Raw genomic sequence first — 288,358 nt, 5'->3', positions numbered from 1 at the left:
ACTAGTATAGACTAGACTAGTATAGACTAGACTAGTATAGACTAGACTAGTATAGACTAGACTAGTATAGACTAGACTAGTATAGACTAGACTAGTATAGACTAGACTAGTATAGACTAGACTAGTATAGACTAGACTAGTATAGACTAGACTAGTATAGACTAGACTAGTATAGACTAGACTAGTATAGACTAGACTAGTATAGACTAGACTAGTATAGACTAGACTAGTATAGACTAGACTAGTATAGACTAGACTAGTATAGACTAGACTAGTATAGACTAGACTAGTATAGACTAGACTAGTATAGACTAGACTATATATAGACTAGACTATATATAGACTAGACTATAGACAATACTATATTATAGTCTAGTCTAGTCTGTGTAATTTTCGCAGTAACGCACTAGGAAAACTTATTTGCAAATTAAGAGAAGCAGATTCCGGTGAGATCTCTGGGCCCAGTTTTAGTGATATAATTTTGGTGTAGTCGTTCGTAGGGTGAACATTTCGATCAAATATTTTTTCACTAGTCAAGTTCCAATTGTAATAAACTCGAGTAAACATAACTCATAGTACGAACAAGGAAACTTTTCCGACTTATTTGTGAATAAAGTGATACATATTCCTGTTAGATATCTGGGTCTAGATTTAATGACCAATGTCAAATAGTTGGATTTAGTAACTCTCCAACAGATTTGGATATAGTATCTGCAGTTGTTGGTTTTGGGGTTTTAAGGTTTATTGACCCACCTCTACACGTTCAATAAAAATGTACAAAAAGTACTCTTCTTTTTATTAAGTACCATAAAATTTAATAATAGGATAATCAAAATTTTGATGTAATTCTCTAACAAGGGCAATCTCTGTAAACCTAATTTAATTATATGTATTTTTATATATGTTCGGAATATCTTTGATCTGCCTCGAAAATTATTTACAAAATAAATTTGCAGCATTAAAATTCGTTTTAATATTCTTGAATTAATTTTTAAGGCTCACAAGTACTTGTTATGCCAGACTCACAAAAACTGAATTGATTTTTTGAATAAATTTTTGGTTAAAAAAAAGAAATTCATAAGATATTTTTTTTTATTAATGGAAATATTTTACATATTTTAAGTTAAAAATGATTAAATAAATAAAAAACTATTAAAAAATTTAAGTAAAATACTAAAAAAAGGCAATTAAAAAAAGCTTAGAAGAATTAAAAAAAAGTTGCTAAAAACATTTAAAAAGGAATTTACTTTTCAAGAATTTTAATAGTTTTCATAAATTTGGAAGATTCCTTATTAAAAATACATATATACTTATATATGTTTAAAAGCACAAAATTGTTGGGATTTTAATTCATTTAAAAATGTTGTCAAATGTTGCCTATTTAGTTTTTTGAATAATAACCAGCCATTGTTTTGCAGAAATATTGTGACGCTATTGTGTAAAAAACGTTTTTAAAATACTTAATTATTTTTTTGAAATGTCATTAGCAATTATTAGGAGTATAATTGTAGTTTTGAAAATTGTATTGTTTTATTGTTTGAAACCATTTCTGCAGAAAGTTGCTAAAATTTGCATTATTTAGGTCGGTCCAAGGTTAGTTGAACTATTATTTTTTTTTTTATCAAAAATTAGCTGAAAATATTACGTTAATTCATAGATCTAAAATACAATATAATAAATAAAAAATTTTTAAAATTTCTCCGATTTGTTTTTATAGAAACTTTTTATACCTGTTTTAAAAAGTTAAATACTTAAACAAATCATTATTTGTTTTTTGTTAATTTCATTTGGGAGGCTATTACCCCAAACAAGTACAAACTTCATTTATATTATAAATAAGTTCCTAAATTAAAGGAATTTTTAACCGCAAATAAAATTCGATTTATTAAATATTTGTCATAATCTGTAAAAATTGTGAAATAACTAGTATTTCTACATTTAAATTAATAAAGATTTCGTTTTTTATTTATTTAAATTTGTTTAATTTCTTTTTATAAATAAAAAGCAATCCACGAAAAATCTTAGAATTTGTACTACAAAAAACTAGTTCTAGAATGGGTGCAAACGGAACCACTTCAGGTTCTTCAGTAGCAACCTTAGAGCTGGTAATGTCGCCATTACCTTTGGAACCTGTTCTGCGGAATGCTGTTTTGATAGACAAGACTATAGACTAGACTATAGTCTAGTCTATAGACTATATACTAGACTATAGAACTAGTCTATAGTCTAGTCTATAGTCTAGTCTATAGTCTAGTCTATAGTCTAGTCTATAGTCTAGTCTATAGTCTAGTCTATAGTCTAGTCTATAGTCTAGTCTATAGTCTAGTCTATAGTCTAGTCTATAGTCTAGTCTATAGTCTAGTCTATAGTCTAGTCTATAGTCTAGTCTATAGTCTAGTCTATAGTCTAGTCTATAGTCTAGTCTATAGTCTAGTCTATAGTCTAGTCTATAGTCTAGTCTATAGTCTAGTCTATAGTCTAGTCTATAGTCTAGTCTATAGTCTAGTCTATAGTCTAGTCTATAGTCTAGTCTATAGTCTAGTCTATAGTCTAGTCTATAGTCTAGTCTATAGTCTAGTCTATAGTCTAGTCTATAGTCTAGTCTATAGTCTAGTCTATAGTCTAGTCTATAGTCTAGTCTATAGTCTAGTCTATAGTCTAGTCTATAGTCTAGTCTATAGTCTAGTCTATAGTCTAGTCTATAGTCTAGTCTATAGTCTAGTCTATAGTCTAGTCTATAGTCTAGTCTATAGTCTAGTCTATAGTCTAGTCTATAGTCTAGTCTATAGTCTAGTCTATAGTCTAGTCTATAGTCTAGTCTATAGTCTAGTCTATAGTCTAGTCTATAGTCTAGTCTATAGTCTAGTCTATAGTCTAGTCTATAGTCTAGTCTATAGTCTAGTCTATAATCTAGTCTATAGTCTAGTCTATAGTCTAGTCTATAGTCTAGTCTATAGTCTAAAGCTTTAAACATGATTTTAATAACAAATCTTTAAATCATAAATTAAATTTAAAAAATTCTTAAAATTTTGAGATCACGTCAGATGATTTCTATTTAAACCTATTGCAAAGCAATGAATTTTTAGCTAAAATATTAAAAAAGCATTACACGACACGAACTACTTGAAAATCAAGTGATTTAAGGAAAAATTACAAAATTATTACAATTATTATTAATGGATTTCTAATGATCACTAAAGAAAATTTAAAGCACAATAACTTTGATCTTGATTGAAACACATCAAGATGATGACAACATTTTGCAAATGAAAACGGAAATGGAAAATGTAATTTTAATTATATATTTTATGATTTGTTTATAAGTGTGAGAGTCTTCTTATTAAAAACACTCATATTATTCGATTAAATTTCAATTACTATTTTGATTACAAGTCTAAGATTAAGTAAAATTACAATTGTTAAAAATTCATTGATGGAGACTTCTTGATATTATTTTAATAATTTTTATTAAAATCACATTTAATTGAAGTTATTTGTTTAAATAATCATAATTTAAAAGACATTATTATTAGTAAACAAAAATGTTTTAGAAAATTATTGTAAAAAATGTGAAGTTTTTTATAAGTATATATTAGTATTAGCAGTAATTTTGTTATAAAATAAGTCTATTTGTTGTATTATTTAGTTTATTGTCATTTGTTTAATACAAATAAATAAACAATTTAATAGCTTTAAATTATAAATTTGTTAAAATTCTTTTCATTTTCCATTTCTTTTTTTTTTTTTTTGTTATCATGCGACTTTTACAAAATTTAATTGCAAAATTAAATCACGCGTCATTTGATGTGATGATGATCAGTAAATAAAGATATAAAGTTAATGCAAAATTATTTGTATTCAATTTGTTTTTATTTTTTTAATTCAATTAACTTTTTTTTCATTTGAATTTTTAATTTAGGTTTTTGTTACAAATATTTTCTTGGTGTTTTTCCATAAAACAATTTAAAAGACAAAGCAAATGAAACGTGATATCTTTTGGTCTTCGAAGTAAAGAAAAAAGAATGCTAAATATTTGATAAGTTTTTTGTAACAGAAAACTGTTTTTTAATTAAAAAACAATGGCATATATTGCGTTTTAAATAAAAATCTTAAATCATTGTCTATATTAACGTTCCAAAAAGCTGAAAAAAATTTTGGACCCATATCTACTACTTGAAAATAATAAGCACTAAACTTTCGGCAAAAGAGCTTTATAGATGCTGAACTGTGGGGAAGAGAGGACCAGACTATAGACTAGACTAGACTAGACTAGACTATAGAATAGACTAGACTATAGACTAGACTATAGACTAGACTATAGACTAGACTATAGACTAGACTATAGACTAGACTATAGACTAGACTATAGACTAGACTATAGACTAGACTATAGACTAGACTATAGACTAGACTATAGACTAGACTATAGACTAGACTATAGACTAGACTATAGACTAGACTATAGACTAGACTATAGACTAGACTATAGACTAGACTATAGACTAGACTATAGACTAGACTATAGACTAGACTATAGACTAGACTATAGACTAGACTATAGACTAGACTATAGACTAGACTATAGACTAGACTATAGACTAGACTATAGACTAGACTATAGACTAGACTATAGACTAGACTATAGACTAGACTATAGACTAGACTATAGACTAGACTATAGACTAGACTATAGACTAGACTATAGACTAGACTATAGACTAGACTATAGACTAGACTATAGACTAGACTATAGACTAGACTATAGACTAGACTATAGACTAGACTATAGACTAGACTATAGACTAGACTATAGACTAGACTAGACTAGACTAGACTAGACTATAGACTAGACTATAGACTAGACTATAGACTAGACTATAGACTAGACTATAGACTAGACTATAGACTAGACTATAGACTAGACTATAGACTAGACTATAGACTAGACTATAGACTAGACTATAGACTAGACTATAGACTAGACTATAGACTAGACTATAGACTAGACTATAGACTAGACTATAGACTAGACTATAGACTAGACTATAGACTAGACTATAGACTAGACTATAGACTAGACTATAGACTAGACTATAGACTAGACTATAGACTAGACTATAGACTAGACTATAGACTAGACTATAGACTAGACTATAGACTAGACTATAGACTAGACTATAGACTAGACTATAGACTAGACTATAGACTAGACTATAGACTAGACTATAGACTAGACTATAGACTAGACTATAGACTAGACTATAGACTAGACTATAGACTAGACTATAGACTAGACTATAGTAGACTATAGACTAGACTATAGACTAGACTATAGACTAGACTATAGACTAGACTATAGACTAGACTATAGACTAGACTATAGACTAGACTATAGACTAGACTATAGACTAGACTATAGACTAGACTATAGACTAGACTATAGACTAGACTATAGACTAGACTATAGACTAGACTATAGACTAGACTATAGACTAGACTATAGACTAGACTATAGACTAGACTATAGACTAGACTATAGACTAGACTATAGACTAGACTATAGACTAGACTATAGACTAGACTATAGACTAGACTATAGACTAGACTATAGACTAGACTATAGACTAGACTATAGACTAGACTATAGACTAGACTATAGACTAGACTATAGACTAGACTATAGACTAGACTATAGACTAGACTAGACTATAGACTAGACTATAGACTAGACCAGGGGTCGGCAAACTATGGCTCGCGAGCCAAATGCGGCTCTTTGGATGTGGAGCTGTGGCTCTTTAGTTTCATACACACATTTTATTTATTTTATAAACAAATATTTATATATTTTAAAATTTTTCGGAATCGATTAACGAGCAGTGCATTAATACTAACAAAACAATTCGCAAAAGTTTCTACACACAACTTTTTAACTTCGCTTAATCGTTCTGTACATGAACGAAACAAAAATATATACTTTTTGAGTGAGAAAGAAAGAAAACAACACAATTAGCTTTTCGCTCATTTCCTTGCTTTTACAATCGTACATTTGAGAAAAAATCCTCATTGAACCATTTGGAATTGGTATTGGATCTCTAGAAATGCAAAGTTTAAAAGCAAGTTGGAAGAGTTAGGTAAAAAGCCAACTAATAAATGAAAATTTTGAGTAATTTTTGAAACTTTAAACAACAAGTTATGATCCAATCTTTCTAAAGCCATACAAACCTATCACTCCAATTGAATTTGTTCCATGTACAAGTTAATATTGTAAGAAAATGTTGGATTCTTTAAAGTGTTAATTGAAAAGTTCCTATAAACAAATGGGGTATCCTATTAGCGCTCCTACGAAGTGCCATTAAATAAGATGTAAAACATGATCATACATTCCGAAATTTTCGTGTTTTTCGAATAAAAAGATATTTTTTGGAAATTTAAAATATAGTAACTAATTTATCTGGAGAGTTTGGATACAGTTGAATACTAAAAACTTGGTCTATTTGAAAACTTTAAACTTTAATCTTTTTTTTTAAGAATTTTATATTTTTTGAACGAAAAGGTGCCAAAAAATTAAAAATTTTTAAATATTGCACGTTTTAATGACAGTGATCTATGAAAGATTGATATATTTTTTGCATAAAATTTTTGGCTATAAATAAATAAGCGACCAGAAAGCGTATTATGGACCCATCCTTACAAAATTTGGTAATGAGATTTTGGATCCTATGAAACTTGTTTGTGTTGATTTTCATCACTATACTTGTATTTTAGACTGTTGTATGTATTTTTGTTCTTATAAACTTGTTTATGACGAATTTCACCACTATGCTAGTATTGCCTGTTTTGAGCGTTAAAGCGTGGGGATCTAATATGGGGGATAGGATCAATTATGAGCCGATCATCACGAAATTTGGTAAAGTAATTTTTGTTCCTGTTTGTGTTGAATTTCGTCATAATACTGCTATTATTAAGCCAGTTCTGATTGTTAAATTAAAATTTGGAAGATAGATTTTTGTTCTTATACAACTTGTTTGTCTCGAATTTCGTCGCTATACTGCTACTGTTAAGTCAATTATGATTGTTAGAGTAATTTTTTTAAAGGGGCCTTATATTGGGATTGGTCAATTATGGTTCGATGTTCGCAATACATTACATAAAAAAACTTGTGCAAAATTTTATCTCGATTGCTGCCTAATTAATATACATAACTATGACACTTTATACTGTGCCTTTTAAATGATATCACTGTCGCCCCACTCTAATAAACTTTTATATCTCTATATAACAAGTGTTAATTAAAAACGTATTCGAGTGACCCACAAAAATTCATTTGTAATGTTTTAATAAACAAACATTTTGTGGCTCTTTTAAAACCCATGTTTTGTAAAATGTAAGTTTTGGCTATTCCGACTCAAAAGTTTGCCGACCCCTGGACTAGACTATAGACTAGACTATAGACTAGACTATTGACTAGACTAGACTATAGACTATAGACTAGACTATAGTCTAGACTATAGTCTAGACTATAGACTAGACTAGACTATAGTCTAGACTATAGACTAGACTATAGACTGACTATAGACTAGACTATAGACTAGACTATAGACTAGACTATAGACTAGACTATAGACTAGACTAGACTATAGACTAGACTATAGACTAGACTAGACTAGACTATAGACTAGACTATAGACTAGACTATAGACTAGACTATAGACTAGACTATAGACTAGACTATAGACTAGACTATAGACTAGACTATAGACTAGACTATAGACTAGACTATAGACTAGACTATAGACTAGACTATAGACTAGACTATAGACTAGACTATAGACTAGACTATAGACTAGCTGGAAATATAATTGATATCATGATTACTTCACCGAAAAGTGGGAACTAATATCGAACTATATAACCGAGATAAACCTGCTGTTACAACTGGAGGAAAAAAGTCGGAAATAGTCGGAGATAGCAAAGATGCTTACCGTCCCCGCGACGTAATACCTAAAGGCAGTTCCGCGGGGTTTGCGGTTGACGATGGGAAGGCGGTTTAGTGAGTACGTGGGGCAAAACATAGCTGAATCTCACATAATGGATAATTAATTCATATCTATGAAGATTCCGCACCCCAATAAAAAAAAGACTATAGACTAGACTATAGACTAGACTATAGACTAGACTATAGACTAGACTATAGACTAGACTATAGACTAGACTATAGACTAGACTATATCATTCATATCATTCCAAGGAAAATTCGAGGATACATTTGATTATCACCAGTTGATATTCCCGCAGATTAGAGGTGTTGGTAGAGCCTTTGTTGCCCTCCAAGATATGTGTCTATCATCAAGGTAAAATGTACCCGGTGAGATTATACAATGACATAACTGAAGCAAAATTGTGACTAATTAAAGATCTGCGATTATATTTAATCTTGGACTTAGGGCCTACAGTGTTTCAACAGACAGACGAATTTTTATAGACATCATATTAAGTAAACATAAACTGCCAGAGATCACTAATTATTTTTCCAAATTACCGTTTTTGAAAGGCGAAATATAGTAAATTTATAAGATCCGAAATTTAACAAAAAATATTGCGTTTCGTTATTAAGGAACAATTTTAACAAATTTATTAATAACCATTGTTAACATTAAGAAATTCGGTAGGCATTCATGGAAATATTATATTTCAGATAAAAAATTAATTACTTTTATTGAAAACAAGTAATCTAAATTTAAATAAATATCTTTTTTTTAAATAAATGGACATTTAAAGCAATTGCACAGAGTAATTATTTTAATTAAATTTTAATTGTTTTTATTAAAACAAAGGAAATCGTTTTAATTTACAAAAAATAAACACACAATTTATTTATGATTAAACCAAAGCTTGAATAAGTTTTTATTGTATTTTCAGATAGATATCTTACCAAATTTATTCATTATTTTTTTTAAGTAAAAGGCCATTAATTTTATTACGAAATATTCAATTATTCAATGTCAAAATGCAAAAATGCAAAAACAATTGTAATGGTTTTAAGTAAAAACCAAAATTATATTAATAATTATTGTTAATGTCTAAAAAAATGATATTTTTTCTTAATTATTATAATTATTAAGAATATTACTTTTAAATGTTTTCATTTATAATTTAAAAGAAATCAAACAAGATCTCTTACATAGAGATCAGCTTGAAGCCAACATTTCTTGGGAATTTAATTTTTTGTACAATAAACAAGTATTTATGTTTAATTTGATTTGTTTTTCTCCTTAAGTTATTAATTTTTAGCGCTTTAAATCTAATTGTTATAAAAAATTCATAATTAACATGACCTTGTCGTAAAAGTTGTTGTTTTTTACGAAATTTTAGGATTTATTGGAAAAAGTATTTAAAGGAAAAATTTTAAATTTATACAAAAGTAAAAATAAGTTTGCATTTTTTTGTTGACACCTCCATAATTTTTATATAAATAAACATTTAACACTTATTAATTCAATCTTAACTTTCATATAAAATCATGACGTATGAGCATTTTTAAAAATTACTGTATCGTGATGTAGCTGTAGCATCAAGTGCGCAATAAAATGCTTGATTGGTGAATTGACGAAAGAAATGTATAGAAATATTGTTAATTTAACTTGTTTTTAAGAGCATAATAGAAAATCAAAATTAATAATTTAAGGTAATACGTCCACTGCTCCAAATAATTTATAAAATTTATTTGAATTACCTAAGAATTAAATATTTATTTCGAAATGTTTTTTCTTAGGCGATGAATGTAAGAATAGAATTTATGTTTAAATCTGAAAACATCACTTGCACGTGAGAGAGATTTATTTTAGTCTAGTCTATAGTCTAGTCTAAAGTCTAGTCTATAGTCAAGTTTATAGTCTAGTCTATAGTCCTAGTCTATAGTCTAGTCTATAGTCTAGTCTATAGTCTAGTCTATAGTCTAGTCTATAGTCTAGTCGAGTCTATAGCCTATTCTAATAATCTAGTCTATAGTATAGTCTATAGTCTAGTCTATAGTCTAGTCTATAGTCCTAGTCTAGTCTAGCTAGTCTATAGTCTAGTCTATAGTCTAGTCTATAGTCTAGTCTATAGTCTAGTCTATAGTCTAGTCTATAGTCTAGTCTATAGTCTAGTCTATAGTCTAGTCTATAGTCTAGTCTATAGTCTAGTCTATAGTCTAGTCTATAGTCTAGTCTATAGTCCTAGTCTATAGTCTAGTCTATAGTCTAGTCTATAGTCTAGTCTATAGTCTAGTCTATAGTCTAGTCTATAGCTAGTCTATAGTCTAGTCTATAGTCTAGTCTATAGTCTAGTCTATAGTCTAGTCTATAGTCTAGTCTATAGTCTAGTCTATAGTCTAGTCTATAGTCTAGTCTATAGTCTAGTCTATAGTCTAGTCTATAGTCTAGTCTATAGTCTAGTCTATAGTCTAGTCTATAGTCTAGTCTATAGTCTAGTCTATAGTCTAGTCTATAGTCTAGTCTATAGTCTAGTCTAGTCTAGTCTATAGTCTAGTCTATAGTCTAGTCTATAGTCTAGTCTATAGTCTAGTCTATAGTCTAGTCTATAGTCTAGTCTATAGTCTAGTCTATAGTCTAGTCTAGTCTATAGTCTAGTTTATAGTCTAGTTTATAGTCTAGTCTATAGTCCAAGAATTGTCTATAGCCCAAGAATAAGAAGAATAGTCGTTTTTTACAGACTTTTGCATTGAGAATTGAACATACTAATAATTATATTTCCAATTTTTTTCAAAAAGGGTAAAGCCCCATAAAAAACTAAAGAAAATTTAGTAAACAAGCTCATGTAAAATGGTAAAGCAAATTAAATTCACGTTATAAAACTTTCCACACTCTGTATGTTAAAAAATATTAAAATTTTTTTAAACAAAACAAAATCTTAACAAGAGACACAATAACAAAGTTTAAAAAATATAAAAATTTTTGCCAAAACACACACCAATAAAAGTCAATCTGTGTTTTTTTTCGTAAACTTTTTGTATAGAAATATTTTAAAAGCCATTAAAAATTAGCACAAATATTTTTTAACACCTTTATTAGCTGGCCCATGATATTTACGTAGTTGACACCCTAAACTTTAAAACATAAATATTGTTATTAACGAATATATTATTATTTTGCGTTAAAATTTTTATTATATTTTATTATGATAAATCCATTATTTAAATAAACTTTTTATTTTGTTAATTTTGTTTTTTTTTTTTAATAATTTCTTTCTTCCTTAATCTTTAAATCAAATAAATAAATTATAAAATAATTTCAATTTAATGAAATCAAATGAATAATAAATAATCTGTTGGCAAAATTTTTAATTCATCAAAATCATGGAGGGTTTCGTTTTTGTGTTTAAATTGTTGTTAATTTGACAGCCGGAGCTGTAAAACGTTTTTAATTTTTTTGGGTTATTTTTTTGATTACTTTTTTTGTTTGGGTGTAATTGTTTATTTTTATTCTCTAAAAATAAATAAAATATAATTGGGTGTAATGAGGCTGTCAAAAAATGTTTGTGACTTGTTGGTAGAGAAAAAAAATTATAAACTCGTGATAATCGCTGTAATAAAAAAAATTTGTATGAATAAAGAAATAACCAATTTATAGAAAGCTTATTTGTTAAATGGTTTAACTTTAGTTTTTTTTCTTGATATTTTAATGTCAAAAGTAAGGGTAAATAGTTAATTGACACTTTCTGCATTAGCTAGTCAAAACGCTAAAGAAATTAAATGAACGCGTATATCCGGATTATATGTTTTATATAGTTTAATATTTCAAAATAGCTTTCGATCTGACAAGAATTTTAACTGTTATTTTGTTAATTGTGACAACAGTATTAATAATTGCCCTATAATTATTTTCTTTACTATATAATTTGTTTAACACCAAATTAAATTTATTGATATTCTCTTTTCACAAAGTTTTATTATTATTTATTTTGTTTTAATTCATTTGTTTATTGTTATTTTCTAAATACATAAATTATAAATGAAATGTTATTATTTTATATAATTTTATTTGCCTTTTTTACAATAAATTTTCTATTTTTTTGCCAACTCATTAACACGCGACAAAAAATAACTAATAATATTTTATATGTTCATTTTATTATTGGTTACAGTGTGAAATAGCAAATAAATTGTTAAATTTTAATTATTATTTAGTGGTCCATTAATTACCTTCATTTCGTATAAGATTAATGTTATTGTCATACTCTAATTGACATTTGTTACTAAAACGTATTGAATGCAAAATAATTTTCTAAAAATGTTGATTACGGAGGAAATTGTTATATATTTTTTTATTATTAGATTTTTATCTGAAAAATACTTTTTTAAAATCAATTTGTTTTCGATTTATAGCATCTTGTGAATTGTTTCAAAGTGAATAAATCATTTCAGACAAAAACAAAATTTGAATTACAAATGCAGATGAGAAGGGAAGAATGCTAAGAAAAGATTTTGAATGAATTTTAAGGACTCGTAGGACAAGCACTTTTTCCAGAAAGTTCTTATAATAATGTTAGCAATAACAACTAGAACTGAACTAGAACTGAACTAGAACTAGAACTGAGACTAGACTGAACTAGACTGAACTAGAACTGAACTAGAACTGAACTAGAACTGAACTAGAACTGAACTAGAACTGAACTAGAACTGAACTAGAACTGAACTAGAACTGAACTAGAACTGAACTAGAACTGAACTAGAACTGAACTAGAACTGAACTAGAACTGAACTAGAACTGACTAGACTGACTAGAACTGAACTAGAACTGAACTAGAACGAACTAGAACTGAACTAGAACTGAACTAGAACTGAATTAGAACTGAAACTAGAACTGAACTAGAACTGAACTAGAACTGAACTAGAACTGAACTAGAACTGAACTAGAACTGAACTAGAACTGAACTAGAACTGAACTAGAACTGAACTAGAACTGAACTAGAACTGAACTAGAACTGAACTAGAACTGAACTAGAACTGAACTAGAACTGAACTAGAACTGAACTAGAACTGAACTAGAACTGAACTAGAACTGAACTAGAACTGAACTAGAACTGAACTAGAACTGAACTAGAACTGAACTAGAACTGAACTAGAACTGAACTAGAACTGAACTAGAACTGAACTAGAACTGAACTAGAACTGAACTAGAACTGAACTAGAACTGAACTAGAACTGAACTAGAACTGAACTAGAACTGAACTAGAACTGAACTAGAACTGAACTAGAACTGAACTAGAACTGAACTAGAACTGAACTAGAACTGAACTAGAACTGAACTAGAACTGAACTAGAACTGAACTAGAACTGAACTAGAACTGAACTAGAACTGAACTAGAACTGAACTAGAACTGAACTAGAACTGACTAGAAGCTAGAACTGAACTAGAACTGAACTAGAACTGAACTAGATACTGTACTAGAACTGGAACTAGAACTGAACTACTGAACTAGAACTGAACTAGAACTGAACTAGAACTGAACTAGAAACTGAACTAGAAAACTGAACTAGAACTGAACTAGATACTGAACTAGAACCTGAACTAGAACTGAACCTAGAACTGAACTAGAACTGAAACTAGAACTGAACTAGAACTGAACTAAGAACTGAACTAGGAACTGAACTGAACTGACTAGAACTGAACTAGAACTGAACTAGAACTGAACTAGAACTGAACTAGAACTGAACTAGAACTGAACTAGAACTGAACTAGAACTGAACTAGAACTGAATCTAGAACTGACTAGAACTGAACTAGAACTGAACTAGAACTGACTAGAACTGAACTAGAACTGAACTAGAACTGAACTAGAACTGGAACTAGAACTGAACTAGAACTGACTAGAACTGAACTAGAACTGACTAGAAATAGAACTGAACTAGAACTGAACTAGAACTGACTAGAACTGAACTAAACTGACAGAACTGAACTAGAACTGAACTAGAACTGAACTAGAACTGAACTAGAACTGACTAGAACTGAACTAGAACTGAACTAGAACTGAACTAGAACTGAACTAGAACTGAACTAGAACTGAACTAGAACTAAACTAGAACTGAACTAGATCTGAACTAGAACTGAACTAGAACTGAACTAGAACTGAACTAGAACCGAACTAGTAAGAAGTGGACTCTGCCTAAGGGTTTCATTAAAAAATGTAAAAAATGTTCTTAAAATTCTTTTAGGTTTCCTTCCCGTTACAAATATTAAACAATTGTTTTCAAGAATTTTAATTTATTTAAATAAATTAAAAAAATATATTTCTACATAAAAAACTAGAAGCTGTTTTAAATACACTTCAAACACCTTAAATTCTCATAAATCCGTTTATGAAAATTACATGATTGTAATTACGTTGTAGGGAATTTTTATTCAATCTGACAATCTACAGATACACATAAAGAAAAGGCAATAGATGTTAAACATAAAACTTTTATGAAAAATTCTATTGTTTAAATTTTCTATATAAAATAATATAAAAAAAATACTGTTATATGCAACAATATTTATGAAAAACACTATAATTATCTTGATAAAATGAAATTAGCGATCATGCTCCTGTAAAGATGCTACCGAACTTTCGATTAAAAAAATAATTTTGAACCAATTTTTTATAAAAAGTATTATAATTTTCTCAGTGCATTATTGCATACACGTGTCAGTCTTCTTTTAAAAACAACATTTTCGTTTTTTAAGTTTTTTTCAATTATTATTTTTTTAAATTCTTTAGTTTTGTAATTCATATTTATGCATTTACTTATTTTAAAATAACAACCCCAAGAACGTGATATTTAGAAATAGAATTTTCGAAAAAGCATTTTTCTTTAATTACAAGTTAAAATTTTTTAAATTTACTACAGCAAAAACAGAGAAATTACATTATATTTTGCTTTTTATTGAAATATTTTTAAAATGCAGAAATAATTTACGATGAAAACTGTTTATAATTAAAAGTTTTATAAAAAACGTCAGCTAATTGATTGTAAATTGTCGTGTTAGTTTTAAAATTTTATAATATTTTATAATAAACTATTGACAATTTAATTCATAAGTTATTTGCTAGTTTTATTTATAAAAAGTTGCAATAGAATTGATTTGAAATAAAAATAATTTTTGTTTTTGATATCTTTCGTTAAAATATTGTTTTAGTGAGTTTATTTTTATAATTATATTTTTTAATCGCTTTAGCTAAACTTTACTGTTTGTGTATTAAATTCAAAACGTACTTTAAATGATTTGGGTTATTGCAAATGTATACAATTCAATTAACAACCAAAATAATTGTATGAATCATATTTGGTATTTGGAAAAAAAAAATAAAAATATAACAATATTAATAATTAATAAGTACATTGTATATATTATATTTAACAATAATTATACTAAACTATGTTTGTATATCGAAGTTAATTGTGTGTTTTTAACAGAGTTTTAAAATAAATTTCGTTTAAAGTTCATTTATAGCTATCACAGAGCAAAAATTTATGTAGTCGAATATTTTTATAACGCAAATTCATTGGGAGCTACTCAAACAGTCTAGTCTATAATCTAGTCCATAGTCTAGTCTATAGTCTAGTCCTAGTCTAGTCTATAGTCTAGTCTATAGTCTAGTCCATAGTCTAGTCTATAGTCTAGTCTATAGTCTAGTCTATAGTCTAGTCTATAGTCTAGTCTATAGTCTAGTCTATAGTCTAGTCTATAGTCTAGTCTATAGTCTAGTCTATAGTCTAGTCTATAGTCTAGTCTATAGTCTAGTCTATAGTCTAGTCTATAGTCTAGTCTATAGTCTAGTCTATAGTCTAGTCTATAGTCTAGTCTATAGTCTAGTCTATAGTCTAGTCTATAGTCTAGTCTATAGTCTAGTCTATAGTCTAGTCTGTAGTCTAGTCTATAGTCTAGTCTATAGTCTATAGTCTAGTCTATAGTCTAGTCTATAGTCTAGTCTATAGTCTAGTCTATAGTCTAGTCTATAGTCTAGTCTATAGTCTAGTCTATAGTCTAGTCTATAGTCTAGTCTATAGTCTAGTCTATAGTCTAGTCTATAGTCTAGTCTATAGTCTAGTCTAGTCAGTCTAGTCTATAGTCCAGTCTAGTCTATAGTCCAGTCTAGTCTATAGTCCAGTCTAGTCTATAGTCCAGTCTAGTCTATAGTCCAGTCTAGTCTATAGTCCAGTCTAGTCTATAGTCCAGTCTAGTCTATAGTCCAGTCTAGTCTATAGTCCAGTCTAGTCTATAGTCCAGTCTAGTCTATAGTCCAGTCTAGTCTATAGTCCAGTCTAGTCTATAGTCCAGTCTAGTCTATAGTCCAGTCTAGTCTATAGTCCAGTCTAGTCTATAGTCCAGTCTAGTCTATAGTCCAGTCTAGTCTATAGTCTAGTCTAGTCTATAGTCTAGTCTATAGTCTAGTCTATAGTCTAGTCTATAGTCTAGTCTATAGTCTAGTCTAGTCTAGTCTATAGTCTAGTCTATAGTCTAGTCTATAGTCTAGTCTATAGTTTAGTCTATAGTCTAGTCTATAGTCTAGTCTATAGTCTAGTCTATAGTCTAGTCTATAGTCTAGTCTATAGTCTAGTCTATAGTCTAGTCTATAGTCTAGTCTATAGTCTAGTCTTTAGTCTAGTCTATAGTCTAGTCTATAGTCTAGTCTATAGTCTAGTCTATAGTCTAGTCTATAGTCTAGTCTATAGTCTAGTCTATAGTCTAGTCTAGTCTAGTCGTCTAGTCTAGTCTAGTCTAGTCTAGTCTAGTCTAGTCTTCTATAGTCTAGTCTATAGTCTAGTCTATAGTCTAGTCTATAGTCTAGTCTATAGTCTAGTCTATAGTCTAGTCTATAGTCTAGTCTATAGTCTAGTCTATAGTCTAGTCTATAGTCTAGTCTATAGTCTAGTCTATAGTCTAGTCTATAGTCTAGTCTATAGTCTAGTCTATAGTCTAGTCTATAGTCTAGTCTATAGTCTAGTCTATAGTCTAGTCTATAGTCTAGTCTATAGTCTAGTCTATATTCTAGTCTATAGTCTAGTCTATAGTCTAGTCTATAGTCTAGTCTATAGTCTAGTCTATAGTCTAGTCTATAGTCTAGTCTAGTCTATAGTCTAGTCTATAGTCTAGTCTATAGTCTAGTCTATAGTCTAGTCTATAGTCTAGTCTATAGTCTAGTCTAGTCTATAGTCTAGTCTATAGTCTAGTCTAGTCTATAGTCTAGTCTATAGTCTAGTCTATAGTCTAGTCTATAGTCTAGTCTATAGTCTAGTCTATAGTCTAGTCTATAGTCTAGTCTATAGTCTAGTCTATAGTCTAGTCTATAGTCTAGTCTATAGTCTAGTCTATAGTCTATAGTCTAGTCTATAGTCTAGTCTATAGTCTATAGTCTAGTCTATAGTCTAGTCTATAGTCTAGTCTATAGTCTAGTCTATAGTCTAGTCTATAGTCTAGTCTATAGTCTAGTCTATAGTCTAGTCTATAGTCTAGTCTATAGTCTAGTCTATAGTCTAGTCTATAGTCTAGTCTATAGTCTAGTCTATAGTCTAGTCTATAGTCTAGTCTATAGTCTAGTCTATAGTCTAGTCTATAGTCTAGTCTATAGTCTAGTCTATAGTCTAGTCTATAGTCTAGTCTATAGTCTAGTCTATAGTCTAGTCTATAGTCTAGTCTATAGTCTAGTCTATAGTCTAGTCTAGTCTAGTCTATAGTCTAGTCTATAGTCTAGTCTATAGTCTAGTCTATAGTCTAGTCTATAGTCTAGTCTAGTCTATAGTCTAGTCTATAGTCTAGTCTAGTCTATAGTCTAGTCTATAGTCTAGTCTATAGTCTAGTCTATAGTCTAGTCTATAGTCTAGTCTATAGTCTAGTCTATAGTCTAGTCTATAGTCTAGTCTATAGTCTAGTCTATAGTCTAGTCTATAGTCTAGTCTATAGTCTAGTCTATAGTCTAGTCTATAGTCTAGTCTATAGTCTAGTCTATAGTCTATAGTCTAGTCTATAGTCTAGTCTATAGTCTAGTCTATAGTCTAGTCTATAGTCTAGTCTATAGTCTAGTCTATAGTCTAGTCTATAGTCTAGTCTATAGTCTAGTCTATAGTCTAGTCTATAGTCTAGTCTATAGTCTAGTCTATAGTCTAGTCTATAGTCTAGTCTATAGTCTAGTCTATAGTCTAGTCTATAGTCTAGTCTATAGTCTAGTCTATAGTCTAGTCTATAGTCTAGTCTATAGTCTAGTCTAGTCTAGTCTATAGTCTAGTCTATAGTCTAGTCTATAGTCTAGTCTATAGTCTAGTCTATAGTCTAGTCTATAGTCTAGTCTATAGTCTAGTCTAGTCTAGTCTATAGTCTATCTAGTCTAGTCTATAGTCTAGTCTAGTCTATAGTCTAGTCTAGTCTATAGTCTAGTCTAGTCTAGTCTAGTCTAGTCTAGTCTAGTCTAGTCTAGTCTAGTCTAGTCTAGTCTAGTCTAGTCTAGTCTAGTCTAGTCTAGTCTAGTCTAGTCTAGTCTAGTCTAGTCTAGTCTAGTCTAGTCTAGTCTAGTCTAGTCTAGTCTAGTCTAGTCTATAGTCTAGTCTAGTCTATAGTCTAGTCTATAGTCTAGTCTATAGTCTAGTCTATAGTCTAGTCTATAGTCTAGTGACCCTCTACCAAAGTAATAGTTTTAATATCATCATAATTAAAACTTTTAAATGATTGGCAACTCTTAAAAAAGTGTAGGTAAATAGAAAATTTAAAATAAAATCTGTTATTTTTTGTCGTTTTACTTTAAAATCAAATACATTTTGATTAGTATGCTTCACACACACAATTGGTGTCATTAAATAGTGTATGATGATGATTATTGTGTTATTGTTTGTACTCACTTTGTAAAAAATTCAATTTGTAGGTAAATAGAAAATTTAAAATAAAATCTGTTATTTTTTGTCGTTTTACTTTAAAATCAAATACATTTTGATTAGTATGCTTCACACACACAATTGGTGTCATTAAATAGTGTATGATGATGATTATTGTGTTATTGTTTGTACTCACTTTGTAAAAAATTCAATTTGTTTTTTATTAAACTTTAATTTTAGCTTAATTTTGTTGAATTTTTTCACATTTCTTTTTTTGCAATTACAAACATATTTTCGGCTTTCAATCGACTTTATTGGTATTAGAGAGTACAAGTTTTTTTAGTGTGCAAAGAGTAAGAGAGAGGGAGTATTGGAACGCATAAAACAGGTGTTTGTTTCATTTGAACGCTCATTGACAATAAGAGTGACTTACCTCAAAAAAAAAAAAAAAAAAAACTAGTCTATAGTCGAGTCTGGTTCATACAGTCTAGATTATAGACTAGACTTTATACTATAGTTTTAGACTAGACTATATACTAGACTATAGACTAGACTATATACTAGACTATAGACTAGACTATAGATTAGATCATAGACTAGACTATAGACTAGACAATAGACTAGACTATAGACTAGACAATAGACTAGACTATAGACTAGACTAGACTAGACTATAGACTAGACTATAGACTAGACAATAGACTAGACTATAGACTAGACAATAGACTAGACTATAGACTAGACTATAGACTAGACTATAGACTAGACTATAGACTAGACTATAGACTAGACTATAGACTAGACTATAGACTAGACTATAGACTAGACTATAGACTAGACTATAGACTAGACTATAGACTAGACTATAGACTAGACTATAGACTAGACTATAGACTAGACTATAGACTAGACTATAGACTAGACTATAGACTAGACTATAGACTAGACTATAGACTAGACTATAGACTAGACTATAGACTAGACTATAGACTAGACTATAGACTAAACTATTAACTAGACTATAGACTAGACTATAGACTAAACTATTAACTAGACTATAGACTAGACATTTTCGAAACCCGATTCTTTAGTTATATCAGTCTGGCATTAACTGAGCGATACTATACAAAACTAAATTTTACCGTTTTATTTATTGTGTTGTTGTACCCTACAACGCTATACATATTCTGAATGGTATTATGGGTATGGTTCGATATTTGCTTTTGCTACAAGATCTGTAATTGAATTTGGGATTATAATTGTACAAGGTACTAAGCCTGTCCAAAATCCAAAGTTACTTAAACGTCCATAATTTACTTATTAATCCAGAGAATATAAAATATTCATTACTAGTATAGGATATCATATGGTCGGTCAGGTCCCACCTGTTACTTGTTTTTGCAAACAGTTAGAGCTGGAGTTGTTTTTATTGCTAACTTATTATTGGGCAATATTTGTATGATTATTGTTGTAATAATGTAATAAGAGTATTTAAGTTTGTAAGTGATTTTACTCATTAGGGGTGTTTAGACAACAGTTATCTCTACAAATATGAGTAAGACAGAGAGAAAGAGAGGGTCATTAAAGCTGTAAATAAGATTATTAATAATTATACTAATACTAATACAGATTAAAGGAATTGCAAAACATTAGCATTGAGTAAGTTCTCACGGATATTTTCTGTTTTTTATTTGTAATAAAAAAGTACCAACTCCAAAACTGTCCCTATTAGTTACAACAAGAGAGGGAGTGTAATAAATACATACATATGTACCTCTCGCAATCTATACAAAATAATTAAAAAAACAGCTGCTGTTGTAAAGTTGCAATCAAAATTTCGCACTGATCTTTATCAATTGTTAACAATTAAAATGTCGTTGCTGTTGTTATATTAATGGGATTTTGTTTTAATTTGATTTTTATAGATGTTGTAGTTGTTGTTTTAGTGAAAAATATTTTTTATTTATTTAATACTTAGTATGAAAAAAGAATAAAAGTGACTTTTTGTGTTTGTATGTATATATGAGCTGTAGTAGACAAATAACCGGAAGTGATGATCTTATTTTTATGTACCGAACTCGCGTTTAAATAATAAATTAAATGAAAATTTAACAAAATTTTAATTACTAAAAAACTTAATTATTATTAATTTTTAAAATAAAAATTTATTAAAAAAATGCACTTGCTTTAGTTTTTGCTAGCAACAATTCTATTATGTAATTATTAAAATATAAACTAGAAAAATAACATAAAAAACTTAAAATCCTTTTAAATTAAAACACTTTTCTTTAATTATTTATTCTATAATTTTCCACTTTTTGCCTTATATTCTTTTAAATTTTTCTTTTAATTTAATTTTATTACTTTTATACATTATATTCATTATTTTTCTTATTTTGTTTTATAAAATTTTCTCTTCCACTTGACGTCTTATATCGTTTGAACACCGGAACTTAATAACTGTTTTTTTGTTTCAACTTATTTTTAGTTTTCAATAGTTTAATTTATTTACAATTTTGTGTTTTTTGTTTGTGCGTTTAAAACTATCAGCTGTTTGTTTTAATTAAAACTATAACACAACTTTAGAGACATTAACTAAGTTAGAAATTGAAAAAAAAAAATACAACAAATACTGGCTGTCACTGGTTTTTAATGTTTGAAATTAAACAGCTTTTTGTCTTAGCATTATTTCAATATAGTTGGCTACACTAACATATAAAAGTTACTACTGTTAACTATAACAGTTGCTGCTAATGTTCAAAAGCTTTTCTGTTGTGCATTTGTTTATTTTAATAATTTTTAAGTCCTGCAATTTACATGATAACGCGCTTAAGTTGAACAGGTTTTTAGGAGGTTGGCAACAGCCCGGCTAGCTCAGTCGGTAGAGCATGAGACTCTTAATCTCAGGGTCGTGGGTTCGAGCCCCACGTTGGGCGCAGTCAAATTTTTTGTCAATATATTATTTTAATCTGATTTTAAGCTGTATTATTATGCGTTTGTACTGATATTTGTAATACCCAAAAACATTGGTCCTACATCTTAAAATATAACAATCGGTTCAGAATCACTTTCTGTACCGCAATTCAGTAACTTTTTAACTACAAAATTTTGTCGTTAAATAGTAAAAATTCGTAAGTTAACGACAAATGTCGTTATGTGGTATTCTGAATTTTATTTCACCGATTTTTTTCTTTAAACATAATCATAATCTCATATTTTCCCGATCTTTGTCGTTAAAATATTCTAAGGTCGTTAAAGAGTTACAGAATTGAAAATTCGTTAATGCAACCGATATTTGACGTTACTTTACGATATAGGTAGTTAAAATTAAAAAATTACAGAATTGCGGTACTGTGTGCTCATGTAAACCTTATGTGCATAATTTGATACACTTCTCTTGACCCAAGGACAAAGTTTGTTGAAAATGGTTGAAATCAGTCCATTATTTCACCTGCCCCCCATACAACCGTACCCCCGGAATGGGTCTTTTGAGCTCATAATTATGCATATTAAATGTTCTAGTAAAACTACACAAACCAGCAAGACTTAGTTTTATTTAAGCCTAAATGATACTGCCGATCTTCGTAATAATTGGGCTTCATTTGACCCATTGTCCCCATACAAAGTAATCTTCAGAAAATTACTTAAAATTCAATAATTTATTTATAAACACTGATAATAATTGGGCTTCATTTGACCCATTGTCCCCATACAAAGTAATCTTCAGAAAATTACTTAAAATTCAATAATTTATTTATAAACACTGATATCCCAGCAAAAACTGGGTAATAGCTTTCAATTGTAATTACTTACCTAACAACATACTTTTCAGTGACTACTACATATCGCCTGGATTACATAGAAGTGGTCTAATAAGGTCTTACTAATACTTTCTAATTCATTAGGTATCTTGCCAGTAAAGATATAGAAGCTGTATACGTTTTTTCATGCGATTTACAATGACTACTTTTTCTAATTACTTGTAATCGTTTGTGGTAAGTACTTGACTCCAATGACATCACCGTGTTAAAATAATGACTTAAAATGCTATTGTGTAAGTAAATTTTAGCATTTTAACCCCTTACATGGTAATGAAAGTTTTTACTGGGATCATATAAACGATAAAATTCTCTATAAATAATTTTAATGTAAATCGAAATCACTTTATCAAAATTTAGAAGGATAGGACCATATTAACCTTACCCCCATATGTATGAATATAAAGCGTTAAAAGGACAAGAATTAAATGATCTAAAATATTCTAAGAAAATAAGAGCTTCATCTTTTAGTCATTAATTTGGAGGATTGTATCTACATATAACAAACTGATTCACTGCCGTCGAAAATCACTAAGGTCGTCTTTGAGCGCATATGACAAACTCGGGTCGCTCCGGATCGAAGATCATGGGAACGAAGCTGTACAATAGTTATTCGCAGCAATATGAAATGAGAATGTAATCATTGAAATGTCTTATACAAAAAACTTAGCTGCGCCCAACGTGGGGCTCGAACCCACGACCCTGAGATTAAGAGTCTCATGCTCTACCGACTGAGCTAGCCGGGCTGTTGGAACTAGGTCACAATAACCTACACAGAAATTTGTAGGTTGAATGAAAATAACTAAAAAATTCTATAAAATATTCAATTACTGACAAGATCAGTTGCCTTGAACAAATCCTTATAAGGATTTTCTAATTGTGGAAAGTCTATTCAAGAATTATATACATTTTAAATAAAATGTATATTTTCTTTTGGGAAAATATTCGATTGCGCCCAACGTGGGGCTCGAACCCACGACCCTGAGATTAAGAGTCTCATGCTCTACCGACTGAGCTAGCCGGGCTGTTGAAATATAGGTCACAATAGTTTTCACAGAAATATAAGCTATGGATCTATCTTATTAAGCAGTTATGTATATAAGAAACTCAATTACTAGCAGGATCATTAGTAATTAACAATTGACTTTGTTAATTACAAACTGCTTAAGAGATTTTCCATATATGAAATTATTATTCGAGAATTGTAAAAATTATATATATATTAATTAATTTTCATTTTCTTTGTGGGAAAATATTAAATTGCGCCCAACGTGGGGCTCGAACCCACGACCCTGAGATTAAGAGTCTCATGCTCTACCGACTGAGCTAGCCGGGCTGTTGGAACTTGGTCATCACAATTTACATACAAATTCGGCACTTTATTAATGAAATTTGGCAATGCCGCAGAATCAGCAATTAATTAAACATGAATTTAAAGAAAAATGTTGTCCATAAGTATTAAGATCATTTATTCTATTCATGAACTTGCAAAACAATTAATTGACTTAATGCCAAATTTAATTAACTTTAAATTAATGTGTTAAATAATACAGATTATAAAAAATTACCTTGCGCCCAACGTGGGGCTCGAACCCACGACCCTGAGATTAAGAGTCTCATGCTCTACCGACTGAGCTAGCCGGGCTGTTAGAATTAGGTCACTGCCACACAAACTGAAATTTGGCAATAGTGCAAGATCACTTAAAAACTTAATCAATTAAATTTCGGTTGGAAAACGTTTTAAACTTGTATGAATGTATACATATTTAGATTAATTGGCCTTAACGGATTCATTAAGATACAATTAATTAAACAACTTAATTAGTAATTTCATTCTTGTATAAGTTGTAATTGATCTTGAAATTAATTAATTGTTAATTTTTTCCATTAACATTTAATTTTCAAGGAAAATATTTGTCTGCGCCCAACGTGGGGCTCGAACCCACGACCCTGAGATTAAGAGTCTCATGCTCTACCGACTGAGCTAGCCGGGCTGTTAAGCACACTATGTTCAATTACTGTTATGTACCCAGTAAATGAAATTTGGCAATAGCGCATGATCGCGCTTGTAACATAAATTACAATGTATGTATTTATTTAAAGATCCATAGAAAATATGCTCAAGATCTTATGTGTTACCTGCGCTAAGTAATTGTAAATATTTTAGGAATTATAAAAATTATTTTTGGATTTTAACTTTTTTTAACGATTCTATAAATAAAGTCGCATAATCGGTATAAACTTTTTGACTTTTCAATTATTCTGTAATTACATGTATGTATTTGTTTTGTCATCAAAAAAAAGTATTTCTGCGCCCAACGTGGGGCTCGAACCCACGACCCTGAGATTAAGAGTCTCATGCTCTACCGACTGAGCTAGCCGGGCATATCTACAGGATTGACTAAATATTTTAATAAAGTTTTTATGACAAGCAGGTGAAATTTGGCAATGATGTAGGCAAGATCATAGAATTTTTCTGCATGATTTTAATACATGATTTGAAGCTCAAGTAGAAATCGTATTCTAATATTATTATAAGAAACATAATTTCATCAGCTTTGGTCCATACTTGGACCTACTGCCCATATAACCTTATTAGAATACTTCTATGTAATCCAGGCGATATTTAGTAGGTTCAAAGTGAACATAGGGCATTCACAAGCTCTCTACATCTAACTCTATTCTTGGCCAATGTTTTTGTGTGGTTCCAGGGTATTTGGGCTGCTTCTATTTCTCGTATAGTACAGCGTATCCAGGTGTTTCTTGGCCGGCCTCTTCTACGCTGCCCCTGGGGGTTCCAGTATACGACAGATCTAGCTATATCATTATGTGGGCGTCGTAAGATGTGACTTAACCAGATCCATTTTTCTTCAGGCGTTCCAGCTTGGCTTTTATGTACACAACGCTGTGCAGAAAAAAGAAAATGTCGCCAAGGAAATCGTTGAAGCTTCAACGAATGCCCACAAGCTGCCTAATTATTTGTTGTTTCTAAAGCGGAATCCAGGAAGAGGGTGGGCGATAGGATACAACCTTGTTTCACACCTTTGTGGGTCCCAAAGGGAAGGCTTTCTCTTCCGTTAAAGCGAACTGTAATTTCAGCATCCAAATTTCGTTTGTATACATACCTTTGTCTATAAGAGCAGTCTACATAGCGTCCCGAGAGACAGACAATTATAATTTGTGACTCTATCTAATATTATGGATAGATAGGCTTATAAATAGCAAAAGTTTTAAGATTTTAAAATATCACTGAAATGGAAAAATAATAGTACCTTAACTCAAAAACCAGTAATGATATGCAAAAATTGTCTTCAACTAAAATTTACCTAATTGTCTATAGAAATATAGAAGCAACTGAAATCGTAGAAATCAAGATTAGTTAGATATTTGCTAAAATGTGATTTTGTAACCTTTGACCCCGAATATTTTGCTTAGAGTATAAGAGATCAATGGACCCTTAATTGTTACATCAAGATAAAGTCCTGTATTTTATTTAGCTGTATGTCCCCAGTTTATTAATTTCCCTAGGCTGCTTAAACAACTTTAAAATTTCCATTTCCGTTAATACACTCAAATTACAGCACTGTGTTTTTTCCCCATACATTTTCGCCTCAATGTTGGCAGCACTGATTTACTATTGAACTCACCACACCTCCACCATTCTCTACTAAAAATAACTGTCAAACGCACAAACAAAAATTAAGTAACTGACAGCAGCTAAATTAGTGTTTTTTAGAGAGGACAGAGAAGGAAAAAAACATCCAAACGACAGACACAGTGTATAGAAAAACAAGAACAGTGAAAGACGGCAACGATACAGACAAAAAGAAAAAAATAAAGATTTTATTATTGTATACATTTATTTTTTATTTTCTTATAAAAAAAAAATAATAATTAATCTAAACTTAAATTACACCACCAATAACAACCCCAACCAGACAACAATTACAAAAATATAAAAAGTTAATAAAAAAAAACGGGAAATTTATTCCCTCCTCAAACAAAAAAAAAAGCGAAAGTGTTTAGTTAAACTAACAAATTAAATAAATCGTAAAAATTTATATAAAATTTTTACACACAAAAAATAGCAAACTAACAAAAAAAGAAGAAGACTGACAAAAAGAGAAGTTAAAAAAAAATTATAACAAAATGTGTGGAGGTTTTACATGTTCGAAAAATGCATTAATTGCTTTAAATATTTTATATGTGGTAAGTGCAAACAAAACTTAAATTAAATTTAATAAATACAACAACTACAGCAACAACAATACTTTCAAATTTGTTATACACAACAACTATAATAACAAAGCAAATGGCTCAAAGTACACACACTTCTTTTCATTACTTAGTACGTTTTTAGTTATTGTTTGAAAATTTCTTATTGGAAAAAAAAAATCGTTTCATACAACTAAAAAGAAAAACACAGTGGCGTATTGATCTCCTGCTAAGTAATTGAAATATTTCAATGCAAATATTGTGTTAACACCTTTTACTTAGAAAAAAAGTAACAATATTGTAAAACTTGTGCAATATTTTTTCTATTTTCACAAGGTTTTCTTTTCACGTCTTTTGTATTGGTAAAATAAATATCGATTTATTTCACCCCTTCTTTATTTTATGAGTTTATTTATGCTCTGTTATTTGTTTTATTTTCTTTCTGTTGTCTTGTTTGATTTTTATCTTGTTTTTTTTTTTATAAAAACAAGTAAAAGCAATCTCGTTATAAAGATTCTTCTTTGTTCTTTAAAAAAAAAAAAATCTTGCTGCAGCTGTTGTTGTTGCAAGTTTTTTACTTCTTTTATTTTTGATTTAGTTTAGGATTATTATCAATGGTTCAATGTTTTTGTCTGTTTTTTTTATCAGCACAAACATGGCGGGTATATTGATTTTGTTAAACCGTTTGTAACTTATATTGGATACTTTGTTGTTTACCAGCCAGTTTTTAGTGTTATCGGTTCATATGTCATCAGTCTGTTGAAGTAATAGCATTATCTAGGAACGAATTGGATTTGAACAAAACAATTCGAAACTTTCCTAATAGTGAAATCAAAGTCCTTTGAATTTCTTACTTAACTTTAGCAACTATCATATAATTACAGTAAAGCTTAATCCGAATCTGGCCTCAGAATTTCTCTACCACATTAGGTTTTCAAGATATTGTATCCAAAAGATGGAAAAACCCCGTTTTAAGATATGTGAGGCGTTATAACTACGTGAAGGCATCTTTATTTAGAAAATCATTTAAACTAAATATCTAAATATTTATCGACACTAAGGTTAAACGATGAATCCAAATCTGGCCTCAGAATTTATCTGTCACATTAGTATTTACAAGATATCGCATCCTAAATATGGAAAAACCATATTTGAGACGCTATAACAGCGTGAAGACATATTTATTTTTCCGAAGGAACCTAAAGTTAAACGATGAATAGGATTTCCAGATATCATATCCTAAAGATCGAAAAACACCCGTTTTAACCACATTTGTGACATTACAACAGCGTGAAGACATCTTTATTAAGAAAATCTTTGAAACTAAGTATCTAAGTTTCCGAAGGCTTGACATTTATAAAGGAATGGACATTTATAACTGGAGTGCTTTTGTTTGCTGAAGATTTCTGGACCGAAATCGATTTTATTACAATATATTTATTGTTAATTCTCTGATTTATAGACTAGCAAATTCCTATATCATTGAATAAATCTCAATCTCCATCACATTATTTTTTCGAGATATAAAGCCCTAAAAAAGAGACGTAATAATATCGCCAAAACTTCTTTATTTATAAAATCTGATATGTCATCTGAAATTTTAATCTTTCGACTTTAAAATATCATGTTCCTTCTCCGAGATATCTTAATGATTTTAAAATAAGTAACTTTGGCCTCTCCATTAAGAGATTATTATTAGATCTTATTTAAGAGGACCCCCGGAGCATGTTACCTTGGTAAAATCTCTCTGCAATTTCCGGGGAGAAGAGGTGCTACCAATATATCTAGTCTGCCGGGACAATAAACTGATGATGATCAAATGCATCTATGGTCTCTCTATGAAATAATTTGACATGGACTTTGTCCTGGCTGGTCAGTTGGTTGAGGTTACTTCGAATCCGCGTAGTGGCTGTGTTTTAATACCCAAATTCTGCGGGGAGACAATGTCACTGGGTGATGTGACAGAGCAACTTATGTTGGATTTCTATGTATCTCTTACTCTTCGGGTAGTAGGGCTCCAGTATAGGTTCTGGAATTGTTAGGTTGACATTCGGTAGTAGCCTGTCATTTCGTAGATTGTTCTTTATGATCTGGGAATAGAACTGGTGTGAATTGGTGAAATTTCGGGAAAGTCTTCTTACTCGACGAGAGACTAGTACTGATTTAGTATAGCTTTTACTTCAGGGAAGTTCTTGGTGCTGCCATCTCAACAGGATGCATATTGTTACATGCTATGCGACTACTGGTTGAGGTCCACCACTCAACCTGTCGGGGCAATTATTGGGTTCGTTTGACTTAATTTCTCACATTATCTCGACATATAGAGAGATTCTGATCTATTGGCTGGGTATTTCGGTCTCTAGGCGTCAACTGAGGGACGTGAAATCTGCCTGAGCGGATCACTAGAGGATGCAGACGCTACGGCGGTCCATCTTGGTATTACATCGAGATTATGGATTCACCGTCGGGTTTCGCAGAACCCTCTTAAAGAGTTGATAGTATTTGAAGATTGAAGGTCAACAAAAAGATTAAAATAGTAGAAGATATAACGGTATCCTATACATAATATATTATATTGAGCATTGTTGGTTGTTCTAAAACGGCGATTTCCTTGACTGCTCTTAAAAGTGCTGAATAGGTTTCTGCGTCTCACTTCAACCAATTATCTTTGAGCATTGAATTCAGAATTTACCAGCTTAGCAGATCTCCGAGTTGGAGATCATGATCGCTATAGTAATGAAGATCTCCTAGCTGGAGATCATGATCGTTGCAGTAATGACATATGAATTGATTATGGAATATTCCACACTTAGCTGAATTCGCTAAAGATTACGGTTTCGGACGTCGAAACAGACTTCACATAGAGAACCGAGGCTGTGATATAGGGAATGAATAGTTTTTAAGACGCTTAAGTTCTTGTTAAGAAATGTATAGTAGCTTTATGTTTCGAACGCTAGAAAAATTAAAAGGAAATTACGCTAGTGCTAGTCCTTTTGGCGCAGACTTCGTTGCTAGTTCTAACATAAACTGATACTGTGGATTTCAAGAAACCGGCAATTTGTTACTCCTAAGCTAGTGCACGGCATCGAAAAATCGCTGCAAACAAATCTAATATACTCTCTTGTTCTCCTTTTAATTATTATTTTTTTTTATTTCTTAATTTTTGCAAAATATTTTCACATTACAAGCCTATTTCATTCATATTGTTGCTGCTATTGTTGTATTTGATAGATATTTAACAAAAGCCAATACTTTGTTGTAAATATTATCGCTGTTGTTTTATGAATTTCTTAAAAAAAAAATATATTTGTTCATGTTTTACAGCTGGTTGGTTTCCTGTTAATTGGCGTTGGCGTTTATGCTCGTGCTGCTTCAATTGTTACAAATCTTCCTATTGTTGGCGGTATATTGGCATGTGGTATAATTTTAATATTAATTTCCATACTGGGCCTGGTTGGTGCCGTTAAACATCATCAAGTTATGCTGTTTTTCGTATCCTTTTTTAACAAAATCAAAAATAAGAAAGAAAAAAATATTGAGATTAAAAAAAATGGGACCAATGATAAACGGCCACTGTGACTTTTGATAAAGGACATTTATAATTAACGAAATTAATTCCTCGGGAATCTTATATAGTATATACGAATCTCTCTATTTGGTAGTTACAACTGGGGGTTACCTCATTTTCGTCAAATATTTAATAGGTGTGAACGTTACTTAACTAAATTCTCGATGAAAGAGAACTAGTCCTCTAATTTGTTTACTTTTCAAAACTCTAGACACAAGAGAGGTCCTATTATTTTCTTCAAATATTTGTTAGGAGTGAAGTTCTAACTAAATTCTCGATACAAGAGAATTGACTAGGAACTAGTTCTTTAATGTTCTCTTTCCAATATTTTCTCCTCATAACCTCGTACCTCCCTATATTGCACTCAAATCCATGACATTGCGGTAATTATAAAAATATAAATCCATTAACAACAAGTAAGAAATTATAGTCGGGCGAGGCCGACCATATAATACCCTACACCTTTGACAAAAATATAATGTGATTTAGTTGCCATAATAAAGCATTTAAGTTGAATTGTACCTTGCCTTAGATATACATACTTAAGCCGTTTATTGTTGAATAAAATTGTGGGCATTTAAGATGGGGGCTTTTCATAGGGGCTAGGGTCATATGAGAACCTATTATTATGGAATTCGTGAGGGTCATCAAGTCTTGTATACAACTTGGTTTTTGCAGCTTTTTGTCGAGATATGAGTATATTAAACATAATTATGAACTTAAAAGCCCTTTTCGGCGGGTTCAGTTGTATGGGGGCTAGGTGAAATAATGGACCGATGTAAACCATTTTCAACAGGCTTCGTCTACGGTACCATAAAAGATCATGTGCCAAATTTCATTGAATTATCTCCAAAATTGCGACCTGTAGTTTGACTGCAAGCCCTATTGGGGGGTTCAGTTGTATGGGGGCTAGGTGAAATAATGGACCGATGTTAACCATTTTCAATAGGCTTCGTCTACGATACCATAAAAGATCATGTGCCAAATTTCATTGAATTATCTCCAAAATTGCGACCTGTAGTTTGATTACAAGGATTACAAGCCCTATTGGGGGGTTCAGTTGTATGGGGGCTAGGTGAAATAATGGACCGATCTTAACCATTTTCAATACGCTTCGTCCCTGCGACAATAGAAGATCATGTACCAAATTTCATTTATCTTCAAAATTGCGACCTGTAGTTTGATTACAAGGTTTACATGGACGGACGGACGGACGGACAGACGGACATAGCTAAATCGACTCAGAAAATGATTCTGAGCCGATTGGTATACTTTAAGGTGGGTATAGGACCAATATTATTGTGTGTTACAAACATCAGCACAAACCCAATATACCCTCGCACTAAAGTGGTGTAGGGTATAACAACTACAACAGATTTTACAAACAAATTCTTTGTAATTTCGTCATTTATTTAGTCATTCATTTATTCTCTGCAATTTTTTTTCTCTCTCTAAACAACCATTTAAATTCACAAATCTTTTCAATGTTTGTAAACATTTTAATTATAAATAAAATTTTATTAAAAATACAATTTAAATTGCAAATCGTCCAACGAATGAGAGAACAAGCACATTATAACGGTAAATTTAATTAAGCCGGAGATAATTATTGTGTCAATACAATTATCTGAAAAGTAAAATGAAACAAATTTATAAAACATTGAGTAAGAGTCATAGACTTAAACGATAGTTGTTGGTTGGTGTATGAACGACTAATCCAACACTTAACATATAGGTTAGTTTAACTCCCCTTTTACGGCCCTACGACAGCAACAAACCATTAGTTTATTATGATGTCGATTTTTTAAATAATCAGACTGACAGTTAAGCAGACACACAGACTAAATGATAAACGTGCTGGTTGGCAAGCAGGGGGATTTATATATATAAATATAGTACGGTATATATATATTTTTTATGAAACGTAAACGACAAACAAGGTTATCAAATTTACTATGAACCCCATGACGTTACTTCAAGTCAGAGCGGCAACAACAAGACAATGACACAATAAAGAATTGAAAGACAAAGTAAAAAAAGAAACGTAAACAGAAAAATATAGTATAAATATGCAATACAACATACAAATCACAGAATTATTTAAAATAATAACAAGAACGTACTTAAAACTGCCTGTTAAATTTTAAATTAAGAACGTATTAATTAAAACCTATTTCCTTAAAGATAATTTAAATGTAATATTTTCAACAATGGTTTTCTTTAACTTATTTTCATCTATATATGTATGTATATATATAGTACATGATCATTTTGTTTTTACTCTTCCTGATACAATTCTCCATTGCCAGCTCTTGTTTGGCTGTTAACTCCGAACAGCAACAAGAATTTGCTGAAGAAGGATGGAATCGTGTACCCGACTCTATGCGCAAACAGGTTCAAGACACTTTCCTTTGCTGTGGCTTCAATTCGACTAGCACTACGACCTCGGCCGATATCTCATGTGATGCTATTAATAAACAATGTTGCGGCTCATCGTATGATGTTAATTGTCAGTGTTCACCCTGTTTGCCTAAGTTAGAGGATAAAATCAATTATGCCTTTAAATTGTGCGGTGGTTTGGGTATATTCTTTAGTTTTACAGAGGTAAGTGTGGGGGAGGGGTATTAATGGGGTTTCTTGGAATATGTTGAGATTATTATAAAGTATTAAGAAGTTTTTCTTAAGACGGTTTTAAAATACTAAAAATTATATTATTACTAAACAAATGAGAATGTTATATTCGGCTGTGCCGAATCTCAAATACCCATCATTAAACCCTGTACCGCAAAAGGAATCCTCCCCTGTAAACATCAGGGTGATATTACTCATCAAATTAACTGAAGAGGGCCTTATATGAGAGATAGGGTTAATTATTGACCGTTTTTCATACATTTTTTTAGACCGATTTTGGTTCATATAGTATATCTTTACATCGAATATCACTTCCCGACACTTTCCGCATGAAATTCGTTCCTATAAACGTTTCTTATATAAAATTTCATATCTGTTCAGGTATTTTTAAGTCGGCAATGATTGTTAAAGTAATTTTCTTATGGACCGATCCTCAATAAATTTAGTAGAGAGATTTTAACTCGTATAAAATATATGTGTGTCGCATTTCATCGCTTTTCTGGTATTTTTAAGCCAGTAAAGAGCTTTAAAGTCATTTTCTGAAGAGGAGCTTATATGGGGGTCAATTATATGTAGATTCTCATAAAAGTCAGTAGAGAGGTTCTGGCTCGTAAGAAACTTAATTATGTCGAATTTCATCTCTATACTCGTACTTTTAAGGCAGTTACGAGCATTAATTTAATTACCTAAAGAGCGTTCTTTAGGGGGTAAATTCAATTATGGACCTATCCACATAAAATTTGGTTAAGAGATTTTGTTTCGCAAGGACCTTACTTGGGTCGAATTTCTTCGCTTTACTCATATTTTTAAGCCAATAATGAGCGTTAAAGTTATTTGGACCGGTCCACATAAAACTTGATAAAGAGATTTTGATTATGTGAGTCGAACTTCATCGCTATATTCGTATTTTTAAGCCAGTAATAAGCGTTATAGTCACTTTATGAATGGGACCTTATACGGGGGGTAGGGTCAATTATGGACCGATCTTCATAAAATTTAGTAGGGAAATTTTGGACCATATGAAACTTATTTATTTGTGGAATTTCATCGCAATACTCATACTTTTAAAACAGATATACCCGTTTTTCGGGAGTCCACTTGTATGGGGGCTATACGAAAACGTGGACCGATAATGCCCATTTTCAGTACCAACAAATCCTCTAGCTCAATCCGTTCGGACTCTATCGAGCTTTCAACAGACAGACGAACAGATATGCCTAGATCGTCTTAGAATTGATTAAGGACCCAGAATATTATATATATTATTTTGTGGATCTATGACAAATATTTCGATGTGTTACAAACGGAATGACAAATTCAATATACCCTCATCATTTTTGGTGGGTACAAAAAGTACTTTATGGTAATGGTTACCCCCATTATTCCAATATCTAGGAACAAAATCTGGCAAAAGCGATCGAAATTTCTAATAAAATATTTTAAATTCTAGGTTTCGATCGCTTTCGAATGAATTTAGCCTCTGGTTATATATCGCAACGATATACATATTTACAGCTTTATAGTGGTTAAACGATAACTTTAGTATAGCTCGAATAACTTTAATAATCGAATGTTGCAATACAATATGTACATTCGTATATATATTCCAGATCCTTATAGTTAGTGGATTTGACTAATCTCTGTCCGTTTGTGAGTCCGTCTGTCTGTCCATTTATCTGTCTGTTTATATATTTGTTCAAATCAATTTTCTGCAGACCCCAGATATCTTGGGGATTCAAATCTTCATTAATTCTTTCAGACACGCTTTCGAGAAGTTTCCTTTTTAAAATCAGTAAAAAAAAGTTAACAGCTGAAAACAATAACAACATATAGCATATGTTTTTGTTGTTTTTATTTTATTATAGACAAGAAATGTCACAGTTAACGACTGAAATCAGGGATGGAAACAATTTATGTATAAAAAAAAATATTTATAAAAATTAACAAATTTTTCAGATATTTAATTTTTTTAAATTAAAAAATTTTGAAAAAAAAAATTAACTTAAGGTGATTCGGCACAGCCGAACATATGCTGCATTCTTACTTGTTAATATTGAAAACACATATATATATAATCATAACCATTATAAGAATCTGATATTAGGGATAATCGTACATTTTGTCATTTAAATCTCATTTTAAAAGAATATTTTGAACTAATTATTTTAATTGTAACAAATGCAATTTTTTTATAATAAACTGTGATTATCCCTAATATTAAAGCTTGCCTGCTAAAATTTACTATAATAACTAACCATTTAATATTTTTAACTCTCTCATTTTCTCTTTCTCTAACAATTGCTTAAAACAACTAATCCTGCAACCAAAACTAATTATTTATAGTTTATTGGTGTTTGGCTAACTGTACGTTATCGTAACCAAAAAGATCCTCGTGGTTTACCCAGTGCATTTCTTTAAATTTATCTAGATACTTGTAACAGTATACAAAAATAAACAAAAAATAACAACAAACATTCTAATCTTAAAAAGCAAACTCTTCTAGTCAGTCCATGAAATGACACATTTCTCTTTAAAATTTCCAAAAAAAATCTCCAAACAGATTCTCATTTTAACTAAACACACTTTCACACACAGACATACAATAATTAGTATTTTAGGGGTATTTTACAAAAAATATTTAAAAATAAAAATAAATTATAATTAAATAAACAAAAATATGTTTATTAAACAAATATTTATTATACATTACATTACATACATATACGTGAAAATATAATTAATATTTATTCATAAAATTATCATTAATCAATCATCATACATTATATACAAAATGAAAACATGCATTCTAATACTTAATTATATACGTATAAATTATTATACCATACATAATAATCATTAATTACATTATTCATACTTAATTTATAAACAATATATTATTATAATTATAAACAAATTAAAAACAATACAATTTATTACGAATAATTTTAGTTTTTAAGTCAAAATATTTATTACTTCATATTTAAAAACTTGTATCTCTACTCAAGAGTATAAACACAATTGCAGCGTTGCGTTTTAAATTGAAGAATTCCTTTCACAGCGTCATTCCCCTTGACGCCTTTAACCAATTGCGTTTATGCTCTCGTACAGCCTTCGTTTTTTTTTTTTCAAGTAAACAATTATTTTATAAGAACTTATTTACTAATCCACCAAGTTTTTTTCTGGCCATAGCGTTAAATACACCAGGGTTTCATTAAATTCTTTTAAAATATTAAATACATCATTATAAATCATCTGAATTAATCTAATTAACAACTTTTTATAAATGTTTTTGGAAGTAATTTTGCATACTTTTTCACACTATCTAACTTTAATCTTGAGAACCATCAATAATTGGGTGAGCAAATATATACATGTTTAAAAAAATAATCTTTATTTATTTGATTATTTAATAATTTTACTTTGATTTATCGTTTATTTGTTTTGTTATATTTTTTATTTATTTTTTTTATATTTCATTTTTGATTTTCTCACGGCAGAAATTTAAAGTAATTAATTCGATTTATAACTTTAATTTAGAGATAAAAAATAAATGACTTAAAATCTATAGAACAGACTATAGACTAGACTACAGACCAGAATATATACTATAATATAGAATACACTAAAGACTGGGCTATAAACTAGACTGTAAAATAGGTTATAGACTAGACTATAGACTAGACTATAGAGTAAACTATAGACCATACTATAGACTAGACATTATAGTCGACGATCTATAATACTGTAGACTAGAATATAGACTAGACTGTAGAGATAAGAAAAAATTACTTGAAATCTATAGAACAGACTATAGACCAGAATATAGGCTACGCTATAGACTAGACTATAGACTAGACTATAGACTAGACTATAGACTAGACTATAGACTAGACTATAGACTAGACTATAGACTAGACTATAGACTAGACTATAGACTATACTATAGACTAGACCATAGACTATAGACTAGACTATAGACTCGACTATAGACTAGATTATAGACTAGACTATAGACTAGACTGTAGACTAGACTATAGACTAGACTAAAGACTAGACTATAGACTAGACTATAGACTAGACTATAGACTAGACTATAGACTAGACTATAGACTAGACTATAGACTAGACTATAGACTAGACTATAGACTAGACTATAGACTACACTATAGACTACACTATAGACTAGACTATAGACTAGACTATAGACTAGACTATAGACTAGACTATAGACTAGACTAGACTAGACTAGAGTATAGACTAGACTATAGACTAGACTGTAGACTAGATTATAGACTAGACTATAGACTAGACTATAGACTAGACTATAGACTAGACAATAGACTAGACTATAGACTAGACTATAGACTAGACTATAGACTAGACTATAGACTAGACTATAGACTAGACTATAGACTAGACTATAGACTAGACTATAGACTAGACTATAGACTAGACTATAGACTAGACTATAGACTAGACTATAGACTAGATTATAGACTACACTATAGACTACACTATAGACTAGACTATAGACTAGACTATAGACTAGACTATAGACTAGACTATTCATTAGACTATACACTATACAATACACTAAACTATACACTATGACTAGACTATGACTAGACTATGACTAGACTATGACTAGACTATGACTAGACTATGACTAGACTATGACTAGACTATGACTAGACTATGACTAGACTATGACTAGACTATGACTAGACTATGACTAGACTATGACTAGACTATGACTAGACTATGACTAGACTATGACTAGACTATGACTAGACTATGACTAGACTATGACTAGACTATGACTAGACTATGACTAGACTATGACTAGACTATGACTAGACTATGACTAGACTATGACTAGACTATGACTAGACTATGACTAGACTATGACTAGACTATGACTAGACTATGACTAGACTATGACTAGACTATGACTAGACTATGACTAGACTATGACTAGACTATGACTAGACTATGACTAGACTATGACTAGACTATGACTAGACTATGACTAGACTATGACTAGACTATGACTAGACTATGACTAGACTATGACTAGACTATGACTAGACTATGACTAGACTATGACTAGACTATGACTAGACTATGACTAGACTATGACTAGACTATGACTAGACTATGACTAGACTATGACTAGACTATGACTAGACTATGACTAGACTATGACTAGACTATGACTAGACTATGACTAGACTATGACTAGACTATGACTAGACTATGACTAGACTATGACTAGACTATGACTAGACTATGACTAGACTATGACTAGACTATGACTAGACTATGACTAGACTATGACTAGACTATGACTAGACTATGACTAGACTATGACTAGACTATGACTAGACTATGACTAGACTATGACTAGACTATGACTAGACTATGACTAGACTATGACTAGACTATGACTAGACTATGACTAGACTATGACTAGACTATGACTAGACTATGACTAGACTATGACTAGACTATGACTAGACTATGACCAAAAATAAAATTTTTACTAAAAATTCGATGTGTTCGATTCGATTTGTAGTAAATTAAATTTTTCATTAAAAATTTAGTTTTCCACTAAAAAAATAGGTTTTTTTTTCACAAAAAATTTGATTATTAAGTAAAAATTCAAATTTTTACTAAAAATATTTCTCATTAAAAAATATCCCATGAAGAACGATTTTCGTTTAAAACCTTACATTTCACGACTATCGTTGAAGTTTTTGTACAATTTTTTAAAATTATATACCTTTGTTATTTATCAAAAAATTTTTATTTTAAATATTAATTTTATTAACTTTATTTATTATATTTTTTCTTTATTTATACTTTTTAAATATTTTTTTTTTTAATTTTGAAATTTTCCAACTTTACTTAAAACTTTCCTTTCACTCTTTTCCAGGTACTTGCTGTCTTTTTAGCCCGTCGTTATCGCAATCAACAAGATCCTCATTATCTGCCTGCTCGTGCTATCTTTCCCCATAATTATTTATACTAAAGAACAAAACCAAAAAAACTAGGCATATTATTAAATTTTGTTTATTGAAATTATCAGGATCCAAGTAGTTTAGTTAAAAGATATAAGTTTTTTTTTTTAAAATTGCAAAACAAAGGTTACTAATTAATTTTTAAATTTTATTTTTTTATTTTTTGTTTTACGTTTTTTTTTTTTTTTGTAATTTTATTTAATAGTCAAAATGGGACGAAGGCTGATTATTGTTTAATAATAAAAGAAAAATCTTTAATAAAAGAAATTACTAAATTATTATTTTAGTTAAGTTTTTTTTTTTAATTTTTTTAACTGCACTATTATTGCAATTTTACAAGAGATTTTAAAATTGCATTGTTTACAATATGATAAATTATGTATAAATATTTGAAAAATTTTAATAAAAAAAGAATATTTTTTTATAATTTTTTTGCTGTTTTAAAAAAGTTTTTAAACTTTTAGTAGCAAAAATAAAAATTCCGTTTTGTGGTAAATTATCAAGGCTAGCAAATATACAACAGCCTTGTTTTACAAATTTCAACTTTCAATATAGTTTTTTAATCCAATGACATCTATTTAGGTTTTGCTTATTTATACAACTAGTTTGCTAGGGTATTGCAAATTTACTCAAGCCTAGTAAATGCTTATTAAGCCTTCAAAGTGCAGTTTTTTTTTGCATATTATCATTATGAGATTATTTTTTTTAAAGATTTTATTTCCTAACCTTAATACTACATTGCTCATGAAACTACCTTGAGTTTATGATAAATTTTAACATAATTTGCAAAAATGTTTTTTTTTTATCATAAACGACATAAATTTATTTAAAAACAACACTAACAACTACTCACCTATAAACAAAATAAGAAAAACCTTAAAAAACAATCATAAATCTTTCAAAAACTAAAACCTAAAACCTATTTACCTTTATCTCTAAGATACAAGATAAAAATTATAAAATTTGTTTATGTTAAAATATAAAACTGAAAACTGAGATTATAAAAAAACACTTTTAAATAGTAAAACAAAATTAAACCATAATAAAAAAAAAATAAGAAAAACAATCTATGTCTACATAAAGAAAAATTAACAAAAAAAAAAAAAAAAAAATAGTAGTTGTCTCCATGTATTTGAATACTATATATCAAAAGAAATGTTTGAAAAAGTAGTTGAAATTAATAATGTTGTTGTTATATAGAAATTAACCAAAACGAAAATCTAAAAACTAAAACTGATTTAGCCTTTTCTCTTTTAATTAGTTTTATGTTTAAAAACAAATCCTTAAGTTTTTTTCTACCTTTTCTATATAGTTTAATAAACAAAAGAAAGAAAACAGTCATATAAACTCTATTTAAGAAAAACTATTTCATTCACATTAAGAAAAAAAAACAAACAAAAAACTCTATATAAACAATTTACTACGTTCATACTCAGTCACTCATTCAAAAATATATTCATTTAACATTTTATGTTAAAAATTAAAGAAAAAAAAAGAAATAATCTCTGTATTCTGTGCTGTGATTGAAATAAAAAATATAAAAAAAAACATCTTTAAAAAGCAAATGTTGTTTTATTAAAAAAAACTTTTGTTAAAATTTAGGTTAAAAATAATTTTGTACAAATATTTTCTCAATCTGTCACAAATTTACATTATTTTTACTATTCTAAAAGTTATGTATTTTTATCATGTGAAAGGTCTCCGAAATAACTTTCTTTTGATATACATATTGCCTATGTATAGAACATACCGTTCGATATATATCTTAATGTAGAGAAATACGATATTTTTCGGAAATTTATTTCAAACTCCTTTAATTGTGGACTTGTTTTGCTGATTTCGAAATGTGAAATTCTCGAAAATATTTGGATCTCGAATATATCTGGCTTCTTAGAAAATTTGTTTCAATAATCATACGGACAGATATACAAACAACGCTAAATGGACATTGCTTAGACGTCTAAGCTATTAAGATAATCCGAATACGCACATAGATTATACAGTCCAACAATTTTTTTAAGAAGCGCTAAATTCCAATCTGGTCTCAGAATATATCCATTACAAAAGGTTTTCCAGATATCGTATCATGAAGTTTATAAAAATCCGGTTTTGTTTTGGATACTATAGCAGTGCGAATACACAATTATTTGTAAAATTTGTCATATCATCTGAATGTTCAATCTGTGGACTTTAAAATAAGATTTAAGCCCTGTTACGACTATCGCAAATTTTGTTGGACTGTATTATAGAAAATCGAAAGATTTTATATTCGTGTCAAGTGGCCCAACTTTTAAAATCGATGTCTTCCGATTTGGATTCTTTGGATTTGCATTTCGATTTGCACCAAGGTTAGTACGATTGGATAGTAGGCCAGATACCAATTTTCAGTTCTATCGGTCAAGAACTGTCGGACTTTGAGGAAATTTTATAAACTTCCTTTTGAAAAAAGGCCCATAAAAAAAACATTTAAAAAAAATAAAAAAATTTTTGGAAACAATGTAGAACTAGCTATCTGAATTCCTTTGGAAAATTTTTGATAAGTCCAATATGTGAAATGTTACACTCATTTGAATAAAACCCTGTATGACCAAAATGTCAAACTTTGACCCCCTCTAACTCCAGCAGTTCTTTACCGATAGAAATTTCATCAAAATCGATTTTTTGTGTTGGGTCACTTGACGTGAAATTGTCCATATATTTTATGCGATTAAAACAAGTAATTTTAATCGATTATTCGCTTATAATTATAAAATACTTGTATAATTATAATCAGTTATTGCCAAAACCTAACATCGAATATATTTATGCTAATCGATTATTCGAATAAACCATTTAATTCAAATTTGTTATAAACAAGCAACACTTAATAAATTTACCGAAAATTTTCTAATCGGATAATTTCAAAACAATTATTCGAATATATTTTACATAATACACAAATAATCTTAGATTTTCGCAAAATATATATTTTTAGGGGAACATTTTGAAGCGTTTAGTATTCAAAGGAAATATTTTAATCGATTATTCGAATAAAATATTTTAATCTATTATTCGAATAAATTTTTCTATTTTTCTCTTCCAATTGTTTTTAAAGTTTTCATTGACATTAATAACATATATTTATTCTAATCTATATAAATAATATTTTTAAGCGATTAATCAATCGGTTAATTTTATTCGTTAATTTTGTTTGCAGTTTTTTAAACATTAAGCAAATAATCTTAAAATTTTCTGAAAACAAATTTTTTAAAAGTATTTTGCATTTAAAATTCTATTATGTTTTTTTAACCGATTATTCGATTAGATTTTTATTCAGTTTGTTTTTCAAATAATTATTTCAATTCTTATTTATAGTTTTATTTTAAAATAATCATTTAATTTATAGAAAACAATTAATTGAATAATTTTATTCGACTAAAAATTTTTTATTCGATTATCGATTACAATAATTCATTTGTTTCATTAAATATTAAAAATTAAATATTAAAAATTTTTTATTCGATTATCGATTACAATAATTCATTTGTATCATTAAATATTATTATATATTACAGTGGACGTCCAATAGTACGTACACTCTTTATTACGAATATCCAATAATACGAATGGCAAAATTGTTGCATTGTCTACTCTATAGTACGAATAAAGTCACAATTTTTCTGTTCGATAGTACGAATAACGCATTTTTTATGGGAATTTTGGTTTTATTTACGTATGAATGAAGTTATTATGTTTTATTTTATTATTTCGGTATCATTCACCTTAAGCTCAGTAATTTTGAAGTTTTTTTGTATTTATTACAAGTGTTTTGTATTTTTAAAAATCCTATACACACAATTTACTGCATGTATATTTACAAATCAACAATTATTTAGTGTTATTAATTTATTTTATTGGAATTTTGATGACCCAAGAGAAGAAATTAAATTGGATGATAACGCCAATGAGGAAAGTATTTTATTAGTTCCCGACAATAACTCTGCTGAGAACAATATTGAAGCCTCAAAAGCGCTGTTATTGAAAAAGCCGTAAGAATCATTTTACAATGTAATAAACATCGATGTTAAATGATGGATTTTTTAATAAGTAAAATTATATTTATATACATATGTATGTATGAACTGTTAATTTTGAAAGTAGTGTGACTCCACATTCCAAACAATGGGTTTAAGGATAACTATTCTAATTTTTAAGAGAAAATTATAAATTAGAGAATTGTGGTATATTCCATTCAAGTTTCTAATAAATGTTTTATGTAATCTGAACATTTTAATACATTTTAGAACACATATGTAAATTGCAAATTGTCTTTGGCACACATCTTTTTAAAAACATTAAAATTTAATACCTTCTACATATATCTCATTTCAACCATTGGACTCACGATACTTTCAAAATTAACAATTCATATACGTAAATATGTCCCTTTTATGCCTGTTTATGTACAAGAAATTTATTTAAAATAATACACATTTATTATATTTTGTTCCGTTATGTAATTTTTCATGAAAAATAAAACAAAAATAAATAAAATCCAATATTTTATGTGTATTATTTGAATTTAAACATACAAAATGTGTTGTTCAATAATACGAATTATTCGGTATTACGAAAGGGCCTGACACTATATAATTCGTACTAGTGGACGTCCACTGTATATTAGTCGCTTAGTTTCTAAAGAAACTATTAACCGAATTATTTGAACCGATTATTCGAAGAAATTTCTCAAATTATTCAAATAATTTTAATCGATTTGTATTATTTAAGGAAATTTTAATTAGTTTTATTATAATGAATCTTTTTAATCGATTAAATTAATTAATTTTATTCGGTTATACGAAAATTGTTATTCGATTAAATGAATAATTTAAATCGTTTTTAGTTTAGTTATTCTTTATAATATTAAAAAAAAAAAAAAATTTGTTTAAATTATTTTTTTTTATTCGATTACATATTTAAAATATTTTATTCGATTAATCATGTAATTTAAATCGATTTCTGTGAATTTCATTTCTTTATATAATTAATAGAAAATTTAATTATTTTAATAATTATTATGAATATTTTTAATCGATCAAATTTATTAATTTTATTCGATTATGCGATTCATTTTATTCGAATTATATGATTTATTTAAATCGTTTACAGTTTAGTTTTTCTTTTATATTATTTATAATAAATACAATTTTTTAATTAACAAAAAATGTTGTAATCGATTATTTTAATAATTTTATTCGGTTATTTAAATACATAATTTATATCGATTTCAGTTCATTTATTTGTTTTATTAATTTTTGTTTTATTTCTTATTAGTCGCTTTATTTCTAAAGAAACGATTAACCGAGTAATTTTATTCGATTATTCGAATAAATTTATTCGAATAATTTAAATCTGTTTTAGTTAATTTCTTTTGTTTGTACGATTATTTATAAAAAGTTTTAATAATTTATTGTAATGTTTTCAATCGATTTAATAAATTATTTTATTTGATTATGCGAACAATTTTATTCGATTATATGTATAATTTTAAATGTTTTCAGTTTAGTTTTTCTTTTTTTATTATAGAGAATTAAATTTTTTAATTAATAAAAATTTTTTATTCGATTATTTGAATAATTTTATTCGATTATTCGAAGAAATTTTATTTAATTTAGCTTAGTTTTTCTTTTATATATTTTATAATGAATAAATTGTATTTTAATTAAAAACATTTTTAAACGATTAACCGACTAATATTATTCGAATAATTGATTAATTTTAAATTATTTTATTTACAGAATAATGCGTTATTATATTGAAACAAATTATTTTAATCGATTAACCGAATAACTTCATTAGATTATATAAATAATTTGAAACTATTTCAGTATATTTATTCGTTTATTTAACGAATATTTTTAATCGATTAACTATGTAATATTATTCGTTTGATTTATATCGATATAATTAAATTTTTTATTTATATTATTTACAGAAAGTTACATTATCTAAAGCATATCGAATCGATTAACCTAATAATTTCATTCGATTATTCGAGTTTAGGCAAATCGATTAACCGATTATTTTTTTTTTTGATTGTTCGGCTATATTTCAAAGCAATTATTTCGTCATTTACCGTATTATTTACTAAAATTCAAATTATTTTAATTATATTTTAAAGTGAAATTAATCGATTAATCGAATCTTTTTATTATTCGAATAATTTAAAATAACTAATTCTCTCGAAATAGTAATTATTTTAAACACATGTTTATTCGGTTTTGTTCCAAGATAATTTCAGAAAATTACATTATTTTCATTATGTAATGTAGGTTTTCAATCGATTAAAGAACAAATTTTAATCGAATAAAAAACTGTGTTAGGCAAACTTTTGTTTCTGCATTTCCTTCTAAATAAAAGATTATCGGCTAAAGTTTGTGCTAAAATTTCCAATACATACAAAGAACATGCTGCAGAATTTTTCTTCTTGCCAGTTTTGTAGCAATTTATCACCTTTTTTTCATTATATCCTTTCATGTTTACCAGTTGTAGTTTTATATGGTTCCCGAGGGACTATTCTCCATACCATTATCTGTGTAAATTTCTCTTATTTACATCTTCTTTTTGTTGGTATTTATGTTTTTTGTTCGTTTTTTTCTCATATTCTTTTTAAAGATTTATTGTTTATTTTTGTTGATATTTTAATGTCTCGAAGGGATTTGTTCATAATTTTTTATGGTCGCACATCTTATTTATTGTGCAAAAAATGCTAAATATGACATTATGAGCGGACACCATTACGCTCATCTCATAAGACTAGTTATTTTAAATTGTTGTTATATTAAAAAATTAAAAATTAAAGAGACATGATTTACATTGTTATTAAGCACCAGTGTGAAGTGGACTTTATGTGGGAGTTGTGGTCAATTATCGTAAAAATGTTTTATATATATACAAAACATATTCGTGTAGAATTTTATACCGATATCGTAGTTAGTTACATATGTACATCAAATCCGAAGAAATATACCTTGGCCTCTATCGGGCCAGTTGTGCGGTGCACAACCATTGCCTCAGGTGAGAATCGAAACCATCACCTCCGGTCTACCAGACTTGAACACTAATTAATAACCTACCCGAGGCCTCGATATCAGAATTGAGTAATGAGTTATTTAATGTTAATAAATTTTCAGAAGTGGGCTATGACCTATTATGATTCAATCGGGAAAAACTGTCACACAATGATTTGTATATGGCAAATCATATACTGTCCCGATAGCATTATTAATTCATGAGTTTTTTACGATTAATTAAATGTGGCCGATCTGAAAAAAACTTCTTCAGAATAATTTGTGTATGAACATAATATATACATACGTGTAGAATTTTATATTCATATCATCATTAGGTAAGTAGTTCTTTACGCTTAAGTAATTTTCAGAAGAGGGTTTTATAGCTAGTATGACGATTTATTGTCCGATCCGAAAAAATGTTCATAGATAATTTTAAAAGAGTCGAAACCCCGAGACTTATATATCCTGTATCCTATAATTTGAGAAAACTCCATTTTTGGCCCTTTTTGAGGCGTAATAACAGCGCTAAGACAACTTTATTTTACTGTAAAATAAATTGTTAACATCTGATATATCTTCTTTCTTCTTCGAGATATCACAACCTAAAGCTTGAAAACCTATGTTTTTTGGTATATTCATGGTTTTTGTAACCTGAACTTCTATAGTGCGAACACATAATATGGGATCCACACCTATCTGGCCATGTTCCAATCGACTCAAAATCACTTTCTTATTCGACTTAACGATGTCTGTCCGTTCGCTAACTTTAACGAATGAAATCTCTACAACAGATTTTAAAACAAGAGAATTGAGATTTATTGTTATATAGGGCTTTAGTCCTTTACTTTAAAGCTGACAGAATGGACTTTCAGATGACATAGAATATTTTATAAACAAAGTTGACTTCGAGTTATAACGTCTTAAAAATGGCCAAAAATTGTATTTTTTCAAACATCAGAACACGATATCTCAAATCCCAGATGTGACGAAGAAATTCGGATTCAGCGGGTCTCAATCCTTTAAAAAATATACTTTGGTTTGTGGTTTAAAAATGTATCGGCCTGTGTAATACATCATGAAAATGTTCAGTCATTTGTTAAAAACTATTCCGAAAGAAGTGATTAGGAAATTTTGTCTCATCCATCTTATAGTCCAGACCTAGCTTTACCCGACTAACATTTCCGCGATCGATGCAGAACACCCTCTATTAGATTCGCTTCACTTTAAAAACCGGGTATCTGATTGTCATGATTCGTTCTTGGCCTCAAAAGAGGCAAACAATCCTTATATTGCCAGAAAGATGACAAAAGAACATCATAGCTAACGATGGCGAATACTTTGGATAAATTTACATATATTGTAAAAATGTTTATCAACTTTTTAAAACTCACAAATTTTTAAGTTGTAAATCCATTAATTTCTATAATCAAGTGTTGTATACTTGACATTTTCCAACACTTGAAATACACTTAACATTGCTCTAAAAAAAATAACACAAAAGAAATGTTAATTCATAAAAATGCTCCAAAAAAAGCCATGATGTGTTAATTTGAAGTACAACAAAAAAAAAAAAACAGTACCACGATACACGAGAATAAAAATTTTCAAAATATGAAACATACTTTCAGGTGCTCTAGTGACCCAGCAGTTCGGTAGGACAGTTCCGAATTACCTATTTAACATACCACTTAAGGTTACCCCTTGCCTCCGACTGCCCAGTTGACTAGCTATTTTAACATGTGCTTGTTCTACGAGGAAGTCTATCATCACCCCATATATTACGAAGAGAGAGGTAAAACGATGAATTTAGTTTTTTAAGTGATCACTCTCTCGCTTACAAAGGGGACACTAAAGAGACGATTATCTTCACCCATATCCGTGAGGAAATACGATTTATCATGATGCAATCACTGTCTTTTTCATATGCATTGACTCTTTGCTGAACTGCTGGGGAATGTGTCCTTATATATACATTAATTTACTACACGTGAAAACAGAAAACACACAAACATACAAACAATATGAGAGAGATTTACTCAAAATAGTTTTTTCTCTCTCTCTCTCTAATACTCAAAACAATTTCCTTTCAAATACACTCAAAGGATACATACATAAATATTTAAAAAGCTTTTAAAGCATGCTTATGTTTTTGCTCTCTAAACATAGATACTTTTTTATCTTCTGTGGTATGTATGTCAATATAAAAATAAAAAATACAAAACCAAAAATTACATAATCGAACATTGACGTGAGATACTGTTAAACAACATTTTAAGAAACACACACCTAACCATACTTTTGAGATATACACATTCCAGATGTACTTATCACATGTTTATGACACAATGTCTGTCTGTCTAACTGAGTTTAGGTGTACCGAAAATTATGTTGTAGGGGGAGGGTGGTTGTTTGGTGGGTCGATTTTGTTTATCTTTTAAATAGTAGAGCTTACTTTGCAGCAAACACACACACACAGTTTCATTTTCTTTTCAATGTAATAAGTAAATACTTGTGCTTTTTTTCTTCTATCGTTCCTTTTTGAGGGTGTGGTGCACAGTGGCAGGATTAGTGTATACTTTTACTAAAATAAACAGATTTTTATGCATGAAATACTCGATTAACAAGATATTTGCCATACCGATAGATCTAACCTCAAAAGGCTTAAGAGCCTACATACAATTTTTAGCTGCAGATTCTTAAAAAAACTTAATCAAATTCAGAAAATAACGAAAATATGTGATCGAAGAACGATTTAAGACAATTTTATATACTCGGCTCTGAAGTAAAGTGTATCACAGAGAGAGCATTCTGCATTGATCGAAACATATAAAACTTTTCAATCACTTGTATTTAAGAGGTATTTACAACATGATGGCATGAATATTACCCAAAAATCCCCCAAGGGGCATGTTTCCTTGATAAAAGACCCCCATCTTGGTGTATTGCAATTCCGGGGTAAAGAGGTGTTACCTCTAGTCTGCCGGAGCTATAAACTGATGATGTCATTTCACTCCTCGGCTAGTCCTTGGAATGATTTGACATGGGTTCGAACCGGATAACCACATAATCTAGTACTACGGCTGGCCAGTTGCCTGCAGAACTTGTCCTGGCTGGTCAGTTGATTGCGGTTCCTTCGGGATCCACATAGTGGCTGTGGTTTAAACCCAAATTCGCGGGAAGAGTAAGTTGCGGTTAAAAGACTGATGCACGATGAAATCTGTATTTCGGGATAAGTTCGGTGCTGTTGCCGAATGACAACAGATACAGCACAGAGAAGTGACTTTTGGACCAAGCGTTGGTAATGAGTTGATGTTAATTGTATATGATACAGGATGAATAGGGGTATACGGAACTCATACCTAGAGTGAGTCTGTCGCGTGTTATTCTCTTATGAGTATGTCGAATAAACGAGAAGTGTGCAGGGTTGAATGGTGATGGATGAAAGGTCACTGTTAGTAAGAACAAAGTCTCTGCTTGTTTGATGGATATGTGCTTCAGTCTACCGGTTACGTCTCTAGGTGCTGTTGCCGACTCAATAGAGGCCATCCCATCTGCGTGATTTTAAATGGAAATGATGTTTTTGCATCTCGGAAGTTAAGCAACGGTGCAGCAATGGTCAGAGATTGGATAGCTCAAGTACTTGAGCAAAGTACACGTATACTGGACCGGAAATTTCATAAACGTAAATTGCTACCTCCGTGTAACAAGCACAATGGGGCGGTGGTAAGTCGTTACAGAAGCTCACCAGTGGTTGGAAAAGACCACCGTAAAATAGGTCAACACGGCAGGTGTTCACGTAAAGCACTTCGACATTACCCAAAATTGTTTTTTGAATTTGATTACTTCAAACAATTCAATTAGATTCGGTACAACTCCCGATTTTCGAGGTAAAATAAAAATTCTAAACTAGATCTTGGTCACATGTTAAGTGCTTTGTATTGTCACCCCGTGTTATTAAATTTAGAAATGGTTTGAAACCGCTTAAATCACAATATTCTCATTTACTTTTAAATTTTCGAACATGGATTCTTTATTTAAACAATGATTCCTCCACCGTTGTCATCTATTTCTCCAAAATTAAAATATCAACAAAAAAAGGAAACTAAATCTACATTTTGATTACAATCAAACTCATATCCGTTTATATATAAAATTTTTAAAACATTTATTTTAATTTTTTGGCATTTTATTATTTAACAAAAAAAAAAAAAATGACCAACAGCCTAAGGATAACAAAACAATAATGATTCATATTTGTGAAAGTGTCTGTGTGAATATAGGACATAAAAATATTGTTGTCTTATGACAACAACGGCCGACGATGATTGTTGAATATTCTTACACACCCAACCACCCACACTGTTTCACTCTTTAGCAGCTAGAAATTGTCAGCAGTTTTCTCGTTAACAACAGCAGTGAAAGGATGTGTGTAGTTTAAAAGGAAGTTCCTTTCAAGATTTTTATGTATGAGTATTTAAGTGTTTTAAATGGTCGAAAAAAAAAGAAGCTTATGTTGTTGTTTCCTTAAAAAACATTTGTTGATTTAGGTCCTTAGTAAAGAAGGATCTTAGTAAATGTGTTTTTAAGAGAAAGAAAAGCCTTTTTATACAAAATATAATATGTTGTTTAAAAGGGGATTTTATAAATTTATTCTGTTATTTAAATAACCTTTGTTTATTTATATTTACAAAATTATGTTGGAAAATATGTATATAAATTATATTTTTAACTCAACAAATATTTAATTAAACCTCCAGCATTTTAAGTCTTTAATTAAGTAAAACAATTTGAAATATTTTCATTTTCATCACGGCATTTCTATATATTTTTGTTTATTTTTTCCCTACCGGATTTTATAACTTTAATTAAGAAGAAATCCTTAAATATTTTATATTTTTATTTTGCATCATTTTTTTACCTTTTTACGTTTTCCTTTTGAACCACAAAGTAATAAAATGTTTAAAATTACAACACAACAGCTGTTACTGTTATTGTTGGCTTTAATTACAACATTTTTTTTTTGTTCCAGCTAAAGTTTGTATACTTTGTCTCTGAGTTGAGGTCCTTTTTTTACGCAGATAAATGGAAGGTCCTTTTAGTTGTTTTGGGTGGAATAGTAGTTATTTAAAGTGTGTAAGTGTAATGGCAAGCATGTGTGCGTGAAAAAGCCATACGTGTAGAAATTGTGTAAATATTTTTATTTCTTTACTAAACAGCAGAACTTTATGTCCGAAATGTGGATCTTATAAGTATTCGTACACAGGCTATACTACAGACTAGATATAGACTAATAGACTAGACTATAGACTAGACTATATACTAGACTATAGACTAGACTATAGACTAGACTATATACTAGACTATAGACTAGACTATAGACTAGACTATAGACTAGACTATAGACTAGACTATAGACTAGACTATAGACTAGACTATAGACTAGACTATAGACTAGACTATAGACTAGACTATAGACTAGACTATAGACTAGACTATAGACTAGACTATAGACTAGACTATAGACTAGACTAGACTATAGACTAGACTATAGACTAGACTATAGACTAGACTATAGACTAGACTATAGACTAGACTATAGACTAGACTATAGACTAGACTATAGACTAGACTATAGACTAGACTATAGACTAGACTATAGACTAGACTATAGACTAGACTATAGACTAGACTATAGACTAGACTATAGACTAGACTATAGACTAGACTATAGACTAGACTATAGACTAGACTATAGGACTAGACTATAGACTAGACTATAGACTAGACTATAGACTAGACTATAGACTAGACTATAGACTAGACTATAGACTAGACTATAGACTAGACTATAGACTAGACTATAGACTAGACTATAGACTAGACTATAGACTAGACTAGACTATAGACTAGACTATAGACTAGACTATAGACTAGACTATAGACTAGACTATAGACTAGACTATAGACTAGGACTATAGACTAGTACTATAGAGCTAGACTATAGACTAGAACTATAGACTAGACTATAGACTAGACATAGACTAGACTATAGACTAGACTATACTAGGACTATTAGACTATAGACTAGACTATAGACTATAGACCAACGTTCCCAAATTGGGGGTCCGCGGACCCCTAGTGGTCCGTAGTAAAATTCCTAGGGGGTCCGCGAAGACGAACGAAAAAAACCATGATTAAACATATTCTGCTTTTATATGTATGTACAAATATCTCCAATTTTTGTGCAATATCCCAAATCTTTTGGTGACTTTTTGAATTTTATTTTTTCGGTGTTTATCAGGAAGAATTAGGCCCTACAAATTTTATTGTATAACTTTTATAAATTAAAGTATTGCGTGATTTGTAATTTTATTTCCTGTATATGTACTGAAATAATGGTTTTTATTTCAGACAAATAATACTCTGCCTTACAATTAAATTAGGGATACTGGTATTCCGGAGTATGAAGTTCAATTCAAAGACAAGCTTATTACAGATTTAAGTTTATCAAATTGTAAGCAAAAGTGTTCTTGTTTGAAAGGACTAAAATTATATAATTCCAAAACAGAGGTGACTCTTTATGCATCTCTTTATAAATATTCCAATCCGACGTGATACACAGATTTTAACTTGATTTTGTCGACCAATACATATTATTAAATTAACATCAGAAAATCCATAGCGTTTCGCGTAAATATGTAGCCAAAAACCATGAAGTAAAATAATTCGTTGGTATTTTAAAATTCAAATTTAAGTTCCAAATTCACAGTACTTTAACAAAGAGTTCAAATCATATATTATGCGGACAACGCATTCCGCAACAACATAGAAGAAGTCCAACTTTTTTATATTATTTTCCCGAAAACTTAGCTCACTTACTCAGTTCACCCTTTGCAATCGCAACAAATTTTTGAAACGTGACTCCTTAAGCACATGTAACAATATGTGATAAAGAAACCTTTTCGCTACCTTGAAGAAAAATGAACATGAAAGATCTCACGATCATAAAATTAAACATCATGTTAACATATCAACAAAGAAGTCATTCTATCTTCAAAACATGCAATTGAAAACCTATCTGAAATATTATGTATTCTCAATGTACGGGAATATTTTATAGATATGACATCTCTACATTTATTAGACCTAGGAATTAATGAACTAGGTCAATTTTCGGATGGACAATTATTTAGAACAATAAGATATCAAAATATGTATGGGGGTCCGCGAAATTAAATAAGTTCTTCAAGGGGTCCGCGAAGTAAAATCGGTGGGAACCGCTGGACTAGACTATAGACTAGACTATAGACTAGACTATAGACTAGACTATAGACTAGACTATAGACTAGACTATAGACTAGACTATAGACTAGACTATAGACTAGACTATAGGACTAGACTATAGACTAGACTATAGACTAGACTATAGACTAGACTATAGACTAGACTATAGACTAGACTATAGACTAGACTATAGACTAGACTATAGACTAGACTATAGACTAGACTATAGACTAGACTATAGACTAGACTATAGACTAGACTATAGACTAGACTATAGACTAGACTATAGACTAGACTATAGACTAGACTATAGACTAGACTATAGACTAGACTATAGACTAGACTATAGACTAGACTATAGACTAGACTATAGAACTAGACTATAGACTAGGACTATAGACTAGACTATAGGACTAGACTATAGACTAGACTATAGACTAGACTATAGACTAGACTATAGACTGACTATAGACTAGACTATGACTAGACTATAGACTAGACTATAGACTAGACTATAGACTAGACTATAGACTAGACTATAGACTAGACTATAGACTAGACTATAGACTAGACTATAGACTAGACTAGGACTAGACATAGACTAGACTATAGACTAGACTATAGACTAGACTATAGACTAGACTATAGACTAGACTATAGACTAGACTATAGACTAGACTATAGACTAGACTATAGACTAGACTATAGACTAGACTATAGACTAGACTATAGACCTGACCTATAGACTAGACTATAGACTAGACTATAGACTAGACTATAGACTAGACTATAGACTAGACTATAGACTAGACTATAGACTAGACTATAGACTAGAACTATAGACTAGACTATAGACTAGACTATAGACTAGACTATAGACTAGACTATAGACTAGACTATAGACTAGACTATAGAACTAGACTATAGACTAGACTATGACTAGACTATAGACTAGACTATAGACTAGACTATAGACTAGACTATAGACTAGACTATAGACTAGACTATAGACTAGACTATAGACTAGACTATAGACTAGACTATAGACTAGACGATAGACTAGACTATAGACTAGACTATAGACTAGACTATAGACTAGACTATAGACTAGACTATAGACTAGACTATAGACTAGACTATAGACTAGACTATAGACTAGACTAGACTAGACTATAGACTAGACTATAGACTAGACTATAGACTAGACTATAGACTAGACTATAGACTAGACTAGACTAGACTATAGACTAGACTATAGACTAGACTATAGACTAGACTATAGACTAGACTATAGACTAGACTATAGACTAGACTATAGACTAGACTATAGACTAGACTATAGACTAGACTATAGACTAGACTATAGACTAGACTATAGACTAGACTATACTAGACTATAGACTAGACTATAGACTAGACTATAGACTAGACTATAGACTAGACTATAGACTAGACTATAGACTAGACTATAGACTAGACTATAGACTAGACTATAGACTAGACTATAGACTAGACTATAGACTAGACTATAGACTAGACTATAGACTAGACTATAGACTAGACTATAGACTAGACTATAGACTAGACTATAGACTAGACTATAGACTAGACTATAGACTAGACTATAGACTAGACTATAGACTAGACTATGACTAGACTATAGATAGACTATAGACTAGACTATAGACTAGACTATAGACTAGACTATAGACTAGACTATAGACTAGACTATAGACTAGACTATAGACTAGACTATAGACTAGACTATAGACTAGACTATAGACTAGACTATAGACTAGACTATAGACTAGACTATAGACTAGACTATAGACTAGACTATGACTAGACTATAGACTAGACTATAGACTAATATAGACTAGACTATAGACTAGACTATAGACTAGACTATAGACTAGACTAGACTAGACTATAGACTAGACTATAGACTAGACTATAGACTAGACTATAGACTAGACTATAGACTAGACTATAGACTAGACTATAGACTAGACTATAGACTAGACTATAGACTAGACTATAGACTAGACTATAGACTAGACTATAGACTAGACTATAGACTAGACTATAGACTAGACTAGACTATATACTAGACTAGACTATAGACTAGACTAGACTATAGACTAGACTATAGACTAGACTATAGACTAGACTATAGACTAGACTATAGACTAGACTATAGACTAGACTATAGACTAGACTATAGACTAGACTATAGACTAACTATAGACTAGACTATAGACTAGACTATAGACTAGACTATAGACTAGACTATAGACTAGACTATAGACTAGACTATAGACTAGACTATAGACTAGACTTAGACTAGACTATAGACTGACTATAGACTAGACTATAGACTACTATAGACTAGACTATAGACTAGACTATAGATAGACTATAGACTAGACTATAGACTAGACTATAGACTAGACTATAGACTAGACTATAGACTAGACTATAGACTAGACTATAGACTAGACTAGACTAGACTATAGACTAGACTATAGACTAGACTATAGACTAGACTATAGACTAGACTATAGACTAGACTATAGACTAGATTATAGACTAGACTATAGACTAGACTATAGACTAGACTATAGACTAGACTATAGACTAGACTATAGACTAGACTTAGACTAGACTATAGACTAGACTATAGACTAGACGATAGACTAGAGTATAGACTATACTATAGACTATAGACTCGACAATAGGTTAGACTATAGACTAGACTATAGACTAGACTATGGACTAGACTATAAAAGTATATAAGTACTTATATGATGCTGTTTTCCGCTAATTTATCCATTTTAACGTTATTTCGCGATCTTTGGATAATTGCTTTACCATAGAAAATATAAGTGATCACAGATAGAAGTGATATTGAACTATCTGCAGCCTATTTAAGATTATTTCTATAAAACTGGATTGCTTTGGATTTCGAATATTTTATTACCAAAAATTGGACGTTCACTTTTTCCTGTCACTGTAATAGTATGTGTAGTATAGTTTGTACTGTATATTATGTGCAATCACATTTAGACATGTACTGTCATATATTTTTTTATATTTTAGATTCAATATTTGTGGTATATGTATGATTTAAAATGAACATGTCTCATTCTGTATATCTGTCTATTTAACTGACAGTTGTTTTTCTTTTCTGTACAACTTTCTAGCCGTCACGTTGCTTCTATCACTGCAAGGCTCATGTACCATTTCTACCAGTAAGTACTTTTGGTCACTGTACATGTAGTTTTACAGTACGTGATGTGTTATTTTTTTGGAAATTTCTTACGCCATTTTTATAATAGTTTTTTTTTACAGTTTGCTCTTTTTTTGCATTTTTATAATTTCTTGGTGAGTGTGTATATATCATATTTTGCAAAGAAATTCGTTTAAAAAGGACATTTATCCATTCATTTATATATATATGTATGTACATTAAGGTGGCACCGTTTGTGTGGAGAAAAATAAGGCATTGATGTTTCCACTGAAAATGAAAGCTTGGTTCATTTTAAGATACAATTTTACAAAATGTTTGATTTGGGGTCAAGATTTCAAAGGATAAAAAGGTATTTTTTAAGATTAGGGGCCACCCTAATATACATACATTAATTTTTTTCTCTGTATTGTTTTATTTATGTTGAAGTATTTAAGCTTGCGGCAGTTTATTTATGCGGTCTTTTGTTTTCAGTATTTCAGGCACGAACAGAATGGGTTAAAAATTGTCTTTCTTGGGTTGTTTTTTATTTTAACACTAGTTTAAACTGCAAGAAAATATGAAAACAAAAAATTTGTGGCAGCAATTTTGAAGGACATCATAAGAAATTACTTTCCTAGTAAGTGTAATGTGGGATGTAAAGAAAAATGTTTTAGGAATTTGGTTTAAAGCTTAAACAAAAGTATATGAGTATAACAATGACCTTGAAAAATGTTTAATATTAAATAAAAAAAATCTAAATAAATAGCAAAATGACAAAAATTTCTAAATCCAATTTATATGTTCATTATTCGACACTTATTTGAGAAACAATAGAAAACTCTGAAAATTAATTTTATTTAAATTAGTCACATATTAACAATTATTGTGTAAACAATTAACTTTCTTTAATTACTTGAAACTGTTGCTATTAACAATTTATAAATGCTTTTTAACAAATTTGACATTGTAATGACATTTTAATAGAACATTATAAAAACAAAACTAAAACATTACCCCAAAAATTATACAAAATCAACAAAACGTTTTTTTACAAATTATTTGCTACTTAAAACGGAAATGATAGCAACAAATAACTTTGGTAATTATGAGAACAACAAGTGGGTCTTCCACAAAAAAAAAAAAAAAAAACAAATAAGACACACCAGCCTACTTAAAAAACAAATATAGCAACAAACAGGCCTCCTCTTTATTTTTTTCCGTCTAGCAAAAAGACAAAAAAAAAACGATCAACCCAAACAATAAAAGAAAATATTTTACGCACATGACACTTTTGGTTTTTTTTTGTGGCATTGAAAGTAGCAGAATATAAAACAATATAATAGAAATATAAAGACGTCATCATTGTCATTGTTTTTATATGGGTAAGTTTGCTATATCTTTTCCCAACATAATCATCATCATCATCGTTTATATCGTTTACACCACCAAAAATTGTGATATTTTTTCATAATTTTCTATTTAAACTTTAAAAATCACCTCAGCAAGAGCAATAATAATGATAAAAGAAACACCTGTTCGATGTATACACCTTCTTTAAAAAATGGTGGCATAGATCTTTTTTCACTTAAGTTTATGATCAGTGATCACTTAAATCTGCTATAGATCCTTAAATAATGCTACAATTGAGAAAACTGTGAAAATCTATGATCACTCTCATGTTTTCTACTAAAAAAATGATTTTCATATGAAAGATTCTTAAGTGAAAACATCTGCGATCACTCTCTTATTTTCCACCAAGAGGCAACTTTTATGTGAAAAAAATTAAATCGACAGAAATATTCAAATTGAGAAAATAGCAAAAATCTGTGATCAGTCTCTTATCGATCCTCATATAAAATACCTAAAATAGGCTGAAGTTCCTTAAAAAACGCTCTAAATGAAAAAAACTATAAAAAACATCTGTGATCACTCATGATTTTCATTAAAAATCGATATTTATTTGAAAAATCATCTACGATCACTTTCTCATCTTTTCCACCAAAATATCGATTTTCCTGTAAAACCCCTACAATCGAATATAGATCCATAAACAACATCCCAATTTGGAAAAAACAAACTTTCATATGAAAAATCTGAAATAGATCCTTGAATAAAGTGAAAATCTGTGATCACTCATATTTCGAACAAAAATCGACTTTCATCTCCTTAAGTATATCCTTAAATAACGTTTCGCTTGAGACAAAAATCGGTTGCAGATTCTTAAATAACTTTTCAATTGAGCATATAGTGAACTTCTCCGATCACACATATTTAACATCTAAAATCGAAATCCTGGAAATTCGATCTAGATTTTTAAATAACGTGATCACTTAAATGAGAGATCACACCAAAACTTCACATCCAAATATAAAACATAGAATTGGCTGTAGATCTTTAAATAACTCTCCAATTGAAAATATAGTCAAAATCTGGGATCATTCACATTTTCCATCGAAAATTGACTTTCATTCGAAAAATCTAAAATCGTGGTAGATCCTAGAGTTCCATTTGAGAAATTAGCAAAAATCTCAGATCACTCACATATGTATACGGAAAATCTAAAATCTGCTGTAGATCTTTAAACAACTTGAGGAAACCAAAAATTGTAATAAAAATCCGCAAATATAGATCCTTTAAGAATTGTGATCTTAATACATATTTAATAAAATATGTGATCTTAATACATCTGTAGATTCGTAAAAAATTGTCAAATTGAAATAACTGGAAAATTTTTTAATAAAAGTTGAAAAATACAGATTTTTTAAGATCTACGGGAGACTAGCCTTCCTCTCAGAAAAATTGTGCAATTCCCTTCACCATTATGGTGAAAGTAAAGTGGTGGCTCTAGATATTTCTAAGGCATTCGATAGTCTTATTAACACTAATTGCTTTTGGTGTCGGTAATTTCTTTCTCAGGGATCGCTCTGTACAAGTTGTGTAGAAGGCCAATGAGGCAAAACATTAAGGACTCACTTTATCAAGATCTGGTGGCAATCTCTGAATGGGGTCGTGCTAATAGAGTCGATTGCAACGCACGTAAGACTCAATGTTGTGATTTCACACACATGTTAAAACATCTATATTTATGGGTGGTGTAAATATTAAGGAGTCAGAAGCTCTTGATGTTCTGGGCATGACAATACGGTATGATGTTCGCTGGACTAATCCCATAAATCAAGAAAGAAGCATTAAAGTGTCTCGGTTTTCTGAAAAGGTTAAGGCATACTTCACTCCCTCTAACTTCCTTACTATCTACACCACTTATATCCGACCTAAAATGGAATACAACTCACATGTATGGGCCGGCGCTTCAATGTCTATTTTGGGGCTACTCGTACTGGAGAGGGTACTTATCGGTGACAGTAGGGTATCCAACTCTATTGATTCATTGCAGCTCTGTCACAATATGGAGTGCGTTTCACTATTCTATTGATACAACAATGGAATGTATTTTTCTGAAATTAGGTAACTTGTTCCCAAAATTGGCATATTCACACATAACACGCGTCATTCAGCAAGAGCACACCCATTTGTGTTCGATTGTGGATCGCACAATGCATTACAGAGAGAATTCGTTCTTTAGTCGTACTTGTCCGTATGTGGAACAAACTTTCCCCATAAGTTTTTGTCACTTGCAATGTGTGTACACAGAAAAAAGTTTGAGCATAAATATTATGAAAAACTTTCATTGACTAAAGTTAATAATATTTAAGAATAAGTTCCTAAATTGTATGAATTTTTTCATTTTTATATTTTTAAACATAAGTTAGAAGCCTTGACTTAAAATATTAAACATTTTCTTTATATTTTTCTATTTGTTAAAAAATGTTTGAAATTTTTTATTTCTTTATGATTTTTAGATTGAAAACAATGAAATGTGCGCGTAACATGCAGCATTTTCTGAAGAATGGATGTTTAGCTGATGTTTTTTTATTTCATATTTTGTTTTCCAACATTTATATTTATTTATCATAAAAATTCGCTAATATGTGATTATTTTCTAAAAAATTGAAGATATTAATAAGTAACGCGGATATTTATTCCAATTTTTTTATGAAAATCAAAGAAAATGAGCAAAAAAACAAAGAAAAAACTTTAATGTACAAATTCATACATTTTATGAACTTTTAATATTCTGAATGAAAATGGTTTGGGAAAAAAAAGTCATGTTCGATTCATTCAATTTATTAAAAAATTCATTCAAGTTATGTATTAATTTTTTCTGTGTAGGTTTAAATCGAATATTCACAAACACTTATCCCCCTATCCTCCCTCCCATAACCTTGTTTTCTAGTTCCAACACAATGCACAGCATGAGTAGAGGAAGAAATCATTACAATTTTTCATGATGAGTCCGAAATTTTTGGGTGATAGGGTCAAATGAGGACTGATTATTACGAAAATCAGCAGTATTATTCAAACTTATATAAAACTAAGTTTTGCCGCTTTTTGAAGTGATAAAAGAACATTTAACATATTCATGAGCTTTTCTATTCGGGAGTATGTTTGTTTGGGGGCTATATGAAATAATTGAATGAGTAATTTCATAGGCTTTGTCCTTGCGTCAAAAGATGAGTATGTGCCAAATTTCATCAAATTATTATAAATTGCGACCTGAAGAGTGCGGTCAAGGTTTACATGGACACTCAGACGGACGGACGGATGGACGGACATAGCTAAATCGACTCAGAAAGTGATTCTGACGCGATTGGTATTGTTGTTGTTGTAGCAGCGACACATGTAAAGACGGTGTGGCTAGGTTGACAATCCTTATTCGTTGTACTCCGAGTCGTTTCGGTGCGAAGAACCGATTGTCGTGAGAACGACGTGGACGCGATTGGTATACTTTAAGGTGGGTGTAGGACCAATATGTTTGTAACACATCAGCACAAACTCATAATACCCTCCCTACTATAGTGGTGTAGGGTATAATTAAGAAAATAGCTAAAATCTATGATCACTTTGATTTTTCATTATATATTGATTTGTGTCTGAAAAACCTAAATCTTTAAATTATATTCAGTATTTTTATACTTTTTTCCAGAAATTTTCTTAGAAAACTATTCGGAAAATTTAGCTTTTTAGCAAATATTTAGTACGCAATTTATGATAGTTCTTATTTATGTTTATGTTTATATACAAAGTAGTTTCCATTCAAAAAGTGGGTGTGTTGTATTTGGAATTTTATGAGAATGAAGACACATTAAATATCAACATAAAAATAAAAATACTCATATAAGAAAAACAAAACAAACTAATTTATTATTTATGTTTGTTTCTGTCTGTTTTTGCGTACAAAATATATATATTTGCTTGTTGAATTTGTAAGAAATATTATTTTCTTTAGTTTTTATTTAGAGAAAACAAAATACTAACGTAAATATGTACCCCAAAAACAGCTCCTCCATTGCCAAGTTCATGTGTTGCTGATGAAGGTTGTTGGTTGTGTAAAAGAATAAATTTCAATGTGCGTGTTTAGTAGACGTTTCGTTTCGTTTTCTTCATTTATTTTTGAAATCTTCTTACAGAACTGAATGAAATGTATCTTTTTTTATGAGATGATTTATTTTATTTGTTATTTTTATAAAAAAAATGCTAATAATGATGGTTATTACAACGTGTCTGGTTTAATTATATGGAAAATTTTTTACAAATAATATTTAGCGGAAATTTTACGAATAATAAAAAATAAATGGCTGTTGACTTCTCTCACGGAAATTGTTAGATGTTTTGCACGATTGAGCAAATTTATTAAATGTAAAATTTTACTTTTTTTTACTTTAACTAATGAGGCATTTCAAACAAAGTGAAAAAATATCAATTTCATTCAATTTCAAACTGTTGAAAATATATAGAGGACAGAAGTAAATAAAAACAATTTGCTATTTTTTCTTTAAATTTAATTCATTTTATAAACTTCAAAGGAAATCTTAACTCAATTTTCTATTTAAAAAGATTTATCTTATAAAAACAGAAAGAAAAAGTTATTTCAATCAAATTATCCTTTACAAGTTACAGCAGGAGGCGTATACGTAATACATATATACATTTAATTAAATTAAAAATAATCATACGTTACGTAGTCTACATACAAACAGCTTGAGATTATTATTATTAAAAGTGCAGCCAACTGACAGTTATTACCTTTTTTTCTCTTTTTTTCATCTTAAAACATATTTATTATTTTTTAATTAATAAACAACAATAGAGAAACCATGTTAATTGAAAGAAACATGAGAGATTTAAATTAAAGCCAATAACTGATAGACCAAGAGGTGAAGGGCAAAAGAGGTTAAACAAGGAATGTTAAAGGAAATGAAGTTAACAGAGAAGAACAAACTCAAACAAACAAAACGTTTTGTAAGCAAACAGTAACAACAAAACTTGTGTTAAAGTAAAAACAAACAAAAACAGTTATTTGTTTTTGTTTTAGAAAGCTTAGTTTTTCATTAAAAGCTAAATTAAGCTTTATTTATATGTTAAGTTATCTAAAATGAGTTTTATTATACATTTGCTTGGGGAGCTTTACAATGAGTTATTTTTCTCATTGTCCTTAAACAAGAGAATTAAGTTACTCTCTTTTCTGTTAAAGGGAATGAATGGTAATTTCAAACTGAAATAATTGTATGTGTAAACAAAAGTAAACAAATTATAGTTTTGTTTGTGTTTTTGAGTTGCCATGACTACTAGGAACTTATTAAGAGTCAAATACTCCATAAATTAGTTATGTATAGAAATACATATGTACATTAGGGTGGCCCCAATTGTATAAAGAAATTAATATAGAACTGATGTTCGTACCAAAAATTAAAGCTTGGATCATTCTAAGTTACCGTTTCTCAACATTTTTATGAAGGAGTCAATATATGGTGACATGGGTCTAAGGTTAAAAAAGTTCTTTTTTATGTTTAAGTTAGCTATAAAGCGCATGTTGTTATTATTTTTTTAATGCCACCATAAGCGACCGGAGTAAATGAGAATCTATAAAAGGATTTTTTGGTTCTTCTTCATTCGTTTACTGGTACTTTTTGAATTTTCTATAATATTGAACTTAGAAACATACATTGTAGTGAGATTCTATTAAAGGCGAATTTTTGATACTTTTTCTTTCATAAAAAGGGTACTTTTTGAAATTTTCATAATATTGAACTTAGTAACATAAAATTAAGCATAAAGAGCACAGATTAAATGGCAACCTCTAATAGGGAATCTTTTGGTTCTTTTACGTTCTTCAAAAGGAACTTTTTTGAATTTTCGGTAATACTGAATCCAGAAACATAAAACTAAACACTAAGAGTCCTAATGAAAATCTATAAGAAAGGCTTTTGGGTACCTTTTTTTCTATAATATATATAGAGCCCGGAGTAAGTGAGAACCTATAAAATGAAAAATTTTGGTACTCTTTCTTTATTCAAAACCTGTTAATTGAATTAAAATTTATAAAAGAAAGTTTCTCGTCCTTTTTCGTCATTGAAATGACTTTTTTTTTGATTTTCTTAATCATAGACATATAGACTATATAGTCTAGTCTATAGTCTAGTCTATAGTCTAGTCTATAGTCTAGTCTATAGTCTAGTCTATAGTCTAGTCTATAGTCTAGTCTATAGTCTAGTCTATAGTCTAGTCTATAGTCTAGTCTATAGTCTAGTCTATAGTCTAGTCTATAGTCTAGTCTATAGTCTAGTCTATAGTCTAGTCTATAGTCTAGTCTATAGTCTAGTCTATAGTCTAGTCTATAGTCTAGTCTATAGTCTAGTCTATAGTCTAGTCTATAGTCTAGTCTATAGTCTAGTCTATAGTCTAGTCTATAGTCTAGTCTATAGTCTAGTCTATAGTCTAGTCTATAGTCTAGTCTATAGTCTAGTCTATAGTCTAGTCTATGTCTAGTCTATAGTCTAGTCTATAGTCTAGTCTATAGTCTAGTCTATAGGCTAGTCTATAGTCTAGTCTATAGTCTAGTCTATAGTCTAGTCTATATAGTCTATAGTCTAGTCTATAGTCTAGTCTAGTCTATAGTCTAGTCTATAGTCTAGTCTATAGTCTAGTCTATAGTCTAGTCTATAGTCTAGTCTATAGTCTAGTCTATAGTCTAGTCTATAGTCTAGTCTATAGTCTATCTATAGTCTAGTCTATAGTCTAGTCTATAGTCTAGTCTATAGTCTAGTCTATAGCTAGTCTTAAGTCTAGTCTATAGTCTAGTCTATAGGTCTAGTCTATAGTTAGTCTATAGTCTAGTTATAGTCTAGTCTATAGTCTGTCTATAGTCTATAGTCTAGTCTATAGTCTAGTCTATAGTCTAGTCTATAGTCTAGTCTAGTTAGTCTATAGTCTAGTCTATAGTCTACGTCTATAGTCTAGTCTATAGTCTAGTCTATAGTCTAGTCTATAGTCTAGTCTATAGTCTAGTCTATAGTCTAGTCATAGTCTAGTCTATAGTCTAGTCTATAGCTAGTCTATAGTCTAGTCTAATAGTCTAGTCTATAGTCTAGTCTATAGTCTAGTCTATAGTCTATTGTCTATAGTCTAGTCTATAGTTCTAGTTCTATAGTCTAAGTCTATAGTCTAGTCTATAGTCTAGTCTATAGTCATAGTCTATAGTCTAGTCTAGTCTTAGTCTAGTCTATAGTCTAGTCTATAGTCTAGTCTATAGTCTAGTCTATAGTCTAGTCTATAGTCTAGTCTATAGTCTAGTCTATAGTCTAGTCTATAGTCTAGTCTATAGTCTAGTCTATAGTCTAGTCTATAGTCTAGTCTAGTAGTCTAGTCTATAGTCTAGTCTATAGTCTAGTCTATAGTCTAGTCTATTAGTCTAGTCTAGTCAGGTCTAGTCTATAGTCTAGTCTATAGTCTAGTCTATAGTCTAGTCTATAGTCCTAGTCTATAGTCTAGTCTATAGTCTAGTCTATAGTCTAGTCTATAGTCTAGTCTATATCTAGTCTATAGTCTAGTCTATAGTCTAGTCGATAGTCTAGTCTATAGTCTAGTCTATAGTCTAGTCTATAGTCTAGTCTATAGTCTAGTCTATAGTCTAGTCTATAGTCTATTCTATAGTCTAGTCTATAGTCTAGTCTATAGTCTAGTCTATAGTCTAGTCATAGTCTAGTCTATAGGTCTAGTCTATAGTCTAGTCTATAGTCTAGTCTATAGTCTAGTCTATAGTCTAGTCTATAGTCTAGTCTATAGTCTAGTCTATAGTCTAGTCTATAGTCTAGTCTATAGTCTAGTCTATAGTCTAGTCTATAGTCTAGTCTATAGTCTAGTCTATAGTCTAGTCTAGTCTAGTCTATAGTCTAGTCTATAGTCTAGTCTATAGTCTAGTCTATAGTCTAGTCTATAGTCTAGTCTATAGTCTAGTCTAGTCTAGTCTATAGTCTAGTCTATAGTCTAGTCTATAGGCTAGTCTATAGTCTAGTCTATAGTCTAGTCTATAGTCTAGTCTATAGTCTATAGTCTAGTCTATAGTCTAGTCTATAGTCTAGTCTATAGTCTAGTCTATAGTCTAGTCTATAGTCTAGTCTATAGTCTAGTCTATAGTCTAGTCTATAGTCTAGTCTATAGTCTAGTCTATAGTCTAGTCTATAGTCTAGTCTATAGTCTAGTCTATAGTCTAGTCTATAGTCTAGTCTATAGTCTAGTCTATAGTCTAGTCTATAGTCTAGTCTATAGTCTAGTCTATAGTCTAGTCTAGTCTATAGTCTAGTCTATAGTCTAGTCTATAGTCTAGTCTATAGTCTAGTCTATAGTCTAGTCTATAGTCTAGTCTATAGTCTCGGTCTATTAGTCTAGTCTATAGTCTAGTCTATAGTCTAGTCTATAGTCTAGTCTATAGTCTAGTCTATAGTCTAGTCTATAGTCTAGTCTAGTAGTCTAGTCTATAGTCTAGTCTATAGTCTAGTCTATAGTCTAGTCTATAGTCTAGTCTATAGTCTAGTCTATAGTCTAGTCTATAGTCTAGTCTATAGTCTCTAGTCTATAGTCTAGTTCGTATAGGTCTAGTCTATAGTCTAGTCTATAGTCTAGTCTATAGTCTAGTCTAGTCTAGTCTCTAGTCTAGTATAGTCTAGTCTATAGTCTAGTCTATAGTCTAGTCTATAGTCTAGTCTATAGTCTGTCTATAGTCTAGTCTATGTCTGTCTATAGTCTAGTCTATAGTCTTAGTCTATAGTCTAGTCTATAGTCTAGTCTATAGTCTAGTCTATAGTCTAGTCTATAGTCTAGTCTATAGTCTAGTCTATAGTCTAGTCTATAGTCTAGTCTATAGTCTAGTCTATAGTCTAGTCTATAGTCTAGTCTATAGTCTAGTCTATAGTCTAGTCTATAGTCTAGTCTATAGTCTAGTCTATAGTCTAGTCTATAGTCTAGTCTATAGTCTAGTCTATAGTCTAGTCTATAGTCTAGTCTACAGTCTAGTCTATAGTCTAGTCTATAGTCTAGTCTATAGTCTAGTCTATAGTCTAGTCTATAGTCTAGTCTATAGTCTAGTCTACAGTCTAGTCTATAGTCTAGTCTATAGTCTAGTCTATAGTCTAGTCTATAGTCTAGTCTATAGTCTAGTCTATAGTCTAGTCTATAGTCTAGTCTATAGTCTAGTCTATAGTCTAGTCTATAGTCTAGTCTATAGTCTAGTCTATAGTCTAGTCTATAGTCTAGTCTATAGTCTAGTCTATAGTCTAGTCTATAGTCTAGTCTAGTCTATAGTCTAGTCTATAGTCTAGTCTTTAGTCTAGTCTATAGTTTAGTCTATAGTCTAGTCTATAGTCTAGTCTATAGTCTAGTCTATAGTCTAGTCTATAGTCTAGTCTATAGTCTAGTCTATAGTCTAGTCTATAGTCTAGTCTATAGTTAGTCTATAGTCTAGTCTATAGTCTAGTCTATAGTCTAGTCTATATTCTAGTCTATAGTCTAGTCTATAGGCTAGTCTATAGTCTAGTCTATAGTCTAGTCTATAGTCTAGTCTATAGTCTAGTCTATAGTCTAGTCTATAGTCTAGTCTATAGTCTAGTCTATAGTCTAGTCTATAGTCTAGTCTATAGTCTAGTCTATAGTCTAGTCTATAGTCTAGTCTATAGTCTAGTCTATAGTTTAGTCTATAGTCTAGTCTATAGTCTAGTCTATAGTCTAGTCTATAGTCTAGTCTATAGTCTAGTCTATAGTCTAGTCTATAGTCTAGTCTATAGTCTAGTCTATAGTCTAGTCTATAGTCTAGTCTGTAGTCTAGTCCATAGTCTAGTCTATAGTCTAGTCTATAGTCTAGTCTATAGTCTAGTCTATAGTCTAGTCTGTAGTCTAGTCCATAGTCTAGTCTATAGTCTAGTCTATAGTCTAGTCTATAGTCTAGTCTATAGTCTAGTCTATAGTCTAGTCTATGTCTAGTCTATAGTCTAGTCTATAGTCTAGTCTATAGTCTAGTCTATAGTCTAGTCTATAGTCTAGTCTATAGTCTAGTCTATAGTCTAGTCTATAGTCTAGTCTATAGTCTAGTCTATAGTCTAGTCTATAGTCTAGTCTATAGTCTAGTCTATAGTCTAGTCTAGTCTAGTCTATAGTCTAGTCTATAGTCTAGTCTATAGTCTAGTCTATAGTCTAGTCTATAGTCTAGTCTATAGTCTAGTCTATAGTCTAGTCTATAGTCTAGTCTATAGTCTAGTCTATAGTCTAGTCTATAGTCTAGTCTATTCTAGTCTATAGTCTAGTCTATAGTCTAGTCTATAGTCTAGTCTATAGTCTAGTCTATAGTCTAGTCTATAGTCTAGTCTATAGTCTAGTCTATAGTCTATAGTCTAGTCTTAGTCTAGTCTATAGTCTAGTCTATAGTCTAGTCTATAGTCTAGTCTATAGTCTAGTCTATAGTCTAGTCTATAGTCTAGTCTATAGTCTAGTCTATAGTCTAGTCTATAGTCTAGTCTATAGTCTAGTCTATAGTCTAGTCTATAGTCTAGTCTATAGTCTAGTCTATAGTCTAGTCTATAGTCTAGTCTATAGTCTAGTCTATAGTCTAGTCTATAGTCTAGTCTATAGTCTAGTCTATAGTCTAGTCTATAGTCTAGTCTATAGTCTAGTCTATAGTCTAGTCTATAGGTCTAGTCTATAGTTAGTCTATAGTCTAGTCTAAGTCTAGTCTATAGTCTAGTCTATAGTCTAGTCTATAGTCTAGTCTATAGTCTAGTCTATTAGTCATCTATAGTCTAGTCTATAGTCTAGTCTATAGTCTAGTCTATAGTCTAGTCTATAGTCTAGTCTATAGTCTATCTGTCTGTCTATAGTCTAGTCTATAGTCTAGTCTATAGTCTAGTCTATAGTCTAGTCTATAGTCTAGTCTATAGTCTAGTCTATAGTCTAGTCTAGTCTATAGTCTAGTCTATAGTCTAGTCTATAGTCTAGTCTATAGTCTAGTCTATAGTCTAGTCTATAGTCTAGTCTATAGTCTAGTCTATTGTCTAGTCTATTGTCTAGTCTAGTCTATAGTCTAGTCTATAGTCTAGTCTATAGTCTAGTCTATAGTCTAGTCTATTGTCTAGTCTATAGTCTAGTCTATAGTCTAGTCTATAGTCTAGTCTATAGTCTAGTCTATAGTCTAGTCTATAGTCTAGTCTAGTCTAGTCTATAGTCTAGTCTATAGTCTAGTCTATAGTCTAGTCTATAGTCTAGTCTATAGTCTAGTCTATAGTCTAGTCTATAGTCTAGTCTATAGTCTAGTCTATAGTCTAGTCTATAGTCTAGTCTATAGTCTAGTCTATAGTCTAGTCTATAGTCTAGTCTATAGTCTAGTCTATAGTCTAGTCTATAGTCTAGTCTATAGTCTAGTCTATAGTCTAGTCTATAGTCTAGTCTATAGTCTAGTCTATAGTCTAGTCTATAGTCTAGTCTATAGTCTAGTCTATAGTCTAGTCTATAGTCTAGTCTATAGTCTAGTCTATAGTCTAGTCTATAGTCTAGTCTATAGTCTAGTCTATAGTCTAGTCTATAGTCTAGTCTATAGTCTAGTCTATAGTCTAGTCTATTGTCTAGTCTATTGTCTAGTCTAGTCTATAGTCTAGTCTATAGTCTAGTCTATAGTCTAGTCTATAGTCTAGTCTATTGTCTAGTCTATAGTCTAGTCTATAGTCTAGTCTATAGTCTAGTCTATAGTCTAGTCTATAGTCTAGTCTATAGTCTAGTCTATAGTCTAGTCTATAGTTTAGTCTATAGTCTAGTCTATAGTCTAGTCTATAGTCTAGTCTATAGTCTAGTCTATAGTCTAGTCTATAGTCTAGTCTATAGTCTAGTCTATAGTCTAGTCTGTAGTCTAGTCCATAGTCTAGTCTATAGTCTAGTCTATAGTCTAGTCTATAGTCTAGTCTATAGTCTAGTCTATAGTCTAGTATATAGTCTAGTCTATAGTCTAGTCTATAGTCTAGTCTATAGTCTAGTCTATAGTCTAGTCTATAGTCTAGTCTATAGTCTAGTCTATAGTCTAGTCTATAGTCTAGTCTATAGTCTAGTCTATAGTCTAGTCTATAGTCTAGTCTATAGTCTAGTCTATAGTCTAGTCTATAGTCTAGTCTATAGTCTAGTCTATAGTCTAGTCTATAGTCTAGTCTATAGTCTAGTCTATAGTCTAGTCTATAGTCTAGTCTATAGTCTAGTCTATAGTCTAGTCTATAGTCTAGTCTATAGTCTAGTCTATAGTCTAGTCTATAGTCTAGTCTATAGTCTAGTCTATAGTCTAGTCTATAGTCTAGTCTATAGTCTAGTCTATAGTCTAGTCTATAGTCTAGTCTATAGTCTAGTCTATAGTCTAGTCTATAGTCTAGTCTATAGTCTAGTCTATAGTCTAGTCTATAGTCTAGTCTATAGTCTAGTCTATAGTCTAGTCTATAGTCTAGTCTATAGTCTAGTCTATAGTCTAGTCTATAGTCTAGTCTATAGTCTAGTCTATAGTCTAGTCTATAGTCTAGTCTATAGTCTAGTCTATAGTCTAGTCTATAGTCTAGTCTATAGTCTAGTCTATAGTCTAGTCTATAGTCTAGTCTATAGTCTAGTCTATAGTCTAGTCTATAGTCTAGTCTATAGTCTAGTCTATAGTCTAGTCTATAGTCTAGTCTATAGTCTAGGTCTATAGTCTAGTCTATAGTCTAGTCTATAGTCTAGTCTATAGTCTAGTCTATAGTCTAGTCTATAGTCTAGTCTATAGTCTAGTCTATAGTCTAGTCTATAGTCTAGTCTATAGTCTAGTCTATAGTCTAGTCTATAGTCTAGTCTATAGTCTAGTGTCTATAGTCTAGTCTATAGTCTAGTCCTATAGTCTAGTCTATAGTCTAGTCTATAGTCTAGTCTATAGTCTAGTCTAGTCTATAGTCTATAGTCTAGTCTATAGTCTAGTCTATAGTCTAGTCTATAGTCTAGTCTATAGTCTAGTCTATAGTCTAGTCTATAGTCTAGTCTATAGTCTAGTCTATAGTCTAGTCTATAGTCTAGTCTATAGTCTAGTCTATAGTCTAGTCTATAGTCTAGTCTATAGTCTAGTCTATAGTCTAGTCTATAGTCTAGTCTATAGTCTAGTCTATAGTCTAGTCTAGTCTATAGTTAGTCTATGTCTAGTCTATGTCTAGTCTAGTCTATAGTCTAGTCTATAGTCTAGTCTATAGTCTAGTCTATAGTCTAGTCTATTGTCTAGTCTATAGTCTAGTCTATAGTCTAGTCTATAGTCTAGTCTATAGTCTAGTATAGTCTAGTCTATAGTCTAGTCTATAATCTAGTCTATAGTCTAGTTTATAGTCTAGTCTATAGTCTAGTCTATAGTCTAGTCTATAGTCTAGTCTATAGTCTAGTCTATAGTCTAGTCTATAGTCTAGTCTATAGTCTTGTGTATTGGTACTTTTTGAATCATTTTTAATATTAAACCTAAAAACATAAAATTACACAAGCAGCGCGCTGCAGCGCTGAAATATATAAAAGGGGACTTTCAAAAAAGGACCTTTTTATCATTTGATTGAGTATCAACCAAATTTTAATTTTCATTGGGAATATCAAAAACTTCAATTTTGGGGCTGCTAAACATAGTTTCTTTTTATATAAAAATAAGTTTAATTTTGTTATAAATTTTTTTTTGCAAATTTTTGTTTGAGTAGATTTTAATAGTTTTGTTTTTGAGTGTTTTTTCGCGTTCAGTGTGTGTGAATTGGTATATATTTTTTTGTGTCTAAGCTTTTTTTTGTAATTTTTATATTTTGCTCTCTCTCTCCATTTTAGGGGTTAAAAACGTGTTCAATGTTTTTAGCTATCTATACAATTTCTTTTCATGCTTTTTTATTCCCATTTAACAAATTGCTATAGATTGAAAGTTTCATTGCGTCTACTTTTCGTATCCAGTCAGTCAGTGTTGGTTATTAAGCAGTGTTGGATCATCTTCATTTTTAAATAATTCTTTCGCTAACAAATTTGAAATAAAAAAATCAAAAAGTTATACTTAACATATACACACATATAGCAAGAGTAATATAACTTTTTTTTTACGTTCAAACTCGTAAAAACGTAAACAATTTTTAAAGTGCAAGAAATTCAATATAATAAAAAAAAACATCATTATTATATAACTCAAACAAATTTTAAGCAAAAAAAATCAAAAATTTGTAAAATATAAAAAAAAAAAAAATTTTAAGCGTTAAATTTAAAATTTGTTAAAGGAAAAGCAACTGCCTAAATTGTAAGCTAACAGACATACATATCCTCTTAAATTTCTTAGTAAGTACAAACTATAATTTATCTATTTCATTAAAGTTTTTTCTTCAACAAAGGATTTTTTTTTTGGGAAAAAAAGAAAAAATCCTGTCTGACTGTTTTTTTGTGTATGTATTAGTACATTAAACGAAATACTTTGAGATTCTTAATATTTCTTTGCAGAAAATCAATATATACTTTGATTAATTTGTTTTCTTTTTTTTACTTTTTTGTTTCTAACAACTATTTTATTAGACTGTTTACGTATTTTTTTTTGTTTACAGTTAATTTGTGCTATTTATGACACATACATATGTATGTATGTTTGTTATTTTCTATACATATATAAAAGTATATAACTGCCATTAACATTTGGCTCTTTTTAATTGTATACTACAGTGAGTGGCAATAAATTTTTTAATTACAAAAGGACTTGAGATTTTTATGATTTGTAGAAAAGTTTATAACATACTTTTTGGACTTTAGAGGGCTGTTAAAAGAAAAGTGTTTTCTGTATATATTTTCAACGATTTTTTATTCAAATTTAAAGTTTCGTTATTAAAAACTTAACTTATAATGCAAAAGTTGCTTTAAATATTAACTACCTTATTCATATATATTTATTAAAGGTTTAGAGGACCTAAATAAAGAAAACAATTGCAACTGGATAAAAATCCCAACATATGGACCATTTCTATTTTGAAAGTGCTTTTTTGGTAGATAAAATTCTGTCATGAATCAAATCCAACAAACATATTGGAATTTTTTAGATCTTTTATAAATATCTCTCTGAAGTTTTTTGTGTAAAATTCTTACAAAATAAACAAGTAAGAACTTATAGTCGGACATGGGATTTTCTAAAATAGGGGTTAATATGGTCCTATCCTTATAAATTTTGGTAGAGGAATTTACGTCTACATTATTTATTTACGCAGAATATCATCATGATATAAGTGTTCATAAGTGAAATTTGTCCATCAAGTCATTTTCTGAAGGGGATTTTGTGTGGGGGATTGGGTCAAATGAGGCCCGATCATTATAAAAATCAGCAGTATCATTAAGACTTATATAATACTAGATTTTGCCGATTTTTGAAGTGATACAAGAACAATTAACATGTTTATGAGCACAAAAGACCTATTCGGGGGTACGGTTGTATGAGGGTTATACGAAATAATAGACCGATTTTAACCATTTTCAATAGGCTTCGTCTTTGGGCAAATTTCATAATATTATCTTGAAAATTTAGACCTGTAGAGTGCGCACAAGGTTTACATGGACACACAGATGGACGGACAGACAGACAGACTTACAGATGGACATAGCTAAATTGTCTCAGAAAGTGATTCAGAACCGATTGGTATACTTTAAGGAGGGACCAATATTTTTGGGTGTTACAAACATCTGCGAAAACGCATAGTACCCTCCCCACTATAGTGGTGTAGGGTATAATAACAAACCATTCTAAAGCAATACTATACACAATTCCAAGACCAAGTTCTTCTGAATTAAAAACAAATACTTTTTTGGGTTTTATGGAAGATAGAGTCTTATGTGGATCGATCTTCAAAACATATGGTATTTTGAAACCAGTGTTAAAATCATTTTTTGAAGTGTACTTTATATGGGGAATCGGGTCAAATATAGTCCGATCCTCATATAGTTTAACTCCTATGGGCCAATTATGTCTCATTCCTTATAAATTTTGGTACCGAAATTTTGATTCTTATAAAATTGTATTATTTCACGACTACAACGCTCAGTAGTTTAGAAACTTTTATTTTCGGAAATAGTTCGGTATATCAGAAACTCGAGAAAATTTCGCAATGAAATTTCACATGATTGACAGTTGTAGGTAATCGTGAGGCCAGTCTGTAACCCCCCAAAATTGATCGATCTCGGTTATTAAATTTTATATATAACTACTCCTTGAGAAGATCTACTAAAATGCGCATACTTGTTACTGACAACTCAAAGCACCTATGCTCATAATGGATCTATATATATATATATATATATATATATATACATAGCTCTATAAGGTCCTTTAATATTTCCCAAGTTTTTTTACTAATACGCGGTAAATAATGCTACAGTGGGCACTTTTATCAAAAAAACTCATTTTATGGAATAAATAAATTTTTTTCCGCTTTAGGAATTTGCGTATTTGTATATAGAACGTAAGATAACTGGTAACGGTGTTATTTAAGAAAGATTTGGATCTATATATGTCAAAAAATTTGTTCCGATATCTTAATCCGTTTAAATTTTACATTAATTAAAATTTTCTATGTGAGATTTTAAAAATATCTATATTATGATGTTTGAAGTTTTTCGTAAATGGGGTTCTAATAAGAGATCTGTTATATTTTATATATATATTAAAGTTTAATCCATTATAATTTCAATGATACCAAATACTTGTATAAAAACTTTAAACTTAATTAGCAGATAGTTCCCAAACTTATACTCCTTTTGACACAATTCTCTTTATTAAACTCAATCCTGATCATGCGAGTACGAATATACTAATTTGGTCCTAGATTATTTTAATTTTGATTTGAAATTGTTTTATTGGCGATATTGATAATGTCTAACTTTTACTTTTTATTAAATTTTGTACTCTTATTACGTTTATTATACATAGACGACTATAATGATGATGACATTGTGGTAAATGTTTTCATTCAAGTACATGTCATAAAAGTTGTTATATTTTTAAGTGTTTATTATTGAAAGAGAGTGCCTGCAACTGATTTAACGACATATAATTTTAAACAACTGCTATAAACAGCTACAATTACTTAAATTATAATTTGAGTTTTTTTTTTTTCAAGTTAAAATATAAAGTTAACAGATTTATTGCATGTACACAGTCAGGTCAAGCCCTATTAATGGCAATTAAACTAGTCAATAAAATTTGCTAAATAATTTTTTATAAAAATAAAAAATTTCAAATTTCATTATGATTCATTAAGTATTTAATATCTCATGACTAAATAAATTCAAATTAATACCAACTGATCTCTTATTATGCTAATTCGCCAGTTTAAAGCCTTACAAGTGGGTAGCTTGGTAAACAGTCTTGTATTTTTGTTCACTATTTCAGGGGAAAGTGTTAAAATAATTTTTCCATTATTCTTTGTTTTCATTATTTGTTGAAAGTGTTTTTTTTTCACTTTTCCAATTAATGTCTCAGTTGCTTAGTTGTCTTTGCTTTAATTCTATTAGTATCAGATAAACATTATTTAACTATAAGTAGCTTACATTTTCAATAAGCCAGTTATCCCTAATACGATTATTGTATTCTAACAAAACTTGGATTTTATTCAAATTTGAATTTTCTTGTTTTATTTTTTTTTTTGGTTTTTGGCACAAAAGTCTTCTTATTTTTTGGTTACACCTTGCCAAATTTGTAATGAGAAACTAATAAAATAAATACGATGGAAAACAAACTTTTATGAGATAAAGTTATTATGAATTTCTAAGTATAGAAATTTTCTTGGCTTTAGTACATAAATATAAAGACAATTTGTGGTTTATACAACACAAAAGCAAACTTTCTACACAAATGCAAAATTTTGCATAAAATATACATACATTTTTTTACAGTAATATATAAAAAAAATAAACGTGTGGTTCAAAAACTTATTATTGCTTAATATTTCATCGCGAACGGTTATATGCAGCCTGATTTATGCGCCAAAGTTGACTTTGCGGATGCTTTCTAACTATTTCATACGTAACAGCATCTACAAACCTTTCTAACGAAAACAAATCTCACATACACTTTGTATTTAGAAATCGGAAGAATTTAATGAAAGTCCCTTTAACTTTGAAAGCGTCTCACATGAATGCTAACACACACATGATTCTTACTTTCGCTTCTCAATTGGATAAAGCTTGAAATTTACCACTGCTAATAGTCGAAATCGTCTCTTTATTTAATCTAATAATTGTAAATTTATAATTGATAAACTATTAGTGCACCTTATAATGAAATTAATCCCGCAAAGATTTTTTATCGCAAAAGTCACTTAGAAGTATCTTACAGGCGATAGTGGCCAAAATATCATTACTCTAAATTTGTGTCGTTAAGAACTCTTCCTGGTGAAGCTATAAGTGCACATTATAATGGAATTAACCCCACAAAAAAATTATCACAAAAGTTACTTAGAAGCATCTTACAGGCGATAATAGCCGAAGTATCATTATTCTGAAATTCTTAATAGATCTGTTACTGATAGTCGAAAACGTTACTTTATTTATTAAAATTTTCATTGATAATTGAGAAACTATTAGTGAACCACAACCATTTTTTTTCGCAAATGTTACTTAGAAACGTCTTACATGCGATAATAGCCAAAGTATCATTATTCTGAATTCCTGCCGTTATGAACTCTTCGTCGTGGAAGCGTCCTCTATGAGACATGTGACACTGACTTCTAGTAGACTCACAAATGTTTTCTTAAATGTGTACAATCTTCCAACTATCATCCTGAAATGTCTTATTCGACTACAAAAAGTGTTCACAAATGTGTACAATCTTTCAACTGTTATCCAAAAGTGACTTAAACGTATATAGCTGTAAGATGATATTTCGGAATTCCAAAGTTAATTAAACATATACGACCAGTTGATAAAACTTATCGAATATGTATAATCATAAAATTATCACCCTGAAGTGACATATTAGATACCCAAATGTGCTGTTAAATGTGTACAATCTTTTAACTATTCTCCAGAAGTGACTTAAACGTAAACAGCTGTAAGATGATATTTCGGAATTCCAAAGTGAATTAAACATATACCAGCAGATGATAGAAGTTATCAAATATGTATAATCATAAAATTATCATCCTGAAGTGACTTATTAGATTCCCAAATATGTTCTTAATTGTGTACAATATTTCAACTGTCATCCAGAAGTGACTTTAACGTATACAGCTATAAGATGATAATTCTGAATTCGAAAGTGCTTAAACATATATCACCAGATGATAAAAATGATCGAATACGTATAGCCATAAAATTATCATCTAGAAGTCACTTATTAGTCTTGAAAAAAAATATTTCAACTGTTATCCAGAAGTGACTTCAACGTATACAACTACAAGATTATAATTCGGAATTCCAACGTGAATTAAGCATATACCATCAGATGACAGAAATTATCGAATATGTATAATCATATACACCTATAAGATGATAATAAGGAATTCCAAAGTGCTTAACCATACATATATAACCAGATGATAAAAATCGATCGAATACGTATAGTCATAAAATTGTCATCTAGAAGTGACTTATTAGTCTTGAAGATAACCAAAATATTTCGCAACAACCCTGAAGTTTATCTGAAGTGACTTATGCAAAAATTCACTATATTGTCCCAGCAAACACTTTAATGCTAAAATATCATTCAGAAAGTGTCGACTAAAAGACATCCAGTGGATTTTTAAATGTCTATAATCTTTCAACTGTCATCAAGAAGATGAAAATACGAAGTAATGTATGTATTTGTAAAATATATAGTCTCTTCATGATGATGCCATTAAAGGTATGTAATTAACACACTCGCTTACAAATAACTACTTAAATAAGTACTTGCAAATGTGCAAATAAAGAGGCAAAAGGTTAAAAAAGTACATATCTGATTAATTATATGTAAGTCATGGTAAGAATACTTAAAAGTAATGCATTGGGCATAACAGTTATTGAAAAATAAGTTATTGTGTAAGTACAAGTCATTACCTAGTATTTGTTGGAACGTTTCTATAATGCCATAGTTAATGAATTATGGCTTCACTTTAGTTTATTTTAAAATATTATATAACACCAATTAAGATAATCTGAAAACCTAAAATGAAACAAGATATTTCTTTAAGTTCAACAAACTTAAATATGTATTATATTCTTATAACATATAACAACTGTAAATAAGTCTCAAATATCCCTAAAATATCCTTCAAATACTTCCTAGAATAAATATTTTATTTCACAATAAATTTGTAATAAATTCCTCTTAAACATCTTAGTATCTACTTGTTATAAATAGGAAAAGCTGCGTCATTGCTATGACGAGGACAATAGCAGCTTTAAAACATTAATCAATTTTAAAATCTAATTTTAGAAAAACAAAAAACAAGACAAATAAATAAAGTAACATTATACAATCGATATTACATTGTAATACTATTGTTATTACAAATAAATCTTACCACCATCAATTACTTACATTTCTATACAATTTTAAAATGTTTTTTTCACTTGGATTCCCAGACACTCCTACATAGCAGTCATTGTGGAACAATTACTTATACAATGAAAGACACACATACACACTTACATAAATACTTTTCCTAACAACTGAGAGAGTCCTTGGAAAACAATCTTTAAAACGGACATAAAAAGAACAGGTGTAATTTAACAAATAATAAAAAAAAGCACAACATATAATCGTCAATCCACAACAAAAACAATTCACCGACAATTCACTCAAAAAGTTTTTTCGTTTTTGTTGGTTGGCAAAAGAAACTTTCTACAAATGCTGAAGGGGAGGTATTTTCCGAAATTGATTTCCTTTGCAATTGAATCTATTCAATAGAATTTTACTTTTTTTCTCTGTAAAAGTAAGTAAACCTTTTAAATCCTTTTTTTTTCAAAGTTAACAATCTCAGTTTTGTGCGTTTGGGGTATCATTAAATTTAAAATGGCAGAAAATAACACCAGACTAGTGACTGGTTCTTAAAGGTTAGGGGTGTAGCGGTTCAAACCACTTCACATGAAGGAAACCTTGAAACTTTTTTGGGCGTTTCTTTTCAACAAATTTGTTGACTCACAAGAGAAAATTTCATTCTTCAATAAAAAAAAAAAAACAAATTTTGTAATTAATTTAAAGAAAATATACTAAGTATGAGCTTAATTTGACGTTAAATTAAAAATGTGTACTTTTACTTTTTCCACATTTTTTAAGGAAATGTATTCATATGTTTGTGTCCTTACAACAAGTATAATTATACTCATACCACCCCTACTTATGTTTTTAACATTTCATTTTCAAACAATTTTTTTTACCCCAAAATGAAAACCATTAAAATTTTACAAATAAAACAAGTAAGAAATTATAGTCGGGCGTGGCCGACCATATGATACCCTACACCAGTTATGAATATTAAATGTGATTTATTTTTCATAATAAAGCATTTATCTTCAATATTCCCTTGTTCCGATACATTTAAGCAATTTATGGATGAAAAACTAATTTTCTGAAAGAGGCTTTATATGGGGGCTAGGGGCAAATATGGACCAAGCCCGAAAAAATTTTGTGAATATATTTATGTTGACATAATATTTTATTGTGCTGAATTTCATCGCGATATTTGTGTTTATAAGCTAATTTGGGACATTCAAGTAATTTTCTGAAGGGGACTTTGTATGGGAGCTAGGGTCAAATGGGGCCCGATCTTTATGAAATTTGGCAGGGTCATCAAGACTTCTATAAAACTTAGTTGTGCCGTATTTTATCGATATATCTGTATATTTAACATAATTATGAGCTCAGAAGCCCTTTTCGGGGGGTTCTGTTGTATGGGGGCTAGGTGAAATAATGGACCGATTTTAACCATTTTCAATAGGCTTCGTCCTTAGGTCAAATAAAACGTGTGTGCCAAATTTCATCCAATTATCTTGAAAATTGCGACCTGTACCTTGCGCACAAGGTTTACATGGACAGCCAGCCAGACGGACGGACGGACGGACATTGCTTAATCGACTCAGAAAACGATTCTAAGCCGATTGGTATACTTTAAGGTGGGTCTAGGACGAATATTTTTGTATGTTACAAACATCAGCACAAATCCAATATACCCTCCCCACTAAAGTGGTGTAGGGTATAAAAATCCAATATACCCTCCCCACTAAAGTGGTGTAGGGTATAAAAATTACTAGAGTAAAAGAAAATAACAAAAAAATATACATCAAATGAAATATGAAGAGTAGACAAAGAAAACAAAATTGGAAAAGAAATAAATTAAAAGTATGTCAGTTATTATTCAAACTGACATTGAGAAATATATATATTTTTTGGTTTGAAGTGGTAGGTATGAATAATTATTAAGTTAAATGCCCATTATTCATATATTTGACAAAATATTGTAGCAAATTAGTTAAGCAAGCCTAAAAATGGTTTAAGTGTCAAACGAATTGTCAACAAATCATCATGAATAGCTTATCGCATGAACAGCGGACCCAAGAGACTCCATTTCTTCAAAAGCCTTATAGATACATATATGATAAACTGTCCAACAAACTGTCATATTGCCCATACTTTTTGGATCTACTCGAATAAATGATCGATATAGCAAAACTGACTCGATGTTTTTTCGTAAATTGAAGCTAATTTTTAACTTAAAAAACGCATTTAACTCAATGTCTGGTTATATATATTATCGTAAGGTTAAATTGACAGTTTGCATACAAAACAAGTAAGAAAGTATAGTCGGGCATGGCCGACCATATGATACCCTACACCAGTTATGAATATTAAATGTGATTTATTTTTCATAATATCGCATTTATCTTCAATATTCCCTTGTTCCGATACATTTAAGCAATTTATGGATGAAAAACTAATTTTCTGAAAGAGGCTTTATATGGGGGCTAGGGGCAAATATGGACCAAGCCCGATAAAATTTTCTGAATATATTTATATTTACATAATATTTTATTGTGCTGAATTTCATCGCGATATTTGTGTTTATAAGTTAATTTGGGACATTCAAGTAATTTTCTGAAGGGGACTTTGTATGGGAGCTAGGGTCAAATGGGGCCCGATCTTTATGAAATTTGGCAGGGTTATCAAGACTTCTATAAAACTTAGTTATACCGTATTTTATCGATATATCTGTATATTTAACATAATTATGAGCTCAGAAGCCCTTTTCGGGGGGTTCTGTTCTATGGGGGCTAGGTGAAATAATGGACCGATTTTAACCGTTTTCAATAGGCTTCGTCCTTGGGTCAAATAAAACGTGCGTGCCAAATTTCATCCAATTATCTTGAAAATTGCGACCTGTAGCTTGCGCACAAGGTTTACATGGACAGCCAGCCAGACGGACGGACGGACGGACGGACGGACGGACATAGCTTAATCGACTCAGAAAACGATTCTAAGCCGATTGGTATACTTTAAGGTGGGTCTAGGACGAATATTTTTATATGTTACAAACATCAGCACAAATCCAATATACCCTCCCCACTAAAGTGGTGTAGGGTATAAAAATATTTTAACTGTCAGAATATCTACAGGTTAAACGATAACCGGAGGTGGAGTTAACGTAGCTTAAAGTGAAACCAAGCTATAGCGGACTCTAGAGACTTCATTATATCCACAAAAATTAATTATTGGGTGCAGTTTACATGCTCGTGGCATCATCTTATTACTTCAAAAATTAAATCGAAGCTCATGTTACGGTTAATGGAGATCGCACCGCAATACGATCAATGATGGATGACAATTTAGAAAGCAGAGGGTATAACGATTTTGTCATTCGTTTTGTAAAACATATAAAATACTAGACCATAGACCCATTACGGTTCTATAAATCGATTTTCAAACAATTGAACATACGATTTTTGTCGAAAAAAAAAGTCGAAATTGCCTATTTAGTTCAAAAAAAATTCTATAAAACCATTATATTGCAGGAAAAATGTCGAAAATTGCTATTAAAAAAGTTCGAAAGTTGAAAATTGTTCTTAATTAAAAAAGGTTTTATTTCAATTATAGAACGCTTAAACCCATTATTCTGCATTATATACTAAGATGATCTAACCATGTCCGTCCAACTGTTTGTCTGCACGGTATTGTTCTAGTGAGAGGAGCTAGAGGACTAAATATTTTCTATTTATATGTCTTGTTTGGTACTAAATGTAAGCAATATCGCTCAACGGCCCATATAAGGTCCTCTCGAGAAATTCTACTGAATTTATCAGGATCTTACCATAATTAACCATTATAAAATAAGAGTAAATTCGACAAAAATAATTTGTTAAAATAAATAAGAATTCTGAAGAATTTGTTTCAAAAATAAATCAAAGACCCCATTAAAGGTCCTCCTCCTAAATTCATGCTGCCACTTTTATATCGTCATATAATAATAAGTACAATAATTAATGCATTGAAAATGTATACATTAAGATAATAAGTTTCGAATGGATCGATCCACAATGACCTAGGTTCATATACAGGGCCATCCTTTGATGTTGACTTCCAATTTACGACACATGTTTAGAATAGTCAATGGATTAATTTTTTAACGAAACGATTGACTAGGTAATGGACTAGTTTCATCTGATTTTTGAACAAGTCTATGGACTACACCTTTGACTTTTTGAGGTTAAATGATTACATTCTCAATTATAATTACATTTGAAGTAATTGTAATTTAAGTTTTACCAATTAGAATTATTTTTAAGATGCAATTGATTTCCAATTCCATTAATTGTAATGGAAGTTTTTCCAATTATTATTACTTATAATTGAACAATTTTAAATTACAATTACTTGTAATTGAATAATTTCAAATTATAATTATTTGTAATTGAACAATTTCAAATTACAATTATGTGTAATTGAACTATTTTAAATTACAATTATTTGTAATTCTACATTTTTTTCCTTATAATTACATGTAATTGTAATTAGTAATACATAAATTACAATTACAAGTAATTATAATTGTTAAATTTCAATTACAAGTACAAATATGTATTTATTTGTAATTGAAAAAACCTTAATTGCAATAAATTGTAATTGATTATTGTTCAATTATGCACTACAAGTAATGGTAATTGTCTATATAATGAATAACTTTACGTAATCATTACAACCAAGCGCGGGATTAATATATTGAGCAGTCTATTTGTTTCTTTATGGATTAATCTATTAACAAAACGGACGCAGACATTGCTAAAATGAGTAAGAAAGTATAGTCGGGCATGGCCGACCAAATGATACCCTACATCTTGATTATATTTTAGAAATTATCTATTTTTCATAAAGATACTTTTATTTAATTTATTGATATTATCAATTTCATCGCGATACTATGGGTTATAAGTGAGCCTGTAGCTTTGGCATAAGGTTTACATGCACAGCCAGCCGGACAGACGGACGGACGGACATGTCTTAATCGACTTCGAAAGCGATTCTAAGTCGATCGGTTTACTTGGCGGGTATATGAGAAATATCTGAAGAAATTCCAAATACTTTTCATGGTAAGAAATAATAACAAAATCAGACATTTGTTTAAGAAAATAATCGACTAAAAATATTCTCAAAAAATGTTCACTGATTTAGCTTCATTTAACCTAATTAAACCACATTATTAATTTTAATATAGAAACTAAGTTTAATTGGCATCAAATGTTCTAATTAATAATTTACATTATATTTGAATTATTTATTAAATAAATACTCCTGGTAAAAGCGCAACCGTGTTTCCAATTAAAATACAAATATACAAAAAAAATATAATAACAATTTAATGCGATATTTATATGAATTTATAATGAATACAACTTTATGCGAAAATAATTACTAACAAATAAATTGGAAAATTAGTGGAAAATGTAAAAACCCGGCAAAAACTCAATAAAGTTAATAAACTTACATAATTAATTACTATTCAGTGACTACCACATACCAAGTGCATTAATTGTAAGTAATTTTTATAATGACTTATATATATAATCAAATATGAAAGTACTTCATTTTGAGTATTTGTAAGTACTTATTGCAGTAGTTATTTGTAAGTGAGCGTTATAGGTACTACTTGACTTCAATATAATCACCGTGTTATAATAAAGAGTTAAAATGCTAATAAAGAAGTGGTGAAAACTCATTACTTTTTAATGTAAGTTTTTGCTGGGAAGCTACAAACTTTCCATAAAATTACCATTTTGTTTTTATAAAAAAAGTATGAAATTAACTTAACAAAAGTATTTATTTAAAAAGTTAGAATTATTCTCAAAAAAATCTATAAACTTTTGTAAACTCAAACCATTTTATTCCAATAACCTTGCCTACTTTTGAGAGTAAACTGCTTGTGTTCTTCTAATATTCTTATTATTGACTCCTTTAGTAGTTGAAATTTAATAAAAAAAATTTCTTTATCACAAAATATCTAATAACAAGTGAATGCTTGCTTAATCTAAAGGTCATTTCATTTTTCAAATTCATAAATTTTCTAATCAAAATATTTTCATGTTTACAAATTGGTTTCATTTCTCTTTACAATGCACTCACCCACACACACACACACAACGACAACTAAGTAAAACACAAAGTTAATGTGTTTGTGTTGACTACCTTTACAAATTCTAATCACAATGTGTCCTTGAACTTTTTGTTGTTTTTTTTTTTTCAAAATAAAAAAACAAGAAATATGAAAAAAATAAATAAAACACTAGTAAACAACTACTCGGTGTCCCTTTCTACTCAAAGAATACAAAGAACAACAGCAAGAACAACTGCATAAACACAATACTTTAGCAGCTACTGCAATTTATAAGCAACAAAAACAATATTAACTCACTTACTACTACTACATGAATAGAAGAAATACTCATTGATATTGTTGCATTTACACTTTCTTGTTGTTGGCTAAGCGCATAAAACTGGTGCATAACTTTAGGCAATTTACTTAAATATTTGGCATTGTTTTCAGATTTTCTCTTCTTTTAGTGGACATGAATTGTTGGTCTTTGTTGTTAAAGCCTGTTTTCATTCCCTGGTTTGCTATTGTTGCTGTTTAACCAACTAATTTATCTGCTGTTTAATGTTTAAGCTGTTTTTTAGCTTAAATTCTTTGTTGAAATCAGTTTTAAAAGCAAAATTTTGAAAAAAGTTTTTTGTTTAAAAGTTAATTCACTCTAATGTACAAATTCTCAGTTACGTGATTATTTATTATCTTCTCCATTTGTATGATCTGTATTTTTTTTAATTTTTTATGTTGAGGTTTATTTTTTTTTTGGTACGTGGTTGTGCTATTTACAAAATTGGTTTTAACCTGCTGTGAAACAAAAAAAAAAGTTTTTTTTTCTCATTTTTCGGGGTTTTGTGGTTATAAGTGTGTCTACCTGTGCTTAAAAAAATTCACGTACTGCAATTTTGTTATATAAGTACAGAGAGAGAAATTTCGGGAGTAAACAAATTACTAAAAGTTTCAAGTTTTGTTGATTAAAAAAATGCAGAACTTTAGACTATAGTCCAGTCCATTGTCTAGTTTATAGTCTAGTCTATAGTCTAGTCTATAGTCTAGTCTATAGTCTAGTCTATAGTCTAGTCTATAGTCTAGTCTATAGTCTAGTCTATAGTCTAGTCTATACACAGAGGGAAAAAGAAATATACACGCCTGGTACCAAATTGACATCAAACTGTTTATAATTTTTCAATAACATCCGTTGTCGAAGTAAATACATACGTACGGCAACACTATGTATGTAATGTCGACAACATTGCAACAATTCGTTGTCGAAATCTAAATTGTATACACATCCGTTGTCTAAATGTTAACAAACGTGGTAAGCTCACTATTGGCAACGGTTTGTTTGTCAATAGTGAGCTTACCACGTTTGTTAACATTTAGACAACGGATGTGTATAAAATTTAGATTTCGACAACGAATTGTTGCAATGTTGACAACGTTGCGTTGTCAACATTACATAGTGTTGTCGTACGTATGTATGTACTTTGACAACGGATGTTATTGAAAACTTATAAACTCTTTGGCGTCAATATGGTACCAGGCGTGTATATTTGTTTTTCCCTCTGTGTAGTCTAGTCTATAGTCTAGTCTATAGTCTAGTCTATAGTCTAGTCTAGTCTATAGTCTAGTCTATAGTCTAGTCTATAGTCTAGTCTATAGTCTAGTCTATAGTCTAGTCTATAGTCTAGTCTATAGTCTAGTCTATAGTCTAGTCTATAGTCTAGTCTATAGTCTAGTCTATAGTCTAGTCTATAGACTAGTCTATAGTCTAGTCTATAGTCTAGTCTATAGTCTAGTCTATAGTCTAGTCTATAGTCTAGTCTATAGTCTAGTCTATAGTCTAGTCTATAGTCTAGTCTATAGTCTAGTCTATAGTCTAGTCTATAGTCTAGTCTATAGTCTAGTCTATAGTCTAGTCTATAGTCTAGTCTATAGTCTAGTCTATAGTCTAGTCTATAGTCTAGTCTATAGTCTAGTCTATAGTCTAGTCTATAGTCTAGTCTATAGTCTAGTCTATAGTCTAGTCTATAGTCTAGTCTATAGTCTAGTCTATAGTCTAGTCTATAGTCTAGTCTATAGTCTAGTCTATAGTCTAGTCTATAGTCTAGTCTATAGTCTAGTATAGTCTAGTCTATAGTCTAGTCTATAGTCTAGTCTATAGTCTAGTCTATAGTCTAGTCTATAGTCTAGTCTATAGTCTAGTCTATAGTCTAGTCTATAGTCTAGTCTATAGTCTAGTCTATAGTCTAGTCTATAGTCTAGTCTATAGTCTAGTCTATAGTCTAGTCTATAGTCTAGTCTATAGTCTAGTCTATAGTCTAGTCTATAGTCTAGTCTATAGTCTAGTCTATAGTCTAGTCTATAGTCTAGTCTATAGTCTATTTCTCCGTGTATATTTCACTTTATAATTTATGCATGCGTATTCTCATTTCGCTACTGCATTCAGTAGTGGGTTTTTGTGCTATAGTTTTCATCCACTTCCCAGACCATTAAGGTTCAGCTGCTCGTAAACTTTCATACTTAGAAAGCAGGAGTAGTATTCAACAGAAATGTCAAAGGTTTAATGCAAAAAACGTAGTTGCAATTTATACATCGGTGAAAATACGTTGTGCATATGTATAGGTGTAATATATTGTTTTTTTTTTTTTTTTTCAAAAATAGATGGAGAGAGCAGTAAACTAAGGCTATCAATTGGCTGGGATATAGTAAAGTGTATCTAATCGATTTATGAGTTCACACAAGCCTACTTAAGTAGATTAAAGTGAAATTTTAAAATGCTGCCGCTAAGCTTAGTGAAAGTTTAAAATAGCTATTATTTTTTAATTTGAAAAAAATGTGTTTAAAATTTAAGTTAATTTTCCTTTAATAAATAGCTTTTTAAGTATTATTTACACATTTTCATTTTAATCCTTTTTGTGAGTTGCTACTTAAAATGGCAAATGACATTAAAATTAAGTTCTTTCTTAAGGAGTAAAATAACATTTACTTATAACATTACTGAAACACTTTATTATTTTATCCATTTCTTTTAGGCTATTGTATTGTTGTCTTCTTTTTAATGTCTGTTTTAATTTATAATTTTTTGTCATTTTTTTTTTTTCATTTATTAAAATAATGAAATACTCGTTGGGGAGTATGTGTTGTTATTGTGCTTGTTACGTTGAAAATAAGGATTTATTTTTCTTTCTCAGAATTTATGGCAGATATTTTGCTCATTTTATTTAATCCGAAAAAAAGAAAATATGAGAAGAATATAAAAGAAAGTATAAAGTAATTTATCATGTTTTAAAATTTTTGTTGATGAAGAATAATGTTTGCATTGTCATGCTGCAAATATAGTGCGGCAAATAATTATAAAACTTAGTAAAAATTTTTAAATTAGTTTAAGAACTTACTATATACACGTCTATAGACATGACTATAAACCAGTCTATATACTTGACTGTAGACCAGCCTATGGACTTGACTATAGACCAGTCTATAGACTTGACTATAAACTTGTCTATAGACTTGACTATAGATCATTCTACAGACTTGACTATAGACTTGTCTATAGGCTTCACTATAGACCTGTCAATAGAACAGTCTATAGACTTGACTATGGAACAGTCTATAGACTTGACTATAGAGAAGCCCATAGACTTGACTATAGAGCAATCTATAGACTTAACTTTAGACCAATCTATTCACTTGACTATAGACCAGTCTATAGTTTTGACTATGAACCAGTCTATAGACTATGGACTAGTCGATAGATTTCCAATCTATAAACATGACTATGGACCAGTCTATTGAATTGACTATGGACCAGTCTATAGACTTGACTATGGACCAGTCTATAGACTGGACAATGGACCAGTCTATATACTTGACTATAGACCAATCTATACTCTGAGTATAGACCAGTGTATAGACTTGACTGTATATCAGCATATAGACTTGACTTTAGATTAGCCTAAAAACTTGACTATAGATAGAATTGACTATAGACCAGTCTATAGACATGACTATAGACCAGTCTATATAGTACATAGTACAGTCTATAGGATTGACTATAGACCAGCCTATAGCCTTGAACAGTCTATTGTCTTGACTATATACCTCTCTATTTTCTTGACTATTGACCAATTTATTGCCTTGACTATAGACCAGCCTATAATCTTGTCTATATATACCAGTCCATTGCCTCGACTATAGACCAGTCTATCTCTAAAATATACATATGCAAGTAAGGGAAAATATATTCCTGACCTTATAATTATTTCAAATAGTGTTTTTATTTTACTAGTATAAGTTTCTGTTTAAAAATTTGTTCAAAGATCTCTGAGTACATAAAAGTTTTAGTTATTTTTTAAAGAAAAACTATTTTTTGTTATTCTACATTAATTAAAACAGCTTGTTGTAGAGTACATATGTTTATTTAAGTTCTTTATCCTTTTGTTAATTTCTAAACTTTTATATAAAACAATTTAAATACGAAAAAAAAATAAAAATGTTAATAAATGTTAATGTTTTTCTTAAATTTATTTACAGGTAACGCTTTAAAATTTTTAAATACAACATGTCTTTGTTATTGACCGGCAATAGTCATTCCATGTCCGAGGAGGAAATTGATGAGTAAGTTGTTATTAGAAAAAAATTCTTTATTTTCCCTTTAGCAATATTTTATAGCACCTTTTTAGTAACAAGTTCACTTGTTTTATTTTATTTAGAGAGTTTTATGAATAAAAGAAATTAACTTATTATATCAAAATTATTATTATTACATATTAAAATTTTAATAATATCCTAAGGATTAACCTGAAAAACCTATACAAAAATATAGCAAATCCTAAATGTATGCTTTATTATATAGATTGATTTGAAATAGCATTAAACTTTGTTTGAGTTTACGTATGTGTAGAAGTAAGATAGCTCTCTGTCTAACACAGCTTTAAAGCTATTTTTACAGTTTGGAGCTTTAATCAGACTTAGAGTAAATATATAATAATATTATGTCTGTTAAAACTGTTTTCCGGGGGCCCACTAGTAAGGGGGTTATGGGAAAACATGGACCGATTTTGTCTATTTTCAATACCAAACAAACCTTATCTATAGAGAATATTTATGCATAATTTCAGCTGTCTAGATCCTTCCGTGTGGTCCCTATCAAGATTTCAACAGACAGACGGACAGACAGACGGACGGACAAGGCTAGAATATATATACTTTTATGGGTCTTAGGCGAATATATCGATGTGTTACAAACGGAATGACAAAAACAATATACCCTCATCATTTTTGAGGGTGGGTATAAAAATATCTAAAAAATTGAGTTAAGTTATTTGGCTTATAAGGCAATACAATACAATAAAATATGCAACTAAAACTTCAATATTATTATTAAAAATTTTTAATTTAATTGGCTTTTTAAAATTATATATTTTTTTTATTTAAATATTTAAAAAATTTAAAATTTTGATTGCCAAATTTTATAAATTATGTGAACGCTTTTATAAGCTTTATAAGTAGTAAAGCTTTGTAGTAAAAATCTCGTTAAATTATTTAACATTTTTTAATAGAAAATCGCTTGTAAACATATATACTTCCCAATAGCGATGCATGTAACTAGTAAAAAAGTTCAACATTTAATTAAAACTAAAAAAAGTAAATAAAATTTAAATTTTTCTTCTCTATTTTAACTTTTAGCATGGTTAGGTAAGTGTGTTTTAACTAAAAACTTTTTAGTAAAAAAATTTGTTAAAAAAATAGTTAACACATAGAAATTAAAATACCCTTAAAATATATTTAAATAAAATCCTGCAGAAAAAAGTAGAAACAAATAAGTCCTTTTAGAAAAGAACTCAAACAGAAAATTATTTTTAAAAGACAACAAAACATATGTTTATTGCCCTCTAAATTAAAATTTTCTTTTTGTAAAACCTTAAAGCCCTTAGTATGCGAAAAAAGCTCCATATATACTTTAGTTATTTTCATTTCCTGTTAGGAATATATTTAAATATACATTTTGTTTCTATAGCTTTTGTTGTTATATGTCTTTGTCATTTCCCTTTTATACAAGTTTGTGGTGTCAGCCTTCACAAGCTGACTACATGTGTCATTTACAAGATTTTAAACAATTCCCCATAGTACAACAACCAAAAACAGTAAAATAAAAAAAACATTAAATTTCCAAAAAAAACATGGTTTTAATTTCACAATTTCCGTTTAATGGTTATTTGGAAAGTGTAAAAATCCTCACAATCACACTTCTAACCACTTGATTTTCTAGTTCCCCTTAATAATCATCATCATCATTATTGACGCTCTTCGTTTTAGACATCCATACACATCCATCCGTTACAACTTAAATAACAGGAAATCTATTTGTATTTCATCGACAACAAAATAAGTAAAAATTTCAGGGGAAATTTTAATGGGGGGGGGGGGGGGGTGGGAAGCGTAGTGGGGCCTGGTAAAAGTCAATGTTTATGAATGACAGATGATTGTGTGGTCAGTGGGTTGTTCGTTTAATTTGAATGGATAGCACCTTTTTAAGTGTGAATAAATTGTTTTGGGTTTTGGGCTCTTTTCAAAGTTTTATTTAAAAGTTTTTGATTTATGCTTAACACCACAATTTTGCCTAATTTCAAACATAATTGGTTTTGACAGTTTGGCTTTCTGGGAAAGCACAGTGGAATGAACAGAAGAAAAAAATTAATCATAAAAATCATCGTGCTGTGATCAACTTTAATCCCAAAAAATCTTTAAACGCATTTAAATCAAGACTTTCTCGTTCATAAAGGGAAAACCCGGTAGAAATTGATACAATCCGTTGTCAAAAGTGAGCTTACCACGTTTGTTAACATTTAGACAACGTATGTGTAAAATTTAAATAACACCTAGTAATCATTTTGACAACCACCATTGTAATTTTGACAACGCATCGTTGTCACAGCTACAACGAATTGTTGTGATTTCAATTACGCTTTACAACTATCCGTACGTATTTTGACAACGGATGTTATTGGAAAATTATAAACAATTTGGCGTCAATTTGGTACCAGGCATGTATAATTTTAAAACGTATTTTTCCCTCTGTGTTCATGGCTGATTTGTACTTGATCATGGGAAATGTTTGTTGGTAAAACAAAAACAATATATAGTATTCACTGGATGTATGATCGTCCGAAACTCAGTTTTCTGGACGTAATTCCTATGAATTGCGTGCATGATGTTATATCCAAGATATTTGGATCTTATTTCGGCGAAAGACTGTCATTGATAAAAAAAATTCTCTAGAGTTTCACTGTCCTCTCTACATGCTCTACATTCGTCTGAATCCTCACTTCCAATTTGTATAGCTGTACCCGTAAAACTGTGTGTCCACTCAGATTACCTACCATCATACTAATCGCAGACTTGTCCATTTTGAAGAAGTAGCTCGTCCTACTCTCGTTTGGGCTGCCCCATTGGATCTTTGTGGTTCCACCAACCTTTTCATTATTACAAGAGGCCTTATGGATTTCTCCCGCCCATATTTTCCCAAATAGCCTGGTACACATGCGATTTAAACCTTACCTTTAAGAGAGTATTCGGTTAGTGTTGTCTTACAATCCAATACGGTCTTAGATTTAACACTATCATCTGATATCGTCCTAATTGCCTTCTGGCTGTCGGTAAATATGTTATGACCTATGTGCGCCATATTTATTCTAATCCAATTTACGCATTCCGTATTGCTTGGACTTCTACCTGGAATGTAGTGTTGAGATTAGGTAAACGGTCATATATTTCTGTTTCTGGATATTCAATATAGAACTCCAGGTCCATTTTGTCCCCCAATTTAGAGCCATCCGTGTAGCAACGGATTCGTACTGGTATTTGTTCTAATTTTCCGCTTAACCAAGACCTTCTAACTGGAATCAGTGTTTCAAAGTTTCCGACATATTCAGTGTCTGGTATGCGATCGGGCACGTCCGATGATTGTGTATAGCCTTCCTGATGATTGATGATGATTGATTGATGGCCTGTCTTATAACCGCTTTTGGACAGATCGTTTAATGTTATGAGCCGTTCGGCGGTAAGTGTTTCAATGTGTGGAATATCTAGCAACGTGCCCAGAGCCTTGGTTAACATTGTACTCACGGCACCACTTATATATATCCAAGCAGCATGTATGCTGAACTACCTTTAGTAGTTTAATTATCCTTAGTAGTACTAAGGCCCCATTTCATGGTTCTAAGATTCTCCTACATAACGCCCAGCAACTATGTTCCTTGTTTATTCTATCCACTATACCAATATATGTATATAATTTCAGTAAAATGTCTTATTTTATACCAAATTTCAAACAAGTCTCCCTTAAACAAGCTCTCTCTCTCTCTCTACACTTAAAGAATTATCCAACAGTACACTAAGCAATTTTTCATAAGGATAAAAACACACTTATCATCCCTTCACACAATTGATTATTGTTTACGAACATCAGTTAACCTAAAACTGTTTATTAAACATAAATCAAAATGTCAAATTTTCCAATGAATTAAAGCTAAGAAAGGGACCCTTTACTAACAATTTTCTAACTCCAACTCCCGCGCCAAACCAAACAACCTTTCACAAAATACAACAACGTTTCTACTCGCACATTTATAAACAAATATTTGTTTTATCCTGCAGCTAAATTTAGAACGAGAAAAAAAAGAGAAAAATGAGTGTTATTATACAGATAACATTGAATCCTTAAAATACACATATGGCCATTTTATTAAAATAACACAGAAGGTGTGTGTGTGTGTATGTGTCTCTTTACAGTTTAGTGAAACGGAAATAACTAAGCACATTGAAATTATTTTAAAATACTTAAATATTGAATTTTAAGAATTAAAAACTTAATGTTTTTAAAAAGAATTTATTAAATAGTTATCTTAGATAATTGTTTGATAAGTATTTTGAAATAATTTTGTTGTCCCCAAGGCTAGATTAAGTTTGAAATTCTTTTTCTCTTCCTTCTTTCGTTAAGTATTTATCTTACTTTATGCTTTACTTTTTAGAAAAGAAAATATTTTTTTTTATTTTTGAATACTGATAAGCCATATTGATCGAACATCTAATAGGGCGTTAATAATTTAAAACCAATCAACTATCATTTCACTCCCACTAGCTAAAGCTTAAAAGCTTTTAGATTTTTTTAAGTTGCAGAAAACTTTTAAATTTTTTATGTAGATGTTAAAAAAATTACAGTTTCTTAAAATATTACGTTTGAACCAAATATAAAACTTTTGTTAGAAGAAACATCTTTGAAATTATTGACCATAATTACGGTCCATAATTGACCCAACTTTATATATAGGGCCAGTTGTATATAATCTAATCAAATGTTCTAAATTTGATGATAAAAGTTTAATAAATAGTGACTTATAAGATAAACTTATTTTGGAAGTCTGAACGGATGATTTCCGAAATATATTTCGCACTTTGCCATGACTTTAAGCGGATGATTTAGTTCTTTAGAAAATTATTGTAAATTTTTACCAGCTCTTAGGCACCACCAAAATTTGTCTTTACTCAAAAAATCTCATAAACCATCCAAATTTATGGCTCTCAAGATCTCTTATAGTTTAAACAAGAAAAATTTTTTAGTCATGACTCTATATGAATTCAAACAATTGTACTTCTTTAACTTGAACAGAAAAACACTTGGATTTTGGTTTGTTTTATTTTAATTTACCACCATTTCCTCCTCTCATCCTTTTCAATGATGTGGCTGTTAATTTTGTGAAATGAAATCTTCTTGTATTTTTAGTCTTAATCTCTTTCGTTATATTTGTACTACATACTAGCACTTGAATGTATTTTCCATTTAATTGTAAGTGAGTGTGCTCAAATGTTTGAGTTTATTGGACCCTACATGAAGATTAAAATAAGATATAAAAGTTGGCCATATCTTTTGTTACTAATCAAACTAAATTGCAATGTGTCAGTATTAGAAATATTCTAAATATCTACATATAGATATCTCTGTTATCAAAGGGTCAAAACCTTAGAAATGATACAATTACGGATGTATCATAACTATATTTTCCATATTTGGAAAATGTTTATGAGCGAAAATCTGGAAGATCAACTTATAAATAGTTTAAATATGTTCAGAAATAAATTGAAGCATTAGCTTTCTAATAACACAGGTCGGCAAAATTAAAAAAAAATACCGAAACCCTGAGACCAAGTTATTATTTTTTCCATCACATCTGGGATTTAAAAAACGTCATTTCTGAGGTTATAATAGAGTCAAAATAAAACATCTTCTTTCTTCTTCGAGATATCTTCACCTAAAGTTTGAAAACTCATAGTTTCGAAGAAAATATTGGATCCCCACCTACCTAAGGATGGTCCAATCGACTCAAAATCACTTTCTGATTCGATATAATGATGTCTGTCCGTCTGACAACTTCAACAGGTGATAACTACTTCTTTCTTCTTCGAGATATCTTCACCTAAAGCTTGAAAACTTATGGTTTCGAAACAATATTTTGGATCAACACTTAACAAAGAATGTTCGAATCGATTCAAAATCACTTTCTGATTCGATTTAATTATGGCTGTCCGTCTGACGACTTTAACGGGTGATAACTACTTCTTTCTTCTTCGAGATATCTTCACCTAAAGCTTGAAAACTCATGGTTTTGAACAAAAATTTTGGTTCCACACCTTTCTAAGAATGTTCTAATCGACTCAAAATCACTTTCTGATTCGATTTAATGATGTCTGTCCTTCTGACAACTTCAACGGCTAATATCTCAACAATTACAGCAGAAAAAATGTAGTTTTTGTCAATTTATTATGCTTTAGATGAAGATATCTAGAAAAAGAAAGAAGATATTTCAGATGTTAAGCCTATATTTTAAAGCTTTCAGATGGCTTACAACATTTTATAAATAAGATTGGCTTTGGCACTGTTATAACGTCTAAAAAAGGGCCAAAAATATATATGTATATATTTTTTAACTTGAGGACACGATTTCTCGAATCCCAGATCTGATAAGGAAAACCCAGTTTTGGATTCCGCGCAGCTCAATCCTTTAGAAAATAATACTTTGGCTTTTGGGTTAACAATTTGTTGATCTATGTAATCAACTGATTTATTGAGGGTCTTTAGGTAAATTATGGACCAAATTTTTTCAAATTCAAGAGAGTGATTAGTTGCTAATAAAAAATCATTTTTGTCTAATCACTCTACTTGTTGTATATTTGATATTGATTTCTGGAAAGGACTTTTTATGGGGCTACGATCAAATGTGAACCGATTATGACCATTTGTAATACAAAGTAAGCAAGCTGCACCTCTTTAAGCCGTATCATGTTTTCAACAGAAAGATGACCCTTGAATAGATCGTCCTAGAATCGAAGAAGACAAATATAATGGCAAAATCATTATACACCCCAAATTTTTTTCATAGGGGGTATAAAAGATTTATCAAAAAGTCAAATATCTTCTTTTTTATTTTGACCAATATCTTTTTCCAGCAAAAAATCCTGCCTAAAATATTATTAAAGCAAGAAGGATATATACAAGTCGCTACAAACAGCTAAATTTAAGACACTTGTTTTGCTCATCAGTGTGGTGTGCTTGTGTGCGGTAAACTGTTTGTTTATGTATTGACCACATTTGTAAACCACAACAATAATCTTATGAATACAACACACAGCAGTTTGCTGCATATTGTTTAGTTTGTTTTACTATTTTGTATTGAAAAAGTTTTTTTTTTTCAAATAAATAAAACTGCCAGCAGACAACAAACCATACTGCAAGATAAAAACTTGAATAATAGTTAAATAAATAGAAATATAAAGGAAAAAAATGCAATTTGTAATAAAAATTGTTGACACAGTTAAAATCGAAACGAAAAGTGAAACAAACCAAAACAAATATTGAGACTAGTAAACGCAAAAAAGTACCTAACGAAGAATTATTGAAAGTAGAGTTTGCTATTTTTCACAAGATAAGATTAAGAACAATATTTGTTAACTTTTACAATTATTGTTATAAAGGAAACAAGCATTTTTTCCAAATGTTTTACTTAGGAAGTTATAATTATGAAATTCTAGGGGATTTTGGGAATTTCTTAAAATGTTGACATTTTTAAAGAATTTTTTATAAATATTGAAAATATTTTGTTTTATTAAAGTTTTGTAAAAAAAAATTTAAAAATTTAATTAAATAAAGTTCCCCACTTTTTTTCTAACTGAAAACCCTAAAAAAACACATTTATCATCATTTTAATTCATAAAACTAATCATTTTTTTCATTACTATGGTTGTAGTTGTTTTTATTTTTATTTATTCTCTCTCTCTCTTTTATTTTAATTTACTAAAATTGTATGAGTTGCATTAAAAATGTTTGTGTTTCAGTCAGTTTTATTTATTTGTTTTATGTATTTTTATCGTGAAACCTTCAGAAAAAAGGGGGCCTGACTTTATTTATTTATTTATGCAGAAGTTGTAGTTGTTTTCATTTATTAATATTTATTTTTTTTTTTTTCTTTCTTTCTTTGAATAAGAGAATTGAAAGTAATGAAGAAATAATAAACACAGAAAACAAATATAAAATATATCGTAAAAAAAGTGACGTGAGGAGTTTGAAGTAAACCGAAAATGATGACTCAGACCGCACACACACTTACACGCAGTCTAACAGACAGTTGTTGGTATACGTGAGTCCATTAATGTCTACTTGACACTTTTGGTTAAATATTTATACCAAATTCTTTGAAATTTGTTTAGCAAATTTTGTGTGTGTAAAACAAAGCCAAGTATTTTAACGAAATTTTTGTTTAAAACTGAACTTGGGACTATGGAAGTTTATAGATTGTTTAAAACAAAAATGCACAATTTTTTATAATTACATATATTGACAGACACTTCTCTGAGTTTATCAAAGTTTATGGGTATTCTAACACCTTCTCAGTATATTCATTCATTATATGAATGTCGGTGTACCAGTATGTTATTTATCTAATCACTGTTTTCAAAGTTTTCATGTCATGAAACAGAAAAAAAATGTTTGAATTCAATTCTAGAAAATGTTCAATAAAATTTTATGTCATAATATTACTGCAATATGTCATCTTACTTAACATAACATAACAATATATTCAGACATTTTAACTAGCGAGGAATGTAGATCATAATGTTCTTAAGGCAAAATTATGTCATGACATAATTATAACTTTATGACTATAATATAATAAACTTTTCACAACAGTTTTTGTATTTGTCATATGTATGTACATATAGACTAGAACTATAGACACGACTATAGACTAGACTATAGACTAGACTATAGACTAGACTATAGACTAGGACTATAGACTAGACTATAGACTAGACTATAGACTAGACTATAGACTAGACTATAGACTAGACTATTGACTAGACTATAGACTAGACTATAGACTAGACTATAGACTAGACTATAGACTAGACTATAGACTAGACTATAGACTAGACTATAGACTAGACTATAGACTAGACTATAGACTAAAGACTAGACTATAGACTAGACTATAGACTAGACTATAGACTAGACTATAGACTAGACTATAGACTAGACTATAGACTAGACTATAGACTAGACTATAGACTAGACTATAGACTAGACTATAGACTAGACTATAGACTAGACTATAGACTAGACTATAGACTAGACTATAGACTAGACTATAGACTAGACTATAGACTAGACTATAGACTAGACTATAGACTAGACTAGACTAGACTATAGACTAGACTATAGACTAGACTATAGACTAGACTATAGACTAGACTATAGACTAGACTATAGACTAGACTATAGACTAGACTATAGACTAGACTATAGACTAGACTATAGACTAGACTATAGACTAGACTATAGACTAGACTATAGACTAGACTATAGACTAGACTATAGACTAGACTATAGACTAGACTATAGACTAGACTATAGACTAGACTATAGACTAGACTATAGACTAGACTATAGACTAGACTATAGACTAGACCTATAGACTAGACTATAGACTAGACTATAGACTAGACTATAGACTAGACTATAGACTAGACTATAGACTAGACTATAGACTAGACTATAGACTAGACTATAGACTAGACTATAGACTAGACTATAGACTAGACTATAGACTAGACTATAGACTAGACTATAGACTAGACTATAGACTAGACTATAGACTAGACTATAGACTAGACTATAGACTAGACTATAGACTAGACTGTAGACTAGACTATAGACTAGACTAGACTATAGACTAGACTATAGACTAGACTATAGACTAGACTATAGGCTAGACTATAGACTAGACTATAGACTAGACTATAGACTAGACTATAGACTAGACTATAGACTAGACTATAGACTAGACTATAGACTAGACTATAGACTAGACTATAGACTAGACTATAGACTAGACTATAGACTAGACTATAGACTAGACTATAGACTAGACTATAGACTAGACTATAGACTAGACTATAGACTAGACTATAGACTAGACTATAGACTAGACTATAGACTAGACTATAGACTAGACTATAGACTAGACTATAGACTAGACTATAGACTAGACTATAGACTAGACTATAGACTAGACTATAGACTAGACTATAGACTAGACTATAGACTAGACTATAGACTAGACTATAGACTAGACTATAGACTAGACTATAGACTAGACTATAGACTAGACTATAGACTAGACTATAGACTAGACTATAGACTAGACTATAGACTAGACTATAGACTAGACTATAGACTAGACTATAGACTAGACTATAGACTAGACTATAGACTAGACTATAGACTAGGACTATAGACTAGACTATAGACTAGACTATAGACTAGACTATAGACTAGACTATAGACTAGACTATAGACTAGACTATAGACTAGACTATAGACTAGACTATAGACTAGACTATAGACTAGACTATAGACTAGACTATAGACTAGACTATAGACTAGACTAGACTAGACTATAGACTAGACTATAGACTAGACTATAGACTAGACTATAGACTAGACTATAGACTAGACTATAGACTAGACTATAGACTAGACTATAGTCTAGACTATAGACTAGACTATAGACTAGACTATAGACTAGACTATAGACTAGACTATGGACTAGACTATAGACTAGACTATAGACTAGACTATAGACTAGACTATAGACTAGACTATAGACTAGACTATAGACTAGACTATAGACTAGACTATAGACTAGACTATAGACTAGACTATAGACTAGACTATAGACTAGACTATAGACTAGACTATAGACTAGACTATAGACTAGACTATAGACTAGACTATAGACTAGACTATAGACTAGACTATAGACTAGACTATAGACTAGACTATAGACTAGACTATAGACTAGACTATTAGACTATAGACTATAGACTAGACTATAGACTAGACTATAGACTAGACTATAGACTAGACTATAGACTAGACTATAGACTAGACTATAGACTAGACTATAGACTAGACTATAGACTAGACTATAGACTAAGACTATAGACTAGACTATAGACTAGACTATAGACTAGATAAAATTAAAAAAAACTGTTTTACCGGCATGAATTAAATATGCATGCCATGAAAAAATAATTTTCTATAATTAATGTTATGACATAAATTTATGCAATTGATTAATATCATGACATGATAAACATATTATATAGGAAAATATTATAATTTTTCTCATCCATAGTGCTAGTTTCCTAGCCATGTCTATCTCTACTTTTACAAACTATCTCATTATTATATTTTTCATCTTATACAATATTCTACTATTATAATATGTATATTTTTTCCACACTCCTTGTTATAAACTCATTAAACTATTCCATAACTTATAGACATTCATAGTCTTGTTTTTTCCCGTACTCTTGTAATAACACAGAATCATTATTTTTCTATAGCTTAAGTTTTCATTACAAAGAAAATCGTTTAAATTCTTTATATACTATTTATATGGCAGGCAGATGATGTTGGGTCTTGATATGAACTATTTTAAATATACCAACATATAAACTTTGAAAAATTTAAATAGATAGCGAGTATGTAATGTGTTTAAGTATAATAACTATAATGATTTATATTATAACATTACTTTACTATCAAAATACCAAAGATGTAATCATCTTTAAACATTACGTCAAATGTCATTTGCATTTACATTTATAATGTATGAGAAAGTATGTTGTAATTTTATCTAATGTAGTGAGTGGTATATGTCAACTTTATGTCATGAAAATGTATACATCGGAGAGATGCAGGAAAATTGCTATTAAATAATGATTTTGTATGAATAATATAGATACAATTGAACAGACAATGATACAATGACATGAAAAAATTATTTTCTAAACAAATTTTTGTCATGACATAAAAGTTTTTCACTGAAGATCAATTTGTCAGGACAGTTGAGCAAATTTTCTATAACAACATTTTTTCTTTTTTAAAGAGATGTGTCCTGACAGAAATAAAACAAATTTTCTTAAGAAATTTTTATATCATTAAGAAAATTTTTTGTCATGACAAGTGAATAAATTTTTTTTAACAAATATTTTTGTTATGACATGAAAAACAATTTCGAAATAAAAATACATTTTCTTTAAAAAATGTTATATCATAACATTTTTTTCGTTTCTTTTTTTTTAAATGAGATGTGTCATGACAGTAATAAAACCAATTTTCTTAAGAAATATTTATATCATTAAGAAACAGTTTTTTGTAGAAAATTTTTGTTATGACATGTGAACAAACTTTCATAAAAAATATTTTCGTCAAGACATGAGAAGCCATATTCAAATGAAAATACATTTTCTATAAAGAATATTATATCATGACATTTTCGTCGTTTCTTTTTTTAAAAAAAAGATGTGTCAGTAATAAAACCAATTTTCTTAAGAAATATTTATGTCATTAAGAAAAAGTTTTATGTAGAACATTTTTTGCCATAACATGTGAATAAACTTTCTTAAAAAATATTGTTGTCATGACATGAGAACCAATTTTGAAATGAAAATAAATTTTCTATAAAAAAATTGTATATCATGACATGAAACTTATTTTCTGAAAAGAAATGTTTTAATGAAATGAGTCATGTCATGTTATGAGACAAATTTTTTTAGATAAATGCTTGTCATGGCATAAAAGTTTTTTTAAAACTTTTTTTAGAACATAGGAAATATTTTGCTTTATTATGATATGAGTTTCATTCAGAATATTCTTGCAATGACATGAGAATAAATTATCTAAGAAAGATTCTTGACATGACATAAACAAATTTTCATTGCCATGTTATGAACGTTTTCTAAAACCCTTTTAAAACATATAAGAAATATGAACAACTTTTCTTTAGAAAAATATTTGTCATGACATGTGAATAAATTTTCTTAAGAAAAATTTATATCATTGAGAACAAATTTTCTTACGAAAAATATTTGTCATAAAATGTGAATAAATTTTCTTAAAAAAATATTTTTGTCATGATATAACCCATTATGAAATGAGAATAAATTTTCTAAAAAATATTTATATCATGACATGAAACTTATTTTCAACAAATTTTCTTTAGACAAATTTGTCATGACATGGAAAAAAATTTTCTGGGAAAAATTTTTCAAATGACATACGAAAACGAATTTTTTTAAGAATTTTAGTTTTTCATGACATGAGAACAAATTCTATTAAAATAAAACTTTTGTCAAGGCATAAAAACATTTTTCTGTAGAAAAGACCGTATAAGAATTTTTTGTTATGAAATGTTGGTTCTGACATAAAAATAATTTTTATTTTGAAAAATTTTTATTACGAAATTTTTGTTATAAGATGTATGTCATGACATCGAAAATTTTTTATAATTTATATTTTTTTTTTCATTTACTGTATCACCTTTTGTATGTATTTTAAGCTATAAATATAAATGAATACTTGAAACTAGAATATATTCACACACATGTTATCAGTCATTAAATGTAATTGTCATTTTGGCTTGTGAATGAAATTTTACTCAGCTGAATGTTTTTATATTCTTTTCAGTTAGTTTTTTTTCTTTCTGCTACAGATTTTTAAATCCAGATAAATTTAAACCAGCGCGTGTATGTGCATTTTTTATATGCAAATTTTTACTACGTTTCAATTTTTTTTTTTTTTTGCAGTTTTATAATAGAGAAAAAATATGCAAATTTTTGAACTACTGAATGAGATGTAATTTAATATAAATGAGATTTTTTTTTGTACAAATTTGTTTTTTATTGGAAACTTTTCGTTTTGCTAACAAAATGGTTGTAAATATTGAATATTATTTAAGAGATCTAGTAGAAAATATAAAACAAACTTTTAATTTGGGAAAATGTTAAAACTTTTAAAAATTGTTCACCAATGTTTAGTAATACATAACTATAGTAAATAATATAGCATTTAGTTAGTAATTATAGCAATTCAGAAATATTTTACTTGATATAATTATTTCCACATTCCTTCCGAAATAGCATATAGAGAAGGCCAATTGATATAAATTATAGTATAGCGTCTATACTGTAGACAAAATGAAAAGAGATACATACACATTGCAAAAACATAAAGAGCGTGACAAGATAATTTTACAAATAGGGGTTGATTTAAAACAAAAAATTTTTCTATTAATCATTTCTTGCAAAAATATTCCAAAAATGCTTGCAAAATATTTTCGACAAAAATTTTGCAAATATTTCATTGATCGGTATTCAAACATTCCAACCCCTATTTAAACAATTCTGAGTCCACATCACTGGCACATTTGTACACAACAGGCCTACAAAATGATTGATTACGAGCCAAAGAACTAGAAAATAAACCTCATAATAATGAAATACTGGCCGTAAAACGATGACAATGTCAATGAAGAAAGACGAACAGATGGTATGGATTTTGTTGTTGCAAGAGCAAGTCTACGAGTGCTGAATGGTGTTATAAGATACACTAAGTAGCAGTCTACTTAATTTTCAAAGCAGTTGCAAAAACGAACATCTGATATGTATTTTGCACAAGGGGATTAAGTAGAGACTAATGCAACACATAAGGCTGGTAAATTTCCGACCATAACCTTTTCTCATGACATAATAATAAATTTGTATAAAGAAAAAAAATTTGCATGATGTTGCAAAAACTTCCTTTTAAGTAAAAATTACACCATTTTGTTGTCAAACATAATATGTATGACATATCCAGATATGTGTGTTATGTTAAGACATATCCAAAGAAATCTCCATAGAGATATAAACTTTTTTGTCATGACATGAGAAACAATTTTATAGATACATTTTTGTTATTATGTCAAGTATATTTCAGACTGAATATTTTTTTCCGTTTTGTTATGCAATGTATGATTGCAGCCACTAAATTTATATCAAGACATATTTGTCATAACAAATAAAAAAAAAAATTTTTCGTAGGAAATATGTAGATATGATCAAAAAATTAGATTTTATCATGACATGAGACAATACAATAGTCATGATATGGAGAGAAATTTTCTTTAGATATATTTTTGTCATGACATGTATAGAAACATTTTTGTGATGACATAAACATCAAATTTTTTAGAAAAATTTTTGGGGGAAAATGTCTTTGAAAAAAAATTTCTCATGTCATGAGAAAAATTTCCTTTATTCTTTTGAAATATTTTGTTATAACATGAGGAAAATTTTCTTTAAAAACATTTGTCATGACATGAAAAAAAATTGTCTCATTGTCATGAAATTTTTTCTTTTAAAAAACAAGATATAAGAGAAGTTTTTTTAGAAAATTTTTTTTTATGACATGAGGAACATTTTTCAGAAGAATAATATTTGTCGTAACATTTGGAAAACCCTTTTTAAGAATGTTTTTTTTTTCGAAAAAATTTTGTCGAGACATGAGAACATTTTCTTTAGTTTTGTCTTATCATGAAGACTTTCTTTAGAAAAATATTTCTTATGAATTTTTTGAAATCGACTTACAAAACGATTCCAAGCTTATACTTTAAGAGGTGGATGTAGGACCAATATTTTTGTATGTTGCAAACATAAGGACAAACTCATTATAACCACTCCACTGTAGTGGTTAAAATCCATTTAAAAAAAATAAACACGTACCCATATAACTAGATTTATCAACAAACCTGAACTTGGTACTACTTGATTACAAAAGTGACCCTTAAAAATATTGTGTTTTTTCAATCTAAAGACCCTCTTCTCAAACTGCTCTTTCTCTTGTCTCATTGCGCTCATATTTGCAACATTAAAGCGAACAGCAATTTGCACTTTTTCATTTTGCAAGCAACAGTTATTTCAACTACAGTTATCTGTTGATATACCCGGCAGTTCGGGGAGGCTGTTCCTTGGTTAGAGAATTAATAAGGGTGGGAATTTTTTTAACGGATTTTCTTGATATTTTTTCAGTACCATAAGAACATTTGGGTACAAAATGAGCAGCCTAAATACAGTGGTCGTGGAGCAAACATATCTGAGAGTCCTCAACTTTGGTATCAATATGAATATTTAGGAATAAATGGACAGACTAGAAATAGGGGCGTGGCACCTCAAATAGGAATTAAATAAAAAATTGTATAACTGCGAAACTTTTACAGCTAGATTCCACTCTAGAAGGCAAGATGCACTTTGACATCAATGTAATATTTGAAGAAAGAAGTAGGCGGACTTCCAAAAGGGGGGAGGAGGGGGCGCTTGGATCCTCCCATGTGAATTAAATACAAAAATGTATATATCTGTGAGATTATTAGAGGGCGAATTTTAAAATTTTGTATCATTGAAATCCACGTGAAAGTTCGGAAACACTAGGTGAACTTGCAATAGGGGGCGTGGCAGCTACCATATGAATTAAATACAGAAATGCGTATATCGGGGAAGTTTTAGGAATTAGAATGCTCAAATTTTTCACGAAGAACTTTGACATCCATGTTAATATTTGTCTTAAGAAATTTGGGGGCATTGTCCCTTGCATATGAATTAAATAGAAAAAATCTTATATCTGGGAAACTATTAGAGCTAGAAAGCACAAATTTTGCACCAAGAATGTTGATATCTATTTGGGTATTTATCGGTTATTCGAGTAACCGAATAATTCTCAATTATCCGAATGTAAACCTCAAATTATTTTTTGTCGTATAAACCGAAAAAAAAACCAAAAACCCTAATAATTGTATAACCTAATATCTATATAACATTTGAAAAAAAATAGGCGAAATACCAAAAGGCCACCTCCCATATGAAATTAATATAAAAACTCATATAACTGAAAGAATTTTCAAATTCTTCTTGGGCATCATTGAAATGCATGTGAACTTAAGGAAAAATTAAATAAACTTGGCTGAGGGGCGTGACAACTCCCATATAACTTAGATACTAAAATTCATATATTTGGGAAACTGTTAGAGCTAGAATCCTTAAGTATTGCACAAACAACTCTGATAACCATATGAACATTTGGGTGGAAAATGAACTTCCAATAGGTTTCCAAAAAGTGGATGAACATGAAATTGCTGGCGTAGCAGGTCCCATGAAAAATAAAAAATCGTATATCTGGAAAACTATTATTTATAGTGTGTTTAGAGGGTAGCAAAGCACACTGGGTATAGCTAGTAATATAGGTATCCTTGACTTCTCACAAAACTGCTGGGTACTATTTGTTGTATTTTTGCAATTTTTACCCTAATTGCAAAAGTTTTAGTGGTGTTAGTCAAAGTTTATTCCGTAAAAGAAAAAATCCCCCGATTAGAATAAACAACCCGCTTTTTTCTCTCCAAATACAAAACTATTTTCAACACATATAATCAATACGGGTTCGAGTGTATGAGTCCTACTAATCCGTACGAGATTAACAGCATTCTTCTGTTCAATTCATTCCAATTAAACTGCATCTTCTGCATGTACTCTTTGTAATTGAGTTTGAAATTGATTATTAACTCACCTTATTTGTTTGTTTGTTTGTTTCCTTTCAATATGTGAATGTATAGGTATTGATTGCATTTGATTGTTTAGTTTTTTTTTTTCGTTGTTTGTTGGACGACTGACTCTCTTTTATTTCTGTTTGTTTTTGCTATTTTGTTTTTATGTATTTTTCTTCTCTATACATTTTGTTTTTGTGTTTAGAGGTGGTACAACATACATTCATACAATTTTTAGCTGTTTTATTTGTATTATTTTTATAAAAGATCATCAAACTATACAGAAATATATCAGTTGTATTTTAGACCTCAACGAGTATAAAACGTTGCGTTTATTATAAGACGTTTTTGTGTGTTACAAACATAAATACTTACTTGGAACAAAAAAAAAAAAAAAAAACAAGTTAAAGCCAAAGTAATAAAAAATCAATAAAAAACGTCTAGCAAATTCTTAAAAGTTAATAATAACCAAAAAAGTAAAAAAAAATATCTTTAAGGCAAAAAAGGGTCCTTTAAAGAAAACCTGTGCTAAACAAAAATTTTGTGTTTTAATAAAAAAATAAAATAAAAATAAATATGCCTCCTACCGGTATTTCTCTTGATGAAGCTGATCATCATCATGATTATAAATCCTATTTTGAACATACACACACCAATGGCAATGGTGCCCATTTGGTAAATGACCAAGAAGATGAAGAGGATGATATGTATGCTGCAGTTCGTGAACATACCAGGTATTAAAGGGTTTTTAAGAAATTTGGAAAAATTCCACAAACATGATTTTAAACCTGAAGTTAAGGTGTAGGGTTTACTATTCAAATTAAATCAGAAAGACTTAATTCCTATTTTAACAAAAATCTTTTATAAAAAATATAAATAAAAAATGTATATATTTTTACCGGAATTTTTCATACATAATGTAGTATGTGTCTCGTGAATTTCATTTGTCGGTTTTTATATACAATTTGTATTTTTTCATGACCTTGTAAATTTCAAATATATTTATACAGTTAGTATTAAATTTTGTATATACTATTGTTTTTTTAGTTTTATTTTTGGCTAATTGTCAACAAAATGCGTTTATATTATATTAATGTTTTATAGTACCCTACAGTGAGACAAAAAAAAAAATAAGAAAACTAATTTGAAACTTTTAAAACTTTTATTAATTTTGTTTAAATTTTAACCAAACTTCAGAAAGGTATACCCATTATCTTAATTTCTCTTACATATGTATATATGGAGGTCTATTTGGTATAAAATTTTATATTTTATTTTAAATAAATCTTATAAATTATTAATAGACATCAGTTTTATAATAACTGAACACAATTTCCTTGCTGTTGATATATAAATTGTCTACCGTTAGTATTATTCGAGTATAAAATCGATAATTTCTTTATAATTTTTAATTTCACACACAATTTGCTTTCCACTGATATAAGAAAATGTTCAAATGTTTCCTTTCATATGATAAAAACCTGAATAACAAACCGATAACGATATTTCATCGGTAATTGTAGTACATTTGTAAATCGAAGTGCTTTACATGAACACCTGCCATGACGGCCACTAGGTGAGCTGTTAAACGACTCACCACCACTCCTATGTATTTCCTTAGGCCAGTAAATGTACAAGCACTTTGATCAAGTACTCAAGCTATCTTATCTCTTACCACCCCTTGCTTAACTTCCGAGATTCATTTCCGTTTACAACTGCGCAGATAGGATGGCCTATATTGATTCGGCAACAGGGCTTAGAGATGTTATTGCTAAAACACTGTGGTAAGTCTGGAGTGAACAGATAAGGAATCACTTCTATAAGATACCTATCATTCATCACCATTCCACCCTACTCATTTATTCGAGAGATTCACTCTAGTCATGTGGGTGGAAAGAGGCCTGCATATCCCTCCATCCATTCTGTATTGTATACACTTGACACCAAGTCATTCTAAACACTTAGCCACATATTTACTCCTCTGTGGGGTATCTGTAGTCTTATCCCGAAATAAAGATTTCACCATATATCAGTCTTTTAACCAATATTCTCTTCCCGCTACCCGTAGGGTGTTCTTCAATAAACGAACAAGACGAAGTCCGAAACTCTGCCCTATGGGCTACCGGTTCCCAAATTCTAATTCATCACTTCCGTTTACAACTGCGCAGATGGGATGGTCTCTGTTGATTCGGCAACAGGACCTAGAGACATTATCGGTAAAACAGTATCATCTATCGCAATTCCAACCTTCTCATTTATCCGACACATTCCCTATAATCATGTGGGTGGAAAGAGGCCTGCATATCACTACATCCACTCCGTATTATATACAGATGACAACAACTCATTCCAAACACTTAACCACATATTCACTCCTCTGTAGTGTTTTACGGCAACAGCACTGAGCTTACCCTGAAATATAGATTTCATCGTGTATCAGTCTTTTAACCAATATTCTCTTCGCTCTACCTGAAGAGACCTTTCCAATATTAAGGAAAAGACAAAGTTTGATACTCTGCCCTATGGGCTACGGGTTTCCGGATGGTACCAGATTATATGACCCTCTGTTTCCATCCCAAGGCAAATCATTCCAAGAAAGTCAGAGGATACATTTGACACCCCCAATTTGCAGTCCCGGAAGACTAAAGGTACTGGTAGCACCTTCTTTTCCCCGAATCACACCTAGATATTACCTAGATGAAAGTTCATCTAGGTAATATGACCCGGTGTGTGGTAGGGGCCAACGGTAGTACAGATATTTTATATTGATTATAGTTATTTATTTGGTATAAAAATAGATCAATCGGTCAATATGAAACATTCTAAAGCAAAATAATCATCCGTCCGCTGTGTAATGAGGCCTTAATAACAAATTCCGAAACTTATCAGATATAAGTCCTAATAATATTTAAACCGATCAAACATTTTGAATCAAAATGTTTTAAAAGGAAAACCTAGTTCCCCTCTGGTGATCAGAAATGCTTAATGAATCAAATTGGTAAAGAATATCTTAACTGAAATTGAAACAGAACTAATACTAGATCTAGTAGTAAGACTTTTAACGTAAAATGTCTTTGCAAGAATCCAAGAATTTAAAGAGTTTTTTTAACTCTATGCTAAAACTGATGGTAGAATTGAGATTTCTACCAGATGTATTCAAATAAAAATGTATTGGAAATGCAGTCGAGATTTCCCTAATTGTTTTTTTCTAGAATTATAAACTTTTTTAAACACTTTACCTTAGCTGTAGCACTAGATAAATCGTAAACAATTTGCTATATCTTGCCCTCGTCATAGCGTTATCTACCTCAATTTATTTTCAAAGTGGTGAAATAGTTTTTTGAACTTTTCTAGTATTTTTGCTAACGTAAATAAAAGAAATTTTCGTTTTTCATAAAAATGTTTCCTATTATTGTTGTCTATTATTAATTTCAATAGCAAAACATGTCGCATGAATTAAAAATTTTAGATTGTTTTTATTATAGAAATATTTTTATATATAAAAACCAAACGATTCATTTCAAATTAATAATGAAAAACATAATTTGCGTCATAATGTTATTATTCTTATTATTATTAATTTGTGTATTTTTTTTTATTATATAATGAAATGCAAAATTTAAATTTAAACTGATTTTTTAATCTGTAAATATTTACTCATGTCAGCACGTTTTTACAGCAACTTGTTGTCTTTATTTTTAAATTTTAAAAATAGTTTAGAAGAATTGTGATAAAAGAGACAAAACGATATATTAAACAAAAATAAATGTTTATAAATATTTTAAAGATATTGCACGTATGGGATTTTAGAGTTTAATTTCAAATTTTCTAAGCAACAAGTACTAGAACTATAACTAGCCCCTAAGAACCAGTCACAGAACTACATCTTTACTACTTTCTATAACAGAATATAACAATTTCAAGCTAAATCGCTAGAACTAGATCAAACCAATGTTTTCAAGACTTTATTTTAAAGTGAAAACTTTCCAATTTAACCTCATTAACCTTCAAATAACCTATAGACAGACAGTTATTGCTGCATAAACTAACTGTTCATATTACAATCAATAACTCATATTTAATCATTTAATCAATACAAAACAACTACATACTAATCACTCAACAAAATATTATTTATGAATAATATAATAATAAACAAATTTAACAAGAAAAAAATCGTAATAAATGCCAAAAATATAAAAATGCGTCATGATAGTAGCTCACATGAAAAATAAAGGAGGTGTGTCCATGTTTATTTTTTCAAGTGTATTTCTCTTTTAGTCTTCATGACTTGAATTTTTTCTTTTAGCAAATTTTCAATTACGAAAATTGTTTAAAAACATTTTTATTTATTATTAACATTCCAAAGTTCGTTGGTGCTGCTAGTGGGAGGTAATTTTGTGGTGTTTATTTGTTTAAATTTTATTGTTTAAAATAAAATTTCAATGTTATCTTAACCAAAATAAGTGCGACAACTACAATAATTATAAATTAAATGCAACTGTTTAAAAATATTTGATAAGACGACTTTAACTTTTGTTAGATAAAAAAAATGTCTATTAATTTTTTTCATTTCCTTTGGTAGTTTTTATGAACAGTTATTTGAATTGACGTAATGGTTTTGTTGTTTTTGCGCTAGAGCAATTACAATAATTAACAATTTTATTGCTTAATATTACACAGGCCAACAAGATTTCACCCATAGTATAATTTCCGAAACTTGTGGTGCTGATTCGAAATCTGGCCTCATAATTTCTGTGTCATATTATGTTTTCGAGATATCGTCTTAAAATTTTTGGCCAGTATTGGAACGCTATAAAAGCGTAAACAAATCAGATCATAGATTTGGATCCTGTAGAAATATGTCCTCTGGTCTCTGTGTTAAAAATTTGTTGGCCTGTGTTATTGAAAAGTTCACTCAATAAACGATCTACCAATGCCCGTCTATCGATCATCTATCTATCTATTATCTATATATCTATCTATCTATCTATCTATCTATCTATCTATCTATCTATCTATCTATCTATCTATCTATCTATCTATCTATCTATCTATCTATCTATCTATCTATCTATCTATCTATCTATCTATCTATCTATCTATCTATCTATCTATCTATCTATCTATCTATCTATCTATCTATCTATCTATCTATCTATCTATCTATCTATCTATCTTCTATCTATCTATCTATCTATCTATCTATCTATCTATCTATCTATCTATCTATCTATCTATCTATCTATCTATCTATCTATCTATCTATATATATATATATATATATATATATATATATATACATATATATATATATATATATATATATATATATGCCAATATAACTTCGAACAAGTACGTTCAAGCAAGTACGAGGAAAGTTTCACGTATGACTGGACATACAAAACTACGAGCACAACTTCACCGAATTGGACGATAGTGAAAAACTGAAATACTTTCTCTGCCATTGCGAAGCTTTTGTTGAAATTAGATCCAAAAACTTTGGTTGTGATATTATACCGGATATAACATTTCCAAAGAACATATACTGGAATATTTTAAGGAATTATGGAGCGGAGGGAGACTGAGTTTCTGAAACATGGAGAAAAAAGAAGAATTGAATAATCCGTACTCAAATCAATCCGAAGCGGTTTCAGAATTACGGTCTTCTTTACAGTACAAGTACAAATTACTTCATTCAAGTACGGATCCATTAAGTACGAGCTTTTTTTTGGGCCAAAGTGATAAATATTTTTAACAAAATAAGAAATGTTCAATTGCGATTAAATTAAGTATGAAAAAAGATTAAATTAAATATGAAAAATAAATTTTGCTGTCAATTTGTTATAATTTATTATTATGCGTTTTTTCTTTCTGTGTAGATATACAATTACACTACAACAATTTATTGTTATTATTGTTATCATATAAATGATATTAGTTACATACATATAAATTAACTTTGATTTTCTCCTTTTATATGACAATTATTACAAAATAGTAATGTTATTATTCCAACTGAATAAGCATGACTGTGACTAAATAAATAAATGACAGATGATTAAAACTTTTACCTTATTAACTAATGCAGTTTTTTATTAGTTTTATAACAAGAAGTATCTGAAAAAAATATACAAAATTTTTTTACAAAAAAACTTTCGCTTTTAAGTTTTTTTGTTTAAAATTTTTAAAGAGTGCCAACATTTATAACAAAACAAATTATAATAATTATCAGCAAATTTTGTTTAAGTGTAAACACCAAATGCGAATAGCAATATGTCAAAATTTATTCGGTTTTTATCAGTTTTTTTTTTTCGTTTCAACCTTCAGTTACAGTTTGTTTTTAATGAAATTTAAAAAACAATTAATCATTGACCTGTTTATTTAAATTTTTCTAGATATTCCGATGGCACAGTTAAACTACGTAATCCCAATATTGAACTTATGGATCAGGATATTTTATATCATTTGGCCTTAGGCAGTGAATCGCACGATTTACATGAAATGTTTGGTGATGTCAAGGTGAGTTTGAATTATCGGTAAATGAGTGTTTAAACAATTTAATAAGGCCTAATGAAATTTTATAATATTAAAACTATGCAAAAAATTGCAAACACTTGTAACTATTTGCAACTTTAATGAAATTAAAATGTTATAACTTCCGTAAATTATGTTTGAATATTAAATGAAACCAATACTAATTTAGTATTAGATATATCCGACGTAGTCCAATTGGAAAATAAACATAATTTTCAATCACTTTTTTCAATTGTCATTTATCTATAACTTATTTTAATATTTGTTTATAATTACATCAACTTAATAAGAATTCAAATTCACCGTTATTTTTTTATGTTCTTAATAGAACTTGTTTTAACAAATATCGCCAGATTCTTTGCATCAATTTTCTAAAACGCAAGAGAAACGTGATTTTTATGTTAATAAATTTATTAAAAAAATAAAAGTTGTTTGCAAAAAAAAAACATAACAAGTTATTAATGAAAATATAATACAGTGGATAACAAAACAAATAGAAACTATTAACAAGTAAAACTTGTATAATAAGTCTAGTCTATAGCATATATTCCAATCTAAAGTCTAGTCTATAGTCTACAGTCTAGTCTAAAGACTAGTCTATAGTCTAGTCTATAGTCTAGCCTATAGTCTAGCCTATAGTCTAGTCTATAGTCTCGCCTATAGTCTAGTCTATAGACTAAACTGTAGTCTAGTCCATGGTCTAGTCTATAGTCTAGTCTATAGTCTAGTCTATAGTCTAGTCTATAGTCTAGTCTATAGTCTAGTCTATAGTCTAGTCTATAGTTTAGTCTATAGTCTAGTCTATAGTCTAGTCTATAGTCTAGTCTATAGTCTAGTCTATAGTCTAGTCTATAGTCTAGTCTATAGTCTAGTCTATAGTCTAGTCTATAGTCTAGTCTATAGTCTAGTCTATAGTATAGTCTATAGTCTAGTCTATAGTCTAGTCTATAGTCTTGTCTATAGTCTAGTCTATAGTCTAGTCTAGTCTATAGTCTAGTCTATAGTCTAGTCTATAGTCTAGTCTATAGTCTAGTCTAGTCTATAGTCTAGTCTATAGTCTAGTCTATAGTCTAGTCTATAGTCTAGTCTATAGTCTAGTCTATAGTCTAGTCTATAGTCTAGTCTATAGTCTAGTCTATAGTCTAGTCTATAGTCTAGTCTATAGTCTAGTCTATAGTCTAGTCTATAGTCTAGTCTATAGTCTAGTCTATAGTCTAGTCTATAGTCTAGTCTATAGTCTAGTCTATAGTCTAGTCTATAGTCTAGTCTATAGTCTAGTCTATAGTCTAGTCTATAGTCTAGTCTATAGTCTAGTCTATAGTCTAGTCTATAGTCTAGTCTATAGTCTAGTCTAGTCTAGTCTATAGTCTAGTCTATAGTCTAGTCTATAGTCTAGTCTATAGTCTAGTCTATAGTCTAGTCTATAGTCTAGTCTATAGTCTAGTCTATAGTCTAGTCTATAGTCTAGTCTAGTCTAGTCTATAGTCTAGTCTATAGTCTAGTCTATAGTCTAGTCTATAGTCTAGTCTATAGTCTAGTCTATAGTCTAGTCTATAGTCTAGTCTATAGTCTAGTCTATAGTCTAGTCTATAGTCTAGTCTATAGTCTAGTCTATAGTCTAGTCTATAGTCTAGTCTATAGTCTAGTCTAGTCTAGTATATAGTCTAGTCTATAGTCTAGTCTATAGTCTAGTTTATAGTCCAGTCTATAATCCAGTCTACAGTCTAGCCTACAGTCTAGTCTATAGTCTAGTCTATAGTCTAGTCTATAGTCTAGTCTATAGTCTAGTCTATAGTCTAGTATATAGTCTAGTCTATAGTCTAGTCTATAGTCTAGTTTATAGTCCGGTCTATAATCCAGTCTACAGTCTAGCCTACAGTCTAGTCTATAGTCTAGTCTTTATGTTAGTCTGGGCTATAGTCTAGGTAATTAGTGTTTTTTTTTTTTTCTTTAAAAATTTCAACTTGTTCTGTTACTCACTGTATGTTGCTTTATTTTAATTAAGTAATCTCAACCATAACCAACCTTAATTTGCAATTAAACAAAAAATTGACAATTAATGCTGCAAAAAATCTTGATACAGAAAAAATTTGTTTTTAAAATAAGTAATATATTAAACAATTTAAATAATAATTTAAATAATAAGTAATGCGCATATTATAAAAAAGGTGATATAATTAAATGATAAGAAAAATGTATATAAAAAAACTGATAAAGTAACAACTGCAATTAATTAAAAAGTCATTCATAAAGCCTTAGATTATTTAAAAAACACTCTCTTACCTATAAATATGTATAAAACAAATATTTTAAATCTTTAATATTTTTTCTCTTTCTTTCCTTTCTTTCAATTAAAAAAAAAATAATAAAAAACAAAAAACAGTTTGTTTGCATGGGCGGGACACCAAAGCGTATGGAAAACTTTGCACATTTCATAATGAATGAAATCGGCTATAAATTACCAGCGGGCACAATGTTACAGGACATTAGTGCCTACTCGTATCGTTATTCCATGTACAAAGTTGGTCCAGTACTTTGTGTTAGTCACGGCATGGGAACGCCCTCTGTTAGCATTTTAATGCATGAAATGATTAAACTGATGTATCATGCCAAGTGCCATGATCCCGTTTTCATACGTATTGGCACTTGTGGTGGTATTGGTGTTGAGGGTGGTACTGTCATCATAACCGAGGATGCCTTGGATGGTCAACTTCGGAATTCGCATGAGTTTGTGAGTATTTATTTTTGTTTTTCTTTTTGGGTTTTGAAATGAATTTAAATTATTTTTTTTAAATTAGACTGTTTTGGGCAAAACTATACATCGTCCCGCTAAATTGGATAAAAAACTGGCCAGAGAACTTAAATCTTTAGCAAGTCAAGATGATCCCTATGATACAATTATTGGCAAAACTTTATGTACCAATGATTTCTATGAGGGTAAGATTTCTTCTTTTTATTTTACATGAAATGATCAGACTGTGTAAATAATCAATTACAATTATTTGTAATGTGTAATTGTACAATAAATGATTACAATTATAGGTAATTGTAATTGAAATTGATTGTAATTGAGCAATAACAAATTACAATTGCTTAAAGTTTTTACAATTATTTGCAATTGTAATTTAACACCATTCCAATTACTTGTAATTTTAACTTGTATATTACCAATTACTTGTACTTATAAGGAAAAAAATAGACACAATTACAAGTGATTGAAAATACTTTAAGTTATTGTAATTGATTATTGCTCAATTACACTTTACAAATAAGTGTAATGACCAAAATTTCAATTACAATTACCTGTAATTATTACTATTACTTCTTTGCAATTGAAAATATAATTGGCATGTCCCAAGCCTAGAAACCATGTACTTAAGATTAACTTTTTCTAGGTCAAGGACGTTTAGATGGAGCTTTTTGTGAATTCACCGAAGCCGATAAAATGGCTTATTTAGAAAAATTACGTGAGCATGGTGTGGTTAATATTGAAATGGAAAGCACCATATTTGCAGCACTGACATATCATGCCGGCATCAAAGCTGCTGTGGTGTGTGTGGCATTGCTTAATCGTCTAAACGGTGATCAGGTAAGCAAGAACTTAATTAGTAAATTTTTAGGATTAATAAAACTAAATTCCTTTAATATCTCTTGTTCAGGTCAATGCGCCCAAAGAAGTTATGAATGAATGGCAAGAACGTCCTCAAATTCTAGTGGCACGTTATATACGCAAAGTATTAGCCCAAAAGGGCCAATTGAAAAATTTGTTCGGTCAACAAGGTTCCATTAAATCACCCAGACGTTTCAAATTGGTACAACAAGAATCTCAAGCTCATGAATAAATTTTAAATAACAAAAAGCCGGAATATTACCAAATAAATTTATTTAACTACAAATTATTTTTGTAGTTGAATTATTCTCATTAACACAAAACACAGACAAGACACACTAAACTATAAACTAAATAATGTTATAAATAAATTAATTAAAACTACATTAGGTTATAGTCTAAAAAGAGTTAAAAATCTTTCTAAACCTTTGAAAAAAAAAATAGACATACTCTATATACTTACATATATAAATACGTTCTTTATTCCTCTTAAATAAATCTAAAACTTAATAAACAATTACATAAATATATTAAATAAACCAAAATATTATACTATATAAATATTTACACAAATATAACTATGTATTATATGGACATTTAAGAAAAAAATCTGTTTATTTTTGTAAAACTTATAAAAAATCGTTCTGAAATTTTTAAATTTTCTAGACCCAGTTGTCTATAGTTTTACAAAAATTAGCTTAAAGGCCAAAATTTATAAAATATTTTATTTATTTTTTTTTAATTCTATAAAACTTTTTTAGTTTTCCTAGAATTAAAAAAACAACTTAAAACATTTTATAAATATTGCTTTTTAAATTAAAATTTGCACATTTTTTGTTATTAACAATTATGTTTTTAGAACAATTTTTGTTGTAAGAGTACTAATTTAACAAAAAAAAAAAAATTAAAAATAAACCATAAATTCCATATTTATTGTAATATAAGTCAATTTCATCATATTTTTATTTTTTTTATTAATATTTTTATTTAAGGGTTTTTTAATTATATTTTTTATTTTAATTTTTAGTTTTATATAAATTTTTTTTTATAAATATATCAAAACAAAGCATTTAATTTGTGTAAAAAAATAAAATAATTTCTTAAAACCGAAACAATTTAGTTTTAATTCAAAATATTTAATACAAATTAAAATAATTTTTCTTAATATGTTTAACAACTTTCGTTATATTTATACACTTAGCTTAGCAACATTTGTAAGCAACATGTTGCTACAGATGTTAGAGCAAGCATCTTTAGTGAAAGTAAATTTTGGAAACGACATTTAAAGCACAAAAGTATTCCATTTTGTCTACATTTAAGTTTTTTATTGCAACAGATCTCAAGTAGTAAAGCAACAACATTTTAAAGAAAAACTAATGCATAATGTAGAATAGACTATGTAATAGACTATAGACTAGACTTTAGTCTAGAGAATAGACTATGGAATAGACTATAGACTAGACTTTAGTCTAGACTATAGAGTCGCTAGACTGTAGTGCAAACTATAGACTAGACTATAGACTAGACTATAGACTAGACTATAGACAAGACTATAGACTAGACTATAGACTAGACTACACTATAGACTACACTATAGACTAGACTAGACTAGACTATAGACTAGACTATAGACTAGACTATAGACTAGACTATAGACTAGACTATAGACTAGACTATAGACTAGACTATAGACTAGACTATAGACTAGACTATAGACTAGACTATAGACTAGACTATAGACTAGACTATAGACTAGACTATAGACTAGACTATAGACTAGACTATAGACTAGACTATAGACTAGACTATAGACTAGACTATAGACTAGACTATAGACTAGACTAGACTATAGACTAGACTATAGACTAGACTATAGACTAGACTATAGACTAGACTATAGACTAGACTATAGACTAGACTATAGACTAGACTACAGACTAGACTATAGACTAGACTATAGACTAGACTATAGACTAGACTATAGACTAGACTATAGACTAGACTATAGACTAGACTATAGACTAGACTATAGACTAGACTATAGACTAGACTATAGACTAGACTATAGACTAGACTATAGACAAGACTATAGACTAGACTATAGACTAGACTATAGACTAGACTATAGACTAGACTATAGACTAGACTATAGACTAGACTATAGACTGGACTATAGACTAGACTATAGACTAGACTATAGACTGACTATAGACTAGGCTATAGACTAGACTATAGACTAGACTATAGACTAGACTATAGACTAGACTATAGACTAGACTGTAGACTAGACTATAGACTAGACTGTAGACTAGACTATAGACTAGACTGTAGACTAGACTATAGACTAGACTGTAGACTAGACTATAGACTAGACTGTAGACTAGACTATAGACTATACTCGACTATAGACTAAACTCGACTATAGACTAGACTTTAGACTAGACTATAGATTAGAGTATAGATTAGACTATAGACTAGACTATAGACTAGACTATAGACTAGACTACAGACTAGACTATAGACTAGACTATAGACTAGACTATAGACTAGACTATAGACTAGACTATAGACTAGACTATAGACTAGACTATAGACTAGACTATAGACTAGACTATAGACTAGACTATAGACTAGACTATAGACTAGACTATAGACTAGACTATAGACTAGACTATAGACTAGACTATAGACTAGACTATAGACTAGACTATAGACTAGACTATAGACTAGACTATAGACTAGACTATAGACTAGACTATAGACTAGACTATAGACTAGACTATAGACTAGACTATAGACTAGACTATAGACTAGACTATAGACTAGACTATAGACTGGACTATAGACTAGGACTATAGACTAGACTATAGACTGGACTGGACTATAGACTAGACTATAGACTAGACTATAGACTAGACTATAGACTAGACTATAGACTAGACTATAGACTAGACTATAGACTAGACTATAGACTAGACTATAGACTAGACTATAGACTAGACTATAGACTAGACTATAGACTAGACTATAGACTAGACTATAGACTAGACTATAGACTAGACTATAGACTAGACTATAGACTAGACTATAGACTAGACTATAGACTAGACTATAGACTAGACTATAGACTAGACTATAGACTAGACTATAGACTAGACTATAGACTAGACTATAGACTAGACTATAGACTAGACTATAGACTAGACTAGACTATAGACTAGACTATAGACTAGACTATAGACTAGACTATAGACTAGACTATAGACTAGACTATAGACTAGACTATAGACTAGACTATAGACTAGACTATAGACTAGACTATAGACTAGACTATAGACTAGACTATAGACTAGACTATAGACTAGACTATAGACTAGACTATAGACTAGACTCTAGACTAGACTATAGACTAGACTATAGACTAGACTATAGACTAGACTATAGACTAGACTATAGACTAGACTATAGACTAGACTATAGACTAGACTATAGACTAGACTATAGACTAGACTATAGACTAGACTATAGACTAGACTATAGACTAGACTATAGACTAGACTATAGACTAGACTATAGACTAGACTATAGACTAGACTATAGACTAGGACTATAGACTAGACTATAGACTAGACTATAGACTAGACTATAGACTAGACTATAGACTAGACTATAGACTAGACTATAGACTAGACTATAGACTAGACTATAGACTAGACTATAGACTAGACTATAGACTAGACTATAGACTAGACTATAGACTAGACTATAGACTAGACTATAGACTAGACTATAGACTAGACTATAGACTAGACTATAGACTAGACTATAGACTAGACTATAGACTAGACTATAGACTAGACTATAGACTAGACTATAGACTAGACTATAGACTAGACTATAGACTAGACTATAGACTAGACTATAGACTAGACTATAGACTAGACTATAGACTAGACTATAGACTAGACTATAGACTAGACTATAGACTAGACTATAGACTGGACTATAGACTAGACTATAGACTGGACTATAGACTAGACTATAGACTAGACTATAGACTAGACTATAGACTGGACTATAGACTAGACTATAGACTAGACTATAGACTAGACTATAGACTAGACTATAGACTAGACTATAGACTAGACTATAGACTAGACTATAGACTAGACTATAGACTAGACTATAGACTAGACTATAGACTAGACTATAGACTAGACTATAGACTAGACTATAGACTAGACTATAGACTAGACTATAGACTAGACTATAGACTAGACTATAGACTAGACTATAGACTAGACTATAGACTAGACTATAGACTAGACTATAGACTAGACTATAGACTAGACTATAGACTAGACTATAGACTAGACTATAGACTAGACTATAGACTAGACTAAGACTAGACTAAAGACTAGACTATAGACTAGGCTATAAACTATACTATGTTCTATTCTATTGACTAAGGATCATTCATGAAAGTAGTTCATATATTTCACATTATATCGCTATTTGTGTCATTCCAATTCTTTTACACTTTGAAACTTGAGTCCATAATGTTAATGAAATTCTGGTATATTTAAACCTAGTATTAATGTTTCCTTTTGGATATTTAAGAACATTTTTTATATATCCAATTTCCCTTTATTTAACTGTTTTTGGCGTAATTTACATTTATTCAAATTATGTTTTTTCTAAATTTTGTTAATTTTTCAACCACCGATATGCATTTTATTCTAATTTTTAAAAAAATACCAAAAGAAAAATAAGCAAATGCATTAGAAAAAAGCAACGAAATATTTAAATATATTATACATAAATATAATATACAAAATTATATAAAAAGATATATAAATATTGATATACAATTATGTAGTAAAACGTATTTTTTAAAATTTTTTTGTAACAAATTGTTAATTTTCTGCAAAATATTTATACAATTAATAAAAATTGTTAAATATAATGAATACAAATAAATACCATTGCAAATTTACTACACTAGTCGCACTTTATTAAATGTGATTATTATGTATAAGAAATGCAGTTTTTCATTTCAAATTTTTATTTTGAGTAACGTACAGTTTAAAAGTTGCTAAATCTCGTGTTTAATTTTTGTCAAATATGAAGTTCGTTCTCATCTAAGTTAAAAACCATCTTCTGATCATAAATTTTCAATTTTAAAGAGAACAACAATCTAAATGTTTTCTACTCAATTCTGAGAACTAAATAGCTTAAGAGAGATACACAATTGAAATTAGAACGTTCCCATCATAAAAATTTTGAGTTGAAATAAACGTGACCACTAAAAAACTAAATTCACTTTATTTTAAACAAATATTTATTTAATTTTAATATTAAATAGAACATCATAATTCTTATTTTTAAGTAAAAATAAAAACAACATTTGCTGAAAATAGTGGTTTAGATAATTTCACCAGACATTTTTATAGTGTGAACGTTACTTTTGGCACTATTGTATAAAAAATTTAATTAAACTTATTATAATATGTAATAAATCAAATAATGTTGCTTAAATCTTAAATGTTAAACAAAAGAACAAAACCTTAATATAACAAAATGTTTCAAATTACTGTAAAACTAAAATAAACGTTTTCTATTTATCATTTAATCCCCAAGTTCTATAATATTAATATATAGACAAATGATTAATGATATATGGGTTATAATATACTATGTGTATGGTTTTATTATTAAACAAATTTTGTTTTAATTATTGTAAAATTAAGAAAATATATAAACAATTTTCGAAATATATAAATATTAAAATTATATAAAAAACAATGAAATACTTAAACAACTAAACAAAAGTTTAAAAAACAAATAAATGAAACGCATACAAAATTTATATGGAAAAAAATATTGAAACGAAATGTTTTTTATTTAAATTAACCTATTGTTACTGAAGATATCTTTAGTAATCTGTCATTGGGTTTGTTAGGATTTCAAGACAATCTGACTATATTTGTCAGTCTGCCTTACATGGTGTATTGAAACCCCGGGGTATGGAGATGGTACAAATCTAGTCTGCCGGGAATATAAACTGCTGATAATCAAATGAGCAGCAACTTATGCTGGATTCCTAAACCCGTTGAGTATCTCTTACTCTTCGTGTAGTAGGGCGCCAGTATAGGTTGGGGGAAATTTCTGGTTTAACCCCGGTAGTTGCCTGTCATTCCACAGATCGTTCTTTATGGTCTGAGAATGGAACTGATGTAAGTTGGTGAATGATCGGGAATGATATTCTTTGCCCGACAGGAGACTAGTACTGACTTAGTATACCTTTTACTTCAGGGAAGTTGCCATCTCAACAGGATATATATTGTTACTTGCTACGCAAATAATGGTTGAAGCCCTCCACTCAACTTGTCGGGGCAATTATTGGGTTCGTTTTAAATACCAACATCCTTCGTCACATTATGTCGACATTCAAAGGAATCCTGATCTATTGGCTGTGTATGCCTTGTGGTATGAGAGAAATATGCTAAATTATGAGTGTTCTTCATCGAAGTCACTGGGGGACGCGTGGTAGACCACCGTAAAATAAGGTCGTTATCACGACCTACTTGGGGCAAAATTTAAGAGAATAATTAGTTTTTTCAACTTTTTGAGCAATTCAATGCCGATTCGTATCGTGTGAACTAATTTTAGGAGTATAGACTTCAAAAAAGCGATGGTTCTATCGTGCCCACGACCACTTCGTATGTTTATTGCTTAGTTTGGTATTATTAAGTACAATAAAAAAAAAAACAAAATTAAATCAAGTTTTATAAGATCAAAATGCTTTAAAAAGTAGGCGCAGTTATAATAAGGGCACGCCTACTTTTTATATAAAAAATTTATACACGTAAGTGAAAAAATATGATACAAATTTACTAATAATTTTTTAAATCTATTAAAATTTAAACCATAATCTAACATATTTTTTATAATAACCATGCCCAGAACCAAACATTAAGCCCACTTTTCGCTATTATTTTGTTAATAATTTAGTAAAATCGTTTAATGTATAAAAATATTTACAACTTTAGTGATAATAGTTGATTATTTTAAACATTATAATAATACTTATGTTAACATTTTAAAAAGTGGGCGTGGTGAATATAAATGTTTCAGTAATATTTGTTAAGCTTAATGCTAATTTCAATAATATTTTCTTTAAACTGTGTTTAAACAAGAATTCTCAAAACACGTAAATCAAAATCAGTAAAGTGGGCGTGGCCATGTTGTTTATGTTATGTTTTTTGTAGGTTTATCACTAAGTTAATGTAATGTAGATTTAAGATAATAGCTTTAAAATTTGAAAATTATTTAATCAATATAGGCTAAAAAAATCCTTTTAGATGATTTTACTAATAACTGTAAAATTTCGTAAACTGTTAGCTTTTGAAATTCATACATCGGACCAATTTTAAAAGATGCGTTCCATTAAAAATTAGTTGCGTTGTAAGAATGTAAGAAAACTATCACTTGAAAGGTATATTGAGACGTATTCATACATGAGATTCTTTAAAAGATTTTAAGTAATGTAGGGGGTATGTAGTAGTCGTTGAAAAGTAAGTTCTTGAAAATATACAAATTATTACCATGTTTTTGCTGGGTACATATGTATGTGTATTCCATTCTCACGATGGTGGGAGAAATGGCGTCACATTCGAATACATATTGCATTTATTTAAAAAAAACATCTTAATTATAATTTAAACAATGGCAAGTGTGAATATTTCTTTGTTTAAATTTTACTAATACTTCGATAATATAGTTAGAACAATTATAGTTCTGGGATTTCCCCAATGACGAGTGAAGAATTCTATAAATGATTCTGAATAGTTTATTAGGATAACTAAACGTTTACTTATATCCGAAACTTTATTATTTCGTTTGATCATTTCGAAACCAAATGATCAAATCAAAAATTTTCCATATTCATGATCGAGTAAAATTTATAATAATTTTTAGTATGAGAATATTACCATTTTTTCTAGATTTATTTTCAATTCGAAAGCTTAGCTCTTCATTTGATCTCGGTTTATTTTAACCTTCACCCATCACCCTTAATAAAAGTCATGAACTGGCAAGAACCTTATTGGATCAAAATTTCAATACCATTTTACCATATTGATCGAATATTGCAATTTTTCTGTTGACTATACATATTATGTACACAAAAAAATCTTTAACTTAAAATAATTGTTTTAAAAAATAATTTTAATTTTTTAATAAATTCTTGCCCAAAGTTTATTTCACATATAAAACTCGGTAGCAAGTAAATAATTACTATCTCTCACCTATCTGATATTGTTCAAAAGCAAACAAACATTGAAGAGAAAATATTTTAGAACGAAAAAGAGAAAACAAATATTCACAATTATTTATTAAATATTTTTATTATAGAAATTTAGTCTCAAACAAGTAATCAAAGCGTTAAGAACGCCAGTGAGAAAAATATATAATAAATAAATTCCAAACATTTTTATTTTTTTATTAAAAGTAAACAAAAATTTATAAATATCAACTAATAAAAGTGTGGGTTTTTTTTAATAAATCACTATACTATGAAAACAATAATAAAAGAAAAGATAAAGACAAAAAACGCAAGAAACCGACAAAAAGAATTTTTTATTTATTGAATAGATTTAATAAAGTGATAAAAGTAAAAGTACTTAAAAAAAAAAAAGAATAGTTGGGAAGAAAAAAAAAACGAAACGTGATTATTTAAATTTAAAGAAAACTTAAATGAATTGATTGTTTGAATTGAATTTTAAAATAAAACGGAAACAATCACAAAATTTTCTTAAGAATTTTGAAGCTTTTCATTTTTTAACGGTTATTTTAAATCTTAGAATTTCATCGTTTTGTTAATGTTTTAACCAAGACTTTTTGTAATATTATTCATAAAATAATTTCAGAATATTGAATACTAAAGATAGTTTTACATCGACATTTAAAATATATAAAATTTTTCATAGAGTGTCTAATGTTCCCCTTTAAATTGTGATTATTTCTTTATTTAACTATTTATTCCAACTATTTATTGATTTTGTCATTCCGTATGTAACACTTTGAAATATTGGTCCCAAACGCACAAACGTACATATATTCTCGACCCTTATTTAGATCTAGTTCAATTCTAGTTCAGTTCTAGTTCAGTTCTAGTTCAGTTCTAGTTCAGTTCTAGTTACAGTTCTAGTTCAGTTCTAGTTTCAGTTCTAGTTCAGTTCTAGTTCAGTTCTAGTTCAGTTCTAGTTCAGTTCTAGTTCAGTCTAGTTCAGTTCTAGTTCAGTTCTAGTTCAGTTCTAGTTCAGTTCTAGTTCAGTTCTAGTTCAGTTCTAGTTCAGTTCTAGTTCAGATCTAGTTCAGTTCTAGTTCCGTTCTAGTTCAGTTCTAGTTCAGTTCTAGTTCAGTTTAGTTCAGTCTAGTTCAGTTCTAGTTCAGTTCTAGTTCAGTTCTAGTTCAGTTCTAGTTCAGTTCTAGTTCAGTTCTAGTTCAGTTCTAGTTCAGTTCTAGTTCAGTTCTAGTTCAGTTCTAGTTCAGTTCTAGTTCAGTTCTAGTTCAGTTCTAGTTCAGTTCTAATTATGTTCTAGTTCAGTTCTAGTTCAGTTCTAGTTCAGTTCTAGTTCAGTTCTAGTTCAGTTCTAGTTCAGTTCTAGTTCAGTTCTAGTTCAGTTCTAGTTCAGTTCTAGTTCAGTTCTAGTTCAGTTCTAGTTTCTAGTTCAGTTCTAGTTCAGTTCTAGTTCAGTTCTAGTTCAGTTCTAGTTCAGTTCTAGTTCAGTTCTAGTTCAGTTCTAGTTCAGTTCTAGTTCAGTTCTAGTTCAGTTCTAGTTCAGTTCTAGTTCAGTTCTAGTTCAGTTCTAGTTCAGTTCTAGTTCAGTTCTAGTTCAGTTCTAGTTCAGTTCTAGTTCAGTTCTAGTTCAGTTCTAGTTCAGTTCTAGTTCAGTTCAGTTCTAGTTCAGTTCTAGTTCAGTTCTAGTTCAGTTCTAGTTCAGTTCTAGTTCAGTTCTAGTTCAGTTCTAGTTCAGTTCTAGTTCAGTTCTAGTTCAGTTCTAGTTCAGTTCTAGTTCAGTTCTAGTTCAGTTCTAGTTCAGTTCTAGTTCAGTTCTAGTTCAGTTCTAGTTCAGTTCTAGTTCAGTTCTAGTTCAGTTCTAGTCAGTTCTAGTCAGTTCTAGTTCAGTTCTAGTTCAGTTCTAGTTCAGTTCTAGTTCAGTTCTAGTTCAGTTCTAGTTCAGTTCTAGTTCAGTTCTAGTTCAGTTCTAGTTCAGTTCTAGTTCAGTTCTAGTTCAGTTCTAGTTCAGTTCTAGTTCAGTTCTAGTTCAGTTCTAGTTCAGTTCTAGTTCAGTTCTAGTTCAGTTCTAGTTCAGTTCTAGTTCAGTTCTAGTTCAGTTCTAGTTCAGTTCTAGTTCAGTTCTAGTTCAGTTCTAGTTCAGTTCTAGTTCAGTTCTAGTTCAGTTCTAGTTCAGTTCTAGTTCAGTTCTAGTTCAGTTCTAGTTCAGTTCTAGTTCAGTTCTAGTTCAGTTCTAGTTCAGTTCTAGTTCAGTTCTAGTTCAGTTCTAGTTCAGTTCTAGTTCAGTTCTAGTTCAGTTCTAGTTCAGTTCTAGTTCAGTTCTAGTTCAGTTCTAGTTCAGTTCTAGTTCAGTTCTAGTTCAGTTCTAGTTCAGTTCTAGTTCAGTTCTAGTTCAGTTCTAGTTCAGTTCTAGTTCAGTTCTAGTTCAGTTCTAGTTCAGTTCTAGTTCAGTTCTAGTTCAGTTCTAGTTCAGTTCTAGTTCAGTTCTAGTTCAGTTCTAGTTCAGTTCTAGTTCAGTTCTAGTTCAGTTCTAGTTCAGTTCTAGTTCAGTTCTAGTTCAGTTCTAGTTCAGTTCTAGTTCAGTTCTAGTTCAGTTCTAGTTCAGTTCTAGTTCAGTTCTAGTTCAGTTCTAGTTCAGTTCTAGTTCAGTTCTAGTTCAGTTCTAGTTCAGTTCTAGTTCAGTTCTAGTTCAGTTCTAGTTCAGTTCTAGTTCAGTTCTAGTTCAGTTCTAGTTCAGTTCTAGTTCAGTTCTAGTTCAGTTCTAGTTCAGTTCTAGTTCAGTTCTAGTTCAGTTCTAGTTCAGTTCTAGTTCAGTTTCTAGTTCAGTTCTAGTTCAGTTCTAGTTCAGTTCTAGTTCAGTTCTAGTTCAGTTCTAGTTCAGTTCTAGTTCAGTTCTAGTTCAGTTCTAGTTCAGTTCTAGTTCAGTTCTAGTTCAGTTCAGTTCTAGTTCAGTTCTAGTTCAGTTCTAGTTCAGTTCTAGTTCAGTTCTAGTTCAGTTCTAGTTCAGTTCTAGTTCAGTAGTCAGTCTAGTTCAGTTCTAGTTCAGTTCTAGTTCAGTTCTAGTTCAGTTCCAGTTCAGTTCAGTTCTAGTTCAGTTCTAGTTCAGTTCTAGTTCAGTTCTAGTTCAGTTCTAGTCCAGTTCTAGTTCAGTTCTAGTTCAGTTCTAGTTCAGTTCTAGTTCAGTTCTAGTTCAGTTCTAGTTCAGTTCTAGTTCAGTTCTAGTTCAGTTCTAGTTCAGTTCTAGTTCTGTAGTTCTAGTTTCAGTTCTTAGTTCAGTTCTAGTTCAGTTCTAGTTCAGTTCTAGTTCAGTTCTAGTTCAGTTTCTAGTTCAGTTTCTAGTTCAGTTCTAGTTCAGTTCTAGTCAGTTCTTAGTTCAGCTTCTCGTTCAGTTCTAGTTCAGTTTCTAGTTCAGTTCAGTTCAGTTCTCTAGTTCAGTTCTAGTTCAGTTCTTAGTTCAGTTCTAGTTCAGTTCTAGTTCAGTTCTAGTCTTCAGTTCTAGTTCAGTTCTAGTTCAGTTTCTAGTTCAGTTACTAGTTCAGTTCTTAGTTCAGTTTCTAGTTCAGTTCTAGTTCAGTTCTAGTTCAGTTCTAGTTCAGTTCTCTAGTTCAGTACCTAGTTCAGTCTAGATTCAGTTCTAGTTTAGTTCTAGTTCAGTTCTAGTTCAGTTCTAGTTCATGTTCTTAGTTCAAGTTTCTAGTTTCAGTTCTAGTTCAGTTCTTAGTTCAGTTCTTGTTCAGTTCTTGTTCCAGTTCTAGTTCAGGTTGCTAGTTCAGTCTAGTTCCAGTTCTAGATCAGTTCTAGTTCAGTTCTAGTTCTGTTCTAGTTCAGTTCAACCTTCTGTTCTGAGGTAAGTCAAAATTTATATTTTGATTAAAATGACTATAACTCGGAAATTATAAAAGATAAAAGGAAAGTTAGAAAAAGTTAGAAAATATAAAAATTGGAGTAATTTCCAAACTTAATCTCCAATACTCCTTGACTTCGTCCATGTCAAATTTTACTCCGATAGGACCAACCGTTTAGAAATGTATAGAAATTTATTTTCAAAAAATGTTATTCTACCGCACTGTGTGAATTTGTTTTGTCTCTGTTCTCTATTAATTTAAAAATTTTTTTATCTTTTCAGATCTTTAAATGTCAAATATGTCCAACTCTGGGTAAGTTTATTATAACTTGTATTTAAAATTTTATTAAAATAAAACAAGTATTACCCATTTTAGTGTAGCAACATTAAAAAATCCCAATTTGGATAAAATGAAATCAGATTTCTTGTATCATATAGATATAAATATACCGGATACTAAAGATACAACTGATATACAACAACGATTTGGCGACGTTAAGGTATTGTATAAAAATCATCATAATATCGTAAACAAGTTCAAAATTAAGAACTTTGTAGGGTTAATATTCATTAGAAATTAATTCGTGTTCAAGGTCTTCATTCTCACATATTCATTTAAGATTGTTTAAGAATAGAAACCCCATTTTAACATTAACCATTATATAAACATCAATGGTTCTGTTGTTCTTGAACCACTTTATTTCTCTCCAGTTTGTTTGCATGGGTGGCACTAGAAATCGTATGCTCGATTTGGCCAAATATCTGCGTGGCCTACTAGAACCTGAAAATAAAACTAAAGAATTTATCGATATAAGTGCTGCCGGTAATCGTTATGCCATCTTTAAGGTTTGTTTTACTTTTGTAATAAAGAAAGTGTAAATTCTCTTTATCGAAATTTCTTTTATAAAGGTGGGTCCAGTTTTGTGTTGCTCTCACGGTGTTGGTATGAGCACTATGAGTGTAGTTTTACATGAACTTTTAAAACTAGTGTATTATGCTAAATGTCAGGATCCCATATTTATACGTTTGGGCACAAGTGGCGGTATTGGTGTGGAACCGGGTACCGTTGTTATCACTAAAGATGCTTATAATGGTTATTTGAGAAATGAACATGAACTCGTAAGTATTTTTATAAGGGAGAAATGTGTCAGGGTCAGCTCCCTAATCCCATTAGTTTTGCTATTTATAATTTTTATTAAACACTTCTTTTTACCAGGCCATTTTGGGCCAAAGAATTGTGCGACCTGCCAACTTTGACCCTACACTAGCTCAAGAACTTTTGGAATGTTCAAAAGGATCTTTTGACTATAATGTTGTATTGGGCAATACAATGGGTGCAGAGTGTTTTTATGAAGGTAATTTTGAGGAAAATAACTTTTAAAACAACTATAACTCCTATAACTATAACACCAGGTCAAGGACGTCTAGATGGTTCCAGTTGTCATTATACCGAAAATGATAAAATGGCATTTATACAACAATGTTACAATAAAGGTATACGCAATATTGAAATGGAAGCCACCATGTTTTCATCACTAACCAAACATGTGGGTGTTAAGGCAGCCGATATCTGTGTTACACTAATAAATCGTTTTGAAGGAGATCAGATAAAAATTACCAAAGAACAAAAACATGATTTCGAACAAAGACCTTTCAATATAGTGGGCGCTTATATTCAAAAGGTGTTAGCGCAGCGCAAATGAATTCCATTTTAGTATAATTTTATATAAAATATTTTTATTAAACATAATTTTTAAAATTTTAAAATAAACTCGATTTTTAAAGTTCTTGTATAAGTTTTCTACCTTTCAACTCAGCATTGACTGGATATGTACCGGGTAGTCGTATTTGCGTTTGTTTCTTATTTTCTTTTGGATCCTTCTTTTGGGGAATATTTTTATTTTCTTTCGTGTTTTGCATATTTTTACCCAAAGTTTCGGCTGCTTTAATAAATTTATTTTTAACCAAACGATTTGGTTTAACCAATTCGGCTAAATCGTATTCTTTTGCTTTCGGCTTTGGTTGGGGCTTAGGGACTTCCTTTATTATTGCTGTTTTAGTTTTGGATGATTCATCTTGTATTTTTAGACGTGTGGCATTAGGTGGGGGCAAATCTTCGAATTGTTTACGTAATTCGGTAATGGCTTTAAGGGCCACAGAATTTTCGGCATCCATTTGAAGGACATTGATGTAAAGTTGATAGGACTGTGAAAATGTTAAGAGCAAATTTTTTACTGGTCAAATTTGAAAAAAATTTTAAAAAATTAAAAAGTACATTTTCATATTTAAAATGTCTTGGCAGAAAATATACATATTTCTATTAAAACACCGTTACCTCTCTTTTCCTGCCATATGCATAATTAGCCTCTGCCAGACGCAGACGAGCTTTTAAATTTGAGGGCTCCAACCTAATACACTCCTCACAATCCTTAATGGAGTCCGAAAACTTTTGAAGCTTAAAATCTAAAAAAGAAAAAAAAAATTAATTCAATTTTTCATATTACACAACAGACCAGTGTTGCCAATTTTTTAGCACAATTTTACTATACTAGGCAATAGACTAGACAATAGGCTATAACTATAACTATAGACTATTGACTAGACTATAGACTAGACTATAGACTAGACTATAGACTGGACTATAGACTAGACTATAGACTAGACTATAGACTAGATTATAGACTAGACTAGACTATAGACTAGACTATAGACTAGACTATAGACTAGATTATAGACTAGACTATAGACTAGACTATAGACTAGACTATAGACTAGATTATAGAGTAAACTATATACTAGACTATAGACTAGACTATAGACAAGACTATAGACTAGACTATGGACTAGACTATAGACTATCGACTAGACTGTAGACTAAACTATAGACTAAAATATAGACTAGACTATAGACTAGACTATAGACCAGACTATAGACTAGACTATAGACTAGACTATAGACTAGACTATAGACTAGACTATAGACTAGACTGTAGACTAGACTATAGACTAGACTGTAGACTAGACTATAGACTAGACTATCGACTAGACTATAGACTAGACTATAGACTAGACTATAGACTACACCATAGGCTAGACTATAGACTAGACTATAGACTAGACTCTAGACTATAGACTAGAATATAGATTAGACTATAGATTAGACTATAGATTAGACTATAGACTAGAATATAGATTAGACTATAGATTAGACTATAGATTAGACTATAGACTAGACTATAGACTAGAATATAGATTAGACTATAGATTAGACTATAGACTAGACTATAGACTAGACTATAGACTAGACTATAGATTACACTATAGACTAGACTATAGACTAGACTATAGACTAGACTATAGACTAGACTATATACTAGACTATAGACTAGACTATAGACTAGACTATAGACTAGACTATAGACTAGACTATAGACTAGACTATAGACTAGACTATAGACTAGACTATAGACTAGACTATAGACTAGACTATAGACTAGACTATAGACTAGACTATAGACTAGACTATAGACTAGACTATAGACTAGACTATAGACTAGACTATAGACTAGACTATAGACTAGACTATAGACTAGACTATAGACTAGACTATAGACTAGACTATAGACTAGACTATAGACTAGACTATAGACTAGACTATAGACTAGACTATAGACTAGACTGTAGGCCAGTTTATTGACTGGACTATAGACGGTGTTTTAAGATCTCAAAATTTCCCCGCAATTTCAAAAACATCAGATTTAACTGGAAAAAGTCAAATTGGCAACACCGCAAGAGACCTACAAGTCAAAGCACGATTATTGTAAGCTGCCACCGCTTTCCGAGGACAAATCTCTATAGCTCGCGAATACTCTTCTAAAGCATTGTCATATTCCTTAGAGCGAAAATATTCATTGCCTCTTAAACGGTATCTTAAAAAAACACAAAATCATATAATATTATATTACTCTCCATCCCCTTTCAAAAACCACTTACTCTTCCGATAACTTTTCTTTTTCTATATCCGTTAAATTAGACCATTTTTCTAAAGGTTCTTCATCAGTTATTTCGGTTATGGTTAAGCAAGGTTTCTTTAAACATTTTTCCATATTTAAACGATTTTTACGTTCCAATTCTTCCTGCTCACGTTCCTCGGCTAAATCTAGGCGCAATATTTCCTCTTCAGCATCATATTTGTCCCATTTGTTGTAATCCGTGGATTTAATTCTTTGCGACTCTTTGTTGGAAACCCCCGATTTGGAGGTCTCTACTTTGTTTTTTGTTTGTAGTATACGACCTCCTTTGCGTATGGGAGGAAGTTGTGCTGGGTTTGTATCGTTTTCTTTTACCAGTTTTAATAGCTGTTTATCGGTACTTTTTATATCTTGATTCCAGTCCTGAGATTTGAAAAATTTTTATATTTTTTTGTTCATTCAATTAAGAAAATTTATGAGCTTACATAAATGGGTTTTATTTCATTTGGGTTTAAAGCTTCTCGACCCTTTATTTTTTCCTCTACTCTGAACAATCTGCTTTGCGGTTTCAGTTCCTTTAGTTTGTCTTCCGCACATTTAGTCAAATCGGGAAAATAACCCTCTTCATTGGATCTTAATATATGCACAATTTTTTCCATTTCCCGACCATCGTTACACTCTTTTATATATTGAAAATCTAAATGATGTATGGGTATTCCATAACGTTCTAAAAGCGATTTTTTGGTCTTAGTTTCCATTTTTATGTTTGTTTCAATTTATAAATTAAATTATTTAAAATGTGTTTTATTTTTTAAATAAAAATTTATTTTTAACAATTTTATTAAATTGTTAGGTTGTTAAGGGTTACCAGGGGTTGAATTAATTATTTAGGAAAACATACATATATTTAAAAGTATAATTTCTTTCGCAATCAAACTATTAAATAGCTCAGAAAAGCTCCATACGAAAGATACTGCTGTAATCTTTCAGCTAATATTTAGTTAATCTTACATGACTTGTAAATATTCTCAACACATTTTCTTTCTCTCACAATATTAATATAAATGATTCTATAATTTTTTTTTTTTTGTTATATTAAATTGTTAAACTGATTAAACAATTCTCAGAAAGATCTATGTATTATAATAATGTAATCTATTCTAATAATGTAATATTGAAGGTCATTTACCCCTACTAACTAACGATAATTTGTTAAACAAGCCTTAATTGCCTTTTTATTAAAAACGTGTCTAGTTCATTTAAAATGAATTAATCAGATATTCAAGTGCAACAAAGTGTCGAATAGTTTATCTACGATATCAGTTATAAACAGAAACACTTAGTAGACAATTAGATTATGAGTCTAGTATACACAGCGATGGATATGTTTATTCGATCTTATTTGCAGTACTGTTTGTTGAGGTCTCATCATCAATCTGTACACAAAGGAAAAAGAAATATACACACCTGGTACCAAATTGACACCAAACCGTATATAATTTTTCAATAACATCTGTTGCCAAAGTATATACATACGTACGACAACACTATGTAATACTCACTATTGACAAACAATCCGTTGCCAATCTTACCACGTTTGTTAACATTTAGACAACGGATGTGTATTAAATTTAGATTTCGACAACGAATTGTTGCAATGTTGAAAACGTTGCGTTGTCAACATTACATAGTGTTGTCGTACGTATGTATAACTTTGACAATGTATGTGTAACTTTGACAATGTATTTACACTTTCCAAGTAAACTTGGAAAGTGTAAATACACAGAGGGAACTTTTTACTTTGAACTATAATCTCCGGACCTTTTTTCGATTTTGAGTAATTTTTGGATTTTGTCTTCATAACATATTTATTCACAAGTAACCGATTTTCTGAAAGGGGCGATATATTTCATTATGGGCTCATCACAATCAAAATCGTCAGTAAGATTATAAAACCTAGCTGAGTATTGGGTGAGTCCCATTGTATGGGGGTAAGGTGGAATGATGAGCCGATTATAAGTCAATTATATGGTTAAAAGCATTTCTGGAAGGGTTTTATGTATGGGGGCTATATTCAATTATCAAGCTATCAATTATGAAGCTATCATCACGGACTTAATATTGGTAAAGATACATACATATGTATATTCAACATAATTAATAGATCCAAAGCGCTATTATTTGGGTCCCGTAATACGGCGACTAGGTATAATAATGAATCGATTTAAACCGTATTTGGGCTAAAGGTGTTGTGTATATAACGTATCGAATTATCTTAAAAAATGCGACCTGTACTTTTATTACAAGGTTAACATGGATAGACAATGGATAGATGGACATGGCTTAATCGAATCCAAAAATTAGCGTACAAACATTACTCACTATAGTAGTATATGTATATAAGGTATACAAGTTATGAAAACCTCTCCTCAGGAGTTTGACCAACTCTTTTTAAGCGTATTAACCGAAAATTACTGGCCAATCACTCTGGCCCCTTTAGTTATATGTATAAATTTTATAAACATTTCCTGATGACAAAATATTGATAAGTTATTAAAATCGGGAGAAATATTTTCTGTAGTATGCATTTTTTATAGTTTATTAATAAAAAATTATTTTTATTAAAATTTTACCTTGACCCCTAAAGTGATCTTTTTTTTAATTAAAAAAAAACCCACCAAGTGCAATTTTTATTTTTGCCATCGGTTTTTTAAGTGGTTCTATGGTGTAATGGTTAGCACTCTGGACTTTGAATCCAGCGATCCGAGTTCAAATCTCGGTAGAACCTGGTCAAATACCAAAAATTCATCTTTTTTATTATAAACAATTTTTTTTTTCGCAGAAGCTTCCCATTTTTTTTAGATTCATGGACCCCTTGCAAAAATATATGTACTTGTATGTGTGTAAATGTGCTTTTGAAAACCACATTTTTTTTTTCATTTAATTACAAAAGTTCATATATCATCATTTTTTTTATTTAATTTACGTTTAATAAAACAATTTAAACTAATTTTATATAGACATTGATTGAAATGACTCAGATCAATGGTACTTGAAATAAAAGAGACAAATACACAAGAGACAACATACATAATAAATTATAATAAAATATTGGGGTCATATTCTCTTCACAACCATTTTCTCCATATCTGGTTACATTTTTATAGTGCTAAAATATTCTGTAACTTTTCAGTGAGTTTAATAGGTTGAAAATTGCAGCTCTGTATCCCATAGATACTATATGCCATTTACTACAAATACATCGCCCACCTTACACAATACTTGTTGACTATATTACACCCTTTTTCACTAACCTTGAAATTTTTTTACTTCTGCACATTCCCCTTGTATATATAAATAGTTTTTTAAATTACGACTTTGACATTTATACGTTAACCGGTTCTATGGTGTAATGGTTAGCACTCTGGACTTTGAATCCAGCGATCCGAGTTCAAATCTCGGTAGAACCTTCAATAGGTTTTTTTTTCACTTTTTTATTTTATTAAAAAATCTTAATAAAAATTTCCAGGAAAAATGTCTGAACACATTTTTGCTTAGGCCTAATCTGAACCGATTTTCGTTTTAAAATTTGTATGTTGCCCATACTATATCCGAAATTTCAATTTCTTCTTGGTGTAATTTCAATTTTATTTTGCATTATTTTGTTCGAGTCCATCAAGCGGTTCTATGGTGTAATGGTTAGCACTCTGGACTTTGAATCCAGCGATCCGAGTTCAAATCTCGGTAGAACCTGGAGAACTCCCAAATGTCTCTCTTTTTGGGTAAGAAAGTCTTAGTGGAAATAGAACCTAATCGTCGTGTTCAGGACCCCCGACGATGATCATCCATCTATCTCTTTCTTCTCGCTCCAGGAATTCAAAAATTTGTGAAGTTAGATTCCTGATAAAATGAGCGCACTAGGAAAATATCGAAGTAGTTGATGTGTGTACAAACAAAATCTTCTTAATGAATCTTATTACAATTTGAAAGAAAATATTTTTTATTATATTTTAATTTAAATATTTTTAAATAAATTTCAATATTTTAAAATAATTTGTTAGCTTTAGTTAAGCTGCCTACACACTATGAGAGAAGTCGTTAGATTTTTATTTCTAACTGCCAAAACAAAACAAATGGTAATTATCAAAAAAAATCAAATAGAAAATATATTTTGTTTTGCACTATCAGATTTGAAATAAAATGAAACTTCAATTTGAAAAAATTCAAAGAAAAAACGTAAATTTTTCTTTTCATTTCGTTTCTGTTTTTATTTGAAATTTGTTTCTGTTTTTATTTTTATCTTTGTTTAAATAATAATAAAACTCAAATAAAACGAAAAAATCCAATCGTTTTGAAATTTTTCAAAAAATTTTAAAAATTATACGATATTCAATTTTCCATCCGTATTCTCAGTAAGTTTTATAACATTTTGTATATACACTATAATATTTTTAATTTTATTTGAAACTTTTGACATGTAGTTTTACCAAAAAAAGCTATTTCGCCCAACGTGGGGCTCGAACCCACGACCCTGAGATTAAGAGTCTCATGCTCTACCGACTGAGCTAGCCGGGCAGTTGGCATTCTCGCGCACACCACATCACACAAGTCCGCATCATCGAAAGGAGGCAATCAAATAATCTCAAACTAATTTCTATATATTTTTATATTTTATTTTATTTAAAAAAAATAATAAAATTATTAGAACAAAGTCGGCTGAAACGAAAATTTTAAATTTTACAAATTTGATACCTGGTTTTTTAGCTGTAAACTGGGTACATCTGAAATCTTGAAACGGTTTTATTAGTTCTATGCCCAAAATTGTTAAATTTCATTAACATCAATCGGATCCGCTCATTAGTTACAAAATGGAATTTATTTTTTCAATTTCCACCAATTTTTAAACTCACCACTCTATTCACCTCTTATATGTATATGTCTTAACAAAACCTAGTCTAGACAAGCACCACAGAGTAAAAACCAACACTTATCACCACCACAGAAAGTTCACCACTAACACACAACAAACAGATAATGATGTGTTAGCATGATAAGGCAGTTCATTTAAAAGACATGGTGTCATAACACGTGATTTTTCCGCAAAATAACAAGACATTTTGAACCCGGAGAATACTTTAATAATGGACTGAGCAGATTGCCAAAAGGTTTGAATAAGCCCCTATTTGACACTATATAACAGTGCGAGGAAACAACTTTATAAATAAAATTAGTTATGATATCATCTGCTAGTCCAATCTGTCGTCTTTAAAATAATAATAATTTAACCTTCTTTACTTTTCATGCCCAACTACACTTTCTTACTTGTTTTAAAATGTGTTAAAAAAAGTTTAAAGCTTAAAAAAATAACTCGCCCAACGTGGGGCTCGAACCCACGACCCTGAGATTAAGAGTCTCATGCTCTACCGACTGAGCTAGCCGGGCTATATCAGACTTTTGACAAAAGTTATATTTCAATATTTTTCTCACTAAACAGTTTAAAAATTACATTTCAACTAATAAAGTTATTAAAACTTTTGTAAATATGGTAAATTTCATCCCAAGTGACCCAACTTTTAAAATCGATGTATTCTCTAGATGAAATTTGCAACACGGTTAGCACTATTGGATAAGTAGGCCAGACACAAATTTTCAGCTCTATCGGTCAAGAACTGTCGGAGTTAGATGGGGGGACATTTTGGTCATGCTGGGTTTTATTCAAATGAGCTTAACTTTTCACCTATTGGTACTAGCAAAACTTGTCCAAAGCAGTTCAGTTTCTTTATTATTTCCTAAATTTTAGTTTTTTATTTTTTTTTTTTTTTCTATTTTTTTATTTTTCTTTTAATTTTTTTTTCAAAAAACTCCCATTTTTTGGTCAGAAGAAAGCTTACAAAATTTCCTTTAAGGGCTTTATACAAAAAAATTAATTTTAAATTTTGCTGTAGTATGGGACCTATGTATGTACGTCCAACATTCATCAAAATTTCTGATTTTATTTTTGCTTCAAACTCGGGAACAACTGGCCGAATCTAGCTGCAAATTCACCTTTCTGGTAAAATTCAATGCTGAATCCAAAAATGGACCTAGAATGGACCTGGGACCAATATTTCAAGAAAATTCCCGAAAATTTTCTATTTTAAGCGATTTGTGGTATTATATAGGGGTCTTAGAGCTGCAAAAATTTGACTAGACTATAGACTAGACTATAAACTAGACTATAGACTAGTCTATAGACTAGACTATAGACTAGACTATAGACTAGACTATAGACTAGACTATAGACTAGACTATAGACTAGACTATAGACTAGACTATAGACTAGACTATAGACTATAGACTAGACTATAGACTAGACTATAGACTAGACTATAGACTAGACTATAGACTAGACTATAGACTAGACTATAGACTAGACTAGACTATAGACTAGACTATAGACTAGACTATAGACTAGACTATAGACTAGACTATAGACTAGACTATAGACTAGACTATAGACTAGACTATAGACTAGACTATAGACTAGACTATAGACTAGACTATAGACTAGACTATAGACTAGACTATAGCTAGACTATAGACTAGACTATAGACTAGACTATAGACTAACTATAGACTAGACTATAGACTAGACTATAGACTAGACTATAGACTAGACTATAGACTAGACTATAGACTAGACTATAGACTAGACTATAGACTAGACTATAGACTAGACTATAGACTAGACTATAGACTAGACTATAGACTAGACTATAGACTAGACTATAGACTAGACTATAGACTAGACTATAGACTAGACTATAGACTAGACTATAGACTAGACTATAGACTAGACTATAGACTAGACTATAGACTAGACTATAGACTAGACTATAGACTAGACTATAGACCTAGACTATAGACTAACTATAGACTAGACTATAGACTAGACTATAGACTAGACTATAGACTAGACTATAGACTAGACTATGACTAGACTATAGACTAGACTATAGACTAGACTATAGACTAGACTATAGACTAGACTATAGACTAGACTATAGACTAGACTATAGACTAGACTATAGACTAGACTATAGACTAGACTATAGACTAGACTAGACTAGACTAGTAGACTAGACTATAGACTAGACTATAGACTAGACTATAGACTAGACTATAGACTAGACTATAGACTAGACTATAGACTAGACTATAGACTAGACTATAGACTAGACTATAGACTAGACTATAGACTAGACTATAGACTAGACTATAGACTAGACTATAGACTAGACTATAGACTAGACTATAGACTAGACTATAGACTAGACTATAGACTAGACTATAGACTAGACTATAGACTAGACTATAGACTAGACTATAGACTAGACTATAGACTAGACTATAGACTAGACTATAGACTAGACTATAGACTAGACTATAGACTAGACTATAGACTAGACTATAGACTAGACTAGACTATAGACTAGACTATAGACTAGACTATAGACTAGACTATAGACTAGACTAGACTAGACTATAGACTAGACTATAGACTAGACTATAGACTAGACTATAGACTAGACTATAGACTAGACTATAGACTAGACTATAGACTAGACTATAGACTAGACTATAGACTAGACTATAGACTAGACTATAGACTAGACTATGGACTAGACTATAGACTATACTATAGACTAGACTATAGACTAGACTATAGACTAGACTATAGACTAGACTATAAACTAGACTATAGACTAGACTATGGACTAGACTATAGACTATACTATAGACTAGACTATAGACTAGACTATAGACTAGACTATAGACTAGACTATAAACTAGACTATAGACTAGTCTATAGACTAGACTATAGACTAGACTATAGACTAGACTATAGACTAGACTATAGACTAGACTATAGACTAGACTATAGACTAGACTATAGACTAGACTATAGACTAGACTATAGACTAGACTATAAACTGGATTAAACTAGACTATAAACTGGACCATAAACTAGAATGTAAACTAGACTATTAACTAGACTATAAACTATACTACAAACTAGACTATAAACTAGAATATAAACTAGACTATAAGCTAGACTATCGACTATACAATCGAGTAGACTATCGACTAGACTTTAGATTAGACTATCGACTAAACTTTAGGTTAGATTATGGGCTAGACGAGACTATGTACTTGACTATGGAATGGTCTATTGATTACTATATAAACCATATATCAAAAGTTTTAAGTTAGAAAAAGTGTCGAAAATGTCGTGGATGTACCGCGCTTTTTTACGATATGAAAAATTTCTGAAAAAAGTGCTAATTTGAGTATTACTTTATGAATTTTCTTTAAAAAATTTACATAAAACGAAACATAGGGGCATAAAAGTTCCCACCTAGGACTGCTTGCGATAGTTTTAAGTTTAAATGTGGTTTTTTAAATAAAACACATTATTTCGTTTCCAATTTTTATTTTTTTTTTTTTTAATTTTTATTTAAATAAAATTTTTTCTCAACTACTACTTCAAGTACATGATACAATTAAAAACATTTAATAATGTAATAATTACGCTTATTTTTTTTTAATATTCAAATTTATAATATAATGTTACAAAGGTTTTATGAGTAATTCTTATTTTTGTTGTTTATGGTTGTAAAAATAATATATGTATGATTGACTTAATTAATGTATGTATGTATTATTAATATATTTGTATTAAACATAAAAGTGCATAAAAGCTAGAAAAAAAAACTGACAAATAAAAAATGAGGCATTTGCTTAATTTTATACTCTAGCGATAAAGTTTTAAAAAATAATATTCATCTCTGTGTAGCTCGTTCATTTTTAGTTTTAAAACTAATATTCATCATTAAGACAAGTTGCTGTCTGGTGAAATTTCATTTAAGGACACTCAGTTTTTTATTTATTAATTTATTAATTTCTATAGTTTTCACGTATTTTAACATAAGGCTGCCTTTCGTTACGCTATTTCTGTAAATTTTAATTTTATTAAAATATTATAAATATTAAGCCGAACATATAAGATAATATTTACAAAAGAAATTTAATAGAAAAAGCTAAAATTTCAATTTAAAAAAAAAGTTTTTTTAGGCAATTGTGCTTAAATGTAGTGTAATTTATGTTTAATTTAATTTTTAACTTATTTGACATGAAATATTCTTATAATTTATTTAAAGTTTTGTTTTGTTTTATTAATTATAAATTTATTTACTTAATAGTTGTCGGCAGTTAGTATTGATTTCTTGAATATGTATTTAAGTAGTTTATATTTTTGGTTGTTATATTTTTTTTTTTTAAGAAAAATTTCAAAAGAAATTTTTGTTTTATTTTTATTAAATTTTACTTAAAACTATTAACATTTTACATCAGCAGCATTTCATTCTGTGTATTGTTTAGTTGGTTGCATGTGATTGTTGTGTTCCTTGCCAGCGAACAAATTTTCTTTTAGATAAATTTGTAAACGAAGGAATGACAGACATTTTTATCTTCTTTTTGTTTCAAGTTCTTAATATTAAGGTTATTTTTTTTAATATAGGAACAATACTTAAAATATAAAATTAAACAAAAAAAAAAAATATGATAATGACGAAAAGTAATAAAATTAAAACGAAAATAAATAATTTATAAAAAAAATATTAATAAATGATTAAAACTTTAAAAAAATATTTAGCTTAAAAGCTCAATACTAAAATTTGTTAAAATAAACTAAAATTATATCACTTTGTTTGCAAAATAAATAAAAATTTTGTGATAAGGCCACATAATTCCTAAAAAGGAATAAAAATATTTTAGGAATTAGTTGAAATCACTTTTTTTGAGATTGAATTTCTTATGAATTTTGCAAACATTTTGAAAATTTTGAAAACTTATAATAAAAAGATCGTTTTACTTAACATTCTTTTACAATATTATTTCATAGTCCCCGACTTAGAATATATTAATTTGGAATTCTCTTACTATATCCTCTAAAAAGCCCTTTAGACTATAATACGAACGATTGCGCCAGTAAATGTTATTATTTACTTGTTCCATGGCTAAATCTATGGCAGTAACCACCGATTTTAAGCCCAATTTTTGAGATTTATCTCTAAAACGTTCCAATTGTTCTTTGTGATAGTCTTTACTCATATAGGTGGTAATCGATTTGATCATAGAGCTTAAAGTAGAAAAGCCATCGCCGAAACTACAGGAAAAGTTACAAAAAAAAAATTATAAAAATTTGTTAAATCTGTTAAAGTTTAATTTTGAAACTTACTATTCTGCTATGTCTTTAATATTCGTTTGCAAGAAATCCAAAGCTATTTCAAAACCTATGGGATTTTCTGCCACCGCCTTGAAAGCTCGTGCTCCATCTTGTTTTAAAATGCCCGATGTAGGGTTAATGGTCATATTTAAATATCTGTAAAAAATTGTTAAGAACACAAACATTAGAGGGTTAATTATGAAACTATATTTTGGCTGCCTGTCAGACATGCGGTTCTATGGTGTAATGGTTAGCACTCTGGACTTTGAATCCAGCGATCCGAGTTCAAATCTCGGTAGAACCTTTCTTTTTTTTGTTTTCTTAAATAATATTTTTTAATTTACTTACTTGGACAACAACCAAGGCTTGGTGGTGCAACCCAATGATGAGAGTATCTGTTCCTTTTCGGAGGCACTTGTAGTACGTTTGTATTGTTTATAGGCAAAATACCATTCTTGGAATGAACCCTCAGCCAAAGCAGTGCAATAAATTGTGGGTTTCATATTGGGGGTAATACTAAAAAATAAATAAAAATATTTTAGTTTAAAAAAATATCAAAAAAATTAACTGCGCCCAACGTGGGGCTCGAACCCACGACCCTGAGATTAAGAGTCTCATGCTCTACCGACTGAGCTAGCCGGGCATATACTAGCCTTGCGACAAGTATTGTTTTTCTTAAAAGTGGTGGAAATCAGAAATTCAGCAAATTAATGGTGAATATTTCTAAGTTTATGTTTATAGCTTGAGGTGAAAACTGTAAATTGGTGAATTTGTTTAGTACCTTTAGTTCACAGAGTGATTCATAATTAGTTTCAGTTTAAGGTGAATTCTTAGTACCTCTAGTTTACAGACTGATTCATATTAAATGTTAATCTTTGAAACCCCCGTTAAATTTCTAAACCAGAAATTACATTTCCAACAAAAACAATTTCAAATTCAGTTAATGAGTTATGTAGTTATTTCATATATTACTTAGTAATGAGTGCTCGTTATCAATAACAGTAATGTATTTCGTTTTGTTGAATAGGATTTTTAGCCAATTGTCTAGATCGTAAGTCTATAAAGCAAGAATTTAGTGGTTCGAACCATAAACCAGTTTTCTTTTGTTTTACACCTCGTCGAACAAAACATAAGCAAAAAGTAAGTACTTCCACTTTGCTTCAATATTACTTAAGTTATTACCGGGTAAGTGAAGTTTTACTTGATTTTTTCAAGGAAATTTTGATACACCCTTCATTATTACACTAAGATCAAAATTTCTGAAGTATTCGCAGAGTCAGACACTCTAAAAAATACTTCCAAGATAAAAATATATAAAAATACTTACGGATTTGATTTAGGATCAGCCATCCATTCTCTGTACTTAATATGAGCAGCATTATAGCAACGATCATATTTGAATTTACAAGCCAATCTAGCGACCAAAGCACGATGTTGCAATTGAATATGACTCTCATTATCAGGCTCCTGTAAACCGTAACGATCAAAGGCAGGTCTAACCAAAAATTTCATAAAAGCCTGCAAAACACAAACAATAATAATAATAAGAAACATATATTTTCCCCCAACACCTTTCCAAACTTACCCTAAATGTCTCATAGGCGGGCTCACGATTCAACATATGAATCAAATAATTCAAACCCTGTTGAGCGGCCGACCACAAGAGTTCATCATCGGTGGCAGTGAAAATTTCCATTAAGAAGGTCAATGGTATATCGTAAGACAAATATTCCGCCTGAGACAAATGTAAAGAATCGTCTAAAAGTTGAGCTCTAGTAACACGTGGCAAAGATGAGAATTTCTTTTTCAAAGCCAACCAAGAAGTCATATCGTAATTTACTCTATAGTAGCCCTGTCTATTCAAATTCAAATAGACCACATTTTCAGAATTATTATCGGAAGTAAAGGCATCTGTAATGACCAATTCATGGCCATTATCCATAAGCCAATGGGTGGGTATACTGTCGCCTTTATGGAGTTCATCAGTTTCATAGGTAATTGGAACAATCCATTTACTATCATCGGACATATTCTTAGAGGGTAAGAGATAACGTTCCTGCGTAACAATCAAATCGGCATCTCTTCTCTCCACTGTCACTACAGGATAACCGGGTTTAGAGATCCAAGTATCCATAATGCTCTTAATATCCATATCATCGGGTAAGGTTTTCTTCAAATGGCCCTGTTTGGTCATATATTCCCATAAATCATTACGATCAGCATTTTCATAGGTAAAAGATTTCAATAGATCTTGGGTAGCATCTCTAAAGGCTTCATTGCCCACTATAGAGTTCAACATTCTCAATAAAATGGTACTCTTGGAATACGTAATGGGATCAAATATCCTTCTGATATCATTGGTAGATTTAACATCAAATGAAATGGCATGAGAACTGTTATCGGAATCATGTTGCATGGACTCTTTGAATTCAAATACGGTGAAAGTATCCATAATTTCAAATTCAGGATGAACACTATTCAGGGCAATATAACTCATATAGCAGGCGAAACCCTCCTTAAGCCATAAATCATTCCACCATTTAGGGGTAACCAAATTGCCAAACCATTGATGAGCCAATTCATGGGCCACTATTTGAGCCACATATTCCATGTGTTCGGAAGAAGAGGCCTTCTCTAAATCTTCTGGCACCAAAAGAGCAGAATCTCTGTAAATTAGGAAGAGAGAAAAATTATTATTTATTTTAAATTATTTTCGTTGTTATTTAGAAAATACCTGAAAGTTATTAGACCCCAATTTTCCATGGCACCAAAACCAAAATCAGGCACCGAAACTAAATCGATTTTAGGTAAACGATTTTTAATACCAAAATAACCCTCATAATAGGGCAAAAATTTGCGCACCAAGTAATAAGCATAACGGGTCATATCCTTATTTTCCGGTCTAGTCCAGATTTCTACACGAGGCACTAAATTGGCATCCACATCCGAAAAGTGTGACTTCACTAAATTGGATACAATAAAAGCTAAGAGGTAGGTAGGCATTTTGGGTGTGGTCATGAAATCATCACGAGTAAAACCGGGACGTTGGATGCTGCACAAAAAAGAGCATAAATTTAATTAAGAGTATAATTACAAGCGAAAAAGTAAACTTACGAGCTGTGATAAACGGGCATATTGGACAAAGCCATAGAAGTTCTAGTGGGTCTTATAATACTGACGGTAAAGTTGGCTTTCATATCAGGACGATCGAAGCAAGGAAAAGCTCTGCGGGCATCTATGGGAGAAAATTGGGTGCTAATCATCCATCTGTAAGAAAATCTAATCAGTTTTAATTTCTTTAACAATTTAAGAAAAAAAACTTACTCTTGTTTTCCGGTATCGATATTTACATAACTAGTCTTGTAAACTCCCTGTAGTGTATCGGTAATTTGACTTACAAAGTCCATGCTTAATACCAATTTTAAGTCTTTCTCCTCGGCCAATGCTTTTGTCAAAGTCACCACAAATGTACTATTATCCAAACCATACTCGCTATCAAAATCCAATTCAATTTCTTCCAAACTGGTCTGATTCAAAGCTCTTATAACACGTACATTAGAAATGGTAACATTATTAACATCTAAGACAATGGGTTCAAAGCTGGCAACACGTTCATCTCGTTTTATATGTATGGCAACACTGCCATTGTTTAGCGACTTTCTCAAATTGGGTTCGATTATAAGGCTGTAAAGAAAGGAAAGGTTTATTTTTTTTACTGTCGAACTAAATGCAATTGTATAAGGCGGATATTTTTACTATATTATTAAAAATTTCCTTCACTTTTATATATTTGTTTTAAGCGAAAACATACGTTTTATATCAACAATCGGTAACAAATTCATGCAAAAACATAAATAAATTATTTTTATTTTCAATTTAGCAGACAGTTGAAAAAATATTTATTTTAATTTTCTAGTTATTGATCGTTTTCTGTTGAATTGCAAACAAATGCAAAAATATTGTTCTATAAGCATCAGGAAAAAAATGTGTGAAAGAAATTTTATATCGTATGAGTTAAACAAATAATCGGATAGATACTTCTCCGCATACACTTGTCTAAATGCAGAAAATCCAAAAAAAATTTTTTATTCAAAGAATAGTGCGACGAGTATGAATCCATTTTTGTAAATAAATAAAAGAAATTGAAAAAGTATGAAACTAATTATACCCGACACCGGCATTGTTCGTTTGCTCTGATGTTTGTAACACTTAAAAATATTGAGCCCAACTTAAAATGTAACAAACGGCCCAGATTCAGTTTCTAAATCAATTATACTATGTCGGCCTGTCTTTTCTTCCGTCCATATGTCAATATAGCCATGTTAACCTTGTGCGATTTTAAAGATAATTTCATGAAATTTGGCCCATACTTTTCACAGGGACAAAGCCTAGTCCGTCCAAACGTCAGTGTGTTCATGTAAACCCTGTTCGCACGATACTGGTCGGAATTTTAAAGATAATTAAATTAAATTTGGCCCATGCTTTTCTCAGGGACAAAGCCTATTGGAAATGGTTGAGAACGGTCCAATAATTCACCGAGACACCATACAATCGTACCACCCGAATGGGGCTTTAGATATAATTGTAGGTCATATACATAGATTCTCTTTTATAAAAAGATTTTTTTATTAACAATTTGTTTAAAATATGTTGGAATTAAGAACAAAATGGGCATTGTCCAGTATTATATAGAACCATTATTCCCAACATATTGTACTGAGATCAAAATTTTCGAGCGATAGTAGAGAACTGAGGCCCTTTTTTCTCATATTTAGTACATTAATACACATAGTATTAGAGGTATATATTTCTATCAAAAAGTAGTTTACGGGACACCCATATGTTCGGATTACATTAGGTTTTTTTTAATATACTCACTAGAGTAGGGTATCATAAGGTCGGCCCTACCCGACTATACATGCATACTTGTATTCTATTTAGGAAATACCGGAAATGTTCGTTTTCAAATTCTTACCACCGATTTGCAATTAAAATTGTTTTGTTAGACTTTAAGTTGCAATATTTCGAATGCCAAAATGTCAATCAGTCAAAAGTGAGCAAATTTTTGTTCACTCTTTTCTGTTTTCGTATTCTCGTTTATTTGACGTAATTTCTAAATTGCATGCAATGCAAATAGATTTTGCCATAATAATTGAAAAAAGGTCAATGTAATGTGAAATATATTTGAGGTTTTTCTTTGTTTAAGAATTTAAGTAATTTATAATTATTTAACTTTATGTTAAAAATAAACAGATGTTATTTGATAGTAATCTTGTTAGAATTCAAATGATATTACTATATAACCTTAAATAAAGTTAAGTTAAAAGGGCCTGACAAAATTTTTCAATTCTCTTTAGAATTAGAATTTGTTTTAAAAAGATTTTAAAGAATTTAGGACTTTAATCGTGTTTTCTCTTATGATTTATCTTAAATATTTTAACAACGGGTTCGAAGGACCTTTTTTATTATATCTTTCAAACATTGAGAATTCTTATAAGTTTAAACTAACCATGTCTTGGCTCTAACTAATCTTCTTGCTTAGGAAATTGCAAAACTTGAAACTCTGCACACAGATCAGTTATTAAAATCAATTACCTACATACATGTCTATAATTCTAATGACATCAACACTTCATCAACTATGATTATTCATGTAATTTATTCGTCTTTTATTACTGTAAATGATGTCATTATGACTGTCTATAATAACCATAAAATGATCATCGTTTAACATGAAATACTAAAAGGTGTCATAACACAAATAATTCGTAATTACTGGTTTGCATGTATTGAGATCATTCAGTTCAACTCTATACAAAAAGATCCCCAATCTTTACAGGGAAAAAACGACAAGCATAAAAGAAACACGTACTCATCAATAGAATAGTATGTAGCCGATCGTGACAAACAGTAGTGCTATAAGCGATCGTCATAATCATCACAACATGTAATTACAATAAACTAGAGTCAGTCAGATATTTAATAAAGAAAAAAACAAAAACTTCAATACACAATCTTTAAATACTCGTCTTGAATTAATTGCTGATGATCACGTCATTGTTGTTTTAGTAGAAGTTGCAATAGTTACTGCCTTTAAACGATGACGTTTTGTATGATGGCAGAATGAATATGATCGTACATTTTTCAATTTATTGCAAATGCAACAATGCTGGCAAAAAGAGAACTTCTTAGAATCAGCAAAAAGTTAATAGCTTTGGCATACAAGTTTTGTTGCTAATATTGTATATGGGTTTTGACGTGTAATACCAGTGAGTTTGAGTTTAAGCATTTATAATTTTAGTTTTTGCCTAGTATTTATTATCAATGATCAGATAGATGATCATATTGCAAATAATAATGTTTAAGAATTTCTATGCATTTGCTTTTTTGAAACGACTGAAGCCGACAAATAGTGTAACGAGTTGGTGTGATGTTTAAAAAAAATGAAAATATAAGAATTTTTGAGTCTTTGGACTACTTTTTCGACAAGCCTATGGAGTAATTTATCTTCTTATACTATATACAGACAATAGTCTGTCCCTCGGATCACTTTTTTCTAAGAATACTTCCCAAACCTACCAGCGATTGAAAACTTGATGCCAAAAAAATCATGTCATCATCTGTCTATGATATGATTTTTTGATATATAGATAGATAGATAGATAGATAGATAGATAGATAGATAGATAGATAGATAGATAGATAGATAGATAGATAGATAGATAGATAGATAGATAGATAGATAGATAGATAGATAGATAGATAGATAGATAGATAGATAGATAGATAGATAGATAGATAGATAGATAGATAGATAGATAGATAGATAGATAGATAGATAGATAGATAGATAGATAGATAGATAGATAGATAGATAGATAGATAGATAGATAGATAGATAGATAGATAAACAGACAGATACAGTACATTAATACGTATCGATTGAGAGGTATTCCTAAGATTCTTTCAGAGGCAAGTCCTGGGGAGACTAATGAACAGGTGTATGGACGTGTTTATCGATTTGAGTACTCTAAGGGCCAAAAAAGTACTTTCTAAAATCTCATTTTCCATCCCTGGCTGAAACACACTAATTAATTTTTTCTCACATTTATCTCAAATACAATTAATTCTTTAAATAATTGTAATAATGTAATAACAACAACATATTAATGATTAGCTAATATATACCGCGTCTTGCACTCCCACTTAACAACACTCTCTTTCTCGCTTGGCTGCTTACGAATGGCCATGGAATCTAAGAAACAACGATAGCCTTCTAACAATATCCTTTACAAATTTGTGCATATTACACATTTTTATTACATTTTCTAACACTTTTTTTCGCTAATTTGTAAAACTTTTTTCATAAATATTTTTATATACCGATATAAATTAACATTTGTTTAATAATATGCAACAAAAATATTTTATTATTAACAATTAATTACAGTTTTAGCTTAATGTAAACGATACCATTAACATTCCCTATATAAACGAACCGAATATTAAGAAAACTAATGAAATGGAGCAATAACAAAAAGCATCCATCACTTCTTGCAGTTGTTGTTATTTGCTATTTGCTCTTTAAATGGAATACTACCAATAACAACAACAATGACAGTTCATCATGTTATGTTGATTTAGTTATTTGTCTTCTTCTTTAGTTGCTAAAAATTTCTAAAGAGTTCGGTTGTTTGGTGCTAATAGTCCTGTTTAAATTAATCTAAAACGTTAATTAATTGTTTGAATTAAAAGATTTTTGTTGAAAATTGTTTATAAATGTCGTTATGACAAAATGTCTATAAAGAAGTGTTAAATTATTAGTTTAAAAAAGTGTTTTAAAATTTGTCGAAAATTCAATGCAATTTTATTAGGCCGACCGCCGGTTTTCTTTTGTCGTGCCATTCGTTTTGTTAAGTGATGTGAAAGAGATAATAAAAAGGGGAAGAGGGAGAGTTTGAAAAGAAAAAACTTTGTTTGAAAAAAATTCTAAGGAGAAAAGGTATGAAAAGTAATGAAAAAAATTAAAGAAAAAGACTTGTTGTGTTGCAAAACTGAAATACATACATATGTATTGTTATTGTATGCAAGGAATTACATACGGGAGGTTATCGTTTTTTGAACAACAAAAGAAAAGGGTGAGTGATTTGAAATAACTTGCACAATTTGTTATTGTTTCTTTATTAAATTTATTTTTTTCCGATACATATTAAATTTGACTATAAAAAGTCTTCGCTAGTCAAGACTATAGTCTTCATTATAGAACAGTCTATAGTATTCTATAGTCTATAGTGAAGTATGTAGTCTAGTCTATAGTATAGTCTATAGTATAGTCTATAGTATAGTCTATAGTCTAGTCTATAGTCTAGTCTATAGTCTAGTCTAAAGTCTAGTTTATAGTCTAGTCTATAGTCTAGTCTATAGTCTAGTCTATAGTCTAGTCTATAGTCTAGTCTATAGTCTAGTCTATAGTCTAGTCTATAGTCTAGTCTATAGTCTAGTCTATAGTCTAGTCTATAGTCTAGTCTATAGTCTAGTCTATAGTCTAGTCTATAGTCTAGTCTATAGTCTAGTCTATAGTCTAGTCTCTAGTGTAGTCTATAGTCTAGTCTATAGTCTAGTCTATAGCCTAGTCTATAGTCTAGTCTATAGTCTAGTCTATAGTCTAGTCTATAGTCTAGTCTATAGTCTAGTCTAGTAATGAAAAAAATTAAAGAAAAAGACTTGTTGTGTTGCAAAACTGAAATACATACATATGTATTGTTATTGTATGCAAGGAATTACATACGGGAGGTTATCGTTATTTGAACAACAAAAGAAAAGGGTGAGTGATTTGAAATAACTTGCACAATTTGTTATTGTTTCTTTATTAAATTTATTTTTTTCCGATACATATTAAATTTGACTATAAAAAGTCTTCGCTAGTCAAGACTATAGTCTTCATTATAGAACAGTCTATAGTATTCTATAGTCTATAGTGAAGTATGTAGTCTATAGTCTAGTCTATAGTCTAGTCTATAGTCTAGTCTATAGTCTAGTCTATAGTCTAGTCTATAGTCTAGTCTATAGTCTAGTCTATAGTCTAGTCTATAGTCTAGTCTATAGTCTAGTCTATAGTCTAGTCTATAGTCTAGTCTATAGTCTAGTCTATAGTCTAGTCTATAGTCTAGTCTATAGTCTAGTCTATAGTCTAGTCTATAGTCTAGTCTATAGTCTAGTCTATAGTCTAGTCTATAGTCTAGTCTATAGTCTAGTCTATAGTCTAGTCTATAGTCTAGTCTATAGTCTAGTCTATAGTCTAGTCTATAGTCTAGTCTATAGTCTAGTCTATAGTCTAGTCTATAGTCTAGTCTATAGTCTAGTCTATAGTCTAGTCTATAGTCTAGTCTATAGTCTAGTCTATAGTCTAGTCTATAGTCTAGTCTATAGTCTAGTCTATAGTCTAGTCTATAGTCTAGTCTATAGTCTAGTCTATAGTCTAGTCTATAGTCTAGTCTATAGTCTAGTCTATAGTCTAGTCTATAGTCTAGTCTATAGTCTAGTCTATAGTCTAGTCTATAGTCTAGTCTATAGTCTAGTCTATAGTCTAGTCTATAGTCTAGTCTATAGTCTAGTCTATAGTCTAGTCTATAGTCTAGTCTATAGTCTAGTCTATAGTCTAGTCTATAGTCTAGTCTATAGTCTAGTCTATAGTCTAGTCTATAGTCTAGTCTATAGTCTAGTCTAGTCTAGTCTAGTCTAGTCTATAGTCTAGTCTATAGTCTAGTCTATAGTCTAGTCTATAGTCTAGTCTATAGTCTAGTCTATAGTCTAGTCTATAGTCTAGTCTATAGTCTAGTCTATAGTCTAGTCTATAGTCTAGTCTATAGTCTAGTCTATAGTCTAGTCTATAGTCTAGTCTATAGTCTAGTCTATAGTCTAGTCTATAGTCTAGTCTATAGTCTAGTCTATAGTCTAGTCTATAGTCTAGTCTATAGTCTAGTCTAAGTCTAGTCTATAGTCTAGTCTATAGTCTAGTCTATAGTCTAGTCTATGTCTAGTCTATAGTCTAGTCTATAGTCTAGTCTATAGTCTAGTCTATAGTCTAGTCTATAGTCTAGTCTATAGTCTAGTCTATAGTCTAGTCATAGTCTAGTCTATAGTCTAGTCTATAGTCTAGTCTATGTCTAGTCTATAGTCTAGTCTATAGTCTAGTCTATAGTCTAGTCTATAGTCTAGTCTATAGTCTAGTCTATAGTCTAGTCTATAGTCTAGTCTATAGTCTAGTCTATAGTCTAGTCTATAGTCTAGTCTATAGTCTAGTCTATAGTCTAGTCTATAGTCTAGTCTATAGTCTAGTCTATAGTCTAGTCTATAGTCTAGTCTATAGTCTAGTCTATAGTCTAGTCTATAGTCTAGTCTATAGTCTAGTCTATAGTCTAGTCTATAGTCTAGTCTATAGTCTAGTCTATAGTCTAGTCTATAGTCTAGTCTATAGTCTAGTCTATAGTCTAGTCTATAGTCTAGTCTATAGTCTAGTCTATAGTCTAGTCTATAGTCTAGTCTAGTCTAGTCTATAGTCTAGTCTATAGTCTAGTCTATAGTCTAGTCTATAGTCTAGTCTATAGTCTAGTCTATAGTCTAGTCTATAGTCTAGTCTATAGTCTAGTCTATAGTCTAGTCTATAGTCTAGTCTATAGTCTAGTCTATAGTCTAGTCTATAGTCTAGTCTATAGTCTAGTCTATAGTCTAGTCTATAGTCTAGTCTATAGTCTAGTCTATAGTCTAGTCTATAGTCTAGTCTATAGTCTAGTCTATAGTCTAGTCTATAGTCTAGTCTATAGTCTAGTCTATAGTCTAGTCTATAGTCTAGTCTATAGTCTAGTCTATAGTCTAGTCTATAGTCTAGTCTATAGTCTAGTCTATAGTCTAGTCTATAGTCTAGTCTATAGTCTAGTCTATAGTCTAGTCTATAGTCTAGTCTATAGTCTAGTCTATAGTCTAGTCTATAGTCTAGTCTATAGTCTAGTCTATAGTCTAGTCTATAGTCTAGTCTATAGTCTAGTCTATAGTCTAGTCTATAGTCTAGTCTATAGTCTAGTCTATAGTCTAGTCTATAGTCTAGTCTATAGGCTAGTCTATAGTCTAGTCTATAGTCTAGTCTATAGTCTAGTCTATAGTCTAGTCTATAGTCTATTCTACAGTCTAGTCTATAGTCCAGCCTTTAGTCTATAATAGAGTAGACTAGCTGCTTAACTGTGTGCAAATAAATAGGAAGCATATTTTCATAGGATTCGTGCCACTGTATACCACTTCTGTAATACGCATTTAACATTAGAAATACGTATGTATGCATGTGCAGCATAAAAACTGAAAATTCTGTAAAACTCAACATTCTCCTTTGTAAACAAACCAAAGAGTATTTCCTGGTTTATGCTTTCATCTTTAATTCCAATATTGTACATCAACGTAAGCGTACGACGTACGTACTTATGATCATCATGATCATGCAACGGCAAATCATAGACAACGCAACTACTGACAAGTTTTAGTTTGTCTTGTTCTATTACCAATAACATTTTTAACTGATTTTTTGTTAATTTTTTAAATAAATTCAACATGTTTCTTTAATTTAAGCGGTTCTTCTTTAAAAGTTTTAAAAAAATAATTGTTTAAATATATAGATAAAAGTGTGCGTGTTGTATACACTAAAATAAAAATTGATCTTCAATCTTAGAAAGAAACAAATACCGTTCAAAGAATTCAAATATTGCACACATGTCATAATTATTTGCTACTAGCTGCTGTTTGTTGCATGCAGCCAATGAGCAAACGAGCCAAGCTGTCAAAGGCAGGCGTACAAAGATTTGTGAAAAAAAGTCATATAGAAAACATGTTTGCGATCAAAGAAAATCTTTATAGAAAAAATAAATGTACAACAGAGTTTTTTTTCTGTTGCGCCCTGCGCTTAAAGTTTTCTGTTATAGTTAGCAGTTGTTTGTTTTTGTTTTTTTGCTGAAAGTAGCTGCATTCATTAGTTTAACAGCTGTGGCATGTTGCCAATAATGTATGTCAGCAATAGAACTGCAAAAATAACAAAAACAAAAACATCGACAGCGGCATCGACATTAGTTACAATAACAAGAGTGAAAGAACAATACACAACAATTTAACATTTTCAAATCGTGGCATTTGTGTAATGCACTCTGTATTGTTTTTATTCAATTATTTGATTGCAACTAAAGACTAAACACGAAGAAAATTTTAGCCTAAATAGGATCGATATTGTCTGCAGTTGGAGTAGTAAAAAGTAGTATTTACTGACTGTTGAAAGGCGAAGATGGTTATTAGTTTAGAAAGACTTGTACTTACATAACAAACTTACTTTTTTATGATTACTACATACAGCCTGCATTACTTTTAAGTACTCTTTTTATGACTTACATATAATCGTATATGTAAGTACTTTAACACAAAACATTTAGAATTCTGCTTTAAAATTGAGTTTGCAAATTGAAATAGGAAAATCTAAACTTGAGCTTATGATTCTTGTAAATTCGTTATTTTATTAATTGAGAAACAATTTCCTCCGTGTATCCACTTTAAATTACACGTTAAATTGCGTGCACCTACTTTTAGCTCATTATTTCTAAAATGTGTGTAATGTTTGCGCCTCTTGGTTTTTTTTTTCGACAGAAAATTACATTGTTAAATGCTTGTATTTACAAAATAATTTTTACAAAAAACCTGTATTTTGTCACTATTTTAATTAAGTGGTTATTGTTTTTTTTTTTTGCTTATTTGTTTGTTTTTTTACGGATTTTTTAAACAATTACGCTTTTTAGCATAATTTAAGGTGTATTTCAGAGCTATAAATTACCATAATTGTGGTCTATGTTTTAAGTGTTGGCGTTTGAGGTGATAATACATTAAGTTCTATAAATTGCATTATATTTAATAATTTTGTTGGGTATGTGTAATATGCGGTTTTAGTTAGACATAAGATATTTCTTGATCCTTGGCGGGGTTTTAACCACTCAAATTACTAGGTTATTCAACCTAGGTTTGTAGAGAGAGTTTTGCAATTAAGTTGTTTATACCTTCCCAGCAAAATCTAGGTAATGACTTTCAATTGTAATGACTTACCTAACAACATACTTTTCAATCACAACTACATATCGTCTGGATTACGTAGACGTAGTCTAATAAGGCCTTACTAATAATGTGTCATATAAATACTTTCTGATTCATTTTGTCATCTTGCCAGTGAAGATATAGAAGCTGCATACATATGTTTCTTTATGCGATTTACAATGAACTACTTTTTCTAATTACTTGCCTCCAATGACATCACCGTGTTAAAATTACTGACTTAAACTGATCTTGTGTAAGTAAATTTTAGCATTTTAGTCCCTTACATGGTAATGAAAGTTTTTACTAGGTTTATATCGGAAATTGAAGCTCCGAATAGAGTAATATTAAAAAGATTGATGTATTTATTGGGTAAAAATCTCAAATAACCTCAAAAAGAGGAGTACTCCTCTTATGACTACCCCGCAAAAATTGAGACTAATCCGCACACTTGTCTAAAGAGTACTCTTTAAAGGACTAGAACTAATCCATAGGTCAAAACGGAATCTCTTTGACTTGACCGTTCGCGCGCACGTTAACCAAGGACTAATCTAAATATTTAGGAAAAACATATTCCATTTAACAATGTGAGGACCAAGTAATCCACTTATTCATTACACCAAACTAATCCCAAAACAAAATTAAATACTAAAATTATGTTAGTATACGATCCGCAATATGATTCTATGTAACTAAACGGATCATGCACAGGGAAGTAGTATTGGTATTACACAAATGAATCATGTTCCGCAATAGTTTCTGAAGGGTTATTACGGGGTCGTTGTAGAAAATTAGTCATTTTGTAAAATTGCTATAACGAATGTCGGAAATCACCGTAATCTGAATTGAAATCGAAAAACTTATCACTTGAGAGTACAAATAGAACCTTACGGCTGCGGCGACGATCTTAGAGTACAAATACGTGTTGGCGCCGACTACTCTGCATGCGGAAACCCAACTGAAGACGATTATTTTATTTAACTTTTCTATACACTAAACTAGTTATCGGTTTGATCGTCTTTAAGGGATGACGGCGAGATTGCATTAGGTGTTCTTTAACACATTAATGTAGAAAACTAAACCGCTGGACTTTTTATGGATATGACTTCACCACACACTTTATTTTGAAGTATATTGATCATTTTTGACCGAAAATAGAAAAAGTGTTTTTTTGACATCAAATTCTAAAAAATAACTTTTTTTCTTTTGAAATAACCATTTACTGTAGCTGTGAACTCAAAGTTACGCTCTAAATAGAGAAAAATTAAAAAAAATCTGTGGACACCGGTGTCCCGTATACGGGACAAAAAAGCTCGGGTATTAGCTGTAAAGTTTAAAAATTACGATGGAAATTATAGCGTAAGAGAGAGGGAGAGAGAAAAGATTTCGGTCCGATAGTCATATCAACAACCAAAACTGTAAAAAGGAACTTGTTAGAAGAGCCTAAAGTAATTTGCATTGTCAGCAAAAACTTACATTTAAAACACGGGGATGACATTAGAGGCAAGTATTTACCACGCTCTCTTACAAACAGAAACTTACCTAACACCCTACTAAGCCTGCAAATAGGGAGTTAAGTAAATAAAATTGTCTACACGGATACGACCACTGCTTAGTTTACTAGACTACTTCTAAATAATACAAGGGGTATGTAGTTGTCATTGATAAGTAAGTTGTTGAGTAAGTACAAGTCATTACCATGTTTATACTGGGAATTAGTTGAGTTTTAATAAAAAATGTAAAATTTGCAAAATAAAAATGTTTGATTTGGCCAAACATTTGACTCATTTATTTAATTTCCACTTAAATTTTGTTAGAATTTCAACTTTAAAACAACCTATTACATTAGGATAACAAACTGACAGCTGTAATGTGACAGGAAACAAACATTTATTCATTTAAAACAAATACATTACCAGTAAATGTATTTACAGCAAGAAAATTGAGGTTAACATGTAAAATAAACAAAAAACAAAAAACCGCAACTATACTAACACACATGTAACCTTAATACTACTAACACAAACAAAAAATGTAAAAAGAAATAATTAATGAAACCAGTGAACAACTGACTCACTGAACTTTTTTTTACTTACTTGTAATGTAACGGCAACCAACCATCGAATAACTGTAGTTTACGATCTGTAAATTTGCCTTGATCCTCGCCGAATATATCATTATCGGGCGGTATATCACCAACGGGAGCAGGTTTATTATCATATTTTGATTTGGGCAGGGGCATGCCCAACATACTGGCTGTCGCAATGGGACTAATATTTTGTGGTTGTGATTGTATAGAATTTTGTACATTATGGCCGTTTGTGCAACTGAAAAATAAAGTGAAAAAGAGAAAAGGATATCGGTTAACTATTTTAGCTTTTTGGTTTCAAACACTCCTTAAATATAGTTTACACCTGTAACTAAAAGTGAAAGTTTGAGATTTAAACACTCCTTTAGAAAAATGAAATAAAGATGGCAGGTAAAAATTAAAATTGATTTCCATTTCCGTTAAGTTTTGATTTTTTTGACCAAGGTTGTTTGTTGTATAACAAAAAATGCTTTTAAAATAAATGATTTATATCAGAAAACACTAAAAAAGGTCATTTCTCTTTTTTTGACACAAAAAACCAGCCTTTTATTTTTTTCCACTGAGTCATAATTTATTTAAAGACTGAAAGTAACCAAAACTAAAAAAGTAAAACTTACCTTTGTGTCATAGTGTTGACTGTCACGAAATACGTTATCAATATGGTAAATATTATGGCCAAAATTGTTATAATCGCTGTAAATGTGGCACAAGTTTTTGATACAAATATACCCGATGGTCTGCCATTAAACACATATTTTTGGCCATTTTTCGTTTTAAGTTGTCCTCCTGCAAATATATCAAAATTTTAAAAATTATTAAAAAAAACTGTTGTAGACAATTTTATTGAAATTTAAATTAATTTTGTGCGTGCGTATGCACATTTAAAAATATAATTGAGAAGACCATCATTTATAATTTAAATCAATTGATGTTGGGTGTTAAATTCAATCATAATATGTTTTTTTTTACAACTTGTGAGACTGGTCTTGTCAGTGATAGTGTGCCTTTTCTAATTGCTTTCATATTAGTATAAATTATTTCTAGGAATTTTCTAGTGCTATTTTCTAATTATTGCAAATATCTTTTATTTAAACAAGTTTCTTTATACCCTACACCACTTTAGTGGGGAGGGTATATTGGATTTGTGCTGATGTTTGTAACATACAAAAATATTCGTCCACCTTAAAGTATACCAATCGGCTTAGAATCGTTTTCTGAGTCGATTAAGCTATGTCCGTCCGTCCGTCCGTCCGTCTGGCTGGCTGTCCATGTAAACCTTGTGCGCAAGGTACAGGTCGCAATTTTCAAGATAATTGGATGAAATTTGGCACGCACGTTTTATTTGACCCAAGGACGAAGCCTATTGAAAATGGTTAAAATCGGTCCATTATTTCACCTAGCCCCCATACAACAGAACCCCCCGAAAAGGGCTTCTGAGCTCATAATTATGTTATATATGCAGATATATCGATAAAATACGGCACAACTAAGTTTTATAGAAGTCTTGATGACTCTGCCAAATTTCACAAAGATCGGGCCCCATTTGACCCTAGCTCCCATACAAAGTCCCCTTCAGAAAATTACTTGAATGTCCCAATTAACTTATAAACACCAATATCGCGATGAAATTCAGCACAATAAAATATTATGTAAATATAAATATATTCACAAAATTTTATCGGGCTTGGTCCATATTTGCCCCTAGCCCCCATATAAAGCCTCTTTCAGAAAATTAGTTTTTCATCCATAAATTGCTTAAATGTATCGGAACAAGGGAATATTGAAAATAAATGCTTTACTATGAAAAATAAATCACATTTAATATTCATAACTGGTGTAGGGTATCATATGGTCGGCCTCGCCCGACTATACTTTTTTACTTGTTTTTTATTGATATTGTAACAATTTTAATGTTATTATTAAATTTCATTTTGAAATTGTATATTAATGAAGAATGACATTAATGGAATACAATTGCTAGACGAGCTTTTGGTCAAATAGTTATTGCTACTATTGTTGGTTAACGGCATTTTTATTGAAATGAACTAAAGAGGAATAGTTTCGTCTAAAAGGAGTCATTTAGTTTGATTTTAAATTTTTATCTAATTTATCAATTTATAAAAGTATATCAATTACATACATATATGTATATACCCAAAATATGAAGGCAAAATAATGAGCCGCCTATCCTATCCTAATCGATAGTCCAGTCTATAGTCTAGTCTATAGTCTAGTCTATAGTCTAGTCTATAGTCTAGTCTATAGTCTAGTCTATAGTCTAGTCTATAGTCTAGTCTATAGTCTAGTCTATAGTCTAGTCTATAGTCTAGTCTATAGTCTAGTCTATAGTCAAGTCTATAGTCTAGTCTATAGTCTAGTCTATAGTCTAGTCTATAGTCTAGTCTATAGTCTAGTCTATAGTCTAGTCTATAGTCTAGTCTATAGTCTAGTCTATAGTCTAGTCTATAGTCTAGTCTATAGTCTAGTCTATAGTCTAGTCTATAGTCTAGTCTATAGTCTAGTCTATAGTCTAGTCTATAGTCTAGTCTATAGTCTAGTCTATAGTCTAGTCTATAGTCTAGTCTATAGTCTAGTCTATAGTCTAGTCTATAGTCTAGTCTATAGTCTAGTCTATAGTCTAGTCTATAGTCTAGTCTATAGTCTAGTCTATAGTCTAGTCTATAGTCTAGTCTATAGTCTAGTCTATAGTCTAGTCTATAGTCTAGTCTATAGTCTAGTCTATAGTCTAGTCTATAGTCTAGTCTATAGTCTAGTCTATAGTCTAGTCTATAGTCTAGTCTATAGTCTAGTCTATAGTCTAGTCTATAGTCTAGTCTATAGTCTAGTCTATAGTCTAGTCTATAGTCTAGTCTATAGTCTAGTCTATAGTCTAGTCTATAGTCTAGTCTATAGTCTAGTCTATAGTCTAGTCTATAGTCTAGTCTATAGTCTAGTCTATAGTCTAGTCTATAGTCTAGTCTATAGTCTAGTCTATAGTCTAGTCTATAGTCTAGTCTATAGTCTAGTCTATAGTCTAGTCTAGTCTAGTCTATAGTCTAGTCTATAGTCTAGTCTATAGTCTAGTCTATAGTCTAGTCTATAGTCTAGTCTATAGTCTAGTCTATAGTCTAGTCTATAGTCTAGTCTATAGTCTAGTCTATAGTCTAGTCTATAGTCTAGTCTATAGTCTAGTCTATAGTCTAGTCTATAGTCTAGTCTATAGTCTAGTCTATAGTCTAGTCTATAGTCTAGTCTATAGTCTAGTCTATAGTCTAGTCTATAGTCTAGTCTATAGTCTAGTCTATAGTCTAGTCTATAGTCTAGTCTATAGTCTAGTCTATAGTCTAGTCTATAGTCTAGTCTATAGTCTAGTCTATAGTCTAGTCTATAGTCTAGTCTATAGTCTAGTCTAGTCTAGTCTATAGTCTAGTCTATAGTCTAGTCTATAGTCTAGTCTATAGTCTAGTCTATAGTCTAGTCTATAGTCTAGTCTATAGTCTAGTCTATAGTCTAGTCTATAGTCTAGTCTATAGTCTAGTCTATAGTCTAGTCTATAGTCTAGTCTATAGTCTAGTCTATAGTCTAGTCTATAGTCTAGTCTATAGTCTAGTCTATAGTCTAGTCTATAGTCTAGTCTATAGTCTAGTCTATAGTCTAGTCTATAGTCTAGTCTATAGTCTAGTCTATAGTCTAGTCTATAGTCTAGTCTATAGTCTAGTCTATAGTCTAGTCTATAGTCTAGTCTATAGTCTAGTCTATAGTCTAGTCTATAGTCTAGTCTATAGTCTAGTCTATAGTCTAGTCTATAGTCTAGTCTATAGTCTAGTCTATAGTCTAGTCTATAGTCTAGTCTATAGTCTAGTCTATAGTCTAGTCTATAGTCTAGTCTATAGTCTAGTCTATAGTCTAGTCTATAGTCTAGTCTATAGTCTAGTCTATAGTCTAGTCTATAGTCTAGTCTATAGTCTAGTCTATAGTCTAGTCTATAGTCTAGTCTATAGTCTAGTCTATAGTCTAGTCTATAGTCTAGTCTATAGTCTAGTCTATAGTCTAGTCTATAGTCTAGTCTATAGTCTAGTCTATAGTCTAGTCTATAGTCTAGTCTATAGTCTAGTCTATAGTCTAGTCTATAGTCTAGTCTATAGTCTAGTCTATAGTCTAGTCTATAGTCTAGTCTATAGTCTAGTCTATAGTCTAGTCTATAGTCTAGTCTATAGTCTAGTCTATAGTCTAGTCTATAATCTAGTCTATAGTCTAGTCTATAGTCTAGTCTTAGTGGAAATTTCTCTACAATCGGAAGACATTGTTTTATGTTAATAATTATTTTGAAGATCTTTAATATAACCATTTTTTTCTTTCAGAGTCATTTAAGTGAAATAAGGGGTAAGTGACACTTCAAATAAATAATTCAAATGTACAGTTATTTTGTGATTAAAATCCGTTTAAAATGTTAGTGATATAATTGATGTGAAAGAGTTAGATCATTATACATAATTTAACATAATTTGTATGCAATAAAAAAATTCTTTGAAACTATAAAATTTTATGACAATTTTATAGCAATTTAAACTTGTAGAAAATTAAATGAAATAAAGGAAATATAAAAGTAATTGACAAAATATTTTAGAGCATTAAGCAAAATTTTCGAAAAATTTGTAAAAAAATTTTCTTTAAAAGTTTCGAATATTTGTTACTAAGCTGAAAGAAGTTTTCCAGTTTTAAAAACCCACCTTGGTATTTATTTCAATGTTTATGTTTTTCAGCTAAAAGATCATTAAACTCTTTTCAGTAGCATTAGTCACTTTACTTTACTTAATTTTATTTATTTCTTTTTGTTTTTGTATTTTTAGTACTTTATTTTTCTTGAATTTTTATGACCACGACTACTACATACTGACTGGCGGAATCAGTTCCAGAGTACTGTTACTTAAATATTTTGTTTTGTTTATTTTCTATTTTTATAACATTTTGGATTTGGATTTTAGATTTAAATTTCAAAGTTTTGCATGGGCTCTTCCTTGTCTGAATATAAAGGCGGGCGATTGAGTGAGTGTATTGGATAAATTGAGTGTGAGTAATGTTTTGTGTTGGGGCATACATACGTAAGTAGGGTGCCCACGTGCTTGGCATATTTTGATTTACATTACGGAATGTACTATACATTTTGATATTGCTCTATTTTCCAGTTAGGGAACTTACTTTAGTTTTTGTAGTACATTATTTGTAAAGAAGAAAGAGAGTGTGCTGGCGTACTTAGCATTTTTTTTTTTTTTTGGATTGAAATGTATGTATTTTATTTTTGTAATACTTATATAGAATGTACTCTCCAATATGGTGATAATGAACTTTTGTGATCTGTTGAAATAATAAGACCAATGTAGTGAAAAAATAGGTTAATTGCTCTTGCATTAATTTTATGTTTTCTTTTTTGTAGATAAATTTTTTTAAATTTTGGGAAAATTGTTAGAAGATTTTAAAGTAATTTTTGGTAATTGTGAAAAAGTTGAGAGTTTAGATTTCTTTATTTTTATTTAGAAATTTTGGTAATTAAAAATTTAAGACCTTATTCATAACAATTTATCAAAGGTTTATAAGATAAATTTTCATACATATTTTGTTCTATAAACCTTTGATAAATTGCTATGATGTCTTCTTAGTATTTTAAAAATTGCGGTATTAATGAAATTTTTTTAATACAAATGAAAATTTTCATGGTTTTTTTTCGGAAAATCTGAAGAAGTCACTATGTTATTCTTAGGAAAAATGTATAGAATTTCCCTCTCATATAGAGATAACTGCATGAGATCTGTTAAATGTTAGCTCTCTTATGTAGTAGGAGATGTTAAGTGGACAGACATACTGCTGCATTGAATGTTTAGTAAAGCATATGGGGCTGCTAAAGGTCTAATGGTAATACAAGTTTAGCACTAGCTGAGTATCGGATAACAGTTCAGGGCTAGTATTGGAAATGAAAGAGGCCGAGACTATTGATCAATAACTACAATATATTAAATTCATGGTCTATTGAAAGCGGTTCATTTCAGGACATATGTCCTCCACTATATACTCTAGTGTTGGCCCTAAATATTATAATATCTTACTTCTTTTGAATCGATAAGACTGGACTCAAAAACACCATAAAGTTCGGGGATAGTATTAGAAATGAAAGAGACAGAGATGAAATTGATCAATAAATACAATATAGTAAATCCGTGCCGTATTTATTTTAGTTGAAGTCGGTTCAAGATTTAATCCATGGACTGCATTCTTGATAGAATTACGCTGAGGTCCCTTTATAAAGTCATCAAAGCTTCCAAAGCAGTCTGTCGATATCATCAACCAATATATAAGGATATCCGATACCCACCTTAAAGCTTATAAATCTGGTGATAAAACACTTTTAAACATATTCTGGAGATCAGACCATAATAGGATCTATCTGCGAAATTATTAGTGTAGTAAACTTTCAGGTATAGGTCGCACTATAATATCTTGCTTACTTTTGAAACCATAGGACGATTGTTCCCTTCCTTGGATTCAAGAAATTGTGCATGCCAAATTTCATCAAATTATTTTAAAAATTGCGATCTGTAGCTTGCGCACAAACTTCACATGGACATCCAGACAGATGGACGGACATGGCTTAATCGACTTAGAGAATGAATCTAGCCGATTGAAGTACTTTAAGGTCGGTACAGGACCAATATTTTTGTACGTTACAAACATATATACAAACGCATAATACCCTCTCCACTGTAGTGAGCACAAGATTTATATGCGCTGCCAGCCAGACGGACGGTCTTGGCTTAATCGATTCAGAAAGTGAATTTTGCCGATAGAATACTATGAGGGTACAGGACCAATATTTGTACAAACACCTGCATTTTAGTAGTTAATGTCGAGTGTTTTACGAGAACACCTGCCGTGTTGGCCTATTTCATGGTGGTCTTTTTTAACCACTGGATGAGCTTCTGTAACGGCTAACCACCGACTGACTCATTGTGCAATTTAGGTATATATAATTTCCAGTTCAGTATACATGCACTCTGTACTTGAGCTATCTTATCTCTGACCATTGCTGCCCCGTTGATTAACTTCCGAGATGCAAAAACATCACTTCCGCAGATGGGATGGCCTCTGTTGAGTCGATAACAGCACCTAGAGACGTAACCGGTAAACCGATGTAGGCACGAATCCATCAAATAAGCCGAGACTTTGTTCTTACTCACAGTGACACACAATGTGTTAAATCTGGTATGAACAGAGTATAATCTGAACATACCTAGACAAGGAAGGAAAATTCAATGGTATCACTTGTATAAGATACCTTTCATCCTGATTCAGCCGACACACATATAAGGGAAAAACCTACGACAGACTCACTATAGGTATAAGGGTTTAAACCACAGCCACTACGTGGATCCCGAAGAAGCCTCAACCAACCACCAGTCAGGACATGTTCTGCTGGCAACTGGCCACCTGTAATACCAGATTATGTGGTTCTCTAATTTGATCCCATGTCAAATCATTCCAAGGACTAGCCGAGTATTGAAATGACATCACCAGTTTATTGTCCCGGCCGTCCCTAGCATCTCTTTATCCTGGGATTGCAATACACCAAGATGAGAGTCTTTCATAAATGAAAAATTCCCATGGGGTGTATTTTAGTAGTGTAGCGTATAAAAAGTCACGTCCAATATTTGATCACCATCCATATTTTTTGATATTTATGACCAATAAATCACGCCAAAAAGGAATATCAAATAAGACGTGCAAATTTTAGTATTTTGTTTAAATTAAATCATTTTATTTTTTTTTTTATTAATTAAAATTTTAAAATTGCTATTTTAGTAGGTGATATTTATTAGCCATGCCATATGTACAATTAAATTTTCAATATTGTAAATTGTCTATGTTAATAAATTTACCAGTCAACATTAATTTACGTAATAATTTTGATTACGAATTATGGGGGTATTGAATTTATTATTTGTTAATTTAAAAGAAAATGCAAAAAATTTTATATTGTAAACAAAAATAGAATGAAATTTGTTTAGAAAATAATGCGGAAATAAATTAAATAGAAAATAATTCAATTTAAAAAATATTTTGTTTAAATGAATTTCAAATTTAAATGTTAAAATAAACAATATAAAAAAGAAACAACAGGTGGAAAAAGACAGATAATTGAGATTTCTTTTTCAACAGAAAAAATATAAAATTTTGATAAAATTTTGTAATAAAGATTAAGTGTCAAAGACATAAGAAGTTAAAGGGTCTTACAAGGCGGCATATATGAAAAAGAGAAAATTTGAAACTAGAAGTAATTCTGTTTAAAATAATTTATACAAATTTCTATTTGAAGTTTGCCGTTGTTTTTCTTTTAACAAAAAGATACAATATGCATTAGCAAATTTAACACTTTAAAAATGTTGCATTTAATACATGAAAAGAGCCATATCAAGGGCAATTAAAAAATTTAATTAAACAAATGGTTTAAAAAAATATATATATATTAGGTGTTAGAAATATATACAAAACTATAATAAAAAAAACAAATAAAATTGTTAGAATAAATTTCCACATGTTGTATGTATGTGTGTGGGTGGATGGATGGATGGATGATTCTAAATTAATTTAACAATTCAATTGGAAAATTATAATAAAATAGAAAATATTCAAAATACAATGCAATTTCATTCCGATTTAGAAAAGAAAACAATATATAACATACCCATAAACTTTTCCTTAGAATAATATTCAAAATAAAATTTTTCACGTAATTTATTTGTATCATTGCGCCAATTAAAATCGCGTAATTTTTGCATAAAACCTGGTTCTTTATTTAAAGGTTTTACAGTGGTTTCATAAGCCGGTGCCAATAGTTCTGATTCTCCGGGATATAGGGACAATTTAACCGGTGTTGCCGGGTCTCGATCAATCGGTTCTAATGGTGCGTTTGGGTCCATGTGTGTGTTGTTTGATGAGTGGGGTGATTGTAATGATTGTTTATGATTCGCTGTAAATGGAGAAAATGAGAAGAATAATGGAAAATGATAGTTAATTAAAACAAAAAAGAACAGACAGGACACAAATGAATGCTAAGATTAAGAAAGTCAAATGTTTCGTTTTTTTTTTTTTTTTTTGGTTAAGAAGTGTTAAGTTTGAATATTGAAAATTAAAAATAAGCTTAAAACTCATACTCATGCTACAATTTTAAATTTAAAAACTCAAAATTTGATTTAAATTTTGTTTTACAAATTAAATTTATAATTGTATGATAAGTAAAGTGTAATATGCTGAAATGATTATGATTAAAATGACCAAGACAGTATAGATGAACATATGTATATGAATTTCAAAAATAATAATGAAAGTCATGATATGATGTGATTCCTTTTACAGTAATCATCAGATCAGATTCGGTTTTATAAAAGTAGATTTTGAAATATTATTTATTAGGCATATTTTTATTTAATTTTTAACGATCTAATTTCCAGAATTTTTATATAAAAATATGAACAACGGGTCAAAGTTAGTTTTTAACACAAAAAAATCTTACAATCTCCTATTCCATTTTCTCCTGTCATATTCAGGACTGAACTAGACCATAGACTAGACTGCAGGCTAGACTACAATGTGGTTTATTAGCTAGAGTATAGACTAGACAGAAGGCTAGAATTTAGATCAGACTATGGGCTAGACTATAGACTAGGCTATAAGCCAGACTGTAGACTAGACAATGGAATAGACTATTGGTTGGATTATAGACTATACGATTGACAAGACTATAGACCACACTATAGATTACAATATACATAGACTAGACTATAGAATACACTATACACTAGACTATAGAATGGACATTACACCAGACAGTTATAAGCAAGAATATAGACTAGACAATAGGTAGATATAGGCTGGACTATAGACTAGACTATAGACAAGACTATAGACTATACTATGGACTAGATTATAGACAAGACTATAGACTATACTATGGACTAGATTATAGACTAGACTATAGACTAGACTATAGACTAGACTATAGACTAGACAATAGACTAGACTATAGACTAGACTAGACTAGACTATAGACTATAGACTAGACTATAGACTAGACTATAGACTAGACTATAGACTAGACTATAGACTAGACTATAGACTAGACTATAGACTAGACTATAGACTAGACTATAGACTAGACTATAGACTAGACTATAGACTAGACTATAGACTAGACTATAGACTAGACTATAGACTAGACTATAGACTAGACTATATAGACTAGACTATAGACTAGACTATAGACTAGACTATAGACTAGACTATAGACTAGACTATAGACTAGACTATAGACTAGACTATAGACTAGACTATAGACTAGACTATAGACTAGACTATAGACTAGACTATAGACTAGACTATAGACTAGACTATAGACTAGACTATAGACTAGACTATAGACTAGACTATAGACTAGACTATAGACTAGACTATAGACTAGACTATAGACTAGACTATAGACTAGACTATAGACTAGACTATAGACTAGACTATAGACTAGACTATAGACTACACTATAGACTAGACTATAGACTAAACTATAGACTAGACTATAGGCTAGACTAAGACTAGACTATAACCTAGGTTATACACAAGACTATATTACACACTAGACTATGGACTAGACTGTAGAGTAGACTATTGACTAGACTATAAAGTAGACTATAAACTATGTCATTGATATCAGCAAACCTTTAATTTTTTTTTATCACTTTCGTAAACTGTGATATGCCTTAATAAACATTTCAAGCGATTTTTTCTCTCTATTGCCTATTTTCGATATTTGAAATCTAATATTATTTGTAAACGCTTTGTAGGCACTTAAAATCAATTATATTTTTTATTTTATCAATGTCTGGCTTGAAATTGCTATTTGAAATTGTCATAAACAAATAAACAAAACAGCTTTAAATAAACTAATAATTAAATTTAAAACTTTGTTTATTTGAAAATAAATGCTTACAACACAGTTCTTGTTCGAATACAACAAAGTCTATTGTTTTACTTAAGAGTTACAAAAATGTGTCACTTTTTAAAAATTAGACAAAAAAAATTAAATTTAATAGTTTTTAAAAAAATTACATCATGCATTCCTATTGTAGTTAAAGAAAACTTCTTTAGAAAGTGGTGTTTTAATTTAGCGACTGTTAATATTATCTCCCAAGAGTTTATAATTTATTTAGAAATTTCGTATTTCATGTATGAACATCCTGTAAAATACTGCCTTGGAAACTAAAATATCTTTCTAACAACATTTTCCAAAGAAAAAATATTCCCACTTCAGCTGAATTAAAAATTTATGGCAAATAAAAAAATAATATTTTTCTACTAAATTCACTTTAATTTCAATTTCGATTCATTTCATTATTAGTTCAATGAACTTGTGCTAAATTTAGCCACCACACAATAGTTTACTTTTATACATTTTTTTTTTGTATTTGCAAAAAATGTATCTATTTATTTCTCTAAACCCTCGCACTGAAATTTACTTTGAAAAAAAAACGCATTTTTTCTAAAGAGTATTTTCTTTGGCGTTCATTTGAAATATGTTTTGTTTGCAAAGGCGCCAACAGCATTACAACTGAAGAGAATTAAAAGTTTTTGTTGTTGCTATTACTAAATTAAATGCATTTTTTACAATTTAAAACACCAACATCTAAAAAAATCGCGTATAAAATCGTTAATGAGCCGTGACGTTTTAGAACATGAAATTCAATTTAAAAATCATGTGAACGCGACACGCGTTAATGCATTTAATAGCTAGATGATCTGTTGTTAATTCCTTACACTATTGTTGTTGTTGTTTGAGTCATTTTTCGTAAAAGATCAATTTTCAATTAGTGAGTTTCTATCAGACCTGGGCGATTTCCATTAATTTTGCATTAACATTAAATTAAAAAAAAATTAATTTAATGTAAAAAATATTGCATTAACATTAAATTTTTAAAATTTAATGCATTAAATTTCCATTAACATTAAATATTATTGAATTTAATGCATTAATTTTACATTAACATTAAATATTTTTCAAATTAATGCATTAATTTTGCATTAACATTAAATATATCTGAATTTAGTGCATTAATTTTACATTAACATTAAATAAGCAATAAAATTAATGCATTAATATTCCATTAACATTAATATATGTATATAAAAATTGATAAACATAAATAAAAATACAGATCAAAAGACCTCGATCTAACTAAACAACTAAAATTAAATAGGTTAAAGTCCTTTCTAATAACTCCTATATTCCATTCAAACTTGTGTGTTTTAAATATGATATTTATATAAGATTCCACAGACAAAATAAACTAAAAAAGGAATATCTGGGAAGTGATATTATTCTTCTAATATGTATTATCGAGTATAGGACTTATTAGAAAGAACTTTAACAAAATAAACTAAAAATGGAATATCTGGGAAGTGATACTATTCTTCTAATATGTATTATCGAGTATAGGACTTATTAGAAAGGACTTTAGCACATTCAATTTTACTTGAATTTTGTTAGACCGAGGTCTTTAGCGCTGTATTCTTATTTTTATAAATTATTTTATACATTAATGTTAATGGAAAATTAATGCATTAAATTTATTATTTATTATTTAATGTTAATGGAAAATTAATGCATTAAATTCAAAAATATTTAATGTTAATGCAAAATTAATGCATTAATTTCACAAATATTTAATGTTAATGTAAAATTAATGCATTAAATTTAAAAATATTTAATGTTAATGCAAATTTAATGCATTAAATGTACCCATGTTAATGTTAATGCAATAAACTTGCATTAACATTAATTTTTTTTAATGTAGAAAAAATTGTTAATGCATTAACACATTTAATGCATTTATCCCAGGTCTGGTTTCTATAGTTTGAGTATTTGTTTATATTGTGGTTAAATTACTTTTTGTTTAAAATAGTTTTATTTTTTGTTTATTTTTGATTGACATTGCTGATGTTTTTAGTTGTGTTTCCGTTTGTGTGGCAAAAATAAGTAATTTAGCGTAAAATTACTTTGTTTTTATTTATTTATCTAACAAATTGCAATTTAGCTATAAAATTCCATTGCAAAGCTACAATATGTGTGGTCTTTGGTGATTTAATTTAGCTTGCAAGTGCTTCAAAAATGCTACACAGAAAAAAATCCCGAATCAAACCCATTTTGTGATTAAAGCAATCTTTTACGTTCTTAAATCAATCTTATTTTTGTCACAACTATACCTTAAATCAAAACAAAAATTCTCAAAATAATTGCATCGAAATACCACTTTGACCCGAAAAGGATTAAATTAGGATTATAATAGTTAATCGATCTATACTTGAACCAAGCATTTTGTACTTTATTTAAGGAATTCCAAGAAAATAATTTGATTTTGGACAATAGAATTATATCTGCCTATGAAAAAGAGACATATACCCACCATCATAATATGTTTTATGAAATTGAAATGAGTTTCGGAAGTTGGCGCGAATTTTGGAATTTATCACCTTTATTACCGATTTACGTATATTTTACATTTAGTAATATGAACCAGGTGATTTTTGGAATAGGGCTCCTAATAAGTTCTTTAGCAAGAGGGCTAATATGTGAGTAGGGTCCACATGGAACTTTGTAGAGATATTTTGGTTCTCATAAAGCTTGCTTGTGCTCCTTTCGTTAGGACCCTATTTTGCTTTCAATAGACTGACTGATCAAGGCAAGTTCTTCAAAGAACAAAGACTAAACTATAGACTAGACTATAGACTAGACTATAGACTAGACTATAGACTAGTCTATAGACTTGACTATAGACATGACAATGATACTAGACTATAGACTAGCTATAGATTAGGGACTATAGCCAGACTATAGACCGACTAAGACTAGACTATAGGAACTAGACTATAGACTAGACTATAGACTAGGACTATAGACTCGGACTATAGACTAGGACTATATGACTAGACTCTAGACTAGACTATAGGACTAGACTATAGACTGGACTATAGACTAGACCCATATACTAGAATATAGACTAGACTATAGGACTAGACTATAGACTGCGACTATAGACTAGACCATAGAGAGACTATAGACTAGACTATAGACTAGACTATAGACTAGACTATAGACTAGACTATAGACTAGACTATAGACTAGACTATAGACTAGACTATAGACTAGACTATAGCAGAATATAGAACTGATATGACTAGGACTTAGACTAGACTATAGACTAGACTATATACTAGACTATAGACTAGCTATAGACCTAGACTATAGCTAGACAAAGACTAGACTATAGACTAGACTATAGACTAGACTATAGACTAGACTATAGACTAGACTATAGACTAGACTATAGACTAGACTATAGACTAGACTATAGACTAGACTATAGACTAGACTATAGACTAGACTATAGACTAGACTATAGACTAGACTATAGACTAGACTATAGACTAGACTATAGACTAGACTATAGACTAGACTATAGACTAGACTATAGACTAGACTATAGACTAGACTATAGACTAGACTATAGACTAGACTATAGACTAGACTATAGACTAGACTATAGACTAGACTATAGACTAGACTATAGACTAGACTATAGACTAGACTATAGACTAGACTATAGACTAGACTATAGACTAGACTATAGACTAGACTATAGACTAGACTATAGACTAGACTATAGACTAGACTATAGACTAGACTATAGACTAGACTATAGACTAGACTATAGACTAGACTATAGACTAGACTATAGACTAGACTATAGACTAGACTATAGACTAGACTATAGACTAGACTATAGACTAGACTATAGACTAGACTATAGACTAGACTATAGACTAGACTATAGACTAGACTATAGACTAGACTATAGACTAGACTATAGACTAGACTATAGACTAGACTATAGACTAGACTATAGACTAGACTATAGACTAGACTATAGACTAGACTATAGACTAGACTATAGACTAGACTATAGACTAGACTATAGACTAGACTATAGACTAGACTATAGACTAGACTATAGACTAGACTATAGACTAGACTATAGACTAGACTATAGACTAGACTATAGACTAGACTATAGACTAGACTATAGACTAGACTATAACTAGACTATAGACTAACTAGACTAGACTATAGACTAGACTATAGACTAGACTATAGACTAGACTATAGACTAGACTATAGACTAGACTATAGACTAGACTATAGACTAGACTATAGACTAGACTATAGACTAGACTATAGACTAGACTATAGACTAGACTATAGACTAGACTATAGACTAGACTATAGACTAGACTATAGACTAGACTATAGACTAGACTATAGACTAGACTATAGACTAGACTATAGACTAGACTATAGACTAGACTATAGACTAGACTATAGACTAGACTATAGACTAGACTATAGACTAGACTATAGACTAGACTATAGACTAGACTATAGACTAGACTATAGACTAGACTATAGACTAGACTATAGACTAGACTATAGACTAGACTATAGACTAGACTATAGACTAGACTATAGACTAGACTATAGACTAGACTATAGACTAGACTATAGACTAGACTATAGACTAGACTATAGACTAGACTATAGACTAGACTATAGACTAGACTATAGACTAGACTATAGACTAGACTATAGACTAGACTATAGACTAGACTATAGACTAGACTATAGACTAGACTATAGACTAGACTATAGACTAGACTATAGACTAGACTATAGACTAGACTATAGACTAGACTATAGACTAGACTATAGACTAGACTATAGACTAGACTATAGACTAGACTATAGACTAGACTATAGACTAGACTATAGACTAGACTATAGACTAGACTATAGACTAGACTATATACCAGACTATAGACTAGACTATAGACTAGACTATAGACTAGACTATAGACTAGACTATAGACTAGACTATAGACTAGACTATAGACTAGACTATAGACCAGACTATAGACTAGACTATAGACTAGACTATAAACTAGACTATAGACTAAGCTGTAGACTAGACTATAGACTAAGCTGTAGACTAGACTAGGCTTATAAGTTTTAACAGCACAAACACAAAAATACCCTCTCCACTATAATGATGTAGGGTATAACAATAACATTTAATTACATTCCCTATTAATAAAATTATAGAATTATTGTTAAGTATTTATAAATGTTTTTTAATTATAGAATTAAAAGAAATATGTTGAAACACTTATTTAGAAAAAAATCTTTTTAATTAACTTAACAATTGTGTTTTCAACACTATTTCTTAAATCACGTGACTAAAATACTTAGAAAAAAGATGATGAAATAATTAACATTTTACAGTTTTGTTTAACTTAATAAAAATTTAATTATAGTTACTTGTTGTTGTTATGTTATTTCTAGATATTTTTGCAAAAAAATATTTTAATTACTTTATTTTTTTAAAAGTTTAAAAAACTACAACAGACAAGTCGGTAGTTTTTTATATAATAAAATTTTAAAAATTGTCATTTAAAAAGTTTATTGACATTGATAAATTGGATTTTTGAACTAAAACTTCCATTAATTGTTTTTATTTATTTTTCTTTAATTTCCAAGGGTTTTATTGAAATTTGTTTAATTTAGCTGAAAAAAATCATAAAGAAACTTCAAAATTATTTTAATTTTAAGCAGAAAATTTATGTCAGACTTTAATTGCAGTTTTTTTTTTGGTTTAATAAATGAGGTCACTTTTTTATTGCGCTGAAAAAACTTGCAACAGTTGTTTCCTTACGTGGCAAAACTTGGCATTCTTTCTGTTTGCAAATGTCCAAACTGTGACCTAAATAAAGAGTGATCCTCAATATTTATTTAAGTGAAATTTATGGTTTGTTTTAATTAATCACATAAATTGTGCTGAGAATACAAATTTTTTGGAATGAAAACATAAAGTGAGTGAAAACGAATGGTATTAATGAAGAATATTTATCCTGGTTTTTAGCAAAAATGTGATAAGTTGAACAAATTCCAAAAAAATCTACTCTACTTTTTAAATATAAAGTTTTTTTTGAAATTTTATATTTTCCTACATTTATCAATATATTGTTTATGTTACTTATCAAGTTTATGCATTAAGCTTTTTTTAAAGGATTTTTCTAGGATTTTTAAATAATTGAAAAGTGAATCAATTAAAAGATTTAACAAAGCATTATAAATCAAAATAAATTAATTAATTCAACAAAGGCCTACAATTAAAATAATGACAAATTAACACTTGAAATTTTCAAGTATTTTTTAAACTGATGTCATTCTACTTTAAACAAAATACAGTCATTCATTCAAAAATATCATTAATTTAACATAAAAGAAATGATTGAAACCACAATTAAAATAATTTTCCAATTCAAAGAATCCCAAACATATTAATTACATGCGAATTACTAAATTAAATAGAAAATATAAATAATTACGGTATTTCTTGTACAAAATAACAGTAAATTAAATATCAGCAGATGTTCACATATCAAATGATCTTTTAAGTCTTTGATTTCATATTACAAATCAAAAACCGCAAAACTTTTTTTCAAACAAAAGTTCAATAAACGTTAATAAATATTTAGAGTATTTGTTTCTAATAATTACTGCTGAAAACCAAACAATGATCTTTATTGTTACTAGAAATCATATAAATAGCAATTTGAAGTAGCTGTATTTGTGCTATAAATTTTATAGTTATTTAATATTAAACAAAAATATTATTTTACCAACAAATGGTTTAAGTATAAAATTACCAACATTTGTTATTTTTTTAGCATAAAATATCATTTATCTTATTTGTTCCATACTAACTACATAATTATTACTTTAATAATAAACTTGGCATAGACCCTGATCATTATCATGATCACCATCATTAGCTTGGTGATCAGTCTCTTTTTAGCATTATCTTATAATGCTACACTCCCATATTTTTTCTTTACTAACTGTTGGGTTTTATTTTACCAATACCTGGTGTTAAATTGCCTTAAATCTTTGCTCATCTTTGTTGAAATTGTAGGTTCTTGTTGTTGGCTTTATGTACGCAACTTTAGTTATATTCTACCTTAGGTACTTTATCCATGATTTATATGAGAGTTATGTGCTATATACGTTTTAGGTTGCTGATTTTACTCCTTTGTGAGAAGTTGGCAACACTCTACTTTAAGTCGAGTGAGAATTTTGTTGCAGTTTGTGGAAGTTTTCTTAATTAATTACCTATAGATTTAAAATAATTCCGAAATTTAGAGATATATATGGACTTAGGTCTTATGATACGATCCCTTAAAAATTTCATACCATAATTTATAAATTTGTCTCAATTGTATTATCACATTTTAATACAATATTATAATCAGTTACATTTTCGGAATTAGGTAATAATGGGGTCTTGGATCAATAATGGATCAAAGATAATAAGAAAGTGATTTTTTTTAAAAACATTTCATCAAATCTTATTTTAATACCATGATTTTTGAACGATTTGTTGACTATTAAGACCTCTGTAGAAAGGTTTATATTAGGCCGAGGTCAAAAAAATTATCAAAGATATTTTGATTCTTATAATAGTTGATTCTCTCGTATTCCATTGCAATACGTGTATTTTTAAGTCAATTATAGATCGTTTACCAGGTATGGATAATTTTAGTACACTTTTCGATATAAGTATGTATTAAGTCCTTTTTTATATTACAAACTTTCATAAGTAGTCCATACATTAGCTACTAGATTACTCTATAGATTTGTCCATAAACTAGTCAATAGTCTAGCTTTGATATTAGTACGTATTCTAGAACATCGGCTATTACGAAAATTACTCATAGACTAAGTAATTTATGGACTAAACCATAGACTAGACTATATACTAATTTATAGACTTGTGAATAAACTAGTCGTTCACTTAGATAGACAATAGAACAGCCCTTAAACTAGTCCATAGAATAGTCAATCGATTAGTCTCTAGAAAAGTCAATCGAAGTGCATAGACTAGTCAGAATACCAGTCAATAGTCCATAGAGTAGTCAATAGACTATTTTTAGTCAGACTAATCGATAGACAATAGAACAGTTAATTGACTAGTCCATAAACAGGTTCATGGATTAGTCCATAGATTAGTGTATAAACTTGCCCATAGACTGATCCATAACCTAGTCCATAGAATAGTCAATCGACTAGTCAATGTATTAGCCCATAGGGTATTCAACAGACTAGACATAGATTATTCAATAGACTACACATAGATTAGTCAACAGACAAGACTATAAACGAGTCCATAGAATAGAGAATCGACTAGTCCCTAGAATAGTCAATCGAGTAGTCAATAGACTATACATACATATATTAGTCAGACTAATCGATAGCCAATGGAACAGTCAATCGACTAGTCAATATACTGAATCATGGATTAGTTCATAGATTAGTGCATAACTATTCCATAGACTGGTCCTTAACCTAGTTTATAGAATAGTCAATCGACTAGTACATAGAATAGTCAATCGACTAGTAAATATATTAGTCCATAGTGTAGTCAATAGAATATAGATTAATCAATATACTACACATAGATTAGTCAACAGACAAGCCCATAAACGAGTCCATAGAATAAAGAATCGACTAGTCCCTAGAAAAGTCAATCGACTTTTCTATAAAATGGTCAATACACTATTGCATAGACTAGTCAATAGGCCAGTCAATATATTAGTCCATAGAGTAGTCAATAGACTATACATACGTATATTAGTCAGATTAATCGATAGCCAATAGAACAGTCAATCGACTAGTCAATATACTGATTCATGGATTAGTTCATAGATTAGTACATAACTATTCCATAGACTGGTCCATAACCTAGTTCATAGAATAGTAAATTGATTAGTCTATAGAATAGTCAATCGACTAGTACATAGAATAGTCAATCGACTAGTCAATGTATTAGTCCATAGTGTAGTCAATACAATATAGATTAGTCAATAGACTACACATAGATTAGTCAACAGACAAGCCCATAAACGAGTCCATAGAAAAGAGAATCGACTAGTCCCTAGAAAAGTCAATCGACTTTTCTATAAAGAGGTCAATACACTATTGCATAGACTAGTCAATAGGCCAGTCAATATATTAGTCCATAGAGTATTCAATAGACTAGACATACTTAGATTAGTTAATACACTAGTCCACAGAATTGTCAATCGACAAGTCGCTATCAATCTACATTTATATAAAGTGGTCAATACACTAGTTCATCGCCTAGTCAATAGACCAGTAAATATGGTAGTCCAGAGAGTAGTCAATAGACTAGACATAGATTAGTCAGCAGACTAGACCATATACTTGTCTACTTCACAGACTAACTAGTCAGTAAACTATAGATAGAAAAGTTAAAAATAAAATTTAGTACTTAAGTCCATAAAAATTAATCTTGAAACCTGCAACTTATGTCTTATGTCTTACTTATATGAAGAGTATTTAAAATTCGTTGTGGTTCTAAAGTTTTGTCTCGTATTCCTATTTGTCTTTTGTATTGACAATAATCTTTTGTTATTATATAATTTAAAAAGACTTTGACTTTGAACTTGAATTTAAAAATTGTTTTGTCTGTTTAATACTATAGTCTATGAGAAGAGCTTTTTAATGCACGATCAAATCGATTTTATTTGATTTATGTTTTATTTATTTTTTCATATCAAAGTTATTTATGCACTGAAGTTTTATTTTCAACATTTTACGTTTATACTAAGAAATTCCAGTAAAAAATAACTCTCACTATATTAGAGGAAAGAGAACTGACATAGAACTAACCGTTTAACTGATTCTTTGGGGACTGACTAACGTTCTAACATTTTAAATCAAACGAAATTCTAGATGGTAATGTTTCGGTGAACTTTTGTCAACATTAGTTTCTATAACGATTTGTTAAGCTTATGGTAAAACACGATTTCTTAGAAAACAGAGTATCCATCAAATATCAAACCTTTTTATTATTGTACATATTTGTTTTTCTTGTGATTATGATTTATTTGAATTTTTTTCGACTAAACAAGGTCATTTATGTGGAACCTTTTAAGAAAAATAAAGCGGCAACTTAAAAAATTGTTTAAGAAAACAAATAAACATTCTATGGTTTTTGAGAATTAAACCCCTAAGTGGTTTTTATTAATAAATAAATAATGGTTTGTTTGATGTTATGACATGTTTATGTATTTTGTCATTTGTGACCAAATGCTTGGAACACCTAAGCGATTTATTTTGTAAGGGCTTAAGAAATAAGCAATTTATTGTTATATCATGATCACTAGATCACTAGACTAGACTATAGTCTATAGTCTAGTCTATAGTCTAGTCTATAGTCTAGTCTATAGTCTAGTCTATAGTCTAGTCTATAGTCTAGTCTATAGTCTAGTCTATAGTCTAGTCTATAGTCTAGTCTATAGTCTAGTCTATAGTCTAGTCTATAGTCTAGTCTATAGTCTAGTCTATAGTCTAGTCTATAGTCTAGTCTATAGTCTAGTCTATAGTCTAGTCTATAGTCTAGTCTATAGTCTAGTCTATAGTCTAGTCTATAGTCTAGTCTATAGTCTAGTCTATAGTCTAGTCTATAGTCTAGTCTATAGTCTAGTCTATAGCCTAGTCTATAGTCTAGTCTATAGTCTAGTCTATAGTCTAGTCTATAGTCTAGTCCATAGTCTAGTCTATAGTCTAGTCTATAGTCTAGTCTATAGTCTAGTCTATAGTCTAGTCTATAGTCTATTCTACAGTCTAGTCTACAGTCTATTCTACAGTCTAGTCTATAGTCTAGTCTATATAGAAAGAAAAAAATAAAACCAAGCCAAAGCCTACTAATTTGATAAGAAATCTTTTAAATTGTATATCAGATTTTTCAATAAACAAAAAACTAGTGATTTTTAAGTGTTTCTCTAGCTATTATAAACACTTTTTATGTTTATTTATAAGTAATAAACTTTCCAATTTTTGTTAAATGCATTATCATTTTTTTTTGTTATAAAGATTGCGAAATAGTATTTCTATTAACATTTCAAACTTGTATGAGAGTTTTGTACACAGCAGTTACAATAATTAAGAGAAATTGTGACATTTTTTTGTTGTTGGTTGATTTGGGGAATATAACCCCAATCAAACTTTTTTTTTACTATCTCAACTTATGTACATTTATTTGTTATTATTTGAAACTTTTTTTCGATTTTTAATTTATTAATAACAAATGAATGGTATAAATGCATTTTCGTTATCTTAAATCAAAAACCTCATTTACTGCTATTAGTTACGAATGGATTGGTTTGGTTAGATGGAACGAAGAATGCAATTGGTGGTAGTTCAACAACCAACTAGTAAAACAAACCAGTAATGAATGTTTTTTTTCCGAAAACATTAACAAAAAAAAGATAAATAGATACTTTAATTATTTGTTGATTTTTTAATGAATTTACGCCTTTAAAAAAAATCGTATTGCATTTAGATGCATGGTGTCATGTTGTGCGTTCATAAAACATGTTTTATTATTCATTTTATTTTTATTGTCATTCCATTTCACTTCAGATAACCTAAATTTTATATGTTTTTTAGGTCTTTTGTGAATGTATTTGATTTGCTGTTTTTTGTTGTTGTTTCGGTAGAAACACTGTGTTAAATGATTTCCCCGAATTGTTGTGGGTTGTTTAGATTAACAGTGAGGGGCTCGAAGAGGAATAGTATATACTTTTTCAAAAACTAAAAAGAAACGAGATTCTTAAAAATTAAAAACCTGTTATCGAATTATTGCATAAGAGATCGAACCAGCTCTTGTATCGAAAACTCATTTCGATATTGAAATTATGCTAAAATATACTAGATTAGTTTTCTTGTAATATTACGATAAATTTAACTCGATCACTTTTAAAGTAATTCGTCCCCGTGAATTTGTTGGGAAATTAAACCGAAATAACATCGTTTAGATTATATCAATGTCCGAGCACAGAATACCTAAAAGATGTCAATTATCCCACTCCCACAAAATTATATTAAAGTGACCGGTTTTCTTTAGAATTACTTCCCCATGTTTTTCTTTAGCTATGCTATAGATTTTAATGTTCGTTTGTTGATTTTTATGTCTTCGTGTTGTGTACGTCTAAAAATAGTTGATCGATCTAGACCCCTGCTAGCTATAGATGTCGATCACTGATTTACATGTTTGTTGTCACTTGTCTGTGAATGTGTATCATCATTTTTTTCACCTTTTGCCGCAAGTATTTTAAAGAAAAATAAATAAGAAATAAAGCCATTTTATACAAGGTGTTAATGAGTTTTTTTTCAGACTTTGTTTAAATATTAACTTCTTAATTTGATATGAATATATATGGAGATATTTACAGATTCCAAAACAATTTGTTTTTACAAGGAATTTGCATAATTTAAAGATTTTAAAACAAGAGTTTTAAGAAATATGATTTAATAAATTTATAGTTGAAGAAAAGATTTTAAAATATCAGGGTCAGTTATTTCAGCTTTGAAAGTGAGAAATTAATCATAATGAAGTTTTACCTTCGAAGACCCAGGGCACGAACACTAAACGTATTTGCTCACAAACTAAAAATGTATTTACATTCTCATTTAAAGTGTACTCTTTCTCGGGATTAGAGATTTCAGCCAATGAGACAAATCCGATAATGAATTCTATTCGGCTGCAACACGATCACAGTGCGACTCGACAAAATAGTATATTTTTGCAAGGACACGACCCACTCCCATATAACATAAAACGTCTTTGCATCCATATTTTTCACCAGAATTCATTCAAAACTCTAATTTCAAAAAAATCGGTACAAGGACACGCCCACTTCCCATTTAATTTAAAGCGTTAAAACGTTTTTGTATCTATATTTTTCATCAGAATGTATTCAAAATTATGCTATAAGTTTGATAAAATAAAATAATGTTATGTAAGTGTCTGATAGTCTAAGTAATTAAGATAAATTTTAAATTTATAAAAAATCGGTATAAGGACAGGCCTAACTCCCATACAATATAAAGCTTTAAAACGTCTTTGTATCTAAATGTTTCATCAAAATGCATTTAAACTTAATATATAAACAAGTAAGAAGTTATAGTCGGGCGAGACCGACCATATAATACCCTAAACCAGTTATAAAAATAAAATGTGATTTAGTGTTCATAATAAAGCCTTTAAGTTGAACTGTACCTTGCCTCAGATATACTTTAGCCATTTTTTGTTGAATTAAATTTTGTACATTTAAGCCATATTTCGAAAGGTTCTTTGTATAGGGCCTAGGGTCAAATAAGGCCCTATCGTCAAAAAATTCATCACGGTCATGAAGGCTAGTATAGAACTTTGTTTTGCAGCTTTTTGCCAAAATACGAAAATATTGAAAATAATTATGAACTTAAAAGCCCTATTCGGAGGGATCAGTTTTAGGGGGGGCTAGGTCAAATATTGGACCGATGTTACTCATTTTAAATAGGAATCGTCTCTAGTACAATAGAATATCATGTGCAAAATTTCATTGAATTACCCTTTTCAGGGGTTCAGTTGTATGGGGGATAGGTGAAATAATGGACCGATCATAACCAATAGGCTTCGTCACTGAGACAGTAGAAGATCATGTACCAAATTTCATTGAATTATCTTAAAAAATGCGACCTGTAGTTTGATGTGCGGACGGATAGACGGACGGACATAGCTAAATCGAATCAGAAAATTATTCTAAGCCGATTGGTATACTTTAAGGTGGATATAGGACCAATATTATTGTGCGTTACAAATATCAGCACAAACCCAATAAAACCTCCTAGGGTATAAAAAGGGTCCAAGGACACTCCCACCTACCATATAACTAAACGCTTAAAAACGACGTTGTAACTACAAGGTGCAAGGACACTCCCACTTCCCATGTATCTATGTTATTAACTGGATTATTATATACATATTGTATATATATAAAGTACTTAATACATAACTATATCCTGGTGGTTACAGTGATATTTTTCGATGTAAGTTAAATTTGAGACCCATTAAGTTCTCATTTTTAACGATTTCGCCTTTTGATAAACTTTGTTTTAAACCCAGTTTACTTAATCAATGGCCACTGAACCGCTCCTTAATGCTGCATTATAGCAAGATTTATGCAAAAACATAAAAATTCACACACTTTTCCCTGTTTTTATGTTAATTAAAAAGTAACAACCTAAATTTAATAAAGAAACGAACAAAAAAAAACTCAAAACTTGAAACTAAGACATAAATGTCCCCAGTGTGAAGCTAGTGCAGTTAGTCTCAGTTACTACAACACATATGTTAATTTCAGCATGCCTACAAGCCTTTAACAGGAATAAAAACTGCTGCTAAATGTGTAATTACCATAAGTAAACAGCATAAAACAGGAACTTTAATGACCCCCCAATGTAGTAACCAGAAAAAACGGCAAAATTCTTTAGAAAAACATTAATTTTTATAAACACATTTGCAGCAACCAAGCAACAAAAACATTTAAATTTTTTTCACTTTTTTATAAATTTATATTTATACTCAAACACGTATGAAGTAAGGCATAAAGTAAAAAACACAATTTTGCGTTTTGCACCTTGAACATGTTTATGTAAAAATATCACTTATTTTGTTTCCATTTTTTAAAAAAAGTGTAAAAAACTAAACGTTTTAAAGCGGTTGTTGCTGCTGCTGCTTGGTTGATTGTAACTTACACGCCCACATCCTTTTGACATTAGCGTTTTTTTCGCTTTTTTTCATTGACTATATTTTTCACTAGACAAAATCTTTTTAAATACGCAATGAGATGCGAATTCATGTCTTCACGACAATGATTCTTATTTTCTTCGCATGAGTTTAATGACAAAAAGAATTTACATATGAGTTGTGTATCTGTGATGACATTAAGATTGTTTTTCTTTTATTTTCTTACACTGAAAATAATCTATGCGAAAAATGTTGTACATTGTACGAATGCTTCGTTGTTTCGCACCACGAAATTATTTCGTAATATATAAGAAATTGTATATTTCGTTTTATACACGAATTTTTCGAAAATATTACGAAAAAAAGTATTTACGATATTTTTTTTCATAAAATTAAGCATAGATTATTTTCAGTGTAGTTCTGCGTGTGTGTGTATTTTTGTAAAACAAGTAAAATAAGATTGTCAAGGGTTGCCAAGGTTATTGTCAGTGTATTTATCATTCACAACAAGTTTAGACAATGCATTTTCTAGGTGTGGATGTTGTTGCTATTGAAATACTTTTGGGGGTCTATTAATTTTTCTATAATTTATTTTTTAAATATTTGCAAAATTGTACGATGTCTTAGAATTGGAAGAACTAGTCCCATGACTTTGAAAATGGAAGAGAAATCACATTCACACTTCACATGCGACCAACTCCTACCAACTGAATAGAAATCTAAATTCCACATATTTGATTCGGTTCAGAAAACCTTTGATTTTAACCATTAAACTTTCAGAAAGTAGGGGCCATTTCGACATTTCGAAATATTAGTCGTAGACCCGTTAAAGTACACATATTCTGGGTTCTTATTAGATTCTTTGACAATCTAACTGTGTACTTATGTCCGTCTCTCTTTATACATTGATAAGTTTTTTATATTAAAAATGGACAATATCGGTACACGACTTCTCTTAGCTTTCATACACGGGTCTTCTAAAACATTTTATGTTTTGATATGGAACTTAATTTAATTCCTTCTCAAATCACAAACGTTTAATTATATTAATCGGAAAGTTTTGAAAATATATATTTAGAATATTTGTCAGACAGAATGATCTTTAAACCAATTATCTATGTAGTTCGGTAAAATATATTTAGTCGGACTTATTATTCAGTTGGTCCCAGAGAGAATTACCCTACAATTTTCTAAAAATGTTTGCAATTTTTTTGGAGACGTATTCCTATGTCTGTTAACTTCTTAAAAGAGACTTGTGGAAAGATATATCATCGATATTGTACAATTAGTGGTAGTGAACACCTTGAAATCCGATTTTTCTTTCGCTAGGAGGATATAAATATTCTTTTGTGAAACCCTTTTGATCCGTAAATTGAATATACGTTAGCAATTAAATTTAGTGTTCTGGAACCCAAATCAGTTCGACAGAATGTCGTCAATGTTGGGATCGGAAGTGAAAATACCTATCGATCTAATCACGATCGAGGGGAGAGTCTACCTAGGTAATAATAGACTAAAACACGAAAACGATTTCCTAATTAAGAAAAATATTGTTTTTATGTTCATCAAAGACAGAGGCTCAATAATTTGAAAAAAGCAACAGCATGTCCAAATTATTTCATCAAATCATGATGAATTATGATCTTCAGATCAAGTTACTATCTAAAAACCTTGTAAAAATGTAAATATTTGTTGGTCCCAAAACAACATTATTTAAAACAGTTTTAACTTAGCAACAAACTTATAACAACTAAAAAGTCATGTTATCTACTAAACATGATGTCTAAAGTTTTTATATTTAAAAAAAATCATTTATGCAAAATGTTTGTTAAACGCCTCCAGTTGTGCAAAATTGTAACTTTAAACATTTAACGATATACTTTTTTGCATATGTATGTCTAAACAGTTTGTTAACTCTAAATACCTGTATAGTATGTATTTTTATCTATGAATGGTTAATGGTTATTGTTAGAGGTACTAAAGTTTAAAAGAAACCCCTTAGACAGACAAAATGTCTAAACCATGAGCAATAATAATAATAATGCTGTTATTGTTGTTCTTGTCTTTTATCTACAATTTCAGACTAAAAACTTAAAATGGGTACAAACTATACCTAGTATACCCAAGAAACTAAAAACAACAACATCTACTGCTAATTGTTAAAATGACGTAAGATTTGTTGTGCATTATTTTTTTGTTTCCTTCCAGTCATGTTAATCACGGTCGTGTGACCAACTCTGCTAGACTACCTCAATATTATAAACGTAGTTTTCGTACAAAGTTTCAAGTGTGTCTAGCTTTATTGTTTTTATTTTATAACAATTTTGCCATTGTTTTGTTATTGTTGTAATTATTATTAGTAAAATAAAGTTAATTTAATTAACAGTGTTTTAATAAATAAACCATGAAGTATATGAAAACAATAACAATAAATACTAACAATATAAAAATAAACAAAACGTGTTTTAAAATTTGCTTGTGATTTCCATTTTTTTAGAATTCACGTTTAGTTAATCCGTTAGTAAAACGGAAATGCCTGAAACGGAAATATTGTGATTTATTCTGAAGAGAAATCCATTATTGGAGAATTTTCCTAGAAGAGAGAGGTGTTTATATTGGTCCTAGGGCAGACATGAGAAATATACTATAGACTAGACTGTAGGCTAGACTATAAGCTAGACTATAGACTAGACTATAGACTAGACTTTAGACTACAGACTAAACTATAGACTAGACCATTGACTAGGCTATAGACTAGACTATAGGCTAGACCATAAGTTAGACTATAGGCTAGACTATAGACTAGACTATAGACTACACTATAGACTAGACTATAGACTAGACCATAGACTAGACCATAGACTAGACCATAGACTAGACTATAGACTAGACTATAGATTAGATTATAGATTAGACTATAGACTAGACTATAGACTAGACTATAGACTAGACTATAGACTAGACTATAGACTAGACTATAGACTAGACTAGACTATAGACTAGACTATAGACTGGACTATAGACTAGACTACAGACTAGACAATAGACTATAGACTAGACTATAGACTAGACTATAGACTAGACTATAGACTAGACTATAGACTAGACTATAGACTAGACTAGACTAGACTAACTATAGACTAGACTAGAGTATAGACTAGACTATAGACTAGACTAGACTATAGACTAGACTAGACTATAGACTAGACTATAGACTAGACTATAGACTAGACTATAGACTAGACTATAGACTAGACTATAGACTAGACTATAGACTAGACTATAGACTAGACTATAGACTAGACTATAGACTAGACTATAGACTAGACTATAGACTAGACTATAGACTAGACTATAGACTAGACTATAGACTAGACTATAGACTAGACTATAGACTAGACTATAGACTAGACTATAGACTAGACTATAGACTAGACTATAGACTAGACTATAGACTAGACTATAGACTAGACTATAGACTAGACTATAGACTAGACTATAGACTAGACTATAGACTAGACTATAGACTAGACTATAGACTAGACTATAGACTAGACTATAGACTAGACTATAGACTAGACTATAGACTAGACTATAGACTAGACTAGACCTATAGACTAGACTAATAGACTAGACTATAGACTAGACTATAGACTAGACTATAGACTAGACATAGACTAGACTATAGACTAGACTATAGACTATAACTATAGACTAGACTATAGACTAGACTATAGACTAGACTATAGAGCTAGACATAGACTAAGACTATAGACTAGACTATAGACTAGACTATAGACTAGACTAATAGACTAGACTATAGACTAGGACGATAGACACTAAGACTAACTATAGACTTAGACTATAGACTAGACTATAGACAGGCTATAGACTATGACAATTAGACTAGACTCAGACTAGAAACTATAGACTTAGACTGATAGACTAGACTTATAGACTATACATAAACTAGACTAGACTATAGATAGACTATACTAGATTTAATACAGAACTATAAACTAGACCTATAGACTATCGACTAGAACTAGATAAGACTATAGATGCTGAAATAGTCATTGAAGGTTCGGCCGGGTTTCGCGGGTCGAAAAATATTTAAATTTCTTTAATGTCAGATTATACGTTTGTAAGGGGTTCAAAATTCGTTGTTGTCCTAAAAAAATTTTCAAAATTAGATTTTTTGCTATTACAGGTGTTTATTTATTATTTTTTTTTCTTATTTTGTATTTCACACTCTACGTACAATGTACTTGAAGTCAGATGATAAAACATAAAATCTAATTATTCATATTTCTCGAACTTTGAGGTTAATTGCACAAATACGTCATTTTATATGAGTGATGATTATTTGATTATTAACATGTCCAAAGACCTAATTTTGTAGTAAGTAATGAATTTATGAATTATGCCTATTTTATGTACTATGTACACTCCATAAACTATAGTTAAAAACAAACAGTAAATACACAAGTCCAAAGTTTAATATAAATATTCCCATATAGTCATTAAATTTAATTCAATTCATACATATTCATAAAGATAATTTTTATTATTTTACAAGTCCACGCATTCGTACGTTCGGTTTCACTTGCATTTATGCAAAAGTTTTAATTTTTTTTTTTGGTCTGAAACACACGTACGTCGAACGAGTTAGTTAGTGCACTGTATCCATGTTTGAATATTCAGTATAAAAATTTACGTTCAATTATTATTAACGATTATTATCATGTTTATACAATATGTATGATATGTTGTATATGTATGTTGTTGCAGGTTTTCAATGAACGTGTTGGCTAAGTTTGACAGTATTGGGAGAAATAATTAAGTACTTTGTTTAGAAAATGTATATCTTTGTACTAGAAATTTTCTTATTATTATACTCACGATCGACTTTAATTTATAATTAGTTGTGATATTAATATTAGTTTTAAATTAACTCCTGGAAGACACTTACCTAAAAAGAGAAAAAGATAAACGAATTTGTTAATTACATAATTAATTTATAAATAAAATGATTCTACTGTCTTAATAGTTTTCACTGCTACTGTATATAAGCGGCTTTTTTACACAATTATCAAAAGTTTTGAAAAACAATATACAAAAAGATATATAATAAAACTGATATGTGAGTATGAATTAACAAAAATAAAATATTAAATAATAAAAATAGAATTCATTCATAAATCTTTTAGCCGAACAGTGTTATTTGACTAACCGGCCGGCCATTCACGTTTTAAATAAAAAATATAAATATTTTTAAAAAGTTTTATGCACACAATAAACAAACACAAACTGTTTAATTAATTATTTTTATTGGCACTATTTATTTCTTAATTAACAAACGTTTTTTAAATTTTAAAATAATTACAAGTTGCTACTAGAAGTGTTTAAACTTACAAATCGTTAGTAATTAAAGCTCATTATCAAATTGTGTATTATCACTTGGATTTTTCGTAATTATATATTTTTTCAAATTGTAAATGAATCATTTGCCAAACTATAATTTACCATAATTTTTCTTGTCTGATTAAGATCTTTTGCATAAATTAGCCATTTTATACATTCAACAGACCTAAATTGATATTTGGCTGACATAATTTGTATATAATAGAAGGATAGCGGATTTGATATAATAATCAGACATGGGAAATTTAAATTTTAAAATAGTACTAACTTATAACAAAAAGAGTACTATTTTCAGTTCTAAAGTACTTTTCCGCTAGACTATAGACTGACTACAGACACGACCAGAGACTAAATTATAGACTAGACTATAGAATAGACTATAGACTAGACTAGACTATAGACCAGACTATAGACTAGACTATAGACTAGACTATAGACTAGACTATAGACTAGACTATAGACTAGACTATAGACTAGACTATAGACTAGACTATAGACTAGACTATAGACTAGACTATAGACTATAGACTAGACTATAGACTATAGACTAGACTATAGACTAGACTATAGACTAGACTATAGACTAGACTATAGACTAGACTATAGACTAGACTATAGACTAGACTATAGACTAGACTATAGACTAGACTATAGACTAGACTATAGACTAGACTATAGACTAGACTATAGACTAGACTATAGACTAGACTATAGACTAGACTATAGACTAGACTATAGACTAGACTATAGACTAGACTATAGACTAGACTATAGACTAGACTATAGACTAGACTATAGACTAGACTATAGACTAGACTATAGACTAGACTATAGACTAGACTATAGACTAGACTATAGACTAGACTATAGACTAGACTATAGACTAGACTATAGACTAGACTATAGACTAGACTATAGACTAGACTATAGACTAGACTATAGACTAGACTATAGACTAGACTATAGACTAGACTATAGACTAGACTATAGACTAGACTATAGACTAGACTATAGACTAGACTATAGACTAGACTATAGACTAGACTATAGACTAGACTATAGACTAGACTATAGACTAGACTATAGACTAGACTATAGACTAGACTATAGACTAGACTATAGACTAGACTATAGACTAGACTATAGACTAGACTATAGACTAGACTATAGACTAGACTATAGACTAGACTATAGACTAGACTATAGACTAGACTATAGACTAGACTATAGACTAGACTATAGACTAGACTATAGACTAGCTAGATCTAGACTATAGACTAGACTATAGACTAGACTATAGACTAGACTATAGACTAGACTATAGACTAGACTATAGACTAGACTATAGACTAGACTATAGACTAGACTATAGACTAGACTATAGACTAGACTATAGACTAGACTATAGACTAACTATAGACTAGACTATAGACTAGACTATAGACTAGACTATAGACTAACTATAGACTAGACTATAGACTAGACTATAGACTAGACTATAGACTAGACTATAGACTAGACTATAGACTAGACTATAGACTAGACTATAGACTAGACTATAGAGCTAGACTATAGACTAGACTATAGACTAGACTATAGACTAGACTATAGACTAGACTATAGACTAGACTATAGACTAGACTATAGACTAGACTATAGACTAGACTATAGGACTAGACTATAGACTAGACTATAGACTAGACTATAGACTAGACTATAGACTAGACTATAGACTAGACTATAGACTAGACTATAGACTAGACTATAGACTAGACTATAGACTAGACTATAGACTAGACTATAGACTAGACTATAGACTAGACTATAGACTAGACTAGACTAGACTATAGACTAGACTATAGACTAGACTATAGACTAGACTATAGACTAGACTATAGACTAGACTATAGACTAGACTATAGACTAGACTAGACTATAGACTAGACTATAGACTAGACTATAGACTAGACTATAGACTAGACTATAGACTAGACTATAGACTAGACTATAGACTAGACTATAGACTAGACTATAGACTATAGACTAGACTATAGACTATAGACTAGACTATAGACTAGACTATAGACTAGACTATAGACTAGACTATAGACCAGACTATAGACTAGACTATAGACTAGACTATAGACTAGACTATAGATTAGACTATAGATTAGACTATGCCCTAATGTTATATTTTCATTATTTCTGAACAAAATTCTATAAGAACAATGTTTTTTAAAAATTTTAACATTTTCCCTCTGTGGCCTTCTCAAGGGGTTAATAAACAATAGATTTTCGTTTGCTATTATAATTTTGTCTTTTTATTATGATCACATATTTATAAACAACCAAAGACATTTTTCACAATATTTGACAACCTTCATAACACATTTAGAATGATTCATAATATCATTTCAATTCATTCACAAGCAACACACCACCAAAACTATTTTAAGTGATAAAAGTTATAAAATTTTCAGTCTAATATTAAATCATCTTATTTGTTTAAATTACTGCATCAGAATTTATTTTTAAAAATAAATTGCATAAAAATTTTACAAAAGAATTACATGAACAGCAACACAATTTTTCTCGAGTGTAATGTATAATTTTGAAAACAAGATGAAAAGAACAAAAATAGCAACAAAAGAAATAATAACAATTGCAAACAATTTTGATATAAAAGTCGTGCGGCAATGTCACTGTTAAAGTGAAATTCTTTTTTGGCTCTAAGCCAAACTAACAAACCAAACAAGAAAAATAATCTGAAAAAAAAACTGAAAACAAAATTATTTCATACAAGTATCTTTCCTTCTATATACTCATACAAAACTGAGTACATATTAACTTATGAACAGAGGTGCATATATTTGAATATGTATTCAAAAGTAAAAAAAAACAGATGATTTTTTTGTTGAATGTCGAAATTTGTTTGAACATTGCTTAATGTTTTAGCATATTTTTTCTTTAATAATAAATAAATGAAAGTTTAAATATACATTTTTCACATTATTTTACTTTTATTTTTAAATACCCGGCAAATAGTCAAACAAAAATGGAAAGAATATATACAACTCATTGAGGTACTTTGATATATGAGTATGATTTGGCGGAAATTATGTCAAAATGTTTTTTTTTTTTCAATTTTTTTTGAAATAAGGCTAATTGTTAAAAAATCTACACAAATTTGTGTGAATTGTTTTTTATTTTTGTGGTAAATGGGTGTTGTATTCAATATTTTTTATTAAGAGAAATATGGGTCAAATTTTATATGTTTAAAGGTGTTTAAGGCGAATTGATGAATCACGGAGGAGTTTAAATAAAATTAATCAAAAAGATGGGTGGTATATTAATTCTGTGAATCCATATGTAACACCTCTTAATATTGAAATATTGGCCGTATATCCACTGTACTATGTATACTTATTTATATACATGTATGTATATTCTGGGCCCTTATAAGATTCTAAGACGATCTAGTCATCCGTCCACCTACCTGTCTATTCAAATGTCTCAAATTTTCCACAAATACTCTCTATTGCTCTAACGTTTGTTTGATATAGAAACCTTAGGCTTTATATATGACCCTTCCCAAACCCCTCATTCCCATAATCCCACTTTATTTCAAATTCTGTAGAAAGAAATACCCCGAAGCCCCATACTTTAGATCATATTCCTTAAACCAGCCTAATTGTCATTTAATTACCGATAAGTCGATATGTGCTTCACCTGAACACGACCTTATTTCACGGTGGTACTTTTACAACCATGGGATGAACTATTAGATGCCTCGCCACTGCGTATTTATGCTTGGTTCCGCCGGGCCATATACACATACTTTTCTCAAGTTCTCTAGCTATATAATTTCAGACCATCGAAATGCAAAAGCATCACTTCTGTTGATTCGAACTGTTGATTCGGCAAAAGCATCTAGAGACGTTATCGGTATACCGATATACGAATCCATCAAATAAGCTAAAGCCAAATTCAAAACATTCAGAGAAAACACTGTAGTAAATCAGGCATGAACAGTTCCGAAACTTAACATACCTATTCAAAGTAGGGGTCATATAGAAACCTTAGGCTTTATATATGACCCTTCCCAAACCCCTCATTCCCATAATCCCACTTTATTTCAAATTCTGTAGAAAGAAATACCCCGAAGCCCCATACTTTAGATCATATTCCTTAAACCAGCCTAATTGTCATTTAATTACCGATAAGTCGATATGTGCTTTACCTGAACACGACCTTATTTCACGGTGGTACTTTTACAACCATGGGATGAACTATTAGATGCCTCGCCACTGCGTATTTATGCTTGGTTCCGCCGGGCCATATACACATACTTTTCTCAAGTTCTCTAGCTATATAATTTCAGACCATCGAAATGCAAAAGCATCACTTCTGTTGATTCGAACTGTTGATTCGGCAAAAGCATCTAGAGACGTTATCGGTATACCGATATACGAATCCATCAAATAAGCTAAAGCCAAATTCAAAACATTCAGAGAAAACACTGTAGTAAATCAGGCATGAACAGTTCCGAAACTTAACATACCTATTCAAAGTAGGGGTCATTCGAACAAGATAACATATTATAAATCATCATTCAACCCTAAACACATCTTTCTCATTTATTCGACACATTCATACGAGTAGATGGGTATTTCTGGGTCCATATACCCCCGAATAATTTCGTTTTTTAATCATTTTACACCAACCCATTTCCTACTCTAGTTCCACAGTCACTCCTCAGTGGGTTATCTATTGTCTTTTTCGTCAACAAAACCGAACTTATCCCTAAATATAGATCAGTCAGTTAACAATAGTCAAAAGACCACAAGAAGTTAGGTTTTAATCACAGCTACCACCTGGCCCCCGAAGAGACCTCTCCGGGACAACGCAAAGTCCAAAACTCTACCCTTTGGGCTACCGGTTCCCGTGTTTCGACCTGAATCTAACCTCAGATTTTCTTCATCACATCTAGGATTTGAAATATCGTGTCCTGAAGTTTGAAAAGGTTGAATCTGACCTCAGAATTTCTGCCCTTTTGAGTCGTTATGACAGCGCCAAGACAACTTTATTTATAAAATTTTTGTATGTCAACTGAAAGTCCATTCTGTCAGCTTTAGAACTAAGGCTTAACATCTGAAATATCTTCTTTCTTCGAGAGAGATCTTTACCTAAAACTGGAAAACTCATGGTTTTCGGTATATTTATGAGGGAGGAGGGTATTATGCTTTGTACATATTGTTTATTCACACCTATATCAGAATGTTCCAGTCGACTTAAGATCACTTTCTGATTCGATTTAACTATGTCTGTTCGTCAGTAGGAAAAAATTTGGAAAATTTAAAAAAAAGACGAATTACACGAACATTCTTTATCAATTTATCGTTGTATCAATCTTTAGGTTAGAAGAGATCTTGAAGAAGAAAGAAGATATGTCAGATGTTAAACTTTTTGTTAAATTCTGACAGAATAGTCTATTAGATGGCATACAAAATTTTATAAATAAAGTTGTCTTGGCGCTGGTAAAACATCTCAAATACCATACTTCACAACACGATATATCAAATCCCAGATGTGATGGAAAAATTGGGATTCAGAGCAGCTTAATCCTTTAGAAAAATATACTTTGTGTCCCAGGATTAAGAAATAAGCTTTTAATTTAACTATTGATTACCTCTCCTTCATATTTGCCGTTAAGCTTTATGATCTTTTTCAAAATATTTATTACTAACTTGTAATATTTTGAACTATAAACCATAGTTTTAACTTTTAAACATCCGATGTTTTCAAAAATAATCCGCCTTATCGTAGATCTTTATATAAAATAATTTCAAATAGATTTATTAATCATACATATTGCAAAATAAGCAAATTATTATAATCATTTTTCATGAAATAAAAGAAAACCGCTTTTGAGTTACAATTTATAGTATTAGAAAGATAAACATCTTTTATTTCTAACCTGTAGAATTTCTTAAACAAAAAAATGTTGTAATAATATCTAAGACACAGCCAAAGGTAAGAAACATTTGTAAGGCTTTTTAAACAGACTTTTTTTTAAGCGGCTGACTTGACTGACTGATTGTTTAATGGAAATTGGTCTTAGATATTCCAGCAAAATAATATACATAAAACCCCTACAAAGTAGTGTTTCTAAGCCTTTAAGAGGCTTTTGCAATGAAGTGGAAATAATGTTCAAGCGTTAAAATGGAAAATTTTAAACAAATCTAAATTTGTTAAGAAATATTTAAGTTAAGATAATTGATAATATAAATTTTATTTTAAACAATCAATAATTGTTGATAAGTAGTTATTTTTTTTTCATATTGATTTTTGATAATGAATCTTTAAAGCTGTTTGGTTTTGAAATAATTTATTATAAAAATAATTGATATTGATTTTCAATATGCAAATTACAATTTATGCTCAATGCTAGAGCTCTAAAGTTGAACGAAAAAAAAAAGTCAACACTAAAATGCTTTTAACCCAATTTATGTTTTTATTTTTGCCATAACAATTTATTTATTTGTTAAAAAAAAATATTTACGAAAAAAGTGATTTATGTCCAGTTTTGGTTTGTGGCGCTTAAATTGTATATTTATGTATATATTTTTTACTCATATTTTCATTAATTAACTAAACAAAGACTTAATAGTATTTAGTAGAGTTTTATTTAAATTAAATTTAAATATTGACTCTTTGGATTAGAAAAAAAGCTGTTGTATTTAACGCTTTTAACACGCATGTCTGGCAAAATAATCACTAATTACTTGAGTGACGAATACTAAACAGTGTTTTAGTTAAACAAACGCCATAAACACTTAAATAGAAAATTTTATGCATTTAAAGAAATAGTAAAAATATTAATGGTCAAATATAAATAAAAATTTCAAATTCATAAGATCGCGCGTGAGTTCGACTTTAAGAGGTATTAAAATGTGTCAATAACAATTTAAATACCAAACATCAACGTCAAACACAATCATTTTTATTTCAGCTGGTATCTCAATCTCTATCAAGAAACAGGTATGGATAACTTTTATCATAATTATTTAGTCTTTTTGAGGATTAAAGGTATTTTTACGTTGTTTCCCGATCATTTTTTTTACCAGATTATGGAATAGTATAGTCTTCTGACTAGTCCATGAACTTGTTTGTGGACCAGTCTATAGACTAGGCTATGAACTAGTCTACGGACTGTTATATGGACTTGCCTATGGACTAGTCATGAACTAAACATGGACTAGTAAACTAGTATACTATAGACATGTATATACATGGACTATTCTATGGACTAGTAGAATGACTATAGTCACAGGCTAAAGTCATGGCCTATAGTAATGGACTATAATCATTGACTATAGTTATGGACTATAGTCTATGGACTGGTATATGGACTAGTCTATGGACAGGTCTATGGAATAGTTTACGCATAGGTCTATGGACTGGTCTATGAGCTAGTCTATAAGCAGACTATAGTCTATGCATTAATCTATGGACTGGTATAATGACTATAGTCGTAAACTATAGTCATGGACTATAGTCGTGGACTATAGTCTATAGACTCGTATATGGACTAGTCTATGGACAGGTCTATGGTCTATGCAATAGTCTACGCATAAGTCTATGGACTGGTAAAATGTGTATAGTCATGGACTATAGGCATGGACTGTGGTAATGGACTACAGTCTATGGACTAGTTTATGGACAGGGCTACGGTCTATGGAATAGTCTACGCATAAGTCTGTGGATTAGTCTATGGGCTAGTCTATAAACTAGACTATAGTCTATGCATAAATGGACTGGTCTATGCACTAGTCTATGGACTGGGTTATGGACCAGTATATAAACTTGTCAACGGACTAGTCTACGGACTGGAATATGAACCAGTCTATGGACTTGATTATGGACCATTCTATGGTCTTTGCACTAGTCTATGGACTAGTCATAATCCAGTCTATGGTCTATAGTCTGGATTATGGACAGATCTATATAATGAACTATGGACTAGTCTATGATCTATGGACTATTTTTTGCCCTAGTCTATGGACTAGTCATAATCCAGTCTATGGTCTATAGTCTGGATTATGGAGAGATGTATATAGTGGACTTTGGACTAGTCTATGATCTATGGACTAGTTTTTGCACTAGTCTATGGACTAGTCTATAGAATACACTGGAATAATCTATGGACAAGTTTATTGATCAAGAATTAGGTGAAGTTATCTCGAAGAAAAAAGAAGATATGTCGGATATTAAACCTTATTTGAAGTTTCAGATGGCATACAAAATTTTATAAATAAAGTGGTCTTCGGGCAGTAATAAAACCTCAAAATGGCCCTTTAAACTACAGGACACGATGTATCAAATCCCAGATGTGATGAAGAAAATCTGAGGCCAGATTCAGCGTAGTAGCTTAAACCTTTAGAAAAGTATAAATTGATCTGTGGGTTTCGACTTTTTTCAAATTTTATCCGCCTGTGTAATTGACCAGATTATGGACAATTAAATCGTGCATATACTGAGATATTTTTCGATACTATAATATAATAATATATTAAAAAAGTAAAAAAGTACACAATTTTCCGTCCCTGCTATGAAATGAAAAAATAAAACCATATATGAAAGAAAAAAATGATTTTGTGATTTGATTTTTTAAATGCATATTGTCAACGCGGGGAGTATATGTATTTAGTCATGGGCACACTTTAAGGTGTATGACTATATCGATGGTGTTTGGATATGCAAAAATGTATAATGTAATTTTTATCTATTTTAAACAGTAGGGGTATTTTAAAAAAAGCTGACTTCAAAATCAAGAAAAATCAATTCCTCTGTAAAGCTTTAAGCTTATTTAAAGCCTTACATTACACCTAAACTTTATATGCTTCGCTAATCAAAGTTGTTAAAATAAACACATTTCCTTAAGGCTTCAATTACTTTATCACTTTTTATAATCAGATTGGTAAGCATCAACTATTTCAACTAAATAAAAATTTAAGTTGTTTGCTTTAACTTCCTAACTCCCCCTAATATCTTTCCATTTATTTTACTTCGATTTAAAATTTTATTACATTGACGTCATTTCATTATGTATTTGCTTTTTTTTTTTCTTGTTCACAATACAAATAGAAACATTAGTTTGCATTTTCAACCGTTAGTAGTACCAGTTGTGTTCGATTGTGTCGAAGTAAAAATTAAATTAAAATGCATATCATAAATTTAAGTTTGTACAGAAGTTGTTAGCATTTTCTATGGCCATGGTTTAATTTGTTTCAAATGTTTATTGTTGCCATTATACTCAAATGAACATGGGCAATGTTCTTAATAAAATGAACACATTACATCAGGTGCAATATAAATAAGGTTTTTTAAAAATTCTTAAAGAACTGAATCAGTTATTATTTAGTCATCATTAAGTGTTACATACAAAATTTTTGAAAATACTTTAAAAATATGGTGACATTAAAGTTTTGCAGTGAAGTAATTTTAAATATAAAGTTTTCTCAGAAATGATGTCATAATTTTAAAGTTATTTAAACTTATAAGTTGTTGACACAATTTTGATTTGCATTGTTTGTAATGGTACTCAAGATTTTGTGGCTTTATTTAAAAAAAAAACTAATTCGTAGTTTTAAAAAGCAATATCGAAACTAATGATGCCTCTATTATTATTTGGAACCTGTTCTCTCTAATATTGTTGTGATTTTAAAACAATATTCGGTATAGAATTTAAATAACGACAAATACCGCGGAACACCTACGAAATTTTCGGTTTTTTCCTCACTTATAAACTTTTGATAAGTATTGCACTAGTAGTGTATAGTCTATTCAATATTCTAGTCTAAAGTCTAGTGTATAGTCTAGTCTATAGTCTAGTCTATAGTCTAGTCTATAGTCTAGTCTATAGTAGCTATAGTCTAGTCTATAGTCTAGTCTATAGTCTAGTCTATAGTCTAGTCTATAGTCTAGTCTATAGTCTAGTCTATAGTCTAGTCTATAGTCTAGTCTATAGTCTAGTCTATAGTCTAGTCTATAGTCTAGTCTATAGTCTAGTCTATAGTCTAGTCTATAGTCTAGTCTATAGTCTAGTCTATAGTCTAGTCTATAGTCTAGTCTATAGTCTAGTCTATAGTCTAGTCTATAGTCTAGTCTATAGTCTAGTCTATAGTCTAGTCTATAGTCTAGTCTATAGTCTAGTCTATAGTCTAGTCTATAGTCTAGTCTATAGTCTAGTCTATAGTCTAGTCTATAGTCTAGTCTATAGTCTAGTCTATAGTCTAGTCTATAGTCTAGTCTATAGTCTAGTCTATAGTCTAGTCTATAGTCTAGTCTATAGTCTAGTCTAAATTAGTCTATAGTCCAGTCTCTAGTCTAGTCTATAGTCTAGTCTATAGTCTAGTCTAGTCCAGTCTAGTCTAGTCTAGTAGTCTTAGTCTAGGTCTATAGTCTAGTCTATAGTCTAGTCTATAGTCTAGTCTATAGTCTAGTCTAGTCTATCTAGTCTAGTCTATAGTCTAGTCTATAGTCTAGTCTATAGTCTAGTCTATAGTCTAGTCTATAGTCTAGTCTATAGTCAGTCTATAGTCTAGTCTATAGTCTAGTCTATAGTCTAAGGTCTATAGTCTAGTCTATAGTCTAGTCTATAGTCTAGTCTATAGTCTAGTCTATAGTCTAGTCTATAGTCTAGTCTATAGTCTAGTCTATAGTTAGTCTATAGTCTAGTCTATAGTCTAGTCTATAGTCTAGTCTATAGTCTAGTCTATAGTCTAGTCTATAGTCTAGTCATAGTCTAGTCTATAGTCTAGTCTATAGTCTAGTCTATAGTCTAGTCTATAGTCTAGTCTATAGTCTAGTCTATAGTCTAGTCTATAGTCTAGTCTATAGTCTAGTCTATAGTCTAGTCTATAGTCTAGTCTATAGTCTAGTCTATAGTCTAGTCTATAGTCTAGTCTATAGTCTAGTCTATAGTCTAGTCTATAGTCTAGTCTATAGTCCAGTCTATAGTCTAGTCTATAGTCTAGTCTATAGTCTAGTCTAAAGTCTAGTCTATAGTCTCTATAGTCTAGTCTATAGTCTAGTCTATAGTCTAGTCTATAGTCTAGTCTATAGTCTAGTCTATAGTCTAGTCTAGTCTAGTCTATAGTCTAGTCTATAGTCTAGTCTATAGTCTAGTCTATAGTCTAGTCTATAGTCTAGTCTATAGTCTAGTCTATAGTCTAGTCTATAGTCTAGTCTATAGTCTAGTCTATAGTCTAGTCTATAGTCTAGTCTATAGTCTAGTCTATAGTCTAGTCTATAGTCTAGTCTATAGTCTAGTCTATAGTCTAGTCTATAGTCTAGTCTATAGTCTAGTCTATAGTCTAGTCTATAGTCTAGTCTATAGTCTAGTCTATAGTCTAGTCTATAGTCTAGTCTATAGTCTAGTCTATAGTCTAGTCTATAGTCTAGTCTATAGTCTAGTCTATAGTCTAGTCTATAGTCTAGTCTATAGTCTAGTCTATAGTCTAGTCTATAGTCTAGTCTATAGTCCTAGTCTATAGTCTAGTCTATAGTCTAGTCTATAGTCTAGTCTATAGTCTAGTCTATAGTCTAGTCTATAGTCTAGTCTATAGTCTAGTCTATAGTCTAGTCTATAGTCTAGTCTATAGTCTAGTCTATAGTCTAGTCTATAGTCTAGTCTATAGTCTAGTCTATAGTCTAGTCTATAGTCTAGTCTATAGTCTAGTCTATAGTCTAGTCTATAGTCTAGTCTATAGTCTAGTCTATAGTCTAGTCTATAGTCTAGTCTATAGTCTAGTCTATAGTCTAGTCTATAGTCTAGTCTATAGTCTAGTCTATAGTCTAGTCTATAGTCTAGTCTATAGTCTAGTCTATAGTCTAGTCTATAGTCTAGTCTATAGTCTAGTCTATAGTCTAGTCTATAGTCTAGTCTATAGTCCTAGTCTATAGTCTAGTCTATAGTCTAGTCTATAGTCTAGTCTATAGTCTAGTCTATAGTCTAGTCTATAGTCTAGTCTATAGTCTAGTCTATAGTCTAGTCTATAGTCTAGTCTATAGTCTAGTCTATAGTCTAGTCTATAGTCTAGTCTATAGTCTAGTCTATAGTCTAGTCTATAGTCTAGTCTATAGTCTAGTCTATAGTCTAGTCTATAGTCTAGTCTATAGTCTAGTCTATAGTCTAGTCTATAGTCTAGTCTATAGTCTAGTCTATAGTCTAGTCTATAGTCTAGTCTATAGTCCTAGTCTATAGTCTAGTCTATAGTCTAGTCTATAGTCTAGTCTATAGTCTAGTCTATAGTCTAGTCTATAGTCTAGTCTATAGTCTAGTCTATAGTCTAGTCTATAGTCTAGTCTATAGTCTAGTCTATAGTCTAGTCTATAGTCTAGTTCTATAGTCTATAGTGCTAGGTCTATAGTCTAGTCTATAGTCTAGTCTATAGTCTAGTCTATAGTCAGGTCTATAGTCTAGTCTATAGTCTAGTCTAGTCTGTCTATGTCTATAGTCTAGTATCTATAGTCTAGTCTATAGTCTAGGTCTATAGTATAGTCTATAGTCTAGTCTATAGTCTAGTCTATATAGTCAGTCTTAGTATCTAGTCTATAGTCTAGTCTATAGTCTAGTCTATAGTCTAGGTCTATTAGTCTAGTCTATAGTCTAGTCTATAGTCCTCGTCTATAGTCTAGTCTATAGTCTAGTCTATAGTCCTAGTCTATAGTCTAGTCTATAGTCCTAGTCTAAGGTGCTAGTCTATAGTCTAGTCTATAGTCTAGTCTATAGTCTAGTCTATAGTCTTAGTCTATAGTCTAGTCTATAGTCTAGTCTATAGTCTAGTCTATAGTCTAGTCTATAGTCTAGTCTATAGTCTAGTCTATAGTCTAGTCTATAGTCTAGGTCTATAGTCTAGTCTATAGTCTAGGTCTATAGTCTAGTCTATAGTCTAGTCTATAGTCTAGTCTATAGTCTAGTCTATAGTCTAGTCTATAGTCTAGTCTAGTCTAGTCTAGTCTAGTCTATAGTCTAGTCTATAGTCTAGTCTATAGTCTAGTCTGTAGTCTAGTCTATAGTCTAGTCTATAGTCTAGTCTATAGTCTAGTCTATAGTCTAGTCTATAGTCTAGTCTATAGTCTAGTCTATAGTCTAGTCTATAGTCTAGTCTATAGTCTAGTCTATAGTCTAGTCTATAGTCTAGTCTATAGTCTAGTCTATAGTCTAGTCTATAGTCTAGTCTATAGTCTAGTCTATATCTAGTCTATAGTCTAGTCTATAGTCTAGTCTATAGTCTAGTCTATAGTCTAGTCTATAGTCTAGTCTATAGTAGTCTATGGTCTAGTCTATAGTCTAGTCTATAGTCTAGTCTATAGTCTAGTCTATAGTCTAGTCTATAGTCTAGTCTATAGTCTAGTCTATAGTCTAGTCTATAGTCTAGTCTATAGTCTATAGTCTAGTCTATAGTCTAGTCTATAGTCTAGTCTATAGTCTAGTCTATAGTCTAGTCTATAGTCTAGTCTATAGTCTAGTAGTCTAGTCTATAGTCTAGTCTATAGTCTAGTCTATAGTCTAGTCTATAGTCTAGTCTATAGTCTAGTCTAGTTGTTAATTAATGAACTGAGTAAGCTTTTTGTGCATAATAAATCGATCAATGATCGTCGCAAAGAGTACAACAGTTATATCGAAATTTTCCTGAAAACTAACAAGTTACTGTTCAAAAATTTTATATTTCCTCTAAAGAATTTTGTTTACATTGATGTTGTGTACAAGTAATTAGTTATTTACTTTCGGCCCCTGGTGTATACGGCAGGCAACCACAGATATAGATTCTGTTTAGCTTAGTACAGTACGTTTACTAGTTTAGACTTTTAATTAAGACGGTTGTGTAAGTCGACACCGCCAGCTACAATTTATTTAGTTTAGAAAATGAAATTGAACATAAAAATGTTTGTCAACTGACTCCCACAGAACCACAAAAAAAAAGAGTTTAGTCTGGGGAAAAAAACATACTAATAAACGTAACTTAGAAGGGCCCCTTTTGAAAAACATGAATTTGTAAGTGTTGGGTAAATTTATTATCATAAGAAAAGAGAGGATTAAGTAAATAAATCTGTGTTTAAATTGGAATTTAAATCATTTCAAAAAGCTTAATTTTAAAGAAGAAAGTAAACTAACTTTCTAATGAGTCAATTAAAAAGGTGTGTGGAGTAGTAAGACATATATTTTTAAGTGATAATTACATAAATTTAACATATAAAGAGGGAATTCAAAATATTAATCATGGTTTAAATCTAGGCTTAAAGATGATGCAAAATAAAACTTGATTTTGACAACTACGCCTTTTTATAGTTAAGACACACATTTGCGTGTCATTTAAAATATTTTAAACATTTTGAAATATTTTGGTCTTTATTAACAGCAATTAATCCCCTTTAAAATAATGTAACAAAATAATAATAGAGGTGTCATTGTAAGACAAGCATAATTAATCATTGTGAAACCAAAGCAAATAAACCGGTGCTTAGACAATACCAAAATTAAGCGTAGGTGGTCATTTTGAGGTTAAAAAAACTAGACAATAAACAAATTTGTATTTCCTTAATTAAAAATAAATAAAAAAAAACATAAATAGAGCAAAAATTTTTAAAAGAAATATAAAATTAATTTCAAGGATTAACACAAAAAAAATAAAAATAATTTTGCATTAATTTATAAGTATTAATATTGTTATTTTTAAGCTTATTAAGATATTAAGTTTTTTTTTTGAAACTTTGCCCCATTTAAAATTTATTACATTTTAAGTATTTGTTTATTTTATATTAAAACATTATAATGAAATCGAAAGGAATTTAAATTTAAATTTTGTCTGTTAACCAAAAAAAAAGTTGTGCAAAAGTTCAAACAAAAAAAGAGGGAGTGAATTTGAACCATATATCATTCGTAGTACTAATATATTTACTAAACTCTTGCGTACTATTAATGAGTTTTCTTATTAAGTTTTTATTTTAAGTTTTTTTCTTAATTTTTTTGTTTAAATTCTTTGTTTGAAATTTATTACGTATATTTCTTCAAATCAAGGTCAATGTAATCTCATACACATGTGAACAACATGTTATTAGGTTGTAGCATCCGAAAAAAAAGATACAAATTCTCATTTATGTGTAGAGCCAACAGAAAGAAAGATATGTTTTGTTTTCTGAGATTTTTTTTCGGGTGTATACAAAAAAAATTATGAAATAAAAATAAACAAATTAAAAGTGTTTATTTTAATATAAACATCAAGCATAAATTTAGTGTTTGCTTATAAATAACAAGAACTAAATAAATAAAGCTTTCCTTCTAATTTTAGCTGCAATAGCTTCCTGTATGCATTACTAGGTAATCGTAAATGCTACAAGTAGCATTACCCAGAGAACTTTTTATAATACGTTTCATAATGAAGTTTGTTAAGTCTATGGACTCTTCTATAGACTAATTAATAGACTTGACTATGGTTTAGTCTATGGACTAGTGCTTTCTGTACACTAGTCAATGGGGTCTAATATAAATATGTTTTAGTCTTTAGATTAGTTTAAAGACATCTTTGCGGACTGGTATTTTGACTTGTATATTATTTGTCTATAAACTTTTGACTAGTCGGTGGACTCTCTTATGGACTATTCTAATGATTTTGACTAGACTAGTTTACAAACTCGGTAATGACGTAGTATATAGACACGTTATTAACTTGTATATTAAGTCGTCTATGGAATAATATGTTGACTTGACTATGTAATAGTTTATAGAATAATCTATGGACTAGTCCATATCATGAGGACTGGGCTGGTTTATAAACTCGATAATGGCGTAGTTTATGAACTCGTCTATTGACTAATATAGGAACTTTTCTATGGACTAGAATTTGAACTAATCAGTTCACTGGTCTAATGACTTGTCCATAGACTAGTTTTAAGACTTGTCTATGGACTTGTCTCTTGACTTGTATATGAACTAGTTTACAGAGTTTTCTGTGGACTAGTTCATACACTGAGGGCTGGTACCAAATTAACACCAAACTGTTTATAATTTTTCAATACCATCCGTTGCCGAAATCTAAATTTTATACACATCCGTTGTCTAAATTTTAACAAACGTGGTTGACAAACAATCCGTTGCCAATAGTGAGCTTACCACGTTTGGTAACATTTAGATTTCAACAACGAATTGTTGCAATGTTTACAACGTTGCGTTGTCAACATTACATAGTATTGTCGTACGTATGCATATACTTTGACAACGGATGTAATTGAAAAATTATAAACTCTTTGGTGTCATTTTGGTACCAGGCGTGTATATTCCCTTTTCCCGCTGTGTAGACTATTCTATTGGCCAGTATATGAAGTCTTCTATAGACTAAAATTTGGACTAGTCAGTTGAGTGATCTAGAGACTTGTCTATGGACTAGTTTATAGAGTATTATGTTCATAGTTCATAGAATAATCTATTGACTAGTATATAATCTTTTCTATAGACTAATTTGGACTTGTCAGTTGACTGGTCTAATGACTTGTCTATGGACTAGTTTTTAGACTTCTTAATGGATTAGTCTTTGGAATTGGATATAAAATATTTTATATAGTTTTCTGTGGACTAGTTCATAGACAAATCTATGTACTCGTCTATAAGCTCGTTTTGACTGGTTCATTTACTAGTATATAGGTTATAGTCTCGACAATAGACTAGTCTATTTACTTGTATATAAACTAATAAACTAACCTAACTGACTAGTTTATTTTCTAAGCTATTACTAGTTTTTTGTCTATTAGGCAATGATATTGGAAGCAAGTACTTACCACGTTCGCTTACGAGTAGGGAGTTAGATAAGCACTTACTACGATCGCCTGTAAATACGGTGTTAAGTTAGTAGTTTTGTTTTTGATGGAGAAAATGGCCTACAAGAATATCACCATTTGTTTTGACAACAACAAAATGTCAAATCTAAAAGTAAGTTCTTACATATATAGTTATTAGTAAGTTATTACTAGACTCCTTCTAAGTAATGCTGGTGGTATATAGTAGTCATTGAAAACTAAGTTCTGAAGTACAAGTCATTATTATGATTCTGCTGGGATTTACCAGGTATCAAACATTTGCTTTAGTTACAAAATCAGAATCAGAATTATTGCAATAAAAATTACAATTCTTAAATATTCTTTAAATTAGTGTAAAAAAAATTTTGTGGCCAAAAATAAATCAAAAGTTGAATTATTTCGTTATTTTTTATTTCTCGTTTATTTTTACACTTCTGTAAACTGTAAAGCAAAATTTTACAGATCCGTTGAATAAATTTATATGTAATTTGATTTTAATGATGATTTCATTAAAACAAAGTTTGTTTTTTTAAAAGATAAAATTTGTTTAAAAAAACCAAAGAAACAAACCTTAAATGAAAAATTACTATGCGTGTTAATGTTTTTTTTTTAATATCCGCTATTGGTTAACTGGAAAATTACACATACTATGAATTTTTTTTGGGAAAATTATTTATCTTATTATTTTAAACAAAGAAAAAAAATAAAATTAATTGTTGTTAAAGAACTTGTAACACCTTGTGTTTTACATTACATTACAGAAAAAAAACGAGCTAAATTAAAGTTAAATAAATAATTAATTTACATACACATTTACAATAGACAACAACACGTGCAAATGATATTTACAACACCAATGAAAAACATACATTAATTATAATTGTGGTCTATTTTAAACAATAATTTATAAAATGACGTCAATTTAGTTATAGTTTTTATTAGAAAAATTTTTGTCATTCGTTGTGTTGGTTAGACCTTGAAATTATCAATTAAATTAATTGTTGTAATCTATAGTATAAAAACGCCCCCAATATGTAATTTAAGTTTACAATAGTGTTTGATATATAAATTGAACTTGAAATGCGATAATTTTAGTTAAATGTGAAAAGACACTCACATTGCAAATTAGCAACAGAATTATTATGACACTTTTGTGTAAACTCTAGGGTTTTATATTTACTATATGTTGTAAATACTTTATGGCAAAAAAATTAATATATGAAATTAATGGTTTAATCTTTGTTTACACCATTACAACTGTGGTATTTAGCAATAAGAAAAATACTATATGAAGTTGTATATTTAATATTAAACACTATTGTAAATTTACAATAAACATTGCAACTATGATATTTTTAATACACTATAAAGACCCGTCATAGTAACTTATGAATTTACTAATTTACAATGTACAGTAAGAAACCCCTTATAATATTGTTGGTTTAATCCCCATTTACAGCATTGCAACCGTAGTATTTGAATCTGCTATATAAAATACATCTATCATTTCAACAAACTCTATTTATTCCACGTTTACACTATTGCAAACTATATTTTTTTCAATAAACTAAGACATGTTGCATTCTTCACCATTGCAATTATGGCCTTCTCAACACACTTACAAGACCTATTGTAAATTCCTTACAGCAACAAGGAAAAATACTATATGATGTTTACACCATTATTATTTTACAATAAACATTGCAATTATGATATTTTTAATACACTATAAAGACCTGTCCTAGTAACTTATGAATTTACTAATTTACAATTTACTACAGTAAAAAACCCCTTATAATATTGTTGGTTTAATCTCCATTTACACCATTGCAAACTAATAACACCATTGTAACTGTAGTATTTTAATCTGCTATATAAAATACATCTATCATTTCGAAAACAAACTCCATTTATACCACATTTACATTATTGCAAACTATATATTTTTCAATAAATTAAGACATGTTGCAAATTCTTCACAGTCTGCACTATTGCAATCATTGTAACTATGGCCTTTTCAACACACTTACAAGAATTATTGTAAATTTCTTACAGCAACAAGGAAAAATACTAAATGATGTTGTCAATTTATTATTATTGTAAATTTTCAATAAGTATTACAACTGTGATATTTTTAATACACTATAAAGACCTTTCATAGTAATTTTTGAATTTACCAGATTTTGCTATTTCTCACAACCAAACCATAGTAACTGTGTCATTTTTAAAACTGTTCCTCTATTTGAAGTTATTGGTTTATACCTCGTTTACACCATTGCAAACGAGGTAACCATTGCAAGAAGCGTAAGAGAACACTTTAATTCAAATTGTTGGCTTAATCCCAGTTTGTAGCATTGCAAACTACTGAAACCATTGCAATTATGTCCTTTTCAATACACTTACAAGACCTGTTGCATTCAAATTCATTATATGAAAACACTCCAATTAAAATTGTTGGTTTAATCCCAGTTTGCACCATTGCAAACTAATAAAACATCATTCCCACAACAATCGAACTACTCGGAGTTCTGCAACAACATAAAAACCATTGCAAATTTATCTTTTCAATACACTTACAAGACCTGTTGCATTAAAATATGCTTTTTCCCACATGCTGTAAATTCTTTACTCCATAACCTTCACTTTTTATTAGGAATCATGTCAAATCCTTTAACATTCATTAGCATGTTTGATTATGCAGTATGTTGTAATTGCATTCCAAGCTCTAGAATCTCAACTTAAAGTTCTCTTCTTTAACTCTCAGTTTCGACAGTATCCCAGCAAAAGCTTACTTTGTAAAGTAAGCAAAATTTACTTACACAATAGCATTTTAAGTCATTATTTTAACACAGGGTTGACATTGGAGACAAGTTTTTAACACGCTCGCTTACAAATAGGGAGTTAGGTAAGTACTTACTAAGATCGTCTGCAAATAAGGAGTTAAATAATAAACACTTCCACCTCTTTTAGTAGTTTTCACCTGAAAAATCCTTTTTTTTTTGTGTTAAAAGCAAAGTTCGAAAACAATATAAGAAGGCTAAAATGTAAGTACTTACATAATACATTATTTGTATGTCATTAATAGATTCCTACCAAGTAATGCAGTCTATATTTATTAGTCATTGATAAGTAAGTTTTTAAAGTAAGCACAAATCATTACCATATTTTTGCTGGGTTACTTTACCATGTTTCCAGAGTTTTAAGTTTAAAGTCTACTAATACGTTATGACATCTTTTGGCCAGTGGCCAAGTGTGTTGCAGTTAAAGTAAGTTGTTAAAATCAAAACATAAACTGCCATACGAATTGTTTATTTATTTTATTTACACATGATTTTTTCATTTTTTTTTTTTTTTTTTTTGTTCAAAATAGATTTTGTGGCATGTACAACAATTAACACTTTTCATACATTCCCCCATAAATGGCTAAAAGACAGTACACTGCAAATACTGGACTTACTCACATAATTCATTTATGGTACAATGGACACGCTTTCAGTGCCTTAAGTGAATGAATGAGTGAGTTAGTGTGGAACATATACGAACGGTATTTAGGTGTGCATTAGGTTAAGCTGTCAAAAGTTTCAATGTTCACTTTATGGTAAAATGACACTTAAACATAAAAATGTCAATATCAAGTGTCATTTTCTTTATAGTTGTTTTTTCCTTCTTTTGCATTAAAACTCAATTCTATAAGGGTTTTATGTTGGTAAAGATTTCTGTTCTTCGGGTTGTGTAAAGTGTATAAAATTTTGAAATCAAATCAGCTGCTTTTCATAAAAAGGGATTATGAGTTTTTAGATATCTTTCTTGGATCATAAATATTGTTTTTAAATATTCATTATATGAAAGAGTGTTTCACATTGACCCAGAAAAGCCCAACAATCCACTGTCAAAAGTGTAACATCAAAACGTCAAATTACATTTTCAGTGAATAAGAGAAAGCGGCATTTTACAAACATTTGTTAAATACCAGATGCTGTTTATTCGATTTCTTTGATCAGGGTATCTGTCTGTCAAATTTTATAATCAAAAAAATATTTATTAGCATAACTATCACTTGATTATTATATGTTTCATCAACGAAACCCAAACATTGTTTTGGATTACGAACATTTAACGACTTTTCACGAACTTTTAAAATTGAATAACAATCCAGCAAAAACCTGGTACTAATACTTGCTTAATAATCTCTTTGTAAGCGAGTGTGGTAAGCACTTATTAAACTATATCTTTGTAAGCGAGCGTGGTAAGCACTTATTTAACTCACTATTTGTAAGCGAGCGTGGTACGTACTTTCCTCCAACATTGATTGCGAAATTTCAAGTATTTCATACGATTTATTTGGTCTAGTATAGAACTCATTCTTAAAAGTTCAAGTAATTCCACATGATTCTTGCCTTTTATATCAAGTCTCTTATCACAAACGATTTGAACTTTATTTAAGGCAACACAATTTAGTTGACATAAACAATATTGTAGCACAAACTAAGCAAAGTTCTGACAACCATTATGCAGTTCGATCACACAATAATATTTTCTATTTATTCGACTCAAACACCTGAGAGTATAGTTATGTCAAACAAATTTAAACATTATAAACAAATAACCAATGACAATGGAATTATTGGTAGGGAAACATTTGTTTGTACCAGTAATTAATGGTATGGCATGGTTGAATTGCTAAAAGTAATTCGGTGTACTATTTAACCTTGGTCAGAAAACATTAAAATTCATGCATGACATGTCGCAGTAAACGGCCGGTAAAAATTTAAATTAAGATTTATACTGATTTCGAGTTTTTGACAATTTTGGGAAATTTAGGTTTTTTTTCATCTAAATATTATAAATTATGCCAAATTATTATTTGGATTTATGTTTTTCTATATTTTTTCAAACTTTTTAATAATTTCTCTGAATTTAAATATTTTTATTTTTTTAAGGAATAAAAATAATTCTTAAGAAAACTACTGCATTTCGGTTGACATCATTTTTTTTTTTTTTGCTTATTAATTCCTAAGAATTTTTATCTATATTTATATTTTTGGTATCAACGCCTTTTTTGTTCACTTAAAAACGCATAATAATTGTTTAAACAATATTGTGTTTATAATTTATTACATTTAACCAATTTTCTTATAATAAAAACAAACAATAATTCTAAATTCATAACTAATACCCTCATTTTAATTTATGAATAATGTATTAAGAGTTGTATTGATTTTTAATTAACTCACTATATATTTACACACACCTTCAATTGAACACTCAGAGTAAAAAAATAATAAAAAACACATAACGATTTAACCCATTTGACACAACGATATAAAGGTCTAAAATTCTTCGCAATGAATTAAATTTATAAGATTTGTTTAATGTTGAAAATGTGCAATATTGACCCACGATTTCACACATACCCCTATCGAGAGGGAAAAAGAAATATACACGTCTGGTACCAAATTGACATCAAACTGTTTATAATTTTTCAATACCATCTGTTTTAAAAGTATATACATACGTATGACAATACTATGTAATTTTATACACATCCGCTGTCTAAAATTTAGATTTCGACAACGAATTGTTGCAAAGTTGACAACGTTGCGTTGTCAACTTGGTACCAAACGTGTATATTTCCTTTTCCCTCTGTGTAGAAGTTATAATGAGGAATATTGCTAAAATTGGAGCATACTTGGTCTTTTTCGGAAAGTGTCTGAACATTGAAAAATTCAATGAGGATAGATTCATAATTGACCTTAAGATTTCTATAAGTATTCTTGCAAAATTTTGAAAATCACTCTGATGTTAATAAATCAAATATAATACTAAAATGCAATAGAATCGGTGCATAATTGATCCCGATCCATATACGAAGCCACTTTCACATCATTTCAAAATAGGAAAAGGAGAAAAAATTTAGAAAACATTTGAAAATGTTTATACCCCACACCTTCGTAAAAGGTTATATAGAGTTCTTCATTCCATTTGTATTATCTTCAATATAATTTTCTAATCTTATACATATGCAGATTATGGATCCTTATATATAGCGGAGTTGATTAAACTATGTCCGACTTTCTGTCTGTATGTTTATTAAACTCAATTTACTGAAGATAACTTCGCGATTCAGATATTCAATAATTCTTTCAAAAATACTTTCGTGAAGTAACCTATTTGAAATCTACAAAAGGCTCAGAATCACTTTCTGAGTCCATTAAGCTATGTCTGTCTGTCCATCTATCTGTATGTTCATGTAAATCTTGTCCTCACGCTAGAGTTCGCAATTTGATGAAATTTTCCACATAATCTTCTCTTAATCCAAACCTATTAAAAATAGTTAAAATTGGTTCATTGTTTCACATAGTCCACATACGATCGTACCCCCCGAGTAGGGCTTTTGAGCTAATAATTATGTTAAATGTTTAATTAAAGCTACACAATCGGAAATATTATTTTATATAAGTCTAAATGGTACTGCCGATTTTCGTAATGTTCGGGCCTCAATTGACCCTAGTCAAATAATAGAGTAGGTGACAAATTATCATGAAAATTACGAGTGTAGCGTGGGCAAAAGCTATAAATAGACAAATAGACAGACGGACATAGCTAAAGCGAATCAGAAAATGATTCTGAGCCGATCGTTATACTTTACGGTGGGTGTAGAACCAAAATTTTTGGGTGTTTATAAGATTCGGCATAGCCCAATATAAACACTCTTAATGGGCAATACATACATATGTATGTTCCCTTATTACTAATATTTTTCTATGAGTTTAAATCAAAATGAATCAAAAATTCGATAATTGTCAATAATAGCAGTAAACGAAATGTACTTATTAATAGATTTTATCAATAAAAATCTAAAATGAACATTCCACACAAAAAATGGAACTAAAAGTCGGGCGCCTTAAAATCAAAAAAAAAATTAAATGGATTTCTCCAAAAAATAATGAAATAACATGAATATTTAATTAAATCAAACTCGTCAGTTTAGTAATAAAAATTAATTAAATTAGTAAATTAAAACTCACGTGTTTCTTTTTTTTTATTAATAAAAGTCAATAAACTTACTTACGGCCCTCGCACTTTCTATATACGGTTTTATGAATGACTGAACGTATGAATTGTAAAATGAATTTTATGACCAGGTGGGTGTTTTGACAGCTATAATTTGATAAGACAGAAGGTAATTTTCTTATTTTTATATTAACTTCTAATAGTAACACTTAGTGACAGTTTCACTCACATTATAAAAGAATTTTTCATATTAACATATAAATAACATAATTGTAATTTTATATTTTTCCGGCCCATTGTGTTATGGTTATGATGTTTTAGTCTAATTTTTGTGTTTTTTAAATAAAGGTTTTTATTTTCTTTTAATAAGTCTTTTTAGAATTTAGGTTTTTATGTAGTGAAGATAACCAAAAACAAGTTTAAAATTTAATTTTGTTTCATTTGAGAACAGACTTTGCTTATTTGAAACACATATTTATTTACTTTTCCATTTGTTTCATGTTTCTAATTCTAAGAAAAACATTTTTTTTTTGTACCTTAAATATTTTTGCAGTCTGCAGACGATGACAATAACATTTTCAAGGTCTTTTTGTTTCTGTTTTTTTAAGAAAATTTTTATTTTTAAACACAACTTAAAAAATGACATCATCAGTTGGCTAAAAAGGGTTTCATGCGAGTTGCAATATATATTTTTATATCAATAAGGATTGGCAAGACAGCTGCCTTTTATTTAATGTTATAAAATTTTTTTTTATTATATAAAATCAAAACCATATTATTAACAATTTTGCCAGTTTTAAGGTAATAATCAAAAACGCATTAAGTAATTAAGGCAGTAAAAGAACTGAAAGTGCTGAAAACCATGAGTAGTTTTATCTTCAGAAAAGTAGCTTAGCCCACGCAAAGATTTTTAGTTTAAAATGTCAAGGCTGTTACTTGTCATTAATAAATACTTTATACAAAATTTAAATCCTTTAAGAAACTTAAGTTGTTTTATCGGACCAACTACTTATTATTAAAATCGTTTTTAAATAACTCAATAATATATTTATACCCATCAAAATTTTGGTAATAACTATTCAATGACAACTATATGCCGTTTGCATTACTTATAAGTAGTCTAGTAATCTTGGCGCTTTTTATTTGATCGCGAGATAATCACTTTTTTAAACTCATGGTCCAAGGATGAAGCCTATTAAAAATGGTTGAAATCGGTGCTAGCCCTCATACAGCCGTAGCCCTCTAAAAATGCTCTTGAGCTCATACTTATCTTAAATGTTCAAGTATCACTACAAATATCGGCACAACTTAGTTTTACATATATACATTTAGACTTATAAGTCTAAATGTTATAGCCGATTTTCTTAATAGTCGGGCCCCTTCAGAAAATGACTTGAAGTTCAATAATTAAGTCTATAAACTAGTTATAAGTCTATAAACAAGTCTTGAAATTATCCAAAAAGTATTCAATAAATTAGTCTATAAATATACTAGTCAATATATAAATCCAAAGACTAGTTATTAGACTAGTCCATAAACTAATCTATATAGCAACGTATAAACTAGTCAAAACTATCCAACAGACAAATCTAGAGACTAATCTTTAGGTTAGTCTATGTAATGGTTTATGCACTAGTCTCTAGACTAGTATGTTACCTAGTCGTTTGATTAGTATATAGTCTGTTGGCTTGTCTATAGGTTAGTCTAGAGATTAGTTAATGGACTAGCTTAATAACTAGTCTATGAATTTATAGATTTGCTAGTTTATAAACTAATCTATTGACCAATCTTTGGACTAGTCCATAGACTATTGACTACTTTATATAATGGTTTTTAGATTAGTCTATATACATACTTAGAGACTAGTCTATATACTAGTCCATAAACTAGTTTATAGGTTAGTGAATGGAATATACATTAGTCTACAGATTACACTATATATTAGTTTATAGACTAATCTCTAGACTAGTCAGTTGTCTTGTCTATATGCTAGTCTACTGATTAGTTTATGGACTAGTCTAATAACTAGGCCATGAACTTATATATTTACTAGTTTATAGACTAATCTATTGAATATTCTTTGGACTAGTCCATAGACCAGTTACATACTAGTCTATTGACTATCTTATAGATTGGATTTTAGATTAGTCTATATACTAGTTTAGAGACTAATCTATATACTAGTTTACTGTATAGTGAATGGACTAGTTCATAGACATTAGCAAATAATTTTGATACCCCGATATACGTTTACGTTGAAGTCCCTTGTGAACGATATTTGAAATATTGATATTGTGTAAACAAAAAATATCATCTAGAAGTATACGTTTAAGTCACTTACACTGAAAATCAGAAAAATGATATTTAAACGATAAAATGAGAGAACCATTTAATTTGTTTTACTTCTGTTTAAAGCACTTCCACATGTTTCAGAGAAAACGGCTACACAAGAAAAAGTTATTCCCTACAGAAGTTCGAAATAATTAAACCTCGACGATTAAATAAGTAAACACTTGTCATCGTGGAAGTTACTTCTGAGTGCCTTTCGCGATAAGCAGTGACGTTCTTGTCTCGGTTTTGTTGTTAACAACATAGAGTGTTCTATCTTCTAAACCCCAACTTTTGGAAACGGAAAATTTTAAAATGTCTTGTTTGGGTTCACTTCTTTATCTTAAACCAGCGAAGTCGAACATTGGAATGAAATTAACCCAAAAACATGTATTGGGTTCTTAACTATTTCCAATGATTTTTGTTTAAAATTATTACCTTCAGAAGTAGTTCTAGGTAAACGTTGTATCGTTATATAGTGAACAATTTCGGATCTAGTTTTTCTTTTGGTCGAGATCAGGTTATAAGCGTTATAGTTGCGATATGCGTCATATATATTTTGAGTGAATTCAGTTCATTTATTAATATGTCCTTTCACCCTCTTCTAGTTTTTAGAAAATTTTTGAGATAGTTTTTCTTTTTTTATAGATAACTCTATATAACTTAGTTCCTAATTTAGGATATCAACAATATTCGAGATAAATGGCAACTTATTCCAAAGTTGCTAGTCAAGAAACCAAGTTGGTTTACCTATTTTAAGGAAAACCTGAAAGAAGTTAAAAAGTCGATTTTTACTAATTTTTCATTAGAATTTAGCTTATTATTTTAACAAGGTGAAGACATTGGAGGCAAGTACCACGATCGCTTACAAATAACTACTTAAATAAGTACTTACAAACAAGAAGTTAAAAAGTTGTTTTGTTTTATGGCAAAACTTAAAATAAAGAACTTACGTTGCTGATTATATGTAGTTCATTATAAGAATACTTATAGGTAATGCAGACAGTATGTGGTAGTCATTTAAACTTAAGTTGTTGTGTAAGTACAAGTCATTACCAAGTTTTTGCTGGGAACATTAACAATTTTTTGCTAGGTATTCAAATACGAAACTATTCTACAGACATATTTTATGAAAAAGTTTTACATTTTAAAAAATTTAATTTAAAATTAATAATTTTTCCTCAAAAGTTTTTTTTTAATATTCTAAAAAAGCTTTTAAGCTAATAATTTTTAAAATATGTCAAAACTAAATTATGAAAGGTAAGATTTATTGTCTACCATTAAAAATGTTATCTGTAGATAATAAATTTTACAAAATTATGAAATAAATTTTAAAAATAATACGTTTTCAACTTAAACATTTACCTGGACTTTCCACTCCTATTATGGCATCAGAATCCTCTATAGAAGCAGCATTTGTTTAAAAGAAACATTAAATCATAAATATTTATTTTGTCATCTTAAGCAAAATTTTATATTTAAAAAGAAATTATGTAAATTAAGTAATTTTTTTATTTTAAAAATTATTACGAAAAATTAACAAAAGAGAGAAAAAAAATTACCATAAAGATGTGCAAGTGCATCCCATAGATGACTAATAATTTGAAAAACAATGATGACTAACTAAATGCTAATTTGTCTATGACATTTGAAAAAGTTTAAACAAATAAAATTTGCTTTAAAATAATTTTTTTTTTTAATTTTTAAAAATTGCAAAAATCACTTGTAAAAAAAATATAAAAACAGAGAAATGTCAAAATGTTCAAACGATAAAAATAAAGTGTAAATTATTTCATGAGCTGGCGTAAACATGAAGAATTCTTTAATGCTCCCCTTTTTAAAAACTAAAAATTTTTTAAAGAAAAAAATAACAAACATTTGAAAGAAAGAAAAAAATTCAAAGTCAAAAAAAATTTATGGGTAAATGTTAAATAAATTCCGTCTGGGGTGGGGCTGAGGCAGCATTCGGATAATTTTCAAAATTTTATTTAGAATTTTGTTTTACACTATTTTTATTTTTTTTTTTTTGAGTTTGAAATTGTGCATGTAACCTGCCTGACGTTTGTGTTCTTTATATGTATGTATAAGTATGTGTATAAATTTTTTTGACTTTGAATTTTGTTAACTGAAAATTTGGGGCAAAGTGTAGGGGGTCTCTATCTCTCCTACGTTACCGCAAGGTGCCAAAAATTGACATCTGTTTTACGTTCCAACGAGTACGTATGAGTATGTATTTACACAAAAAAAAATAAAACCAAAAATAAAAATATTTTCATTTTCGTAAATATTTTAACAAAAAGCTTATACTTAAGATAAACAAAAATAAAAACCCAAAAGAAAAAAAATTATTGTAATAACAAAACATGTTCGTAAACGTGTTGTAAATTGTATGAGCATATACGTTTGGGTGGCATGTACTATATGCTACATGAATAAGGTGGTAACACCACCACCTCAATGACCGGAAAAATGTGGGCAGTTTGTAGTTTACGTTTATGTATTTAATGATTTTTTAATGCTTAGAATAATAATAAAAAACATAAATGAACATGTAATATCTAGTAGTATTTAAAGCAATGTTTTTTAACACTTCTTTTGAAGAATAATTTAATGTGAGATTCCTTAGATATGGAGCATTTAAACATTTTTTTAAGAATATCTGAAGTTTACTTTGTAAAACGCCAATTTTTCTTTTAATAACAATTAAAATACATTTTTATAATAAAAAAATCTTTAAATTTTATTTTGTATTGTAATAATTAAAATGTGTAAAAAGTACTTTTCTACTACTATTTCAGAAAAACATTTTCTTTTTGCAAATAAGCGAATTTTATTGATGAATTTTTTGAAAAAAAGAAAGAAAGTGCTTTTTTACTACTATTTAGAATAATTTAGTAGTTCCCTCCTCCAAAGTCTAGCGGCACTTCTCTCAGTAAACTCTTATAAATACCACTTCCCTATCTGTTAGACAATGCAAGAAGTATCTGTCATTGCTTGTACGCCTTTCAGACATTACCCTTGTTTGGGTTCCTCCGAATTGGGACTGTTATGGAAATGAATATGAGACATATGAGCTTGCCAGAACGGGATCGGCTGTTGATATGAACAACGACGTTTCGGTAGCGAATGTGTTAGGTTTTATCAAGAGCAGTATCCTCAGATACTTTCTTCAAAAGACTGCAAATAGGTGGAATAACGTAGACACATGTAAAGGAGCCAAGTTATTGTGGCCCTCTTTCAATGAGAAACGCACAAGACATCTTATATCGAGATTGATAGCAGTAGTAACAGGACACTGGGTGATAGGCAGACATGACTTAAGCTTAAAGATATCCTGAGATTTCTGACAGGTACAGGCTGGATCTAATACTATACAATACTACATCTGACGAGTGGAGTGATCCGAACAAAACGGAGTCTCTTCGACTCTACTTTCCAGTTAGCGTGCAGTGAAGTACACAGAGGGAAAAAGAAATATACACGCCTGGTATCAAATTGACACCAAAGAGTTTATAATTTTTCAATAACATCCGTCGTCAAAGTATATACATACAAGTATATACATTGCAACAATTCGTTGTCGAAATCTAAATTTTATACACATCCGTTGTCAAAATGTTAACAAACGTGGTAAGCTCACTATTCGCAACGGATTGTTTGTCAATAATGATATATCGGACATATAGGATCCTGTTGTAAAGAAAATTTATATTTCTTCAACTAATACTTTTTGAATCGTTCTTAATAGTAAACCTAGAAACTACATAGGTCAACATTTTTAATCCAGAAACTTTTCTGAAAGATTAAATTCTCAGATTCTCGGCATTCCTCCATCACATCAAGTTCTCGAGATATAGTGCGTTAAAAAACCCACTTTTTGACTATATTTGAGACGTTTTAACAGGGTGAAAATATCTTTGTTTGTAAAATCTGTTATGGCATCTGCACTAAAAATAATCCATGCCTAATATATACGAAAAATGTCGTACATTGTACGAATGAAATTGTTTCGTAATATATACGAAATTGTACGAAATATTTTAGTATAATGAAAAAAAAAATTTAGAAAATTTAAATTACATAAATTATAAAATAAAAATTTGGAATTAATTTGCTTATTTTAAAATATTTTCTTGTAATTTTTCTTTTACGTTATGAAAATAATTTGTAAATTTAATTTTTTATTTTCTTAAATTTTATAAAAAATGTTATAGTACTTTTGTAAAATTAGAAAATAATTTGATTAAATACTATTTCGTATTATACAAGAAATTTTCGTAAATATTACGAAAAAAAGTAGTTTTCGTAAAGTTAAGAATGGAGAAAGTCCAATTAGTAGACTTTAAAATAAAGATTTAACCTCTGTTATATCTATTTCCTTCTTCAAGATATATTCACATAAAGCTTTAAAACATAATTTTACAAAAACAGATTTTTACAACATTTCTGCCTAATATTACAATAAACTTACTTACATACATGTCACAATTTGTCATAATTTTTATGACTTTATTATAAAGTCAACAGATTGAACTTTTAGACAACGTAAACGAATTTATTTAAAAAGATGTCTTCGGCCTTTTATAACTTGTCAAATATTGCCAAAATAGTATTTTTTTTTTTTAATTTTAGGACACGATATCTCTGTGACTAGATTGGAGTTCAACGCATATTTTGAAAATTATAGTTGACAAATTTGGATTGCAGAAGGTTTCAATTGATTGTGATAAATGATTTTAAAAAATAATTTTGCAAATAATATTGATAACAAAAAACTAAATAAATCTATGAATTTAAAATCTAATATTTATATTATTTTAATATATTTTCTTACGACTTACCTTCATTAACATAACCTCCCTCCATGGTGCCAAATGTATACAACTTGTTGCCTTTAATTTTTACTGCCTTTTCTTGCAACAAATTCACTTTTTAATATAAAAATATATGTTAAATTCTTTTTTTCTTTTAATAAAAAAAATTTAATTTCTTTGTTAAAATTATTTCGTTGAAATCATTTGTTTTAGCACTCTGTAAAAAAAAGAATTTCGTAAAGAAAATAAGAACACTTTTCAATAAAAGAAAATATTTAATATAAAACTACAATGAAACACTTGAAAATGTATATAAGAAAAAAAATATATACAAAAAATAATAACAAGAAAATATTTCACAATTAAAAATGTTCACTAAAAATTCATTTTAGTTGTTTACACAATATTTATATAAAATTTTTTTATAATTTTTCAACAGAAGATATAAAAAAACACTTGATTTTCTTTTTTGTTTAAAAATTAAAAAATTTTCAATTTGATTTCTCAACACTTATTATTATTTTGCACTTGTTTTGTTTTTTAATTTTTAAATAGGGCTACTAAATTTAATTTTATTTTTATGGTGTTTTTTTCAATTTAAGAAACTTCTTTGTTCGAGTTTATGGTTTTTTACAAGAGGCTGCATCCAGTACTTTCGAGTAACAATGCAACAATTTGCAGTTACATGTGGTAATAAAATTTTATGCCGCTTTTTTAAAACTCTTTTTTTTTTAATTTCAATTTTACATACAACTATTACACTGCTTTTTTTAAATTGTGGTCTACGCTGACATTTTGAAGTTAACGACTTTTTAAAGAGTTTAATGGCCGCCCCAACTGCAAAGAAAACAAAAAATAAAATGTCTATTAAAATTTTAGTTTTTTTTTTTCAAAAGTTCTTATCAACAGAAATAACATATTCAAGTTTATTACAAAAATTTCCTTAAAATTTTTGTTAACCTCTCTCACTGTTGTAAATTATCAACTTATGCCATTTAATCTGACATAATTTTATTTTAATTATAGCTTCTTAACATTTTCACACTTTTCTTAAAGATAAACTTGTTAAGTTGTTTTAGTTTTTTATAATTTTTAAATATTCCCCCTTTTATTCGAGTTATTTCGTTAACATACACAATTTTGTGCGTGTTTTGCAACCAACATTTAATTTTTTTATAATTTTTATTTTTAATTATGTATTTTAAAATCTCTATATCTTAAAGATGGCGTTAAATGAAATTAAATCTAGACAATTATTTTTTTTTTTTTTTTTTGTTGCTGACTATCATGTTTTTAGATTTTTGAAAATAAAATTATGTTTTAATCTTATTTTATCTTTACACATTAGGGTAGCTATTTTTTATGCTAAGATTTTAGCTTGGGAATTACGGCATAAGCAACTCTGGAAATCTAAGTCATATCACATAGTACACAGACCAAGGGAGACTATGGTCTAGTCTAGTCTATAGTCTAGTCTATAGTCTAGTCTATAGTCTAGTCTATAGTCTAGTCTAGTCTAGTCTATAGTCTAGTCTATAGTCTAGTCTATAGTCTAGTCTATAGTCTAGTCTATAGTCTAGTCTATAGTCTAGTCTATAGTCTAGTCTATAGTCTAGTCTATAGTCTAGTCTATAGTCTAGTCTATAGTCTAGTCTATAGTCTAGTCTATAGTCTAGTCTATAGTCTAGTCTATAGTCTAGTCTATAGTCTAGTCTATAGTCTAGTCTATAGTCTAGTCTATAGTCTAGTCTATAGTCTAGTCTATAGTCTAGTCTATAGTCTAGTCTATAGTCTAGTCTATAGTCTAGTCTATAGTCTAGTCTATAGTCTAGTCTATAGTCTAGTCTATAGTCTAAACTACAGTCTAGTCTATAGTCTAGTCTATAGTCTAGTCTATAGTCTAGTCTATAGTCTAGTCTATAGTCTAGTCTATAGTCTAGTCTATAGTCTAGTCTATAGACTAGTCTATAGTCTAGTCTATAGTCTAGTCTAGACTAGTCTATAGTCTAGTCTATAGTCTAGTCTATAGTCTAGTCTATAGTCTAGTCTATAGTCTAGTAGTCTATAGTATAGTCTATAGTCTATTCTATAGTCTAGTCTATAGTCTAGTCTATAGTCTAGTCTATAGTCTAGTCTATAGTCTAGTCTATAGTCTAGTCTATAGTCTAGTCTATAGTCTAGTCTAAAGTCTACTCTATAGTCTAGTCTATAGTCTAGCCTATAGTATAGTCTATAGTCTAGTCTATAGTATAGTCTATAGTATAGTCTATAGTCTAGTCTATAGTCTAGTCTATAGTCTAGTCTATAGTCTAGTCTACAGTCTAGTCTATAGTCTAGTCTATAGTCTAGTCTATAGTCTAGTCTATAGTCTAGTCTATAGTCTAGTCTATAGTCTAGTCTATAGTCTATTCTATAGTCTAGTCTATAGTCTAGTCTATAGTCTAGTCTATAGTCTAGTCTATAGTCTAGTCTATAGTCTAGTCTATAGTCTAGTCTATAGTCTAGTCTATAGTCTAGTCTATAGTCTAGTCTATAGTCTAGTATAGTCTAGTCTATAGTCTAGTCTATAGTCTAGTCTATAGTCTAGTCTATAGTCTAGTCTATAGTCTAGTCTATAGTCTAGTCTATAGTCTAGTCTATAGTCTAGTCTATAGTCTAGTCTATAGTCTAGTCTATAGTCTAGTCTATAGTCTAGTCTATAGTCTAGTCTATAGTCTAGTCTATAGTATAGTCTATAGTATAGTCTATAGTCTAGTCTATAGTCTAGTCTATAGTCTAGTCTATAGTCTAGTCTATAGTCTAGTCTATAGTCTAGTCTATAGTCTAGTCTATAGTCTAGTCTGCAGTCTAGTCTATAGTCTAGTCTATAGTCTAGTCTAAAGTCTACTCTATAGTCTAGTCTATAGTCTAGCCTATAGTATAGTCTATAGTCTAGTCTATAGTATAGTCTATAGTATAGTCTATAGTCTAGTCTATAGTCTAGTCTATAGTCTAGTCTATAGTCTAGTCTATAGTCTAGTCTATAGTCTAGTCTATAGTCTAGTCTAGTCTAGTCTATAGTCTAGTCTATAGTCTAGTCTATAATCTAGTATATGGTCTAGTCTATAGTCTAGTCTATAGTATAGTCTGTAGTCTATTATATAGTCTAGTTGTTAGTTAGTACTATTTCTAAATTTCAATTTTCCATGCCTGGATTTTAGTTCCATTATTATCCCACCATCACAGAGTTGATCTCACTAGCAAACTCTGTGAAGATCGGATATTATTTTAAAACTCAGCTTTCAGCTCAGCTCAGCTTTAAAATAAATTTATTTATTATTTTTTAATTTGTTGACTAATCGGAAAAAGCAATCATATAAATCAATATAAATTCATGATTTTATCTAAAAATTATTAATGAGGATTATTAATAATGATACATATTTTGCTGATTTTGCACACATTAAACACTTTTTAAGCATTTCATTATTAGTTTATAAGCCAAAATTGTATTTGTAGCAAATGTATGATTAAAGTATATTTTTTTAATTTATTTTATATTTATACAACAATTTTTTTTGTATTTTTATTTATTTTTCTATTGTTGTTTGTTTTTTGTGGGCTGCTGCTGTCGCAGTTGTTTTTGCCGTTGTGGGTTTATCTTATGAAAAATGTTGGCACCACGGTTGATTTCAAATAATTTATAGATTAAAAATAAAAATCTTTGTTTTTTTTTTTTTTTTTTTTTGGTATTTCAAGATCAAGAAGCACATTTTGTTGCTTTTTATAAATAAATAAATAATCTCTTGAATGTTAAAATAATGTGTCACTGAGATTCGTCAAGAAAAATGTTTGGGTTTTTGTGTTATAATTTTTTGTTAAATGTTTATAAAAGTGTAATAAAAAAAGCTTAATCAATATTTTATCTTTATGAGACTTAAATTACTATTAATGTATAATTTGCGTAAAAATTTTAACGCAAAAATTTTTCCACATAAACATAAAATTTATTAAAAATTTTATCAGTTTTGATAATTTTATAAAAATTAAGGGCGTTTTTTCACATCTTTTTTAGAGACAAACTCACTTTATCCCAAAAATCACCAACAAAATTAGCACAAGTTTAAGCGATTTCTTCCCAAACCGAAAACCCGACCAAACGATATGAAACTCACGATTAAACTGACTTGCTGACAAATTTCATATCAAACATTAACGCTCAAGAAGCAGAAGAACTTTTATTTTCGCTTTCCTTTCCAACACACACACACGCTCACTCGCTCACACATTCATCCAGAACAGTTGTCAACAGATTGTTAATATTTATTGTAAGAATAATAAAAATAATAATTAAAATGAATAAAACTTTATAACCTGGTGTAAGAATAACAAAATGATCGTAAAATACTTACAACACTCAACTCAATCACACACTCTCTTTCTCTCGCACTTCGTATACAAGTGAAAAAATAAAAAAATTGTTCAATTCATCAATGAATTTATTCTTGAATTTTGATTAAGGCGCTGTGATCGTCGTTCTATGCGACAGTTTATTTTTAACTCATAAATAACATAAAACCAAAAAAAAAAAAAAAAATTATAACGTAAAAGGCACTTCCCAGACTCAAATTGGTGAGACTTTTATTTTTTGATGACTAAATGATCATCAAAAAATAAAAGTATGAGGGAAGAAGAATTGATTGAATGACTGATCGACATGATCACTTTGACAATTAACAGTGTGTTTTTTGTTTTTTGGGTTGTTTTGTTAACGAAAGGGTTGTTGTACGTATGGCATAAACAGACAGCGGAACTAAAAATAATTGAAATAACAAACATTTACCAAATAGTACAAACTCACAATTTTCAGACCAAACATATTCAATTCTAGCACAATGGGGAGATAACATATAGCTCTAGACTAGACTATAGACTAGATTATAGACTAGACTATAGACTAGACTAGACTATAGACTAGACTATAGACTAGACTATAGCCTAGACTATAGACTAGACTATAGACTAGACTATAGACTAGACTATAGACTAGACTAGACTAGACTAGACTAGACTAGACTAGACTATAGACTAGACTATAGACTAGACTATAGACTAGACTATAGACTAGACTATAGACTAGACTATAGACTAGACTATAGACTAGACTATAGACTAGACTATAGACTAGACTATAGACTAGACTATAGACTAGACTATAGACTAGACTATAGACTAGACTATAGACTAGACTATAGACTAGACTATAGACTAGACTATAGACTAGACTATAGACTAGACTATAGACTAGACTATAGACTAGACTATAGACTAGACTATAGACTAGACTATAGACTAGACTATAGACTAGACTATAGACTAGACTATAGACTAGACTATAGACTAGACTATAGACTAGACTATAGACTAGACTATAGACTAGACTATAGACTAGACTATAGACTAGACTATAGACTAGACTATAGACTAGACTATAGACTAGACTATAGACTAGACTATAGACTAGACTATAGACTAGACTATAGACTAGACTATAGACTAGACTATAGACTAGACTATAGACTAGACTATAGACTAGACTATAGACTAGACTATAGACTAGACTATAGACTAGACTATAGACTAGACTATAGACTAGACTATAGACTAGACTATAGACTAGACTATAGACTAGACTATAGACTAGACTATAGACTATAGACTAGACTATAGACTAGACTATAGACTAGACTATAGACTAGACTATAGACTAGACTATAGACTAGACTATAGACTAGACTATAGACTAGACTATAGACTAGACTATAGACTAGACTATAGACTAGACTATAGACTAGACTATAGACTAGACTATAGACTAGACTATAGACTAGACTATAGACTAGACTATAGACTAGACTATAGACTAGACTATAGACTAGACTATAGACTAGACTATAGACTAGACTATAGACTAGACTATAGACTAGACTATAGACTAGACTGTAGACTAGAGTTTTCACCTACCGATATCATATTCGGTTTCAGCGACCAAAAGTACATGAAGTCGAGTCGGTTGATTTTGAAAGTTTTTATAAAACATCATTTCGTTGACCTGTAGAATTTTTATTTAAAATATTGATAAAATTTGTCGCAGTGTATTTTAACAATGTACCGCCGTTTTCTTTTCTCTACCCTTTATAATAAATCGTAAGATTTTTTATATTTTCCTTTCAATTCCAATAAAAATAAATAATTAAGTAATTACTTAAATAATAAATTTTGAAAAAAAAACTTTCTTTACAAAAGTTAAAACTTTTTTACAAAAAGTTTTTTTTTCGAAAATTAATTGCTGTTGAACTTTACAAGTTTTCAGTAATTAACCCCTTTAAAAGTAATGACAAATATGAATGTTTGTGTAATTGATAACCTTGTAAAGAAATTATAATTGTATAAAAATAAAAGAAAACCACTTTCATCATATGAAAAATCAACAAAATTAATTAAACAATAATAATGATATAAACTAGACTTAATGATTTTATAATAGTGTAATAAAAATCTTATTTTATTGCATAATAGTTTACATATAAAAGCAAGGGTTCATTGTTTTTTGATTTATTTGTAAAACCCCCGAAAAAAATGACAAATTAAATCAAAAGAACCTTGAGATGAATAAATATGTAGTTAGATAAAAAAATTGTAACAACTTTGTTTGTGTAAATGTATGTGTGTATATGGTTATTTGTCTAATCATTACAATCAAAAAACCATTATAATAAATTGTTAACCAATATATAAATAAATGTAATTCTATTTTTGATTTGTTGGGTAATTTTAACAATTAAATTTTCAATAAAAAACCAAACACGTAGAGCGCGTTAGTAACATTTTTATATCAATTTGTTTAGATCATTTTTAAATTTGTTTATTAAAAATTTTATTTATTTTTAAACGTTTCAAAAAAATTATATTGTAATGATTTGAATGCGTGTTGAAAGTTTTTGGAAGTAGAGTCATCATCATCATCATCGTTAACATTAATCATAATCAACCTTGAATTTGTTTCCATATTTTTCTTTTATATAAATTAATCTAATAAAACATCGGCCGACTATTAAGACACTTTTTTCTCTTTTATTTTCTTTTATCTTTTTTTATAAAAAGCTGAAAACAAATTTATATTATTAATTAAATACAAATTGTTGAGTTTTTTGAAATTTTTTCAAATACTTATTCGAGCTATATTTATTTGGGTCAACATCAGTATCAATTTATGATGGCAAATCAATTGAAATGTTAAAAACTATTGTACAAGAATCAAAACAAAAAAATTTATAAGTATTTATTTGCTAAAAAGTTTGTCAATATTGATGAAAATTTCGTTATTGCTAACCATTTAATTAATTAAAAAATATTTTATTTTATTAAATGAGAAATTTGTTTCTTTGAAAGGGACCAATTTAGGTAATTTAATTCTAAATAGGCCTACAAATGATCTGTATGGAAGCCAATATTTGTAGTGTTGGGTACCAGAGATGAAAAAGTCAGTACTATTGCATACCTTGGGTACATTTTGATTTCAGAAGTACGACGATACCTCCACGACATATTAAGTACCGACATTCTAAAATTTTTTTTAGTCTATAGTCTAGACTATAGACAAGACTATAGACTAGACTATAGACTAGACTATAGACTAGACTATGGACTAGAATATAGACTAGACCATAGACTAGAATATAGACTAGACTATAGACTAGACTATAGACTAGACTATAGACTAGACTATAGACTAGACTATATACTAGACTAGACCACTGACTAGACTAGACCATAGACTAGACTATAGACTAGACCATAGACTAGACTATAGACTAGACCATAGACTAGGCTATAGACTAGACTATAGACTAGACTATAGACTAGACTATAGACTAGACTATAGACTAGACTATAGACTAGACTATAGACCAGACTATAGACTAGACTATAGACCAGACTATAGACTAGACTATAGACTAAACTATAGACTAGACTATAGACTAGACTATAGACTAGACTATAGACTGGACTATAGACTAGACTATAGACTAGACTATAGTCTAGACTATAGACTAGACTATATACTAGACTATAGACTAGACTATAGACTAGACTATAGACTAGACTATATACTGGACTATAGACTAGACTATAGACTAGACTATAGACTAGACTATAGACTAGACTATAGACTAGACTATAGACTAGACTATAGACTAGACTACAGGACTAGACTATAGACTAGACTATAGACTAGACTATAGCCTAGACTATAGACTAGACTATAGACTAGACTATAGACTAGACTAGACTATAGACTAGACTATAGACTAGACTAGACTATAGACTAGACTAGACTAGACTATAGACTAGACTATAGACTAGACTATAGACTAGACTATAGACTAGACTAGACTAGACTACTAGACTAGGACTATAGACTAGACTATAGACTGACTATAGACTAGACTATAGACTAGATATAGACTAGACTATAGACTAGACTATAGACTAGACTATAGACTAGACTATAGACTAGACTATAGACTAGACTATAGACTACTAGACTATAGACTAGACTATAGACTAGACTATAGACTAGACTATAGACTAGACTATAGACTAGACTATAGACTAGACTATAGACTAGACTATAGACTAGACTATAGACTAAATTAGACTAGACTATAGACTAGCTATAGAGGCTAGACTATAGACTAGACTATAGAACTAGACTATAGACTAGACTATAGACTTAGACTATAGACTAGACTATAGACTAGACTAGAGTACTAGACTATAGACTAGACTATAGACTAGACTATAGACTAGACTATAGACTAGACTATAGACTAGACTATAGACAGACTATAGACTAGACTATAGACTAGACTATAGACTAGACTATAGACTAGACTATAGACTAGACTATAGACTAGACTATAGACTAGACTATAGACTAGACTATAGACTAGACTATAGACTAGACTATAGACTAGACTATAGACTAGACTATAGACTAGACTATAGACTAGACTATAGACTAGACTATAGACTAGACTATAGACTAGACTATAGACTAGACTACTAGACTAGACTAGACTATAGACTAGACATATAGACTAGACTATAGACTAGACTATAGACTAGACTATAGACTAGACTATAGACTAGACTATAGACTAGACTAGAACTAGACTATAGACTAGACTATAGACTAGACTATAGACTAGACTATAGACTAGACTATAGACTAGACTATAGACTAGACTATAGACTAGACTATAGACTAGACTATAGACTAGACTATAGACTAGACTATAGACTAGACTATAGACTAGACTATAGACTAGACTATAGACTAGACTATAGACTAGACTATAGACTAGACTATAGACTAGACTATAGACTAGACTATAGACTAGACTATAGACTAGACTATAGACTAGACTATAGGACTAGACTATAGACTAGACTATAGACTAGACTATAGACTAGACTATAGACTAGACTATAGACTAGACTATAGACTAGACTATAGACTAGACTATAGACTAGACTATAGACTAGACTATAGACTAGACTATAGACTAGACTATAGACTAGACTATAGACTAGACTATAGACTAGACTATAGACTAGACTATAGACTAGACTATAGACTAGACTATAGACTAGACTATAGACTAGACTATAGACTAGACTATAGACTAGACTATAGACTAGACTATAGACTAGACTATAGACTAGGCTATAGACTAGACTATAGACTAGACTATAGAATAGACTATAGGACTAGACTATAGACTAGACTATAGATAGACTATAGACTAGACTATAGACTAGACTATAGACTAGACTATAGACTAGACTATAGACTAGACTATAGACTAGACTATAGACTAGACTACAGACTAGACTATAGACTAGACTATAGACTAGACTATAGACTAGACTATAGACTAGACTATAGACTAGACTATAGACTAGACTATAGACTAGACTATAGACTAGACTATAGACTAGACTATAGACTAGACTATAGACTAGACTATAGACTAGACTATAGACTAGACTATAGACTTAGACTATAGACTAGACTATAGACTAGACTATAGACTAGACTATAGACTAGACTATAGACTAGACTATAGACTAGACTATAGACTAGACTATAGACTAGACTATAGACTAGACTATAGACTAGACTATAGACTAGACTATAGACTAGACTATAGACTAGACTAGACTATAGACTAGACTATAGACTAGACTATAGACTAGACTATAGACTAGACTATAGACTAGACTATAGACTAGACTATAGACTAGACTATAGACTAGACTATAGACTAGACTATAGACTAGACTATAGACTAGACTATAGACTAGACTATAGACTAGACTATAGACTAGACTATAGACTAGACTATAGACTAGACTATAGACTAGTTTGTTTTCTTGAAGTCTTAAAAAGTTAATATACTAAAAAACTAACTAAAAATTCCTTCACACAACTATTTTCGCCCAACCTTTTTGCCAAACACGAAACCCCCTTCCTCCAAACAAGGCCACATCAAAAGAAATATCCTTTTCATTCATATGCCAAAGTTTAGTTTTTCGAAAAAAGAAACTTTTCCACTCATTCGCTATTTATTATGTAGATTTTACGTCCATATATTAAATTATGAATTCCTTAACATTTTCTTATCAAGAAATTTTAATCCCATTAAGGTACGTATGAAGTACTCCGGCTTTAGTAAACTTCATTATATCAAAATTGTATGTGAAAATGTCATAAAGTGTTTTAGTCAGTAAAAGAGAAAAACAAAAAAAATAAAAACATACACAACAATGAAACTACAAAAGTTTACTACGTTGACCTTAAACTTTATATTGAACTTTGACACGCAGACCTATAAAACGTAAAAAGAGCCGACATACGGCCTAATAAAATAGTTAAACATGTATGTGTTATAAATAGTTTTATACTTAGGTTTAGAGTAGAACTTGTTGGTCGCTTTAGTAAAATAATACATAAAAGCTTTCAGTTTTTAAACTATACATAACTTAAAGCATCTTTAATTATTAACATTTTAAAGGTATTGAGTATGTAATGCTTATACCTACACTTTTACTAAATATAGCTTAAAGCTGCTTTAAATCTCTAAAGCTTAAAATTTATCTTAAAAGCTTAAAAAAAAATAAAGCCTTTTCCATACTTTTCAGTTTTAAGCTAAAATGATTATTTATAATTTAAATTGAAAACAATAAAATGTTAAAGCTTTTAATCGAAAAGAGTAACTAAAGCTTAAAGCTACTTCACATTTCTAAACATAAAAAGCTTACAATTATACATAATTCAGCTTAAAGCTTGATCAAAGGAATATTAACTGGTTCAAAACTTTATTAAACGTTTCATTTAATTTTAATCTTCTTCTTCTTTTTTTTAATAAAAGGAAACAAAATACATTTGTCACAAACTATTTAACAAACTTAAAATATCATCTCAAATTATAAATTTTATAACCTCATCACGACTTTTGGTCGCCTTTTAACAAATAAACTTTTTAAGTTGTACACAAACTAGCAACGGCATCATCATCCACTAAAACTTCGTCATTATAATCATCATCATGTGCTACATAAAAACGTAATATCATTTGCAAAACTTTTTTTGTAGTTTTCATTTATTTCTGTCAACTGATTATCTTTTTTTTCCTCTTGATAAAAACAAAAACACAAAAGCAATGATATTGAAAGATAATTGTATCATATTTTTCCCTTCTTTTTGAACTTATAAATTTATTTTTGTAATTTTTTCAAGTGCAAAAAATTTAAGAAGTAAAATTTTAAATTATTTTATAAAGAACAACAACAACAACAAAAGACACATCTATCACATGACCATCAAATTTAATGTTCTAATTTCTAGTTTCAATAGAATTGAAATTTTTCCTCTAGATTTACTGATCAATTTTAGTTTAATTTTTGCTAATTTTTTTGCAAATTAGTTCTTTTCTATTTACAAATAAATAAGAGATGTAATCTGGTTTAGAAATGGTACTTTTTTAGTAGAGAAAGTACTTTTTAAAATCCCCTTAAAGTATTCAAAAGTACTTAAGCTACAGTTTTATGAAATACTTGTTAAAAAAGTTTGAAATGGGTTGGGTCCTTTTTGTTAAAATTTAGTACCATATTTTAATCTCTGTTGTCATCTCTTTTAAGTACCTTTTAAAGATTTCAAATTCATTTCAATTTTCTTCTATCTTTTTTTTCTGAGGCACGTGTTTATTATTTTTTCTGTCATTTTAGAAAATGTGCAATTTGCTCTATAGAAAACGAAAAAAAAAAATGCATTTATTTATTTGGTCCGTTTTGTTGATTATTGACGCTATTTGGAAGTCATAAAAATTCACTTGGTGAAGGTTAAATGTATCATAAAATTTTCTATATATTACGCAAAATTCGTGTAAATATATGTTTCATGTTTGTTTTGTTTTTCTATTTCAGCTGACATTTTAAGTGCAATTAGCAATCTATAAAATTTTTTTGAGGTGAGTAGAGAAATATCTATTTAAATTTGTTTTTTGGAAAAATTCCAGTTGAGAGAACTGCGAATATTTATTATTAATGATATTTTTATGCAAAAGAACAGTTGTGTGATATTTAAATTTATATATTTATATGTATATGTCCATCTCGGCATAGAAACAAAACTAATTTGTAAAAATCAGTTCATGGCTTCATCTTGCTTCTTACAAAAGTCCCTTTGAAATCACCCAAATTAAACAGAAAAAATAATCGAGAAATCCGTATTGAATCAATCAGGAGCGTTGTAAATAAACGGTAAATACGGTTTTACTTAGGTAGGTAGGTAGGTTGATAGGAGGATGTATACTACATCAAATCCGAAGAAATACACCTAGGCCACTATCGGGCCTGTTGTGACCTCCTTATCATGAAAAAAACCAAAGGGAACTGAATGAATTATTTTTCAGTGTTCATCTACTCAGTTTCCTGAACGTAATTCCTAAGAACCTTACAATCAGTGTTAGTCAGGAATGTTATTTCCGGAATAACATCACTTCCAAGACACTTGGAACTAACTTTGACGAATGCCTGGCAGTGGCAAAGAAAGTGCTCCAGAGTTTCACTGTCCTCTCCACATGCTCTACATTCGTCTGAATCCGCACGTCCAATTTTGCATAGTGCTTGTAATCATGTGTGTTCACTCAGAATACGTACCATCATACTAACTTCAGACTTGCTCATTTTGAGGAGAGTTTTCGTCTTGTCGTCATCAGGGTCACCCCATAGGATCTTCGTTTTTCTACCCACTGTTTCATTATTCTAAGAGGCCTTATGGGATTCTCTCACCCATATTTTTAGTTCAGCTTTTGTTGCGTCGAATGGTTTCGCATTTGTCAGGTTAACTGCCTCGAGCTCCCTACCCTTTAAAGCTATTACATTCGCCCTTTCGTTACCGACTACTCCCGAGTTGGCTGGTACCCATATGATGTGAAGCCTACCTCTGGGAGTATTCAGTTAAAGCTTTCTTCCAATCCAATACGGTCTTAGATTTACTTCTATCGCCTGATATCGCCCTAATTGCCTTCTGCCTATCGGTAAATATATTAAGCGCTGTGGGCGCCATATTTATTCTAATCCGATTTACGCATTCCGTTATTGCTCGTACTTCTGCCTGGAAGCTTGTGTTATGATTTGGTAAACGAACGAAAACCCTAATTTATGAGCTTTTAGGGTCGTGACAATACTTATACTTATTTTGAGAACTTTTGGTTTGATTTAAGCTCGATTTGAAATGAAAATACTATTGACTTGTCTCTAGTCTATTGAATAGTCTGTTGCCTAGTCTTTTGAGTAGAGTGCAATATAGTCCCTTTGGTTAGTCTTTGGACTAGTCTATTGACTAGTCTGTAGTCTATTCTATTGACTAAACTGTGGACTAGTCTATTTAATAGTCTGTGGACTAGTCTATTGATAAGTCTGTGGACTAGTCCGCAGAATATTGATTAGACTATGGACTTGTCTGTGGTCAAGTCTCTTGACTAGTCTGTAGTCTATTCTCTACTACTCTGTGGAGTAGTTCATTGACTAGTCTGTGGACTAGTCTGTAGTCTATTCTATTGACTACTCTGTCCATTAACTAGTGTGTGGACTAGGCTATTGAACAGTCTGTGGTCTGGTCTAAAAGCTAGTCTGCAGAATATTCTATTGATTAGACTGTGATCTACTCTATTGACTAGTCTGAGGACTATTCCATTGGCTAGTATATACACTAGTCTGTTGACTAGTCAGAGACAATATATTGGCTATTCGGTGGACTACTCTATTGAATAATCGGTGGACTACATCTAGTCTGTGGACTAGTTTCTTGACTAGACTGTGGATTGATCTATTGACTAGCCTATTGACTAGTATGTGGTCTATTCTATTGACTAGTGTGAGGACTAATCTATTAACTAGTCTATTGACTAGTCGCTGGACTACTCTATTGACTAGTCCGTGGACTACTCTATAGTCTACATACTAGTCAATAGAGTAGACTGTGGACTATATATTTACTAGTTGTATAGCCTCATGACTAGTCTGTAGACTAGTCTCTTGACTAGTCTGTGGACTAGTCTCTTGACTAGTCTGTGGACTAGTCTCTTGACTAGTCTGTGGATTAGTCTCTTGTGTACTAGTCTATTGACTAGTCTGCAGTCTATATTATTGACTAGTCTGTGGACTTGTCTATTAACTTGTATGTGGACTACCCTATTGACTAGACTGTGCACTACTCTATTGACTAGACTGTGGACTACCTTATTGACTAGTCTGTGGAATAGTCTATTGTATAGTCAGAGGACTATTCTATTGGCCAATCTGTGCACTAGTATAAATACTATCTATTGACTAGTCTGTGGACTAGTCTATTAACTACTCTGTGGACTACTATATTGACTTGTCTGAGGATTACTATATCGACTTGGACTATTATATGTGGACTATTCTATAGACTTGTCGGAGGACTACACTATCGGCTAGCCTGTGCACTAGTCTGTGGACTGGTCTATTGACTAGTTTGTGGACTAGTCTATTGACATGTCTATTGACTAGTCAGTAGACTAGTCTATTGACTAATATACTTATATATTGATATATATATATACTAATATATTGACCAATCTAAGAACTAATCTATTGACTAGTCTGTGAGCAAGTAAATTATGTAATTAATCTGTAGAACAATTCATTGACTAGTACATTTACTAAGCTATTGATTAATCTACTAACTAGTTTTAGATAATTGACTATAGTTAGGAGTAGTTTACGGAACACTTCGCGAAAGAGTGAGTATAATATACAAATGTTCATAATGAAAAATTAAGATTTTCTGAAGATCGGTTTCATTTAATATCACTTTAAAAATGATTTCAATATTTTCCTTTCTAATTAGCAATATTTTGTTATTCAATGAACCATTTCCATTATAAAACATAATAATATTTATAAATAAATTAGCAATAAAGGCGGAAATACAAATATTTGTTGCTCTATACAAATGTTTATTTTAAAAATTAAGCGAAAATTTTCTAAGAACAGCAACAAATAAAATCGTTAAAAAGTGACAAATAAAAACTGCTGATATTTTTAATTAATTTCTATAGAAATGTATATATTTTAACAACAAATTCGGCATTTTTAATAATTGTCCAAAAATATAATTGCAAAATTAATTTAAAATCCTATAAAACATTTGTATAAAATTGTATTTTTAGCGCTTTAATGACTTTTTGACCAAAATAAAAATTGCATAAAATCCTATAAATGATGTCATAGCATAGAATTTAAATTTAAATTTTATTTAAGTTTTGTTAGTTTTTCTAATAGCAAACGGCTAAATAGTTAGAAACAAGGTGTCATTGAAATCATTAAACAGAAGCGAGACAATTTTTCCTTAGAAATACATATTCAAATGATTTATTTAATAGATAGCGGCTTTTAGACATTTTGCTTATACAAAGCATTAAATTCTAATTTAATAATTATATAATTTTTATACAACTTGTTGCTAAAATGTTGTTAGAATTTGTAAAAAGGCAATAGAGAGAAATGTATACTTTTTTTGTTTTTGCAATTTGTAGATAGAAATTTTAGTCACGTTTTATGTGAAACGTATTTGTTTGGGGGGCATATAAAAAACCCCTGGTGGACTGAGTAAATACAACATGTTGACAGTTGTAAATGTTGGTTTCAAATTTGAAAGGCATCACACTCGTGTTTTGTTCTTTTCTTTCTTTCAACTTGGTTTATTTTACATTCGTTTTTGTTGTTGAGACTTTCGAGACCATTAACTTTGGTTTTATTAGAACTCTGTTTTTTTTTTTCGTTAAAGGCCTTTTTGTTTTCGCTTATAGTTTATTTTTTGTGGATTTTATTATGGTGGTACCGGAACTCTTTGGTTAAAAAAGAAATTTATAATGTTGTTTCTAGTTTGTGTTTTATATTCTTGCAATATTTCCATGCCTGCCTGGCTGCTCTTTGAAAAGTTGTTTTTATTATTAGGTTCAAAGAACTTTGTGCAGAAACTCGTACAATTAAATAAAAAAGAAAGATTATTACCTTTACTATATAAAATGGTTTTAGAGCATAAATTCTAGTACTTGTTATAACATTAAATGATTTTTAAAATGTGATTGCCCCTCCTTTGATTTGTTAATCATTTATGGGTTTTATATCAATGTAATTATTTACTCGGCTTCAGTTTTTGATTCATGTACTGCTAATATGACATGTTAAGGCAATAATAGGCGTTAGAAAATATTTAAAATAATTTATTTTACACTTAGAAAAATTATGGTTTTAATCATAATTAAAAGTAAAACTGAAAATGTCCTAACCCCAAAGCGTTTTTCCAGATTTTCATATACAAATGTAAGAAAATATGTGAAACGATGTCCGTCCGTCTTAGATTCCCATAACTATATTCCTCGAATGAAAGCAATATTGAACTCTTTAGTAGCTCTTCAATGGGCTTTCAAAGTAAAAAGTTTAAAAGCTTTCATTCCTACTTAATAAGATATATTTATTAATCTCAGCATTTTTGATATTGTCCTCATAATTTTTCTTGTAAAATTGTTTTTTCTATACGGAGTTATAATTATAAAAGAAAAAGCTCAACTTGACAAAGCGAATTTTTTAGAGAAAAACAATTTTCCGTCTTAGGCTAACTCGATGACTAAGTAATATTACAAAGCTCAAAAGCTTTGATTCTTTTGTAATAAGATATCTTTATTGTTCTCCGAAGTTTTGATTTTTTCTTCTAAAAACAGAATCCTATACGAAGCTTTTCAGAGAATTTATTTTTTATATACCAACTTGTTTTGCTAGAGGAAATTGCTCTGTTTCAGTCAGCTTCAAAAGCTTTACCGTGAGATAAAACTAATTTGACAGGAAGGATAGGATTTATTTGAAATCAACTTTTTTTTTTGAGAGAAAAAAATTACTAATAAATTTTCTATAGAAAATAAATCAGTATTAGCTCATGGTTTTCAGAGAAAATGTGTCTATGACAGAATCTGTTTTTTCAAAGAAAATTCTTCAGTTTCAAAGTATCAAAGCTGATTAAACGAGAGAAAAAGCTTTGTTTCTAAAATAAACTTTTTAGCAGGTAAACTTTTAGAATATTTTCCCAGAAAAAAATAGATCTAGAACAAGAGCAAACAAAACCACTTAGATTCTAGAATAGCATCCGACAAAAATTGCTTAAGATTAAAAGTTTTCGAAAAGAAAAGAGAGCTTTAAAAGAACACACTTTTTCTAGAAAAGTCTATTTATCTATGTATCTATATATCTATCTATCTATCTATCTATCTATCTATCTATCTATCTATCTATCTATCTATCTATCTATCTATCTATCTATCTATCTATCTATCTATCTATCTATCTATTCTATCTATCTATCTATCTATCTATCTATCTATCTATCTATCTATCTATCTATCTATCTATCTATCTATCTATCTATCTATCTATCTATCTATCTATCTATCTATCTATCTATCTATCTATCTATCTATCTATCTATCTATCTATCTATCTATCTATCTATCTATCTATCTATCTATCTATCTATCTATCTATCTATCTATCTATCTATCTATCTATCTATCTATCTATCTATCTATCTATCTATCTATCTATCTATCTATCTATCTAACTATAGAAAAGCTTTAAATGCATAAATGTCTCTATTAAAGAAAAACAGAAATTTAATATTTAATGATAAAGATTTTTTTTTTAAGAACGTTATAAACGTTAACGTTAACGTTATAAAAGCAACTTTCCTATAGAAAATGTGCTTTGAATAAAAGCTCAAAGGTTGAAAAGTGAAAAAAAGTTAAAAAGAGAGCTTTTAAGTAAAATTTTGTTTGTAAAAAATAGCATATTTCAAAGTTTAAATTTTTCGATCGATTAAATAACCTCTAAGAGCGCCGGCTTTATCGTAAGTAAAAAAGTTCCAAACCAATTGGAACCAGTTGAAAAAACGATTTTTGAAAGTCTTTCTCAAAACCGGTCGCATTATTTTAAACAAAACTCACTGAGAAAATAACTAGTTACAGAATTGTTCAAAAGAAGTTGTATTTCTTCTCTAAAGCATCCCTAGAGCTTTTAAAGAGCGAGATATATTTGTACAGAACCGTTTCATAGAACAAGTTTAGACTGCATTTTTTACACAAGCAGAAAAAGTAGTATATTTGTGTTAAAACTACTGGAAGAAGCAGTGGACGTATCCTTATGGGCTACTAGGTTTATTCAAAAAGAAAACTACATACTTAACTACTTATTAGCAAGCGATCGAGGCAAGTACTTACTTAACTCCCTATTTGTAAGCGAACGCGGTATATACTCACCTCCAATGTCAACACAGTGTTAAAATAATGACTAAATAGCTTAACCTATTATTTCCTAATGAGTGTTTTTGCGGGATTGTTATCTGTCTACAGCAGATATTCTAATTTTACCTTCTTTCAAACTTCAGCCTACAATAAATCACAAATTTAATTCACTGATAAGACTTTAAAAAAATACAAAAACAAAATAAATCTTTAAAATAGAAAATATAAATTTAAACTTGATCTATTAAATTCAATTATTGTTTTGACATCAATGTTAATTTTTCAATAATATAATATTTTTTCTGAAAAAAAATCATTAAAAAAAATTATGTACATACATACATATGTATTAGCTACTTATTGTACTAAGATTGTTTATTGTTTTTATAAAAAAATTACCAAACTTGTTATAATTAATTTTTATTATTATATTTTTGCAAAAATATAAAAAAATAACAAATACAACTTTGTAGATAGTAGATACACTTAGAACGATTGTGTGATATTATTTATGAACTAGTAGTGGGTCTTGTCTATATTATAATACAACAAAGTAGGAGACAATAACAAACATTTTGATGACGCTTTAGGGTGTTTTCTTACTCTTTGGCTTTACTACTGCTCTGTATTTTAAATGAATGAATAAGTTAGAAAAAAAACTACAACTGACTTGAATGATTAATTTATATGAGTAAAATTTGTTGTATTTCTGTATTTTTTTTTTTCTTTTTCTTTCGCTCTTTCATTTCTTAGTTGACCCAATTTTTATTAAATAGTTTTTGTTCCTATTCCTACAACCCATTAACAGTGTTTGTCATACAGTTTGCTACAATTTCAAATCATTTGATTGGTAATGACAACCAACACCCCATCTATCAAATCATCATATAGTGAAGGGCATTTAGAAGTCTATGAATCTTATAGGAATTTTAATTTATTTTTATATTTTCTTTCTTTTTGATGATTTACTTTTTTTATGAGTTTTGTTTGTATATAGTCGATCATATTTAAGAATTATATTGGTCTGATGCCTTTCAATTTTAGGACTTATATGACGAGTATTTTCAGTTTTAGAGGGTTAAGCAAGAAAAACATTTTAAAATGGAAAAACTCACAGAAAGAATTTTTCTTAATTGGTGGCGTTTAATTAATGATTTAACATGGGTTTATTAGCTTGTAGTTGGGTGTTCATAATTTGTTGGTGTCTAAAACGTAAACATAAGTAGAAAAGTTGTTGACAGATGTAGTTTTTCATACAATATCTTGAGAGTTTTAATAAATGTCAATAAAAATTATTTAAAATAGTTGCTTGCAACGACTTTAAGGCATGCTATTTGGAAAATGAATAAATATTAAGTGATCATCCTAGAACCGTTTCTGTTTAATCTCAATTTTTTTTTTTTTTTTTTTTTTTTTGTTTTTTAAATCTCACCCGGTATCTTTATAAATTAAGAAAATATAATAAAAAAACTATTTTAATTTTATATCTCTAAAAGTTGATATTTTTATGTTTTCCGTTGACATTGAAGGTGAAAATAGTAAATAATTTTAAACTGACAACAAAACAAAAGCATTTTATCTAACAAACACACATGTTTACAAAATAAAATAAACATATTAATGTTTTTTCAAATAAAACGACATTTAAATTTTCATTTCGCTCTAAATAAAAGTGTTGCGAGCCAACTGATTGAGTGAAAGACGCTGAAAACTATTTAAAAATAAAATTTATAGAACGACTGTTTATTAGAATAATTTATTCGAATTAAATGGGAATGAATTTATTTATTTATTGTCGCAAATCTAAAAAAAAAAAAACAGTTGTCATTGGCGATACGACGAACTCACCAAACAAGCCAACTTAATAAAACTATAATAAAAAAGTTCACGAATCCCAAAATAAAGTTTAGTATGATAATTTTTGTATTAAACACTTATTGGGCTTATCTCTATGGCGAATAAAGCGAAAAGAAATGTTGATTTAACATATTTTGAGTATTTAGGTATTTGAAATCAGGTATGGAAAATTGAAATTTTTAAAATAGTACTGACAAATACTAAAATAAGTAGACTAGACTATAGGCTATGCTGAAGACAAGACTATAGACTAGACTATAGATAAGACAATAGACAAGACTATATATAGACTATACTACAGAATAGACTATAGAATAGGCTATACACTAAACTATCGATATACACTAGATTACACTATAGACTATAATATAGACTAAACTATAAACTAGACTATAGGATATGCTATAGATTAGACTATAAATTAGCAATGCAGCCTATGCTATATACTAAACTATAGACTAAACTATGAACTAGACTATAGTCTATACTATAGACCACACTCGATTGCGGACTAAACTATTGAGTAAACTATCGACATGACCATAGAATAAACTATAGACAAGATCATAGGCTAGACTATAGACTAGACTATTGACTAGACTATAGACTGTACTATAAACTAGACTATAGACTAGACTAGACTATAGACTAAAATATAGACTAGACTATAGACTAGACTATAGACTAGACTATAGACTAGACTATAGACTAGACTATAGACTAGATTATAGACTAGACTATAGACTAAACTATAGACTAGACTATAGACTAGACTATAGACTAGTCTATAGACTAGACTATAGACTAGACTATAGACAAGACTATAGACTAGAACTAGACTATAGACTATACTATAGACTAGACTATAGACTAGACTATAGACTAGACTTAGACTAACGATAGACTAGACTATAGACTAGACTATAGACCTAGACTATAGACCTAGACTATACTATAGACTAGACTATAGAATAGACTATACTATAGACCAGACTATAGAACTAGACTATACTATAGGACTAGACTATACTAATAGACTAGACCTATAGACTAGACTATAGACTAGACTATACTGTAGACTAGACTATACTAAGACTAGGACTATCTATAGACTGACTATACTATAGACTAGCGATACTATAGACTAGACTATACTATAGACTAGATATATATAGACTATACTATAGACTAGACTATAGACTAACTTATAGACTATACTATAGAACAAGACTATAGACTAGACTATAGACTAGACTATAGACTAGACCATAGACTAGACTATAGACTAGACTATATACTAGAAGACTATAGACTATACTATAGACTAGACTATGACTATAGACTAGACTATAGATAGACTAGAGACTAGACTATAGACTAGACTATAGACTAGACTATAGACTAGACTATAGACTAGACTATAGACTAGACTATAGACTAGACTATAGACTAGACTATAGACTAGACTATAGACTAGACTATAGACTAGACTATAGACTAGACTATAGACTAGACTATAGACTAGACTATAGACTAGACTATAGACTAGACTATAGACTAGACTATAGACTAGACTATAGACTAGACTATAGACTAGACTATAGACTAGACTATAGACTAGACTATAGACTAGACTATAGACTAGACTATAGACTAGACTATAGACTAGACTATAGACTAGACTATAGACTAGACTATAGACTAGACTATAGACTAGACTATAGACTAGACTATAGACTAGACTAGACTAGACTATAGACTAGACTATAGACTAGACTATAGACTAGACTATAGACTAGACTATAGACTAGACTATAGACTAGACTATAGACGTAGACTATAGACTAGACTATAGACTAGACTATAGACTAGACTAGACTAGACTATAGACTAGACTATAGACTAGACTATAGACTAGACTATAGACTAGACTATAGACTAGACTATAGACTAGACTATATTCTAGACTATAGACTAGACTATAGACTAGACTATAGACTAGACTATAGACTAGACTATAGACTAGACTATAGACTAGACTATAGACTAGACTATAGACTAGACTATAGACTAGACTATAGACTAGACTATAGACTAGACTATAGACTAGACTATAGACTAGACTATACTAGACTATGGACTAGACTATAGACTAGACTATAGACTAGACTATAGACTAGACTATAGACTAGACTATAGACTAGACTATAGACTAGACTATAGACTAGACTATAGACTAGACTATAGACTAGACTATAGACTAGACTATAGACTAGACTATAGACTAGACTATAGACTAGACTATAGACTAGACTATAGACTAGACTATAGACTAGACTATAGACTAGACTATAGACTAGACTATAGACTAGACTATAGACTAGACTATAGACTAGACTATAGACTAGACTATAGACTAGACTATAGACTAGACTATAGACTAGACTATAGACTAGACTATGGACTAGACTATAGACTAGACTATAGACCAGACTATAGACTAGACTATAGACTAGACTATAGACTAGACTATAGACTAGACTATAGACTAGACTAGACTATAGACTAGACTATAGACTAGACTATAGACTAGACTATAGACTAGACTATAGACTAGACTATAGACTAGACTATAGACTAGACTATAGACTAGACTATAGACTAGACTATAGACTAGACTATAGACTAGACTATAGACTATAGACTAGACTATAGACTAGACTATAGACTAGACTATAGACTAGACTATAGACTAGATAGACTAGACTATAGACTAGACTATAGACTAGACTATAGACTAGACTATAGACTAGACTATAGACTAGACTATAGACTAGACTATAGACTAGACTATAGACTAGACTATAGACTAGACTATAGACTAGACTATAGACTAGACTATAGACTAGACTATAGACTAGACTATAGACTAGACTATAGACTAGACTATAGACTAGACTATAGACTAGACTATAGACTAGACTATAGACTAGACTATAGACTAGACTAGAGACTAGACTATAGACTAGACTATAGACTAGACTATAGACTAGACTATATTCTAGACTATAGACTAGACTATAGACTAGACTATAGACTAGACTATAGACTAGACTATAGACTAGACTATAGACTAGACTATAGACTAGACTATAGACTAGACTATAGACTAGACTATAGACTAGACTATAGACTAGACTATAGACTAGACTATAGACTAGACTATAGACTAGACTATAGACTAGACTATAGACTAGACTATGGACTAGACTAGATAGACTAGACTATAGACTAGACTATAGACTAGACTATAGACTAGACTATAGACTAGACTATAGACTAGACTATAGACTAGACTATAGACTAGACTATAGACTAGACTATAGACTAGACTATAGACTAGACTATAGACTAGACTATAGACTAGACTATAGACTAGACTATAGACTAGACTATAGACTAGACTATAGACTAGACTATAGACTAGACTATAGACTAGACTATAGACTAGACTATAGACTAGACTATAGACTAGACTATAGACTAGACTATAGACTAGACTATGGACTAGACTATAGACTAGACTATAGACTAGACTATAGACTAGACTATAGACTAGACTATAGACTAGACTATAGACTAGACTATAGACTAGACTATAGACTAGACTATAGACTAGACTATAGACTAGACTATAGACTAGACTATAGACTAGACTATAGACTAGACTATAGACTAGACTATAGACTAGACTATAGACTAGACTATAGACTAGACTATAGACTAGACTATAGACTAGACTATAGACTAGACTATAGACTAGACTATAGACTAGACTATAGACTAGACTATAGACTAGACTATAGACTAGACTAGACTATAGACTAGACTATAGACTAGACTATATTCTAGACTATAGACTAGAACAGCGGTTCCCACCGATTTTTACTTCGCGGACCCCTTGAAGAACTTATTTAATTTCGCGGACCCCCATACATATTTTGATATTCTATTGTTCTAAATAATTGTCCATCCGAAAATTGACCTAGTCCATTAATCCCTAGGTCTAATAAATGTAGAGATGTCATATCTATAAAATATTCCCGTACATCGAGAATATATAATATTTCAAATAGGTTTTCAATTGCATGTTTTGAAGATAGAATGACTTCTTTGTTGATATGTTTCATGATGTTTCATTTTATGATCTTGAGATCTTTTTTCTGATGTTAATTTAATAATATGTATTGGTCGACAAAATCAAGTTAAAATCTGTGTATCACGTCGGATTGGAATATTTATAAAGAGATGCATAAAGAGTCACCTCTGTTTTGAAAATATATAATTTTAGTCCTTTCAAACAAGAACACTTTTGCTTACAATTTGATAAACTTAAATCTGTAATAAGCTTGTCTTTGAATTGAACTTCATACTCCGGAATACCAGTATCCCTAATTTAATTGTAAGGCAAAGTATTATTTGTCTGAAATAAAAACCATTATTTCAGTACATATACAGGAAATAAAAATTACAAATCACGCAATACTTTACTTTATAAAAGTTATACAATAAATTTGTAAGGCCTAGCTTCTTCCTGATAAACAACCGAAAAAATAAAATTCAAAAAGTCACCAAAAAATTTGGGATTATTGCACAAAAATTGGAGATATTTGTACATACATATAAAAGAATATTGTCTATTCATGTTTTTTTCGTTCGTCTTCGCGGACCCCCTAGGATTTTACTACGGACCACTAGGGGTCCGCGGACCCCCATTTGGGAACCGTTGGACTAGAACACTTAGAAAAATTTATGTCATAAAGTGCTACAGTACTAAATTTTCCATGCCTGTTTGAAACTATATTTTTATTTAGTTGAGGTGAGTGAGTCATAATCATTTGACGCACATTTCCAACAAAAAAGTGTTTATTTAACTTTTATCTTTTCAAGGTGAATTCCGTAATACCATATTTTTTCTTATTTTTGTTAGTTTTTTTAGTGTTGTTTAAAAAGAAGAAAAAAAAAAGAACATATCTAAAATTTTACAAAAAAACTTACAAAATTAATAATAAGTTTTTATTATTAATTGCTTGCGTTAAACTTATTAGTGTTGTTCTATTTTGTTCGTAGAACAACCTGACCCAATTTACCAATAAATAAATGTTCTAGATTTTTTTCTGATATGTGCGTGTTTAATCATAAAAATTTTCCCATAAATTCCCTTATGAATGTCAAATTTAACACTCTGAGTAGTAACAAGTGTTGTTGTTACTATTTGTATTTTGTATGTCATTTGTATGCCACTGCGCCCTAAAAAAACCCAAAAGTAACTCCTTTTATTATTTATTACATTTATAATCATTATTATCATCCATCCCGTATAAAAGACCTTTAACATTTGTTTTTGTTAGAATAACAGTGAAACGTTTAATTTTCCATATAAAATTTTTATATACTGTACATATGTAAATGACATTTCATCTGTCAAAATTTTGACAGTCTTTTATAGAAACAACGCATGCGTGTCATAAAACAACAGCAGAAAATATTTCATATGTATATGAACGAAATTAACTGAAAATACTATATAGTTTACAATATTCTACTGTATACAGTGCGTGCTGAAAAATAAGACATGTGTCAGTAATTACATTGTTGATGAATATGAAATGTTGATTTCTAACGAAAATGTTTTTTTTTTAACAATTAAATTGTTCATTTACCATGACAGTTAACAATTTGGTAATTGTCAGTTTTTTTAGGCAAAAAAACAAAAAATAATGAGAATAGACTATATTTTTATCTTTTCCGACTTGTTAGTGCAGAAAATTTTTGTTAACACTTAGTTTAGATAGTTTTGATTGAAAGAGTAATTGGTTGTTTGATGAAAAAGCGAATTCAAATTGTTATTTGTATTAGTGGGTGCGGAGAGAATTATTAAATCTATGAGTTAATTTTGGCAGTCATCTGTTATTACGTTTCAATTTATCCATTTAAGTAGAGTTCAAATCACTATGATATAGCAAACTGGACTAGAGACTAGACTATAGATTGAACTAAGAATAGATCATAGACTACTGACTAGACTATAGACTAGATTATACACTAAACTTTAACCAGACTAAGACGAAACTGTAGGCTAGAGTAGAGACTAGACTATACTCGACTCCATAGACTAGACTATGGACTAGACTATGAACTAGATCATAGACTAGACTATAGACTAGAATGTAGACCAGACTATTGACCAGACTGTAGACTAGAACGAAGACTACGGAATAAACTATAGACTAGACTATAGACTAGACTATAATATAGACTATAGACTAGACTATAATCTAGACTATAGAGTAGACTATAGACTAGACTAGACTAGACTATAGACTAGACTAGACTATAGACTAGACTAGACTATAGACTAGACTATAGACTAAACTATAGACTAGACTATAGACTAGTCTATAGACTATACTATAGACTAGTCTATAGACTAGACTATAGACTGGACTATAGACTGGACTATAGACTATACTATAGACTGGACTATAGACTAGACTATAGACTGGACTATAGACTAGACTATAGACAGGACTATAGACCAGACTATAGACTAGACTATAGTATAGACTATTGGCTAGACTATAGACAAGATTATAGACCAGATTATAGACTAGGCTATAGACTAGATGATAGACTAGACTATAGACTGAACTATTAACTAGATTACAGACTAGACTATAGAGTAAACTATTGACTAGGCTACAGACTGGAATATAGACTAGACTATAAACTAGATTATAGACTAGACTATAGAATAGACTATTGACTAGACTATATACTATATTATAGATTATACTAGATTATAGTCTAAACTATAGACCAGACAATAGAAGAGAATATAGACTATAGACTAGACTATAGACTAAACTATAGACTAGACTATAGACTAGAATATAGACTAGAATAAAGACTATAGACTAGACTAAAGAACTATAGACTATAAACTATATACTAGATTATAGTCTAAACTATAGACTAGACAATAGACTAGAATATAGACTATAGACTAGACTATAGACTAGACTATAGACTAAACTATAGACTAAACTATAGACTAAACTATAGACTAGACTATTGACTAGACTATGGACTAGACTATAGATTAGACTTTTACTAGACTATAGACTAGACTACTGACTATACTATATACTAGATTATAGACTAGACTATTGACTAGAATATAGACTAGACTAGGTTATAGACTAGACTATAGACTAGTCCAGATTATAGACTAGACTATAGACTAGGTTATATATTTCTATACTTTTATTTTAAAGTCGGCAGATTGGACAGACTGTGACGACTATATAAAAACTAATGTAACTAATCGATGCGAATATTTTGAAAATTTTTTGTTTAAAGATACAAATTTTTTGAAGATCACTATGAATATTATATTTTATAAGGAAATCTATGTAATTACTTAAAAATATGTATAAAAATTGTTACCGGTTTCAGAATTTGATCACATAAAGAATTTACCTAGAAAGAAAAAGAAAAAAATATCAATTAGTTTGCAATTCACACATAAACATTTGTCTCAAAATACTAATTAGTAAAGCATTATAAAATTGAAACGATATTTATTTAAAAACTAAATTTTCTATATAATTTGTTTCCAAGCATTTGAACAGCTTTCTAATGATATATCTTTTTCAACATGCGTTCCGCTACGATTACAAAAGTAATTAATCATATGTATATTTTCTTATCGAGTAGATCCTTTTTTTTAAACATTTATGCTAATACAAACCCTGTTTTTGTTTAATTTTTCTCACGCCCTGTAATTTTTAAATAATTTGTAATATTTAAACATAGTTGTGTTCATAAATATTTATAATAAATAATTTCAAATAAACTAAACTCAAGACAACATTCAAAATTTATAATTTAACCTCAGGGAATGTTAATATTTTTGTTTACAATATGAAAACTGTCAAAATTCAAAAACACGCACTTGACAGACTTTATTCAAAATTGGGCTTACAATGACAGCTGATGATAAATAATAGAAATTTTAAAAAATAGAAGCCCGCTGTTAAAAGACTACTGTAACTTTTTGAGAAACGAATATTTCATTTAAATTGTTACAAACTCATAAATAAATACATATGAATGTACTTGTTGTCGGTCTAAAGTAATAGCATAATTTTGATGATGAGTTCCATTTTAAGTGACTGCCCAAAACAAACAACATCATTTGTCATTTTAAATTGGTTTGCGTCTTTGTTAGATCATCATTATCATCAACAACCGCACATTGGAAATAAAAAGAATTTCTTAAAAAAAAACTGATCATCTGTTATTTAAATTATTAGTGTATATCTGTCATTCTGTGTGTCTTACTGTCTGTCCCCATGCAAGATCATTTGTCATCATAACTAATATTATTTTCGATTAAAATGCGTTCAAGTTTCATTTCCTTATCTCTATGTTGATTTCTTTTCCCCTCTGAGTGTACGAGTATGCTATTAATAAATTGATGAAATCTTGAAGAGTAATTTTTAGAGATCTTAAACGAAGCAGTAACCCTGAATTATCAAAAGACTGAGCAATAATTGCATGTAGATTGTGATAATGCTAAATATTTATAAATAAATTGAATTGTTTTTGTTGTTTTGCTGCACATTCCTGAAATTCTTTTCTGGGAAATTAGTTAAGTTCTAATTGCGAATTGTAGCAGAATTTTTAGAGTTTAAAAAAGGCATAGAAAAAGGAATTTAGACAGCGTTAGTCTATAGTCTAGTCTATAGTCTAGTCTATAGTCTAGTCTAGTCTAGTCTATAGTCTAGTCTATAGTCTAGTCTATAGTCTAGTCTAGTCTATAGTCTAGTCTATAGTCTATCTATAGTCTAGTCTATATCCTAGTCCTATAGTCTAGTCTATAGTCTAGTCTATAGTCTAGTCTATAGTCTAGTCTATAGTCTAGTCTATAGTCCTAGTCTATAGTCTAGTCTAATAGTCTAGTCTATAGTCTAGTCTATAGTCTAGTCTATAGTCTAGTCTATAGTCTAGTCTATAGTCTAGTCTATAGTCTAGTCTATAGTCCTAGTCTATAGTCTAGTCTATTAGTCTAGTCTATAGTCTAGTCTATAGTCTAGTCTATAGTCCTAGTCTATAGTCTAGTCTATAGTCTAGTCTATAGTCTAGTCTATAGTCTAGTCTATAGTCTAGTCTATAGTCTAGTCTATAGTCTAGTCTATAGTCTAGTCTATAGTCCTAGTCTATAGTCTAGTCTATAGTCTAGTCTATAGTCTAGTCTATAGTCTAGTCCTATAGTCTAGTCTATAGTCTAGTCTATAGTCCTAGTCTATAGTATAGTCTATAGTCTAGTCTATAGTCTAGTCTATAGTCTAGTCTATAGTCTAGTCTATAGTCTAGTCTATAGTCTAGTCTATAGTCTAGTCTATAGTCTAGTCTATAGTCTAGTCTATAGTCTAGTCTATAGTCTAGTCTATAGTCTAGTCTATAGTCTAGTCTAGTCTAGTCTATAGTCTAGTCTATAGTCTAGTCTAGTTAGTCTAGTCTATAGTCTAGTCTATAGTCTAGTCTATAGTCTAGTCTATAGTCTAGTCTATAGTCTAGTCTATAGTCTAGTCTATAGTCTAGTCTATAGTCTAGTCTATAGTCTAGTCTATAGTCTAGTCTATAGTCTAGTCTATAGTCTAGTCTATAGTCTAGTCTATAGTCTAGTCTATAGTCTAGTCTATAGTCTAGTCTATAGTATAGTCTATAGTCTAGTCTATAGTCTAGTCTATAGTATAGTCTATAGTCTAGTCTATAGTCTAGTCTATAGTCTAGTCTATAGTCTAGTCTACAGTCTAGTCTATAGTCTAGTCTATAGTCTAGTCTATAGTCTAGTCTTGTCTAGTCTATAGTCTAGTCTATAGTCTAGTCTATAGTCTAGTCTATAGTCTAGTCTATAGTCTAGTCTATAGTCTAGTCTATAGTCTAGTCAATAGTCTAGTCTATAGTCTAGTCTATAGTCTAGTCTATAGTCTAGTCTATAGTCTAGTCTATAGTCTAGTCTATAGTCTAGTCTATAGTCTAGTCTATAGTCTAGTCTATAGTCTAGTCTATAGTCTAGTCTATAGTCTAGTCTATAGTCTAGTCTATAGTCTAGTCTATAGTCTAGTCTATAGTCTAGTCTATAGTCTAGTCTATAGTCTAGTCTAGTCTATAGTCTAGTCTATAGTCTAGTCTATAGACTAGTCTAGTCTAGCCTATAGTCTAGTCTATAGTCTAGTCTATAGTCTAGTCTATAGTCTAGTCTATAGTCTAGTCTATAGTCTAGTCTATAGTCTAGTCTATAGTCTAGTCTATAGTCTAGTCTATAGTCTAGTCTATAGTCTAGTCTATAGTCTAGTCTATAGTCTAGTCTATCTAGTCTATAGTCTAGTCTATAGTCTAGTCTATAGTCTAGTCTATAGTCTAGTCTATAGTCTAGTCTATAGTCTAGTCTATAGTCTAGTCTTAGTCTAGTTAAGTCTAGTCTATGTCTAGTCTATAGTCTAGTTCTTCGTCTAGTCCTATGTCTAGTCTATAGTCTTTTTAGTCTTTATATAGTCTAGTCTATAGTCTAGTCTATAGTCTAGTCTATAGGTCTAGTCTATAGTCTAGTTTCTATAGTCTAGTCTATAGTCTAGTCTATAGTCTAGTCTAATCAGTCTATAGTCTAGTCTATAGTCTAGTCTATAGTCTAGTCTATAGTCTAGTCTATAGTCTAGTCTATAGTCTAGTCTATAGTCTAGTCTATAGTCTAGTCTATAGTCTAGTCTATAGTCTAGTCTATAGTCTAGTCTATAGTCTAGTCTATAGTCTAGTCTATAGTCTAGTCTATAGTCTAGTCTATAGTCTAGTCTATAGTCTAGTCTATAGTCTAGTCTATAGTTAGTCTATAGTCTAGTCTATAGTCTAGTCTATAGTCTAGTTATAGTCTAGTCTATAGTCTAGTCTATAGTCTAGTCTATAGTCTAGTCTATAGTCTATAGTCTAGTCTACTAGTCTAGTATAGTCTAGTCTATAGTCTAGTCTATAGTAGTTATAGTCTCTAGTCTAGTCTATAGTCTAGTCTATAGTCTAGTCTATAGTCTAGTCTATAGTCTAGTCTATAGTCTAGTCATAGTCTAGTCTATAGTCTAGTCTATAGTCTAGTCTATAGTCTAGTCTATAGTCTGTCTATAGTCTAGTCTATAGTCTAGTCTATAGTCTAGTCTATAGTCTAGTCTATAGTCTAGTCTATAGTTCTAGTCTATAGTCTAGTCTATAGTCTAGCTATGTCTAGTCTATAGTCTAGTCTATAGTCTAGTCTATAGTCTAGTCATAGTCTAGTCTATAGTCTAGTCTATAGTCTAGTCTATAGTCTAGTCTATAGTCTAGTCTATAGTCTAGTCTATAGTCTAGTCTATAGTCTAGTCTATAGTCTAGTCTATAGTCTAGTCTATAGTCTAGTCTATAGTCTAGTCTATAGTCTAGTCTATAGTCTAGTCTATAGTCTAGTCTATAGTCTAGTCTATAGTCTAGTCTATAGTCTAGTCTATAGTCTAGTCTATAGTCTAGTCTATAGTCTAGTCTATAGTCTAGTCTATAGTCTAGTCATAGTCTATTCTATAGTCTAGTCTATAGTCTAGTCTATAGTCTAGTCTATAGACTAGTCTATATCTAGTCTATAGTCTAGTCTATAGTCTAGCTATAGTTAGTCTATAGTCTAGTCCTATATCTAGTCTATGTTTTTTTCTAGTTCTATAGTCTAGGTCTATAGTCTAGTCTTAGTTAGTCTATAGTCTAGTAATGTCTAGTCTATGTCTAGTCTATAGGCTAGTCTATAGAACAGTCTATAGTCTAGTCTATAGTTAGTCTATAGGTCTAGTCTATAGTCTAGTCTATAGTCTAGTCTATAAATCTAGTCTATAGTTTAAAGCAGTGGACAAAGTTAACCTTTAAAATTAAACTATTTTAAAGGGGAGAGAAGTGTCAAAAGGATTGTTAAAACTCTTTATTATTCTTACCAGCACCCCAAAGTGGGGTCTGTTTTAAAATAAACAATATTTTGTTTCCTTTCAGTCATTCCATGCTAATTTTTGGCTTCTGGTCATAAAGTCAAAAAAATTTTAAAAAAGAAAGTGTTTTTTAAACCCTATAACATTATCTTGTAATATTAGTATGAATGTATACGACAAAATTCTTTTGTTAACAAATTTGTTTAATCTGAAAACCACAAAACATAAGATATATTATATCCTTTTTTTGTTCTCTAAAAGCCAACAGGGTTATTTGGGGGTTTTAAATTTAAGAAAATGACAAAAGTGTAATACATAGCTGCAGCCATAAATAAATATTTGATTTTAGGGTAAGGTTACCTACTGCCACCCATTGTCACCAATATTGACAATTTGTCAGCACACGACAGACGACAACAACAATACACTTTCACACATTCATTCATTCTTTATAATTTATTTAAAATAAGGAGTGTTTTTGAAAGCCTTACATTTTTTTATAAATATTTATACTTAGTCATAAATTATGGGAACTATAAAGGATAAAATTGAAAACATTAGGACAATAACATTTACCTTACCATACATATATTGGCAACAAATAAAACACAAATCTATTGAAAATAAAAGAATGAATGGTTGAATAAATGTAATATCCTTAAAATATCTTTATAACAATCTTTTGTAAAATATATTGAACGAACGACCCTATTTAGTATTTACTGGTAATTTGTTTAAGGGTTGTTAATAACAAATCAATAATGATTGTTTCATTTTTATTTGATTTGGGTCTAGGGTCTTTTAAAAATACTTTCATTTAAGCAGTCACGAGTATTGGACAATACAGCAAAGAGTATGTGTGTGTGTGTTCTTGTACAAGTTTTTATAATCAGCATGAAATCAATAATATGACATCAATTCACAGGATACATTTGTTTCGAAAGTATTACCTTTTGTATCCTGCAAAGGTCATATTATATTTATAGCTACATATATATGTATATGTATGTATGTATTTGTGTGTGTGTTTCTGGTTGTTTTAATAAATAAATTTGTTATAAATCGTTTGTTTTATTGTGTCATTGGAATTTTTATTAAGGAAGTTTTATAAATATCATCGAGCTCTTTGTATTTTAAAGAAAATTCTGGAATTGATGTCCTTTCTTGTGAGAATTTATGCAAAAGGTGTTGAGTTTCCAAAAAAAAAAATACATAATATTATCTTTATATTAAGTTGTATAATAATAATTTGATTTATTTGTGGTTAAAAGAAAAAGTTATGTTTTTATTGGCATTTTAAGGCTGGGCTTCCGGTTGGGAACTTTAAGGGAAAATGCCATTTCTTTAAAAGCAATCCAATCAAGAACTATTTGAAACTAATACTACTTTTAATAATTTTTTTTTGTAATTTTTGTTCTGAAATAGTTCAAATATATATAAAAAGTAAAAGATCAATAATAACTCGTTCATAGTTTTATTCAATCGTGACTTTTGTAAGGCAGAGTTTTAGCGTTGTTAACACTTTTTATTATGAACGTCATATTTTTATGTGGGAAGTTTACACCTGAAGCAGATGTTCATGTTTTTATATCCTACACCTCTATAGTGGGGATGTTATTATAGGTTTGTGCAGATATATGTAACGTATAGAATATTGGTTCCTACACTCAACTTAAAGTATAGCAATCGGCTCAGAATAACTTTTAAATTGATTTAGATATGCCCGTCCGTCGCCCTGGCCATCCATGTATAATTTGTAAACAAACTACAGCTCGCAATTTTTAAGATACTTTTAGTAAAATGGTTAAAATCGGTGAATCTTTTCAACTAACCCCCTACCCCTAACCCGTACTTCCCATATAGGGCTTTGGAGCTCATAATTATGTGAAATGTTGTAGTATATCTACCAAAAATCTACACAACTTTGTTTTCTATAAGCTTAAATTTTATTGTCGTAATGATCGGGCCTTATTTGATCCTAGCCCCCATTCGCTCAGAAATCGGTTTGAACGTCCATAATTGGTTTGATAACATAAATATCGTAATGAAATATGTCATAGATAACTTTTTTTACATATCCTTTGGTTCTGTGGACCGAACCTCTTCCTAATTGTATGGGAATAAGTCCATATTTGATTCTAGACCCCATATAAATCCATTTTCGGAAAATCAGTACTTCATTAATAAACTGCTTAAATACATAGGAATTAAGATTATATTCAGATTATATTCATAATTGGTTTAGGCTATCGCCATGTCCGACTATACTTTACTCCTTGTTTTATTATCTTTTTATCCTACTTTGGAATCTTTAATGAGTTTTCGAGACCCGAACCCCTTATTTGATTGGCCTCACCTTCTCGAGAAAGTAATTTCTTCAATATAGTTTTTCGATCCTATTAACTATACATATAATCTGAATCCTTATAAATAATGCAGTCGATCCTTGATCTTTGATCAAATTTGTATATATTTTCAAAATCTATATGAATCAGATCTAATTAATTATGCGAGTGTAAACCAACTCAAATGATTTCCAGTTCTCCTTGCCTGATTTTTTTCATAAAATAACATATCACTCGGACATCATGATCTCCAATATATCTCCAAAATTACACCCCCGTCATTCGGGTTACTTCGTATAAATTTTGTGATACTTGAGAAAACCTATTGATACCCAGCAAAAACTCGGTAATGGGTTGTATTTATATAACCACTTACTTTTTAATGACTACTACTTACTGTTTGCATTACTTTTCAATGTAAGTTTTTCCTGGGTACTTAAAAGAATCGTATTGAGATATCATAGAAAAAGGTACCAAGATACATGTGTGTCTGAAGTTGGCAAATTTTCTATTACTTTGAATTTTTGCAATTTTCGATCAACCTTTATAATTCTTTTCGCGAAACTAAACTTTTCCCAAAATTAATTAAAATAAATTGCATCATTATTCAAATTGCAATTAATAACCAACAACTGCGTTATTATTTAACTAAAACATTAGTCATTTTTTGCTAAATTTACAAATAAAATTGTTATAACAATTCTACTATTTTTTCCCCTTGTACTAACAATGACAACAATAAATTTAATTGTAATTTTGTTTTTAGTTATCTCAAATTAAACTCTACTGTTTGTTTTAACTCTTTGTTTAGCGCATTCTTTTTTAATACAGCATTATACCTTAACTTATGCTATGTTCACACTAAGAAAATATTTAAGAAAAAAAAATTCCATAAAATTTAGATGAGATATGGCAATAGCAAAAATTATTTTTACTTATTACAAAAATTAAGTAAATTTATATAAATAATGGTTAACAAGAGAGTTTTAAATTTTCTGTCAAATATTTTATTAATGTGAACGCACATATTACCTTTGGATACCTATTCCTATACATATTGTTTTATCATTGTTAGTTTATCTAATTACAGAAAATATAGTGTAGATTTTTTTATACATATTTTGTTATTATTTATTTTGCAAAATCCGATAACAATGCGCACCTACGAAAGAAAAAACAGGGAAATTATATTGAAAAAAAAAAAAAAATAAATTAAATACAAACAAAATCGTTCTAGTGTTAAATTATAAATTTATTTTTATATTGTTATTTTTATCATTAATATCCCACATTTTTTTATAAAAAAAGGTAAAAATAATGACATAGTATGTGTAGTATTAATATTACTATAACAGTTATTATACACTGAAAATAATGTATGCTTAACTTTAAGAAAAAAAACTTCCTTTTTCGTAATATTTATGAAAATTTCGTTTATAATACGAACTATTTTTTAATCAAACCCTTTTCTAATGAAATGAACAATAATGTTTGTTTAAATAAATATTTCGTAAATTTAAGTAATTTAAACAATAAAATAAATAAATTATTTTTTTTTCTAAAATTATTTTGCATTATACTAAAGTTCTTCGGAAGCTCTGAACACTATATTGCTCATCCTACCCATAGATCTTCATATTATGGCCATATCTGCTTGCAGCGCAGCGAGGCTTAACTCATCCGGAAGTTGGAAACCAAGAACATATGGACACGCTAAGATTTTAAGCCAATTACCTCCAATCTTGTACCAACCATCCGATTACATTACTGATTTTGATAGAGTTTTCAAAGTGAGGGTTCCTTCCAGGAGCGAGTGGTGTAGGGGTAACCTACAGAGCGAATATACCACCAGAATCATTACAGATGGTTCCAAAATGAACTGTGGTGTTGGTACTGGTGTCTTCTGTGAAGACGCTGGTGTAAGTATATCTCACATGTAAAGGGGCCAAGATGTTGTGGCCCTCTTTCAATGAGAAACGCACAAGTCACCTTATAAACCGAAGTAGACGGGATATATCGAGATTAATAGCAGTAATAACTGGACACTGGGTGCTAGGCAGACATGCAAGTAGGCTTGGGCTACCCTTCTTCTCTGCGAATGCCCTGCTCTATCCGTGAAAAGAAATCGTTTTCTTGGCAGCTACTTCATATCTAACCTTGGTGAGATATCTGGATCCAAGCTAAATGATATCCTAAGATTTCTCACATCTACAGGCTGGATGTAAAACTATAAAATACTACATCTAACGAGTGGAGTGGTCCGGTCAAAGCGGAGTCTATTCGACTTTACTTGACTGTTCGCGCGTAGTGAACTACCACGTTAACCAACCAACCATACTAAAGTATTTCGTACAATTTCGTATATATAATGAAACAATATCTTATTTATAACGAAGCAATTTCGTGATGCGAAACCACGAAATATTTCATACAATGTACCACATTTGTCGTTAATATAGGGCACGGATTATTTTCAGTGTATATATAAATATTTACCACATTATAAACAAAAAATTAATTAAAATCGGAGTAAACTAAAACCATTGTATATAAATCAATAAATTAATATGAACTTTTTAATGTAACAATATTAATTTAAATGATTTTAAAGTTTCAATAAACCACAAATTTAAATTAAAATTTTATTGTAATATAAATCAGGGCGACTGAAGTCTTAAACTTAATTAAAGAAAACATTTTGATATTAAATTTAAAAGCCATAAAAACCAAACTCAAAACGCCTTTTATTTAAAATCTTTAAATTAAATTCAAATTTATATTGAACAACCAAAACGGTACAGCTGGGAAATCTTAGATTTTTCTAAATGATTTTCAATTTAATGACACGCGTTAGCTGTGGTTGTGTTGTGTTTAATCAATAAATAAAGTCTAGCAAAGCAATTGGCTCATTAAGTCAAACGAATATCAATAATATTGAATTTAAAGTATTTAATTTGATTCCCTGTTTTCACAAAGTGCGGGTGTAATTTTATTGATATTTAAACTCGAGCAAAACTCCCCTTATTTTACTGGTGGTATGTTTATTTGGTCACAATTATAGCAAGCCAGTCAGTTCATCTGTTATCCTAGTGATAAAACAAATAGTAATTGAGAGGACTAACATTTAAAAGACCCAGCGACCGACAGATGTCAATAACATTTAAAACACATACAATTGGAGTTACAGGAAAAAACAAAAGCAGAATGGCAAACAAGTAAATCCATTAAAAGGATAAATAGGATTATATAAACATACGTCTATGTATGTATTTCATTTCTGGCTGTATTTGTATTTCATTTTCAAACGCATATAAATGACAACAATATCAGTTGTTTTGAGTCTAAAAGCCAGTTTGGAGCCAGAATTTAAGAGCAATGAGTAAAATATTAGCACTATATTAACATTTACTAATGGATCAAAAAAATATCGTGTTCACTTTACTATCGGGTCTGCAAAAGTTTCAAATTATGGATTAGGTATACTAATCAGGTCTGCTTTTGAGAAATCATGAGATTTATAGTTTTGAAAACAGCAAAACAAAACTATTACAGAAAATTGGAAAATATTTCTGGAGCCCGAAATTTTTTTGGGAATTTTAAACTGAAATGCTATTTCTGCAGTGGATTTAGGATAATATACTCACAGACACTAGCAACGATCAGTCATAGAATTGATAACTCCCAGTTGTTTCTCTATTATCTACTTGGTTAAAAATATATTTTTAAACCCGTAACGATCATTATATTTTAGCAAGTCGGGACAGGGAACTTACAGGATTCCAAGAAAATGTTTCCATAGAAACGATTCCCCTGGAGTTGAACTTTTTATTCGATTGATTTATAATAAACTGCTCAGACATTTCAATACAATCAAAATATTCTTTTCTATATACTGAGCAAAGCTGAATTCGAATGTGAACCCAGATTCCAGACATTTCATTGAATAATTACATAGGCCAATCAAATTATGAGAAAGTCAAAACCCAGAGATCAAAGTATTCATTTCTATATACTGAGCAAAGCTGAATTCGAAAGTGGACTCAGGTTCAATTGATTCAAGTTTTCCAGATGTCGTGTCATAAAAATTTAAAACCCACATTTTTGGTCATATTTCACGTTATAACAAAGAAGAAATAATACCTCTGTTATGTAAAACTATTTGGAAGTCGACAGATTGTTTAAATAAAGAGGTCTTCGAGCTGTTGTAACGCCTTAAATATGACCAAAATGGGGGTTTTTAGATGGTGATATGATATCTCGCGCTGTTAAAGCGTCTCTAAAATGGGCTTTTTTAGATTTTAAGGGTATCTCTGAAAAATTCTGTATTCAGATTCATTCCTATAGAAAAGTACTCTTTTATAGTTGTAGTCTACTTTCATTCGGACAATGCAAAATTTGGAGGACCTAGAATGTAAGACTTGCAAAAGGTTGCCATTTCCGGATAGTTCTGGTACAAAACTGTTTTATAAAAACAACTACGAATGAGGAACAAAAGTTACTATTAGCTTTTGAAAAATACCCAAAATGTTCTGACTCTTTCTCTCAAGTTAAATGAAGTTGACATGTTTGGGCTTTGATAGGAATTAGATAAGATTCCTAATAGGCATAGTTACTTCGTAGAGATTGGTTCTCTAGTGAATTCAAGTAGATTCACAAGATAGGCCAAATTAGGAAAATATCATTTTAAGGATAAGCCAATTACAGTCCGAGTGTTATGAAACCCAAGCAAACCTAAAAATTTTTCCTTAAATATTATACTGTTCCGAAATTTTCTTTATCTTAAATTCCTCTGGATTAAGAAATTGAACTTAGTAAAACTTTGTGATTCCTCTATTACAAATCTATTTTCGTCAACTTTGACTGGCTACAAAATTCATTCTCTATCTTTATTATTGGAGAAGTACGATTCTTCCCCCTGTTAGATTTTCCGGTTGCTGAAGTTGTAATCAATTCTTTTCAATTTCTTTCTTCTGAGGTTATGTAGGTATTTCTGAAGAGAACGACAAAGAGATTTTGAAATTATAACTGCAGTACTTTAAAAGCTATTTTTTTCGTTTCGGATCTTTTAACGAACTTTACCACTATCAACTATAAGCTGTTCTGTCAGTCTTTGAACTATTTCTTTTAACACAACTGTTAGATTTGTCTGCATGTACCACAAACATTCGTGGTATTTTTTTATCATAAATAGCATCCATTGCAGCTAGTTGGTTGGTTAGTTGGACTATCATTGTATCGTCATTCATTCGTTCATGTATAGCAGACTTTTAGGCACTGAAGCGTGCCAGATTTTTTTTATTATTATTATTACACATATACCCTACATTAGACTCACACTGACTGCAATATTTTTGTTATTAACGATCAGAATTTTTTGAATTTACCCAATATTTTGATAATATTAGCACTAATTGATATATATATATATAAAACTCTTGATTTAAGAGAACTTTTAGACAATGAAAGCTTTAGCAATATAGCTTCAATAACTAAAAAGCTCAGATCAGCAATATTTTTTATATAAACGTTCAGTTTGTTTTGAATTTACAATATTTTGAAAATATTAGTACAAATTTAGATATCAAACTCTTGATTTGAGAGAACTGTTGGGCAATGAAAGCTTTAGCCATAAAGCTTTAATAACTTAAAGGCTGATATCAGCAATATTTTTTATATTAACGTTCAATTTGTTTTGAATTTACAATATTATGAAAAAAATTTGCACAAATTAAATCTAAAACACTTGATTTGAGAGATCTACATGTTTGACAATGAGTTCTTAGGCAATAAAGCTTTAATAAAAAGCTCAACAGACCAATATTTTTGATAGTAACGATCAAACGAAAAAATTAGCACAAATTGAATCTAAAACATTTTGAGAGATCTACATGTCTGACAATGAGTGCTTAGGCAATAAATCTTTCATAAAAAGCTCAATACGCCAATATTTTTGATAGTAACGATCTAAATATTCTGAATTTACAATATTTTGCAAAAATTTGCACAAACTGATATCTAAAACTCTTGATTTAAGAGATCAATAGGTTTGACAATGAAAGCTTTTAATAAAAAGCTTATCATGTGTTAGAGCCCACTTACTTGGTCAACTTAGCTGGTTAAAACTATTTTATGAGAGCTTAGGTAATAAAGCTTTAATAAAAAGCTCAATACACCAATATTTTTGATAGTAACGATCAAAATTATTTGAATTTGCAATATTTTGTAAAAATTTGCACAAACTGATATCTAAAACTCTTGATTTGAGAGATCTACATATTTCACAATGAGAGCTTAAGCAATAAAGCTTTAATGAAAAGCTCAATAGACCATTATTTTTGATAGTAACGATCAAAATTTTCTGAATTTACAATATTTAAAAAAAATGCACAGAGATCTTCATGTTTGACAATGAAAGTTTTAATAAAAAATCTCATCTTGTGTTATATATAGCCCACTTACTTGGTCAACTTTGCTGGTTAAAACTATTTTATTACTTTTTCTTTTTAACAGCATTTTATGTAAATATTTTTATTCTATTTCACATGAATACGGGTAATTTTATTATTTTCGAGTTAAAATTCTGACAAAATGTTTTGAGTAGATTTTTTCACTTTACCTTGACTGGTAGACACAATTCACACAGACTGTTTGCTGTTCGGTTCTATTCATAATTCGTTTAAATGTTTTTGATTTTTATTCCTCAACTCTTTTTCTCTGGTAGGTTATATTTAAAAAAATGGTAGAATAAATATAAAAAAATGTAAAAGCAAATAAAGTTTATTAAAAAAACAAGACAGCAATGTACTCGTAATAATATTTAAGTAGCAGAGTATGAGTAAAAATAAATGAAGTACACTTGAATGACACTAATGTTATAATAAACTACATACACTATACTGTGTTGCTCATCATATATAAGGATTTTTATAGATTTTCTTTATATAATTTATTTATGTTTTGTTTTTGCTTTTTGAATTCTTAAAATAGATAAAAGAAAAAGATTTTTTTAAATAAATTTCCGTATTTGCTAGTTTTAAGAGGTGCTTGAACTTCGGCGTTGATAACAAAAAACACTCATAAAAAGTGTTTTAAAATTAATTTAATTAAATTTTTTTAAATGTTTAACATGTAATTTAAAGAGGTTTTTATACTAGTAATCTAGTAGACAAATTTTGTTATTTTTTATGAAATTTTATTATTTAACATTTCATAATTAGTTTATTAGTGTTAAGTAAATAATTTGAATAGAATTTTAGGAATTTTTATACTTTTTAAGTTAAACGTTTAAATTTAATTATACTACTTATTAAATCTTATAATTGTTGTATTCACAACTGCTATTACTCAGTCATACGAGTCGTAAGTTGTATACTTTTATATAGACCCTGTTCGTCACGTCAATATATATCCTACTCACGCAGTTAAAGGTTTAAAAAAATAGCCAAGAACTTTACAACATACAATCTACAACTTCAGATCTGAATTGCACAAATGTATATAATAAAGTGAGAATGCAGTTGTAAAATAAAAGTATGATGCATACGACGATACAACACTGATTATGTATTAAACATTTCTTATTTTCGAAATTTTCTCCTAAGAAGAGAGAAATTGTGAGATTTTAAATTTAAATCGTTAAAGTACTTTAGCTTCCTTTTTATTACATTACAAACGATGTGCTAACTGCTGTCAAATTATTTTACATTACAAAATTCTATATCTATTTTGAAAACTAAATCGTTAAATTGCCAAAATAATCAAAAGGTGTTAAACATTAAAACCACAACACATTTCCTTTTAATAGTGCCATTTAATTTATATATTCTTTAGAAACTATAATACTTTTATACGAAAATTTTTAAAAACAACGGAAAACTCAACAAAAATAAAACCTAGTATTTTTACAACTAATCAATGTAGAAAATTTAGGTTAAACTATAAATTATGAAGTTAGCAGCTCGTTTACAAAATGCAAAATACAACAAAGTACATTCAATTGAAAATAAAAATAAAAACAAAAAGTTTTCAACAGCAAAAAAAGCAACTACTGACATGGTCTAACAAATACTTTTTTTCTAGGTACATAAGTGGCCATATATTTTACTACAACATGGACTGGAACAATGTACATTAAAAAAAAAGTACATTCATATGACTGTTTGTAGTTCTAAATAGTTCTCAATAGAATAAATAGTTTTGTCTATATATTGCATTGTTGTTTGAGTTTACTATATAAAAAAAAATTTAAATTAAAACTTTAAAATAATGTAGCAACAATAATCCCATAAAAATTATAACACCTTCCCTTTGAAATAAAACAGCAGGAAAATATTTTTATTTGCTTAGTACTGCGAAAATTTTAATACAACATCTGGCAGAGATTTTTCTGGCAATAAAGTTTAATTTTAATTAAAGCGTTAAACTGTTAAATCGGTTGACTATCATGATTTCATAGAACAAGTTCTTGGTGAAACATAAAGCCACTTACAGACCTAAAACTTTTTAACCCAGAGACCAAGGTACATCATATACATTTCTAAAAGATTCAGTCACGCTGATGAAGAATTTGGAGTCAATCACATCAAGTTTTTAAGATATACTTGACTATAGACAGGACTATAAACTAGACTATAGACTGGACTATAAACTAGACTAAAGACTAGACTATAGACTTGACTATGGACTAAATAATAGACTAAAATACCATAAACTAGACTATACACTAGACTAGAATGTACTATAGACTAGACCATAGATTAGACTATAGATTAGACTATAAATTAGACTATAGGCTAGACTATAGACTAGACTATAGACCTAGACTATAGACTAGACTATAGACTAGACTATAGACTAGACTATAGACTAGACATAGACTAGACTATAGACTAGACAATAGACCTAGACTATAGACTAGACTATAGACTAGACTATAGACTAGACTATAGACTAGACTATAGACTAGACTATAGACTAGACTATAGACTAGACTATAGACTAGACCTATAGACTAGACTATAGACTAGACTATAGACTAGACTATAGACTAGACTATAGACTAGACTATAGACCTAGACTATAGACTAGACTATAGACTAGACTATAGACTAGACTATAGACCAGACTATAGACCACTAGAGACTAGACTATAGACTAGACTATAGACTAGACTATAGACTAGACTATAGACTAGACTAATAGACTAGACTATAAGACTAGACTATAGACTAGACTATAGACTAGACTATAGACTAGACTATAGACTAGACTATAGTCTAGACTATAGACTAGACTATAGACTGGACTATAGACTAGACTATAGACTGGACTCTAGACTAGACTATAGACTAGACTATAGACTAGACTATAGACTAGACTATAGACTAGACTATAGACTAGACTATAGACTAGACTATAGACTAGACTATAGACTAGACTATAGACTAGACTAGACTATAGACTAGACTATAGACTAGACTATAGACTAGACTATAGACTAGACTATAGACTAGACTATAGACTAGACTATAGACTAGACTATAGACTAGACTATAGACTAGACTATAGACTAGACTATAGACTAGACTATAGACTAGACTATAGACTAGTCTATAGACTAGACTATAGACTAGACTATAGACTAGACTATAGACTAGACTATAGACTAGACTATAGACTAGACTATAGACTAGACTATAGACTAGACTATAGACTAGACTATAGACTAGACTATAGACTAGACTAGACTATAGACTAGACTATAGACTAGACTATAGACTAGACTATAGACTAGACTATAGACTAGACTATAGACTTAGACTATAACTAGACTATAGACTAGACTATAGACTAGACTATAGACTAGACTATAGACTAGACTATAGACTAGACTATAGACTAGACTATAGACTAGTCTATAGACTAGACTATAGACTAGACTATAGACTAGACTATAGACTAGACTATAGACTAGACTATAGACTAGACTATAGACTAGACTATAGACTAGACTATAGACTAGACTATAGACTAGACTATAGACTAGACTATAGACTAGACTATAGACTAGACTATAGACTAGACTATAGACTAGACTATAGACTAGACTATAGACTAGACTAGACTAGACTAGCTAGACTATAGACTAGACTATAGACTAGACTATAGACTAGACTATAGACTAGACTATAGACTAGACTATAGACTAGACTATAGACTAGACTATAGACTAGACTATAGACTAGACTATAGACTAGACTATAGACTAGACTATAGACTAGACTATAGACTAGACTATAGACTAGACTATAGACTAGACTATAGACTAGACTATAGACTAGACTATAGACTAGACTATAGACTAGACTATAGACTAGACTATAGACTAGACTATAGACTAGACTATAGACTAGACTATAGACTAGACTATAGACTAGACTATAGACTAGACTATAGACTAGACTATAGACTAGACTATAGACTAGACTATAGACTAGACTATAGACTAGACTATAGACTAGACTATAGACTAGACTATAGACTAGACTATAGACTAGACTATAGACTAGACTATAGACTAGACTATAGACTAGACTATAGACTAGACTATAGACTAGACTATAGACTAGACTATAGACTAGACTATAGACTAGACTATAGACTAGACTATAGACTAGACTATAGACTAGACTATAGACTAGACTATAGACTAGACTATAGACTAGACTATAGACTAGACTATAGACTAGACTATAGACTAGACTATAGACTAGACTATAGACTAGACTAGACTAGACTATAGACTAGACTATAGACTAGACTATAGACTAGACTATAGACTAGACTATAGACTAGACTATAGACTAGACTATAGACTAGACTAGACTAGACTATAGACTAGACTATAAACTACACTATAGACTAGACTATAGACTAGACTGTAGATTAGACTGTAGACTAGACTATACACTAGACTAGACTAGACTATACACTAGACTATAAACTACACTATAAACTAGACTGTAGATTAGACTGTAGACTAGACTATACACTAGACTAGACTAGACTAGACTAGACTAGACTAGACTAGACTAGACTAGACTAGACTAGACTAGACTAGACCAGACCAGACCAGACCAGACCAGACCAGACCAGACCAGACCAGACCAGACCAGACCAGACCAGACCAGACCAGACCAGACCAGACCAGACCAGACCAGACCAGACCAGACCAGACCAGACTAGACCAGACCAGACCAGACCAGACTAGACTAGACTATAAACTATACTATTGACTAGACTATAGACTAGACTGTAAACTATGCTATTGACTGGACTATAGACTAGACTATAGACTAGACTATAAACTACACTATACACTAGACTATAGACTAGACTGTAGATTAGACTGTAGACTAGACTATACACTAGACTAGACTAGACTATAAACTATACTATTGACTAGACTATAGACTAGACTGTAAACTAAGCTATTGACTGGACTATAGACTAGATTATAGACAATTAATTGCAAATGAAACAACAAAAACCGTCAATCTGCTTTTCTGATAGTGGGTAAAATAATAATTATTAATATTCCTATTTAACTTTTAATTAATAAAATGGAAATCAACTTAATCTGCTTCATTCATGCTTATAAATACAATAATAATTAAAAATTTTAATAATTAATAACAAACTCTCTTCAACCATCAGTTAAATATATTAATTAAAGATTAATATATAATTAAAGTTTGTTAGTAATCAGATCTTACAATCACATCGTGTAAGATGCCTGCCTGTAGTTGGGCGATTAATCTTACAGCAAAAACGCCACAAAACAAATTTGGTTTTGTCGTTCAAATTACAATTTGTCTGGGTTTTTTGAGGGGGAGTAAGTAACAAACAATGGAACAAAACAGAACAAACACTTGTATTTTATGGATGCAGTTGTTTTTTTTTTTTTTTTTTTTTTTTGTTTTTTGTTAATACTTAAACCCACAGATGCAGATGCAGTGAGAATGCAAGAACAAATGTTTGTTATTGTAATGTACTTGTTTATTTTTGAGCAACAATAATTACGAGTTTGTACTGTAAAAAAGCAACAAAAAACAATAACAAAATAAAATTAAAAACAAGTAAGAGTGTTATATTCGGCCATGCCGAATCTTATATACCCACCATCAAATCAACCTTATAAATAAACTTTGATATAATCGATCTATGTTGAATCATATGTCGATATTAATATGAACACCAGGGAAATATTTGGTATAGGGAATTTAATAAAGGCTTAAGCATGGACCGTGCTCTTCCGAATTAAAAATATTAATTTTGTTTGATCCAATATTTATAACCATAAACTGTTTTTTTGTAAGAGTGGTTATATGGAGGGTAGAGTCAATTATGGACATATCCTTGTCGGTTTATACAATAATTATTTGTATCTAATGTAGCTGTACTTGTATCTTTAATTCAGTCATGAGGTTTAAAATAATTATCTGAAGGGAACCGAAAATGGGTGTTTGATTAGTTATCCTCATCAAATTCAGTTGAAAACTTCCAGTTCCTATAAAACTACCGTAATTTGGAAGAACTTTTGAGCCATACATGAGCGTTAAAGTGATTCTCTGGAGTGAATCGTTAAAGGCGCCCCTATACGCCCACCCCCGTGTAAGTCAATTATGGATCTATACTTCAAAAAATTAAAACGATTGTATCGCATTTTTGAGTCAGTAATGAGCGTTAAAGTCATTATCTGAAGGGGACCTTATAGGGGGGTAGGATCAATTACAGACTGATCCTCATAAAATTTAGTGGGAGATTTCAGCTAATACGGAAATTGTTTATGTCGAAATTCATCGATGTACTCACAGTTTTAAGCTAGTAATGAGCTTTAAAGTCATTTTCTGAAGGGGCCTTTACAAGTGGGATAGGGTTAATTAAGGATCGATCCTAATAAAATTTGATAAAGAACTTTTGGCTTGGACAAAACTTGTTTATGTAGAATTTTACTGCTGTACTCACATTTTTGAGTCAGTAATAAGCCTTAAAGTCATTATATGGGGGGTAGGGTCAATTATGAACCGATCCTTATAAAATTTTACGAAGAGATTTAAATTCTTATAAAACATGTTTGTGCCGAATTTCACCTCTATTGATGCTTCCCTTAGCCAGTTATGTGCGATAAAGTCATTTTCTGACGTGGACTTTATATGGGCGGTAGGGTCAATTATGGACCTATCCTTATAAAATTTTACAAAGAGATTTATGTTCCCATAAAACTTGTTTGTGCCGAACTTCACCGCTATTGATGGTTCTCTTAGCCAGTTATGGGCCATAAAGTCATTTTCTGAAGGGGACTTTATATTGGGGGTAGGGTCAATTATGGGCCTATCTTATAAAATTTTACAAATAGATTTAGGTTCTCATAGAACATGTTTGTGCCGAATTTCACCGCAATTGATGCTTCTCTTAGCCAGTTATCTTAGTCTTATTTTCTGAAGGGGACTTTATATGGGGGGTAGGGTCAATTATGGACCGATTCTTGTAAAATTTTACAAAGAGATTTATGTTCCCATAAAACATGTTTGTGCCGAATTTCACCGCTATTGATGCTTCTCTTAGCCAGTTATGGGCGATAAATTCATTTTCTGAAGGGGACTTTATATTGGGGGTAGGATCAATTATGGACCGATCCTTATAAAATTCTACGAAGAAATTAAGATTCCCATAAAACATGTTTGTGCCGAATTTCACAGCTATTGATGCTTCTCTTAGCCAGTTATGGGTGATAAAGTCTTTTTCTGAAGGGGACTTTATATGGGGGGTAGGGTCAATTATGGGCCTATCCCTATAAAATTCCACGGAAAGATTTAGGTTCCCATAAAACATATTTGTGCCGAATTTCACTGCAATTGATGCTTCTCTTAGCCAGTTATGGGCGATAAAGTCATTTTCTAAAGGGGACTTTATATGGGGGGTAGGGTCAATTATGGACCGATTCTTATAAAATTTTACATAGAGATTGAAGTTCCCATAAAACTTGTTTGTGCCAAATTTCACCGCTATTGATGCTTTTCTTAGCCAGTTATGGACGAAAAAGCCATTTTCTGAAGGGTACTTTATATGGGGGGTAGGGTCGATTATGGGCCTATCCCTATAAAATTTTACAAAGAGATTTATGTTCCCATAAAACATGTTTGTGCCGAATTTCACCTCTATTGATGCTTCTCTTATCCAGTTATGTGCGATAAAGTCGTTTTCTGAAGGGGACTTTATATGGGGGGTAGGGTCAATTATGGACCGATCCTTATAAAATTCTACGAAGAGATTTATGTTGCCATAAAACATGTTTGTGCCGAGTTTCACCGCTATTGATGCTTCCCTTAGCAAGTTATGAGCGATAAAGTCATTTTCTGAAGGGGGCTTATATGGGGGCTAGGCGAAATCGTGGACCGATATTGCCCATTTTCAATACCAAACAAACTGCATCAACTATAAGTATCTGTGCAAAATTTCAGCTCGCTAGCTACTTCCGTTTGGACTCTATCGTGTTTTCAACAGACAGACAGACGGACAGACGGACGGACATGGCTAGATCGTCTTAGAATCTAATAAGGACCCAGAATATATATACTTTTATGGGTCTTAGACGAATATTTCAATGTGTTACAAACGGAATGACAAAAACAATATACCCCCCATCTTTTTTGATGGTGGGTATAAAAACATTATGAGCAATGTTTACGCATTGCAGTATGCTGCACTTTCAAACCAAAATGTTGAAAATGTTTAACATTTTGCATGTATTTGTAGCCGGCTTGCAACATGTTGGTTTGATACAAGTTAGATTTGTAGTAAAAACACACACACAAAATTACACCTGTTTGTAAAAGACAAACAAATTCCCTGGTAAGTAGTTCAGGGTGTAAAGTGCTTACGTATGTGCTTCTTGCAAAATGTTGCATATGTATGAATGTATGTGAGCATTTTTATACTAAATTCGTGTTTTATATCAAATCATCTGTATAGTTTGTGTCCTTGTGCATTATTCTAAATGTCTTGTTATTGTTGTCGTGTTGCTGTCGCAGGATTTAATTCTTGCAGCAAACTTTAATTTTTGGGGAGCAGTGGTAGGGGAATTTTTAACATTTGTTCTCTTCTTTTTCCATTTTCATGCCTCCATACAACACACACACATTCACATGTGGTACTTTCTACAGCAATGTTGCAAAATTGAAGGCCATTTGAGTATACGACGTCGGATTATACTAAATAGTTTTGAAACTGAAAATCAATATTCTCTTTTTTTAGAGCAATACATAACAATAACAACAATAATAAACATTTCTAAGGATAACTTGAGCAAATATTTAATGAGTTTAAACGGAAATTTAATAAAAAGGAAATGTTTTATTTTTTATTGTAGGTTTATTATATGGTGGATTTGATTTAAGGTTTTGAGAAAAGAAATTCTTTAGATAAAGTTTTTCTTAAATTTCCCCCTATTCTAACGTAATATTTCAGTTTAAATGTGAACTTTTTTCCAATTTAGCAAAACTTTAACAAATAACCTAAATTACTTAAAACTTTTTTTTACAAAAAACATCATAATGACTTGTACTTACTCCTGAACTTACTTTTCAATTACTACTAAATACAGCCAGCATTACTTAGAAGGAGTCTAGTAATGACTAAATTACTTTTTTAAATGGTGTTTTAAAAAATGTCAAAACAAATAATAGACGCACTGAACGCATCCTCGTAGCCTAATATCTTTCTCAAAAAGAAACCTACTCACTTAACCCCTTATTTGCAGGCGATCGTATTATTTAAAGATACAAAAATATTAAGTATTTACCTAACTCCCTACTTGTAAGCGAGTGTGCTAAGTACTTGCCTATAATGTCATTATATTGTCAAATTAAGACTTATTTAGTATGCTATTGTGTAAGTAAATTTTAAGTAAGTTTTTGCTGGGAATATTTAATATTTTCTTGAAATTCCCAGAATTAGTTTTTTGTAAGTATATATTTTTAAACTAAATTTAGTTGTTTTGCAAAAAAGTGTTAAAATTGAATTGTCAAACAGCCAGACACAAATAGGTACGCAATTCGCATACAAAATTTTGTTGTAATAACGAGGGCTCGCATACTTTTTACACAGTTGTAGGAGCGTTTGCAAGAGATGTACGAAAAAATGCATCAAATGTATCAAAACTAGAGTTTCAACACAAAAATCTTTAAAAATATTTCGGAAAATCAAATGTTTTACTTGCATTATTTTTATACCGCCGTTGTGGTGAGGGTATGTACACTTGTGCATGTAAACCTTGAGGTACAGGCCGCAATTTTCAAGATATTTTTTTATCAAATTTGGACTGTACCAACTTTTCGGCCTAAGGACAATTTAATATGAAATCGGTTATTTCACTACGCCAATCGGTACTTCCGATTTGGTCTCTTTAGTTACTACCTCAAATATACTAGTATCCCTTCAGAAATCTTCTGAAATATGAGTGTAAATAACACTGTAAATTTTTGTAATGATCGGTCCTCATTTGACCCAAACAGCCCTTACATACAAATTCCCCTTTAGGAAATGCCTTAAAGCTCATAATTATCTTACATATAACCACTAGTATCGTGATAAAACTTCTATAGACAAATAATATCTTCCTTCTAATTCCTAAAACCTCTTTTACAAAATAAGTTTATCATGCATCGATATTAATATAAACATTAGGGGGATTTTCGGAACAGGTCCTTAGTGATTTATGAATTGATTTTCTGTAAGAGGTGTTATAGAAATAGAAATTTGAAAGAGAGATTTTGGCTCTTATAAAACTTGTTTTATCACAATACTGGATACTAGACTACAGACTAGACTATAGACTAGACTATAGACTACTCTATAGACTAGACTATAGACTACTCTATAGATTAGACTATAGACTACTCTATAGACTAGACTATAGACTACTCTATAGACTAGACTATAGACTACCCTATAGACTAGACTATAGACTAGACTGTAGACTAGACTATAGACAAGACTGTAGACTAGACTACAGTCTAGACTATAGACTAGACTATAGACTAGACTACAGACTAGACTATAGACTAGACTATAGACTACACTATAGACTAGACTATAGACTAGACTATAGACTAGACTATAGACTAGTCTATAGACTAAACTATAGACTAGGCTATAGACTAGTCTATAGACTAGACTATAGACTAGACTATAGACTAGTCTATAGACTAAACTATAGACTAGACTATAGACTAGACTATAGACTAGACTATAGACTACACTATAGACTATACTATAGAATTGACTATCGACTAGAACTAGAATCCCTTAATATGTTCTCATATGATCTAATCTAACTATAGACTAGATTATAGATATATAGACTAGACTATAGAATAGACTAAGGAATAGACTATAGACTAGAATATAGACTAGACTATATACTAAACTATAGACTAGACTATAGACTAGACTATACACTAGACTATAGACTAGACTATAGACTAGACTATAAACTAGACTATAAAATAGACTATTGACTAGAACTAGAATTACTTAATATGTTCTCATATGATCCAATCTAACTTTTATATTCTAAAATTAGAATTAGTATAAACAAGGAAAATAAGTAATTGTTTTAAACAAAATATAAATACTTAAGAGTAAACTTTATAGATTACTTTAAATCTGATTAAAAAAAAAACTTGTTCACCCGATGATCTAATCATGCAATTAAAATATTGCATATATACTTCAATAAAATGTAAAACTAAAACTATCTGCTTGTCAAAGGTACTATTTATCAGTATTTAAAAAATCTTTAACTTATAGTTTTGATGAAATCATTTTGTGTGATATCAATTTTAATATCAACTATTGGCAATACATTATTATTAACACTACAATACAATTAAGAATTCCAAACATTGCTAGCTAATTATTGAAATTGCCGGCAGGGTTCCAAAAAGGCGCTAAGTACACGTATGATATGGCTTGTGAAATTTAAAACAAATGATCTGAAGGCAAAAAAAATGGCAATTTAAAATAAATTAAGAGAATAATTAATTGATTTGTTTAGACATGAAGCCTCACTAAATTGACAATTTGGAATGAAACGAAATGCGAAAAAAGCAGTAAAATAAATACTTTAATTAATTCAATTAAATAGTTCGTTTGTATGTATATAGAAAAACCTTTAAAATGCTAAGTGATTAATAAGAATTCTTTAGATTGTTTTTTCTATTTTATATAAATTAAATATATTAAGTATAATTCCGTTTAGTTTTTATTTATATTGTTGAAGGCTTATGCAAATTGTATTTGTAATACGCAACCATTTTTAGCAAAAACAACTTATCAAGCTTTTTATAAAAATTATTCCAAACTTACCTATTTTAGTTTTTAGAATTTTCTTCACCTCTTGTTCCGATTTGTATAACAATGCCCATATTATGGAGAAGTTTAGTTTTAATTTAATATTTTTATTAATTTAAAATGACAACAACTTTTATTATTTCATTCAAAAGTGAAAAAAAAACACCGGACTTAAACATGTGCACTTTAAATATATTTATTGTTGTTTGTTTATTTTATTTAATTTTATTAATTTTGTTATACGAATATGTTAATTTTCAGTAAATTAATTCACACACATATAAATCGATAGATGATAACCTTAAAAAGATATTTTTCCAAAAAAACTCATTCAAACAAATTTAGTAATTGGACCGCATAGAAGATTTGTTATACATTAAGCACGAATTTAATAAATTACATAAAACATCCAGTTAAATTGTTTAAATATTTAAAATAACCAATTACCAGTTTAAGTTAATTTTTTTGCTCGTTAATACACTTCCCCTGCTATATTCATTTATTTGGGGTTACGCGTCCGTAACTTGTTTTTTTTTTTTTTTTTTTTTCTATTTCTATTTATTTAAATTAAAATTTTTAACAAAAAAATTTATCAATAACAAACCAACAAAAAAAACACACACTTTGTTTACTTTTTTTACCTTAACTAACAGCTCCCACACTATTTGCCTTTAATAAAGTAACTCAAAGATACTTTTTGTTCTAGTTTTATTTAATTCTATAACTTTTAGTTATTACAACAATTTCTACAATTCGTTTTATAATATTTCTTAATTTTTTGTTTAATATTTCATTTAAATATATTTATAATTTATTTATATATCTTTAAAAAAATATATAATTAATAATTTAAATTCGTTTAATTTAACGTTGCGTTTTTCATACGCTCACACAACCGCCACGGTAAAGTTAAATTTGCAGACTGAAAATTATAGAAACATTTTGTTGTGCTTTAGCAGCTAGCGGATACAAAACCAAAAACACTAACTAAACAGCAAAAAATCAAATTGGATGGTTTGAAACAACAATTCTCACAGCTACAACCAGCGAACAGCTGTTTTAGTTCCAACCATTTAACATGTTTGTATTTGCATTTGTTTTATTTCATTTGCTATCTTAACAGTTTTCTGTTAAATCAACTGTGTATGTTAAATGTTACAGTAAATATCTACAATGTGTATGTAGTTATTTGTTAAATTATTTTAAACAGAATTAGTGACATCATTTTAATATAAATTTACTGTTGTTTGCAGTAATTCGGTCATTAGTACAATGGAATTCTGTCTTTTGTTTTGGGAGTACAAACATATTCATATATTTCATTTTGTTAGATTGTTGTTAGTCATACTACAGCTGGAAAAAAAAGAAAGATTTGAAATATTAAGTTCTATTTCTCTAAACACCAATTAAAATTTTCAGGAATTCTTTTAATCATTAATGTTTTATATAAAATAGGTACTATTACCACAACTAATATGACTGTTACGGCCGATTATTCGGGTAAATTTTTTTCGAAATTTAAAAGAATCTTATTTATCTTTTATTAAACAATTCAATAATAGATGATTCTATGGACAGTAGTCGATTTGCCGTTACCATTCTTAATATTCGTTTTATAAATTTTCGATATCGAATATCTAACATACTTGACAATAGACTAGACTATAGACTAGACTAGACTATAGAATAGACTAGACTATAGACGAGACTAGACTATAGACTAGACTAGACTATAGACTAGACTATAGACTAGACCTATAGACTAGACTATAGACTAGACTATAGACTAGACTATAGACTAGACTATAACTAGACTATAGACTAGACTATAGACTGAGACTATAGACTAGACTATAGACTAGACTATAGACTAAGACTAGAGACTAGACTATAGACTAGACTATAGACTAGACTATAGACTAGACTATAGACTAGACTATAGATTAGACTATAGACTAGACTATAGACTAGACTATAGACTAGACTATAGACTAGACTATAGACTAGACTATAGACTAGACTAGACTATAGACTAACTATAGACTAGACTATAGACTAGACTATAGACTAGACTATAGACTAGACTATAGACTAGACTATAGACTAGACTATAGAGTAGACTATAGACTAGACTATAGACTAGACTAGACTAGACTATAGACTAGACTATAGTAGACTATAGACTAGACTATAGACTAGACTATAGACTAGACTATAGAGTAGACTATAGACTAGACTATGACTAGACATAGAGTAGACTATAGACTAGACTATAGACTAGACTATAGAGTAGACTATAGACTAGACTATAGACTAGACTATAGACTAGACTATAGACTAGACTATAGACTAGACTATAGACTAGACTATAGACTAGATAGACTAGACTATAGACTAGACTATAGACTAGACTATAGACTAGACTATAGACTAGACTAGACTATAGACTAGACTAGACTAGACTATAGACTAGACTATAGACTAGACTATAGACTAGACTATAGACTAGACTATAGACTAGACTATAGACTAGACTATAGACTAGACTATAGACTAGACTATAGACTAGACTATAGACTAGACTATAGACTAGACTATAGACTAGACTATAGACTAGACTATAGACTAGACTATAGACTAGACTATAGACTAGACTATAGACTAGACTATAGACCAGACTATAGACTAGACTATAGACTAGACTATAGACTAGACTATAGACCTAGACTATAGACTAGACTATAGACTAGACTATAGACTAGACTATAGACTAGACTATAGACTAGACTATAGACTAGACTATAGACAGACTATAGACTAGACTATAGACTAGACTATAGACTAGACTATAGACTAGACTATAGACTAGACTATAGACTAGACTATAGACTAGACTATAGACTAGACTATAGACTAGACTATAGACTAGACTATAGACTAGACTATAGACTAGACTATAGACTAGACTATAGACTAGACTATAGACTAGACTATAGACTATAGACTAGACTATAGACTAGACTATAGACTAGACTATAGACTAGACTATAGACTAGACTATAGACTAGACTATAGACTAGACTATAGACTAGACTATAGACTAGACTATAGACTAGACTATAGACTAGACTATAGACTAGACTATAGACTAGACTATAGACTAGACTATAGACTAGACTATAGACTAGACTATAGACTAGACTATAGACTAGACTATAGACTAGACTATAGACTAGACTATAGACTAGACTATAGACTAGACTATAGACTAGACTATAGACTAGACTATAGACTAGACTATAGACTAGACTATAGACTAGACTATAGACTAGACTATAGACTAGACTATAGACTAGACTATAGACTAGACTATAGACTAGACTATAGACTAGACTATAGACTAGACTATAGACTAGACTATAGACTAGACTATAGACTAGACTATAGACTAGACTATAGACTAGACTATAGACTAGACTATAGACTAGACTATAGACTAGACTATAGACTAGACTATAGACTAGACTATAGACTAGACTATAGACTAGACTATAGACTAGACTATAGACTAGACTATAGACTAGACTATAGACTAGACTATAGACTAGACTATAGACTAGACTATAGACTAGACTATAGACTAGACTATAGACTAGACTAGAAACGATATAGACTAGACTATAGACTAGACTATAGACTAGACTATAGACTAGACTATAGACTAGACTATAGACTAGACTATAGACTAGACTATAGACTAGACTATAGACTAGACTATAGACTAGACTATAGACTAGACTATAGACTAGACTATAGACTAGACTATAGACTAGACTATAGACTAGACTATAGACTAGACTATAGACTAGACTATAGACTAGACTATAGACTAGACTATAGACTAGACTATAGACTAGACTATAGACTAGACTATAGACTAGACTATAGACTAGACTATAGACTAGACTATAGACTAGACATAGACTAGACTAAGACTAGACTATAGACTAGACTATAAGACTAGACTATAGACTAGACTATAGACTAGACTATAGACTAGCTAAGACTATAGACTAGACTATAGACTAGACTATAGACTAGACTATAGACTAGACTATAGACTAGACTATAGACTAGACTATAGACTAGACTATAGACTAGACTATAGACTAGACTATAGACTAGACTATAGACTAGACTATAGACTAGACATAGACTAGACTAGACTATAGACTAGACTATAGACTAGACTATAGACTAGACTAGACTATAGACTAACTATAGACTAGACTATAGACTAGACTATAGACTAGACTAGACTATAGACTAGACTATAGACTAGACTATAGACTAGACTATAGACTATAGACTAGACTATAGACTAGACTATAGACAGACTATAGACTAGACTATAGAGTAGACTATAGACTAGACTAGACTATAGAGTAGATATAGACTAGACTATAGACTAGACTATAGACTAGACTATAGACTAGACTATAGACTAGACTATAGACTAGACTATAGACTAGACTATAGCTAGACTATAGACTAGACTATAGACTAGACTATAGACTAGACGATAGACTAGACTATAGACTAGACTATAGACTAGACTATAGACTAGACTATAGACTAGACTATAGACTAGACTATAGACTAGACTATAGACTAGACTATAGACTAGACTATAGACTAGACTATAGACTAGACTATAGACTAGACTATAGACTCTATAGACTAGAACTATAGACTAGACTATAGACTAGACTATAGACTAGACTATAGACTAGACTATAGACTAGACTATAGACTAGACTATAGACTAGACTATAGACTAGACTATAGACTAGACTATAGACTAGACTATAGACTAGACTATAGACTAGACTATAGACTAGACTATAGACTAGACTATAGACTAGACTATAGACTAGACTATAGACTAGACTATAGACTAGACTATAGACTAGACTATAGACTAGACTATAGACTAGACTATAGACTAGACTATAGACTAGACTATAGACTAGACTATAGACTAGACTATAGACTAGACTATAGACTAGACTATAGACTAGACTATAGACTAGACTATGACTAGACTATGACTAGACTATAGACTAGACTATAGACTAGACTATAGACTAGACTATAGACTAGACTATAGACTAGACTATAGACTCTATTATTTATACGTTTATTTATTTAGACTATATAGACTAAATATTTATATATTTAGACTATAGACTAGACTATAGACTCTAGTATTTATATGTCAATTATAAACATAAAAGTATTTTTCTGTTGTTTACCTTTTATGAGGCATATTGTCAAATCTTGGTTACAATAGATGCTTAAGTAACATGTTGTTGTTATAAGCACGGGACTGTTTTATAGATGCTATTGAAGAAATAGACCGATTTTAAAGAAAATAAATAGGTCTCGTGCTTGAAGCAAATTTCTATCTTCAGTTTGATTACATGTTGATTATAATTGAAAAGTTCAAAACTACAATTTAAAATGGTGTGGCAAAAAAGGACAACCACACTCTAGGCACCAGTTGACGAATTATTAGAAAGTGTTTTTTAAATGTTCTTCTAAAACATGAACTAATTTAATTTTCTATTTTTTTACCATTTTGTCTATTGTATTCCTTTTATATATTAAAAACGCTGAATGCAAACCGAAAGTAAATTGAATTCTAGTTTTCTTCTGACATTAAAAAATCTACATACATACATTTCCATTTAGCATAACATAAGCATAGGAATTTTTAAGGTTGTTGCTATTTAATCTACCCTATATTTGGTGTAACCATTATCGATTTGCAAATGACGCAATAAGTACTAAAATCCTGTCCTAGTTTACTTTATTTTTTGGTATTTTTTGTTATAAATATAATGTTGTCCTTACCCAAAAAATGTGTTTTTACTACCATAATGATTGTGCTATAGAATGAGTGGTGATAACATTGTTAAAAGAAATTCGTACCACATACGTAATCCTGACTGACTTCTCGCGTACTTATGGTTAGAAAATGTTTACTTGAAGTTTTTCTTATTGTCGTTCTTTTTTATGTTGGTGTTATTATTATATAGTAATATATATATACATATGTATGGATGTCTGTAGCTGAACAGAGATGCATAATGAAAATTACAAATTGTACCTAAAGAATGGGAAAAGTACTTTTTTGAAAGCCAGTTTAAATTATTTGAAATTTGCAGACACTCCGTAGGTCTATGAGGTCCAAATTCTTAAAATCAAAATCACTCCCTTTCTGATGATATTATTTTAATCGGACTATCTTTTTTTAACAAAATTTTTTACCCTTATTATCCACTTTTAATAGCAAAATACTTTTCCCTTGTAAAATGTACCAAAAAAAAATGGAAAAGTGTACCCACTACATCCTCACTAGTGTACACTTTTTTTTAAAGTAGTATGTATTCTTAAAAATAGAGACGATATTTTATTTTTGCTAGACTCACAAGTATGTTGGCGTTTGGCGCCAATATGACTTTGCATAATACACACGTACGTCTGTATGTTTATAGGAAAGTGAAGTATATACTTACATACTTGTTATTTTAGAGTTGGTATTTTTTTGTTGTAAGTAGTATATAGAAAACGTCTATTTGTCTGTTCGGGTGTAATATTTTGGTAACTTCATTATTATATACAAATTCTAACATTTAAACATTGTTCCTTTTCTTATTTTACATATTGTATTCCTGTGAATTTTGAGTATTTGTATGTAAATTTGTTGTCCTATTTGAAAATATTTGTATAGGGAATATTGTATAGAGAGATGGATGTGTTTAAACAGGCTTAAATCGGAAACAAACAAAGACTTCTGTAGAATGTGATGAGTAAGTGAAATTGACATTCAGTAAAATACTTAAATATACAAATGAATACTGCTTAAGTATTTGAGAGTCATAGATACACACCTACTTAAAAAATTTAATAACAACAAGTGAATTTTAAGTGACAAGTCCTGGTTTTCGAATAGTATATATGGAATACCGGAAAAATATATCATGGAAAAATAGATGAAAAGAAAAATAATAGAAAAAAATGAAAATATATGCAGTTAGTCTGTAGTTTAGTCCATAGTCTAGTCTATATACTAGTCTAGTCTATAGGCTAGTCTATAGTCTAGTCTATAGGCTAGTCTATAGTCTAGTCTATAGGCTAGTCTATAGTCTAGTCTATAGGCTAGTCTATAGTCTAGTCTATAGGCTAGTCTACAGTCTAGTCTATAGTCTAGTCTATATTCTAGCCTATAGTCTAGTCTATAGTCTAGTCTATAGCCTAGTCTATAGTCTAGTCTATAGTCTAGTCTATATACTAGTCTAGTCTATAGGCTAGTCTATAGGCTAGTCTAGTCTATAGGCTAGTCTATAGTCTAGTCTATAGTCTAGTCTATAGTCTAGTCTATAGTCTAGTCTATAGTCTAGTCTATAGTCTAGTCTATAGTCTAGTCTATAGTCTAGTCTATAGTCTAGTCTATAGTCTAGTCTATAGTCTAGTCTATAGTCTAGTCTATAGTCTAGTCTATAGTCTAGTCTAGTCTAGTATAGTCTAGTCTATAGTCTAGTCTATAGTCTAGTCTATAGTCTAGTCTATAGTCTAGTCTAGTCTAGTCTATAGTCTAGTCTATAGTCTAGTCTATAGTCTAGTCTATAGTCTATTCTATAGTCTAGTCTATCGTCTAGTCTATAGTCTAGTCTATAGTCTAGTCTATAGTCTAGTCTATAGTCTAGTCTAGTCTAGTCTATAGTCTTCTATAGTCTAGTCTACTAGTCTAGTCTATAGTCTAGTCTATAGTCTAGTCTATAGTCTAGTCTATAGTCTAGTCTATAGTCTAGTCTATAGTCTAGTCTATAGGCAGTCTATAGCTAGTCTATAGTCTAGTTTAGTCTAGTCTATAGTCTAGTCTATAGTCTAGTCTATAGTCTAGTCTATAGTCTAGTCTATAGTCTAGTCTATAGTCCTAGTCTATAGTCTAGTCTATAGTCTAGTCTATAGTCTAGTCTAATAGTCCTAGTCTATAGTCTAGCTATAGTCCTAGTCTATAGTCTTAGTCGATAGTCTAGTCTATAGTCGAGTCTAATAGTCTAGTCTATAGTCTAGTCCTAGAGTCTAGTCTAATAGTCCTAGTCTATAGTCTAGTCTATAGTCTAGTCTATAGTCTAGTCTATAGTCTAGTCTATAGTCTAGTCTATAGTCTAGTCTATAGTCTAGTCTATAGTCTAGTCTATAGTCTAGTCTATGTCTAGTCTATAGTCTAGTCTAGTCTAGTCTAGTCTATAGTCTAGTCTATAGTCTAGTCTAGTCTAGTCTATAGTCTATAGTCTAGTCTAGTCTATAGTCTAGTCTATAGTCTAGTCTATAGTCTAGTCTATAGTCTAGTCTATAGTCTAGTCTATAGTCTAGTCATAGTCTAGTCTATAGTCTAGTCTATAGTCTAGTCTATAGTCTAGTCTATAGTCTAGTCTATAGTCTAGTCTATAGTCTAGTCTATAGTCTAGTCTATAGTCTAGTCTATAGTCTAGTCTATAGTCTAGTATAGTCTAGTCTATAGTCTAGTCTATAGTCTAGTCTATAGTCTAGTCTATAGTCTAGTCTATAGTCTAGTCTATAGTCTAGTCTATAGTCTAGTCTATAGTCTAGTCTATAGTCTAGTCTATAGTCTAGTCTATAGTCTAGTATAGTCTATGTCTATAGTCTAGTCTATAGTCTAGTCTATAGTCTAGTCTATAGTCTAGTCTATAGTCTAGTCTATAGTCTAGTCTATAGTCTAGTCTATAGTCTAGTCTATAGTCTAGTCTATAGTCTAGTCTATAGTCTAGTCTATAGTCTAGTCTATAGTCTAGTCTATAGTCTAGTCTATAGTCTAGTCTATAGTCTAGTCTATAGTCTAGTCTATAGTCTAGTCTATAGTCTAGTCTATAGTCTAGTCTATAGTCTAGTCTATAGTCTAGTCTATAGTCTAGTCTATAGTCTAGTCTATAGTCTAGTCTACAGTCTAGTCTATAGTCTAGTCTATAGCCTAGTCTATAGTCTAGTCTATAGTCTAGTCTATAGTCTAGTCTATAGTCTAGTCTATAGTCTAGTCTATAGTCTAGTCTATAGTCTAGTCTATAGTCTAGTCTATAGTCTAGTCTATAGTCTAGTCTATAGTCTAGTCTATAGTCTAGTCTATAGTCTAGTCTATAGTCTAGTCTATAGTCTAGTCTATAGTCTAGTCTAGTCTAGTCTATAGTCTAGTCTATAGTCTAGTCTATAGTCTAGTCTATAGTCTAGTCTATAGTCTATAGTCCATAGTCCATAGTCTAGTCAAGTCTAGTCTAGTCTAGTCTAGTCTAGTCTAGTCTAGTCTAGTCTATAGAGTAGTCTAGTCTTGTCTATAGTCTAGTCTACTGTAAAATCAGTTTTCTCTCCAGAAAATCAAATCGTAGAACCGATGTGGGTTAAATTCTAATTTCTAATACTTTTGTTGTAGCCTACTGCTCCTAAATATTTAATAAATATATATGTTTTCATTTTAAGACTATGTATAGAAAAAAATCAATGTAACAAGTATGTCAGCATCATTGATAAAAATTTTATTATCTAAAATACATCATATATCACACCAAATCATGTTATTACGATAAGAAAAACAACATTTTTGAAGTTTTGTAAATGTTCAATTCAAAAGTTTAATAAATCAAACAAAATTAAATCATTATATACAAATACATACATATATATTGTATGTTATGTTAAAGATAAAAATAACATCTTTCACTTAAAAGTCGGAAAACAAAACTGTAATAATAAAACATAATTAATTGATGAAGACAAAATTTCATTTATAAAAAACAAATACAAAATTCTTAGAGTGCATGTGTAAATAACCCTTTAATTTAAGTCAGTATGTCAGTGATGTGTTAACCTTCACTTTGCTGCATTCGTCTCTTTATAGTCATGCAACTAACCAGGAAAGTATCGAGTGTGAAAAGGAAATTTTTAAGAAAATTAAATGAAATACTCTTGACAAATAGATAGTGAAGAAGAATAACAGCTAAAGTGGATGTTACCAAGTATATACGAGGGTGAACAGTAAATTTATTTAGTTTTCCTCAAAATCTACTTATGTTATAAATATCCAACTGATCCTTAATATTTCTTACAAATAAATTTTCTTTTAAGTGTTGCGCATAAAATTTCTTAAAGACATATCAGACAGCCTTCGTTTGAGAAAATATTGTCATTAAAGACCATTAAGTACCCGCTCAAGAAGTGTTTAACACTATTATATAAAACACTTTAAATACAGTGTCATCAAACCAGAAAAAATATACAGCAATACGAGCATGTAAAAACAGATATTGAGACCCAGCAGTTTTTCTAGGAGACAATGCATCGCTGTTAATCTACACTACTATTTTAGGCGAGATATTGTGGATTGGAGCTGATATTTCTAACGTCCATCTTAAAGTATAATAATCGACATAGAACTATTTCTTGAGCCACGAATGTCGAAGTACTTTATGTGAACATCTGCCGTGTTGGCCTTATTTCACGGTAGTCTTTTACAACCACTGGGTGAGCTTTTGTGACGACTCACCACCGCCCCATTGTGCTTGTTACACGGAGGTAGCAATTTACGTTAATGGAATTTGCGGTCCAGTATACGTGCATTTTGCTCAAGTACTTCAGCTGTCTTATCTCTGACCATAGCTGCCCCGTTGCTTAACTTCCGTGATGCAAAAAATCATTTCCGTTTACAACCACGCAGATGGGATGGCCTCTATTAAGTCGGCACCAGCACCTAAAGACGTAACCAGTAGACCGAAATACAAATCCATGAACTAAGCCGAGACTCTGTTCTTACTCACAGTGACACACTGTGGTAACGCTTAGTTCCACAGTCACTTCTCTGTAGGGTATTTGTTGTCATTCGGCAACAGCACCGAACTTATCCCGAAATATACATAGATTTCACCTCGAATCAGTCTTTCAACCGTAACTTACTATTTCCGCAAACCAGGACAACTGGCTGGTCAGTTGGTTGAGGTCAACTATCCACCCGTAGTACCAGATTATGTAGTTTTCCGGTTAGACCCCATGTCAAATCATTCCAAAGACTAGCCGAGAAGTGAAGTGACATCACCAGTTTATAGTCAGGCAGACTAGAGGTAGCACCTCTTTACCCCGGGGTTGCAGTAACCAAGACGAGGGTTTTCATCAAGGAAACATGCCCGGGGCGACTTCTTACGCCAATTTAACCTAAAGTATAACCTTTAGTACCTAAAGTATAAAAAAGTATATATTTGTTTAAATCGGAACAGCCACTTCGAACTACAGGGTATAGGTTAGTGTGTTATATCTATTGTACAGCTGATGTTCTATAAAGGGTCTACATACCACCAAACGAAACCACAAAAATCAATTAAAATTTATCTAGAAAATTACAAAAAATTCTATGAAAGAATGATAGACGGAAGAAAATAAATATTATAAGTGTATTTTGTATACAAAAGATGTACGCGGAATATCAACTTGTTGTCGGTCGCATTACCTCATTGTTGACATTTGTTAAAGTATGAGTTTTTAGTCAGATCTTTTTTAATAATAGTTACCCACCACCATCATGGTAATAGAATTCAATGCAACTAGTCATTATTTAACCATAATAAAGTGTGTTTGTTAACTTTATATTAAATTAGCAAATATTGGTTTAAAGTCAACTCTTTGTTTTAATATTGTTGACATCATTCCATTTTCAGTTTGTTTTGTAAATATACGCATATTTGAATTCTAGTTGGGATTAATATTTCTTTCTCATTTCGAATTCCAGAAAATGTATAGAGTTTTATAACGGAAACTCGAAACCAATTTCAAATATCATAAAATATGTATATCAGTTTTTACAAAAAAAAAAAATACATCACAACTAAAATTTGAATCATATGCCATAAAAACTTAAATTGCGCACCAAATTCTTTAAAGTTATAATAAAAATGTCTCCAAAAAATATGTATAAAGTCTTTAAATTAACAATACAATCACAAGCATCAATATTCTTAGTAGCATGTATGAATAATGAGAGAATAATTAAAAAGTTCAAGTTCAACAGAAACTTACAAAATAACCAAATACAGAAAAACAAATATAAAATGACAAATAATATAACATCCATTATTAGTCACAATTAAGTTAAGTAAACAGAAAGTTCCCTCTAAATTCTAACTTATTACTTTGAATAATTAAAGTCTTAATCATAATGATATAATTCAAAGTAAATACGAAATAAATTTGGCATTTTTATATTCAATTAGTTTATGATTTTCCCCACCCTATCTATATCTGACAATTAAATGCTATAAAAATAGCACCAGGATATTTTTGCCATATCCTTAAGTACTTAATCCATGTTGTCGACAAGTGTTGTAAAGAAGAAAAAAAAAAAATATCGAAATAAACGAAACTAGGACATTGTACTTTAAGTTACCGAATTCATAGAAGTTGTAAACAAAAAATTACAAATTTGCAGTAAAAAAATCTATAAATTGTTTATGGAGTATACGAATGTATGAAACATTTAAATCTACCCAAAGTTGGGTGCGGGTGGCGTGTAACCTAATAACTACTTTCTTTCAAAATATACATGTATAATAATAATATGTACATATATGGGCATTAGACTAGCCCTAAAAAAGAGCATTCATTAATATTGACTACGTTTTTTATTAGTACCAACAATAGACTGCTATAAAAGTTGAGTTATATTGTATTGCTATCTATAGTTTAGTCTATAGTCTAGTCTATAGTCTAGTCTATAGTCTAGTCTATAGTTTAGTCTATAGTCTAGTCTTTAGTCTAGTCTTTAGTCTAGTCTTTAGTATAGTCTAGTCTATAGTTTAGTCTATAGTCTAGTCTAAATCGATTTTTTTATCGAAATCTTAAATCACTTATAACTTCGTTAAAACACGTTTAAATTGAAAAATAAGCTTATTTTGTGATCACCTATATTTCCCTTAAAAAATCGATTTTTTGATCAAAATCTTAAATCGCTTATAACTTCGTTAAAACACGTTTAAATTGAAAAATAAGCTTATTTTGTGATCACCCATATTTCCCTTCAAAAATCGATTTTTTGATCGAAATCTTAAATCGCTTATAACTTCGTTAAAACACGTTTAAATTGAAAAATAAGCTTATTTTGTGATCACCCATATTTCCCTCTAAAAATCGATTTTTTGGTCGAAAACATAAAATCACTTATAACTTCGTTAAAACACGTTTAAATCGAAAAATAAGCTGATTTTGTAATCACCCGTATTTTCCTTCAAAAATCGATTTTTTTTATCGAAATCTTAAATCGCTTATAACTTCGTTAAAACACGTTCAAATTGAAAAATAAGCTTATTTTGTGATCACCCATATTTCCCTTCAAAAATCGTTTTTTTTTGGTCGAAATCTTAAATCGCTTATAACTTCGTTAAAACACGTTTAAATTAAAAAATAAGCTCATTTTGTGATCACCCATATTTTCCTTAAAAAATCGATATTTTTTGGTCGAAATCTTAAATCGCTTATAACTTCGTTAAAACACGTTTAAATTGAAAAATAAGTTTATTTTGTGATCACCAATATTTCCCTTCAAAAATCGATTTTGTGATCGAAATCTTTAATCGCTTATAACTTCGTTAAAACACGTTTAAATTGAAAAATAAGCTTATTTTGTGATCACCCATAAATCCCTTAAAAAATCGATTTTGTGATCAAAATCTTAAATCGCTTATAACTTCGTTAAAACACGTTTAAATTAAAAAATAAGCTTATTTTGTGATCAGCCATATTTCCCTTCAAAAATCGATTTTTTGATCGAAATCTTTAATCGCTTATAACTTCGTTAAAACACGTTTAAATTGAAAATTTATTTCCCTTTAAAAATCGCATTTTTGGTCGAAAACATAAAATCGCTTATAACTTCGTTAAAACACGTTTAAATTGAAAAATAAGCTTATTTTGTGATCACCCATATTTCCCTTCAAAAATCGATTTTTTAGTCAAAAACATAAAATCGCCTATAACTTCGTTAAAACACGTTTAAATTGAAAAATAAGCTTATTTTGTGATCACCCATATTCCCCTTTAAAAATCGATTTTGTGAT

At 29.9% G+C, this 288,358-nt stretch overlaps 5 protein-coding genes and 14 non-coding genes across 32 annotated transcripts; 8 read left to right on the top strand and 11 right to left on the bottom strand.

Annotated features, from left to right (window-relative positions):
- The first annotated feature begins 21,709 nt into the window (after positions 1-21,709).
- On the top strand, positions 21,710-21,782 carry Trnak-cuu. Its single transcript has one exon. It is a non-coding gene; the product is annotated as a tRNA-Lys (tRNA).
- A 1,555-nt stretch (positions 21,783-23,337) lies between these two features.
- Trnak-cuu lies at positions 23,338-23,410 on the bottom strand. The gene has a single exon. It is a non-coding gene; the product is annotated as a tRNA-Lys (tRNA).
- A 206-nt stretch (positions 23,411-23,616) lies between these two features.
- Positions 23,617-23,689, bottom strand: Trnak-cuu. Its single transcript has one exon. It is a non-coding gene; the product is annotated as a tRNA-Lys (tRNA).
- Positions 23,690-23,927: 238 nt separating this feature from the next.
- Trnak-cuu lies at positions 23,928-24,000 on the bottom strand. The gene has a single exon. It is a non-coding gene; the product is annotated as a tRNA-Lys (tRNA).
- Positions 24,001-24,236: 236 nt separating this feature from the next.
- On the bottom strand, positions 24,237-24,309 carry Trnak-cuu. Its single transcript has one exon. It is a non-coding gene; the product is annotated as a tRNA-Lys (tRNA).
- A 276-nt stretch (positions 24,310-24,585) lies between these two features.
- Trnak-cuu lies at positions 24,586-24,658 on the bottom strand. Its single transcript has one exon. It is a non-coding gene; the product is annotated as a tRNA-Lys (tRNA).
- Positions 24,659-24,976: 318 nt separating this feature from the next.
- On the bottom strand, positions 24,977-25,049 carry Trnak-cuu. Its single transcript has one exon. It is a non-coding gene; the product is annotated as a tRNA-Lys (tRNA).
- Positions 25,050-26,387: 1,338 nt separating this feature from the next.
- LOC119603440 (tetraspanin-13) lies at positions 26,388-39,379 on the top strand. 2 transcript variants are annotated; one of them, XR_005231412.1, is made up of 5 exons: positions 26,388-26,873; positions 30,204-30,371; positions 32,707-33,051; positions 35,422-36,433; positions 39,014-39,379. XR_005231412.1 is itself a non-coding variant. In XM_037955478.1 (4 exons), exons 1-4 carry the CDS (start codon positions 26,814-26,816, stop codon positions 39,107-39,109), a joined length of 669 nt encoding a protein of 222 aa, XP_037811406.1. In that variant the 5' UTR covers positions 26,390-26,813; the 3' UTR covers positions 39,110-39,379. The 2 variants fall into 2 exon arrangements, 1 of the variants encoding a protein (XP_037811406.1); XM_037955478.1 differs by lacking the exon at positions 35,422-36,433 and having other exon boundaries at positions 26,390-26,873.
- Positions 39,380-72,017: 32,638 nt separating this feature from the next.
- LOC119603443 (uridine phosphorylase 1) lies at positions 72,018-118,136 on the top strand. Of its 5 annotated transcripts, none has more exons than XM_037955483.1 (8): positions 72,018-72,348; positions 89,165-89,248; positions 90,320-90,328; positions 113,004-113,127; positions 115,526-115,873; positions 115,941-116,079; positions 116,538-116,731; positions 116,802-117,860. In XM_037955483.1, the coding sequence occupies exons 2-8, from the start codon at positions 89,193-89,195 to the stop codon at positions 116,982-116,984; spliced, it is 1,053 nt and encodes a 350-aa protein (XP_037811411.1). In that variant the 5' UTR covers positions 72,018-72,348; positions 89,165-89,192; the 3' UTR covers positions 116,985-117,860. The 5 variants fall into 5 exon arrangements, with proteins under 5 accessions (XP_037811411.1, XP_037811413.1, XP_037811412.1 ...); XM_037955482.1 differs by having other exon boundaries at positions 72,022-72,386; XM_037955485.1 differs by lacking the exon at positions 90,320-90,328.
- A 7,033-nt stretch (positions 118,137-125,169) lies between these two features.
- Positions 125,170-130,685, top strand: LOC119603449 (uridine phosphorylase 1). Of its 3 annotated transcripts, none has more exons than XM_037955499.1 (7): positions 125,170-125,299; positions 129,181-129,211; positions 129,280-129,398; positions 129,610-129,744; positions 129,808-130,017; positions 130,115-130,253; positions 130,312-130,685. In XM_037955499.1, exons 3-7 carry the CDS (start codon positions 129,309-129,311, stop codon positions 130,599-130,601), a joined length of 864 nt encoding a protein of 287 aa, XP_037811427.1. In that variant the 5' UTR covers positions 125,170-125,299; positions 129,181-129,211; positions 129,280-129,308; the 3' UTR covers positions 130,602-130,685. The 3 variants fall into 3 exon arrangements, with proteins under 3 accessions (XP_037811427.1, XP_037811425.1, XP_037811426.1); XM_037955497.1 differs by having other exon boundaries at positions 129,275-129,398; XM_037955498.1 differs by having other exon boundaries at positions 125,174-125,263; positions 129,275-129,398.
- Positions 130,622-133,726, bottom strand: LOC119603448 (sperm-associated antigen 1). The gene is made up of 5 exons (XM_037955496.1): positions 133,355-133,726; positions 132,892-133,292; positions 132,700-132,827; positions 131,234-131,361; positions 130,622-131,103 (listed from the first exon to the last, which is right to left on the bottom strand). Exons 1-5 carry the CDS (start codon positions 133,625-133,627, stop codon positions 130,678-130,680), a joined length of 1,356 nt encoding a protein of 451 aa, XP_037811424.1. The 5' UTR covers positions 133,628-133,726; the 3' UTR covers positions 130,622-130,677.
- A 1,859-nt stretch (positions 133,727-135,585) lies between these two features.
- Trnaq-uug lies at positions 135,586-135,657 on the top strand. Its single transcript has one exon. It is a non-coding gene; the product is annotated as a tRNA-Gln (tRNA).
- A 610-nt stretch (positions 135,658-136,267) lies between these two features.
- Positions 136,268-136,339, top strand: Trnaq-uug. Its single transcript has one exon. It is a non-coding gene; the product is annotated as a tRNA-Gln (tRNA).
- Positions 136,340-136,550: 211 nt separating this feature from the next.
- Trnaq-uug lies at positions 136,551-136,622 on the top strand. The gene has a single exon. It is a non-coding gene; the product is annotated as a tRNA-Gln (tRNA).
- A 749-nt stretch (positions 136,623-137,371) lies between these two features.
- Trnak-cuu lies at positions 137,372-137,444 on the bottom strand. Its single transcript has one exon. It is a non-coding gene; the product is annotated as a tRNA-Lys (tRNA).
- Positions 137,445-138,238: 794 nt separating this feature from the next.
- On the bottom strand, positions 138,239-138,311 carry Trnak-cuu. The gene has a single exon. It is a non-coding gene; the product is annotated as a tRNA-Lys (tRNA).
- Positions 138,312-141,673: 3,362 nt separating this feature from the next.
- On the bottom strand, positions 141,674-275,113 carry LOC119603436 (aminopeptidase N). 7 transcript variants are annotated; one of them, XM_037955471.1, is made up of 14 exons: positions 274,823-275,111; positions 221,326-221,411; positions 220,602-220,791; positions 167,070-167,354; positions 158,953-159,121; positions 158,343-158,573; positions 146,461-146,820; positions 146,251-146,403; positions 145,871-146,188; positions 144,722-145,802; positions 144,464-144,654; positions 143,485-143,652; positions 143,149-143,292; positions 141,674-143,076 (listed from the first exon to the last, which is right to left on the bottom strand). In XM_037955471.1, the coding sequence occupies exons 3-14, from the start codon at positions 220,624-220,626 to the stop codon at positions 142,821-142,823; spliced, it is 3,381 nt and encodes a 1,126-aa protein (XP_037811399.1). In that variant the 5' UTR covers positions 220,627-220,791; positions 221,326-221,411; positions 274,823-275,111; the 3' UTR covers positions 141,674-142,820. The 7 variants fall into 7 exon arrangements, with proteins under 7 accessions (XP_037811399.1, XP_037811400.1, XP_037811397.1 ...); XM_037955472.1 differs by lacking the exons at positions 167,070-167,354; positions 274,823-275,111 and adding exons at positions 217,126-217,161; positions 224,641-224,755; XM_037955469.1 differs by lacking the exon at positions 274,823-275,111 and adding an exon at positions 224,641-224,755.
- On the top strand, positions 143,369-143,440 carry Trnaq-uug. The gene has a single exon. It is a non-coding gene; the product is annotated as a tRNA-Gln (tRNA).
- On the bottom strand, positions 143,707-143,779 carry Trnak-cuu. The gene has a single exon. It is a non-coding gene; the product is annotated as a tRNA-Lys (tRNA).
- Positions 275,114-288,358: the final 13,245 nt, after the last annotated feature.

Source organism: Lucilia sericata, unplaced genomic scaffold (assembly GCF_015586225.1).
Source record: "Lucilia sericata isolate MDLA Ls3-8-SP2 unplaced genomic scaffold, ASM1558622v1 Contig000307F_arrow, whole genome shotgun sequence".
In the NCBI taxonomy this organism is placed as follows: Eukaryota; Metazoa; Arthropoda; class Insecta; order Diptera; family Calliphoridae; genus Lucilia; species Lucilia sericata.
The sequence above is the reverse complement of the archived record's forward strand: the minus strand, read 5'-3'. Positions and strand labels throughout refer to the sequence as shown.

What these genes read in the sequence shown, in the direction of transcription:
- LOC119603436 (XM_037955470.1), bottom strand. Translation starts at nt 220,626, where the DNA reads ATGGAGGGAGGTTATGTTAATGAAG. An exon ending in GGGAGGTTATGTTAATGAAG is followed by an intron (nt 167,355 to 220,601) that starts GTAAGTCGTAAG and finishes CTCCATTTACAG; the next exon opens with CGAATCATAAACAATCATTA. An exon ending in TGGTTGCCGTTACATTACAA is followed by an intron (nt 146,821 to 158,342) that starts GTAAGTAAAAAA and finishes CTTTCTTTACAG; the next exon opens with CCTTATAATCGAACCCAATT.
- LOC119603443 (XM_037955481.1), top strand. Translation starts at nt 107,182, where the DNA reads ATGCCTCCTACCGGTATTTCTCTTGATGAAGCTGATCATCATCATGAT. An exon ending in TTCGGAATTCGCATGAGTTT is followed by an intron (nt 115,874 to 115,940) that starts GTGAGTATTTAT and finishes TTTTTAAATTAG; the next exon opens with ACTGTTTTGGGCAAAACTAT. An exon ending in ATCGTCTAAACGGTGATCAG is followed by an intron (nt 116,732 to 116,801) that starts GTAAGCAAGAAC and finishes TCTCTTGTTCAG; the next exon opens with GTCAATGCGCCCAAAGAAGT.
- LOC119603449 (XM_037955497.1), top strand. Translation starts at nt 129,189, where the DNA reads ATGTCAAATATGTCCAACTCTGG. An exon ending in TCAAATATGTCCAACTCTGG is followed by an intron (nt 129,212 to 129,274) that starts GTAAGTTTATTA and finishes TACCCATTTTAG; the next exon opens with TGTAGCAACATTAAAAAATC. An exon ending in TGAGAAATGAACATGAACTC is followed by an intron (nt 130,018 to 130,114) that starts GTAAGTATTTTT and finishes TCTTTTTACCAG; the next exon opens with GCCATTTTGGGCCAAAGAAT.
- LOC119603448 (XM_037955496.1), bottom strand. Translation starts at nt 133,627, where the DNA reads ATGGAAACTAAGACCAAAAAATCGCTTTTAGAACGTTATGGAATACCC. An exon ending in ATGAAATAAAACCCATTTAT is followed by an intron (nt 133,293 to 133,354) that starts GTAAGCTCATAA and finishes TTCAAATCTCAG; the next exon opens with GACTGGAATCAAGATATAAA. An exon ending in AAAGAAAAGTTATCGGAAGA is followed by an intron (nt 132,828 to 132,891) that starts GTAAGTGGTTTT and finishes TGTTTTTTTAAG; the next exon opens with ATACCGTTTAAGAGGCAATG.
- LOC119603440 (XM_037955478.1), top strand. Translation starts at nt 26,814, where the DNA reads ATGTGTGGAGGTTTTACATGTTCGAAAAATGCATTAATTGCTTTAAAT. An exon ending in ATCAAGTTATGCTGTTTTTC is followed by an intron (nt 30,372 to 32,706) that starts GTATCCTTTTTT and finishes GTATATATATAG; the next exon opens with TACATGATCATTTTGTTTTT. An exon ending in TATTCTTTAGTTTTACAGAG is followed by an intron (nt 33,052 to 39,013) that starts GTAAGTGTGGGG and finishes ACTCTTTTCCAG; the next exon opens with GTACTTGCTGTCTTTTTAGC.